The sequence below is a fragment of the Aegilops tauschii genome, chromosome 2 (assembly GCF_002575655.3).
Source record: "Aegilops tauschii subsp. strangulata cultivar AL8/78 chromosome 2, Aet v6.0, whole genome shotgun sequence".
NCBI classification, from domain to species: Eukaryota; Viridiplantae; Streptophyta; class Magnoliopsida; order Poales; family Poaceae; genus Aegilops; species Aegilops tauschii.
In genome coordinates this window covers 278116284-278404641 of record NC_053036.3, presented here as the reverse complement: position 1 = coordinate 278404641, position 288358 = coordinate 278116284, and the positions used below count along the sequence as shown (strand labels likewise).

Genomic DNA, 288358 nt, shown 5'->3' with positions numbered 1-288358 from the left:
ACCTCACCTACAACACATGAGCTAAGCTCCAAAGGTAACATAGGTGATAGTGCTTCTCTTGTCCCACTAGTGGACTATTTTCCCAATGATTGCTTGCATGATGTTGATCCACCTATTCCCATGCTTCATGCTAGTGCGACTTCTTCATGTCATGACTTACCAATTTATGATGAATATGATGATGAGCATGTTGAGTTGCCTAGTTGTGATGCTATGCTCCATAGGATATCATGTGAAAATTCTTTTGGTCACTTCATGTTTGACAATCCATTGAACTTGTCATATGCTATGAGTGAGATATCCCATATTGCTTCATTTCAATCTCAACATAGTGACTATGCATGCCCCATTAAAATACATCCCATTTGCACTTATGGCATAGATGACGAGATGATGGTCATTGGCTTTTGTTTTTCATGCGATGATATTGCTGTGCTTCCTTTACATGATTTGCGCAATTCCTCTACTATGCCATGTCATGATCACATTGTTCCAAATATGCTTTGTTTTGGATGTTGTCAATATTCTCCATGTGATGTTTCTACAAATGCTCATGAGACCCCCATAGTTTCCTCATACATATTAGGAGATCTTGATGCATTCCATACTTTGCATGATTCCCATAATTGCTTGCACCATATGCATTCCATGAATAACAATGCTCTACATATTTCTCATGATGCATTACACAATTTGAGTCTCCATTATGCTATACATAATAACAAACCTCTCATGATGGATGACATGTTTCTATATCACGCATCTCATTTATCTGAGCATTGGATATTTGGTGCTAACCGACACAAGCACGTATGCATCATGATGGATGATGTGTACATCTATCATGCACACACAATTTTCCCTTTGTCTTTGTTTTGTGTAGGTACTTATGAACACTCGTCAACCTCACAATCCCATGAGTTGACGAAACGAGCTCTTGAGAGCAAAGATGACTTGGGATCCCTTGGATTGTCCTTCCCACCATTCCCTTCGCGCAACGACTTGGCGCATTCCTTTTACTTGGCTCTCACACGGCTTTGGGCTATATATCACTTGTTACGTTATGTCCATTTTCCCGTGTTCACTTTGCATGCTATGCCTCTTTCTATGATTTTCCCATGCAATTGCGACCCTTTCTTGCATCTACCCATGATTCACCATTATGCTACTCCTATGTGTATTTGCATGTTTGGTGAAGATCCTTGTTGCTATTGCCATGTTTATCATGTGCCTCATGCTATTGTTGATTCTTGTGTTGGGAGAGTCATGATGTCCCATTGCTATTTACATATGGCCTCTCGCCAATACAATGATGATACTTTCCTCATATCTTGCTTTCATGCTTGTGATATGTCATGTGCTTTATTCATGCCCACTATTTGCACACATGACATGCTTGCCACGATTCCTTCTAGTATGTTGCATCTTCGCACTACTAGCTTGCTTGACTTGATCGCTATGATTGCTTGCTTTGACGTATCACCCATGTTCCACTCTTACTTGCTTTCTTGGGTTGATGACATATATGTTCATGCCTCTCACATGATATATCTTGATCTTTATCACTTGTCTCCATTAGTTGCACCTCTCATATGCCATTATAGTGAGTGCACCCATGCTATGCTTATTGATCGTGGAGACTTGGACATATTACTTGTGATGCATGCTTGCTTGTTTAAGCCTATTGTCTTTGGTTGTAGTTGCATCTTATGCTTTCATACCATACCACACCTTGTCCTTTCTTATGATAAGAATGATGAGAACACTTGTTGGGTATCTTACCACTCGAATGATAGGTGCTACATTTGCACTAACCTCGTTTGTTTTTCTGAGTGTTTGTCATGTTCTTTCATTTTGAGGAATTCACAAGGCGGTACCATCGCGAGACATATTGGTCATGTGAAGGCGTACATGATGTGCAACACCAACATTTTCGACATCCTCATAAAGGTGAACTCATTCCCTTTGAGCCATTCTCTAATATGCATATTGATGGGCCATACTTTCATTGTTGGTTCCTTCTTCTTGTCTACATGATACATATATTGGATGGAGGACCGACATTGGATATGGACCCTTTGGACCTTCAAGTTGAGGAGTGCCCGGACTTAGTGGATGCACCACCGAACCAACACTTCTACCACGACATCGAGCTATGGTACAACACCACCCATGAAAAATTTGCATCTTATGCATGGATTGACTCACATTATGATTGTCTTGTTGCATCTTCCATTACTATGTCATCCATGATATATGAGCTTGCGCATTTCCTTAGCAAATTTGTTGTGATCTTTCCTGATGGCATATTCATACATAATGATCACATTGCCTACCATCAATTGCATGATAACATAATCATATTGAGCATCCATTGCCATATTCATGCTATTGATAAACCGTCTCACTATGACATCATTTTGCACCGTGGTTGCATTGATCACATTCACACCACATTTATGTGCACGATGAATGCTTTTACTCCCATGAATGCTTTACATCTCATTCCATATCATCTTGCTAAGCATCATGTGCTTTGTCATGAACAATCTTGCCTCACGGACTCATTCTTACATGATGGACACCTTGTGTGCGCTTACCATTGTATTTCCGAGTGTCGCTTGTGTTTGCTCTTTTTGCATGTGTACCACTCCGGAGGCACCTTGGAGTACTTGGATTGCGCCATGTCTTCCACTTCGTCCAACTACAAGTCCGTCCACGACAACCGTTTCCATGGTGATGAGGTTTTCGATCCGAGGTCGGATCTTTCCCAAGGGAGGGGAGATGATGCGGAGCATCCGGCGATCATCCCCATGTACACTCGAGCCTACGCCATTGGACCTAAGGTGAATTCGCTCCTTTCCGAATCTTCCCTTTCCGCATGTAAGACATGGATGCTACTTCAAGCGCGGACCTTGTGCATACTCGGGTACACCCGAGGAGACCATGGAGAGCCCAAGGACCAAGGCCAAGTGTGCGCGGGAGCGAAGGAAGGAGAAGGAAGAAGAGCCAGCTGCCCCAGCAGCCGGACATCCGGACATGTCCCGGACATCCGGCCCCTGCCCCGGAAATCCGGCATCGGCTATCCAGAGAGCACCAGAATCAGCCAAGTCAGCCCGGACATTCGGCCCGTCGCGAGCCACCGGACATCCGGCCCAGCTCCCGGAAATCCGGCGCCTATCACAGAACGTCCCGAAGCTGAACCTCGTTAGCCCGGACATTCGGCCTCCCTGCCCGGACATCCGGCCCGTCGCGAAGCCCCATCCGGCCCCTCCTGCCTGCGTGCAGTGTATCCGGGCCGAAAACCCATGTACCCCTTCGCCCCTTAGACTATATATACTCCCCCTCCACCTACGTTTTAGGGTTAGCAAAGGATTAGCTCATATGTGAGATAGAGCTTTGCTCATCCATTACGGATCTACTCCACGAGAGAGACCGCGGCCCCTCTACGGAGAAGATCCCCTTGGATTCAAGACCCCCTCTTGGGCGGCCCCCTCAAGACCTCCTCACGGAGAAGAACTGATTACCCCTTGTATCGTCCTTTGTTGGATTTGGATCTTGTATCTTCCCTTTGTGTTCATCGATCTAGCGTATGTGTGATCTATTCTTGTTGGTTGAGTGATTCTCTCGTGTTTTTCCTCGTGTTTCCCCTCGTGTTCTTCGTGTTCCTCTTTGGGATCCGCTCCTTTCATGAAAGATCGGCCGTCTAGGGTTCCACCCTACATCACATGAGGTAGTAGCCATGTCTCACATGTGGAAAGTGACGGTTCGAAGAGGAGTGAGTTCACCTTGTATCCAATGGCGTATGGTCGAGGTCTCGTCATATGTCCTCTTGGGGCTTGGAGAGTAGTCGGAGTGTACATGGGGATGAACGTGGGATGCTCCGCATCATCTCCCCCCCTTGGGAAAGATCCGACCTCGGATCGTGATCCTCATCACCATGGGAATGGTTGTCGTGGACGGACTTGTAGTTGGACGAAGTTGAAGAGATTGCGCAATCCAAGTACTCCAAGGTGTCTCCGGTATGTGGTACATGCAAAATGAGCAAACACAAAGTACACTTGGAAATACAATGGTTAGCGCACACAAAGTGTCCATCAAGTAAATCTGAGTCCGTTCGGCAAGATTGTTCGTGACAAAGTGCATGGACCTTATCAAGATGATATAGGATGATATGTATCATGGGAGCAAAAGCATTCATTGTGCACACAAATGTATTGTGAAAGTGATCAATGCAACCATGGTGCAAAATGATGTCATAGTGAGACGGTTTATCAATAGCATGAATATGGCAATGGATGCTCAATATGTGTATGTAATCATGCGATTGATGGTGGGCAATATGATCATGATGTATGAATATGCCATCAAGAAAGATCACAACAAATTTGCTAAGGAAGTGTACAAGCTCATATATCATGGATGACATGGGAATATAAGATGCAACAAGGCAATCATAATGTTAGTCAATCCATGCATAGGGTGCAAACTTGTGGTGAGTATGATATGTCAATCGAGCATGACATGTGTGAGCACAATCAACAAATTTGGAGGTGTTGGTGCAATGTGTCAAAGGAGTGTTGATGTACCAATGCTCGATGTCGTGGCATGAGTGGAGTTCCGAAGGTGCATCCAATAAGTGCGAGCGCTCCTCAATGTGAAGGTCCATAGAGCCAATCTCCAATGTTGCTCCTCCATCCAATAGATGTAACATGTACACAACAAGAAGGAAATAACAATGAAAGAGTGACCCATCCAATATGCGTATTTGAGGATGGCTCAAAGAGAAGGTGATGCGTAGCATCCTATGATCATCCCCGTGGACCTACCATCATCTCATCAAGAGCCAAGAGGACCTATGACACGAGCACGAGCTAGAGCTCTCGAGAACGAGGTGACTTCCTTCCTTAGTGATATCACATATGATCCACTTGAGACATGGCTACTACCTAAGTCCGATATGCTATGCATGATTAGGTGTCAAGAGGAACCTCCTGATGAGGACATCAATACCATTATTACACCCACAACCCCTGCTACTATACATACTGGACCGATTACTAGAGCTCGCGCACGCCAATTAAATTACCAGGTACTTTCGTTTCTTGGTAATGATTCTAATGTTCATGAGAATATGATGCTGCCTAAATTGGATACATTTGTTTTGCTTACAAATGAAGGGCCTAGCTTGGAGCAGGATGAACATTGGAGCAAGAACAAGCATGGAGTTGATGGCATGCGCAAGGGAGACAAGAACATACTTTCAAGTGATGATTTCAGGACTTTGAAGCCACCATAATGAGTGCATGAAGCCTTGGAAGAAATATAAAAGATGCCACTTCATAATTTTCGTCCAGAGGCTATTCTAGGTGCTGCGTCGGCCAGGCCCATGTAATTTCGAAATACTTCAATATAGGATGTTTTTAGAGTCCGTATGTGTGGGGAAACAAGAGTTAGGGTGGGTTTCGGACCCCTCCTCCAAGGGCCACGAAATTCCCCCCTCTTCCTCCATATATACAGCCCCTAGGGCATCGTTTAGACTTTGGGTTTTGTTTAGATTAAAAGTTCGCCATAGCCGCAACTTCGCGTACTTCGTTTGTGTTCAACGACCAGACAAAGGCGTCACAGAACCCCACCTTGATCAATAAAGCTTTCCTCTTATATTCGCAATATCCAGATTGCAATCTTAGTTTCTTGCTTGTTCTTCATTTGCCTGCAGGAAACAGACCTTCGTGGTCAGGTTGATCATGCTCCGGTGTTGTCAATAACCTCTCGGAGTTGGTTTAGCGATTGCTAAGGCGCGACGTCCTCGCACGTTCGTAGTCGGATCGTCAAAGTCGACTTCCTCCAAAACGATAGCCACTATCTCATCGAAAGACGGGACACCTTTGCCTCTATCACCTCCCGAGGATGCACGTGAAGACGGACAAGCCACCAAGTTCACGGATGAAGAGAACCGCCGGAAGGAGAAGAACACAGCTCCAGGGCCCGGACATCCGGCCCCTGATAGAGGCAAAGGTGTCCCGTCTTTCGATGAGATGATGAATATCGCTTTGATGGAAGTCGACTTTGACGATCCGACTACGAACGTGCGAGGACGTCGCGCCTTAGCAATCGCTAAACCAACTCCGAGAGGTTATCGACCACGCCGGAGCACGATCAACCTGACCACGAGGGTCTGTTTCCTGCGAGCAAACGAAGAACAGGCAAGAAACTGAGATTGCAATCTGGATATTGCGAATATAAGATGAAAGCTTTATTGATCAAGGTGGGGTTCTGTGACGCCTTTGTCTGGTCGCTGAACACAAACGAAGTACGCGAAGTTGCAGCTATGGCGAACTTTTAATCTAAACAAAACCCAAAGTCTAAACGACGCCCTAAGGGCTGTATATATGGAGGAAGAGGGGGGGAATTTCGTGGCCCTTGAGGAAGGGGTCCGAAACCAACCCTATCTCTTGTTTCCCCACACATACGGACTCTAAAAACAGCCTATACTTATGTATTTCGAAATTACATGGGCCTGGCCCAATAATAAGGTGACGCAGCACCTAGAATAGCCTCTGGACGAAAGTTATGAAGTAGCATCTTGTATATTTCGTCCAAGGCTTCATGCACGCATTATGGTGGCTTCAACGTCCTGAAATCATCACTTGTAACTCCGTTCTTGTTCCCCATGCGCATGCCATCATCTCCATGCTTGTTCTTGCTCCAATGTTCATCCTTCTCAAAGCTAGGCCCTTCATTTGTAAGCAAAACAAATGTATCCAATTTAGGCAGCATCATATTCTCATGAACATTAGAATCATTAGCAAGAAACGAAAGTACCTGGTAATTTAATTGGCGTGCGCGAGCTCTAGTAATTGGTCCAGTATGTATAGCAGCAGGGACTGTGGGTGTAATAATTGTATTGATGTCCTCATCATCCTCCCCTTCTTGAAATGAAGTCGTCCTCGACGGAAGCTCATCTTCCTCACCCAAATAAGGCTTCAAATCTGCAATATTAAAAGTGGGACTAACCCCAAAATCTGCAGGCAGCTCAAGTTTATATGCATTATCATTTATTTTCTCTAACACCTTAAAAGGACCATCAGCACGTGGCATTAGCTTTGATTTGCGCAAATCAGGAAATCTATCCTTACGCAAATGTAACCAAACAAGATCTCCAGGTGCAAACACAACATGTTTTCTACCCTTATCTCCAGCAAGTTTATATTTAGCATTCATACGCTCAATGTTTTCCTTAGTTAACTCATGCATTTTTAAGATCAATTCAGCACGTTGTTTAGCATCAAAATTAACCTTCTCCGAAGATGGAAGAGGCAACAAATCAATAGGTGCACGAGGTAGGAAACCATACACAATTTCAAAAGGGCACATCTTAGTAGTAGAATGCAATGAACGATTATAAGCAAACTCAATATGAGGCAAGCAGTCTTCCCACATTTTCTTATTATTCTTCAAAACAGCCCTAAGCATAGTAGACAATGTTCTATTGACTACTTCAGTTTGTCCATCAGTTTGGGGGTGACAAGTAGTACTAAAAAGCAGTTTAGTCCCCAACTTAGCCCATAAACATCTCCAAAAGTGGCTAAGAAATTTAGTATCACGATCTGAAACAATAGTATTTGGCACACCATGCAAGCGAATAATTTCACGAAAGAACAAATCAGCAACATTAACAGCATCATCGCTTTTATGACATGGTATAAAGTGCGCCATTTTCGAGAATCTATCCACGACAACAAATATGCTATCCCTCCCCTTCTTTGTTCGAGGTAAACCTAAAACAAAGTCCATAGATATATCCTCCCAAGGAACACTAGGTACAGGCAAAGGCATATATAAACCATGAGGATTGAGTCGTGACTTAGCTTTTTGACATGTAGTGCAGCGAGCAACAAAACGCTCAACATCCCGTCTCATCTTTGGCCAAAAGAAATGTGTAGCAAGTACGTCCTCCGTCTTCTTCACGCCAAAGTGTCCCATTAATCCTCCTCCATGCGCCTCCTGCAACAACAAAAGACGAAGAGAGCTAGCTGGAATGCATAGCTTGTTAGCACGGAACACAAATCCATCATTAACGACAAACTTGTTCCAGGTTCTTCCTTCTTTACAATTCTGCAATACATCTTTAAAATCAGCATCATGCACATATTGATCTTTGATGGTCTCCAAACCAAATATTTTGAAGTCAAGTTGTGAAAGCATAGTATAGCGACGAGACAATGCATCAGCAATAACATTTTCTTTACCCTTCTTGTGTTTAATGACATAAGGGAAAGTTTCAATGAATTCAACCCATTTAGCATGTCTACGATTCAGTTTAGCTTGACTTTTAATATGTTTCAAAGATTCATGATCAGAATGTATAACAAATTCTTTGGGCCATAAATAATGTTGCCATGTTTCTAAAGTCCGAACAAGAGCATATAGTTCTTTATCATAAGTAGAATAATTCAGACTAGGCCCACTCAATTTTTCAGAAAAGTATGCAACAGGTTTGCCATCTTGTAATAACACACCTCCTAATCCAATGCCACTAGCATCACATTCAAGCTCAAAAGTCTTATTAAAATCAGGAAGTTGGAGTAAAGGAGCATGTGTCAACTTATCTTTCAATACCGTGAAGGCTTCTTCCTGTGCGGTACCCCAAACAAAAGGCACATCCTTCTTTGTAAGCTCGTTGAGAGGTGCAGCAATGGTGCTAAAATCTCTCACAAAACGCCTATAGAAACCAGCGAGTCCAAGAAAACTCCGCACTTGTGTGACCGTTTTGGGCTGCGGCCAACTCTCAATAGCTTCAATCTTGGCTTTATCAACTTCAATTCCCTGTGGAGTAACAACATAGCCAAGAAAAGATACTCGGTCGGTGCAAAAGGTGCACTTCCCAAGGTTACCAAACAAACGTGCATCACGTAGAGCAATAAAAACAGCACGTAAATGTTCCAAATGTTCTTCCAAAGATTTGCTATAAATCAGTATATCATCAAAATAGACCACCACAAATCGTCCAATGAAAGCACGTAAAACTTCGTTCATTAGTCTCATGAAAGTACTAGGTGCATTAGTTAACCCAAAAGGCATGACTAACCACTCATATAAACCAAACTTAGTTTTAAATGCAGTTTTCCATTCATCTCCCAATTTCATACGAATTTGATGGTATCCACTACGCAAATCAACTTTGGAGAATATTGTAGAGCCACTCAATTCATCAAGCATATCATCGAGCCTAGGAATAGGATGACGATAACGAATAGTAATATTATTAATGCCTCTACAATCAACACACATACGCGACGTACCATCCTTTTTAGGCACGAGTATAATAGGAACAGCACAAGGACTAAGAGATTCGCGTATATAACCTTTGTCGAGCAGCTCCTGTACTTGACGCATAATCTCCTTCGTCTCCTCTGGATTGGTACGGTATGGTGCACGGTTGGGTAGCGATGCACCGGGAATTAAGTCAATTTGATGCTCAATCCCTCGAATAGGTGGTAATCCCGGTGGCACGTCTTGTGGGAAGACGTCAGCGAACTCCTGCAAAATGTGAGTGACAGCAGGGGGCAAAGAGGAAGGCACGTCCTCGAATGAAAATAATGCCTCTTTGCACACAAAAGCATAGCAAACAGATTTGCTGAAATCTAGTTCATCAATATCAGATTTTGTGGCAAGTAAACATGCACTTTTCAATTTAATTTCAGAAACAACACTAGATGGTTTATTATTAGGTTTCATTTGTTGCTCAAATTCCTTTGCCACAATCTGATTTTCACTCTTATTTTTCTCCTGTTTTGCTTTATTAGCTCTATTAATGTCATCTTTCAAAATGGAATCAGGAGTCATAGGAAGCAAAGTAATATTTTTATCCTTATGAACAAGAGTATACTGATTGTTTCTACCATGGTGTACAGAATTTTTATCAAATTGCCATGGTCTACCTAGTAATAAGGAACATGCTTGCATGGGTACCACATCACAATCAACATAATCAGCATATGTAGAGATACTAAAATGCACACGAACAGTACGTGTTACCTTAACCTTGCCGCTGTTGTTGAACCATTGGATGTAGTAAGGATGTGGATGTGGTCTTGTGGTGAGAGATAGCTTCTCCACCATCTCCATGCTAGCCAAGTTGTTACAGCTCCCTCCATCTATGATGACGCGAACAGAACGTTCCTTCACAACTCCCTTTGTATGGAACAAATTATGCCTCTGATTTTGCTCTGCTTGTGTGACCTGCACACTCAAAACACGTTGAGCAACTAAACATTCATACCTGTCAGCGTCTTCAGGAGCCATGTATTGCGTCTCATTTTCAGAATCATCTCCACCATGTTCTTCACGTGTAATAAGAGCCAAAGTCTCCTCATCATAGTCACTAGCGGACTCATACCCACCATCCTCAGTAGCAATCATGACACGCTGAGATTTGCATTCTCTCGCAAAATGTCCTCTTCCCTTACAACGACGACAAATAATATCACTTGTGTGCCCTGTCGATGCCATGGAAGAAGAAGAGCTCTGCACAGGCCCGGCAGGTGTGCTCTTGGCAGAGAGTGGTGGTTGTGCCTGCTTTCTTGTATCACGGCTGGAGGTGGCACCTGATGGAGGTGATGGTGAAGTGGAAGTAGAAGATGCACGCGGTGTCCATGATGAAGGTCGACCTGCAGAAAAGTTAGTTCGCGCCAATGGCTGTCGATCCTGCACTTCACGTTCAGCTTTACAAGCAAGATGGAATAAACGAGTGATATTATTATAATCCTTATACTCTAGAATGGTCTGAATCTCTTTATTTAATCCACCCATAAAACGTGCAAGCATAGCTTCATTCTCCTCAACAATACCACATCTAATCATGCCAGTTTGTAATTCCTGATAATATTCTTCTACAGAATTTTTTCCTTGTCTTAAACGCTGCAATTTTTGAAGTAATTCACGTTGATAATATGGTGGAACCCAACGAGTACGCATAGCAGTTTTCAAAGCAGCCCAAGTAGCTGGAACAGGATATAATCTACAATGTTCAGACCACCAAACACATGCAAAGCTAGTGAAAGCACAAACAGCAGCAGGAACACGTCTCTCCTCAGGATATTGTAAACATGTAAATCGTTGTTCAGTTTCTAACTCCCAAGTAAGATATATATCAGGAACATATCTACCCTCAAATGGTGGAATATTCAATTTCAGTTTAGGGAGATGGTCATGATCTCGTACCTGAGGTGGTGGTGCCGGCCTACCGTTGCGAATATATACCTGAGGTCGACCTGCTGGTGGTGGTGCTGGTGGCTGCACGTAGTTCTGATTTTGATCAACCTCATCCTCATAATCGCCCGCATAATCGTCATCCTCCTCAGCCGCCGCAGGAGCAGGAGCCAAAGAAGCATCAACAGTAGGGACAGCAGCACCCGAATTTTGACCAATCTCAATTGGAACGCGCTGTGCCCGTCCCACTTGATTTGGAAGGCGGCGTTGGAGATGTGGTTGTTGTTGTTGTAGAGGTGCGACATGTGCAGCCGGTGGTGGTTGGGGAAGACGCTTTAGTAATTCAGTAAACTTGTTATCCAGCTTTGTCTCAAACGACTTCTCCACGGCATCTATCTTCTCCATAGCCTCTTCAAATCTGTTTAGCACATCACCCACCTGGCCACTCATCATTTGCTGAAATTTATCATGCAACTCCTTGTTCGTCATGTTCGCCCAATCAGTCTCATCGGCTTGTGAACCTGCCATGGTTAGCAGTAATAGAAACACAAAAGAATATGATCCTGCAGACTACTAGAAGTGGTGGGATGGTGGTGTGTCACAAAACCTTCAAGCGAATCTCAAATTCTTACCAGTTCTTACCCAGCAGCAGGTGGTGATCGGCAACCGTTGTAGTCAAAAACTCTCAAAGCTTGGATATAGCGATTACCAGGGAGAGTCAAACGCACGATGTAGACTTATGTGGAGCTGGGAAGGCTTATAATATGGTAGCAAAATGGTAAGCAATAATCAATTCAGAGATGCAAAGTTGAATAAACGCTCAACGACGGTACTGTGCTGGTCCTAGGCTAGACCGTGCTAGAGACGCGAGCCTAGAACACTAACAAAATCACGGCGCTGCACGTAAACAAGGGAAAAGCACACTCAGGGATTTTTTTTTTCGCTCTTTTTTTTTTTGCGCTCTTTTTTTTTGCGCTCCTCTTTTTTTTTTTTTTGCGAAAAAATCACTATAATGGCGAGTGTCTCAAAACTCTTCCCAGGTCAAACTGACAGGATGGGCACAAAATTTTTTGACTATTTTTTTTTTTTCGGAAATCAGGGCAGCGACGACGAAAAAGTGCGACAAAAAATCACTATGATGGCGAGTGTCTCAAAACACTACCCGGGGCCTAAAAAGAGGATAGGGAAAAAATATTTTTGGTTGCCGAAATTTTGGCCTAAAAACTGCCCGGGGGTCTCCAGACTCTTTTTTTTTTTTTTTTTTTTCCGAGACCTACTCAAGCAAGGAAACACGAAACGGAAAATATATGGATCTCTAAAACAAACCGACTATGAAAAGAACTCGGATTGGTGGTGGATATATGGCGGTAGTATATGGCAGCGGTGGTGGTATATGGATACGGATTCAAAGCGGTGGCGGATAAGCAATGGTGGTAGATGGCAAGGCGATGATGATGGTGCGGCGGCGGCGTGACAACTTATGACCAGAACTCGAAACTCTAAAAGACTAGACTCTAAGACCAACAACTTGACACGACGATGCAACCGCAAATTCAACAAAGCAAAAACCCTAAAAAGATTATGCAAAGGCTCAGATTGGTTCGGATATGATGAACTAACCCTAATTTTTTTTGTTGTGGCTTTTTCGTGGACTGTAGGTATGAAGAACAGACTCGATCTAAACTACGAAAAACTGTAAAATCTCACCGAGCAACCTGGAAATCTGATACCACTTGATAGAGGCAAAGGTGTCCCGTCTTTCGATGAGATGATGAATATCGCTTTGATGGAAGTCGACTTTGACGATCCGACTACGAACGTGCGAGGACGTCGCGCCTTAGCAATCGCTAAACCAACTCCGAGAGGTTATCGACCACGCCGGAGCACGATCAACCTGACCACGAGGGTCTGTTTCCTGCGAGCAAACGAAGAACAGGCAAGAAACTGAGATTGCAATCTGGATATTGCGAATATAAGATGAAAGCTTTATTGATCAAGGTGGGGTTCTGTGACGCCTTTGTCTGGTCGCTGAACACAAACGAAGTACGCGAAGTTGCAGCTATGGCGAACTTTTAATCTAAACAAAACCCAAAGTCTAAACGACGCCCTAAGGGCTGTATATATGGAGGAAGAGGGGGGGAATTTCGTGGCCCTTGAGGAAGGGGTCCGAAACCAACCCTATCTCTTGTTTCCCCACACATACGGACTCTAAAAACAGCCTATACTTATGTATTTCGAAATTACATGGGCCTGGCCCAATAATAAGGTGACGCAGCACCTAGAATAGCCTCTGGACGAAAGTTATGAAGTAGCATCTTGTATATTTCGTCCAAGGCTTCATGCACGCATTATGGTGGCTTCAACGTCCTGAAATCATCACTTGTAACTCCGTTCTTGTTCCCCATGCGCATGCCATCATCTCCATGCTTGTTCTTGCTCCAATGTTCATCCTTCTCAAAGCTAGGCCCTTCATTTGTAAGCAAAACAAATGTATCCAATTTAGGCAGCATCATATTCTCATGAACATTAGAATCATTAGCAAGAAACGAAAGTACCTGGTAATTTAATTGGCGTGCGCGAGCTCTAGTAATTGGTCCAGTATGTATAGCAGCAGGGACTGTGGGTGTAATAATTGTATTGATGTCCTCATCAGCCCCAGCCCCGGACATCCGGCCGCTGGAGACATCAACAACAACAGTAACCCAGCCAGCGAAGTACTACAGGGCCCGGACATCCGGCCCCATGCCCCGGACATCCGGTCCTCTGGAAGCCCCGGAAATCCGGCCTCTCGCCCGGACATCCGACCCCGCCTATCTAGAGACTACGGAAGTTTGCACCGCCAGCCCGAACATCCGGCCCCCAGCCCGGACATCCGGACATCCGGCTCCGTCTGTCTACGCACAGTAAAGGGCCGAAGCCCATGTACCTCTTCGCCCCCCTAGACTATATATACTCCATCCCCTTCCTCTTTCTAGGGTTAGCATTGGTTTAGCTCATATGTGAGATAGAGCATTGCTCATCCATACGGATCTCCTCCTCGAGAGAGACTGCGCCCCTCTTCGGGGACGATCCACGTTGGATTCAAGACCCCCTTTTGGGTGGCCCCCCTCAAGACCTCCTTTCGGAGAAGAACCGGTTACCTCTTGTATCGTCCCTTGTTGGATTTGGACCGTGTGATCTCTATGTGTTCTTGGATCTAGCGCATGTGTAATCGAATCTTGTTGGTTTGAGTGATTCTCTTGTGTTTCCCCTCGTGTTCTTCACGTTCTTAGTTGGGATCCGCTCCTTTCGTGAAAGATCGGCCATCTAGGGTTCCACCCTACATCATCTTGGTATCATGAGCCACGTTGATCACGATTTCGGAGCCCCCTCTTTTTGTTTTCTAGCTTGATTTTGTTGTTTTTCGTCCTAATCCGAAAATTGCCCCACAAAAATAGCCCCAATTTTTTTTGTGATTTGTTGGTGTGATGAAGTTTTGTTGGATTTGATCCGCGGATTTCGTGTGTTGCAGGTAGATCTAGCTTTTCCCCAATTTCCATCCACAAAATCTTCCGAATTTTGCCCGGATTTGACCTCTCCACGCGGTGTTCATCCACGGATCCCGAGCCCGGACATCCGGCCCGACCAGCCCGGACATCCGGGCCGGCCCGGACATCCGGCCTCTGACAGCATCAACTCCATCCTCCACTCCGTTTACCGCCTAACTTTCGTCCAATTTTGTTCCGGAGCCCACATACACTCCCGCATACCACCACCACTTCCGCATAGCACCACCATAGCCTTTCCCGTTACCAACTCCGACAATTTTTGACCCGTTTTGTTTTGAGAATTTGAGTTGTGGTTTCCGTCTCCTATTGTGTTTCGGCTATCTAGGTACGGTTCGGCATCAACATCACCACCGCTCATCTTCGCCAAGGACTACTACGAACGGCTACATTACTTTGGTATCACCTTCACTCATATCATCGTGGTATCGTGATATCATCATACTCTCTTGCATTTGCATTGATAACCCCATAGTCTCACTTTTGCGTAGCTTACCCATCGAGACTAGCCTTTGAGTATTGCCGGCAACGTGACTTGTGCACATTAGTGTTCATACTTTCCACATACATACCATCATTGAGTTGCATATCTTGGTATCATCTCTTGTGTCACAAAGTTGTCTTCGCATACACAATTGCTATCTTGGTTCGTGAAGCATTGCATGAGAAAAGAGCTCAAACAACAAAGAGCCAAACAAGCTTTTAAGCAAAAGGGAAAGATAAGCAAAGAGCTTATACGCAAGAACCATAGCATCATACAACATTAAGATTTTCATACTCGATCATCTTGGATCAAAGCATAGAAACATCATACATATAGCATACTTGGGATAGAAGTCGTTGCATTTTTGCTTAGTAGGTTGTGCACAAGTTCGTATCCGCCTATTGTGCAATCGTGCTAGCGTCTCTCTAGTGTTGTGCAACAAGAGCATCTTGGTGGATTCCACATTTTGGCTCACCCTTGGTTGCCCAACCCCACTTATCTATTTGCGTGTGTGTTTCCGGGTACCATATCTTGCTATTGGTCTACTTGTAGCATTTGCAAATTTGTGAATCTTTTCCAACATTATTGAGTCTCACTTACAATTGCATCAAATTTTGTGCCACCATCCTAACCAAGCTCCACCATAAGCTTTTACTTGTGTAGGTATGAGAACCGACAAGAAACGGTACCAATTGTGCTATTTCCTTGATACACATTGGAGTGATCTTTGATCCATTTTCAACATCAGACAAGGTACATTTGGTATTGGTTCTTCTCTTTCTCCCACTCACATATCTTTGTTTGAAATGATGGATAGGCCAAGTACTTCTACCAACCCACTCTTCTTGGAGCAAGACGACGACATGTCATCCTACGTCACCAAGACTCAACTATTTGGTGCACACCGAGCTTTGCATCAAGAACAACTTGCTTTGGGCGACCGCATCGACATCTCGCCACCGACCTACGACAATCCATGAGTTCCCTCAAAGAAGATATCCGAACCATGATGGCCCGCTCTTCTACCACTTTGTCCTAGTCAAGACGGAGCCACTCAAGTCGACACTCCGACGACACCCTCTCCGGTTCAAGTACACCGACATCGAACACTCTTCGTCGTGCCGCGCGTCAAGACCGTCAAGCTAACCGCAATCCTCTACACGACACCGACTCTCAAGAGCATCGACATCGTCACAACCAAGCTGCTTTCGCACAAGCACAAGAACGGCAACGCCAACGACAACAAGAACAAGAGGAGCGAGCGCGACAACATCAAGATGCACAAGACGCCGAGGCACAACGTCAAGAACAACAACTACGTGAAGCTCAAGCACTTGAGGCGCAACGTGCCCTTCAAGATTCAAGTCGTGCCGTAGCCAATCGAGGCCAACAAGTTCGACTACATCAATAAGCACTTCGCGACGAAGCTCAAGAAAGGATTTACCAAGCACGTGTGTATCGTCAAGCCCCTCGTCAAGATAGACAAGCTTCTCCTCAAGCGAGACAAGAACGTCAAGTCCATCAAGAGCAACATGAGGTCGACAACCCTTCTCGCCAAGAGCAACATGAGGAAGACAACCCTCCTCGCCAAGAGCAACATGAGATTGCCAATCCTCACCGACATGGGCGTCATCATCCCCGACCCCAACACAATGAAGAGCAACGATATGGCAACCTAAAGTTCACCATGCCCAAGTTTACCGGAAGCAATGACCCCGAAGAGCACATATCATGGGCATTGAAGGTTGACAAAATCTTCCGCTTGCACAACTACGAAGAAGAGAAGAAGATCGCAATGGCATCCCTCGAATTCCAAGACTACGTCCTCATTTGGTGGGAACAAGTCATTGAGCGCCGAGCAGCAAGAGGTGAACCACCCATCACCACTTGGGCACAAATGAAGGATGTCATGAGAGCATGATTCGTGCCAAACTACTACAACCGCGACCTCTTCAAGAAACTCCAACAACTCAAGCACGGAACCAAGAGCGTTGAAGAGTACTACAAGGAAATGGAGATTGCCATGATATGAGCCAATGTCAAAGAAGATGATGAGCAAACTATGGCGCGTTTCTTGAATGGACTCAATCACCCTATCAAGAAGATTGCCGACTTTCAACCATACTCAAACCTCATCGAGCTAGTGCATCAAGCTACCAAAGCGGAACAGCAAGTACAAGATGACTTCAAGTATGCCAAGTTCTCATCCAAGTCATATGGCCTCTCCAACAATCAAGCTTCGACGACTCCCACCACCAGCAACGGCGACAAGTCAAGTTATAGGAAAGCTTCGACAAGCTCAAGTCGTCCTCCTACTACAAGTGATGAGGACATGACTACCTTGGATACGACCAAAAATATTGCATACATGCATATTTATCAGGTGATTTCTAGTGCAAACTATTCAATAATCTATTTATATTATCCAGAACAGAAATACTTCACACACTTTTGTGTTTTGTCTAATTGCAGGTGTATGGGACATTTGTACAATCCACATATGAAGATAAAACAAAAGGAGAAGTTTAGGTTCTGTTCAAAAAGTCCTCTCACGTCACTTTTGGGCCAAGAGAAGATAGAGTCCAAGTCTCTCACGTTCTAGATTCAGATTCGGACTGCACAGACATACCTGACTCAAAACGCCAATAACTTTTTCATACGGACTCCGAATTGGGTGATTCGTTTTTTGTTGGAAAGTAGATTTCGTCCTCTTTCCAACCCAATTGGATTCACCTTTAAATTCGTCCGGAGCGTTGAGATATGGACGAAACAATCTGACGCTGCAGCAGAATCCGAGTCAAACAACAAGTCCAAAGGTGTTGCATCACCTCCACTTGGGCCCATGAGCCTTGTACGACCTAGGGTTGGTTTTAGGCTGCCTTGGGACGTCCTCCCACCTCCTGGGCCTCCACCCCTTGCTCCTATATAAGTAGATCCATCTAGTAGCTTTTTCCTTGGGATTTGTTTAGTTAAAAGTTAGCCATTGCAACTTCGTGTACTTCGTTTGTGTCCAACGACCAGACCAAGACCGCTTACGGATCCCCACCTTTATCAATACTTCATCTATATTCGCAATATTCAGATTGCATTATCATATTCTTGCTTGTTCTTCGATTGCGTGCAGAAATAGACCTTCGTGGTCAGGCTGATTGTGCTTCCAGCATCGTCAGTAACCTCGGGAGATTGGTTTAGCGATTGCTAAGGCGCAACGTCGTGCACGTTTGTAGTCGGATCGTCAAAGTCGGCTCCACCAAATCGATAGTTATCATCTTATCGAAAGATCGGGACACCTTCTCCTCTATCAAGTGGTATCAGTTTTCAGGTTGCTCGGTGAAAATTTCCAGTTTCCCCTAGATTAGATTTATTTTCTTAGCTATTGTCCAAGAAAAAGCCACAAAAAATTTAGATTTATTCAACCTTTTGTCCAAGCCAGTCTGAGCCTTTGCAATTTTCTTTTCACAGTTTGCATTATTGAATTATCGGTTGCATCGTCGTGTCGAGTTGCTGGTCTTAGGGTCTAGTTCGTTCAGAGTTTCGAGTTCTGTTCACCTTAGTCACATCGCCGCTGCATCGTTATCCCTTCCGCTGCCCACCACACCATCTATCAATTTCCACCACGTGCTACCCATAGCTCATTGTCACAATCATAGTTGAGGTCATTCACATCTTTGCTTGATCCAATCTGCATCTTATCTAGTTTGTCTTGGAAAGAGGGAGAGAAAAAAAGACAGAGAAAAAAAAGAGAGAAAAAAAGAAAAAGAAGCCAGAGAAAAAAAAGAGAGAAAGAAAAAGAAAAAAAATGTGAGGAAAAAAAGAGAGAAGAAAAAAAAACAAAATTCGGATCTATCTAGACTCAATCTCGTAGTTGAATTCGGATTGGAATCTGTTTTGTGCACTGTTCAGTAAAACATGCATAACTTCCTCATACGAAGTCCGTTTTGTCTCCGCGAGTACTCAAATGAAAGCTAGCGATGAGCCGCATCTAAATAGTTGCAGAGACTTGTTTAATACTTGACACCTCAAAATCGTCTTCTAAATAGGTCTTTTTGCCCTCCGAAGTTCGCGGACACAGCTTATTCCAGTTTTTCAAGCCAGTTTCAGAATTCTTTGACTCCTCATATCAACTCGGAATTGAGTGATTCTTTTTGCATTGGAAAGCTTGAGTTAGTAGCATTCTTTAAAAAAATATCAGAAAATTGGCTCAAACTTTTCAAGAGGAAAGTTGGAGAGAGAGTTGTTGTATATCCTGTTTGGCAGTTATTTTTCATCATTATCTTTACTGTCGTTGTGATCTTCACTTATATCTTACTGTCCAGAGCTACTTAGTATCCGTCATTGATGCTAGTTGTGCTACGCTGTGACCTCATTAGTGTTCTAGGCTCGCGTCTCTAGTCCGGTCTAGCCTAGGACCAGCAGAGTACCGTCGTTGAGCGTTTATTCAACATTGCATCTTTGAATTGATTATTGCTAATCTTTTGCTACCATATATAGCCAACCCAGCTCCACATATTTCTACACCGTGTATACGTACGTTCCCCTGGCAATCGCTTTACACAATCTTCGGAGTTATTTGACACTGCTGGTTGCCTGTCACCACCTGCCGCATGGTAAGAACTTGTAAGATATTGATATTTGCTTTACTATGAGCACTTTACAACCACATCCTAGTAGTTCATAGGAACATTATTCTCGAATTTTGTTTCTTGTTTCTACTAATCATGACAGGTTCCGGAGATAGAAGTTCTTGGACGACGGACACATCATCACCATCACGAGAGTTGCGACAACACACACAAGCACATGGTCAGGTTATCTCTTTACCGTCATTTGAGGGTAGATTTAATCCTGCTATTTATCTAGCTTGGGAGCTTAAAGTAGAACAAGTTTTTAGTCACCATGACTTTTCTGAACTTGAGCGAGTACGAGCTGCCACTAGAGCATTTACTGGTTTTGCTTCTGTTTGGTGGAGTGTGCATTGTAAGAAAAACATTGATAACCAACCCACAACTTGGAAAGATTTGAAAGATGTAATGAGACCACAATTTTCCCCTCCTTACTATCGCCGTGAATTGCTTCGCAAATTTGAACAATTTAAACAAGGCAACAACACTGTTCATGCTTACTACCAAGAGTTCAAATCTTATATGCATCATTGTGACATAGAAGAATCTGAGGATGATACAATGAATAGATTTTTTGGTGGTTTGAACCATGATATTCAGGCACGATTTCAGTATATTCCTCGTTGCATTACTGGTATGCATGTTCGTGCTTGTACCTTTGAGAGATAGTTACAGGAGGACGCATTGGGTGACTACAACAACAACTATTCCAGTTCATGCTCACCACCACCGGTTGGTTCCTCGACCGTTGCACCTACTAGAGCAGCCACACCTCAGATTGTGAGCGCGACATCATCTCAAGAGTATGGTACATTGCCATCATCCGTACATACATCAGCTACATCTTTGCGACAAGGTAACTGTAAAGGTATTGATGATATAACTTCACATGAGAATGATGCATGCCTAGTTAACTTGAATACATCATGTGTTGAGTTACCTGTTGATTTGAGCACATCACCTATTTTAGAGAATCGTGTTACTGTCATGAATGCGTCATATGATCAAACAGTTGAAGTACCAACAGTTTTGAGTGCACCCATTGAATTAACTGTTGATGCAAAAGAACCAATATTTAATCATTTGATATGACCTCTAATCTTGGTGATGATTCTGTGTCCAATGACTTATTGCATGTTTGCTTATTTAAGCATGTTGTAGCATGTAAATTTGATGCAAGTAAGGTTTATTCACCAATGTTGGGATGGTTTAATGATGAATATTGTCAATCTTTTCATGTGAATAACAGCTTCACTTATATGTGCAAACTGAGTTGCAATACTTTCATGCCTTCTACTTCTTGTGATAATATTTTGGCTTTATATTTTATTAACTATGAAAGTTACTCATGTATACATGTGTCATATGTGCAAAAATCAAGGGAAGTAAAAATGGATGAAATGTATATATACAACATGTAGACCTTATCTCTTTTATTAGCCACATTTCAGATTAAGCAACGCCGAGGACGGCTTTGTTTTCAAGAAGGGGAGGATGATGAGGACATGGCTACCTTGGATACGACCAAAAATATTGCATACATGCATATTTATCAGGTGATTTCTAGTGCAAACTATTCAATAATCTATTTATGTTATCCAGAACAAAAATACTTCACACACTTTTGTGTTTTGTCTAATTGCAGGTGTATGGGACATTTGTACAATCCACATATGAATATAGGGGAAAAGGAGAAGTTTAGGTTCTGTTCAAAAAGTCCTCTCACGTCACTTTTGGGCCAAGAGAAAATAGAGTCCAAGTCTCTCACGTTCTGGATTCAGATTCGGACTGCACAGACATACCTGACTCAAAACGCCAATAACTTTTTCATACGGACTCCGAATTGGGTGATTCTTTGATAGAGGCAAAGGTGTCCCGTCTTTCGATGAGATGATGAATATCGCTTTGATGGAAGTCGACTTTGACGATCCGACTACGAACGTGCGAGGACGTCGCGCCTTAGCAATCGCTAAACCAACTCCGAGAGGTTATCGACCACGCCGGAGCACGATCAACCTGACCACGAGGGTCTGTTTCCTGCGAGCAAACGAAGAACAGGCAAGAAACTGAGATTGCAATCTGGATATTGCGAATATAAGATGAAAGCTTTATTGATCAAGGTGGGGTTCTGTGACGCCTTTGTCTGGTCGCTGAACACAAACGAAGTACGCGAAGTTGCAGCTATGGCGAACTTTTAATCTAAACAAAACCCAAAGTCTAAACGACGCCCTAAGGGCTGTATATATGGAGGAAGAGGGGGGGGGGAATTTCGTGGCCCTTGAGGAAGGGGTCCGAAACCAACCCTATCTCTTGTTTCCCCACACATACGGACTCTAAAAACAGCCTATACTTATGTATTTCGAAATTACATGGGCCTGGCCCAATAATAAGGTGACGCAGCACCTAGAATAGCCTCTGGACGAAAGTTATGAAGTAGCATCTTGTATATTTCGTCCAAGGCTTCATGCACGCATTATGGTGGCTTCAACATCCTGAAATCATCACTTGTAACTCCGTTCTTGTTCCCCATGCGCATGCCATCATCTCCATGCTTGTTCTTGCTCCAATGTTCATCCTTCTCAAAGCTAGGCCCTTCATTTGTAAGCAAAACAAATGTATCCAATTTAGGCAGCATCATATTCTCATGAACATTAGAATCATTAGCAAGAAACGAAAGTACCTGGTAATTTAATTGGCGTGCGCGAGCTCTAGTAATTGGTCCAGTATGTATAGCAGCAGGGACTGTGGGTGTAATAATTGTATTGATGTCCTCATCATCCTCCCCTTCTTGAAATGAAGTCGTCCTCGACGGAAGCTCATCTTCCTCACCCAAATAAGGCTTCAAATCTGCAATATTAAAAGTGGGACTAACCCCAAAATCTGCAGGCAGCTCAAGTTTATATGCATTATCATTTATTTTCTCTAACACCTTAAAAGGACCATCAGCACGTGGCATTAGCTTTGATTTGCGCAAATCAGGAAATCTATCCTTACGCAAATGTAACCAAACAAGATCTCCAGGTGCAAACACAACATGTTTTCTACCCTTATCTCCAGCAAGTTTATATTTAGCATTCATACGCTCAATGTTTTCCTTAGTTAACTCATGCATATTTAAGATCAATTCAGCACGTTGTTTAGCATCAAAATTAACCTTCTCCGAAGATGGAAGAGGCAACAAATCAATAGGTGCACGAGGTAGGAAACCATACACAATTTCAAAAGGGCACATCTTAGTAGTAGAATGCAATGAACGATTATAAGCAAACTCAATATGAGGCAAGCAGTCTTCCCACATTTTCTTATTATTCTTCAAAACAGCCCTAAGCATAGTAGACAATGTTCTATTGACTACTTCAGTTTGTCCATCAGTTTGGGGGTGACAAGTAGTACTAAAAAGCAGTTTAGTCCCCAACTTAGCCCATAAACATCTCCAAAAGTGGCTAAGAAATTTAGTATCACGATCTGAAACAATAGTATTTGGCACACCATGCAAGCGAATAATTTCACGAAAGAACAAATCAGCAACATTAACAGCATCATCGCTTTTATGACATGGTATAAAGTGCGCCATTTTCGAGAATCTATCCACGACAACAAATATGCTATCCCTCCCCTTCTTTGTTCGAGGTAAACCTAAAACAAAGTCCATAGAGATATCCTCCCAAGGAACACTAGGTACAGGCAAAGGCATATATAAACCATGAGGATTGAGTCGTGACTTAGCTTTTTGACATGTAGTGCAGCGAGCAACAAAACGCTCAACATCCCGTCTCATCTTTGGCCAAAAGAAATGTGTAGCAAGTACGTCCTCCGTCTTCTTCACGCCAAAGTGTCCCATTAATCCTCCTCCATGCGCCTCCTGCAACAACAAAAGACGAAGAGAGCTAGCTGGAATGCATAGCTTGTTAGCACGGAACACAAATCCATCATTAACGACAAACTTGTTCCAGGTTCTTCCTTCTTTACAATTCTGCAATACATCTTTAAAATCAGCATCATGCACATATTGATCTTTGATGGTCTCCAAACCAAATATTTTGAAGTCAAGTTGTGAAAGCATAGTATAGCGACGAGACAATGCATCAGCAATAACATTTTCTTTACCCTTCTTGTGTTTAATGACATAAGGGAAAGTTTCAATGAATTCAACCCATTTAGCATGTCTACGATTCAGTTTAGCTTGACTTTTAATATGTTTCAAAGATTCATGATCAGAATGTATAACAAATTCTTTGGGCCATAAATAATGTTGCCATGTTTCTAAAGTCCGAACAAGAGCATATAGTTCTTTATCATAAGTAGAATAATTCAGACTAGGCCCACTCAATTTTTCAGAAAAGTATGCAACAGGTTTGCCATCTTGTAATAACACACCTCCTAATCCAATGCCACTAGCATCACATTCAAGCTCAAAAGTCTTATTAAAATCAGGAAGTTGGAGTAAAGGAGCATGTGTCAACTTATCTTTCAATACCGTGAAGGCTTCTTCCTGTGCGGTACCCCAAACAAAAGGCACATCCTTCTTTGTAAGCTCGTTGAGAGGTGCAGCAATGGTGCTAAAATCTCTCACAAAACGCCTATAGAAACCAGCGAGTCCAAGAAAACTCCGCACTTGTGTGACCGTTTTGGGCTGCGGCCAACTCTCAATAGCTTCAATCTTGGCTTTATCAACTTCAATTCCCTGTGGAGTAACAACATAGCCAAGAAAAGATACTCGGTCGGTGCAAAAGGTGCACTTCCCAAGGTTACCAAACAAACGTGCATCACGTAGAGCAATAAAAACAGCACGTAAATGTTCCAAATGTTCTTCCAAAGATTTGCTATAAATCAGTATATCATCAAAATAGACCACCACAAATCGTCCAATGAAAGCACGTAAAACTTCGTTCATTAGTCTCATGAAAGTACTAGGTGCATTAGTTAACCCAAAAGGCATGACTAACCACTCATATAAACCAAACTTAGTTTTAAATGCAGTTTTCCATTCATCTCCCAATTTCATACGAATTTGATGGTATCCACTACGCAAATCAACTTTGGAGAATATTGTAGAGCCACTCAATTCATCAAGCATATCATCGAGCCTAGGAATAGGATGACGATAACGAATAGTAATATTATTAATGCCTCTACAATCAACACACATACGCGACGTACCATCCTTTTTAGGCACGAGTATAATAGGAACAGCACAAGGACTAAGAGATTCGCGTATATAACCTTTGTCGAGCAGCTCCTGTACTTGACGCATAATCTCCTTCGTCTCCTCTGGATTGGTACGGTATGGTGCACGGTTGGGTAGCGATGCACCGGGAATTTAGTCAATTTGATGCTCAATCCCTCGAATAGGTGGTAATCCCGGTGGCACGTCTTGTGGGAAGACGTCAGCGAACTCCTGCAAAATGTGAGTGACAACAGGGGGCAAAGAGGAAGGCACGTCCTCGAATGAAAATAATGCCTCTTTGCACACAAAAGCATAGCAAACAGATTTGCTGAAATCTAGTTCATCAATATCAGATTTTGTGGCAAGTAAACATGCACTTTACAATTTAATTTCAGAAACAACACTAGATGGTTTATTATTAGGTTTCATTTGTTGCTCAAATTCCTTTGCCACAATCTGATTTTCACTCTTATTTTTCTCCTGTTTTGCTTTATTAGCTCTATTAATGTCATCTTTCAAAATGGAATCAGGAGTCATAGGAAGCAAAGTAATATTTTTATCCTTATGAACAAGAGTATACTGATTGTTTCTACCATGGTGTACAGAATTTTTATCAAATTGCCATGGTCTACCTAGTAATAAGGAACATGCTTGCATGGGTACCACATCACAATCAACATAATCAGCATATGTAGAGATACTAAAATGCACACGAACAGTACGTGTTACCTTAACCTTGCCGCTGTTGTTGAACCATTGGATGTAGTAAGGATGTGGATGTGGTCTTGTGGTGAGAGATAGCTTCTCCACCATCTCCATGCTAGCCAAGTTGTTACAGCTCCCTCCATCTATGATGACGCGAACAGAACGTTCCTTCACAACTCCCTTTGTATGGAACAAATTATGCCTCTGATTTTGCTCTGCTTGTGTGACCTGCACACTCAAAACACGTTGAGCAACTAAACATTCATACCTGTCAGCGTCTTCAGGAGCCATGTATTGCGTCTCATTTTCAGAATCATCTCCACCATGTTCTTCACGTGTAATAAGAGCCAAAGTCTCCTCATCATAGTCACTAGCGGACTCATACCCACCATCCTCAGTAGCAATCATGACACGCTGAGATTTGCATTCTCTCGCAAAATGTCCTCTTCCCTTACAACGACGACAAATAATATCACTTGTGTGCCCTGTCGATGCCATGGAAGAAGAAGAGCTCTGCACAGGCCCGGCAGGTGTGCTCTTGGCAGAGAGTGGTGGTTGTGCATGCTTTCTTGTATCACGGCTGGAGGTGGCACCTGATGGAGGTGATGGTGAAGTGGAAGTAGAAGATGCACGCGGTGTCCATGATGAAGGTCGACCTGCAGAAAAGTTAGTTCGCGCCAATGGCTGTCGATCCTGCACTTCACGTTCAGCTTTACAAGCAAGATGGAATAAACGAGTGATATTATTATAATCCTTATACTCTAGAATGGTCTGAATCTCTTTATTTAATCCACCCATAAAACGTGCAAGCATAGCTTCATTCTCCTCAACAATACCACATCTAATCATGCCAGTTTGTAATTCCTGATAATATTCTTCTACAGAATTTTTTCCTTGTCTTAAACGCTGCAATTTTTGAAGTAATTCACGTTGATAATATGGTGGAACCCAACGAGTACGCATAGCAGTTTTCAAAGCAGCCCAAGTAGCTGGAACAGGATATAATCTACAATGTTCAGACCACCAAACACATGCAAAGCTAGTGAAAGCACAAACAGCAGCAGGAACAGTCTCTCCTCAGGATATTGTAAACATGTAAATCGTTGTTCAGTTTCTAACTCCCAAGTAAGATATATATCAGGAACATATCTACCCTCAAATGGTGGAATATTCAATTTCAGTTTAGGGAGATGGTCATGATCTCGTACCTGAGGTGGTGGTGCCGGCCTACCGTTGCGAATATATACCTGAGGTCGACCTGCTGGTGGTGGTGCTGGTGGCTGCACGTAGTTCTGATTTTGATCAACCTCATCCTCATAATCGCCCGCATAATCGTCATCCTCCCCAGCCGCCGCAGGAGCAGGAGCCAAAGAAGCATCAACAGTAGGGACAGCAGCACCCGAATTTTGACCAATCTCAATTGGAACGCGCTGTGCCCGTCCCACTTGATTTGGAAGGCGGCGTTGGAGATGTGGTTGTTGTTGTTGTAGAGGTGCGACATGTGCAGCCGGTGGTGGTTGGGGAAGACGCTTTAGTAATTCAGTAAACTTGTTATCCAGCTTTGTCTCAAACGACTTCTCCACGGCATCTATCTTCTCCATAGCCTCTTCAAATCTGTTTAGCACATCTCCCACCTGGCCACTCATCATTTGCTGAAATTTATCATGCAACTCCTTGTTCGTCATGTTCGCCCAATCAGTCTCATCGGCTTGTGAACCTGCCATGGTTAGCAGCAATAGAAACACAAAAGAATATGATCCTGCAGACTACTAGAAGTGGTGGGATGGTGGTGTGTCACAAAACCTTCAAGCGAATCTCAAATTCTTACCAGTTCTTACCCAGCAGCAGGTGGTGATCGGCAACCGTTGTAGTCAAAAACTCTCAAAGCTTGGATATAGCGATTACCAGGGAGAGTCAAATGCACGATGTAGACTTATGTGGAGCTGGGAAGGCTTATAATATGGTAGCAAAATGGTAAGCAATAATCAATTCAGAGATGCAAAGTTGAATAAACGCTCAACGACGGTACTGTGCTGGTCCTAGGCTAGACCGTGCTAGAGACGCGAGCCTAGAACACTAACAAAATCACGGCGCTGCACGTAAACAAGGGAAAAGCACACTCAGGAATTTTTTTTTCGCTCTTTTTTTTTTTTTTGCATTCTTTTTTTTTTTTGCGAAAAAATCACTATAATGGCGAGTGTCTCAAAACTCTTCCCAGGTCAAACTGACAGGATGGGCACAAAATTTTTTGACTATTTTTTTTTTTCGGAAATCAGGGCAGCGACGACGAAAAAGTGCGACAAAAAATCACTATGATGGCGAGTGTCTCAAAACACTACCCGGGGCCTAAAAATAGGATAGGGAAAAAATATTTTAGGTTGCCGAAATTTTGGCCTAAAAACTGCCCGGGGGTCTCCAGACTCCTTTTTTTTCCGAGACCTACTCAGGCAAGGAAACACGAAACGGAAAATATATGGATCTCTAAAACAAACCGACTATGAAAAGAACTCGGATTGGTGGTGGATATATGGCGGTAGTATATGGCAGCGGTGGTGGTATATGGATACGGATTCAAAGCGGTGGCGGATAAGCAATGGTGGTAGATGGCAAGGCGATGATGATGGTGCGGCGGCGGCGTGACAACTTATGACCAGAACTCGAAACTCTAAAAGACTAGACTCTAATACCAGCAACTTGACACGACGATGCAACCGCAAATTCAACAAAGCAAAAACCCTAAAAAGATTATGCAAAGGCTCAGATTGGTTCGGATATGATGAACTAACCCTAATTTTTTTTTTGTGGCTTTTTCGTGGACTGTAGGTATGAAGAACAGACTCGATCTAAACTACGAAAAACTGTAAAATCTCACCGAGCAACCTGGAAATCTGATACCACTTGATAGAGGCAAAGGTGTCCCGTCTTTCGATGAGATGATGAATATCGCTTTGATGGAAGTCGACTTTGACGATCCGACTACGAACGTGCGAGGACGTCGCGCCTTAGCAATCGCTAAACCAACTCCGAGAGGTTATCGACCACGCCGGAGCACGATCAACCTGACCACGAGGGTCTGTTTCCTGCGAGCAAACGAAGAACAGGCAAGAAACTGAGATTGCAATCTGGATATTGCGAATATAAGATGAAAGCTTTATTGATCAAGGTGGGGTTCTGTGACGCCTTTGTCTGGTCGCTGAACACAAACGAAGTACGCGAAGTTGCAGCTATGGCGAACTTTTAATCTAAACAAAACCCAAAGTCTAAACGACGCCCTAAGGGCTGTATATATGGAGGAAGAGGGGGGGAATTTCGTGGCCCTTGAGGAAGGGGTCCGAAACCAACCCTATCTCTTGTTTCCCCACACATACGGACTCTAAAAACAGCCTATACTTATGTATTTCGAAATTACATGGGCCTGGCCCAATAATAAGGTGACGCAGCACCTAGAATAGCCTCTGGACGAAAGTTATGAAGTAGCATCTTGTATATTTCGTCCAAGGCTTCATGCACGCATTATGGTGGCTTCAACGTCCTGAAATCATCACTTGTAACTCCGTTCTTGTTCCCCATGCGCATGCCATCATCTCCATGCTTGTTCTTGCTCCAATGTTCATCCTTCTCAAAGCTAGGCCCTTCATTTGTAAGCAAAACAAATGTATCCAATTTAGGCAGCATCATATTCTCATGAACATTAGAATCATTAGCAAGAAACGAAAGTACCTGGTAATTTAATTGGCGTGCGCGAGCTCTAGTAATTGGTCCAGTATGTATAGCAGCAGGGACTGTGGGTGTAATAATTGTATTGATGTCCTCATCATTCTTTTTTTGTTGGAAAGTAGATTTCGTCCTCTTTCCAACCCAATTAGATTCACCTTTAAATTCGTCCAGAGCGTTGAGATATGGACGAAACAATCTGACGCTGCAGCAGAATCCGAGTCAAACAACAAGTCCAAAGGTGTTGCATCACCTCCACTTGGGCCCATGAGCCTTGTACGACCTAGGGTTAGTTTTAGGCTGCCTTGGGACGTCCTCCCACCTCCTTGGCCTCCACCCCTTGCTCCTATATAAGTAGATCAATCTAGTAGCTTTTTCCTTGGGATTTGTTTAGTTAAAAGTTAGCCATTGCAACTTCGTGTACCTCGTTTGTGTCCAATGACCAGACCAAGACCGCTTACGGATCCCCACCTTTATCAATACTTCATCTATATTCGCAATATTCAGATTGCATTATCATATTCTTGCTTGTTCTTCGATTGCGTGCAGGAATAGACCTTCGTGGTCAAGCTGATTCTGCTTCCAGCATCGTCAGTAACCTCGGGAGATTGGTTTAGCGATTGCTAAGGCGCAACGTCGTGCACGTTTGTAGTCGGATCGTCAAAGTCGGCTCCACCAAATCGATAGTTATCATCTCATCAAAAGATCAGGACACCCTCGCCTCTATCAACAAGCAACTTCAAGCCGAAAGCTTCATCATCATCTACTCCAGCCGATGAGACCATAAAGACAAGTTCCATCAAATGTTTCACATGCGGAGGCCGAGGCCACAAGTCCTTCGAGTGCACAAACAAGCGCACCCTCAACGACGACGGAACCTACGACTCCATGAGTGAAGGAGAAATGGAAGCCCTTGAGCAAGTGGCCATGCACCGACAAGTGAACAATGAAGAAGAAGATGATCACATCTTTTGTGACGAAGACTCAAGTCCCGCTCTTGTTGTCTCCAAGGTCTTGACTCTTCAACATCAACAAGACGAATATCAAAGATGCCATATCTTCCACACAAAGGCCGGCATCAATGGACGGTCCGTCAAGGTCATCATCGATGGAGGGAGTTGCCATAACTTGGCAAGTGAAGAACTATGCTCCAAACTCCAATTGGTCAAGATGAAGCACCCGCACCCCTACAAGGTTCAATGGTTAAGCGACACCGGTACCATACAAGTCGAGCATAGACTACAAGTCTCTTTCAAGATCGGCGCCTATGAAGACACTTTGGAGTGTGATGTCCTTCCGATGACCGTGTGCCACCTCCTTCTTGGACGGCCCTGGCAATTTGACCGAGGTGTCATTCACAATGGGCGTACAAATCACTATAGCTTCAAGATGAAAGGGAAAGAGTTTGTGCTACGTCCTATGTCCCTAAGCCAAGTGCTCGCCGACAAGCAAAACACCCATCGTGGAGAGAATAGTGAGAGAGCGAACCACCAAAAAGAGAGTGAGGGCCACAAGCCCAAAGTGAGTGCCTCCACGATGAGCGATAAGAAAAACTTAGTTATCTTTGCCACCAAACGTGAGATGAGAGAAGTGTGTGAGAACCCATCAAGTGTCCTACACTATGTCCTATTGTGCAAGGACGAGGCACCAAAAACTAACAACTCTCATGATCTACCTTTGGTGTTATAGTCTTTATTGCAGGAATTCCATGATGTTTTCCCCGATGAGCTACCTCCGGGTCTACCTCCACTACGAGGCATTGAGCACCGAATCGATCTCATCCCCGGAGCGCCGCTTCCAAACAAAGCGCCCTACCGCGTCAACCCCGAAGAAACCAAAGAAATTCAAAGGCAAGTAAAGCATCTCATAGACCATGGACATGTGCGTGAAAGTTTGAGTCCTTGTGCCGTACCGGTCATTCTTGTGCAAAACGAGGCGGTAGCTTTCGCATGTGTTCCGATTGTAGACCTATCAATGCTATCATCGTTCATTATAGGTACCCCATTCCACGCCTTGATGATATGCTTGATGAACTTTGCGGTGCCACTATCTTTTCCAAAATTGATCTTAAAAGTGGTTACTATCAAATCCGCATACAAGAGGGTGATGAATGGAAAACCGCTTTCAAAACAAAGTTTGGTCTATATGAGTGGTTAGTCATGCCTATGGGTTTATCGGAAGCACCCGGTACCTTCATGCGTCTTATGCATTATGTGTTTCGCCCTTACATTGGTGAATTTGTTGTTGTCCACTTTGATGATATCCTTGTGTTTAGCAAATCTCTCAAAGAGCATGTCACCCACCTTCGCACCGTGCTACAAACACTTCGAAAAGAGCAACTTTATGCTAATATGGAAAAATGCCAATTTGGTGTTGATAAGCTTGTTTTCTTGGGTTTCGTAGTATCTTCTAAGGGTGTTCATGTTGATGAATCTAAAATCAATGCTATTAAAACTTGGCCCCAATCAACCAATTTGCAACAAGTGCGTAGTTTTCTTGGTTTAGCCGGTTTCTACCGCAGATTTGTGAAGGATTTTAGCACTATTGCTTCACCTTTGCATGCTTTGAGTAAGAAAAATGCACCGTTTGTTTGGGGAACATCCCAAGATATCGCTTTCAATGAGCTCAATAATTTGCTTACTCATGCTCCCGTGCTTGCATTACCCAACTTTGACAAACCTTTCGAAATTCATTGCGATGCTAGTGGTAATGGCATAGGAGGTATGTTAACACAAGAGAAGCGCCCAATTGCTTAATTTAGTGAGAAACTCTCCGGAGCGCAACTCAATTACCCCATCTATGACAAAGAGCTATATGCTTTAGTGCGAGTTTTGCATGAATGGGAACATTACCTACGCCCTCATGAGTTCATCATCCATACCGACCATGAAACGCTTAAATACCTTAAGGGTCAAACTAAGTTGAACAAGCGTCATGCTAAATGGAGTGAGTTTATTGAGTCTTTTCCTTATGTCATTAAGTACATTAAAGGTAAGGAAAATGTTGTGGCGGATACACTTTCCCGTATATGCATGCTTGTTACTCAACTTGAGTTTAATGTCATTGGCTTTTAGCATATAAAAGACTTGTATGAGCATGATCCTACATTTGCTATTCCTTATGCAAAGTGTTTGACGCATACTTCTTGGGATCGATACTACATCAAAGATGGATATCTTATGAGAGCTAACAAACTTTGCATCCCCGAGTCCTCTTTTCGCTTGTTGCTTTTGCAGGAATCTCATGGAGGCGGACTCATGGGCCACTTTGGACGCGACAAGACATTTGCTACGCTCTCTAAGAACTACTTTTGGCCCAAGATGTTTCGCGACGTCAATCGCTTCACCAACCGATGCTCTACATGTCACAAAGCTAAGTCTAAAGCACAATCGCATGGCCTCTATATGCCACTTCCAATTCCATATCAACCATGGGAAGATATTAGCATGGACTTTGTGCTTGGTTTGCCTAGAACTAGAAATGGCAAGGATTCCGTTTTTGTTGTTGTGGACCGATTCTCCAAAATGGCTCATTTCATTCCTTGCAACAAAATAGACGATGCTTCACATGTTGCAAATTTGTTTTGTAGGGAAACCTTGCGACTTCATGGAGTGCCAAAGACGATTGTCTCGGACCGTGACGTCAAGTTCTTGAGTTACTTTTGGAAGACCTTGTGCGCCAAGCTCGGAATCAAGCTTTTGTTCTCTTCGGCATACCATCCACAAACCGACAGCCAAATGGAGGTGACGAACCACACGCTCTCCACTCTACTACGCGTGTTGATAAAGAAGAACATCAAGGAGTGGGAGGAGTGCCTACCCATCGCCGAGTACGCCTACAACCGAGCAAGACATTCGACTACCGGCAAATCCCCCTTCGAGGTCGTCTATGGCTTCAATCCATTGTCCCCATTGGACATTCTACCTCTACCACTACAAGAGCGCACAAACATGGACGCGAGTGCCCGAGTCAACTTCCTCAAGAAGATGCATGAAGATACAAGGAACACTATCGAGCGCCAAGTACAACGACTCGCGACCAAGCTCAACGTCAACAAGGAACCCATGATGTTCAATGTTGGAGATCTTGTGTGGCTACACCTTCGCAAGGATCGCTTCCCCAAGGAACGCAAGTCCAAGCTACTACCCCGAGCGGATGGACCCTTCAAGGTGCTTGCACGCTACAACACCAATGCATACAAGATCGACATCCCACGCGACAAGTACTCCGTGAGCGGCATCTTCAACATCAAAGATCTCTCCTTGTACCATGGTGATGAGGATTTCGATCCGAGGTCGGATCTTTCCCAAGGGAGGGGAGATGATGCGGAGCATCCTACGATCATCCCCATGGACCTACCATCGTCTCATCAAGAGCCAAGAGGACCTATGACACGAGGACGAGCTAGAGCTCTCGAGAACGAGGTGACTTCCTTCCTTAGTGATATCACATATGATCCACTCGAGACATGGCTACTATCTAAGTCCGATATGCTATGCATGATTAGGTGTCAAGAGGAACCTCCCGAGAATGCACGTGAAGACGGACAAGCCACCAAGTTCACGGATGAAGAGAACCGCCGGAAGGAGAAGAACACAGCTCCAGGGCCCGGACATCCGGCCCCAGCCCCGGACATCCGGCCGCTGGAGACATCAACAACAGCAGCAACCCAGCCAGCGAAGTACTACAGGGCCCGGACATCCGGCCCCATGCCCCGGACATTCGGCTCCTTCGGAAGCCCCGGAAATCCGGCCTCTCGCCCGGACATCCGACCCCGCCAATCCAGAGACTACAGAAGTTTGCACCGCCAGCCCGGACATCCGGCCCCCAGCCCGGACATCCGGCCCCTCCTGAAGCCCCGGACATCCGGCCGACGCCCGGGCATCCGGCTCTGTCTGTCTGCACACAGTAAAGGGCCGAAGCCCATGTCCCTGATGAGGACATGAATACCTTGGATACGACCAAAAATATTGCATACATGCATATTTGTCAGGTGATCTCTAGCGCAAACTATTCAATAATCTATTTATGTTATCCAGAACAAAAATACTTCACACACTTTTGTGTTTTGTCTAATTGCAGGTGTATGGGACATTTGTACAATCCACATATGAAGATAAGGCAAAAGGATAAGTTTAGGTTCTGTTCAAAAAGTCCTCTCACGTCACTTTTGGGCCAAGAGAAGATAGAGTCCAAGTCTCTCACGTTTTGGATTCAGATTCGGACTGCACAGACATACCTGACTCAAAACGCCAACAACTTTTTCATACGGACTCCGAATTGGGTGATTCTTTTTTTGTTGGAAAGTAGATTTCGTCCTCTTTCCAACCCAATTGGATTCACCTTTAAATTCGTCCGGAGCCTTGAGATATGGACGAAACAATCTGACACTGCAGCAGAATCCGAGTCAAACAACAAGTCCAAAGGTGTTGCATCACCTCAACTTGGGCCCATGAGCCTTGTACGACCTAGGGTTGGTTTTCGGCTGCCTTGGGATGTCCTCCCACCTCCTTGGCCGCCACCCCTTGCTCCTATATAAGTAGATCCATCTAGTAGCTTTTTGCTTGGGGATTTCTTTAGTTAAAAGTTAGCCATTGCAACTTCGTGTACTTCGTTTGTGCCCAACGACCAGACCAAGACCGTTTCCGGATCCCCACCTTTATCAATACTTCATCTATATTCGCAATATTCAGATTGCATTATCATATTCTTACTTGTTCTTCGATTGCGTGCAGGAATAGACCTTCGTGGTCAGGCTGATTGTGCTTCCAGCATCGTCAGTAACCTCGGGAGATTGGTTTAGCGATTGCTAAGGCGCAACGTCGTGCACGTTTGTAGTCGGATCGTCAAAGTCGACTCCACCAAATCGATAGTTATCATCTTATCGAAAGATCGGGACACCCTCGCCTCTATCAAGTGGTATCAGTTTTCAGGTTGCTCGGTGAGAATTTCCAGTTATCCCTAGATTAGATTTATTTTATTACCTATTGTCCAAGAAAGCCACAAAAAAAGTTAGATCTATTCATCCTTTATCCTAGCCAGCCTGAGCCTTTGCAATTCTCTTATCATTGTTTGCATTATTGAATTATCAGTTGCATCGCCGTGTCGAGTTGCTGGTCTTAGTGTCTAGTTCGTTTAGAGTTTCGAGTTCTGTTCACATTAGTCACGCCGCCGCTACATCAGTATCCTTCCGCTGTCCACCATCCCATTCATCAATTTCCACCACGTGCTACCCACCGTTCATTGTCTTCATCATAGTTGAGGTTGTTCACATCTTCGCTTGATCCAATCTGCATATTATATATTTTGTTTTGGAAAGAGGGAGAGAAAAAAAGAGAGAGAAAAAAGTTCTTCTACTTGGCAATTGTTTTTCATCATTATCTTTACTGCCGTTGTGATCTTCACTTATATCTTGCTGTCCAGAGCTACTGATGAGGACATCAATACCATTGTTACACCCACAGGCCCTGCTGCTATACATACTGGACCAATTACTACAGCTCGCGCACGCCAATTAAATTACCAGGTACTTTCGTTTCTTGGTAATGATTCTAATGTTCATGAGAATATGATGCTGCCTAAATTGGATACATTTGTTTTGCTTACAAATGAAGGGCCTAGCTTGGAGAAGGATGAACATTGGAGCAAGAACAAGCATGGAGATGATGGCATGCGCATGGGAAACAAGAACGGAGTTACAAGTGATGATTTCAGGACGTTGAAGCCACCATAATGCGTGCATGAAGCCTTGGACGAAATATACAAGATGCTACTTCATAACTTTCGTCCAGAGGCTATTCTAGGTGCTGCGTCACCTTATTATTGGGCCAGGCCCATGTAATTTCGAAATACATAAGTATAGGCTGTTTTTAGAGTCCGTATGTGTGGGGAAACAAGAGATAGGGTTGGTTTCGGACCCCTTCCTCAAGGGCCACGAAATTCCCCCCCCTCTTCCTCCATATATACAGCCCTTAGGGCGTCGTTTAGACTTTGGGTTTTGTTTAGATTAAAAGTTCGCCATAGCTGCAACTTCGCGTACTTCGTTTGTGTTCAGCGACCAGACAAAGGCGTCACAGAACTCCACCTTGATCAATAAAGCTTTCATCTTATATTCGCAATATCCAGATTGCAATCTCAGTTTCTTGCTTGTTCTTCGTTTGCTCGCAGGAAACAGACCCTCGTGGTCAGGTTGATCGTGCTCCGGCGTGGTCGATAACCTCTCGGAGTTGGTTTAGCGATTGCTAAGGCGCGACGTCCTCGCACGTTCGTAGTCGGATCGTCAACGTCGACTTCCATCAAAGCGATATTCATCATCTCATCGAAAGATGGGACACCTTTGCCTCTATCAAGTGGTATCAGATTTCCAGGTTGCTCGGTGAGATTTTACAGTTTTTCGTAGTTTAGATCGAGTCTGTTCTTCATACCTACAGTCCACGAAAAAGCCACACAAAAAAATTAGGGTTAGTTCATCATATCCGAACCAATCTGAGCCTTTGCATAATCTTTTTAGGGTTTTTGCTTTGTTGAATTTGCGGTTGCATCGTCGTGTCAAGTTGCTGGTCTTAGAGTCTAGTCTTTTAGAGTTTCGAGTTCTGGTCATAAGTTGTCACGCCGCCGCCGCACCATCATCATCGCCTTGCCATCTACCACCATTGCTTATCCGCCACCGCTCTGAATCCGTATCTATATACCACCACCAATCCGTATCCATATACCACTGATCCGTACCATATACCACCACCGCTGCCATATCCTACCGCCATATATCCACCACCAATCCGAGTTCTTTTCATATTCGGTTGGTTTTAGAGATCCATATATTTTCCGTTTCGTGTTTCCTTGCCTGAGTAGGTCTCGGGAAAAAAAGAGTCTGGAGACCCCCGGGCAGTTTTTAGGCCAAAATTTCGGCAACCAAAAATATGTTTTCCCTATCCTATTTTTAGGCCCCGGGTAGTGTTTTGAGACACTCGCCATCATAGTGATTTTTTGTCGCACTTTTTCGTCGTCGCTGCCCTGATTTCCGAAAAAAATAGTCAATTTTTTTTTGTGCCCATCCTGTCAGTTTGACCTGGGAAGAGTTTTGAGACACTCGCCATTATAGTGATTTTTCGCAAAAAAAAAGAGGAGCGCAAAAAAAAAAAGAGCGCAAAAAAAAAGAGCGATTTTTTTTCCAGAGTGTGCTTTTCCCTTGTTTACGTGCAGCGCCGTGATTTTGTTAGTGTTCTAGGCTCGCGTCTCTAGCACGGTCTAGCCTAGGACCAGCACAGTACCGTCGTTGAGCGTTTATTCAACTTTGCATCTCTAAATTGATTATTGCTTACCATTTTGCTACCATATTATAAGCATTCCCAGCTCCACATAAGTCTACATCGTGCGTTTGACTCTCCCTGGTAATCGCTATATCCAAGCTTTGAGAGTTTTTGACTACAACGGTTGCCGATCACCACCTGCTGCTGGGTAAGAACTGGTAAGAATTTGAGATTCGCTTGAAGGTTTTGTGACACACCACCATCACCACCACTTCTAGTAGTCTGCAGGATCATATTCTTTTGTGTTTCTATTGCTGCTAACCATGGCAGGTTCACAAGCCGATGAGACTGATTGGGAGAACATGACGAACAAGGAGTTGCATGATAAATTTCAGCAAATGATGAGTGGTCAGGTGGGAGATGTGCTAAACAGATTTGAAGAGGCTATGGAGAAGATAGATGCCGTGGAGAAGTCGTTCGAGACAAAGCTGGATAACAAGTTTACTGAATTACTCAAGCGTCTTCCCCAACCACCACCGGCTGCACATGTCGCACCTCTACAACAACAACAACCACATCTCCAACGCCGCCTTCCAAATCAAGTGGGACGGGCACAGCGCGTTCCAATTGAGACTGGTCAAAATTCGGGTGCTGCTGCACCTACTGTTGATGCTTCTTTGGCTCCTGCTCCTGCGGCGGCTGAGGAGGATGACGATTATGCGGGCGATTATGAGGATGAGGTTGATCAAAATCAGAACTACGTGCAGCCACCAGCACCACCACTAGCAGGTCGACCTCAGGTATATATTCGCAACGGTAGGCCGGCACCACCACCTCAGGTACGAGATCATGACCATCTCCCTAAACTGAAATTGAATATTCCACCATTTGAGGGTAGATATGTTCCTGATATATATCTTACTTGGGAGTTAGAAACTGAACAACGATTTACATGTTTACAATATCCTGAGGACAGACGTGTTCCTGCTGCTGTTTGTGCTTTCACTAGCTTTGCATGTGTTTGGTGGTCTGAACATTGTAGATTATATCCTGTTCCAGCTACTTGGGCTGCTTTGAAAACAGCTATGCGTACTCGTTGGGTTCCACCATATTATCAACGTGAATTACTTCAAAAATTGCAGCATTTAAGACAAGGGAAAAATTCTGTAGAAGAATATTATCAGGAATTACAAACTGGCATGATTAGATGTGGTATTGTTGAGGAGAATGAAGCTATGCTTGCACGTTTTATGGGTGGATTAAATAAAGAGATTCAGACCATTCTAGAGTATAAGGATTATAATAATATCACTCGTTTATTCCATCTTGCTTGTAAAGCTGAACGTGAAGTGCAGGATCGACAGCCATTGGCGCGAACTAACTTTTCTGCAGGTCGACCTTCATCATGGACACCGCATGCATCTTCTACTTCCACTTCACCATCACCTCCATCAGGTGCCACCTCTAGCCGTGATACAAGAAAGCAGGCACAACCACCACTCTCTGCCAAGAGCACACCTGCCGGGCCTGCGCAGAGCTCTTCTTCTTCCATGGCATCGACAGGGCACACAAGTGATATTATTTGTCGTCGTTGTAAGGGAAGAGGACATTTTGCGAGAGAATGCAAATCTCAGCGTGTAATGATTGCTACTGAGGATGGTGGGTATGAGTCCGCTAGTGACTATGATGAGGAGACTTTGGCTCTTATTACCCGTGAAGAACATGGTGGAGATGATTCTGAAAATGAGACGCAATACATGGCTCCTGAAGACGCTGACAGGTATGAATGTTTAGTTGCTCAACGTGTTTTGAGTGTGCAGGTCACACAAGCATAGCAAAATCAGAGGCATAATTTGTTCCATACAAAGGGAGTTGTGAAGGAACGTTCTGTTCGCGTCATCATAGATGGAGGGAGCTGTAACAACTTGGCTAGCATGGAGATGGTGGAGAAGCTATCTCTCACCACAAGACCACATCCACATCCTTACTACATCCAATGGTTCAACAACAGCGGCAAGGTTAAGGTAACACGTACTGTTCGTGTGCATTTTAGTATCTCTACATATGCTGATTATGTTGATTGTGATGTGGTACCCATGCAAGCATGTTCCTTATTACTAGGTAGACCATGGCAATTTGATAAAAATTCTGTACACCATGGTAGAAACAATCAGTATAATCTTGTTCATAAGGATAAAAATATTACTTTGCTTCCTATGACTCCTGATTCCATTTTGAAAGATGACATTAATAGAGCTAATAAAGCAAAACAGGAGAAAAATAAGAGTGAAAATCAGATTGTGGCAAATGAATTTGCGCAACAAATGAAACCTAATAATAAACCATCTAGTGTTGTTTCTGAAATTAAATTGAAAAGTGCATGTTTACTTGCCACAAAATCTGATATTGATGAGCTAGATTTCAGCAAATCTGTTTGCTATGCTTTTGTGTGCAAAGAGGCATTATTTTCATTCGAGGACGTGCCTTCCTCTTTGCCCCCTGCTGTCACTAACATTTTGCAGGAGTTCGCTGACGTCTTCCCACAAGACGTGCCACCGGGATTACCACCTATTCGAGGGATTGAGCATCAAATTGACTTAATTCCCGGTGCATCGCTACCCAACCGTGCACCATACCGTACCAATCCAGAGGAGACGAAGGAGATTATGCGTCAAGTACAGGAGCTGCTCGACAAAGGTTATATACGCGAATCTCTTAGTCCTTGTGCTGTTCCTATTATACTAGTGCCTAAAAAGGATGGTACGTCGCGTATGTGTGTTGATTGTAGAGGCATTAATAATATTACTATTCGTTATCGTCATCCTATTCCTAGGCTAGATGATATGCTTGATGAATTGAGTGGCTCTACAATGTTCTCCAAAGTTGATTTGCGTAGTGGATACCATCAAATTCGTATGAAATTGGGAGATGAATGGAAAACTGCATTTAAAACTAAGTTTGGTTTATATGAGTGGTTAGTCATGCCTTTTGGGTTAACTAATGCACCTAGTACTTTCATGAGACTAATGAACGAAGTTTTACGTGCTTTCATTGGACGATTTGTGGTAGTCTATTTTGATGATATACTGATTTATAGCAAATCTTTGGAAGAACATTTGGAACATTTACGTGCTGTTTTTATTGCTCTACGTGATGCACATTTGTTTGGTAACCTTGGGAAGTGCACCTTTTGCACCGACCGAGTATCTTTTCTTGGCTATGTTGTTACTCCACAGGGAATTGAAGTTGATAAAGCCAAGATTGAAGCTATTGAGAGTTGGCCGCAGCCCAAAACAGTCACACAAGTGCGGAGTTTTCTTGGACTCGCTGGTTTCTATAGGCGTTTTGTGAGAGATTTAAGCACCATTGCTGCACCTCTCAACGAGCTTACAAAGAAGGATGTGCCTTTTGTTTGGGGTACCGCACAGGAAGAAGCCTTCACGGTATTGAAAGATAAGTTGACACATGCTCCTTTACTCCAACTTCCTGATTTTAATAAGACTTTTGATCTTGAATGTGATGCTAGTGGAATTGGATTAGGAGGTGTGTTATTACAAGATGGCAAACCTGTTGCATACTTTTCTGAAAAATTGAGTGGGCCTAGTCTGAATTATTCTACTTATGATAAAGAACTATATGCTCTTGTTCGGACTTTAGAAACATGGCAACATTATTTATGGCCCAAAGAATTTGTTATACATTCTGATCATGAATCTTTGAAACATATTAAAAGTCAAGCTAAACTGAATCGTAGACATGCTAAATGGGTTGAATTCATTGAAACTTTCCCTTATGTCATTAAACACAAGAAGGGTAAAGAAAATGTTATTGCTGATGCATTGTCTCGTCGCTATACTATGCTTTCACAACTTGACTTCAAAATATTTGGTTTGGAGACCATCAAAGATCAATATGTGCATGATGCTGATTTTAAAGATGTATTGCAGAATTGTAAAGAAGGAAGAACCTGGAACAAGTTTGTCGTTAATGATGGATTTGTGTTCCGTGCTAACAAGCTATGCATTCCAGCTAGCTCTCTTCGTCTTTTGTTGTTGCAGGAGGCGCATGGAGGAGGATTAATGGGACACTTTGGCGTGAAGAAGACGGAGGACGTACTTGCTACACATTTCTTTTGGCCAAAGATGAGACGGGATGTTGAGCGTTTTGTTGCTCGCTGCACTACATGTCAAAAAGCTAAGTCACGACTCAATCCTCATGGTTTATATATGCCTTTGCCTGTACCTAGTGTTCCTTGGGAGGATATATCTATGGACTTTGTTTTAGGTTTACCTCGAACAAAGAAGGGGAGGGATAGCATATTTGTTGTCGTGGATAGATTCTTGAAAATGGCACACTTTATACCATGTCATAAAAGCGATGATGCTGTTAATGTTGCTGATTTGTTCTTTCGTGAAATTATTCGCTTGCATGGTGTGCCAAATACTATTGTTTCAGATCGTGATACTAAATTTCTTAGCCACTTTTGGAGATGTTTATGGGCTAAGTTGGGGACTAAACTGCTTTTTAGTACTACTTGTCACCCCCAAACTGATGGACAAACTGAAGTAGTCAATAGAACATTGTCTACTATGCTTAGGGCTGTTTTGAAGAATAATAAGAAAATGTGGGAAGAATGCTTGCCTCATATTGAGTTTGCTTATAATCGTTCATTGCATTCTACTACTAAGATGTGCCCTTTTGAAATTGTGTATGGTTTCCTACCTCGTGCACCTATTGATTTGTTGCCTCTTCCATCTTCGGAGAAGGTTAATTTTGATGCTAAACAACGTGCTGAATTGATCTTAAAAATGCATGAGTTAACTAAGGAAAACATTGAGCGTATGAATGCTAAATATAAACTTGCTGGAGATAAGGGTAGAAAACATGTTGTGTTTGCACCTGGAGATCTTGTTTGGTTACATTTGCGTAAGGATAGATTACCTGATTTGCGCAAATCAAAGCTAATGCCACGTGCTGATGGTCCATTTAAGGTGTTAGAGAAAATAAATGATAATGCATATAAACTTGAGCTGCCTGCAGATTTTGGGGTTAGTCCCACTTTTAACATTGCAGATTTGAAGCCTTATTTGGGTGAGGAAGATGAGCTTCCGTCGAGGACGACTTCATTTCAAGAAGGGGAGGATGATGAGGACATCAATACCATTGTTACACCCACATGCCCTGCTGCTATACATACTGGACCAATTACTAGAGCTCGCGCACGCCAATTAAATTACCAGGTACTTTTGTTTCTTGGTAATGATTCTAATGTTCATGAGAATATGATGCTGCCTAAATTGGATACATTTGTTTTGCTTACAAATGAAGGGCCTAGCTTGGAGAAGGATGAACATTGGAGCAAGAACAAGCATGGAGATGATGGCATGCGCATGGGGAACAAGAACGGAGTTACAAGTGATGATTTCAGGACGTTGAAGCCACCATAATGCGTGCATGAAGCCTTGGACGAAATATACAAGATGCTACTTCATAACTTTCGTCCAAAGGCTATTCTAGGTGCTGCGTCACCTTATTATTGGGCCAGGCCCATGTAATTTCGAAATACATAAGTATAGGCTGTTTTTAGAGTCCGTATGTGTGGGGAAACAAGAGATAGGGTTGGTTTCGGACCCCTTCCTCAAGGGCCACGAAATCCCCCCCCCCCTCTTCCTCCATATATACAGCCCTTAGGGCGTCGTTTAGACTTTGGGTTTTGTTTAGATTAAAAGTTCGCCATAGCTGCAACTTCGCGTACTTCGTTTGTGTTCAGCGACCAGACAAAGGCGTCACAGAACTCCACCTTGATCAATAAAGCTTTCATCTTATATTCGCAATATCCAGATTGCAATCTCAGTTTCTTGCTTGTTCTTCGTTTGCTCGCAGGAAACAGACCCTCGTGGTCAGGTTGATCGTGCTCCGGCGTGGTCGATAACCTCTCGGAGTTGGTTTAGCGATTGCTAAGGCGCGACGTCCTCGCACGTTCGTAGTCGGATCGTCAAAGTCGACTTCCATCAAAGCGATATTCATCATCTCATCGAAAGACGGGACACCTTTGCCTCTATCAGCTACTTAGTATCCTTAATTGATGCTAGTTGTGCTACGCCGTGACCTCATTAGTGTTCTAGGCTCGCGTCTCTAGTCCGGTCTAGCCTAGGACCAGCACAGTACCGTCGTTGAGCGTTTATTCAACATTGCATCTCTGAATCGATTATTGCTAATATTTTGCTACCATATATAGCCAACCCAGCTCCACATATTTTGCACCGTGTATACGTATGTTCCCCTGGCAATCGCTTTACACAATCTTCAGAGTTATTTGACACCGCTGGTTGCCTGTCACCACCTGATGTAGGGTGGAACCCTAGATGGCCGATCTTTCACGAAAGGAGCGGATCCCTACGAAGAACGCGATGAACACGAGGGGAAACACGAGGGAAACACGAGGGGAACACGAGAGAAATCACTCAACCAACAAGAATAGATCACACATGCGCTAGATCAATGAACACAAAGGTGAGATACAAGATCCAAAGTCAACAACGGACGATACAAACGGTAACCGGTTCTTCTCCGTGAGGAGGTCTTGATGGGGGTCTTCTCCGTGAGGAGGTCTTGAATCCAAGGTGGATCGTCTCCGTAGAGGGGCCGCGGTCTCTCTCGTGGAGTATATCCGTAATGGATGAGCAAAGCTCTATCTCTAAATGAGCTAATCCTTTGCTGACCCTAACTAGGTGATAGAGGCAAAGGTGTCCCGTCTTTCGATGAGATGATGAATATCGCTTTGATGGAAGTCGACTTTGACGATCCGACTACGAACGTGCGAGGACGTCGCGCCTTAGCAATCGCTAAACCAACTCCGAGAGGTTATCGACCACGCCGGAGCACGATCAACCTGACCACGAGGGTCTGTTTCCTGCGAGCAAACGAAGAACAGGCAAGAAACTGAGATTGCAATCTGGATATTGCGAATATAAGATGAAAGCTTTATTGATCAAGGTGGGGTTCTGTGACGCCTTTGTCTGGTCGCTGAACACAAACGAAGTACGCGAAGTTGCAGCTATGGCGAACTTTTAATCTAAACAAAACCCAAAGTCTAAACGACGCCCTAAGGGCTGTATATATGGAGGAAGAGGGGGGGAATTTCGTGGCCCTTGAGGAAAGGGTCCGAAACCAACCCTATCTCTTGTTTCCCCACACATACGGACTCTAAAAACAGCCTATACTTATGTATTTCGAAATTACATGGGCCTGGCCCAATAATAAGGTGACGCAGCACCTAGAATAGCCTCTGGACGAAAGTTATGAAGTAGCATCTTGTATATTTCGTCCAAGGCTTCATGCACGCATTATGGTGGCTTCAACGTCCTAAATCATCACTTGTAACTCCGTTCTTGTTCCCCATGCGCATGCCATCATCTCCATGCTTGTTCTTGCTCCAATGTTCATCCTTCTCAAAGCTAGGCCCTTCATTTGTAAGCAAAACAAATGTATCCAATTTAGGCAGCATCATATTCTCATGAACATTAGAATCATTAGCAAGAAACGAAAGTACCTGGTAATTTAATTGGCGTGCGCGAGCTCTAGTAATTGGTCCAGTATGTATAGCAGCAGGGACTGTGGGTGTAATAATTGTATTGATGTCCTCATCACTAGGAGGAGGGGGAGGAGTATATATAGTCTAAGCCATGAAGGGGTAAGTGAGGAGGGGATACATGGGCCTCTGGCCCGTCTCTGCACGTAGGCAGGCGCCGGATGTCCGGGCTGGGGGCCGGATGTCCGGGGCTTCGCGAGTCGCCGGATGTCCGGGCTCGGGCCGGATGTCCGGGCTGAAGTGGCCAAACTTCGGGTGCGTTCTGTCGTCGATGCCGGATTTCCGGGGGAAGCGCCGGATGTCCGGGCTTTGGCGAGGCGCCGGATGTCCGGGGCTAGCGCCGGATGTCCGGCCGCTGATGGTACTTGGCGGCTGCTGTGGGTGAGGTTCCAGGGGCCGGATGTCCGGGGTCCTGGCCGGATGTCCGGGTCCTGGGAGCTGTCTCCGTCTTCTTCTTCCATCGTCGCTTCCATGCTTCTCTCGCGGATGGTGTAGTTGTTCCTTGGCGCTTGCACTCCTCCTCGTCGTCCGTAGTGTTCCGACAATACCTATGCATGCACACGAGTGGAGTGTCAAGTAGTATACCATCGTCGAAGGTGTCAAGTGAGCACGTGTAAAGGAGATGATTCACCTTTGTGTATGTGAAGTAGATGTCGCACGTGTCACTCGCCGAATGGACTCTTGACATGGTGATGTCCATAGGATGCTCCGCATCATCTCCCCTCCCTTGGGAAAGATCCGACCTCGGATCGAAAACCAAATCACCATGGGAAAGAGATGGCTTCGCCGTGTAGAAGTGGACGTTCACCAAGTACTTGTCATCTTCAAGCTCGAAATGGGCACTCTCCAATGTCGCACCGTCTTGTGATTCCTTCAAAAGGAGTAAGGACAACAAACACTTGGAAAAACAAATGTGGTTAGCGTTAGTGCAAAACCAAGCATTCAGGAGGTGATTCACCAAACAAGTGTCGTCATCATGCAAAGCATATGGTGTGACAAAGGATTGAGACATGGCATGTAAGTATATCAATCGAGCACAAGCAAAGATATCATGGGGACAAGCATGTAAATTGGAGGTAGAGATGCAAATATGTGTGTTAAGAGAATAAGCATCTACCTCAGGTTCATAGCAAGCATGGGCAAAGCGCTCAATGAAAGGTCTATGGTAGGCATAGGAATCATTCACGACACCTAAGAAGATGAGATGTCTAAACACATGGGTTAAGTGCAAGACAATCCAAGCATAATGTGCATAGGTGTAGTGAACATAGTGTGGCACTCAACACAATAGAAATAGCAATTGTTCATCATGTGTGAGGCAATCAAGTCAATCATGTGACAAGCAATGGGACATGGCATATGTGAAGGGATGACATTGTTGCAACCAAACATATGAGAGGAGGAAGTAATCCAAGAATTGGATGCAACACACAAGGCATATATATCATGATGCATGGGACGGTGAAAATGACAAGTCGAAGCAAGATTTCTATCAAGTGTGCAATCAAGTGGTCAAGATGAACAATAAGTCTCATGATGCAAGCAACACAAGTAGTATGATCCGCAATATCCATGCTCAAGAAAGATATCACCTTGATGGTGTGTCCTTGTGCATTCTTCACAATGCCGAAGTGGTAGGAAAGGTGGCGTAGAAACGAGTCGTGGTCGAATGTATGAGGCTCGCTCTCAAGAGCTCGAATGGTCAGCTCACGTGAAGCGGAAGTCGACACAAAGTCCAAGTATCCTACACATGCACACAACAAAACAAAGAACGTATGCGCATGGTAGATAAACACATCATCCATCATGATGGTTTTCTTCTCTTGCACATAGCCATTAGAAACACAAGTGCATGAATAATATGATGCAATAATGGCTATATTCATGGCATGAGGAATATGGTGCAAAGAGGTAAGGCAAGCATGCTTCACCAGAAATATGTCAAAATCTCCAAATATATGTGAGAATGCTATGGGGGCAAACTCATTATCAAGACTAAGGGCATTGTTGCACTCAATACATGTCAAATCATCTATCATGATAGAGGCAATATATGGAGAGATATGACAAGAAGCAAAAACAATCATGTGCAAAGCATGTAGGTGGTTGTCATCAACCGAATGAAATGAGAAAGTATCAATCATTGGTGATGCAACAAGGCAAGCAATAGTAATCAAGTCGTGCAAACTAGTGGAGCGAAGATGCAACACACTAGAGGGAATCATGGCAATCATGTCATGTGAGTAAAGAATAGGCATAGGCAATGTACATGACATATCGCAAGCACGAACACAAATCAAGATCATAGTATCATCATAGGCAGCAATCATGGCAATAACAAACAATATCTCCACCACGCTTGCAAATACACATACAAGTACTAGAATCAATCATCATGTGTAATGCAAAGCATGGGTCACAAATGCATGGCAAAGGCATAGTAATGGGCATATCATGCAAAGTGAACATGGCAAGATGGGCAAAGGATATATAATGGACAACAACCCATAACCATATGAGGGCCATGTAAAAGAAATGCGCGAAGTGTTTGTGCGAAGTGAGCGGTGGGAAAGGCAATCCATGGGATCCCAAGTCATCATTGCTCTCTAGAGCTTGTTTTGTCAACTCGTGGGATTGCGAGGTTGACAAGTATTCATGGGTACCTACACAAAAGAGACACAAACCAAAGAAATTGTGCGCGTGGTAAACGTACACATCATCCATCATGATGTGTATGTGCAAGTGAGTGTTAGCACAAGATAAGCATCGCTCAAGGAAATTTGATGCATTGTATAAGAACATGTCATCCATCGTGAAAGAATAGTTGTTATGTATGACACGATGGGGATGCAAATTGAGCATACTAGTATATGGCACAACAATATCATTATGATTCATGGGGAGCATATTGTGCACATAATTATTGGGATCATGCAATGGATAGGATGGATCAAAATCTCCTAAAATGTATGAGGAAACTATGGGGGTCTCCTCATGAGCAATATTGTAAACATCATATGGAGAAAATGGACAACATCCAAAACAATGCATATCCGAAGCTAGGTGGTCATGGCATGGCATATGAGATAAATGATGCAAAGGGAGCATATCAATATCATCACAAGAGAAACAAATGCCAATAACCATGGGCTTGTCATCTATGCCATATGTGCAAATTGGGTTAATTTTAATGGCATATGCATAGTCACTACGAAGAGATTGCAAATATGACATCTGATTGATCTCATGCATAGCATATGACAAGTCAAGCGGATTGTCGAACATGATGTGACCTAAAGAATTGTCACAAGAAATCCTATGTAACATGGCATCACAACTAATAGACTCCACATGGCAATCATCATACTCATCATAAATGGGTAAATCATCCCATGGGGAAATCTCACTAGCATGAATCAAGGTAATAGGTGGATCAACATCATGCAAGCAATCAATGTCAAGAATGTCCACTAGTGGGACTAGAGCATCACTGTCACCTATGTTACCTTTGTCATTCCAATCAAGTGGTGTAGGTGAGGTGTGAAAGACCAAATGGTGGTCATCTTCATCGTGATGGAACCATGTGGGGGGTGCATCATATTCCACCATGGCCATCGTCTTGTCCAAAGGCAGGATGTAGTCGTTGCGAATCGGCGCGTCATCATATATGGGACCTAGCACCAAATGAGAAGACACAATAGAGGTAGAGGTTAAGTCGTTAGAGTTCAAAATCTCCTCACTCTCTCTATGTGGTGGTTCACTCACTCCCTCAAGGTAGGTGCACTTAATCGCACGTATTGTGGAGTCACTCATCTCACTCAGGTGGTGGGGGTTGTGGCTCTCCTCCCATGGGAATTGGGGCAACACATACGATATGGGGCTAGTGGTGAAGTCACTCTCACTCTCAATATGGTGGCACAAGTCACTCAAGTGATCATACGTCGCCGTGGTCGAAGTGAAATACTCAACCATCTCATCGCCGTCGCCGTGGATGAAGGCCGAAGATGGCACATCATCACTCTCGCCTCCTAAGATGGAAGCATCGTCCTTGCTCGTCACCATGTCGCTCGCCTCCAAAGCTTGGTCCTTGAAGGTCTCCGTAGTCGTACTCGTCGCCGCACCATCTTGAAAAAGAGTCGTGGAGGACTCGGCGTCATCAATGCCACAAAGAGGGATGGCGGTGAAGTCAAACTTGGGAGCATCGTCTTGGAGCTCGTCGGGCTTGGACATCTTGGTGGTACTAGCCTCATGCTCGTCGTCTTTGAGCTTGGTCTTCGAGAAGTGTGCTTGGGGTGGAGAAGCCTTGGCCTTCATGAGTTCTTGTTCCGCCTTGAGAGCACCAATGTAGTTGTCATCGAGGGACTTGTAGTTCTCGAGGAAGATAGTCTTGGAGATGTCATTGTTCAATCCCATCATGAAGTGGAAATTCATTGACATGGGGTCGTCCACGCCGGCTCGTCGCAAGGCATTCTTCATCTCCTTGAAGTACGCATCGATGGACTTGGATCCTTGGATGGTGTTCTCCAATTGGCGTAGAAGTTGTTCCGTGTAGGTTGGAGGCACAAACTCTCGCCGCAAAGCTCTCTTCGTCTTGGGCCAACTCATGCCGTGGCTCGCCGAAGGTGTGTGAGGCCACCATGTCGAGGCGTAGTCGTGGAAGTTTCTTGTGGCGCACTTCACTTGATCTTCGGGAGGAACTTGATGTAGCTTGAGGTAGTCGTCCATCAAACGCTCCCACTCGAGATACTCCTCGGGTTCTAGAGTCCCATAGAAAGGAATCTCATGGTCGGTGTCGAGGTCGTAGTAGCTCATGGAGGTCGCGGACTTGAGCTTGGGGAGCTTCTCTTGAGGTGCTTGTGGGCGAAGATGCCGTATGTCCAAAGGCGAAGATGCCGTATGTCCAAAGGCGGAGATGCCTTGAAGTCGCTTGGCGAAGATGCCAAGGGAGATGGTGAAGTCATTGAGCGGTTGTTGGTGTTGAGCTCTTGACCTTCACGTTCGTGGTGGTGATGGTGTCGATGCCGATGTGACCTTGCCGGAGATGGTAGCTCGGAGGCATGTGCTCTTGAGCGTCTTCTCGAAGATGAGGAAGATCGCTTGTAGGATTTGATGAGGGATTGGATCTCCTCCATTTGAGCTTGCATCTTGGCGTCGAAGTTGTTGTTCGTGGCATCGAACTTGTCGTTGTTATTGTAGACCGAAGGTGAAATACCTTGCCTATCCATCACAAGACTCGAGCAAATATTAGTGGGAGAAAGAGAAGAACGATACCAAATGTACCTTGACCGATGTTGAAGATGGATCAATGATCACTCAATGTGTAACAAGGAAATAGCACAATTGGTACCAATTCTTGTCGGTTTCTCACACCTACACAAGTAAGGCTTATAGTGGAGCTCGGTGAGGATAGTGGCACAAAAAAATTGATGCAAAATGTTAGCAAGAGTCAATAATGTTGAAAAAGATTCACAAATTCGCAAGTGAAACAAGTAGACCAATAGCAAAGAATGGCACACGGAAACACACACAGGGATAGATAAATGGGGTCGTGCAACCAAGGAATGAGCACAAAATGTGGAGTCCACGGAAAACGCTCGTGTTGCACAACTCAAGAGAGACGCTAGCACGATTGCGCAATAGGTGGATACGACACTTGTGCACAACCTATGATATACAAAATGGATAGAATTTCTATCCCAAGTATGCTATGTATGTATGGTTCCCGGTGTTTCTCTCAAGATGATCCAAGATGATCGGATATGACAATCTTATATGCAATGTGGTATGATGCTATGGCACTTGCTTACAAGCTTCTTTGCTCTTCTCTTTTGCTTAAAAGCTTTTTTTTGTATGTATGGCCACTTTGCAAAATGCACAAACCAAGATAGCAATAGTGTGTATGCGGGAACAAACTTGAGGCACACGAGATGATATGATACCAATATGATATGGTATGTATGCAATGGAAGTTGTAGACCACTAATGTGCACAAGTAACGTTGCCGGCAATACTCAAATGGCTAGTCTCGATAGGCAAGTGACGCAAAATGGGCTAGGGGTTATCAATGCAATTGCAAGGGGAATATACAATGGTGTCGTCGAGGTTACTGTCCTTGGCGATGATGAGTGGCAGTGTTCTTGATGTAGATAACAAGATGATGGAGACTCGTCCCTAAGTAGCCGAAACATCTTAGGAAACGGAAAAACCACAACTCAAAATCTCAAAGACAAAAGTCAAACGGTGGTAGTGTAAGCGATGGTGGTTTTGCGGAAGCTCAATGGGATTGCGGAGATGCAATGATGGGTTTTGAGACGCAATGCGGAAGTCGAGGGTAAGGTGGATGGACTATACACGGTGTCGGAGTTCGAAACACGGTCCCCAAGTAGCCGAAACACCTTAGGAGACACAACTCACAACACAAACAAAATTGGGTTAAGTTGGGTTGGTGGAAGTGTATGGTGGGTAAGCCTATGCGGAAGTTATGGTGGCGGTTGATGAAGAAGCAATCATCCCTCAGTAGCCGAAACACCTTAGGAGACTCAAATCACAACTCAAACAACCTCAAATGCTAAGTGGAACAAAATTGGTTAGGTTGCGGAAGTCGGTGGTGGTTATGCGGATGTTGTGGTGGAAGCCCTAGGCAAAGATGCCAAAGTTGTCAAAATTTGATGGAGTCAAATGGGGATGGGACCTATCTAGATGGATAGAGGATGTCAATAGCTATTCAACGAGCTAAAGAACACGAAAATCAGACTCCGGATGTGGAAGTTATGCACAAAACGGTGAAACGGAAAAGCTGAAATGTACAGGGGTCGAACATCCGGGGCTTTGGCCGGATTTCCGGGACCTGATGTCCAGAACCGCGCGCGAAAAAGCGCTCCAGGAGCCGGATGTCCGGGGCACGGGCCGGATGTCCGGGGGGCCAGATGTCCGGGGCTACGGGCCGGATGTCCGGGCTCCAAATCCGAGGATGAACTCGAGGAACTCGATTTTGGGGGCGGAAATTGATGATTTCGGGGGCAAAATTGGAGAGATTTCGTGGATGGAAACTGGGGAAAATTGGGGGAAAGCTAGATCCACAAGTAACAAAGCAAATCCACGGATCAAATTCAACAAAACATCATCAAACCAACAGATCACAAAAAAATTTGGGGGCTATTGTTTTGGTGGGGATTTTTGAATTTGGGATGAAATCAACAAAACTAGGCTAGAAAACATAACGGGGAGGCTCCGAAATCATGATCAACGTGGCTCATGATACTAGAATGATGTAGGGTGGAACCCTAGATGGCCGATCTTTCACGAAAGGAGCGGATCCCTACGAAGAACGCGATGAACACGAGGGGAAACACGAGGGAAACACGAGGGGAACATGAGAGAAATCACTCAACCAACAAGAATAGATCACACATGCGCTAGATCAATGAACACAAAGGTGAGATACAAGATCCAAAGTCAACAACGGACGATACAAACGGTAACCGGTTCTTCTCCGTGAGGAGGTCTTGATGGGGGTCTTCTCCGTGAGGAGGTCTTGAATCCAAGGTGGATCGTCTCCGTAGAGGGGCCGCGGTCTCTCTCGTGGAGTAGATCCGTAATGGATGAGCAAAGCTCTATCTCTAAATGAGCTAATCCTTTGCTGACCCTAACTAGGAGGAGGGGGAGGAGTATATATAGTCTAAGCCACGAAGGGGTAAGTGAGGAGGGGATACATGGGCCTCTGCCCGTCTCTGCACACAGGCAGGCGCCGGATTTCTGGGCTGGGGGCCGGATGTCCGGGGCTTCGCGAGTCGCCGGATGTCCGGGCTCGGGCCGGATGTCCGGGCTGAAGTGGCCAAACTTCGGGTGCGTTCTGTCGTCGATGCTGGATTTCCGGGGGAAGGGCCGGATGTCCGGGCTTTGGCGAGGCGTCGGATGTCTCGCCGCTGATGGTACTTGGCGGCTGGGCGGCTGCTGTGGGTGAGGTTCCAGGGGCCGGATGTCCGGGGTCCTGGCCGGATGTCCGGGTCCTAGGAGCTGCCTCCGTCTTCTTCTTCCATCGTCGCTTCCATGCTTCTCTCGGGGATGGTGTAGTTGTTCCTTGGCGCTTGCACTCCTCCTCGTCGTCCGTAGTGTTCCGACAATACCTATGCATGCACACGAGTGGAGTGTCAAGTAGTATACCATCCTCGAAGGTGTTAAGTGAGCACGTGTAAAGGAGATGATTCACCTTTGTGTATGTGAAGTAGATGTCGCACGTGTCACTCGTCAAATGGACTCTTGACATGGTGATGTCCATAGGATGCTCCGCATCACCACCTGCTGCTTGGTAAGAACTTGTAAGATATTGATATTTGCTTTACTGTGAGCGCTTTACCACCACATCCTAGTAGTTCATAGGAACATTATTCTTGAATTTTGTTTCTTGTTTCTACTAATCATGACAGGATCTAGAGTCAATTCATGAGGTTTGTCGATCGTGGGAGACGTGCCATCACCTATGCAAATACCACAACGTCACGAGAGGTGCACAAACATCCAAATGGACATGATCATGTTAATGTTTCTATACCACCATTTAATGGCCGTTTTAGACCTGCTTTATGTATTGAATGGGAGTTTGACATAAATAATATATTTGCTTCCAATAATTTTGATGTACGTAAAAAAGTTAAGGTTGCGGTTGGTTCTTTCACTGGTTATGCTGTAGTTTGGAGTGAATATTGTCGGTTGCACCCTAATGATATACCTACTACTTGGGATGATTTGAAACTTGCCATGCGACATACATTCGTTCCCGCTTATTATACTCGTGACATGATTACAAAGTTGCAACATTTAAAACAAGGTAGTGACACCGTAACGAAATATTATGATACTTTACAAACTACCTTGCTGCATTCCTCTTTAGCAGAAAGTGAAGAAGATTTTATGGATAGATTTTGGGGAGGATTAAATCATGACATTCAGGAGATACTAATTCATGAAGAGTGTTATCCTATGGACCATTTGTTTCATCTTGCTTGCAAAGCTGAACAGGAAATAAAACGACGTGTTACCCACAAGGAAAACAAGCACGAGATGCACATTCGAAGAGTTGATACGGTTGTCCCTTCCACTACTAGGCATACTATGACAACCACATCCGTTGTTGTGAGGACTACATCACCTCCACCATGTGACACATCATCACCGAGAGTGCCTACTGAAAGGATCAATATAGTTGACTAGAGGGGGGGGGTGAATAGGCAACTACAATTTTAGCTTTTCTTTACCAAATTAAACTTTTGCACCAAAATAGGTTGTCTAGATATGCAACTAAGTGAGCAACCTATATGATGCAATGACAACAAGCATGCAAGCAAATAAGAGATATAACACTAGTAAACTTGCGAAAGTAAAGGGACGAGATAACCAATAGTGGAGCCGGTGAAGACGAGGATGTGTTACCGAAGTTCCTTCCTTTTGAGGGGAAGTACGTCTCCGTTGGAGCGGTGTGGAGGCACAATGCTCCCCAAGAAGCCACTAGGGCCACCGTATTCTCCTCACGCCCTCACACAATGCGAGATGCCGTGATTCCACTATTGGTGCCCTTGAAGGCGGCGACCGGACCTTTACAAACAAGGTTGGGGCAATCTCCACAACTTAATTGGAGGCTCCCAACGACACCACAAAGCTTCACCACAATGGACTATGGCTCCGCGGTGACCTCAACCGTCTAGGGTGCTCAAACACCCAAGAGTAACAAGATCCGCTAGGGATAAGTGGGGGGAATCAAATTTCTCTTGGTGGAAGTGTAGATCGTGGCCTTCTCAACCAATCCCGAGCAAATCAACAAGTTTGATTGGCTAGGGAGAGAGATCGGGCGAAAATGGAGCTTGGAGCAACAATGGAGCTTTTGGGGGAAGAGGTGGGTCAACTTTGGGGAAGAAGACCTCCTTATATAGTGGGGGGAACAAACCAACCGTTACCCCCCACACCAGCCCCGCAGAGAGCGGTACTACCGCAAGAGGCAGCGGTACTACGAACTACTACCCGGGGCCTAAAAATAGGATAGGGAAAAAATATTTTTGGTTGCCGAAATTTTGGGCTAAAAACTGCCCGGGGGTCTCCAGACTCTTTTTTTTTTCCGAGACCTACTCAGGCAAGGAAACACGAAACGGAAAATATATGGATCTCTAAAACAAACCAACTATGAAAAGAACTCGGATTGGTGGTGGATATATGGCGGTAGTATATGGCAGCGGTGGTGGTATATGGTAGCGGTCGTGGTATATGGATACGGATTCAAAGCGGTGGCGGATAAGCAATGGTGGTAGATGGCAAGGCGATGATGATGGTGCGGCGGCGGCGTGACAACTTATGACCAGAACTCGAAACTCTAAAAGACTAGACTCTAAGACCAGCAACTTGACACGACGATGCAACCGCAAATTCAACAAAGCAAAAACCCTAAAAAGATTATGCAAAGGCTCAGATTGGTTCGGATATGATGAACTAACCCTAATTTTTTTTGTGGCTTTTTCGTGGACTGTAGGTATGAAGAACAGACTCGATCTAAACTACGAAAAACTGTAAAATCTCACCGAGCAACCTGGAAATCTGATACCACTTGATAGAGGCAAAGGTGTCCCGTCTTTCGATGAGATGATGAATATCGCTTTGATGGAAGTCGACTTTGACGATCCGACTACGAACGTGCGAGGACGTCGCGCCTTAGCAATCGCTAAACCAACTCCGAGAGGTTATCGACCACGCCGGAGCACGATCAACCTGACCACGAGGGTCTGTTTCCTGCGAGCAAACGAAGAACAGGCAAGAAACTGAGATTGCAATCTGGATATTGCGAATATAAGATGAAAGCTTTATTGATCAAGGTGGGGTTCTGTGACGCCTTTGTCTGGTCGCTGAACACAAACGAAGTACGCGAAGTTGCAGCTATGGCGAACTTTTAATCTAAACAAAACCCAAAGTCTAAACGACGCCCTAAGGGCTGTATATATGGAGGAAGAGGGGGGAATTTCGTGGCCCTTGAGGAAGGGGTCCGAAACCAACCCTATCTCTTGTTTCCCCACACATACGGACTCTAAAAACAGCCTATACTTATGTATTTCGAAATTACATGGGCCTGGCCCAATAATAAGGTGACGCAGCACCTAGAATAGCCTCTGGACGAAAGTTATGAAGTAGCATCTTGTATATTTCGTCCAAGGCTTCATGCACGCATTATGGTGGCTTCAACGTCCTGAAATCATCACTTGTAACTCCGTTCTTGTTCCCCATGCGCATGCCATCATCTCCATGCTTGTTCTTGCTCCAATGTTCATCCTTCTCAAAGCTAGGCCCTTCATTTGTAAGCAAAACAAATGTATCCAATTTAGGCAGCATCATATTCTCATGAACATTAGAATCATTAGCAAGAAACGAAAGTACCTGGTAATTTAATTGGCGTGCGCGAGCTCTAGTAATTGGTCCAGTATGTATAGCAGCAGGGCCTGTGGGTGTAATAATTGTATTGATGTCCTCATCAACAGCGGTACTACCGCTCCACCGGGCGGTACTACCGCTGAGCCCAGAGCGGTACTACCGCGGTGGTCAGGGCGGTACTACCGCATATGAGCGGTACTACGGCCCCCACTGCCGCGACTAGTTCCGTAAAACCCGACACGAAAAAAGACCCCTCGAATCGAGGTGGTACTAGCACGAGACCGCAGCGGTACTACGGCTGGGGGCTACCAGCGGTACTACGGCTCTAGAGCGGTACTACCGCTCCTAGAGCGGTACTACCGCTTGTAGCCATAAGCGATACTACCGCTCTGGCCCGCGGTACTAACGCTGGGACCAGAGAAGGCACACTCAGAAGGGGAACAAGCCCATCATAGAAGTGGAAAGGCTCGGAGGGGGGCAAAGGAAGTGTACGTGATGATTCCACCCTTGCCTTTCCAAAGCGGACCCCCTCTTGATAGTACGGTGATCCCTATGAAACTAGTCCACCAAACTAATTCGAAAGGACTACACCGTCTTCGCTTCAAGCTTCCGAGGGGAGGGAATCGTCTCGTGCCAAAAGGATGAATCTCTGAAAACACTCAATGCACACGATTAGTCCGCAAAAGTATTATCATCAATCACCAAAACATCTTAGGGACAAATATGCCCTTACAATCTCCCCCTTTTTGGTGCATTGATGACAATACGGGATTTGCATAAACGGGAAAAGACAAAGGACATAAGCAAACCCCAAATCTCTAAAATATAGACGGGCTCCCCCTAGATGTGTGCCATCAAGATAAGTGCTTTGGACTGCACAACACACATACTAGGATCAACACCCCCGTATTTTAGAGACCAACAACCTAAGCGAGATTCAAGAGAGCAGGATATATAACATAATAAGCATGCAACTCATGAGATACCAAATGACTAGAGACATAGATAAAGGCATGATAAGGATAAGGTAGCATATAAGGTAGCATATGTCTCACACCATATGACTGGAACTAAGGTCTTACTGAACACAAAAGCCAAACAAAGCACAAGGTAGCAAACACAACGAAAGCACAAAGACAAAGGCACACTCGCAACACAACGACGCAAATCCCTAAACTCTCTCCCCCTTTGGCATCGAGACACCAAAAGGGGCAAAGAGCTAACCTACGGCTCCAGGTGAGAGCATGCTGAGGATCTCGAACATCAGGACTCTGCGTGATCATCTGCACCGCCGTCCTCGGCCGGAAACTGCTCGGCATCTGAATCGGTCCACGGACAGTGCTGCTGGATCCACTCCTCCTCCTCAGTGATCTGACCCTCAGAGCCGCTGGTGACTGTCGCACCCAACTGACGCATAAGCTCCTTGTGACGCCCCCTTGCCTTCTTCTCAGCCACATGAGTCATATACTGACCGTGAGACTCCATGCAGAACAGCTTCTTCATCTTGTGTTTGAGCTTCTTTGCCCAAGAGGGCTCTGCCGCAGAAGGCTCTGTCCCAGAAGGCACATAATCCTCATCGTCATCATCGGCATCAGTCTCGCCCTCGGTGATAGAGGCAAAGGTGTCCCGTCTTTCGATGAGATGATGGATATCGCTTTGGTGGAAGTCGACTTTGACGATCCGACTACGAACGTGCGATGACGTCGCGCCTTAGCAATCGCTAAACCAACTCCGAGAGGTTATTGACCACGCCGGAGCACGATCAACCTGACCACGAGGGTCTGTTTCCTGCGAGCAAACGAAGAACAAGCAAGAAACTGAGATTGCAATCTAGATATTGCGAATATAAGATGAAAGCTTTATTGATCAAGGTGGGGTTCTGTGACGCCTTTGTCTGGTCGTTGAACACAAACAAAGTACGCGAAGTTGCAGCTATGGCGAACTTTTAATCTAAACAAAACCCAAAGTCTAAACGACGCCCTAAGGGCTGTATATATGGAGGAAGAGGGGGAATTTCGTGGCCCTTGGGGAAGGGGTCCGAAACCAACCCTATCTCTTGTTTCCCCACACATACGGACTCTAAAAATAGCCTATACTCAAGTATTTCGAAATTACATGGGCCTGGCCCAATAATAAGGTGACGCAGCACCTAGAATAGCCTCTGGACGAAAGTTATGAAGTAGCATCTTGCATATTTCGTCCAAGGCTTCATGCACGCTTAAATGTCCTGAAATCATCACTTGTAACTCCGTTCTTGTCCCCCATGCGCATGCCATCATCTCCATGCTTGTTCTTGCTCCAATGTTCATCCTTGTCAAAGCTAGGCCCTTCATTTGTAAGCAAAACAAATGTATCCAATTTAGGCAGCATCATATTCTCATGAACATTAGAATCATTACCAAGAAACGAAAGTACCTGGTAATTTAATTGGCGTGCGCGAGCTCTAGTAATTGGTCCAGTATGTATAGCAGCAAGGGCTGTGGGTGTAACAATGGTATTGATGTCCTCATCAGGATCGACTCCACCGAAGGAAATGGAGAGGAACGGTCCGGAGACGGAGGGCCGCCGGAGCCCTCCCGCGGCGAGATGACGCTGGAGAGAGAGGAAGAGGAACGAGGGGACGAAGCAAATGGGTATGGGGGAGGAAACCACCCCTGCCCACGACTTAATCCCCTGGCCCCGCCCCTCAGCGGTAGTACCGTGGTGATGGGCGGTAGTACCGTTCAGCGGTAGTACCGTGGTGATGGGCGGTAGTACCGCTCTAGCGGTAGTACCGCTCTAGCGGTAGTACCGCGCCTTTACAACGGTAGTACCGCCCAGCGCAACTCAAAACAAGACTCAACACCTATGGCACAAAAAGAAAAGAAGGGAAACGATGGCAAGAGAAGAAAACCAACACAAAGCAACAAGAGCACCAGCACGAGAACAAGACCCACTCACCTCTACACGAGAGGGCGGTGGCCGAGGCCACCTATGTTTGAGTCAATTAGTATGGCACCGCGAAGAATTATCCTTGGGCCCATGACCAAAACTCGTCTTTGAAGCACAAGTACCATCAAAAATGGCTAATGTGAAAGAGTGAGATTAGTTTATGCATTATGGGGGGAGGAAGAGTTCATTGAGAGAACAACACTCCCCCTATGTCCATGCCTACACCTAGACAAGAATGCATGATGAATGTGAGGGGTGTGCAAAGGTTCAAACCACATTGCTCGAATCAATGATATTTAGCTCATGCCTTAACTCGCGAAATCTTGCTTCATCCAATGGCTTCGTGAAAATATCTGCAAGGTTATCATGAGTGTTGACATAGTTGAGCTCGATCTCCCCTCGCCTAATATGATCCCGGATGAAGTGATACCGAATCTCAATATGCTTCGTCTTGAAGTGTTGCACCGGGTTGAGAGAAATCTTGATGGCACTTTCATTGTCACACCAAAGAGGCACTTTGTCACAAATGACACCGTAATCCTTTAAAGTTTGCCTCATCCATAAGAGTTGTGCACAACAACTCCCGGCCGCCACATACTCCGCCTCGGTGGACGAGAGAGACACACAACTTTGCTTTTTAGAAGACCAACTTACCAAAGAGCAACCAAGAAATTAGCACCCTTCGGAAGTGGACTTCCTATCCACTTTGTCTCCCGCCCAATCGGAGTCCGAATAACCTGCAAGCTTGAAGTTTGCTCCTCTTGGGTACCATAAGCCAAAGTTTGGGGTATGAGCCAAATATCGAAAGATTCGCTTGACCGCCACAAAGTGGCTTTCCTTAGGTGCGGCTTGAAACCGTGCACAAATTCCCACACTCAACATGATATCCGGTCTAGATGCACAAAGGTAAAGCAAGGATCCAATCATGGAGCGATATACCTTTTGATCCACCGCTTTACCATTGGGATCAATGTCAAGTTGGCACTTGGTGGGCATTGGAGTGGAAGCCGGCTTGACATCACTTAGCTTGAATCTCTTTAGCATGTCTTGAGTGTATTTGGCTTGGTTGATGAAGGTTCCTTCTCTTCTTTGTTTGATTTCGAATCCGAGAAAGAACTTCAACTCTCCCATCATAGACATCTTGAACTTTGAGGTCATGAGAGCGGCAAATTCTTCATTGAAGGCTTTGTTAGGGGGAACCAAAAATAATATCATCAACATATAGTTGGCACACAAACAACTCCCCTTTGACCTTCTTAGTAAAAAGAGTGGGGTCGATTTTCCCGATTTCGAATCCACGATCTTGTAACAACTCCGTAAGATGCTCATACCACGCACGTGGGGCTTGTTTAAGGCCATAGAGCGCCTTGTGGAGTTGATACACATGATCGGGGAAATAGGGATCTTCGAACCCGGGGGGTTGTTTGACATACACCAACTCATTTATGGGACCATTAAGAAAAGCACTCTTCACATCCATTTGTTGAAACGTGAAATTATGATGAGAAGCATAAGCAAGCAACAAACGAATAGATTCAAGGCGAGCGACGGGGGCAAAGGTTTCACCGTAGTCGATACCCTCGACTTGGGAGTAGCCTTGTGCCACCAAACGAGCCTTGTTGCGAAAAATGATCCCATGAGCATCTTGCTTGTTCTTGAATATCCACTTGGTTCCTATGACATTATGGTTCCCGGTTGGCCTTGGCACTAATTTCCACACTTGGTTATGTTCGAAGTTGTTGAGTTCTTCGTGCATGGCATTGAGCCAATCTGGGTCCTCGAGCGCTTCATAAACCTTTTGGGGTTCGACACAAGAAACAAATGCATGATGTTCACAATAGTTTGCTAATTGTCTACGAGTGCTTACCCCCTTTCTTAGGCTTCCAACCACATTCTCCATGAGATGACCTTTGGTGGTGAGCTTGGAAGCGATCTTAGCGGCACGACGCTCCAATTCCTCCTCGGAAGTGAAACGAGGAGGGGTTACTTAATCATCTTGAGCGGCGTCTTGAGCTTGTCCTTGATCTTGAACTTGCTCGAGGGGGAGAACTTGACCTTGGGCATCATTTGGTGGATCACCACCATCTCGAGGTTGATCTTGCCCTTGATCTTGTTCATGAGGTTGAGAGCCTTCACTTTGTTCTTCGGAAGCGTGTGGGTCTTGAGTTGGTGATGGCTCCACTTGAGTGGAGCATTGTCCTTCTCCTTCGGCCACAAGGGGTTCCTCAATGGGTAGGATATAACCAACACCCATTCTTCTTATGGCTTGGGGAGGAATTTCATCACCTACATCACAAGTACCACTTTGCTCCACTTGGGAGCCGTTATTCTCATCAAACTCCACGTTACACGTCTCCTCAATAAGTCCTGTGGACTTATTGAGAACACGGTAAGCATGGGAGTTTGTAGCATAACCAACAAATATGCCCTCATGAGCTCTAGACTCAAATTTAGACAAACGAACACCTTTCTTGAGAATGAAACACTTACACCCGAACACCCGAAAGTACTTGAGATTGGGCTTGTTACCGGTGAGTATCTCATATGGAGTCTTGTTCAAGCCTTTGCGGAGATAGAGCCGATTTGAAGCATGACACACAGTGTTGATGGCTTCGGCCCAAAAGTTGTATGGAGACTTGAACTCCACCATCATTGTCCTTGCCGCATCCATCAACGTCCAGTTCTTCCTTTCTGCAACACCATTTTGTTGAGGGGTGTACGGTGCGGAATATTGATGCTTGATCCCCTCATCACTAAGAAACTCATCCAAGGTGTAGTTTTTGAACTCGGTGCCGTTGTCACTTCTTATTGTCAAGATCTTTGCATTGTGTTGACGTTGGGCTTCATTTGCAAAGTCAATGACGGTTTGTTGGGTCTCACTCTTCCTCTTGAAGAAATACACCCAAGTGTATCTTGAATAGTCATCCACAATTACCAAGCAATACTTTCTACCCCCAAGACTATCAAAGGATGGAGGCCCAAAGAGATCCAAATGAAGGAGCTCCATAGGCCTCTTCGAGTAAATGAGAGTCGTGGGAGGGTGAGCCTTCTCATGAAGCTTTCCTTCGATACAAGCACTGCAAGCATGATCTTTAGCAAAACTAACATTCGTTAGTCCACGGACATGGTCCCCCTTGAGAAGACTTTGCAAAGATCTCATATTGACATGGGCTAAACGGCGATGCCAAAGCCATCCCACGTCAACTTTAGCCATTAGGCATGTCGCGGTCTTAGTGGGTCGCTCCGAAAAGTTAATCACATAGAGACCGTTCTCGACATGCCCAACAAAGGCTACTTTAAGAGTCTTGCTCCACAAGAGGGCCACGGTATCAATATCAAAGAAAGTGGCAAAGCCCATGGTAGCAAGTTGACGAACGGAAAGTAAATTGTATGCAAGGGACTCAACTAGCATGACCTTCTCGATCGTGAGATCATGAGAAATGACAACTTTGCCGAGTCCCAATACCTTAGAAGACGAGGCATCACCCCACTCGACATTGGTGGGCATAGATGGAATCTTGTGCACGTCCACCACCAAGTCCTTGCTTCCGGTCATATGATTTGTAGCTCCACTGTCGAGCAACCATGATCCCCCACCGGAAGCAAACACCTACAAGAGATCAATGCTTGGTTTTAGGTACCCATTTTGTAATGGGTCCTTTGATGTTAGTAACAAGGGTCTTAGGAACCCAAATGGACCACTCAATATACTCATGAGGAGAACCAACAAATTTGGCATAAACATGCCCATCACTTGCACGGCATAACACATAAGAAGGATTAAAGTCGCCGGCTTTGTTGGATGGGGTGGTATTGCCCTTCTTGACACCGTCACCCTTCGCATTGGTCTTCCTCTCCTTGGAAGCACCCTCTCCCTCCTTCACAAAAGTTTGCTTGAGAGGAGGAGGTCGTTTTGTCTTGTCATTCTTCTTCTTGTTCTTGGGCTTGGGTGCGAACCCAATCCCCTCCTTGGCCACAACTTCCTTTTGGTTTCTCAAAAGGTCGTTGAGGTTCTTCTCACCTTGTATGCATGACATAAGGCCTTTCTCAAGTTGCTCCTTCAACTTAGCATTCTCCTCAACAAGATGCACATGCTCACAACAAGGGTTAGTAGCATTTGCATTATCAATTAACACCATATGAGGAAAGGTGGCTTTCTCCTTAGTTAGCTTTACTTGGAGTTGATCATGAGACTCCTTGAGACTAGCATGAACGCCCTTTAAGACTTTGTGAGCCTTGTCGAGAATGTCAAACTCCTCTTTAAGTCTAGCAAGATCAACCCCAAGTTTTGCCTTCTCGGAGCACACGAGACACAACAAGAGCATGATCAAGATCTTTCTTTAACTTAGCATGATCATCGTTGTATGACTCCTCAAGAGCCAAACGAAGACCACGCTCTTCGTCAAGAGCATTGGAAAGATCTGAAATCTCATCGGCATAGTCACGACTATGCCCCTCCATCTTAGAGATGGTATCTTCGTGAGCCTCGATCATGTCATTGGCTTCACCAAGTTGTTCCAAGAGAGCAACGAAGTGCTTCTTGGATTTACCCTTGAGTTTACCCATAAAGATCTCAAACTCATTTTCCTCCACATTTGTCCCCTCATGTTCATCAATGCTATCCGTCGAAGAAGGATGATTAATGATGGTAGTTTTGATGTTGGAGGTTACCTTATTGGTGGCTTTCGCCATGAGGCACTTGGCGGTGATGTTCTCATTGGGTGAGTCGAAGAGAGACACTCGTGGAGTCTTCGCAATGGCAACGGAGGCCATGGCAACCGACTCACCATCTTCATCATCGTCATCATCCTCATTGTACTCTTCTTGTACCACCAACGCCTTGGGAGGAGTCTTCTTGGTGAAGTTGCTCTTGTTGGGGAACGACTTGGCCTTGTCCTTTCTAATGAGCTTGCCAGCATTGTCTTCCCTCTTCTCGTAAGGGCACTGCGCAACAAAGTGGCTCACATTACCACAATTGAAGCAAGTCCTCACTCGTTGCTTGCCCTTTGCGCCACTTGAATTGCTCTTGTTGAAGTTTGGCCTTGTGTTCTTCTTGCTCCAAAATTGCCTTGAAGCAAGAGCCATGTGTTCATGATAGGCATACTTCGTATCTTCGAGGTTGCCCTCCTCTTCTTCCTCTTCATCCTCTTCCTCCATACTAGCATTGGCCCTTAGAGCAAGGTTGGGCTTCTTTACTCTTTGAGAGCGAAGAACCGCATTGTCGGCGGTCTTGTCCAAGATGCTCATAGCAACAAACTCATCCAACACTTCACTTGATGTCAAGGTGTGGAAGTCCGGCCTTTGGCGAATTACGGAGGACATGGCTTTGTGGTAGGGCATCATTGCCTTGAGGAATTTGCGCTTGATCCAATTGTCATCCGTGTCCTTACTTCCATGATCTCGGAGAGAGACCGCGAGTTTGGTTACTCTCCGAAAAAGCTCACGAGGTTCTTCATCTTCTTTCATTGCAAACTCGTCGGCTTCATCTTGCACCACTTCATAGTTGAAGCGTTGAATGTTTGCACTTCCCCGATAGAGGGAAACAACTTGGAGCCAAGCATTTTTGGCCACGGTGTAAGGCCGGAGATGAGGAAGATCTTCGGGTGGGATTGCTTCTTGGATGATGAAGAGAGCATTCTCATTGAATTGATGATCCACAACTTCTCTAGGAGTGAAGTTACTTCGGTCATGCGGATAAAAGCCTTCTTCAATGATTCTCCAAAGGTTAGTGTTCACATGATTTAAATGACGCTTAAAACGATAGACCCAAGAATCAAAATCTACATTCTTCTCAATCTTAGGGGCCGGACCGGCATGATTCAAATGAGTGGAAGGGAGCGGTCCACCATAGACAGGTGGAGGTTCCACATGGGCAAAGCTGCCGGTCCCATTTTTACCACTAGAAGAAGGAGCTTTCTCGCTAGTAGCTTCCCCCTTGTCGGAGGTAGCATCCGTCACCTTATTAGCGGGATCACCCACTTTCAACGGTGCGGTGGAAAGTTTAAGCCCTTCTAAGAATTTATTAAACATGCTTTCGACCTTGGTCGTCATGGTGGTTTTCAATGTGTCCAACGCCACATTGAATTCCTCACGAGAGACCGCGGTTCCCCCATCTCCCGTAGACGAGACCGGATTCACACCGGAGTGCTCCTCCACACCGTCTACGACGTCAACCATACTCTTCGGATGGTAAAGTCCTTAATAAAGAGACGAGGCTCTGATACCAATTGAAAGGATCGATATAGTTGCCTAGAGGGGGGTGAATAGGCAACTAACAATTTTAGCTTTTCTTTACCAAATTAAACTTATGCACCAAAATAGGTTGTCTAGATATGCAACTAAGTGAGCAACCTATATGATGCAATGACAACAAGCATGCAAGCAAATAAGAGATATAACACTAGTAAACTTGCGAAAGTAAAGGGACGAGATAACCAATAGTGGAGCCGGTGAAGACGAGGATGTGTTACCGAAGTTCCTTCCTTTTGAGGGGAAGTACGTCTCCGTTGGAGCGGTGTGGAGGCACAATGCTCCCCAAGAAGCCACTAGGGCCACCGTATTCTCCTCACGCCCTCACACAATGCGAGATGTCGTGATTCCACTATTGGTGCCCTTGAAGGCGGCGACCGGACCTTTACAAACAAGGTTGGCGCAATCTCCACAACTTAATTGGAGGCTCCCAACGACACCACAAAGCTTCACCACAATGGACTATGGCTCCGCGGTGACCTCAACCGTCTAGGGTGTTCAAACACCCAAGAGTAACAAGATCCGCTAGGGATAAGTGGGGGAATCAAATTTCTCTTGGTGGAAGTGTAGATCGTGGCCTTCTCAACCAATCCCGAGCAAATCAACAAGTTTGATTGGCTAGGGAGAGAGATCGGGCGAAAATGGAGCTTGGAGCAACAATGGAGCTTTTGGGGGAAGAGGTGGGTCAACTTTGGGGAAGAAGACCTCCTTATATAGTGGGCGGAACAAACCAACCGTTACCCCCCACACCAGCCCCGCAGAGAGCGGTACTACCGCAGGAGGCAGCGGTACTACCGCTCCACCGGGCGGTACTACCGCTGAGCCCAGAGCGGTACTACCGCGGTGGTCAGGGCGGTACTACCGCATATGAGCGGTACTACGGCCCCCACTGCCGCGACTAGTTCCGTAAAACCCGACACAAAAAAGACCCCTCGAATCGAGGCGGTACTAGCACGAGACCGCAGCGGTACTATGGCTGGGGGCTACCAGCGGTACTACGGCTCTAGAGCGGTACTACCCCTCCGGCCCGCGGTACTACCGCTGGGACCAGAGAAGGCACACTCAGAAGGGGAACAAGCCCATCATAGAAGTGGAAAGGCTCGGAGGGGGGCAAAGGAAGTGTACGTGATGATTCCACCCTAGCCTTTCCAAAGCGGACCCCCTCTTGATAGTACGGTGATCCCTATGAAACTAGTCCACCAAACTAATTCGAAAGGACTACACCATCTTCGCTTCAAGCTTCCGAGGGGAGGGAATCGTCTCGTGCCAAAAGGATGAATCTCTGAAAACACTCAATGCACACGATTAGTCCGCAAAAGTATTGTCATCAATCACCAAAACATCTTAGGGACAAATATGCCGTTACACCTACATCATCTGAGTTGATCATAAGAGGTAATGTGATGAGGACATGACTACCTTGGATACGACCAAAAATATTGCATACATGCATATTTGTCAGGTGATTTCTAGTGCAAACTATTCAATAATCTATTTATGTTATCCAGAACAAAAATACTTCACACACTTTTGTGTTTTGTCTAATTGCAGGTGTATGGGACATTTGTACAATCCACATATGAAGATAAGGCAAAAGGAGAAGTTTAGGTTCTGTTCATAAAGTCCTCTCACGTCACTTTTGGGCCAAGAGAAGATAGAGTCCAAGTCTCTCACGTTCTGGATTCAGATTCGGACTGCACAGACATACCTGACTCAAAACGCCAACAACTTTTTCATACGAACTCCGAATTGGGTGATTTTTTTTTGTTGGAAACTAGATTTCGTGCTCTTTCTAGCCCAATTGGATTCACCTTTAAATTCGTCCGGAGCATTGAGTTATGGTCGAAACAATCTGACGTTGCACCAGAATCCGAGTCAAACTACAAGTCCAAAGGTGTTGCATCACCTCCACTTGGGCCCATGAGCCTTGTACGACCTAGGGTTGGTTTTAGGCTGCCTTGGGACGTCCTCCCACCTCCTTGGCCGCCACCCCTTGCTCCTATATAAGTAGATCCATCTAGTAGCTTTTTCCTGGGAATTTGTTTAGTTAAAAGTTAGCCATTGCAACTTCGTGTACTTCGTTTGTGTCCAACGACCAGACCAAGACCGCTTACGGATTCCCACCACTATCAATACTTCATATATATTCGCAATATTCAGATTGCATTATCATATTCTTGCTCGTTCTTCGATTGCTTGCAGGAATAGACCTTCGTGGTCAGGCTGATCGTGCTTCCGGCATCGTCAGTAACCTCAGGAGATTGGTTTAGCGATTGATAAGGCGCAACGTCGTGCACGTTTGTAGTCGGATCGTCAAAGTCGTCTCCACCAAATCGATAGTTATCATCTCATCGAAAGATCGGGACACCTTTGCCTCTATCAAGTGGTATCAGTTTTCAGGTTGCTCGGTGAGAATTTCCAGTTTCCCCTAGATTAGATTTATTTTCTTACCTATTGTCCAAGAAAAAGCCACAAAAAAGTTAGATCTATTCATCCTTTTGTCCAAGCCAGTCTGAGCCTTTGCAATTTTCTATTCATTGTTTGCATTATTGAATTATCGGTTGCATCGTCGTGTCGAGTTGCTGGTCTTAGGGTCTAGTTCGTTTAGAGTTTCGAGTTCTGTTCACATTAGTCACGTCGCCGCTGCATCGTTATCCCTTCTGCTGTCCACCACACCATCCATCAAATTTCACCACGTGCTACCCATAGTTCATTGTCACAATCATAGTTGAGGTCGTTCACATCTTCGCTTGATCCAATCTGCATCTTATCTAGTTTGTCTTGGAAAGAGGGAGAGAAAAAAAAAAGATAGAGAAAAAAAAAGAAAAAGAAGTCAGAAAAAAAGAGAAAGAAAAAAAAGTGTGAGAAAAAAAAAAGAGAAGAAAAAAAAAACAAAATTCGGATCTATCTAGACTCAATCTCGTAGTTGAATTCGGATTGGAATCTGTTTTGTGCACTGTTTAGTAAAACAGGCATACCTTCCTCATACGAAGTCCGTTTTGACTCCGCGAGTACTCAAATGAAAGCTAGCGACGAGCCGCATCTAAATAGTTGCAGAGACTAGTTCAATATTTGACACCTCAAAATCGTCTTCTAAATAGGTCTTTTTGCCCTCCGAAGTTCGCGGACACAGCTTATTCCAGTTTTTCAAGCCAGTTTCAGAATTCTTTCACTCCTCATATCAACTCGGAATTGAGTGATTCTTTTTGCATTGGAAAGCTTGAGTTAGTAGCATTCTTTGAAAAAAATTATCAGAAAATTGGCACAAACTTTTCAAGAGGAAAGTTGGAGAGAGTTGTTGTATATCCTGCTTGGCAGTTGTTTTTCATCATTATCTTTACTGCCGTTGTGATCTTCACTTATATCTTGCTGTCCAGAGCTACTTAGTATCCTTCATTGATGCTAGTTGTGCTACGCCGTGACCTCATTAGTGTTCTAGGCTCGCGTCTCTAGTCCGGTCTAGCCTAGGACCAGCACAGTACCGTCGTTGAGCGTTTATTCAACATTGCATCTCTGAATTGATTATTGCTAATATTTTGCTACCATATATAGCCAACCCAGCTCCACATATTTCTACACCGTGTATACGTACGTTCCCCTGGCAATCGCTTTACTCAATCTTTGGAGTTATTTGACACCGCTGGTTGCCTGTCACCACCTGCTGCTTGGTAAGAACTTGTAAGATATTGATATTTGCTTTACTGTGAGCGCTTTACCACCACATCCTAGTAGTTCATAGGAACATTATTCTTGAATCTTGTTTCTTGTTTCTACTAATCATGACAGGATCTAGAGTCAATTCATGGGGTTTGTCGATCGTGGGAGATGTGCCATCACCTATGCAAATACCACAACCGTCACGAGAGGTGCACAAACATCCAAATGCACATGATCAGGTTAATGTTTCTATACCACCATTTAATGGCCGTTTTAGACCTGCTTTATATATTGAATGGGAGTTTGACCTAAATAATATATTTGCTTCCAATAATTTTGATGTACGTAAAAAAAGTTAAGGTTGCGGTTGGTTCTTTCACTGGTTATGCTGTAGTTTGGTGGAGTGAATATTGTCGGTTACACCCTAATGATATACCTACTACTTGGGATGATTTGAAACTTGCCATGCGACATACATTCGTTCCCGCTTATTATACTCGTGACATGATTACAAAGTTGCAACATTTAAAACAAGGTAGTGACACCGTAACGAAATATTATGATACTTTACAAACTACCTTGCTGCATTCCTCTTTAGAAGAAAGTGAAGAAGATTTTATGGATAGATTTTGGGGAGGATTAAATCGTGACATTCAGGAGATACTAATACATGAAGAGTGTTATCCTATGGACCATTTGTTTCATCTTGCTTGCAAAGCGGAACAGGAAATAAAACGACGTGCTGCGCACAAGGAGAACAAGCGCGAGATGCACATTCCAAGAGTTGATACGGTTGTCCCTTCAACTACTAAGCATACTATGACAACCACATCCGTTGTTGTGAGGACTACATCACCTCCACCATGTGACACATCATCACCGAGAGTGCCTACCTCATCTGAGTTGATCATAAGAGGTAATGACAAAGGTACTAATCTTCCACTTCCACATGAGTATGATGAATGTCTTGTCAATTTAAGTGCACCATGCGGTGAGCTACCCACTACTTTGATCACACCAGCTACCTTAGAGGACTATGTTGATGATTTGACTTTGCCATGTGATCAAACAATTTTGAGTGAGCCCATTGAATTAACTATCGATGCAAAAGAATCAAGTGAATCAGGGAATAAATCAGATTTGGATCAAATATGTTTGAAAATAATTGTGCCAATGTTTAATCATTTTGATATGACCTCTAATCTTGGTGATGGTTCATCAATGTTGGGATGGTTTAATGATGAATATTGTCAATCTTTTCATATGAATAAGAGCTTCACTTATATGTGCAAACTGAGTTGCAATACTTTCATGCCTTCTACTTCTTGTGATAATATTTTGGCTTTATATTTTATTAACTATGAAAGTTACTCATGTATACATGTGTCATATGTGCAAAATCCACGGGAAGTAAAAATGGATGACATATACATATACAACATGTACACCTTGTCTCTTTTGTTAGCCACATTTCAGATTAAGCAACGCCGAGGACGGCATTGTTTTCAAGAAGGGGAGGATGATGAGGACATGACTACCTTGGATACGACCAAAAATATTGCATACATGCATATTTGTCAGGTGATTTCTAGTGCAAACTATTCAATAATCTATTTATGTTATCCAGAACAAAAATACTTCACACACTTTTGTGTTTTGTCTAATTGCAGGTGTATGGGACATTTGTACAATCCACATATGAAGATAAGGCAAAAGGAGAAGTTTAGGTTCTGTTCAAAAAGTCCTCTCACGTCACTTTTGGGCCAAGAGAAGATAGAGTCCAAGTCTCTCACGTTCTGGATTCAGATTCGGACTGCACAGACATACCTGACTCAAAACGCCAACAACTTTTTCATACGAACTCCGAATTGGGTGATTCTTTTTTTGTTGGAAACTAGATTTCGTGCTCTTTCCAGCCCAATTGGATTCACCTTTAAATTCGTCCGGAGCATTGAGTTATGGTCGAAACAATCTGACGTTGCACCAGAATCCGAGTCAAACTACAAGTCCAAAGGTGTTGCATCACCTCCACTTGGGCCCATGAGCCTTGTACGACCTAGGGTTGGTTTTAGGCTGCCTTGGGACGTCCTCCCACCTCCTTGGCCGCCACCCCTTGCTCCTATATAAGTAGATCCATCTAGTAGCTTTTTCCTGAGAATTTGTTTAGTTAAAAGTTAGCCATTGCAACTTCGTGTACTTCGTTTGTGTCCAACGACCAGACCAAGACCGCTTACGGATTCCCACCACTATCAATACTTCATATATATTCGCAATATTCAGATTGCATTATCATATTCTTGCTCGTTCTTCGATTGCTTGCAGGAATAGACCTTCGTGGTCAGGCTGATCGTGCTTCCGGCATCGTCAGTAACCTCAGGAGATTGGTTTAGCGATTGATAAGGCGCAACGTCGTGCACGTTTGTAGTCGGATCGTCAAAGTCGTCTCCACCAAATCGATAGTTATCATCTCATCGAAAGATCGGGACACCTTTGCCTCTATCATAATGACAAAGGTACTAATCTTCCACCTCCACATGAGTATGATGAATGTCTTGTCAATTTAAATGCACCATGCGGTGAGCTACCCACTACTTTGATCACACCAACTACTTTAGAGGACTATGTTGATGATTTGACTTTGCCATGTGATCAAACAATTTTGAGTGAACCCATTGAATTAACTATCGATGCAAAAGAATCAAGTGAATCAGGGAGTAAATCAGATTTGGATCAAATATGTTTGAAAATAATTGTGCCAATGTTTAATCATTTTGATATGACCTCTGATCTTGGTGATGGTTCATCAATGTTGGGATGGTTTAATGATAAGCATTGTCAATCTTTTGATATGAATAAGAGCTTCACTTATATGTGCAAACTGAGTTGCAATATTTTCATGCCTTTGACTTCTTGTGAAAATATATTGGCTTTACATTTCATGACTTTTGAAGGGTGCTCTTGTATAACTGTGTCACATGTGCACCAAATGAGATCGGTAAAAACGGATGACATATACATATACAACGTGTACACCTTGTCTCTTTTGTTAGCCAGATTTCAGATTAAGCAACGCCGAGGACGGCTTTGTTTTCAAGAAGGGGAGGATGATGAGGACATGACTACCTTGGATACGACAAAAAATATTGCATACATGCATATTTGTCAGGTGATCTCTAGTGCAAACTATTCAATAATCTATTTATGTTATCCAGAACAAAAATACTTCACACACTTTTGTGTTTTGTCTAATTGCAGGTGTATGGGACATTTGTACAATCCACATATGAAGATAAAACAAAAGGAGAAGTTTAGGTTCTGTTCAAAAAGTCCTCTCACGTCACTTTTGGCCAAGAGAAGATAGAGTCCAAGTCTCTCACGTTCTGGATTCAGATTCGGACTGCACAGACATACCTGACTCAAAACGCCAACAACTTTTTCATACGGACTCTGAATTGGGTGATTCTTTTTTTGTTGGAAAGTAGATTTCGTTCTTTTTCCAACCCAATTGGATTCACCTTTAAATTCGTCCGGAGCGTTGAGATATGGACGAAACAATCTGACGCTGCAGCAGAATCCGAGTCAAACAACAAGTCCAAAGGTGTTGCATCACCTCCACTTGGGCCCATGAGCCTTGTACGACCTAGGGTTGGTTTTAGGCTGCCTTGGGACGTCCTCCTACCTCCTTCGCCGCCACCCCTTGCTCCTATATAAGTAGATCCATCTAGTAGCTTTTTGCTTGGGGATTTGTTTAGTTAAAAGTTAGCCATTGCAACTTCGTGTACTTCGTTTGTGTCAAACGACCAGACCAAGACCGCTTCCGGATCCCCACCTTTATCAATACTTCATCTATATTCGCAATATTCAGATTGCATTATCATATTCTTGCTTGTTCTTCGATTGCGTGCAGGAATAGACCTTCGTGGCCAGGCTGATTGTGCTTCCAGCATCGTCAGTAACCTCGGGAGATTGGTTTAGCGATTGCTAAGGCGCAACGTCGTGCACGTTTGTAGTCGGATCGTCAAAGTCGACTCCACCAAATCGATAGTTATCATCTCATCGAAAGATCGGGACACCCTCGCCTCTATCAGTACCTCTTCGCCCCCCTAGACTATATATACTCCATCCCCTTCCTCTTTCTAGTGTTAGCATTGGTTTAGCTCATATGTGAGATAGAGCATTGCTCATCCATACGGATCTCCTCCTCGAGAGAGACTGCGGCCCCTCTTCGGAGACTATCCACGTTGGATTCAAGACCCCCTTTTGGGTGGCCCCCCTCAAGACCTCCTTTCGGAGAAGAACCGGTTACCTCTTGTATCGTCCCTTGTTGGATTTGGACCGTGTGATCTCTATGTGTTCTTGGATCTAGTGCATGTGTAATCGAATCTTGTTGGTTTGAGTGATTCTCTCGTGTTTCCCCTCGTGTTCTTCGCGTTCTTAGTTGGGATCCGCTCCTTTCGTGAAAGATCGGCCATCTAGGGTTCCACCCTACATCAGAAGGAGTTCACCTTTATAAGAATGTCGAAAATGTTGGTGTCGCACATCGTGTATGCCTTCACATAACCAATATGTCTCATGACGGTAATGCCTTGTGAAACCTTCAAAACGAAAGAACATGGCAAACACTCGGAAAAACAAATGAGGTTAGAGGAAGTGCAAAACCTATCATTCGTGTGGTAATATACCCAACAAGTGTATGCATCATGCTCATCATAAGAAGGGACAAGGGAGCATTTCATAGTATGGAGGCATACGATGCAAGAACAACCAAATCCAAGAGGCTCAAGTAAACAAGCATGCATCACAAGTAAAGTGTCAAAGTCTCCAAGATCAATAAGCATAGTATGGTTGCACCCAATATAAGTGGATATGAGAGAGGCAACTAATGGACACAAGAGACAATGATCAAGATATATCATGTGAGAGGCATGAACATATATGTCATCAACCCAAGAAAGCGAGTAATAGTGGAACATGGGTAATGCAACATAGCAAGCAATCATAGCGATCAAGTCAAGCAAGCAAGTAGTGCGAAGATGCAACATACTAGAGGGAATCATGGCAATCATGTCATGTGTGCAAATAGTGGGCATGAGTAATTCACATGACATAGCACAAACATGAAAGCAAGATATGAGGACAATAGCATGAATGTATTGGTGAGAAGCCATATATAGGTAGCAACGGGACATCATGACTCTCCCAACACAACAAGCATCAATAGCATGGGGCACAAAGAAATCATGGCAATAGCTACTAGTATCTCCACCAAGCATGCAAATACACATAGAATTATCATAATGGTGAATCATGGGTAGATGCAAGCAAGGGTCACAATTGCATGGCAAAGGCATAGGAGCAAAAATAACATGCAAAGTGAACACGGGAAAATGAGCATAAGGTGACAAGTGGTAAATAGCCCATAGCTGTGTGAGAGACAAGTAAAAGAGATGCGCGTAGTCCTTGCGCAAAAGGAATGGTAGGAATGATAGTCCACGGGATCCCAAGTCATCGTTGCTCTCAAGAGCTCGTTTCGTCAACTCTTGGGATTGAGAGGTTGACGAGTATACATGAGTACCTACACAAAACAAAGGCAAAGGAAAAATTGTGTGTGCGTGATATATGTACACATCATCCATCATGATGCATACGTGCATGAGTTGGTTAGCACAAAATAGCCAATGGTCAAATAAATGAGATGCGTGATATAGAAACATGTCATCCATCATGATAGGTGTGTTGTTATGTATAGCATAATGGAGACTCAAATTGTGTAATGCATCATGAGAAATATGTAGAGCATTGTTATTCATGGAATGCATATGGTGCACGCAATTATGGGAATCATGCAAAGTATGGAATGCTTCAAAATCTCCTAATATGTATGAGGAAACTATGGGGTCTCCTCATGAGCAGTAGTAGAAACATCACATGGAGAATATTGACAACATCCAAAACAATGCATATTTGGAACAATGTGGTCATGGCATGGCATAGTAGATGAATTGCGCAAATCATGTAAATGAAGCTTAGCAATATCATCACATGAAAAACAAAAGCCAATGACCATCATCTCGTCATCTATGCCATAAGTGCAAATGGGATTTATTTTAATGGGGCATGCATAGTTACTATGTTGAGATTGAAATGATGCAATATGGGAGATCTCACTCATAGCATATGACAAGTTTAATGGATTGTCAAACATGACGTGACCAATAGAATTTTCACATGATATCCTATGGAGGATAGCATCACAACTAGGCAACTCAACATGCTCATCATCATAGTCATCATATATTGGTAAGTCATGACATGAAGAAGTCGCACTAGCATGAAGCATGGGAATAGGTGTGTCAACATCATGCAAGCAATCATTGGTGAGATAGTCCGCTAGTGGGACAAGACAAGCACCATCACCTATGTTACCTTTGGAGCATCGCTCATGCGTTGTAGGTGAGGTTGCAACTTGATGGTACCATGTGGGGGGTGCATCTTCTTCCACCATTGATGAGGACATCAATACCATTGTTACACCCACAGCCCCTGCGGCTATACATACTGGACCAATTACTAGAGCTCGCGCACGCCAATTAAATTACCAGGTACTTTCATTTCTTGGTAATGATTCTAATGTTCATGAGAATATGATGCTGCCTAAATTGGATACATTTGTTTTGCTTACAAATGAAGGGCCTAGCTTTGAGAAGGATGAACATTGGAGCAAGAACAAGCTTGGAGATAATGGCATGCGCATGGGGAACAAGAACGGAGTTACAAGTGATGATTCCAGGAAGTTGAAGCCACTATAATGCGTGCATGAAGCCTTGGACGAAATATACAAAATGCTACTTCATAACTTTCGTCCAGAGGCTATTCTAGGTGCTGCGTCACCTTATTATTGGGCCAGGCCCATGTAATTTCGAAATACTTGAGTATAGGCTGTTTTTAGAGTCCGTATGTGTGGGGAAACAAGAGATAGGGTTGGTTTCGGACCCCTTCCCCAAGGGCCACGAAATTCCCCCCTCTTCCTCCATATATACAGCCCTTAGGGCGTCGTTTAGACTTTCGGTTTTGTTTAGATTAAAAGTTCGCCATAGCTGCAACTTCGCGTACTTCGTTTGTGTTCAACGACCAGACAAAGGCGTCACAGAACCCCACCTTGATCAATAAAGCTTTCATCTTATATTCGCAATATCCAGATTGCAATCTCAGTTTCTTGCTTGTTCTTCGTTTGCTCGCAGGAAACAGACCCTCGTGGTCAGGTTGATCGTGCTCCGGCGTGGTCAATAACCTCTCGGAGTTGGTTTAGCGATTGCTAAGGCGCGACGTCCTCGCACGTTCGTAGTCGGATCGTCAAAGTTGACTTCCATGAAAGCGATATCCATCATCTCATCGAAAGACGGGACACCTTTGCCTCTATCAACCATGGCCATCGGTTTTCCCATTGGAGGTATGGAATCGTCAAGGATAGGCATGTCATCAGGTAGGAGACCTAGCACCAAAGAAGAAAACACTCTAGGAGTAGAGGTTAAGTTGTTAGTAATCATACTGGCCTCACGTGCCGTGTCAACTACCTCACTCACTAAGTGTTGTGGCTCACTCACTCCCGATAAGATGCTCTCACTCATATGGTTGGTGGAGTCACTCAAATGGCTCTCGACCTCACATAGGATGTGTGGCATGCTCTCATGTGTGGGGCTAGTGGTGGTCACACTCATCCTCTCACAGGAAATGCTCTCAATGTCACGTATGGTGGAGTCACTCATGTCACCCATGTGGTAGTGGCTCTCCTCACATGGCACTTGGGACATCTCTTCATATGTGGGAGTCGTAGAGGTGTTGGTGCAAATGTCTCCATGCTCAACTCCTATCGCCACCTTGGTTGAAGGGATAATCCCATGCTCAACCTTCTTCTCACCGTCTTGTTGTTAGAGGCCCAATGATGTGGCACCTCGTAGCTCGTCTCCATGACCGAAGGGAATTTCCCATGCTCGGCCATCTTCCTTGAGGGGCTTCCGAAGATGGAAGTGTCGCCCTCACTTGTAGGTGGTCGCCGCGTTGTTGAAGATGTCGATTTAGGCGAACTCGTGGGAAATAGGCGAAGATGCCGTACGTCCAAAGGCGAAGATGCCTTGATAGCACTTGGCGAAGATGCCAAAGTGGTTGGTGTAGCCGTAGTTCCGTGTTGGTGGTGCTTGTCTCGCGGTCTTCTCTTATGCTCATGAAGCTTGGACTTGGCGTGAAGTAGGGCTTGTTGGGACTTATGCATTTGCGCTTGTGGAGCATCTTCATGTTGATGATGTCGTTGTCGTGCTTGAGCTCGTAGTAGATGTCGTTCGTCGTCGTTGTGCACATGATGCTTGGAGGTGTCTTGCCCTTCATGACGATGTTGCCGATGGTCGTCGTGGAGATGGGGACGTGGACGACTTGTGCTTGCATCTTGTTTGCGCTCCGAAGATGATCGACTTGCTCGCCGCCGCCTTGAGGATGATGAAGGGGAAGAAGACTTGTAGTCGGCCACCATGTCTCGTAGTTGATCCTTTAGCTCGCCCAACTTGGTGTCGATGTAGTCCCTTTTCCTTGCTTCGGAGTGGTGTATGTCGATGGCGAGGTTGTCGAGGCGCTCTCGCAAGGTAGATTGTGTGCCTTGCATTTGTCGTTGTAGATCGAAGATGGACGCTTTGGTGATGTAGTTGTTCGCGCCGTCGTTGTTGTCGAAGACCGGAGATGAAATGCCTTGCCTATCCATCACAAGACTCGAGCAAATATGAGTGGGAGAAAGAGAAGAACTTATACCAAATGTACCTTGACCGATGTTGAAAATGGATCAATGATCACTCAATGTGTAACAAGGAAATAGCACAATTGGTACCAATTCTTGTCGGTTTCTCACACCTACACAAATAAGGCTTATGGTGGAGCTTGGTGAGGATAGTGGCACAAAAAATTTGATGCAAAAATGTTAGCAAGAGTCAATAATGTTGAAAGAGATTCACAAATTCGCAAATGTAACAAGTAGACCAATAGCAATATGTGGCACACGGAAACACACACACGGATAGATAAATGGGGTCGTGCAACCAAGGAATGAGCACAAAATGTGGAGTCCACGGAAAACGCTCGTGTTGCACAACTCAAGAGAGACGCTGGCACGATTGCTCAATAGGCGGATACGACACTTGTGCACAACCTATAAGATGCAAATGGATAAACTTTCTATCCCAAGTATGCTATGTATGTACGGTTCCCGGTATTTCTCAAGATGATCCAAGATGATCGGGTATGACAATCTTATGTGCAATGTGGTATGGTGCTATGGCACTTGCTTACAAGCTTCTTTGCTCTTTCTCTTTTTGCTTAAAAGCTTATTCTTTTTTTTGATATTGCCACAATGCGAATGCACAAACCAAGATAGCAATTGTGTATATGCGGGAACAATCTTGTGACACAAGGGATGATATGATGATACCAATATGATATGGTATGTATGCAATGGAAGGGTGGATCACTAATGTGCACAAGTAACGTTGCCGGCAATACTCAAATGGCTAGTCTTGATAGGCAAGTAACGCAAAATGGGCTAGGGGTTATCAATGCCATTGCAAGGGAATATACAATGGAGGGATACCACTATAACAAGATGATATAGAGGTTACCGTCAATGGCGATGATGAGTGGCGGTGTTCTTGATGTAGATACCAAGATGATGGAGACTCATCCCTAAGTAGCCGAAACACCTTAGGAAACGGAAAAACCGTGAACTCAAAATCTCCAAAGGCAAATGTCAAATGGTGGTAGCGGAAAGCGGTGGTAGTGTGCACTTGGCAATGCGGAAGTGGAATGATGGGCTATACACGGTGTCGGAGTTGGTAGCACGGTCCCTAAGTAGCCGAAACACCTTAGGAGACACAACTCACAACACAAACAAAATTGGGTTAAGTTGGGGTTGCGGAAGTGTATGATGGGCGAGCCTATGCGGAAGTTATGGTGGTGGTTGATGAAGAAGCAACCGTCCCTATGTAGCCTAAACACCTTAGGAGACTCAAGTCACTACTCAAACAACCTCAAATGCTGTGGGGAACAAAATGGGTTAGGTTGCGGAAGGCTATGGTGGTATTGCGGATGATGTGGTGGAAGCCCTAGGCAAAGATGCCAAAGTACCAAAATTTTGATGGTGTCAAAAGGTGGTAAAACCAATGTGAGGACCTCGGGCACGATGATAGCTTCAAAACGAGCCAAAGAACACTCAAATCAGAGTTCGGAGCGAAAAGTTGTGATGAAAACGGTGAAGAAGGCTGATGCTGAAATTCTATGCAATGTTTCGGGTTAGGCCGGAAGTTCCGGGGTTAGGGCCGGAAGTTCCGAGCTCCGGAAGTTCCGGGCTCCGGAAGTTCCGAGTGGTGGCCGGAAGTTCCGGGGGTCGCGGAAAAAGTGCTGGGAGTCTCGTGATTTTTGGGGTAAACTTTCTACTTAGCCCGGAAGTTCCGGGGTAAGGACGGAAGTTCCAGGGGACGGAAGTTCCGGGGGAGTCCAGAAGTTCTGGGGTCATGGAATTTCTTCCAGGACGAACCCTAAATTCCAGATCTGAGAACAGGGGCGGAAAAACTCGATTTCCAAGGTCAAAATTGGGGAGATTTCGTGGATGGAAAGGTGGGGGGGGGAAGATGGGGGAAAGCTAGATCCACTTGAAACACAACGAATCCATGGATCAAAATCAACAAAACATCATCACACCAACAAATCACAAAAAAATTTGGGGCTATTTTTGGTGGGGATTTTCGGATTTAGGACGAAATCAACAAAATCAAGCTAGAAAACAAAGGGTAGGGGCTCCAAAAACGTGATCAACGTGTGATGTAGGGTGAAACCCTAGAGGGGATCTTTTCACACTTGGAGGGGAAAAGGGCAAAATCACTCAAGAACACAAAGAGGAAATCACTCAAACAATTCCCAATTACACATCCACTAGAATAGCAACATAAGATCCACAAGTCTCAAACACAATCAAAGGAAAGATACAATGGCAAAGTTCTTCCCACTCCTAGGAGATGAGGTCTTGAAGATAGTCTTCTCCTTGAGGAGATCTTGAAATCCACAAGGATTCTTCCCAAAGGGGTCTTGATCCACAAGTGGGAAGGTAGAAGGAGCAAAGCTCACAAATATCTCATCTAATACTTTGCTAACCCTAAACATAACCCTAGGTACGGTTTATATAGGCTTGGGTCGAAGGAGATGGAGAGGGGCTCGAACAGGAGATCTCAGCCGGCCATCCTGGGAGGCCCGTGCGCACGGGTTAAGTTGGGCCCGTGCGCACGGGGTGCCCCAGTGCCAACTCTCTGGATAGTCCGTGGGCACGGGGTCTCGGGGGCCCGTGCTCACGGGGTCGCCTGGGACTTCCAGTGTTGCTGCTTTTGCACTCTGTCTTGGTCCGCGTGGCCTTGGGGTGGTCCTTCTTCTCCTTGGGGATGCTCCTGAGCCTCTTGGTGGTGTTCCTCTTCGTACCTAATGAGACATAGCATATTTTGGTGAGGTAGCAACAATGTTCCGTCCGTATCCGAATGCAAGTCAAGCAGGAAGGAGTTCACCTCGGTTTCCAATGCACGTGCTCTAGCTCTTGTCATAGGTCCACGTGGGGCTTGATGTATCGGTGTAGAGTCCATGGGGATGATGGAAGGATGCTCCGCATCATCTCCCCCCCCCTTGGGAGAGATCCTTCCACGGATCGTGATCTTCATCACCATGGTACTTGGCCAAGTCTTTGACGTTGAATGTGTCGCTCACATTGTACTTGTCTCGTGGAATGTCGACCTTGTAGGCATTGTCGTTGTAGCGTTCGAGTACCTTGAATGGACCATCGGCTCTTGGAAGGAGCTTGGACTTGCGCTCCTTGGGGAAACGGTCCTTGCGGAGATGTACCCAAACTAGGTCACCCGGTTGGAACACCATTGGAGACTTGTGGGTGTTGAGCTTTGTCGCGAGTCGTTGTACTTGGCGCTCGATGGTGTGCCTTGTATCTTCATGCATCTTCTTGAGGTGGTTCACTCGGTCGCTCGCGTCCATGTTGATGTGCTCTTGTAGTGGTAGAGGAAGAATGTCCAATGGGGACAACGGGTTGAAACCGTAGATGACCTCGAAAGGGGACTTGCCGGTAGTCGAATGTCTTGCACGGTTGTAGGCGTACTCGGCGATTGGTAGACACTCCTCCCACTCCTTGATGTTCTTCTTGATCAAGACGCGCAGTAGACTAGAGAGTGTTCGGTTCGTCACCTCCGTTTGGCCGTCGGTTTGAGGATGGTAAGCCGTGGAGAAGAGTAGCTTGATTCCGAGCTTGGCGCATAAGGTCTTCCAAAAGTAACTCAAGAACTTGACGTCGCGGTCCGAGACAATTGTCCTTGGCATTCCATGTAGACGCAATATTTCCCTACAAAAGAGATTGGCAACATGTGAAGCATCGTCTATCTTGTTGCAAGCAATGAAATGTGCCATTTTAGAGAATCGGTCCACAACAATGAACATGGAGTCCTTGCCATTTCTAGTTCTAGGCAAACCAAGCACAAAATCCATGCTAATGTCTTCCCATGGTTGATATGGAATTGGAAGTGGCATGTAAAGGCCATGGGATTGAGCTTTAGACTTAGCTTTGCGACATGTAGAGCATTGGTTGGTGAAGCGGTTGACATCGCGAAACATCTTTGGCCAAAAAAAGTTCTTGGAGAGCGTAGCGAGTGTCTTGTCACGTCCAAAATGTCCCATTAGTCCTCCATGAGATTCCTGCAAAAGCAATAAGCGAAAAGAGGACTCGGGGATGCAAAGTTTGTTAGCTCTCATAAGATATCCATCTTTGATGTAGTAGCGTTCCCAAAATGGACGCGTCAAACACTTTGCATAAGGAATAGCAAAAGTAGGATCATGCTCATACAAGTCTTTTATGTGCTCAAAGCCAATGACATTCAATTCAAGTTGAGTAACAAGCATGCAAATACGGGAAAGCGCATCCGCCACAACATTTTCCTTACCTTTAATATACTTGATGACATAAGGAAAAGACTTAATAAACTCACTCCCCTTAGCATGACGCTTGTTCAACTTAGTTTGACCCTTAAGGTATTTAAGCGTTTCATGATCAGTGTGGATGATGAACTCATGAGGGCGGAGGTAATGTTCCCATTCACGCAAGACTCGCACTAAAGCATATAGCTCTTTGTCATAGATGGGGTAATTGAGTTGCGCTCCGGAGAGTTTCTCACTAAAGTATGCAATGGGGCGCTTCTCTTGCGTTAACACACCTCCTATGCCATTACCACTAGCATCGCAATGAATTTCAAAAGGTTTGTCAAAATTGGGTAAAGCAAGCACGGGAGCATGAGTAAGCAAATTCTTAAGCTCATTGAAAGCGATGTCTTGGGATGTTCCCCAAACAAATGGTGCATTTTTTTTACTCAAAGCATGCAAAGGTGAAGCAATGGTACTAAAATCCTTCACAAATCGACTATAGAAACCGGCTAAACCAAGAAATCTACGCACTTGTTGCAAATTGGTTGGTTGGGGCCAAGTTTTAATAGCATTGATCTTAGATTCATCAACATGAACACCCTTAGAGGATACTACGAAGCCCAAGAAAACAAGCTTATCAACACCAAAGAGGAATTTTCCCATATTTGCAAAAGTTGCTCTTTTCGAAGGGTTTGTAGCATGGTGCGAAGGTGGGTGACATGTTCCTTGAGAGATTTGCTAAACACAAGGGTATCATCAAAGTAGACAACAACAAATTCACCAATATAAGGGCGAAACACATAATGCATAAGACGCATGAAGGTACCGGGTGCTTCCGATAAACCCATAGGCATGACTAACCACTCATATAGACCAAACTTGGTTTTGAAAGCGGTTTTCCATTCATCACCCTCTTGTATGCGGATTTGATAGTAACCACTTTTAAGATCAATTTTGGAAAAGATAGTGGCACCGCTAAGTTCATCAAGCATATCATCAAGGCGTGGAATGGGGTACCTATAGCGAACGGTGATAGCATTGATAAGTCTACAATCGGAACACATGCGAAAACTACCGTCTCGTTTTGGCACAAGAATGACCGGTACGGCACAAGGACTCAAACTTTCACGCACATGTTGATAGAGGCGAGGGTGTCCCGATCTTTCGATGAGATGATAACTATCGATTTGGTGGAGTCGACTTTGACGATCCGACTACAAACGTGCACGACGTTGCGCCTTAGCAATCGCTAAACCAATCTCCTGAGGTTACTGACGATGCCGGAAGCACGATCAGCCTGACCACGAAGGTCTATTCCTGCAAGCAATCGAAGAACGAGCAAGAATATGATAAAGCAATCTGAATATTGCGAATATATATGAAGTATTGATAATGGTGGGAATCCGTAAGCGGTCTTGGTCTGGTCGTTGGACACAAACGAAGTACACGAAGTTGCAATGGCTAACTTTTAACTAAACAAATTCCAAGGAAAAAGCTACTAGATGGATCTACTTATATAGGAACAAGGGGTGGCGGCCAAGGAGGTGGGAGGACGTCCCAAGGCAGCCTAAAACCAACCCTAGGTCGTACAAGGCTCATGGGCCCAAGTGGAGGTGATGCAACACCTTTGGACTTGTTGTTTGACTCGGATTCTGGTGCAACGTCAGATTGTTTCGACCATAACTCAATGCTCCGGACGAATTTAAAGGTGAATCCAATTGGGTTGGAAAGAGCACGAAATCTAGTTTCCAACAAAAAAAGAATCACCCAATTCGGAGTCCGTATGAAAAAGTTGTTGGCGTTTTGAGTCAGGTATGTCTGTGCAGTCCGAATCTGAATCCAGAACGTGAGAGACTTGGACTCTATCTTCTCTTGGCCCAAAAGTGACGTGAGAGGACTTTTTGAACAGAACCTAAACTTCTCCTTTTGCCTTATCTTCATATGTGGATTGTACAAATGTCCCATACACCTGCAATTAGACAAAACACAAAAGTGTGTGAAGTATTTTTGTTCTGGATAACATAAATAGATTATTGAATAGTTTGCACTAGAAATCACCTGACAAATATGCATGTATGCAATATTTTTGGTCGTATCCAAGGTAGTCATGTCCTCATCATCCTCCCCTTCTTGAAAACAAAGCCGTCCTCGGCGTTGCTTAATCTGAAATGTGGCTAACAAAAGAGACAAGGTGTACATGTTGTATATGTATATGTCATCCATTTTTACTTCCCGTGGATTTTGCACATATGACACATGTATACATGAGTAACTTTCATAGTTAATAAAATATAAAGCCAAAATATTATCACAAGAAGTAGAAGGCATGAAAGTATTGCAACTCAGTTTGCACATATAAGTGAAGCTCTTATTCATATGAAAAGATGGACAATATTCATCATTAAACCATCCCAACATTGATGAACCATCACCAAGATTAGAGGTCATATCAAAATGATTAAACATTGGCACAATTATTTTCAAACATATTTGATCCAAATCTGATTTATTCCCTGATTCATTTGATTCTTTTGCATCGATAGTTAATTCAATGGGCTCACTCAAAATTGTTTGATCACATGGCAAAGTCAAATCATCAACATAGTCCTCTAAGGTAGCTGGTGTGATCAAAGTAGTGGGTAGCTCTACCACTTGATAGAGGCGAGGGTGTCCCGATCTTTCGATGAGATGATAACTATCGATTTGGTGGAGTCGACTTTGACGATCCGACTACAAACGTGCACGACGTTGCGCCTTAGCAATCGCTAAACCAATCTCCTGAGGTTACTGACGATGCCGGAAGCACGATCAGCCTGACCACGAAGGTCTATTCCTGCAAGCAATCGAAGAACGAGCAAGAATATGATAAAGCAATCTGAATATTGCGAATATATATGAAGTATTGATAATGGTGGGAATCCGTAAGCGGTCTTGGTCTGGTCGTTGGACACAAACGAAGTACACGAAGTTGCAATGGCTAACTTTTAACTAAACAAATTCCAAGGAAAAAGCTACTAGATGGATCTACTTATATAGGAACAAGGGGTGGCGGCCAAGGAGGTGGGAGGACGTCCCAAGGCAGCCTAAAACCAACCCTAGGTCGTACAAGGCTCATGGGCCCAAGTGGAGGTGATGCAACACCTTTGGACTTGTTGTTTGACTCGGATTCTGGTGCAACGTCAGATTGTTTCGACCATAACTCAATGCTCCGGACGAATTTAAAGGTGAATCCAATTGGGTTGGAAAGAGCACGAAATCTAGTTTCCAACAAAAAAAGAATCACCCAATTCGGAGTCCGTATGAAAAAGTTGTTGGCGTTTTGAGTCAGGTATGTCTGTGCAGTCCGAATCTGAATCCAGAACGTGAGAGACTTGGACTCTATCTTCTCTTGGCCCAAAAGTGACGTGAGAGGACTTTTTGAACAGAACCTAAACTTCTCCTTTTGCCTTATCTTCATATGTGGATTGTACAAATGTCCCATACACCTGCAATTAGACAAAACACAAAAGTGTGTGAAGTATTTTTGTTCTGGATAACATAAATAGATTATTGAATAGTTTGCACTAGAAATCACCTGACAAATATGCATGTATGCAATATTTTTGGTCGTATCCAAGGTAGTCATGTCCTCATCACATGTCCATGGTCTATGAGATGCTTTACTTGCCTTTGTATTTCTTTGGTTTCTTCGGGGTTGACGCGGTATGGGGCCTTGTTTGGAAGTGGTGCTCCGGGGATGTGGTCGATTCGGTGCTCAATGCCTCGTAGTGGAGGTAGACCCGGAGGTAGCTCATTGGGGAAAACATCTTTGAATTCCTGCAATAAAGAAGATAACACTAAAGGTAGATCATGAGAGGTGTTAGTTTTTGGTGCCTCGTCCTTGCACAATAGGACATAGTGTAGGACACTTGATGGGTTCTCACACACTTCTCTCATCTCACGTTTGGTGGCAAATAGGACGAAGTTCTTCTTGTCGCTCATCGTGGAGGCACTCAATTTGGGCTTGTGGCACTCACTCTCTTTTTGGTGGTTCGCTCTCTCACTATTCTCTCCATGATGGGTGTTTTGCTTATCGGCGAGCACTTGGCTTGGAGACATAGGACGTAGCACAAACTCCTTCCCTTTCATCTTGAAGCTATAGTGATTTGTACGCCCATTGTGAATGACACCTCGGTCAAATTGCCATGGCCATCCAAGAAGGAGGTGGCAAACGGTCATCAGAAGGACATCACACTCCAAAGTGTCTTCATAGGCGCCAATCTTGAAAGAGACTTGTACTCGATGCTTGACTTGTATGGTGCCGGTATCGCTTAGCCATTGAACCTTGTAGGGGTGTGGGTGCTTCATCTTGGCCAATTGGAGTTTGGAGCATAGTTCTTCACTTGCTAAGTTATGGCAACTCCCTCCATCGATGATGACCTTGACGGACCTTCCATTGATTCCGGCCTTGGTGTGGAAGATATGGCATCTTTGATCTTCGTCTTGTTGATGTTGAAGAGTCAAGACCTTGGAGACAAGGAGAGCGGGACTTGAATCTTCGTCACAAAAGACTTGATCATCCTCATCTTCATTGTTCACTTGACGGTGCATGGCCACTTGCTCAGGGGCTTCCATTTCTCCTTCACTCATTGAGTCATAGGTTCCGTCGTCGTTGAGGATCATGGTACGCTTGTTTGTGCACTCGAAGGACTTGTGGCCTCGGCCTCCGCATGTGAAGCATTTCAAGGAACTTGTCTTGACGGTCTCATCGGTTGGGAAAGATGACGAAGTTCTTGGCTTGAAGTTGCTCGTATTAGGAAGACGGCTTGAGGTTGTCGAAGCTTTCGTGTAACTTGACTTGTCACCGTTGCTTGTAGAAGGCTTGGTTGAGGTAGAAGGTGTTGCAGTCGTCGAAGCTTGATTTTTGGAGAAACCATATGACTTGGATGAGAATTTGGCATATTTGAGATCATCTTGCACTTGACGTTCCGCTTTGGTGGCTTGATGCACGAGCTCGATGAGGTTCGAGTATGGTTGGAAGTTGGCGATCTTCTTGATAGGATGATTGAGTCCATTCAAGAAACGTGCCATAGTTTGCTCATCATCTTCCGTGACATCGGCTCGTATCATGGCTATCTCCATTTCCTTGTAGTACTCTTCAACGCTCTTGGTTCCTTGCTTGAGTTGTTGTAGTTTCTTGAAGAGGTCGCGGTTGTAGTGGTTTGGCACGAAGCGTGCTCTCATGACATTCTTCATTTGCGCCCAAGTGGTGATGGGTGGTTCACCTCTTGCTTCTCGGCATTCAATGACTTGTTCCCACCAAATGAGGACGTAGTCTTGAAACTCAAGGGATGCCATTGCGATCTTCTTCTCTTCTTCGTAGTTGTGCAAGCGGAAGATTTTGTCAACCTTCAATGCCCATGAGATGTACTCTTCGGGGTCATTGCTTCCGTTGAACTTGGGCATGGTGAACTTTAGCTTGCCGTAGTGGAGTTCTTCATCAAAGTAGCGGTTTTGATGTCACTCTTGCCGTGGAGGAGGGTCTTGAAGCACTTGATTCTCTTGGTGTCATTCTTGCCGTGGAGGAGGACGAGGAATATGCTCGACGTTCCGCCTTTCTTGTTGTTCTTCGCGATGCGCGATTTCTTCTTGTACCTCGCGACGGAGAGCTTCATCTTGCTCACGTGCTTGCCGTCCGCGTTGGGCAACGGCACGAGTGGAATCTCGAAGTGCGTCTTGAGCCGCTTGAGCTTGGGCCTCGCGTCGTTGTTGTTGTTGGCGAAGTGCTTCGGCGTCTTGCTCCTCTTGGTGTTGGCGTGCTCGTTCCTCTTGTTCGTGTTGGCGCTGACGTTGCCGTTCTTGTGCTTGCTCGAATGTTTCTTGATTTTGACGGTGTCGATGTTCTTGCGCGCGAGCTTGCTCTTGAGAGTCGTTGTTGTGTAGAGGATTGCGGTTTGCTCGACGATCTTGGAGCGCGGCACGACGAAGAGTGTTCGATGTCGGTGTACTTGAACCGGAGATGGTGTCGTCCGAGTGTCGACTTGAGCGGCTCCGTCTTGAAGAGGACGAAGTTGTAGAAGAGCGGTTGACCATCATGGTCCGGATATTGTCTTTGAGGGAACTCATGGATGTGTCGAAGTAGTCTCTTGTACGTTGCTCGGATTGTCGTAGGTCGGTGGCGAGATTGTCTATGCGGTTGCCCAAAGCAAGTTGTTCTTGATGCAAAGCTCGATGTGCGCCAAATAGTTGCGTCTTGGTGACGAAATTTGTCATGTCGCCATCTTGCTCTATGAAGAGTGGATTGGTAGAAGAACTCGGCCTATCCATCATGAGAAAGTGGTGGTGAGTAGGAAAAATGAGAGAACAAAACCAAAGTTACCTTTTCCGAAGATTGTGGATGGAACAAGTATGATCTCACGTGATGCTATAATAGGGGAATTGGTACTGGGAATTGTTCCTCACACCTACAAGTAAAAGGCTTATGGAGGATCTCGGTTAGGATGGTGGCAAAAATTTCAAACAAATGTTAGTCAAGATATCGATAAGGTTGAGAAGATTCACAAAAATGCAAGTAAAGCAAATAGACAAACCCAAGGATATCACTCGGAACACACACACGGAAGATAGATGGGATCCACACAACCAAGGGGTGAGCTCAAAATGTGCAACCACGGAAAATGCTCTTGTTGTGCGAATGCTAGAGAGACGCTAGCTCGATTGCTCAAATGGGCTAGATACGCATGTGCACCAACCTATAAGCGAAACGTGCCGTCTTCAATCCAACCTATGCTACGTATGAGGTGTCGAAGATGATATGCAAAATGGCTCGATGCTATTGTTTACGAGCTCTTTGTTTCTTCTCTTGTGCTTAAAAGCTTTGCTTGTATCTTTTTTTGATGCTTGATGCTTGAGCCAAGTGTGATATGAGACAAGTATGTAAGATATGCACGGGAGAGACTTATGGCACTAAGATGGTAACAAGATCACTATGGTGCACAATAGCGTGGCCCAACAATTCTCAACTTGCTAGTCTCGATGGGTAAGCGACGCGAAATGGCTCGAGTTATCAATGCAAAAGCAAAGGTGAGAGTCGTCGAGGTTACCGTCCGATCTTACGGTAAGAATGAAGTTGTTGAAGCCGGTGTGGTGTCCGAGTTGACGATCGAGTGGCGGCGATGATGATGCCCAAATGCGCCTAAGTAGCCGAAACACCTTAGGACAAGAGAAACTGCGGTCCGAAACTCAAACAACCACGAGAAATAGTGCGGGAGAACACGAGTGTTAGTTGGGAAACAAAATGGTGCAAACAAAAGATGGCCGAAAGTCACTGGATGGTCCGTGCGCACGGAGTAAGTGAGGCCCGTGTGCGCGGGGTCCTGTGTGCACGGGGTCTCGAGGGCCCGTGTGCACGGGGTGTTCTGGGAGCGGATGAAAAGCTCCGGATCCGTGGGAATCTTCAAAGCTAAGGCCAATTTCGAGGATTTGATGGTGGGGAAGCTGGAAGATGGGTAGATCCACTTGCCAAACACCAAATTCGTGGACCAAAACAACCAAATCTCACAAGATCCAACAAATTGCAAGAAATTCTTTTTGGGGCTATTTTTGTGGGGATTTTCGAATTTGGACGAAAAAACAACAAAATCAAGCTAGCAAATGGGGGGATGGCACTCCAAGATGTGAATCAACCTTGCTCATGATACCAAGATGATGTAGGGTGAAACCCTAGAGGGGATCTTTTCACACTTGGAGGGGGAAAAGGGCAAAATCACTCAAGAACACAAAGAGGAAATCACTCAAACAATTCCCAATTACACATCCAATAGAATAGCAACATAAGATCCAGAAGTCTCAAACACAATCAAAGGAAAGATACAATGGCAAAGTTCTTCCCACTCCTAGGAGATGAGGTCTTGAAGATAGTCTTCTCCTTGAGGAGATCTTGAAATCCACAAGGATTCTTCCCAAAGGGGTCTTGATCCACAAGTGGGAAGGTAGAAGGAGCAAAGCTCACAAATATCTCATCTAATACTTTAACCCTAAACATAACCCCAGGTACGGTTTATATAGGCTTGGGGTCGAAGGAGATGGAGAAGGGCTCGAACAGGAGATCTCAGCCGGCCATCCTGGTAGGCCCGTGCGCACGGGGGTCCCGTGGGCACAGTACAGGCCCGTGCGCACGGGGTGCCCCAGCGCCAACTCTCTGGATAGTCCGTGGGCACGGGGTCTCGGGGGCCCGTGCACACGGGGTCGCCTGGGACTTCTAGTGTTGCTGCTGTTGCACTCCGTCTTGGTCCGCGTGGCCTTGGGGTGGTCCTTCTTCTCCTTGGGGATGCTCCTGAGCCTCTTGGTGGTGTTCCTCTTCGTACCTAATGAGACATAGCATATTTTGGTGAGGTAGCAACAATGTTCCGTCCGTATCCGAATGCAAGTCAAGTAGGAAGGAGTTCACCTCGGTTGCCAATGCACGTGCTCTAGCTTTTGTCATCGGTCCACATGGGGCTTGATGTATCGGTGTAGAGTCCATGGGGATGATGGAAGGATGCTCCGCATCAACGTGGCTCATGATACCAAGTTGATGTAGGGCGGAACTGATGTAGGGTGGAACCCTAGACGGCCGATCTTTCACGAAAGGAGCGGATCCCTATGAAGAATGTGATGAACACGAGGGGAAACACGAGGGGAAACACGAGGGAAACACGAGAAAAATCACTCAACCAACAAGAATAGATCACACATGCGCTAGGTCGATGAACACAAAGGTAAGATACAAGATCCAAAGTCAACAACGGACGATACAAATGGTAACCGGTTCTTCTCCGTAAGGAGGTCTTGATGGGGGCCACCCAAGAGGGGGGTCTTGAATCCAAGGTGATCTTCTCCGTAGAGGGGCCGCGGTCTCTCTCGTGGAGTAGATCTGTAATGAATGAGCAATGCTCTATCTCACATATGAGCTAAACCAATGCTAACCCTAACTAGGAGGAGGGGGAGGTCTATTTATAGTCTTAGTGCAAATGGGGGGGGCGATGTGAAGGGGTACATGGGCCTCAGCCCGCAACTGGACACAGCCAGGGTCCGGTCGTCCGTGAGATGCCGGTCGTCCGGAGGCCCGCGGGGATCCGGACGTCCGTAGATGTCCGGTCGTCGGTCGTCCGGTCTTCCTCGGATTTCCGTAGATTAGGTTCTGCCGCCAAGGCGCCGGTCGTCCGGGGCCTGGGAGGTGTCGGACGTCCGGGCTGGGCCGGTCGTCCGGAGCCTGTAGCTTCCGTGACAGCTCTTCTTCTTGTCCTTCGCACTTGGTGTCCTCGCCGTCTTGTCCATGGTCTTCCTCTTTGTTCCTGGTCATGCATAGCACATATATTTGAGGTAGTAGCCATGTCTCACATATGGAAGGTGATGGTTCGAAGAGGAGTGAGTTCACCTTGTGTCCAATGGTGTATAGTCGAGGTCTCATCTTATGTATCCGGGCCTTGGAGAGTAGTCGGAGTGTAGATGGGGATGAACGTGGGATGCTCCGCATCATCTCCTCCCCCTTGGAAAAGATCCGACCTCGGATCATGATCCTCATCACCATGGAAACTGTGGTCGTGGACGAACTTGTAGGTGGACGGAGTTGAAAACATGGCGCAATCCAAGTACTCCAAGGTGTCTCCAGTATGTGGTACATGCAAAATGAGCAAACACAAAGTACACTTGGAAATACGATTGTTAGCGCACACAAAGTGTCCATCATAGAAGAATGAGTCCGTGAGGCAAGATTGTTCATGACAAAGCGCATGAAGCTTATCAAGATGATATAGAAGGATATGCAAAGCATTCATGGGAGCAAAAGCATTCATTGGGCACACAAAGGTGTTGCGAATGTGATCAATGCAACCACGGTGCAAAATGATGTCATAGTGAGACGGTTTATCAATAGCATGAATATGGTAATGGATGCTCAATATGAATAAGTTATCATGCAATTGATGGTAGGCAATATGATCATGATGTATGAATATGCCATCGAGAAAGATCACAACAAATTTGCTAAGGAAGTGCTCAAGCTCATATATCATGGATGAAAATGAGCATAAGGTGACAAGTGGTAAATAGCCCATAGCCGTGTGAGAGACAAGTAAAAGAGATGCGCGTAGTCCTTGCGCAAAAGGAATGGTGGGAATGATAGTCCACGGGATCCCAAGTCATCGTTGCTCTCAAGAGATCGTTTCGTCAACTCTTGGGATTGCGAGGTTGACGAGTATACATGAGTACCTACACAAAACAAAGACAAAGGGAAAATTGTGTGTGCGTGGTAGATGTACACATCATCCATTATGATGCGCACGTGCTTGTGTTGGTTAGCACAAAATAGCCAATGCTCAAATAAATGAGATGCGTGATATAGAAACATGTCATCCATCATGATAAGTTTGTTGTTATGTATAGCATAATAGAGACTCAAATTGTGTAATGCATCACGAGAAATATGTAGAGCATTGTTATTCATGGCATGCATATGGTGCACGCAATTATGGGAATCATGCAAAGTATGGAATGTTTCAAAATCTCCTAATATGTATGAGGAAACTATGGGGGTCTCCTCATGAGCAGTAGTAGAAACATCACATGGAGAATATTGACAACATCCAAAACAAAGCATATTTGCTTCTATGTGGTCGTGGCATGGCATAGTAGATGAATTGCGCAAATCATGTAAAGGAAGCTTAGCAATATCATCACATGAAAAACAAAAGCCAATGACCATCATCTCGTCATCTATGCCATAAGTGCAAATGGGATTTATTTTAATGGGGCATGCATAGTTACTATGTTGAGATTGAAATGATGCAATATGGGAGATCTCACTCATAGCATATGACAAGTTCAAAGGATTGTCAAACATAATGTGACCAATAGATTTTCACAAGATATCCTATGGAGCATAGCATCACAACTAGGCAATTCAACATGCTCATCATCATATTCATCATAAATTGGTAAGTCATGACATGAAGAAGTCGCACTAGCATGACGCATGGGAATAGGTGTGTCAACATCATGCAAGCAATCATTGGTGAGATAGTCCACTAGTGGGACAAGAGTAGCACCATCACCTATGTTACCTTTGGAGCATCGCTCATGTATTGTAGGTGAGGTTGCAACTTGATGGTACCATGTGGGGGGTGCATCTTCTTCCACCATGGCCATCGGTTCTCCCATTGGAGGTATGGACTCGTCGAGGATAGGCATGTCGTCATGTAGGAGACCTAGCCCCAAAGAAGAGAACACACTAGGAGTAGAGGTTAAGTCATTAGAAATCATAGTGGCCTCACATGCCGTGTCTACTACCTCACTCACTAAGTGTTGTGGCTCACTCACTCCCTCTTGGATGCTCTCACTCATATGGTTGGTGGAGTCACTCAAATGGCTCTCAACCTCACATAGGATGTGTGGCATGCTCTCATGTGTGGGGCTAGTGGTGGTCACACTCATCCTCTCATAGGAAATGCTCTCAATGTCACGTATGGTGGAGCCACTCATATCACTCATGTGGTAGTGGCTCTCCTCACATGGCACTTGGGTCATCTCATGATATGTGGGTGTCGGAGAGATGTAGGTGCAAATGTCTCCATGCTCAATCATGTCGTAGTCGTAGCCGTGGATGAAGGCCAAAGATGGCACAACATCATTCTCCTCTAAGACCAAAGATAAGGTCTCATGTGCGCTCGCGTAGCTTGACTCGAAGTATGAATCCAATATGGGCGCCGTCTTCGTGTCGTTGAAGAGGTTCGCGCTCATCGTCGTGGTCGAAGGGGATGGCCCTTGCTCGACCTTCTTGTCACCGTCTTGTTGTTGGAGGCCCATATGATGTGGCACCTCATAGCTCGTCTCCATGACCGAAGGGAATTTCCCATGCTCGGCCATCTTCTTTGAGGGGCTTCCGAAGATGGAAGTGTCGCCCTCGCTTGTAGGTGGTCGCCTTGTTGTTGAAGATGTCGATGTAGGCGAACTCACGGGAAGTAGGCGAAGATGCCGTACGTCCAAAGGCGAAGATGCCTTGAGAACACTTGGCGAAGATGCCGAAGTGGTTGGTGTAGCCATAGCTCCGTCTTGGTGGTGCTCGTCTCGCGGTCTTCTCTTTTGCTCATGAAGCTTGTCCTTGGCGTGAAGTAGAGGTTGTTGCGACTTGTGCATTTGCGCTTGTGGAGCATCTTCATGATGATGGTGTCGTTGTCACACTTGAGCTCGTAGTAGATGTCGTTCGACGTCGTCATGCACATGATGCTTGTAGGTGACTTGCCCTTCATGACGATGTGGATCATGAACGTGATGGTGGTCGCCATGTAGATGTGGGCGTGGACGACTTGCGCTTGCATCGCTTGGGTGCTCCGAAGATGATCGACTTGCTCGCCGTCGCCTTGAGTATGATGAAGGGGAAGAAGACTTGTAGTCGGCCACCATGTCTCGTAGTTGATCCTTTAGCTCGCCCAACTTGGTGTCGATGTAGTCCCTTTTCCTTGCTTCGGAGTGGTGTATGTCGATGGCGAGGTTGTCGAGGCGCTCTCTCAAGGTAGATTGTGCACCTTGCATTTGTCGTTGTAGTCCGAAGATGGACGCTTTGGTGATGTAGTTGTTCACGCCGTCATTGTTGTCGTAGACCGGAGATGAAATGCCTTGCCTATCCATCACAAGACTCGAGCAAATATGAGTGGGAGAAAGAGAAGAACTATACCAAGTGTACCTTGACCGATGTTGAAAATGGATCAATGATCACTCAATGTGTAACAAGGAAATAGCATAATTGGTACCAATTCTTGTCGGTTTCTCACACCTACACAAGTAAGCCTTATGGTGGAGCTCGGTGAGGATAGTGGCACAAAAATTTGATGCAAAATGTTAGCAAGAGCCAATAATGTTGAAAGAGATTCACAAATTCGCAAGCAAAACAAGTAGACCAATAGCAATGAATGGCACACGGAAACACACACACGGATAGATAAAATGGGGTCGTGCAACCAAGGAATGGGCACAAAATGTGGAGTCCACGGAAAACGCTCGTGTTGCACAACTCAAGAGAGACGCTAGCACGATTGCTCAATAGGCGGATACGACTGATGAGGACATCAATACAATTATTACACCCACAGGCCCTGCTGCTATACATACTGGACCAATTACTAGAGCTCGCGCACGCCAATTAAATTACCAGGTACTTTCGTTTCTTGCTAATGATTCTAATGTTCATGAGAATATGATGCTGCCTAAATTGGATACATTTGTTTTGCTTACAAATGAAGGGCCTAGCTTTGAGAAGGATGAACATTGGAGCAAGAACAAGCATGGAGATGATGGCATGCGCATGGGGAACAAGAACGGAGTTACAAGTGATGATTTCAGGACGTTGAAGCCACCATAATGCGTGCATGAAGCCTTGGACGAAATATACAAGATGCTACTTCATAACTTTCGTCCAGAGGCTATTCTAGGTGCTGCGTCACCTTATTATTGGGCCAGGCCCATGTAATTTCGAAATACATAAGTATAGGCTGTTTTTAGAGTCCGTATGTGTGGGGAAACAAGAGATAGGGTTGGTTTCGGACCCCTTCCTCAAGGGCCACGAAATTCCCCCCCTCTTCCTCCATATATACAGCCCTTAGGGCGTCGTTTAGACTTTGGGGGTTTTGTTTAGATTAAAAGTTCGCCATAGCTGCAACTTCGCGTACTTCGTTTGTGTTCAGCGACCAGACAAAGGCGTCACAGAACCCCACCTTGATCAATAAAGCTTTCATCTTATATTCGCAATATCCAGATTGCAATCTCAGTTTCTTGCCTGTTCTTCGTTTGCTCGCAGGAAACAGACCCTCGGGGTCAGGTTGATCGTGCTCCGGCGTGGTCGATAACCTCTCGGAGTTGGTTTAGCGATTGCTAAGGCGCGACGTCCTCGCACGTTCGTAGTCGGATCGTCAAAGTCGACTTCCATCAAAGCGATATTCATCATCTCATCGAAAGACGGGACACCTTTGCCTCTATCAACGACACTTGTGCACAACCTATGATATGCAAAATGGATAAACTTTCTATCCCAAGTATGCTATGTATGTATGGTTCCCGGTGTTTGATCCAAAATGATCGGATATGAAAAATTTATATGCAATGTGGTATGATGCTATGGCACTTGCTTACAAGCTCTTTGCTCACTCTTTTTGCTTAAAAGCTTATTTTTTGTATGTGGCCACAATGCGAAATGCACAAACCAAGATAGCAGTTGTGTATATGCGGGAACAATCTTTGTGACACAAGAGATGATATGATACCAAGATGATATGGTAAGTATGCAATGGAAGGTGTATCGATGATCACTAATGTGCACAAGTAACGTTGCCGGCAATACTCAAATGGCTAGTCTCGATAGGCAAGTAACGCAAAATGGGCTAGGGGTTATCAATGCAATTGCAAGGGAATATACAATGATGTCGTCGAGGTTACCGTCCTTGGCGATGATGAGTGGCGGTGTTCTTGATGTAGATACCAAGATGATGGAGACTCGTCCCTAAGTAGCCGAAACACCTTAGGAAACGGAAAAACCGCAAACTCAAAATCTCAAGGACAAAAGTCAAATGGTGGTAGCGGAATGCGGTGGTGGTTGCGGAAGCTCAAAGGGATTGCGGAAATGCAATGGTGGTTTTGGAGTACGCAATGCGGAAATGGGGTGTAAGGTGGTTGACTATACACGGTGTCGGAGTTGGAAGCACGGTCCCTAAGTAGCCTAAACACCTTAGGAGACACAACTCACAACACAAACAAAATGGGGTTAAGTTGGTATGGCGGAAGTGTATGGTGGGCAAGTGATGCGGAGCATCCTACGATCATCCCCATGGACCTACCATCGTCTCAAGAGCCAAGAGGACACATGACACGAGCACGAGCTAGAGCTCTCGAGAACGAGGTGACTTCCTGATGAGGACATCAATACCATTGTTACACCCACAGCCCCTGCTGCTATACATACTGGACCAATTACTAGAGCTCGCGCACGCCAATTAAATTACCAGGTACTTTCGTTTCTTGGTAATGATTCTAATGTTCATGAGAATATGATGCTGCCTAAATTGGATACATTTGTTTTGCTTACAAATGAAGGGCCTAGCTTTGAGAAGGATGAACATTGGAGCAAGAACAAGCATGGAGATGACGGCATGCGCATGGGGAACAAGAACGGAGTTACAAGTGATGATTTCAGGACGTTGAAGCCACCATAATGCGTGCATGAAGCCTTGGACGAAATATACAAGATGCTACTTCATAACTTTCGTCCAGAGGCTATTCTAGGTGCTGCATCACCTTATTATTGGGCCAGGCCCATGTAATTTCGAAATACTTGAGTATAGGCTGTTTTTAGAGTCCGTATGTGTGGGGAAACAAGAGATATGGTTGGTTTCGGACCCCTTCCCCAAGGGCCACGAAATCCCCCCCTCTTCCTCCATATATACAGCCCTTAGGGCGTCGTTTAGACTTTGGGTTTTGTTTAGATTAAAAGTTCGCCATAGCTACAACTTCGCGTACTTCATTTGTGTTCAACAACCAGACAAAGGCGTCACAGAACCCCACCTTGATCAATAAAGCTTTCATCTTATATTCGCAATATCCAGATTGCAATCTCAGTTTCTTGCTTGTTCATTGTTTGCTCGCAGGAAACAGACCCTCGTGGTCAGGTTGATCGTGCTCCGGCGTGGTCAATAACCTCTCGGAGTTGGTTTAGCGATTGCTAAGGCGCGACGTCATCGCACGTTCGTAGTCGGATCGTCAAAGTCGACTTCCACCAAAGCGATATCCATCATCTCATCGAAAGACGGGACACCTTTGCCTCTATCAAGTGGTATCAGATTTCCAGGTTGCTCGGTGAGATTTTACAGTTTTTCGTAGTTTAGATCGAGTTTGTTCTTCATACCTATAGTCCACGAAAAAGCCAAAAAAAAATTAGGGTTAGTTCATCATATCCGAACCAATCTGAGCCTTTGCATAATCTTTTCTGTGTTTGCTTTGTTGAATTTGCGGTTGCATCGTCGTGTCAAGTTGCTGGTCTTAGCGTCTAGTCCTTTAGAGTTTCGAGTTCTGTTCACAGGTTGTCACGTCGCCGCTGCCATATATCACCACCGATTCATCATCATCGCTGCTGCCATATACCACCACCGCACCAACTTCATCGCCGCTGCCATATACCACCACCACATATTCACCGCCAATCCGAGTCCATATACGCCACCACATATCCGCCGCCATCACGCCAATCCGAGTACACCTGCAACATATATCCGCCACCAGTCCGAGTTCCACCAGATTCATCTCCGCCACCAGTCCGAGTTCCACCAGATTCATCTCCGCCACCAGTCCTAGTCCAAGTCCAGTATTTTGTTACTCTGTTTTGGATTTCCAGATCACGCCATACTCCGAGTCGTGACAGAGAAGGACTCCCAAACTTTTGTGTTACCCGCAGTAGAAAAATAGTTCCAGTTTCAAAAAAAAACTAAGTCTGGAATATTCTGCCTAGGCAATTTTTAGACCATTTATAGACTTTTTCAGAAAAAATTGTTGCGGAGCAAAAAAAAGAGCAAAAAAAAATTCCAGAGTGTGCTTTTCCCTTGTTTACGTGCAGCGCCGTGATTTTGTTAGTGTTCTAGGCTCGCGTCTCTAGCACGGTCTAGCCTAGGACCAGCACAGTACCGTCGTTGAGCGTTTATTCAACTTTGCATATCTGAATTGATTATTGCTGACCCTTTTTGCTAACATATTATAAGCCTTCCCAGCTCCACATACATCTACGTCGTGCGTTTGACTCTCCCTGGTAATCGCTCTATCCAAGCTTTGAGAGTTTTGACTACAACAGTTGCCGATCACCACCTGCTGCTGGGTAAGAACTGGTAAGAATTTGAGATTCGCTTGAAGGATTTGTGACACACCACCATCACCACCACTTCCTAGTAGTCTGTAGGATCATATTCTTTTGTGTTTCTATTGCTGCTAACCATGGCAGGATCACAAGCCGATGAGACTGATTGGGAGAACATGACGAACAAGGGGTTGCATGATAAATTTCAGCAAATGATGAGTGGCCAGGTGGGAGATGTGCTAAACAGATTTGAAGAGGCTATGGAGAAGATAGATGCCGTGGAGAAGTCGTTTGAGGCAAAGCTGGATAATAGGTTTAATGAATTGCTCAAGCATCTTCCCCAACCACGACCGGCTGGATATGTCGCACCTCTACAACAACAACAACCACATCTCCAACGCCGCCTTCCAAATCAAGTGGGACGAGCACAACGCGTTCCAATTGAGACTGGTCAAAATTCGGGTGCCGCTGCACCTACTGTTGATGCTTCTTTGGCTCCTGCTACTGCGGCGGCTGAGGAGGATGACGATTATGCAGGCGATTATGAGGATGAGGTTGATCAAAATCAGAACTACGTGCAGCCACCAGCACCACCTCCAGCAGGTCGACCTCAGGTATATATTCGCAACTGTAGGCCTGCACCACCACCTCAGGTACGAGATCATGACCATGTTCCTAAACTGAAATTGAATATTCCACCGTTTGAGGGTAGATACATTCCTGATGTATATCTTACTTGGGAGTTAGAAACTGAACAACGTTTTACATGTTTACAATATCCCGAGGAGAGACGGGTTGCTGCTGCTGTTTGTGCTTTCACTAGTTTTGCATGTGTATGGTGGTCTGAACATTGTAGATTATATCCTATTCCAGCTACTTGGGTTGCTTTGAAAACTGCTATGCGTACTCATTGGGTTCCACCATATTATCAACGTGAATTGCTTCAAAAACTGCAGCGTTTACCACAAGGGAAAAATTCTGTAGAAGAATATTATCAGGAATTACAAACTGGCATGATTAGATGTGGTATTGTTGAGGAGAATGAAGCTATGCTTGCACGTTTTATGGGTGGTTTAAATAGAGAGATTCAGACCATTCTAGAGTATAAGGAGTATACTAATATCACTCGTTTATTCCATCTTGCTTGTAAAGCTGAACATGAAGTGCAGGATCGACAAGCATTGGCGCGAACTAACTTTTCTGCAGGTCGACCTTCATCATGGACACCGCGTGCATCTTCTACTTCCACTGCACCAGCACCTCCATCAGGTTCCACCTCCAGCCGTGATACAAGAAAGCAGGCACAACCACCACTATCTGCCAAGAGCGCACCTGCCGGGCCTGCACAAAGCTCTTCTTCTTCCATGGCATCAACAGGGCACACAAGTGATATTATTTGTCGTCGTTGTAAGGGAAGAGGACATTATGCGCGAGAATGCAAATCTCAGCGTGTAATGATTGCTACTGAGGATGGTGGGTATGAGTCCGCTAGTGACTATGATGAGGAGACTTTGGCTCTTATTACACGTGAAGAACATGGTGGAGATGATTCTGAAAATGAGGCGCAATACATGGCTCCTGAGGACGCTGACAGGTATGATTGTTTAGTTGCTCAACGTGTTTTGAGTGTGCAGGTCACACAAGCAGAGCAAAATCAGAGGCATAATTTGTTCCATACAAAGGGAGTTGTGAAGGAACGTTCTGTTCGCGTCATCATAGATGGAGGGAGCTGTAACAACTTGGCTAGCATGGAGATGGTGGAGAAACTATCTCTCACCACAAGACCACATCCACATCCTTACTACATCCAATGGTTCAACAACAGCGGCAAGGTTAAGGTAACACGTACTGTTCGTGTGCATTTTAGTATCTCTACATATGCTGATTATGTTGATTGTGATGTGGTACCCATGCAAGCATGTTCCTTATTACTTGGTAGACCATGACAATTTGATAACAATTCTGTACACCATGGTAGAACAATCAGTATACTCTTGTTCATAAGGATAAAAATATTACTTTGCTTCCTATGACTCCTGATTCCATTTTGAAAGATGACATTAATAGAGCTAATAAAGCAAAACAGGAGAAAAATAAGAGTGAAAATCAGATTGTGGCAAAAGAATTTGAGCAACAAATGAAACCTAATAATAAACCATCTAGTGTTGTTTCTGAAATTAAATTGAAAAGTGCATGTTTACTTGCCACAAAATCTGATATTGATGAGCTAGATTTCAACAAATCTGTTTGCTATGCTTTTGTGTGCAAAGAGGCATTATTTTCATTCGAGGACGTGCCTTCCTCTTTGCCCCCTGCCGTCACTAACATTTTGCAGGAGTTCGCTGACGTCTTTCCACAAGACGTGCCACCGGGATTACCACCTATTCGAGGGATTGAGCATCAAATTGACTTAATTCCCGGTGCATCGCTACCCAACCGTGCACCATACCGTACCAATCCAGAGGAGACGAAGGAGATTATGCGTCAAGTACAGGAGCTGCTCGACAAAGGTTATATACACGAATCTCTTAGTCCTTGTGCTGTTCCTATTATACTTGTGCCTAAAAAGGATGGTACATCGCGTATGTGTGTTGATTGTAGAGGCATTAATAACATTACTATTCGTTATCGTCATCCTATTCCTAGGCTAGATGATATGCTTGATGAATTGAGTGGCTCTACAATATTTTCCAAAGTTGATTTGCGTAGTGGATACCATCAAATTCGTATGAAACTGGGAGATGAATGGAAAACAACATTTAAAATTAAGTTTGGTTTATATGAGTGGTTAGTCATGCCTTTTGGGTTAACTAATGCACCTAGTACTTTCATGAGACTAATGAACGAAGTTTTACGTGCTTTTATTGGACGATTTGTGGTAGTCTATTTTGATGATATACTGACTTATAGCAAATCTTTGGAAGAACATCTGGAACATTTACGTGCTGTTTTTATTGCTCTACGTGATGCACGTTTGTTTGGCAACCTTGGGAAGTGCACCTTTTGCACCGACCGAGTATCTTTTCTTGGCTATGTTGTTACTCCACAGGGAATTGAAGTTGATAAAGCCAAGATTGAAGCTATTGAGAGTTGGCCGCAGCCCAAAACAGTCACACAAATGAGGAGTTTCCTTGGCCTCGCTGGTTTCTATAGGCGTTTTGTGAGAGATTTCAGCACCATTGCTGCACCTCTCAACGAGCTTACAAAGAAGGATGTGCCTTTTGTTTGGGGTACCGCACAGGAAGAAGCCTTCACGGTATTGAAAGATAAGTTGACACATGCTCCTTTACTCCAACTTCCTGATTTTAATAAGACTTTTGAGCTTGAATGTGATGCTAGTGGAATTGGATTAGGAGGTGTGTTATTACAAGATGGTAAACCTGTTGCATACTTCTCTGAAAAATTGAGTGGGCCTAGTCTGAATTATTCTAGTTATGATAAAGAACTATATGCTCTTGTTCGGACTTTAGAAACATGGCAACATTATTTATGGCCCAAAGAATTTGTTATACATTCTGATCATGAATCTTCGAAACATATTAAAAGTCAAGCTAAACTGAATCGTAGACATGCTAAATGGGTTGAATTCATTGAAACTTTCCCTTATGTCATTTAACACAAGAAGGGTAAAGAATATGTTATTGCTGATGCATTGTCTCGTCGCTATACTATGCTGTCACAACTTGACTTCAAAATATTTGGTTTGGAGACCATCAAAGATCAATATGTGCATGATGCTGATTTTAATGATGTTTTGCAGAATTGTAAAGAAGGAAGAACCTGGAACAAGTTTGTCGTTAATGATGGATTTGTGTTCCGTGCTAACTAGCTATGCATTCCAGCTAGCTCTCTTCGTCTTTAGTTGTTGGAGGAGGCGCATGGAGGAGGATTAATGGGACACTTTGGCGTGAAGAAGACGGAGGACGTACTTGCTACACATTTCTTTTGGCCAAAGATGACACGGGATGTTGAGCATTTTGTTTCTCGCTGCACTACATGTCAAAAAGCTATGTCACGACTCAATCCTCATGGTTTATATATGCCTTTGCCTGTACCTAGTGTTCCTTGGGAGGATATATCTATGGACTTTGTTTTAGGTTTACCTCGAACAAAGAAGGGGAGGGATAGCATATTTGTTGTCGTGGATAGATTCTCAAAAATGGCACACTTTATACCATGTCATAAAAGCGATGATGCTGTTAATGTTGTTGATTTGTTCTTCCGTGAAATTATTCGTTTGCATGGTGTGCCAAATACTATTGTTTCAGATCGTGATACTAAATTTCTTAGCCACTTTTGGAGATGTTTATGGGCTAAGTTGGGGACTAAACTGCTTTTTAGTACTACTTGTCACCCCCAAACTGATGGACAAACTGAAGTAGTCAATAGAACATTATCTACTATGCTTAGGGCTGTTTTGAAGAATAATAAGAAAATGTGGGAAGAATGCTTGCCTCATATTGAGTTTGCTTATAATCGTTCATTGCATTCTACTACTAAGATGTGCCCTTTTGAAATTGTGTATGGTTTCCTACCTCGTGCACCTATTGATTTGTTGCCTCTTCCATCTTCGGAGAAGGTTAATTTTGATGCTAAACAACGTGCTGAATTGATTTTAAAAATGCATGAGTTAACTAAGGAAAACATTGAGCGTATGAATGCTAAATATAAACTTGCTGGAGATAAGGGTAGAAAACATGTTGTGTTTGCACTTGGAGATCTTGTTTGGTTACATTTGCGTAAGGATAGATTTCCTGATTTGTGCAAATCAAAGCTAATGCCACGTGCTGATGGTCCTTTTAAGGTGTTAGAGAAAATAAATGATAATGCATATAAACTTGAGCTGCCTCCAGATTTTGGGATTAGTCCCACTTTTAGCATTGCATATTTGAAGCCTTATCTGGGTGAGGGAGATGAGCTTCCGTCGAGGACGACTTCATTTCAAGAAGGGGAGGATGATGAGGACATCAATACCATTGTTACACCCACAGCCCCTGCTGCTATACATACTGGACCAATTACTAGAGCTCGCGCACGCCAATTAAATTACCAGGTACTTTCGTTTCTTGGTAATGATTCTAATGTTCATGAGAATATGATGCTGCCTAAATTGGATACATTTGTTTTGCTTACAAATGAAGGGCCTAGCTTTGAGAAGGATGAACATTGGAGCAAGAACAAGCATGGAGATGATGGCATGCGCATGGGGGACAAGAACGGAGTTACAAGTGATGATTTCAGGACGTTGAAGCCACCATAATGCGTGCATGAATCCTTGGACGAAATATACAATTTGCTACTTCATAACTTTCGTCCAGAGGCTATTCTAGGTGCTGCGTCACCTTATTATTGGGCCAGGCCCATGTAATTTCGAAATACTTGAGTACAAGCTGTTTTTAGAGTCCGTATGTGTGGGGAAACAAGAGATAGGGTTGGTTTCGGACCCCTTCCCCAAGGGCCACGAAATCCCCCCCCCCCTCTTCCTCCATATATACAGCCCTTAGGGCGTCGTTTATACTTTGGGTTTTGTTTAGATTAAAAGTTCGCCATAGCTGCAACTTCGCGTACTTCGTTTGTGTTCAACGACCAGACAAAGGCGTCACAGAACCCCACCTTGATCAATAAAGCTTTCATCTTATATTCGCAATATCCAGATTGCAATCTCAGTTTCTTGCTTGTTCTTCGTTTGCTCGCAGGAAACAGACCCTCGTGGTCAGGTTGATCGTGCTCCGGCGTGGTCACTAACCTCTCGGAGTTGGTTTAGCGATTGCTAAGGCGCGACGTCATCGCACGTTCGTAGTCGGATCGTCAAAGTCGACTTCCACCAAAGTGATATCCATCATCTCATCGAAAGACGGGACACCTTTGCCTCTATCACTTCCTTCCTTAGTGATATCACATATGATCCACTCGAGACATGGCTACTACCTAAGTCCGATATGCTATGCATGATCAGGTGTCAAGAGGACCTGATGAAGATGCACATGAAGACGGACAATGATAGAGGCAAAGGTGTCCCGTCTTTCGATGAGATGAAGAATATCGCTTTGATGGAAGTCGACTTTGACGATCCGACTACGAACGTGCGAGGACGTCGCGCCTTAGCAATCGCTAAACCAACTCCGAGAGGTTATCGACCACGCCGGAGCACGATCAACCTGACCACGAGGGTCTGTTTCCTGCGAGCAAACGAAGAACAAGCAAGAAACTGAGATTGCAATCTGGATATTGCGAATATAAGATGAAAGCTTTATTGATCAAGGTGGAGTTCTGTGACGCCTTTGTCTGGTCGCTGAACACAAACGAAGTACGCGAAGTTGCAGCTATGGCGAACTTTTAATCTAAACAAAACCCAAAGTCTAAATGACGCCCTAAGGGCTGTATATATGGAGGAAGAGGGGGGAATTTCGTGGCCCTTGAGGAAGGGGTCCGAAACCAACCCTATCTCTTGTTTCCCCACACATACGGACTCTAAAAACAGCCTATACTGATGTATTTCGAAATTACATGGGCCTGGCCCAATAATAAGGTGACGCAGCACCTAGAATAGCCTCTGGACGAAAGTTATGAAGTAGCATCTTGTATATTTCGTCCAAGGCTTCATGCACGCATTATGGTGGCTTCAACGTCCTGAAATCATCACTTGTAACTCCGTTCTTGTTCCCCATGCGCATGCCATCATCTCCATGCTTGTTCTTGCTCCAATGTTCATCCTTCTCCAAGCTAGGCCCTTCATTTGTAAGCAAAACAAATGTATCCAATTTAGGCAGCATCATATTCTCATGAACATTAGAATCATTACCAAGAAACGAAAGTACCTGGTAATTTAATTGGCGTGCGCGAGCTCTAGTAATTGGTCCAGTATGTATAGCAGCAGGGCCTGTGGGTGGAACAATGGTATTGATGTCCTCATCAGACAAGCCGCCAAGTCCATGGATGAAGAGAACCAACGGAAACGGGCAAGTTCACCTTCCAGGCCCCGGACATCCGGCCCCTGAAGATACCAACAACAGCAGCAGCCCAGCCGCAGAAGTGCTACAGGGCCCGGACATCCGGCCCCATGGCCCGGACATCCGGCTCCTCCCAAAATCCCGGAAATCCGGCCCCTTCGCCGGACATCCGACCCCGCCTATCCAGAGACTACAGAAGTTTTGCACCGCCAGCCCGGACATCCGGCCCCTCCTAAAGCCCCGGACATCCGGCCCGACGCCCGGACGTCCGGCTTCGCCTGTCTGCGCACAGTAAAGGGCCGAAGCCCATGTACCTCTTCGCCCCCCTAGACTATATATTCTCCATCCCCTTCCTCTTTCTAGGGTTAGCAAAGGATTAGCTCATTTAGAGATAGAGCTTTGCTCATCCATATCGGATCTACTCCACGAGAGAGACCGCGGCCCCTCTACGGAGAAGATCACCTTGGATTCAAGACCCCCTCTTGGGGATCTTGTATCGTCCTTTGTTGGATTTGGATCTTGTATCTTACCTTTGTGTTCATCGATCTAGCGCATCTGTGATCTATTCTTGTTGGTTGAGTGATTTCTCTCGTGTTCCTCTCGTGTTTCCCTCGTGTTTCCCCTCGTGTTCATCACGTTCTTCGTAGGGATCTGCTCCTTTCGTGAAATATCGGCCACCTAGGGTTCCACCCTATATCATCTTGGTATCATGAGCCACATTGATCACGATTTCGGAGCCCCCGCTCATTGTTTTCTAGCTTGATTTTGTTGTTTCTCGTCCTAATCCGAAAATTGCCCCAATTTTTTTGTGATTTGTTGGTGTGATGAAGTTTTGTTGGATTTGATCCGCGGATTTCGTGTGTTGCAGGTAGATCTAGCTTTTCCCCAAATTCCATCCACGAAATCTTCTGAATTTTGCCCCGGATTTGACCTCTCCACGCGGTGTTCTTCGAGTTTGTCCACGGATCCCGAGCCCGGACATCCGGCCCGACAGCCCGGACATCCGGCCTGCCCCGGACATCGGGCCATCACCCGGACATCCGGCCCGCCCCGAACATCCGGCCATCACCCGGACATCCGGCCCCTGACAGCAAAATTTCCATCCCCCACTCCGTTTACCGCCTAACCCTCGCCAAATTTTGTCCCGGTGCCCACATACACTTCCGCATACCACCACCACTTCCGCATAGCACCACCATAGCCTTTCCCGCTATCAACTCCGACAATTTTGACCCGTTTTGCTTTGAGAATTTGAGTTGTGGTTTCCGTGTCCTATCGTGTTTCGGCTATCTAGGTACGGTTCGGCATCAACGTCACCATCGCTCATCTTCGCCAACGACTACTACGAACGGCTACATCACTTTGGTATCACTTTCACTTACTATCATCTTGGTATCGTGATATCATCATACTCTCTTGCATTTGCATTGATAACCCCATGGCCTTACTTTTGCGTAGCTTACCCATCGAGACTAGCCTTTGAGTATTGCGGGCAACGTGACTTGTGCACATTAGTGGTCATACTTCCCATAGCTTACATACCATCATCGTGTTACATACGTTGGTATCATCTCTTGTGTCACAAAGTTGTCTTCGCATGCTATCTTGGTTCGTGAAGCATTGCATGAGAAAAGAGCTCAAATAACAAAGAGCCAAACAAGCTTTTAAGCAAAAGGGAAAGATAAGCAAAGAGCTTATAAGCAAGAACCATAGCATCATACAACATTAAGATTGTCATACTCGATCATCTTGGATCAAAAGCATAGAAACATCATACATATAGCATACTTGGGATAGAAGTCGTTGCATTTTTGCTTAGTAGGTTGTGCACAAGCTCGTATCCGCCTATTGTGCAATCGTGCTAGCGTCTCTCTAGTGTTGTGCAACAAGAGCATCTTGGTGGTTTCCACATTTTGGCTCATCCTTGGTTGCTCAACCCCACTTATCTATTTGCGTGTGTGTTTCCGTGTACCATATCTTGCTATTGGTCTACTTGTTGCATTTACAACTCGCGAATCTTTTCCAACATTATTGAGTCTCACTTACAATTACATCAAATTTTTGTGCCACCATCCTAACCAAGCTCCACCATAAGCTTTTACTTGTGTAGGTGTGAGAACCGACAAGAATTGGTACCAATTGTGCTATTTCCTTGCTACACATTGGAGTGATCTTTGATCCATTTTCAACATCGGCCAAGGTACATTTGGTATTGGTTCTTCTCTTTCTCCCACTCACATATCTTTGTTTGGAATGATGGATAGGCCAAGTACTTCTACCAACGCACTCTTCTTGGAGCAAGACGACGACATGTCATCCTACGTCACCAAGACTCAACTATTTGGTGCACATCGGGCTTTGCATCAAGAACAACTTGCTTTGGGCGACCGCATCGACAATCTCGCCACCGACCTACGACAATCCGAGCAACGTACAAGAGACTACTTCGACACATCCATGAGTTCCCTCAAAGAAGATATCCGAACCATGATGGTCCGCTCTTCTACAACTTCGTCCTCATCAAGACGGAGCCGCTCAAGTCGACACTCCGAAGACACCCTCTCCGTTTCAAGTACACAGACATCGAACACTCTTCGTCGTGCCGTGCGTCAAGACCGTCAAGCTAACCGCAATCCTCTACACGACACCGACTCTCAAGCGCATCGACATCGTCAAAACCAAGCTACTTTCGCACAAGCACAAGAACGGCAACGCCAACGATAACAAGAACAAGAGGAGCGAGCGCAACAACATCAAGATGCACAAGACGCCGAGGCGCAACGTCAAGAACAAGAACTACGTGAAGCTCAAGCACTTGAGGCGCAACGTGCCCTTAAAGATTCAAGTCGTGCCGTACCCAATCGAGGCCGACAAGCTCGACTACATCAAGAAGCACTTCGCGACGAAGCTCAAGAAAGGATTTTCCAAGCACGGGTGCATCGACAAGCTCCTCGTCAAGATCGACAAGCTCCTCATCAAGATAGACAAGCTCCTACTCAAGCGAGACAAGAACGTCAAGTCCATCGAGAGCAAGAAGACAATGGACCCCCTCCTCGCCAAGAGCAACATGAGGTCGACAACCCTCCTCGCCAAGAGCAACATGAGGAAGACAACCCTCCTCACCAAGAGCAACATGAGATTGTTAATCCTCACCGACATGGGCGTCATCATCTCCGACCCCAACACAATGACGAGCAACGATATGGCAAGCTAAAGTTCACCATGCCCAAGTTTACCGGAAGCAATGACCCCGAAGAATACATATCATGGGCATTGAAGGTTGACAAAATCTTCCGCTTGCACAACTACGAAGAAGAGAAGAAGATCGCAATGGCATCCCTCGAATTCCAAGACTACATCCTCATTTGGTGGGAACAAGTCATTGAGCGCCAAGCGGCAAGAGGTGAACCACCCATCACCACTTGGGGACAAATGAAGGATGTCATGAGAGCACGATTCGTGCCAAACTACTACAACCGCAACCTCTTCAAGAAACTCCAACAACTCAAGCAAGGAACCAAGAGCGTTGAAGAATACTACAAGGAAATGGAGATTGCCATGATACGAGCCAATGTCAAAGAAGATGATGAGCAAACTATGGCGCGTTTCTTGAATGGACTCAATCACCCTATCAAGAAGATTGCCAACTTCCAACCATACTCGAACCTCATCGAGCTAGTGCATCAAGCTACGAAAGCGGAACGGCAAGTCCAAGACGACTTCAAGTATGCCAAGTTCTCATCCAAGTCCTACGGCTTCTCCAACAATCAAGCTTCGACGACTCCCGCTACGAGCAACGGCGACAAGTCAAGTTACAAGAAAGCTTCGACAAGCTCAAGTCGTCCTCCTACTACAAGCAACTTCAAGCCGAAAGCTTCATCATCATCTATTCCAACCGATGAGACCAAAAAGACAAGTTCCATCAAATGTTTCACATGCGGAGGCCGAGGCCACAAGTCCTTCGAGTGCACAAACAAGCGCACCATGATCCTCAACGACGACGGAACCTATGACTCCATGAGTGAAGGAGAAATGTAAGCCCTTGAGCAAGTGGCCATGCACCGCCAAGTGAACAGTGAAGAAGAAGATGATCACATCTTTTGTGACGAAGACTCAAGTCCCGCTCTTGTTGTCTCCAAGGTCTTGACACTTCAACATCAACAAGACGAAGATCAAAGATGCCATATCTTCCACACAAAGGCCAGCATCAATGGACGGTCCGTCAAGGTCATCATCGATGGAGGGAGTTGCCATAACTTGGCAAGTGAAGAACTATGCTCCAAACTCCAATTGGTCAAGATGAAGCACCGCACCCCTACAATGTTCAATGGCTAAGCGACACCGGCACCATCCAAGTCGAGTATAGAGTACAAGTCTCTTTCAAGATCGGCGCCTATGAAGACACTTTGGAGTGTGATGTCCTTCCGATGACCGTGTGCCACCTCCTTCTTGGACGGCCATGGCAATTTGACCGAGGTGTCATTCACAATGGGCGTACAAATCACTATAGCTTCAAGATGAAAGGGAAAGAGTTTGTGGTACGTCCTATGTCTCCAAGCGAAGTGCTCGCCGACAAGCAAAACACCCATCGTGGAGAGAATAGTGAGAGAGCGAACCACCAAAAAGAGAGTGAGCTCCACAAGCCCAAATTGAGTGCCTCCACGATGAGCGACAAGAAAACCTTAGTTCTCTTTGCCACCAAACGTGAGACGAGAGAAGTGTGTGAGAACCCATCAAGTGTCCTACACTATGTCCTATTGTGCAAGGACGAGGAACCAACAACTAACAACTCTCACAATCTTCCTCTAGTGTTATCCTCTTTATTGCAGGAATTCCAAGATGTTTTCCCTGATGAGCTACCTCTGGGTCTACCTCCACTACGAGGCATTGAGCACCGAATCGATCTCATCCCCGGAGCACCGCTTCCAAACAAAGCTCCCTACCGCGTCAACCCCGAAGAAACCAAAGAAATACAAAGGCAAGTAATGCATCTCATAGACCATGGTCATGTGCGTGAAAGTTTGAGTCCTTGTGCCGTACCGGTCATTCTTGTGCCAAAACGAGACGGTAGCTTTCGCATGTGTTCCGATTGTAGACCTATCAATGCTATCACCGTTCGTTATAGGTACCCAATTCCACGCCTTGATGATATGCTTGATGAACTTTGCGGTGCCATTATCTTTTCCAAAATTGATCTTAAAAGTGGTTACTATCAAATCCCCATACAAGAGGGTGATGAATGGAAAACCGCTTTCAAAACAAAGTTTGGTCTATATGAGTGGTTAGTCATGCCTATGGGTTTATCGGAAGCACCCGGTACCTTCATGCGTCTTATGCATCATGTGTTTCGCCCTTACATTGGTGAATTTGTTGTTGTCTACTTTGATGACATCCTCGTTTTTAGCAAATCTCTCAAAGAGCATGTCACCCACTTTCGCACCGTGCAACAAACTCTTCAAAAAGTGCAACTTTATGCTAATATGGAAAAATGCCTATTTGGTGTCGATAAGCTTGTTTTCTTGGGTTTCATAGTATCTTCTACGGGTGTTCATAATGATTAATCTAAGATCAATGCTATTAAAACTTGGCCCCAACCAACCAATTTGCAACAAGTGCGTAGTTTTCTTGGTTTAGCCGGTTTCTACTGTAGATTTGTGAAGGATTTTAGCACCATTGCTTCACCTTTGCATGCTTTGAGTAAGAAAAATGCACCGTTTGTTTGGGGAACATCCCAAGATATTGCTTTCAATGAGCTTAAGAATTTGCTTACTCATGCCCCCGTGCTTTAGACGTAGGCCCTACAGTATGCTATGCTGTGTACCGCACATGAAGTGTGCCTTGCCATGAGTTGGTCAAGGGGTACAATAGTGATCCAGTGATGGATCACATGACAGCGGCCGAACTTATCCTTAGTATCTAGTGGACTAAGGAATTTTCTCGATTATGGAGGTGAAAAGGAGTTCGTCATAAAGGGTTACGTCGATGCGAACTTTGACACTAATCCGGATGACTCTGAGTAGTAAACCGGATTCGTATAGTAGAGCAATTATTTGAAATGGCTCCAAGTAGCGCGTGGTAGCATCCACAAGATGACATAGATATTCGTAAAGCACACACGGATCTGAAAGGTTCAGACCCGTTGACTAATAACCTCTCTCACAAGCATAACATGATCAAACCAGAACTCATTGAGTGTTAATCACATGGTGATGTAAACTAGATTGTTGACTCTAGTAAACTCTTGGGTGTTGGTCACATGGTGATGTGACCTATGAGTGTTAATCGCATGGTGATGTGGACTAGATTATTGACTCTAGTGCAAGTGGGAGACTGTTGGAAATATGCCCTAGAGGCAATAATAAATAGGTTATTATTATATTTCCTTGTTCATGATAATCGTTTATTATCCATGCTAGAATTGTATTGATAGGAAACTCAGATACATGTGTGGATACATAGACAGCACCATGTCCCTAGTAAGCCTCTAGTTGACTAGCTCGTTGATCAATAGATGGTTATGGTTTCCTGACCATGGACATTGGATGTCGTTGATAACGGGATCACATCATTAGGAGAATGATGTGATGGACAAGACCCAATCCTAAGCCTAGCACAAGATCGTGTAGTTCGTTTGCTCAGAGCTTTTTTAATGTCAAGTATCATTTCCTTAGACCATGAGATTGTGCAACTCCCGGATACCGTAGGAATGCTTTGGGTGTACCAAACGTCACAACGTAACTGGGTGGCTATAAAGGTGCACTACAGGTATCTCCGAAAGTGTCTGTTGGGTTGGCACGAATCGAGAGTGGGATTTGTCACTCCGTGTAAACGGAGAGGTATCTTTGGGCCCACTCGGTAGGACATCATCATAATGTGCACAATGTGACCAAGGAGTTGATCACGGGATGATGTGAGTTACGGAACGAGTAAAGAGACTTGCCGGTAACGAGATTGAACAAGGTATAGGGATACCGACGATCGAATCTCGGGCAAGTAACATACCGATAGACAAAGGGAATTGTATACGGGATTGACTGAATCCTCGACATCGTGGTTCATCCGATGAGATCATCGTGGAACATGTGGGAGCCAACATGGGTATCTAGATCCCGCTGTTGGTTATTGACCGGAGAACGTCTCGGTCATGTCTGCATGGTTCCCGAACCCGTAGGGTCTACACACTTAAGGTTCGATGACGCTAGGGTTATAGGGAAAGTATGTACGTGGTTACCGAATGTTGTTCGGAGTCCCGAATGAGATCCCGGACGTCACGAGGAGTTCCGGAATGGTCCGGAGGTAAAGATTTATATATGGGAAGTCCTGTTTTGGTCACCGAAAAAGTTTCGGGTGATATCGGTAATGTACCGGGACCACCGGGAGGGTCCCGGGGGTCCACGAGGTGGGGCCACCAGCCCCAGAAGGCTGCGTGGGCCAAGTGTGGGAGGGGACCAGCCCCAGGTGGGCTGGTGCGCCCCCCCCCCCCACCAAGGCCCAAGGCGCATGGGAGAGTGGGAGGGGGCAAACCCTAGGTCCAGATGGGCCTTAAGGCCCACCCTAGTGGCTCCCCCCCTCTCCTCCCCTTGGCCGCCCCCCTAGGTGGGATCTAGGGCTGGCCGCCAGCCCTTGGGGTGGAAACCCTAGAGGGGGCGCAGCCCCCTCCCCCCTATATATAGTTGAGGTTTGGGGCTGCCCGAGACATGAGAACGTCTCTCTTTCGGCGCAGCCCTACCCCTCTCCCTCATCCGCGTTCTTGCAACGCTTCCGCATCGCGATCTACAATGGTATGTAGATGCACTCCCCTTCCCCTCGTTGCTAGATTACTCCATAGATTGATCTTGGTGATGCGTAGAAAATTTTGAATTTCTGCTACGTTCCCCAACAGTGTGCGCATCTGGGCCGAGGCCCATGTACCCCTTCGTCCCCTAGACTATATATACTCCCCCACCTCCTCCTAGTTAGGGTCAGCAAAGGATTATGATGTAGGGCGGAACCCTAGATGGCCGATCTTTCACGAAAGGAGCGGATCCCTACGAGGAACGTGATGAACACGAGGGGAAACACGAGGGAAACACGAGAGAAATCACACAACCAACAAGAATAGATCACACATGCGCTAGATCGATGAACACAAAGGTAAGATACAAGATCCAAAGTCAACAATGGACGATACAAACGGTAACCGGTTCTTCTCCGTGAGGAGGTCTTGAATCCACGAGGGGATCTTCCCGTGACGGGTCTTGAATCCAAGGTGGATCTTCTCCGTAGAGGGGCCGCAGTCTCTCTCGTGGAGTAGATCCGATATGGATGAGCAAAGCTCTATCTCTAAATGAGCAAATCCTTTGCTAACCCTAACTAGGAGGAGGTGGGGGAGTATATATAGTCTAAGGGACGAAGGGGTACATGGGCCTCGGCCCAGATGCGCTGCACACAGGCAGAGGGGGCCGGATGTCCGGGCGACAGGCCGGATGTCCGGGCCTTCCCGAGACGCCGGATATCCGGGCGCTGGGGCCGGATGTCCGGGCTGGCAGGGTCCAGCTTCTGTGATGGGGCGCCAGATTTCCGGGAGCTGGGCCGGATGTCCGGCGGCTCGCGACGGGCCGGATGTCCGGGCCTGCGGGCCGGATGTATGTCTTCTGGGATGGGCGCCGGATTTCCGGGCTGGTGCCGGATGTCCGGGCTTGCGGGAGGGGCCGGATGTCCGGGTCCTGTAGCCTTTCTCCGGTTCCTCTCGTCGTGCTCCTTCATCCTTGTACTTGGGGACTTGTCCATCATTCCGAGCATCTCCGAGACGGTCTCCTTGGTACCTAGGCATGTGTAGTGTCCTTGCATTAGGTAGCAACCATGTCTCACATGAATGGAAAGGAGAAGCATTTAGGAGCGGGTTCACCTTAGGTCCAATGGCGTAGGCTCGAGTGTACATGGGGATGATCGTAGGATGCTCCGCATCATCTCCCCTCCCTTGGGAAAGATCCGACCTCGGATCGAAATCCTCATCACCATGGAAACGGTTGTCGTGGACGGACTTGTAATTGGACGGAGTGGAAGTCATGGCGCAATCCAAGTACTCCAAGGTGTCTCCGGAGTGGTATACATGCAAAGAGAGCAAACACAAGCGACACTCGGAAATACAATGGTTAGCGGACACAAGGTGTCCATCATGTAAGAATGAGTCCGCGAGGCAAGGTTGTTCATGACAAAGCACATGAAGCTTAGCAAGATGATATGGAATGAGATGTAAAGCATTCATGGGAGCAAAAGCATTCATTGTGCACACAAATGTGTTGTGAATATGATCAATGCAACCACGGTGCAAAATGATGTCATAGTGAGACGGTTGATCAATAGCATGAATATGGCAATGGATGCTCAATATGATTATGTTATCATGCAATTGATGGTAGGCAATATGATCATGATGTATGAATATGCCATCAAGAAGGATCACAACAAATTTGCCAAGAAAATGCACAAGCTCATATATCATGGATGACATGGGAATAGGTGCAACAAGACAAGCATAATGTGTGTCAATCCATGCATAAGATGCAAATTTGTCATGGGTGGTGTTGTACCATAGCTCGATGTCGTGGTAGAAGTGTTGGTCCGGTGGTGCATCCACTAAGTCCGAGCACTCCTCAACTTGAAGGTCCATAGGGTCCATCTCCAATGTCGGTCCTCCGTTCACGAGATGTATCATGTAGAAAACAAGAAGGAAACAACAATGAAAGAATGACCCATCCAACATGCGTATTTGAGAATGGCTCAAAGGGAAGGAGTTCACCTTTAGTAGTTTCTCAAGGGTGATGGAGTTGCGCATCATGTATGCCTTCTCATAACCAAAATGTTTCATGATCGTACCGCCTTGTGAATCCTTCAAAACGAAAGAACATGACAAACACTCAGAAAAACAAATGAGGTTAGCGTAAATGCAAAACCTAGCATTCGTGTGGTAAGATACCCAACAAGTGTATGCATGATGCTCAACATAAGAAAGTACAACGGTGTAGTTCATGGTATGGAGGCGTATGATGCGAGAACAACCAAATACAATAGGCTCAATGAAACAAGCATGCTGCACAGGTAACATGTCCAAGTCTCCACGATCAATAAGCATAGCAAGTTGGCACTCAATACAAGGTGATATGAGAGATGCAACTAATGGAGACAAGAGACAATGATCAAGACAAATCAAGTGAGAGGCATGAATATATATGTCATCAACCCAAGAAAGCGAGTAAGAATGGAACATGGGTGATGCAACAAAGCAAGCAATCATAGTGATCAAGTCAAGCAAGCTAGTAGTGCGAAGATGCAACGTACTAGAAGGAATCATGGAAAGCATGTCATGTGTGCAAATAGTGGTCATGAATAATGCACAAGACATATCACTAGCATGAAAGCAAGATATGAGCAATATATCATCATTGTATTGGGAAGAAGTCCTATGTAAATAGCAATGGAACATCATGACTCTCCCAACACAAGAATCATCAATAGCATGAAGCACATGATAAACATGGCAATAGCAACAAGGATCTCCACCAAACATGCAAATACACATAGGAGTATCATAATGTTGCATCATGGGTAAATGCAAGCAAGGGTCACAATTGCATGGCAAAGGCATAGAAGCAAGCATAGCATGCAAAGTGAACACGGGAAAATGAGCATAAGGCGACAAATGGTAAATAGCCCATAGCCGTGTGAGAGCCAAGTAGAAGAGATGCGTGTAGTCGTTGCGCGAAGGGAATGGTGGGAAGGACAATCCACGGGATCCCAAGTCATCTTTGCTCTCAAGAGCTCGTTTCGTCAACTCATGGGATTGTGAGGTTGACGAGTGTTCATAAGTACCTACACAAAACAAAGACAAAGGGAAAATTGTGTGTGCGTGGTAGATGTACACATCATCCATCATGATGCATACGTGCATGTGTTGGTTAGCACAAAATAGCCAATGCTCAAATAAATGAGATGCGTGATATAGAAACATGTCATCCATCATGAGAGGTTTGTTGTTATGTATGGCATAATGGAGACTCAAATTGTGTAATGCATCATGAGAAATATGTAGAGCATTGTTATTCATGGAATGCATATGGTGCAAAAAATTATGGGAATCATGCAAAGTATGGAATGCATCAAAATCTCCTAATATGTATGAGGAAACTATGGGGGTCTCCTCATGAGCATTTGTAGAAACATCACATGGAGAATATTGACAACATCCAAAACAAAGCATAGTTGGTTCTATGTAATCATGGCATGGCATAATAGATGAATTGCGCAAATCATGTAAAGGAAGCATAGCAATATCATCACATGAAAAACAAAAGCCAATTACCATCATCTCGTCATCTATGCCATAAGTGCAAATGGGATTTATTTTAATGGGGCATGCATAGTTACTATGTTGAGATTGAAATGATGCAATATGGGAGATCTCACTCATAGCATATGACAAGTTCAAAGGATTGTCAATCATGAAGTGACCAATAGAATTTTCACATGATATCCTATGGAGCATAGCATCACAACTAGGCAACTCAACATGCTCATCATCATATTCATCATAAATGGGTAAGTCATGACATGAAGAAGTCGCACTAGCATGAAGCATGGGAATAGGTGGATCAACATCATGCAAGCAATCATTGGTGAGATAGTCGACAAGTGGGACAAGAGAAGCACCATCACCTATGTTACCTTTGGAGCATCGCTCATGTGTTGTAGGTGAGGTGTCGAAGATCCACTCGTAGTCATCTTCATCTTGATGGAACCATGTGGGGGGTGCATCATCGTCCACCATGGCCATCGTCGTCTCCATTCGAGGTATGGACTCGTGGAGGATAGGCATGTCGTCATGTAGGAGACCTAGCACCAAATAAGAAAACACACTCGGAGTAGAGGTTAAGTCATTAGAAATCATAGTGGCCACACGTGCCGTGTCAACTACCTCACTCACTAAGTGTTGTGGCTCACTCACTCCCTCAAGGATGCGTTCACTCGTATGGTTGGTGGAGTCACTCAAATGGCTCTCAACCTCACATAGGATGTGTGGCATGCTCTCAAGTGTGGGGCTAGTGGTGGTCACACTCATCCTCTCATAGGAAATGCGCTCAATGTCACATATGGTGGAGTCACTCATATCACTCATGGTGGGGTGGCTCTCCTCACATGGCAATTGGGTCATCTCATGATATGTGGGTGTCGGAGAGATGTTGGTGCAAATGTCTCCATGCTCAACTCCTATCGCCGCCTTGGTTGAAGGGATAGTCCCATGCTCAACCTTCTTGTCGCCGTCTTGTTGTTGGAGGCCCATATGATGTGGCACCTCGTAGCTGGTCTCCATGACCGAAGGGAATTTCCCATGCTCAGCCATCTTCCTTGAGGGGCTTCGATGGAAGTGTCGCCCTCGCTCGTAGGTAGTCGCCTTGTTGTTGAAGATGTTGATGTAGGCGAACTCATGGGAAGTAGGCGAAGATGCCGTATGTCCGAAGGCGAAGATGCCTTCATAGCACTTGGCGAAGATGCCGAAGTGGTTGTTGTAGCTGTAGCTCTGCCTTGGTGGTGCTCGTCTCGCGGTCTTCTCTTATGCTCATGAAGCTTGGACTTGTACGTTTGCGCTTGGTGGTGCTCGTCTCGCGGTCTTCTCTTATGCTCATGTTAATGGTGTCGTTGTCGCACTTGAGCTCGTAGTAGATGTCGTTCGTCGTCGTTGTGCACATGATGCTTGGAGGTGTCTTGCCCTTCATGACGATGTGGATCACGAGCGTGATGGTGGTCGCCATGTAGATGTGGACATGGACGACTTGCACTTGCGTCGCGTGGGCGCTCCGAAGGTGATCGACTTGCTCGCCGCCGCCTTGAGGATGATGAAGGGGAAGAAGACTTGTAGTCAGCCACCATGTCGCGTAGTTGATCCTTTAGCTCGCCCAACTTGGTGTCGATGTAGTCCCTTTTCCTTGCTTCGGAGTGTCGTATGTCGATGGCGAGGTTGTCGAGGCGCTCTCGCAAGGTAGATTGTGTGCCTTGCATTTGTCGTTGTAGATCGAAGATGGACGCTTTGGTGATGTGGTTGTTCGCGCGGTCGTTGTTGTCGAAGACCGGAGATGAAATGCCTTGCCTATCCATCACAAGACTCGAGCAAATATGAGTGGGAGAAAGAGAAGAACTATACCAAATGTACCTTGACCGATGTTGAAAATGGATCAATGATCACCCAATGTGTAACAAGGAAATGGCACAATTGGTACCAATTCTTGTCGGTTTCTCACACCTACACAAGTAAGGCTTATAGTGGAGCTCGGTGAGGATCGTGGCACAAAAATTTGATGCAAAATGTTAGCAAGAGTCAATAATGTTGAAAGAGATTCACAAATTCGCAAGGGAAACAAGTAGACCAATAGCAAAGAATGGTACACGGAAACACACACACGGATAGATAAATGGGGTCGTGCAACCAAGGAATGAGCACAAAATGTGGAGTCCACGGAAAACGCTCGTGTTGCACAACTCAAGAGAGACGCTAGCACGATTGCTCTATAGGCGGATACGACACTTGTGCACAACCTATGATATGCAAAATGGATAAACTTCTATCCCAAGTATGCTATGTATGTATGGTTCCCAGTGTTTGATCCAAGATGATCAGATATGACAATCTTATGCAATGTGGGATGATGCTATGGCACTTGCTTACAATCTTCTTTGCTTACAAGTAACAAAGCAAATCCACGGATCAAATTCAACAAAACATCATCAAACCAACAAATCACAAAAAAAAAATTGGGGCTATTTTTGGTGGGGATTTTCGAAATTGGGGAAGAACACGACAAAATTAGGCTAGAAAACACAAAGGGGAGGCTCCGAAATCGTGATCAACATGGCTCATGATACCAAGATACCATGAGACAAGCTGGCTCTGATCCAAGATGATGTAGGGCGGAACCCTAGATGGCCGATCTTTCACGAAAGGAGCGGATCCCTACGAGGAACGTGATGAACACGAGGGAAACTCGAGAGGAACACGAGAGAAATCACACAACCAACAAGAATAGATCACACATGCGCTAGATTGATGAACACAAAGGTAAGATACAAGATCCAAAGTCAACAACGGACAATACAAACGGTAACCGGTTCTTCTCCGTGAGGAGGTCTTGAATCCAGGAGGGGATCTTCCCGTGAGGGGTCTTGAATCCAAGGTGGATCTTCTCCGTAGAGGGGCCGCAGTCTCTCTCGTGGAGTAGATCCGATATGGATGAGCAAAGCTCTATCTCTAAATGAGCTAATCCTTTGCTAACCCTAACTAGGAGGAGGTGGGGGAGTATATATAGTCTAAGGGACGAAGGGGTACATTGGCCTCGGCCCAGATGTGCTGCACACAGGCAGAGGGGGCCCGATGTCCGGGCGACGGGCCGGATGTCCGGGCGCTGGGGCCGGATGTCCGGGCTGGCAGGGTCCAGCTTCTGTGATGGGGCGCCGGATTTCTGGGAGCTGGGCCGGATGTCCGGGCCTGGGGGCCGGATTCCGGGCTGACTTGGTTCAGCTTCGGGTGTCTTCTGTGATGGGCGCCGGATTTCCGGGCTGGTGCCGGATGTCCGGTCTTGCGGGAGGGGCCGGATGTCCGGGCCGGGGCCGGATGTCCTGGTCCTGTAGCCTTTCTCCGGTTCCTCTCGTCGTGCTCCTTCATCCTTGTACTTGGGGACTTGTCCATCATTCCGAGCATCTCCGAGAGGTTCTCCTTGGTACCTAGGCATGTGTAGTGTCCTTGCATTAGGTAGCAACCATGTCTCACATGAATGGAAAGGAGAAGCATTTAGGAGCGGGTTCACCTTAGGTCCAATGGCGTAGGCTCGAGTGTACATGGGGATGATCGTAGGATGCTCCGCATCAGATTAGCTCATATGTGAGATGGAGCTTTGCTCATCCATTACGGATCTACTCCACGAGAGAGACCGCGGCCCCTCTATGGAGAAGATCACCTTGGATTCAAGACCCCCTCTTGGGTGGCCCCTTCAAGACCTCCTCACGGAGAAGAACCGGTTACCTTTGTATCGTCCTTTGTTGGATTTGGATCTTGTATCTTACCTTTGTGTTCATCGATCTAGCGCATGTGTGATCTATTCTTGTTGGTTGAGTGATTTTCTCATGTTTTCCCTCGTGTTTCCCCTCATGTTCTTCGAGTTCTTCTTTGGGATCCACTCCTTTCGTGAAAGATCGGCCACCTAGGCTTCCGCCCTACATCATCTTGGTATCATGAGCCACGTTGATCACGATTTCGGAGCCTCCCCGTTGTGTTTTCTAGCCTAGTTTTGTTGATTTTGTCGCAAATTCGAAAATTCCCCACAAAAATAGCCCCCATTTTTTTTGTGATTTGTTAGTTTGATGATGTTTTGTTGAATTTGATCCGTGGATTTGCTTTGTTACTAGTGGATCTAGCTTTCCCCCAATTTTCCCCACTCTCCATCCACGAAATCTCCGCAATTTTGCCCCCGAAATCATCAATTTCGGCCCCAAAATCGAGTCCCTCGAGTTCATCCTCGGATCTGGAGCCCGGACATCCGGCCCGACCCCCGGACATCCGGCCACCCCAGACATCCGGCTTTAGCCCGGACATCCGGCTCCTGGAGCACTTTTTCGCGCGCGGTTCTGGACAGACAGTCCCGGAAATCCGGGCTCTACCCCGCACATCCAGCCCCTGTACATTTCAGCTTTTCCGTTTCACAGTTTTGTGCATAACTTCCACATCCGGAGTCCGATTTTCGCGTTCTTTAGCTCGTTGAGTAGCTATTGACATCCTCTATCCCTCTAGATAGGTCCCATCACCATTTGACTCCATCAAATTTTTGGCACTTTGGCATCTTTGCCTAGGGCTTCCACCATAACTTCCGCATAACCACCACCGACTTCCGCAACCTGACCAATTTTGTTCCCCATAGCATTTGAGGTTGTTTGAGTTGTGATTTGAGTCTCCTAAGGTGTTTCGACTACTTAGGGACGGTTGCTTCTTCATCAACCACCACCACCACTACCGCATAGGCTTACCCACCATATACTTCCGACAACAACCTAACCCAATTTTGTTTGTGTTGTGAGTTGTGTCTCCTAAGGTGTTTCGGCTACTTAGGGACCGTGCTTCGAACTCCGACACCGTGTATAGTTCACCACCTTACCCTCCACTTCCGCATTGCCTACTCGCAAAAACCCCATCATTGCATTTCTGCAATCCCATTGCGCTTACGCAAAAATCACCTCCACACCCCGCTACCACCATTTGACATTTGACATTTGAGATTTTGAGTTCGCGGTTTTTCCGTTTCCTAAGGTGTTTCGGCTACTTAGGGACGAGTCTCCATCATCTTGGTATCTACATCAAGAACACCGCCACTCATCATCGCCACGGATGGTAACCTCCATATCATCTTGGTATCGTGGTATCCCTCCATTGTATATTCCCTTGCACATTGCATTGATAACCCCTAGCCCATTTTGCGTTACTTTCCTATCGAGACTAGCCATTTGAGTATTGCCGGCAACGTTACTTGTGCACATTAGTGATCTACACCATACATTGCATATATACCATATCATATTGGTATCATATCATCCCTTGTGTCACAAGATTGTTCCTGCATATACACAATTGCTATCTTGGTTTGTGCATTTTGCAAAGTGGCCATACAAAAAAGAAGAAGAATAAGCTTTTAAGCAAAAGAGAAGAGCAAAGAAGCTTGTAAGCAAGTGCCATAGCATCATACCACATTGCATATAAGATTGTCATATCCGATCATCTTGGATAATCTTGAAAGAAACACCGGGAACCATACATACATAGCATACTTGGGATAGAAAGTATATCCATTTTGCATATCATAGGTTGTGCACAAGTGTGGTATCCGCCTATTGAGCAATCGTGCTAGCGTCTCTCTTGAGTTGTGCAACACGAGCGTTTTCCGTGGACTCCACATTTTGTGCTCACTCCTTGGTTGCACGACCCCATTTATCTACCCGTGTGTGTATTTCCGTGTGCCATTCTTTGCTATTGGTCTACTTGTTTCACTTGCGAATTTGTGAATCTCTTTCAACATTATTGACTCTTGCTAACATTTTGCATCAAATTTTTGTGCCACTATCCTCACCAAGCTCCACCATAAGCCTTATTTGTGTAGGTGTGAGAAACCGACAAGAACTGGTACCAATTGTGCTATTTCCTTGTTACACATTGAGTGATCATTGATCCATTTTCAACATCGGTCAAGGTATATTTGGTATAAGTTCTTCTCTGATGTAGGGCGGAACCCTAGGTGGCCGATCTTTCACGAAAGGAGCGGATCCCTACGAAGAACGTGATGGACACGAGGGGAAAACACGAGGGAAACACGAGAGGAACACGAGAGAAATCACTCAACCAACAAGAATAGATCACACATGCGCTAGATCGATGAACACAAAGGTAAGATACAAGATCCAAATCCAACAAAGGACGATACAAGAGGTAACCGGTTCTTCTCCGTAAGGAGGTCTTGATGGGGGCCACCCAAGAGGGGGTCTTGAATCCAAGGTGATCTTCTCCGAAGAGGGGCCGCAGTGTCTCTCGAGGAGGAGATCCGTAATGGATGAGCAAAGCTCTATCTCACATATGAGCTAATCCTTTGCTAACCCTAGAAAGAGGAAGGGGATGGAGTATATATAGTCTAGGGGGGCGAAGAGGTACATGGGCTTCGGCCCTTTACTGTGCGCAGACAGACGGAGCCGGATGTCCGGGCGTCGGGCCGGATGTCCGGGGCTTCAGGAGGGGCCGGATGTTCGGGCTGGAGGTGCAAACTTCTGTAGTCTCTGGATAGGCGGGGTCGGATGTCCGGCGAAGGGGCCGGATTTCCGGGCTTTCGGGAGGAGCCGGATGTCCGGGGCATGGGGCCGGATGTCCGGGGCATGGGGCCGGATGTCCGGGCCCTGTAGCACTTCGACGGCTGGGCTGCTGCTGTTGTTGGCATGCTCAGGGGCCGGATGCCCGGGGCCTGGAAGGTGAACTTGCCCGTTTCCGTTGGTTGTCTTCATCCATGGACTTGGCGGCTTGTCCGTCTTCATGTGCATCTTCGTGAGGTCCTCTTGACACCTGATCATGCATAGCATATCGGACTTAGGTAGTAGCCATGTCTCGAGTGGATCATATGTGATATCACTAAGGAAGGAAGTTACCTCGTTCTCGAGAGCTCTAGCTCGTGCTCATGTCATGGGTCCTCTTGGCTCTTGATGAGAAGATGATAGGTCCATGGGGATGATCGTAGGATGCTCCGCATCATCTCCCCTCCCTTGGGAAAGATCCGACATCGGATCAAAATCCTCATCACCATGGTACGGGGAGAGATCTTCGATGTTGAAGATGTCGCTCACGGAGTACTTGTCGCGTGGGATGTCGATCTTGTATGCGTTGTTGTTGTAGCGTGCAAGCACCTTGAAGGGTCCATCGGCTCGGGGTAGTAGCTTGGACTTGCGTTCATTGGGGAAGCGATCCTTGCGAAGGTGTAGCCACACAAGATCTCCAACATTGAACATCATGGGATGCTTGTTGGCATTGAGCTTGGTCGCGAGTCGTTGTACTTGGCGCTCGATGGTGTTCCTTGTATCTTCATGCATCTTCTTGAGGAAGTTGACCCGGGCACTCGCGTCCATGTTTGTGCGCTCTTGTAGCGGTGGAGGTAGAATGTCCAATGGTGACAATGGGTTGAAGCCATAGACGACCTCAAAGGGGGACTTGCCGGTAGTCGAATGTCTTGCACGGTTGTAGGCGTACTCGGCGATAGGTAGGCACGCCTCCTACTCCTTGATGTTCTTCTTTATCAACACGCGTAGTAGAGTGGAGAGCGTGCGGTTCATCACCTCCGTTTGGCCGTCGGTTTGTGGATGGTATGCCGAAGAGAACAAAAGCTTGATTCCGAGCTTGGCGCACAAGGTCTTCCAAAAGTAACTCAAGAACTTGACGTCGCGGTCCGAGACAATCGTCTTTGGCACTCCATGAAGGCGCAAGATTTCCCTACAAAACAAATTTGCAACATGTGAAGCATCGTCTATCTTGTTGCAAGGAATGAAATGAGCCATTTTGGAGAATCGGTCCACAACAACAAAAACGGAATCCTTGCCATTTCTAGTTCTAGGCAAACCAAGCACAAAGTCCATGCTAATATCTTCCCATGGTTGATATGGAATTGGAAGTGGCATATAGAGGCCATGAGAGTGGGCTTTAGACTTAGCTTTGCGACATGTAGAGCATCGGTTGGTGAAGCGATTGACGTCGTGAAACATCTTGGGCCAAAAGTAGTTCTTGGAGAGCGTAGCAAATGTCTTGTCGCGTCCAAAGTGTCCCATGAGTCTGCCTCCAAGAGATTCCTGCAAAAGCAACAAGCGAAGAGAGGACTCGGGAATGCAAAGTTTGTTAGCTCTCATAAGATATCCATCTTTGATGTAGTATCGATCCCAAGAAGTATGCGTCAAACACTTGGCATAAGGAATAGCAAATGTAGGATCATGCTCATACAAGTCTTTTATATGCTCAAAGCCAATGACATTTAACTCAAGTTGAGTAACAAGCATGCATATACGGGAAAGCGCATCCGCCACAACATTTTCCTTACCTTTAATATACTTGATGACATAAGGAAAAGACTCAATAAAATCAGTCCACTTAGCATGACGCTTGTTCAACTTAGTTTGACCCTTAAGATATTTAAGCGTTTCATGGTCGGTATGGATGATGAACTCATGAGGGCGTAGGTAATGTTCCCATTCATGCAAAACTCGCACTAAAGCATATAGCTCTTTGTCATAGATGGGGTAATTGAGTTGCGCTCCGGAGAGTTTCTCACTAAAGTATGCAATGGGGCGCTTCTCTTGTGTTAACACACCTCCTATGCCATTACCACTAGCATCGCAATGAATTTCAAAAGGTTTGTCAATGTTGGGTAATGCAGGCACGGGAGCATGAGTAAGCAAATTCTTAAGCTCATTGAAAGCGATATCTTGGGATGGTCCCCAAACAAACGGTGCATTTTTCTTACTCCAAGCATGCAAAGGTGAAGCAATGGTGCTAAAATCCTTCACAAATCTACGGTAGAAACCGGCTAAACCAAGAAAACTACGCACTTGTTGCAAATTGGTTGGTTGGGGCCAAGTTTTAATAGCATTGATCTTAGATTCATCAACATGAACACCCTTAGAAGATACTACGAAACCCAAGAAAACAAGCTTATCAACACCAAAAAGGCATTTTTCCATATTGGCATAAAGTTGCTCTTTTCAAAGAGTTTGTAGCACGGTGCGAAGGTGGGTGACATGCTCTTTGAGAGATTTGCTAAAAACGAGGATGTCATCAAAGTAGACAACAACAAATTCACCAATGTAAGGGCGAAACACATAATGCATAAGACGCATGAAGCTACCGGGTGCTTCCGATAAACCCATAGGCATGACTAACCACTCATATAGACCAAACTTTGTTTTGAAAGCGGTTTTCCATTCATCACCCTCTTGTATGCGGATTTGATAGTAACCACTTTTAAGATCAATTTTGGAAAAGATAGTGGCACCGCAAAGTTCATCAAGCATATCATCAAGGCGTGGAATGGAGTACCTATAACGAACGGTGATAGCATTGATAGGTCTACAATCGGAACACATGCAAAAGCTACCGTCTCGTTTTGGCACAAGATTGACCGGTACGGCACAAGGACTCAAACTTTCACGCACATGACCATGGTCTATGAGATGCTTTACTTGCCTTTGTATTTCTTTGGTTGGGAGCTTTGTTTGGAAGCGGCGCTCCGGGGATGAGATCAATTCGGTGCTCAATGCCTCGTAGTGGAGGTAGACCCGGAGGTAGCTCATCGGGGAAAACATCTTGGAATTCCTGCAATAAAGAAGATAACACTAGAGGAAGATTGTGAGAGTTGTTAGTTTTTGGTGCCTCGTCCTTGCACAGTAGGACATAGTGTAGGACACTTGATGGGTTCTCACACACTTCTCTCATCTCACGTTTGGTGGCAAAGAGAACTAAGGTTTTCTTGTCGCTCATCGTGGAGGCACTCAATTTGGGCTTGTGGCGCTCACTCTCTTTTTGGTGGTTTGCTCTCTCACTATTCTCTCCACGATGGGTGTTTTGCTTGTCGGCGAGCACTTGGCTTGGAGACATAGGACGTAGCACAAACTCTTTCCCTTTCATCTTGAAGCTATAGTGATTTGTACGCCCATTGTGAATGACACGTCGGTCAAATTGCCATGGCCGTCCAAGAAGGAGGTGGCACACGGTCATCGGAAGGACATCACAGTCCAAAGTGTCTTCATAGGCGCCGATCTTGAAAGAGACTTGTACTCTATGCTCGACTTGGATGGTGCCGGTGTCGCTTAGCCATTGAACCTTGTAGGGGTGAGGGTGCTTCATCTTGACCAATTGAAGTTTGGAGCATAGTTCTTCATGGCAACTCCCTCCATCGATGATGACCTTGACGGACCGTCCATTGGTGCCGGCCTTTGTGTGGAAGATATGGCATCTTTGATCTTCGTTTTGTTGATGTTGAAGAGTCAAGACCTATATGGCATCTTTGATCTTAGTTTTGTTGATGTTGAAGAGTCAAGACCTTGGAGACAACAAGAGCGGGACTTGAGTCTTCGTCACAAAAGATGTGATCATCTTCTTCTTCATTGTTCACTTGTCGGTGCATGGCCACTTGCTCAAGGGCTTCCATTTCTCCTTCACTCATGGAGTCATAGGTTCCGTCGTCGTTGAGGATCATGGTGCGCTTGTTTGTGCACTCGAAGGACTTGTGGCCTCGGCCTCCGCATGTGAAACATTTGATGGAACTTGTCTTTATGGTCTCATCGGTTGGAGTAGATGATGATGAAGCTTTCGGCTTGAAGTTGCTTGTAGTAGGAGGACGACTTGAGCTTGTCGAAGCTTTCTTGCAACTTCACTTGTCGTCGTTGCTTGTAGTGGGAGTCGTCGAAACTTGATTGTTGGAGAGGCCATAAGACTTGGATGAGAACTTGGCATACTTGAAGTCGTCTTGTACTTGCCGTTCCGCTTTCGTAGCTTGATGCACTAGCTCGATGAGGTTCGAGTATGGTTGGAAGTCGGCAATCTTCTTGATAGGGTGATTGAGTCCATTCAAGAAACGCACCATAGTTTGCTCATCATCTTCTTTGACATTGGCTCGTATCATGGCAATCTCCATTTCCTTGTAGTATTCTTCAACGCTCTTGGTTCCTTGCTTGAGTGGTTGGAGTTACTTGAAGAGGTCGCGGTTGTAGTAGTTTCGCACGAATCGTGCTCTCATGACATCCTTCATTTGTGCCCAAGTGGTGATGGGTGGTTCACCTCTTGCCGCTTGGCGCTCAATGACTTGTTCCCACCAAATGAGGACGTAGTCTTGGAATTCGTGGGATGCCATTGCGATCTTCTTCTCTTCTTCGTAGTTGTGCAAGCGGAAGATTTTGTCAACCTTCAATGCCCATGATATGTACTCTTCGGGGTCATTGCTTCCGGTAAACTTGGGCATGGTGAACTTTAGCTTGCCATATCGTTGCTCTTCATTGTGTTGGGGTCGGGGATGATGACGCCCATGTCGGTGAGGATTGACAATCTCATGTTGCTCTTGGCGTGGAGGGTTGTCTTCCTCATGTTGCTCTTGGCGAGGAGGGTTGACGACCTCATGTTGCTCTTGGCGAGGAGGGGGTCCATTGTCTTCTTGCTCTCGATGGACTTGACGTTCTTGTCTCGCTTGAGTAGGAGCTTGTCTATCTTGACGAGGAGCTTGTCGATCTTGACGAGGAGCTTGTCGATGCACCCGTGCTTGGAAAATCCTTTCTTGAGCTTCGTCGCGAAGTGCTTCTTGATGTAGTCGAGCTTGTCGGCCTCGATTGGGTACGGCACGACTTGAATCTTTAAGGGCACGTTGCGCCTCAAGTGCTTGAGCTTCACGTAGTTGTTGTTCTTGACGTTGCGCCTCGGCGTCTTGTGCATCTTGATGTTGTCGCGCTCGCTCCTCTTGTTCTTGTTATCGTTGGCGTTGCCGTTCTTGTGCTTGTGCGAAAGCAGCTTGGTTTTGACGATGTCGATGCGCTTGAGAGTCGGTGTCGTGTAGAGGATTGCGGTTAGCTTGATGGTCTTGACGCGCGGCACGACGAAGAGTGTTCGATGTCTGTGTACTTGAACCGGAGAGGGTGTCTTCGGAGTGTCGACTTGAGCGGCTCCGTCTTGACGAGGACAAAGTTGTAGAAGAGCGGACCATCATGGTTCGGATATCTTCTTTGAGGGAACTCATTGATGTGTCGAAGTAGTCTCTTGTACGTTGCTCGGATTGTCGTAGGTCGGTGGCGAGATTGTCGATGCGGTCGCCCAAAGCAAGTTGTTCTTGATGCAAAGCCCGATGTGCACCAAATAGTTGAGTCTTGGTGACGTAGGATGACATGTCGTCGTCTTGCTCCAAGAAGAGTGGGTTGGTAGAAGTACTTGGCCTATCCATCATTCCAAACAAAGATATGTGAGTGGGAGAAAGAGAAGAACCAATACCAAATGTACCTTGGCCGATGTTGAAAATGGATCAAAGATCACTCCAATGTGTAGCAAGGAAATAGCACAATTGGTACCAATTCTTGTCGGTTCTCACACCTACACAAGTAAAAGCTTATGCTGGAGCTTGGTTAGGATGGTGGCACAAAAATTTGATGTAATTGTAAGTGAGACTCAATAATGTTGGAAAAGATTCGCGAGTTGTAAATGCAACAAGTAGACCAATAGCAAGATATGGTACACGGAAACACACACGCAAATAGATAAGTGGGGTTGAGCAACCAAGTGATGAGGACATCAATACCATTGTTACACCCACAGCCCCTGCTGCTATACATACTGGACCAATTACTAGAGCTCGCGCACGCCAATTAAATTACCAGGTACTTTCGTTTCTTGGTAATGATTCTAATGTTCATGAGAATATGATGCTGCCTAAATTGGATACATTTGTTTTGCTTACAAATGAAGGGCCTAGCTTTGAGAAGGATGAACATTGGAGCAAGAACAAGCATGGAGATGATGGCATGCGCATGGGGGACAAGAACGGAGTTACAAGTGATGATTTCAGGACGTTGAAGCCACCATAATGCGTGCATGAAGCCTTGGACGAAATATACAAGATGCTACTTCATAACTTTCGTCCAGAGGCTATTCTAGGTGCTGCGTCACCTTATTATTGGGCCAGGCCCATGTAATTTCGAAATACTTGAGTATAGGCTGTTTTTAGAGTCCGTATGTGTGGGGAAACAAGAGATAGGGTTGGTTTCGGACCCCTTCCCCAAGGGCCACGAAATTCCCCCCTATTCCTCCATATATACAGCCCTTAGGGCGTCGGTTAGACTTTGGGTTTTGTTTAGATTAAAAGTTCGCCATAGCTGCAACTTCGCGTACTTCGTTTGTGTTCAACGACCAGACAAAGGCGTCACAGAACCCCACCTTGATCAATAAAGCTTTCATCTTATATTCGCAATATCCAGATTTCAATCTCGGTTTCTTGCTTGTTCTTCGTTTGCTCGCAGGAAGCAGACCCTCGTGGTCAGGTTGATCGTGCTCTGGCGTGGTCAATAACCTCTCGGAGTTGGTTTAGCGATTGCTAAGGCGCGACGTCATCGCACGTTCGTAGTCGGATCGTCAAAGTCGACTTCCACCAAAGCGATATCCATCATCTCATCGAAAGACGGGACACCTTTTCCTCTATCAAGTGGTATCAGATTTCCAGGTTGCTCGGTGAGATTTTACAGTTTTCCGTAGTTTAGATCGAGTTTGTTCTTCATACCTACAGTCCACGAAAAAGCCACAAAAAAAAATTAGGGTTAGTACCATCATCATCGTGTGTCAAGTTGCATCGTCGTGTTGCTGGTCTTAGAGTCTGGTCTTAGAGTCTAGTCTTTTAGAGTTTCGAGTTCTGGTCATAAGTTGTCATGCCGCTGCCGCACCATCATCATCGCCTTGCCATCTACCACCATTGCTTATCCGCCACCGCTTTGAATCCGTATCCATATACCACCACCGATCCGTATCCATATACCACCACCGCTACCATAAACCACCACCGCTGCCATATCCTACCACCATATATCCACAACCAATCCGAGTTCTTTTCATATTCGGTTTGTTTTAGAGATCCATCTATTTTCCGTTTCGTGTTTCCTTGCCTGAGTAGGTCTCGGAAAAAAAAATTCGGCGACCCCCGGGCAGTTTTTAGGCCAAATTTCGGCGACAAAAAATATTTTTTCCCTATCCTATTTTTAGGTCCCGGGGAGTGTTTTGAGACACTCGCCATCATAGTGATTTTTTGTCGCACTTTTTCGTCGTCGCTGCCCTGATTTCCGGAAAAAATAGTCAAAATTTTTTTGTGCCTATCCTGTCAGTTTGACCTGGGAAGAGTTTTGAGACACTCGCCATTATAGTGATTTTTCGCCAAAAAAAGAGGAGCGCAAAAAAAAGAGCGCGAAAAAAAGAGCAAAAAAAAATTCCAGAGTGTGCTTTTCCCTTGTTTACGTGCAGCGCCGTGATTTTGTTAGTGTTCTAGGCTCGCGTCTCTAGCACGGTCTAGCCTAGGACCAGCACAGTACCGTCGTTGAGCGTTTATTCAACTTTGCATCTCTGAATTGATTATTGCTGACCATTTTTGCTACCATATTATAAGCCTTCCCAGCTCCACATACATCTACATCGTGCGTTTGACTCTCCCTGGTAATCGCTCTATCCAAGCTTTGAGAGTTTTGACTACAACAGTTGCCGATCACCACCTGCTGCTGGGTAAGAATTTGAGATTCGCTTGAAGGATTTGTGACACACCACCATCACCACCACTTCCTAGTAGTCTGTAGGATCATATTCTTTTGTGTTTCTATTGCTGCTAACCATGGCAGGATCACAAGCCGATGAGACTGATTGGGAGAACATGACAAACAAGGAGTTGCATGATAAATTTCAGCAAATGATGAGTGGCCAGGTGGGAGATGTGCTAAACAGATTTGAAGAGGCTATGGAGAAGATAGATGCCGTGGAGAAGTCGTTCGAGACAAAGCTGGATAACAAGTTTACTGAATTACTCAAGCGTCTTCCCCAACCACGACCGGCTGGATATGTCGCACCTCTACAACAACAACAACCACATCTCCAACGCCGCCTTCCAAATCAAGTGTGATAGAGGCAAAGGTGTCCCGTCTTTCGATGAGATGATGAATATCGCTTTGATGGAAGTCGACTTTGACGATCCGACTACGAACGTGCGAGGACGTCGCGCCTTAGCAATCGCTAAACCAACTCCGAGAGGTTATCGACCACGCCGGAGCACGATCAACCTGACCACGAGGGTCTGTTTCCTGCGAGCAAACGAAGAACAGGCAAGAAACTGAGATTGCAATCTGGATATTGCGAATATAAGATGAAAGCTTTATTGATCAAGGTGGGGTTCTGTGACGCCTTTGTCTGGTCGCTGAACACAAACGAAGTACGCGAAGTTGCAGCTATGGCGAACTTTTAATCTAAACAAAACCCAAAGTCTAAACGACGCCCTAAGGGCTGTATATATGGAGGAAGAGGGGGGGAATTTCGTGGCCCTTGAGGAAGGGGTCCGAAACCAACCCTATCTCTTGTTTCCCCACACATACGGACTCTAAAAACAGCCTATACTTATGTATTTCGAAATTACATGGGCCTGGCCCAATAATAAGGTGACGCAGCACCTAGAATAGCCTCTGGACGAAAGTTATGAAGTAGCATCTTGTATATTTCGTCCAAGGCTTCATGCACGCATTATGGTGGCTTCAACGTCCTGAAATCATCACTTGTAACTCCGTTCTTGTTCCCCATGCGCATGCCATCATCTCCATGCTTGTTCTTGCTCCAATGTTCATCCTTCTCAAAGCTAGGCCCTTCATTTGTAAGCAAAACAAATGTATCCAATTTAGGCAGCATCATATTCTCATGAACATTAGAATCATTAGCAAGAAACGAAAGTACCTGGTAATTTAATTGGCGTGCGCGAGCTCTAGTAATTGGTCCAGTATGTATAGCAGCAGGGACTGTGGGTGTAATAATTGTATTGATGTCCTCATCATCCTCCCCTTCTTGAAATGAAGTCGTCCTCGACGGAAGCTCATCTTCCTCACCCAAATAAGGCTTCAAATCTGCAATATTAAAAGTGGGACTAACCCCAAAATCTGCAGGCAGCTCAAGTTTATATGCATTATCATTTATTTTCTCTAACACCTTAAAAGGACCATCAGCACGTGGCATTAGCTTTGATTTGCGCAAATCAGGAAATCTATCCTTACGCAAATGTAACCAAACAAGATCTCCAGGTGCAAACACAACATGTTTTCTACCCTTATCTCCAGCAAGTTTATATTTAGCATTCATACGCTCAATGTTTTCCTTAGTTAACTCATGCATTTTTAAGATCAATTCAGCACGTTGTTTAGCATCAAAATTAACCTTCTCCGAAGATGGAAGAGGCAACAAATCAATAGGTGCACGAGGTAGGAAACCATACACAATTTCAAAAGGGCACATCTTAGTAGTAGAATGCAATGAACGATTATAAGCAAACTCAATATGAGGCAAGCAGTCTTCCCACATTTTCTTATTATTCTTCAAAACAGCCCTAAGCATAGTAGACAATGTTCTATTGACTACTTCAGTTTGTCCATCAGTTTGGGGGTGACAAGTAGTACTAAAAAGCAGTTTAGTCCCCAACTTAGCCCATAAACATCTCCAAAAGTGGCTAAGAAATTTAGTATCACGATCTGAAACAATAGTATTTGGCACACCATGCAAGCGAATAATTTCACGAAAGAACAAATCAGCAACATTAACAGCATCATCGCTTTTATGACATGGTATAAAGTGCGCCATTTTCGAGAATCTATCCACGACAACAAATATGCTATCCCTCCCCTTCTTTGTTCGAGGTAAACCTAAAACAAAGTCCATAGAGATATCCTCCCAAGGAACACTAGGTACAGGCAAAGGCATATATAAACCATGAGGATTGAGTCGTGACTTAGCTTTTTGACATGTAGTGCAGCGAGCAACAAAACGCTCAACATCCCGTCTCATCTTTGGCCAAAAGAAATGTGTAGCAAGTACGTCCTCCGTCTTCTTCACGCCAAAGTGTCCCATTAATCCTCCTCCATGCGCCTCCTGCAACAACAAAAGACGAAGAGAGCTAGCTGGAATGCATAGCTTGTTAGCACGGAACACAAATCCATCATTAACGACAAACTTGTTCCAGGTTCTTCCTTCTTTACAATTCTGCAATACATCTTTAAAATCAGCATCATGCACATATTGATCTTTGATGGTCTCCAAACCAAATATTTTGAAGTCAAGTTGTGAAAGCATAGTATAGCGACGAGACAATGCATCAGCAATAACATTTTCTTTACCCTTCTTGTGTTTAATGACATAAGGGAAAGTTTCAATGAATTCAACCCATTTAGCATGTCTACGATTCAGTTTAGCTTGACTTTTAATATGTTTCAAAGATTCATGATCAGAATGTATAACAAATTCTTTGGGCCATAAATAATGTTGCCATGTTTCTAAAGTCCGAACAAGAGCATATAGTTCTTTATCATAAGTAGAATAATTCAGACTAGGCCCACTCAATTTTTCAGAAAAGTATGCAACAGGTTTGCCATCTTGTAATAACACACCTCCTAATCCAATGCCACTAGCATCACATTCAAGCTCAAAAGTCTTATTAAAATCAGGAAGTTGGAGTAAAGGAGCATGTGTCAACTTATCTTTCAATACCGTGAAGGCTTCTTCCTGTGCGGTACCCCAAACAAAAGGCACATCCTTCTTTGTAAGCTCGTTGAGAGGTGCAGCAATGGTGCTAAAATCTCTCACAAAACGCCTATAGAAACCAGCGAGTCCAAGAAAACTCCGCACTTGTGTGACCGTTTTGGGCTGCGGCCAACTCTCAATAGCTTCAATCTTGGCTTTATCAACTTCAATTCCCTGTGGAGTAACAACATAGCCAAGAAAAGATACTCGGTCGGTGCAAAAGGTGCACTTCCCAAGGTTACCAAACAAACGTGCATCACGTAGAGCAATAAAAACAGCACGTAAATGTTCCAAATGTTCTTCCAAAGATTTGCTATAAATCAGTATATCATCAAAATAGACCACCACAAATCGTCCAATGAAAGCACGTAAAACTTCGTTCATTAGTCTCATGAAAGTAGTAGGTGCATTAGTTAACCCAAAAGGCATGACTAACCACTCATATAAACCAAACTTAGTTTTAAATGCAGTTTTCCATTCATCTCCCAATTTCATACGAATTTGATGGTATCCACTACGCAAATCAACTTTGGAGAATATTGTAGAACCACTCAATTCATCAAGCATATCATCGAGCCTAGGAATAGGATGACGATAACGAATAGTAATATTATTAATGCCTCTACAATCAACACACATACGCGACGTACCATCCTTTTTAGGCACGAGTATAATAGGAACAGCACAAGGACTAAGAGATTCGCGTATATAACCTTTGTCGAGCAGCTCCTGTACTTGACGCATAATCTCCTTCGTCTCCTCTGGATTGGTACGGTATGGTGCACGGTTGGGTAGCGATGCACCGGGAATTAAGTCAATTTGATGCTCAATCCCTCGAATAGGTGGTAATCCCGGTGGCACGTCTTGTGGGAAGACGTCAGCGAACTCCAGCAAAATGTGAGTGACAACAGGGGGCAAAGAGGAAGGCACGTCCTCGAATGAAAATAATGCCTCTTTGCACACAAAAGCATAGCAAACAGATTTGCTGAAATCTAGTTCATCAATATCAGATTTTGTGGCAAGTAAACATGCACTTTTCAATTTAATTTCAGAAACAACACTAGATGGTTTATTATTAGGTTTCATTTGTTGCTCAAATTCCTTTGCCACAATCTGATTTTCACTCTTATTTTTCTCCTGTTTTGCTTTATTAGCTCTATTAATGTCATCTTTCAAAATGGAATCAGGAGTCATAGGAAGCAAAGTAATATTTTTATCCTTATGAACAAGAGTATACTGATTGTTTCTACCATGGTGTACAGAATTTTTATCAAATTGCCATGGTCTACCTAGTAATAAGGAACATGCTTGCATGGGTACCACATCACAATCAACATAATCAGCATATGTAGAGATACTAAAATGCACACGAACAGTACGTGTTACCTTAACCTTGCCGCTGTTGTTGAACCATTGGATGTAGTAAGGATGTGGATGTGGTCTTGTGGTGAGAGATAGCTTCTCCACCATCTCCATGCTAGCCAAGTTGTTACAGCTCCCTCCATCTATGATGACGCGAACAGAACGTTCCTTCACAACTCCCTTTGTATGGAACAAATTATGCCTCTGATTTTGCTCTGCTTGTGTGACCTGCACACTCAAAACACGTTGAGCAACTAAACATTCATACCTGTCAGCGTCTTCAGGAGCCATGTATTGCGTCTCATTTTCAGAATCATCTCCACCATGTTCTTCACGTGTAATAAGAGCCAAAGTCTCCTCATCATAGTCACTAGCGGACTCATACCCACCATCCTCAGTAGCAATCATGACACGCTGAGATTTGCATTCTCTCGCAAAATGTCCTCTTCCCTTACAACGACGACAAATAATATCACTTGTGTGCCCTGTCGATGCCATGGAAGAAGAAGAGCTCTGCACAGGCCCGGCAGGTGTGCTCTTGGCAGAGAGTGGTGGTTGTGCCTGCTTTCTTGTATCACGGCTGGAGGTGGCACCTGATGGAGGTGATGGTGAAGTGGAAGTAGAAGATGCACGCGGTGTCCATGATGAAGGTCGACCTGCAGAAAAGTTAGTTCGCGCCAATGGCTGTCGATCCTGCACTTCACGTTCAGCTTTACAAGCAAGATGGAATAAACGAGTGATATTATTATAATCCTTATACTCTAGAATGGTCTGAATCTCTTTATTTAATCCACCCATAAAACGTGCAAGCATAGCTTCATTCTCCTCAACAATACCACATCTAATCATGCCAGTTTGTAATTCCTGATAATATTCTTCTACAGAATTTTTTCCTTGTCTTAAACGCTGCAATTTTTGAAGTAATTCACGTTGATAATATGGTGGAACCCAACGAGTACGCATAGCAGTTTTCAAAGCAGCCCAAGTAGCTGGAACAGGATATAATCTACAATGTTCAGACCACCAAACACATGCAAAGCTAGTGAAAGCACAAACAGCAGCAGGAACACGTCTCTCCTCAGGATATTGTAAACATGTAAATCGTTGTTCAGTTTCTAACTCCCAAGTAAGATATATATCAGGAACATATCTACCCTCAAATGGTGGAATATTCAATTTCAGTTTAGGGAGATGGTCATGATCTCGTACCTGAGGTGGTGGTGCCGGCCTACCGTTGCGACTATATACCTGAGGTCGACCTGCTGGTGGTGGTGCTGGTGGCTGCACGTAGTTCTGATTTTGATCAACCTCATCCTCATAATCGCCCGCATAATCGTCATCCTCCTCAGCCGCCGCAGGAGCAGGAGCCAAAGAAGCATCAACAGTAGGGACAGCAGCACCCGAATTTTGACCAATCTCAATTGGAACGCGCTGTGCCCGTCCCACTTGATTTGGAAGGCGGCGTTGGAGATGTGGTTGTTGTTGTTGTAGAGGTGCGACATGTGCAGCCGGTGGTGGTTGGGGAAGACGCTTTAGTAATTCAGTAAACTTGTTATCCAGCTTTGTCTCAAACGACTTCTCCACGGCATCTATCTTCTCCATAGCCTCTTCAAATCTGTTTAGCACATCTCCCACCTGGCCACTCATCATTTGCTGAAATTTATCATGCAACTCCTTGTTCGTCATGTTCGCCCAATCAGTCTCATCGGCTTGTGAACCTGCCATGGTTAGCAGCAATAGAAACACAAAAGAATATGATCCTGCAGACTACTAGAAGTGGTGGGATGGTGGTGTGTCACAAAACCTTCAAGCGAATCTCAAATTCTTACCAGTTCTTACCCAGCAGCAGGTGGTGATCGGCAACCGTTGTAGTCAAAAACTCTCAAAGCTTGGATATAGCGATTACCAGGGAGAGTCAAACGCACGATGTAGACTTATGTGGAGCTGGGAAGGCTTATAATATGGTAGCAAAATGGTAAGCAATAATCAATTCAGAGATGCAAAGTTGAATAAACGCTCAACGACGGTACTGTGCTGGTCCTAGGCTAGACCGTGCTAGAGACGCGAGCCTAGAACACTAACAAAATCACGGCGCTGCACGTAAACAAGGGAAAAGCACACTCAGGAAATTTTTTTTTCGCTCTTTTTTTTTTTTGCGCTCTTTTTTTTTTTTTTGCGCTCCTCCTTTTTTTTTTTTTTTGCGAAAAAATCACTATAATGGCGAGTGTCTCAAAACTCTTCCCAGGTCAAACTGACAGGATGGGCGCAAAATTTTTTGACTATTTTTTTTTTCGGAAATCAGGGCAGCGACGACGAAAAAGTGCGACAAAAAATCACTATGATGGCGAGTGTCTCAAAACACTACCCGGGGCCTAAAAATAGGATAGGGAAAAAATATTTTGGGTTGCCGAAATTTTGGCCTAAAAACTGCCCGGGGGTCTCCAGACTCTTCTCTACTCAGGCAAGGAAACACGAAACGGAAAATATATGGATCTCTAAAACAAACCGACTATGAAAAGAACTCGGATTGGTGGTGGATATATGGCGGTAGTATATGGCAGCGGTGGTGGTATATGGATACGGATTCAAAGCGGTGGCGGATAAGCAATGGTGGTAGATGGCAAGGCGATGATGATGGTGCGGCGGCGGCGTGACAACTTATGACCAGAACTCGAAACTCTAAAAGACTAGACTCTAAGACCAGCAACTTGACACGACGATGCAACCGCAAATTCAACAAAGCAAAAACCCTAAAAAGATTATGCAAAGGCTCAGATTGGTTCGGATATGATGAACTAACCCTAATTTTTTTTTGTGGCTTTTTCGTGGACTGTAGGTATGAAGAACAGACTCGATCTAAACTACGAAAAACTGTAAAATCTCACCGAGCAACCTGGAAATCTGATACCACTTGATAGAGGCAAAGGTGTCCCGTCTTTCGATGAGATGATGAATATCGCTTTGATGGAAGTCGACTTTGACGATCCGACTACGAACGTGCGAGGACGTCGCGCCTTAGCAATCGCTAAACCAACTCCGAGAGGTTATCGACCACGCCGGAGCACGATCAACCTGACCACGAGGGTCTGTTTCCTGCGAGCAAACGAAGAACAGGCAAGAAACTGAGATTGCAATCTGGATATTGCGAATATAAGATGAAAGCTTTATTGATCAAGGTGGGGTTCTGTGACGCCTTTGTCTGGTCGCTGAACACAAACGAAGTACGCGAAGTTGCAGCTATGGCGAACTTTTAATCTAAACAAAACCCAAAGTCTAAACGACGCCCTAAGGGCTGTATATATGGAGGAAGAGGGGGGGAATTTCGTGGCCCTTGAGGAAGGGGTCCGAAACCAACCCTATCTCTTGTTTCCCCACACATACGGACTCTAAAAACAGCCTATACTTATGTATTTCGAAATTACATGGGCCTGGCCCAATAATAAGGTGACGCAGCACCTAGAATAGCCTCTGGACGAAAGTTATGAAGTAGCATCTTGTATATTTCGTCCAAGGCTTCATGCACGCATTATGGTGGCTTCAACGTCCTGAAATCATCACTTGTAACTCCGTTCTTGTTCCCCATGCGCATGCCATCATCTCCATGCTTGTTCTTGCTCCAATGTTCATCCTTCTCAAAGCTAGGCCCTTCATTTGTAAGCAAAACAAATGTATCCAATTTAGGCAGCATCATATTCTCATGAACATTAGAATCATTAGCAAGAAACGAAAGTACCTGGTAATTTAATTGGCGTGCGCGAGCTCTAGTAATTGGTCCAGTATGTATAGCAGCAGGGACTGTGGGTGTAATAATTGTATTGATGTCCTCATCAAAGTGGGACGAGCACAACGCGTTCCAATTGAGATTGGTCAAAATTCGGGTGCCGCTGCACCTACTGTTGATGCTTCTTTGGCTCCTGCTACTGCGGCGGCTGAGGAGGATGACGATTATGCGGGCGATTATGAGGATGAGGTTGATCAAAATCAGAACTACGTGCAGCCACCAGCACCACCACCAGCAGGTCGACCTCAGGTATATATTCGCAACGGTAGGCCGGCACCACCACCTCAGGTACGAGATCATGACCATCTCCCTAAACTGAAATTGAATATTCCACCATTTGAGGGTAGATATGTTCCTGATATATATCTTACTTGGGAGTTAGAAACTGAACAACGATTTACATGTTTACAATATCCTGAGGAGAGACGTGTTCCTGCTGCTGTTTGTGCTTTCACTAGCTTTGCATGTGTTTGGTGGTCTGAACATTGTAGATTATATCCTGTTCCAGCTACTTGGGCTGCTTTGAAAACTGCTATGCGTACTCGTTGGGTTCCACCATATTATCAACGTGAATTACTTCAAAAATTGCAGCGCTTAAGACAAGGGAAAAATTCTGTAGAAGAATATTATCAGGAATTACAAACTGGCATGATTAGATGTGGTATTGTTGAGGAGAATGAAGCTATGCTTGCACGTTTTATGGGTGGATTAAATAAAGAGATTCAGACCATTCTAGAGTATAAGGATTATAATAATATCACTCGTTTATTCCATCTTGCTTGTAAAGCTGAAAGTGAAGTGCAGGATCGACAGGCATTGGCGCGAACTAACTTTTCTGCAGGTCGACCTTCATCATGGACACCATGTGCATCCTCTACTTCCACTTCACCATCACCTCCATCAGGTGCCACCTCCAGCCGTGATACAAGAAAGCAGGCACAACCACCACTCTCTGCCAAGAGCACACCTGCCGGGCCTGCGCAGAGCTCTTCTTCTTCCATGGCGTCAACAGGGCACACAAGTGATATTATTTGTCGTCGTTGTAAGGGAAGAGGACATTATGCGAGAGAATGCAAATCTCAGCGTGTGATGATTGCTACTGAGGATGGTGGGTATGAGTCCGCTAGTGACTATGATGAGGAGACTTTGGCTCTTATTACACGTGAAGAACATGGTGGAGATGATTCTGAAAATGAGACGCAATACATGGCTCCTGAAGACGCTGACAGGTATGAATGTTTAGTTGCTCAACGTGTTTTGAGTGTGCAGGTCACACAAGCAGAGCAAAATCAGAGGCATAATTTGTTCCATACAAAGGGAGTTGTGAAGGAACGTTTTGTTCGCGTCATCATAGATGGAGGGAGTTGTAACAACTTGGCTAGCATGGAGATGGTGGAGAAACTATCTCTCACCACAAGACCACATCCACATCCTTACTACATCCAATGGTTCAACAACAGCGGCAAGGTTAAGGTAACACGTACTGTTCGTGTGCATTTTAGTATCTCTACATATGCTGATTATGTTGATTGTGATGTGGTACCCATGCAAGCATGTTCCTTATTACTTGGTAGACCATGGCATTTTGATAAAAATTCTGTACACCATGGTAGAAACAATCAGTATACTCTTGTTCATAAGGATAAAAATATTACTTTGCTTCCTATGACTCCTGATTCCATTTTGAAAGATGACATTAATAGAGCTAATAAAGCAAAACAGGAGAAAAATAAGAGTGAAAATCAGATTGTGGCAAAAGAATTTGAGCAACAAATGAAACCTAATAATAAACCATCTAGTGTTGTTTCTGAAATTAAATTGAAAATTGCATGTTTACTTGCCACAAAATCTGATATTGATGAGCTAGATTTCAACAAATCTGTTTGCTATGCTTTTGTGTGCAAAGAGGCATTATTTTCATTCGAGGACGTGCCTTCCTCTTTGCCCCTGCTGTCACTAACATTTTGCAGGAGTTCGCTGACGTCTTCCCACAAGACGTGCCACCGGGATTAGCACCTATTCGAGGGATTGAGCATCAAATTGATTTAATTCCCGGTGCATCGCTACCCAACCGTGCACCATACCGTACCAATCCAGAGGAGACGAAGGAGATTATGCGTCAAGTACAGGAGCTGCTCGACAAAGGTTATATACGCGAATCTCTTAGTCCTTGTGTTGTTCCTATTATACTAGTGCCTAAAAAGGATGGTACGTCGCGTATGTGTGTTGATTGTAGAGGCATTAATAATATTACTATTCGTTATCGTCATCCTATTCCTAGGCTAGATGATATGCTTGATGAATTGAGTGGCTCTACAATCTTCTCCAAAGTTGATTTGCGTAGTGGATACCATCAAATTCGTATGAAATTGGGAGATGAATGGAAAACTGCATGTAAAACTAAGTTTGGTTTATATGAGTGGTTAGTCATGCCTTTTGGGTTAACTAATGCACCTAGTACTTTCATGAGACTAATGAACGAAGTTTTACGTGCTTTCATTGGACGATTTGTGGTAGTCTATTTTGATGATATACTGATTTATAGCAAATCTTTGGAAGAACATTTGGAACATTTACGTGCTGTTTCTATTGCTCTACGTGATGCACGTTTGTTTGGTAACCTTGGGAAGTGCACCTTTTGCACCGACCGAGTATCTTTTCTTGGCTATGTTGTTACTCCACAGGGAATTGAAGTTGATAAAGCCAAGATTGAAGCTATTGAGAGTTGGCCGCAGCCCAAAACGGTCACACAAGTGCGGAGTTTTCTTGGACTCGCTGGTTTCTATAGGCGTTTTGTGAGAGATTTTAGCACCATTGCTGCACCTCTCAACGAGCTTACAAAGAAGGATGTGCCTTTTGTTTGGGGTACCGCACAGGAAGAAGCCTTCACGGTATTGAAAGATAAGTTGACACATGCTCCTTTACTCCAACTTCCTGATTTTAATAAGACTTTTGAGCTTGAATGTGATGCTAGTGGAATTGGATTAGGAGGTGTGTTATTACAAGATGGTAAACCTGTTGCATACTTTTCTGAAAAATTGAGTGGGCCTAGTCTGAATTATTCTACTTATGATAAAGAACTATATGCTCTTGTTCGGACTTTAGAAACATGGCAACATTATTTATGGCCCAAAGAATTTGTTATACATTCTGATCATGAATCTTTGAAACATATTAAAAGTCAAGCTAAACTGAATCGTAGACATGCTAAATGGGTTGAATTCATTGAAACTTTCCCTTATGTCATTAAACACAAGAAGGGTAAAGAAAATGTTATTGCTGATGCATTGTCTCGTCGCTATACTATGCTTTCACAACTTGACTTCAAAATATTTGGTTTGGAGACCATCAAAGATCAATATGTGCATGATGCTGATTTTGAAGATGTTTTGCAGAATTGTAAAGAAGGAAGAACCTGGAACAAGTTTGTCGTTAATGATGGATTTGTGTTCCGTGCTAACAAGCTATGCATTCCAGCTAGCTCTCTTCGTCTTTTGTTGTTGCAGGAGGCGCATGGAGGAGGATTAATGGGACACTTTGGCGTGAAGAAGATGGAGGACGTACTTGCTACACATTTCTTTTGGCCAAAGATGAGTCGGGATGTTGAGCGTTTTGTTGCTCGCTGCACTACATGTCAAAAAGCTAAGTCACGACTCAATCCTCATGGTTTATATATGCCTTTGCCTGTACCTAGTGTTCCTTGGGAGGATATATCTATGGACTTTCTTTTAGGTTTACCTCGAACAAAGAAGGGGAGGGATAGCATATTTGTTGTCGTGGATAGATTCTCAAAAATGGCACACTTTATACCATGTCATAAAAGCGATGATGCTGTTAATGTTGCTGATTTGTTCTTTCGTGAAATTATTCGTTTGCATGGTGTGCCAAATACTATTGTTTCAGATCGTGATACTAAATTTCTTAGCCACTTTTGGAGATGTTTATGGGCTAAGTTGGGGACTAAACTGCTTTTTAGTACTACCTGTCACCCCCAAACTGATGGACAAACTGAAGTAGTCAATAGAACATTGTCTACTATGCTTAGGGCTGTTTTGAAGAATAATAAGAAAATGTGGGAAGAATGCTTGCCTCATATTGAGTTTGCTTATAATCGTTCATTGCATTCTACTACTAAGATGTGCCCTTTTGAAATTGTGTATGGTTTCCTACCTCGTGCACCTATTGATTTGTTGCCTCTTCCATCTTCGGAGAAGGTTAATTTTGATGCTAAACAACGTGCTGAATTGATCTTAAAAATGCATGAGTTAACTAAGGAAAACATTGAGCGAATGAATGCTAAATATAAACTTGCTGGAGATAAGGGTAGAAAACATGTTGTCTTTGCACCTGGAGATCTTGTTTGGTTACATTTGAGTAAGGATAGATTTCCTGATTTGCGCAAATCAAAGCTAATGCCACGTGCTGGTGGTCCTTTTAAGGTGTTAGAGAAAATAAATGATAATGCATATAAACTTGAGCTGCCTGCAGATTTTGGGGTTAGTCCCACTTTTAACATTGCAGATTTGAAGCCTTATTTGGGTGAGGGAGATGAGCTTCCGTCGAGGACGACTTCATTTCAAGAAGGGGAGGATGATGAGGACATCAATACCATTGTTACACCCACAGCCCCTGCTGCTATACATACTGGACCAATTACTAGAGCTCGCGCACGCCAATTAAATTACCAGGTACTTTCGTTTCTTGGTAATGATTCTAATGTTCATGAGAATATGATGCTGCCTAAATTGGATACATTTGTTTTGCTTACAAATGAAGGGCCTAGCTTTGAGAAGGATGAACATTGGAGCAAGAACAAGCATGGAGATGATGGCATGCGCATGGGGGACAAGAACGGAGTTACAAGTGATGATTTCAGGACGTTGAAGCCACCATAATGCGTGCATGAAGCCTTGGACGAAATATACAATTTGCTACTTCATAACTTTCGTCCAGAGGCTATTCTAGGTGCTGCGTCACCTTATTATTGGGCCAGGCCCATGTAATTTCGAAATACTTGAGTACAAGCTGTTTTTAGAGTCCGTATGTGTGGGGAAACAAGAGATAGGGTTGGTTTCGGACCCCTTCCCCAAGGGCCACGAAATCCCCCCCCTCTTCCTCCATATATACAGCCCTTAGGGCGTCGTTTATACTTTGGGTTTTGTTTAGATTAAAAGTTCGCCATAGCTGCAACTTCGCGTACTTCGTTTGTGTTCAACGACCAGACAAAGGCGTCACAGAACCCCACCTTGATCAATAAAGCTTTCATCTTATATTCGCAATATCCAGATTGCAATCTCAGCTTCTTGCTTGTTCTTCGTTTGCTCGCAGGAAACAGACCCTCGTGGTCAGGTTGATCGTGCTCCGGCGTGGTCAATAACCTCTCAGAGTTGGTTTAGCGATTGCTAAGGCGCGACGTCATCGCACGTTCGTAGTCGGATCGTCAAAGTCGACTTCCACCAAAGCGATATCCATCATCTCATCGAAAGACGGGACACCTTTGCCTCTATCACTTCCTTCCTTAGTGATATCACATATGATCCACTCGAGACATGGCTACTACCTAAGTCCGATATGCTATGCATGATCAGGTGTCAAGAGGACCTCACGAAGATGCACGAAGACGCCCGGACATGATAACTATCGATTTGGTGGAGTCGACTTTGACGATTCGACTACAAACGTGCACGACGTTGCGCCTTAGCAATCGCTAAACCAATCTCCTGAGGTTACTGACGATGCCGGAAGCACGATCAGCCTGACCACGAAGGTCTATTCCTGCAAGCAATCGAAGAACGAGCAAGAATATGATAAAGCAATCTGAATATTGCGAATATATATGAAGTATTGATAATGGTGGGGATCCGTAAGCGGTCTTGGTCTGCTTGTTGGACACAAACGAAGTACAGGAAGTTGCAATGGCTAACTTTTAACTAAACAAATCCCAAGGAAAAGCTACTAGATGGATCTACTTATATAGGAGCAAGGGGTGGCGGCCAAGGAGGTGGGAGGACGTCCCAAGGCAGCCAACAACCAACCCTAGGACGTACAAGGCTCATGGGCCCAAGTGGAGGTGATGCACCACCTTTGGACTTGTTGTTTGACTCGGATTCTGCTGCACCATCAGATTGTTTCGTCCATATCTCAACACTCCGGACGAATTTAAAGGTGAATCCAATTGGGTTGGAAAGAGGACGAAATCTACTTTCCAACAAAAAATGAATCACCCAATTCGGAGTCCGTATGAAAAAGTTGTTGCCGTTTTGATTCAAGTATGTCTGTGCAGTCCGAATCTGAATCCAGAACGTGAGAGACTTGGACTCTATCTTCTCTTGGCCCAAAAGTGACGTGAGAGGACTTTTTGAACAGAACCTAAACTTCTCCTTTTCCCCTATCTTCATATGTGGATTCTACAAATGTCCCGTACACCTGCAATTAGACAAAACACAAAAGTGTGTGAAGTAATTTTGTTCTGGATAATATAAATAGATTATTGAATAGTTTGCACTAGAAATCACCTGACAAATATGCATGTATGCAATATTTTTGGTCGTATCCAAGGTAGTCATGTCCTCATCATCCTCCCCTGCTTGAAAATAAAGCCGTCCTCGGCGTTGCTTAATCTGAAATGTGGCTAACAAAAGAGACAAGGTGTACATGTTGTATGTGTATATGTCATCCATTTTTACTTCCCGTGGATTTTGCACATATGACACATGTATACATGAGTAACTTTCATAGTTAATAAAATATAAAGCCAAAATATTATCACAAGAAGTAGAAGGCATGAAAGTATTGCAACTCAGTTTGCACATATAAGTGAAGCTCTTATTCATATGAAAAGATTGACAATATTCATCATTAAACCATCCCAACATTGGTGAATAAACCTTACTTGCATCAAATTTACATGCTACAACATGCTTAAATAAACAAACATGCAATAAGTCATTTGACACAGAATCATCACCAAGATTAGAGGTCATATCAAAATGATTAAACAATGGTTCTTTTGCATCAACAGTTAATTCATTGGGTGCACTCAAAATTATTGGTATTTCAGTTGTTTGATCACATGACGCATTCATGACATTACATGATTCTCTAAAATAGGTGATGCACTCAAATCAACAGGTAACTCAACACATGATGTATTCAAGTTAACTAGGCATGCATCATTCTCATGTGAAGTTATATCATCAATACCTTTACAGGTACCTTGTCGCAAAGATGTAGCTGATGTAGGTACGGATGATGGCAATGTACCATACTCTTGAGATGATGTCGCGCTCACAATCTGAGGTGTGGCTGCTCTAGTAGGTGCAACGGTGGAGGAACCAAGCGGTGGTGGTGAGCAAGAACTAGAATAGTTGTTGTTGTAGTCGCCCAATGCATCCTCCTGTAACTGTCTCTCAAAGGTACATGCACGAACATACATACCAGTAATGCAACGAGGAATATACTGAAATCGTGCCTGAATATCATGGTTCAAACCACCAAAAAATCTATTTATTGTATAATCCTCAGATTCTTCTATGTCACAATGATGCATATAAGATTTGAACTCTTGGTAGTAAGCATGAACAGTGTTGTTGCCTTGTTTAAATTGTTCAAATTTGCGACGCAATTCATGACGATAGTAAGGAGGGAAAAATTGTTGTCTCATTACATCTTTCAAATCTTTCCAAGTTGTGGGTTGGTTCTCAATGTTTTTCTTACAATGCACACTCCACCAAACAGAAGCAAAACCAGTAAATGTTCTAGTGGCAGCTCGTACTCGCTCAAGTTCAGAAAAGTCATGGTGACTAAAAACTTGTTCTACTTCAAGCTCCCAAGCTAGATAAATAGCAGGATTAAATCTACCCTCAAATGACGGTAAAGAGATAACCTGACCATGTGCTTGTGTGTGTTGTCCCAACTCTCGTGATGGTGAAGATGTGTCCGTCGTCCAAGAACGTCTATCTCCGGAACCTGTCATGATTAGTAGAAACAAGAAACACAATTCGAGAATAATGTTCCTATGAACTACTAGGATGTGGTTGTAAAGTGCTCACAGTAAAGCAAATATCAATATCTTACAAGTTCTTACCAAGCAGCAGGTAGTGACAGGCAACCAGCGGTGTCAAATAACTCTCAAGGTTGTGTAAAGCGATTGCCAGGGGAACGTACGTATACACGGTGCAGAAATATGTGGAGCTGGGTTGGCTATATATGGTAGCAAAATATTAGCAATAATCAATTCAGAGATGCAATGTTGAATAAACGCTCAACGACGGTACTGTTTTGGTCCTAGGCTAGACCGGACTAGAGACGCGAGCCTAGAACACTAATGAGGTCACGGCGTAGCACAACTAGCATCAATGAAGGATACTAAGTAGCTTTGGACAGCAAGATATAAGTGAAGATCACAACGGCAGTAAAGATAATGATGAAAAACAACTGCCAAGCAGGATATACAACAACTCTCTCTCCAACTTTCCTCTTGAAAAGTTTGAGCCAATTTTCTGATAAATTTTTTCAAAAGAATGCCACTAACTCAAGCTTTCCAATGCAAAAAGAATCACTCAATTCCGAGTTGATATGAGGAGTCAAAGAATTCTGAAACTGGCTTGAAAAACTGGAATAAGCTGTGTCCGCAAACTTCGGAAGGTAAAAAGACCTATTTAGAAGACGATTTTGAGGTGTCAAATATTGAACTAGTCTCTGCAACTATTTAGATGCGGCTCATCGCTAGCTTTCATTTGAGTACTCGCGGAGCCAAAACGGACTTCGTATGAGGAAGTTATGCCTGTTATACTGAACAGTGCACAAAACAGATTCCAATCCGAATTCAACTACGAGATTGAGTTTAGATAGATCCGAATTTTGTATTTTTTTCTTCTCTCTTTTTTTTTCCTCACACTTTTTTTTTCTTTTTTTTTTCTCTGACTTCTTTTTCTTTTTTTGATAGAAGCAAAGGTGTCCCGTCTTTCGATGAGATGATGGATATCGCTTTGGTGGAAGTCGACTTTGACGATCTGACTACGAACGTGCGAGGACGTCGCGCCTTAGCAATCGCTAAACCAACTCCGAGAGGTTATTGACCACACCGGAGCATGATCAACCTGACCACGAGGGTCTATTTCCTGCGAGCAAACGAAGAACAAGCAAGAAACTGAGATTGCAATCTAGATATTGCGAATATAAGATGAAAGCTTTATTGATCAAGGTGGGGTTCTGTGACGCCTTTGTCTGGTCGTTGAACTTAAACGAAGTACGCGAAGTTGCAGCTATGGCGAACTTTTAATCTAAACAAAACCCAAGGAAAAAGCTACTAGATGGATCTACTTATATAGGAGCAAGGGGTGGCGGCCAAGGAGTTGAGAGGACGTCCCAAGGCAGCCTAAAACCAACCCTAGGTCGTACAAGGCTCATGGGCCCAAGTGGAGGTGATGCAACACCTTTGGACTTGTTGTTTGACTCGGATTCTGCTGCAGCGTCAGATTGTTTCATCCATATCTCAACGCTCCGGACGAATTTAAAGGTGAATCCAATTGGGTTGGAAAGAGGACGAAATCTACTTTCCAACAGTAAAAGAATCACCCAATTCGGAGTCCGTATGAAAAAGTTGTTGGCGTGTTGAGTCAGGCATGTCTGTGCAGTCCGAATCTGAATCCAGAACATGAGAGACTTGGACTCTATCTTCTCTTGGCCCAAAAGTGACGTGAGAGGTGTTTTTGAACAGAACCTAAACTTCTCCTTTTCCCCTATCTTCATATGTGGATTGTACAAATGTCCCATACACCTGCAATTAGACAAAACACAAAAGTGTGTGAAGTATTTTTGTTCTGGATAACATATATAGATTATTGAATAGTTTGCACTAGAAATCACCTGATAAATATGCATGTATGCAATATTTTTGGTTGTATCCAAGGTAGTCATGTCCTCATCATTTTTTTTCTCCCTCTTTCCAAGACAAACTAGATAAGATGCAGATTGGTTCAAGCGAAGATGTGAACAACCTCAACTATGATTGTGACAATGAACTATGGGCAGCACGTGGTGGAACTTGATGGATGGTGTGGTGGACAGCAGAAGGGATAACGATGCAGCGGCGACGTGACTAATGTGAACAGAACTCGAAACTCTAAACGAACTAGACCCTAAGACCAGCAACTCGACACGACGATGCAACCGATAATTCAATAATGCAAACAATGAAAAGAAAATTGCAAAGGCTCAGACTGGCTAGGACAAAGGATGAATAGATCTAACTTTTTTTGTGGCTTTTTCTTAGACAATAGGTAAGAAAATAAATCTAATCTAGGGATAACTGGAAATTCTCACCGAGCAACCTGAAAACTGATACCACTTGATAGAGGCGAGGGTGTCCCGATCTTTCGATGAGATGATAACTATCGATTTGGTGGAGTCCACTTTGACGATCCGCCTACAAACGTGCACGACGTTGCGCCTTAGCAATCGCTAAACCAATCTCCTGGGGTTACTGACGATGCCGGAAGCACGATCAGCCTGACCACGAAGGTCTATTCCTGCAAGCAATCGAAGAACGAGCAAGAATATGTTAAAGCAATCTGAATATTGGGAATATATATGAAGTATTGATAATGGTGGGGATCCGTAAGCGGTCTTGGTCTGGTCGTTGGACACAAACGAAGTACACGAAGTTGCAATGGCTAACTTTTAACTAAACAAATCCCAAGGAAAAAGCTACTACATGGATCTACTTATATAGGAGCAAGGGGTGGCGGCCAAGGAGGTGGGAGGACGTACCAAAGCAGCCTAAAACCAACCATAGGTCGTACAAGGCTCATGGGGCCCAAGTGGAGGTGATGCAACACCTTTGGACTTGTTGTTTGACTCGATGCTGCTGCACCATCAGATTGTTTCATCCATATCTCAACGCTCCGGACGAATTTAAAGGTGAATCCAATTGGGTTGGAAAGAGAACAAAATCTACTTTCCAACAAAAAAAGAATCACCCAATTCGGAGTCCGTATGAAAAAGTTGTTGGCGTTTTGAGTCAGGTATGTCTGTGCAGTCCGAATCTGAATCCAGAACATGAGAGACTTGGACTCTTATCTTCTCTTGGCCCAAAAATGACGTGAGAGGACTTTTTGAACAGAACCTAAACTTCTCCTTTTCCCCTATCTTCATATGTGGATTGTACAAATGTCCCATACACCTGCAATTAGACAAAACAAAAAAGTGTGTGAAGTATTTTTGTTCTGGATAACATAAATAGATTATTGAATAGTTTGCACTAGAAATCACCTGACAAATATGCATGTATGCAATATTTTTGGTCGTATCCAAGGTCGTCATGTCCTCATCACATGACCTGGTCCCCTCGCAAGGACCCCGCCCGCCTCGCGAGGAGCGTGTCCTCAGGTATCAACGAACGCATCACAAGGCCCTCTCATGGGGCAGCTTCCCGAGGCTGCCTCCTGAGGCCCCTCGCAAAGGCGTGCAGACCAAGGATCAGATGGAGGAGTCATGCGGCCCTGCGCCTCCATGTGGGTGACGCGCGTGATGACGAGTGGAGCCAGAGAGGCGCCAGCAGGCGCGGATGAGGAGGCTTTCCTCTTTCGTGCTAAGGGAGCATGGATGGTGCATCAGTTCCCGAAGCAATCCCCAAAGGTTGCCACTTTGGTGCAAGAAGACCACGACAGCGGGCTCGCCAGGATGAAGGTCATCACCGAGCCCACCGGCGTGTCATGGCAGGAATCTTTAGCAGGCGAAGAGCACCTTTAGTCGGGATAAGTTGTACTCCTGTTGCCCTTCAAAATTGGCAGTTGTGGCAACCTTTCCCACCTAGTGTTTTCGAGGAGAGGAGGACCAAGGCCAGTATAAATATGGGCTACACACCACCGTAGGAGGGGATCCTGAATCCTCCCAATCCCTCACAGTTTCTCTTGTACACTCATACTCATCCTCCCTCACGAGGCAATCCACCCACAAGCAGGACTAGGGTCCTACACCACAAGGTGGCCCGAACCTGGGTAAATTTCCATGTTTGCCGTTCATCTTTCCTCTCGCTCGAGCACGCCGGAGCATTGCCGTGAGGTAGTGAGCATCGAGTTATGGTTTGGCGAGGTTCTGTGAGCACACCCTAGAGTTTGAACCTTTCCTGGGTCCACGGAGCCCAGATTCCTATAGTGCCACCCCTTGGGGCTCTGTGCGCCCTCAGCTCTCCTCTTGACTGTCCCACGAGTGAGGGCTATTTGATGTGGAGTGGAACTCCGTACGGCCGATCTTTCATGTTTGGAGAGGATCCCTACGAGGAACACGAAGAACGCGCGGAAGAACACGAGGGAAATCACGGGGGAAAACAAGAGAAACACTCAACCAACAAGAATAGATCACACATGCGCTAGATCGATGAACACAAAGGTGAGATACAAGATCCAAAGTCAACAAAGGACGATACAAGAGGTAATCGGGTTCTTCTCCGAGAAGGAGGTCTTGATGATGGTCTTCTCCGTAAAGGAGGTCTTGAATCCAAGGGGATCTTCTCCGTAGAGGGGCCGCGGTCTCTCTCGTGGAGTAGATCCGTAATGGATGAGCAATGCTCTATCTCAAGTATGAGCTAAACCAATGCTAACCCTAAAACGTAGGTAGGAGAAGAGTATTTATAGTCTAAGTGACGAAAGGGTACACGGGCCTCGGCCCAAGTCGCTGCGCGCAGGCAGGGCCGGAAGTTCCGGGCGCCGGATGTTCCGGGGAGGGTCCGGCCTAACTAGAGAGTTGGCGCGGGTGGAGCTGGGTTGGCGTCCGGGGGCCGGAAGGTCCGGGCTGGCCGGAGGTTCCGGGGGTCGGACGGGACGGGTTCCGGGCTGACCAGAGAGTTGGCACGCCCGGGCTGGTCGAAGACGTCGGAGGCCGGAAGCTCCGAGTCGGCCGGAGGGTCCGGGGGCCGGAAGTTCCGGGCTCTGGCCGGAAGTTCCGGGCTGTCCAGAGTGTTGACGCCTGTCTCTTCTTCTTCAGCCCTCGGCTCCGTGTCTTGAGCGTTGTACCTGATCACACATAGCATCTCGGACTTAGGCAGTAGCCATGTCTCACTTGAAGAGGAGGGAAACTCAAGTAGCAGTGATGTCACCTCAGATTGAATAGCACGAGCCCTAGCTCTTGTCATGGGTCCACTTGGAGCTTGGATAGTTGAGGTGGTGTCCATGGGGATGATCGTGGGATGCTCCGCATCATCTCCCCTCCCTTGGGAAAGATCCGACCTCGGATCGAAATCCTCATCACCATGGTATGGCGAAAGGTCCTTGCTATTAAAGATGTCGCTCACGGTGTACTTGTCGCGCGGGAGGTCGATCTTGTAAGCGTTGTTGTTGTAGCGTGCTAGCACCTTGAAGGGTCCATCGGCGCGTGGTAGGAGTTTGGACTTGCGTTCATTGGGGAATCGTTCCTTGCGAAGGTGTAGCTACACAAGATCTCCAATGTTGAATATCATGGGTTGCTTGTTGACGTTGAGCTTGGTCGCGAGTCGTTGTACTTGGTGCTCGATGGTGTGCCTTGTATCTTCATGCATCTTCTTGAGGTGGTTGACTCGGCCACTCGCGTCCATGTTGGTGCGCTCTTGAAGAGGAAGAGGAAGAATGTCCAATGGGGACAACAGGTTGAAACCGTAGACGACCTCGAAAGGGGACTTGCCGGTAGTTGAATGTCTTGCACGGTTGTAGGCGTACTCGGCGATGGGTAGGCACTCTTCCCACTCCTTGATGTTGTTCTTGATTAGCACGCGAAGAAGGGTGGAGAGCGTACGGTTTGTCACCTCCGTTTGGCCGTCGGTTTGTGGATGATATGCCGTGGAGAATAGTAGCTTGATTCCAAGCTTGGCGCATAAGGTCTTCCAAAAGTAACTCAAGAACTTGACGTCGCGGTCCGAGACAATCGTCTTGGGCACTCCATGAAGTCGCAGAATTTCCCTACAAAAGAGATTGGCAACATGTGAAGCATCGTCTATCTTGTTACAAGGAATGAAATGAGCCATTTTAGAGAATCGGTCCACAACAACAAACACGGAATCCTTTCCATTTCTAGTTCTAGGAAAACCAAGCACAAAATCCATGCTAATATCTTCCCATGGTTGATATGGAATCGGAAGTGGCATGTAAAGGCCATGAGATTGAGCTTTAGACTTAGCTTTGCGACATGTAGAGCATCGGTTGGTGTAGCGGTTGACGTCGCGAAACATCTTGGGCCAAAAGTAGTTCTTGGAGAGCGTAGCAAATGTCTTGTTGCGTCCAAAGTGACCCATGAGTCCTCCTCCATGATATTCTTGCAAAAGTAACAAATGAAGAGAAGACTCGGGGATGCAAAGTTTGTTAGCTCTCATAAGATATCCATCCTTGATGTAATAGCGTTCCCAAGATGTATGCGTCAAACATTTAGCATAAGGGATGGCAAAAGTAGGATCATGCTCATACAAGTCTTTTATGTGCTCAAAGCTAATGACATTCAATTCAAGTTGAGTAACAAACATGCATATACGGGAAAGCGCATCCACCACAACATTTTCCTTACCTTTAATATACTTGATGACATAAGGAAAAGACTCAAGAAATTCACTCCACTTAGCATGACGCTTGTTCAACTTAGTTTGACCCTTAAGATATTTGAGCGTTTCATGATCGGTATGGATGATAAATTCATGAGGGTGGAGGTAATGTTCCCATTCACGCAAAACTCGCACTAAAGCATATAGCTCTTTGTCATAGATGGGATAATTGAGTTGCGCGCTGGAGAGTTTTTCACTAAAGTATGCTATTGGACGCTTCTCTTGCGTTAACACACCTCCTATGCCATTACCACTAGCATCGCAATGAATTTCAAAAGGTTTATCAAAGTTTGGTAATGCAAGCACGGGAGCATGAGTAAGCAAATTCATAAGCTCATTGAAAGCGATGTCTTGGGATGTTCCCCAAACAAACGGTGCATTTTTCTTACTCAAAGCATTTAAAGGTGAAGCAATGGTGCTAAAATCCTTCACAAATCTACGGTAGAAACCGGCTAAACCAAGAAAACTACGCACTTGTTGCAAATTCGTTGGTTGGGGCCAAGTTTTAATAGCATTTATCTTAGATTCATCAACATGAACACCCTTAAAAGAGACTACAAAACCCAAGAAAACAAGCTTATCAACACCAAAGAGGCATTTTTCCATATTAGCATAAAGTTGCTCTTTTCGAAGAGTTTGTAGTACAGTGCGAAGGTGGGTGACATGCTCTTTGAGGGATTTGCTAAACACAAGGATATCATCAAAGTAGACAACAACAAATTCACCAATGTAAGGGCGAAACACATAATGCATGAGATGCATGAAAGTACCGGGTGCTTCCGATAACCCATAGGCATGACTAACCACTCATATAGACCAAACTTTGTTTTGAAAGCGGTCTTCCATTCATCACCCTTTTGTATGCGGATTTGATAGTAACCACTTTTATGATCAATTTTAGAGAAAATAGTGGCACCGCTAAGCTCATCTAGCATATCGTCAAGGCGTGGAATGGGGTACCTACAGCGAACGGTGATAGCATTGATGGGTCTACAATCGGAACACATGCGAATACTACCGTCTCGTTTTGGCACAAGGATGACCGGTACGGCACAAGGACTCAAACTCTCATGCACATGTCCATGGTCTACGAGATGCTTTACTTGCCTTTGTATTTCTTTGGTTTCTTCGGGGTTGACGCGGTAGGGAGCCTTGTTTGGAAGTGGCGCTCCGGGGATGAGGTCTATACGGTGCTCAATGCCTCGTAGTGGAGGTAGACCCGGAGGTAGCTCATCGGGGAAAACATCTTGGAATTCCTGCAATAGAGAAGATCACACCAAAGGTAGATTGTGAGAGGTGTTAGTTTGTGGTGCCTCGTCCTTGTACAAGAGGACATAGTGTAGGATACTCGATGGGTTCTCACACACTTCTCTCATCTCTCGTTTGGTGGCAAAAAGAACTAAGTTTTTCTTGTCGCTCATCGTGGAGGCACTCAATTTTGGCTTGTGGCGCTCACTTTCTTTTTGGTGGTTCGCTCTCTCACTATTCTCTCCACGATGGGTGGCTTGCTTGTCGGTGAGCACTTGGCTTGGAGACATAGGTCGTAGCACAAACTCTTTCCCTTTCATCTTGAAGCTATAGTGGTTTGTACTCCCGTTGTGGATGACGCCTCGGTCAAATTGCCATGGCCGTCCAAGAAGGAGGTGGCACACAGTCATCGGAAGGACATCACACTCCAAAGTGTCTTCGTAAGCTCCGATCTTGAAGGAGACTTGTACCCTATGCTCGACTTGGATGGTGCCGGTGTCGCTTAGCCATTGAACCTTGTAGGGGTGCGGGTGCTTCATCTTGACCAATTGGAGCTTGGAGCATAGTTCTTCACTTGCTAAGTTATGGCAACTCCCTCCATCGATGATGACCATGACGGACCGTCCATTGATACCGGCCTTCGTGTGGAAGATATGGCATCTTTGGTCTTCATCTTGTTGATGCTGAAGAGTCAAGACCTTGGAAACAACAAGAGCGGGACTTGAATCTTCGTCACAAAAAACTTGATCATCTTCGTCTTCGTTGTTCACTTGGCGGTGCATGGCCACTTGCTCAAGGGCTTCCATTTCTCCTTTACTCATTGAGTCATAGGTTCTGTCGTCGTTGAGGATCATGGTGCGCTTGTTGGTGCACTCGAAAGACTTGTTGATGCGGAGCATCCTACGATCATCCCCATGGACCTACCATCGTCTCATCAAGAGCCAAGAGGACCTATGACACGAGCACGAGCTAGAGCTCTTGAGAACGAGGTGACTTCCTTCCTTAGTGATATCACATATGATCCACTCGAGACATGGCTACTACCTAAGTCCGATATGCTATGCATGATTAGGTGTCAAGAGGAACCTCCCGAGGATGCACGTGAAGACGGACAAGCCACAAAGTTCACGGAAGAAGAGAACCGCCGGAAGGAGAAGAAGACAGCTCCAGGGCCCGGACATCCGGCCCCAGCCCCGGACATCCGGCCGCTGGAGACATCAACAACAGCAGCAGCCCAGCCAGCAAAGTACTATAGGGCCCGGACATCCGGCCCCATGCCCCGGACATACGGCTCCTCCGGAAGCCCCGGAAATCCGGCGTCTCGCCCGGACATCCGACCCCGCCTATCCAGAGACTACAGAAGTTTGCACCGCCAGCCCGGACATCCAACTCCCAGCCCGGACATCCGGCCCCTCCTGAAGCCCCGGACATCCGGCCCGACGCCCGGACATCCGGCTCCGTCTGTCTGCGCACAGTAAAGGGCCGAAGCCCATGTACCCCTTCACCCCCTAGACTATATATACTCCATCCCCTTCCTCTTTCTAGGGTTAGCAAAGGATTAGCTCATTTAGAGATAGAGCTTTGCTCAACCATATCGGATCTACTCCACGAGAGAGACCGCGACCCCTCTTCAGAGATGATCCTCCTTGGATTCAAGACCTCCTCGCGGAGAAGACCCCCATCAAGACCTCCTCACGGAGAAGAACTGATGTAGGGCGAAACCCTAGGTGGCCGATCTTTCACGAAAGGAGTGGATCCCAAAGAGGAACTCGAAGAACACGAGGGGAAACAAGAGGGAAAACACGAGAGAATCACTCAACCAACAAGAATAGATCACACATGCGCTAGATCGATGAACAGAAAGGTAAGATACAAGATCCAAATCCAACAAAGGATGATACAAAGGTAACCGGTTCTTCTCCGTGAGGAGGTCTTGATGGGGGCCACCCAAGAGGGGGTCTTGAATCCAAGGTGATCTTCTCCATAGAAGGGTCGCGGTCTCTCTCGTGGAGTAGATCCGTAATGGATGAGCAAAGCTCTATCTCACATATGAGCTAATCCTTTGCTGACCCTAACTAGGAGGAGGTGGGGGAGTATATATAGTCTAAGAGACGAAGGGGTACATGGGCCTCGGCCCAGATGCGCTGCATGCAGGCAGAGAGGGGGGGCGGATGTCCGGGCCTTCCCGAGACGCCGGATGTCCGGGCGCTGGGGCCGGATGTCCGGGTTGGCAGGGTCCAGCTTCTGTGATGGGGCGCCGGATTTCTGGGAGCTGGGCCGGATATCCGGCGGCTCGCGACGGGCCGGATGTCCGGGCCTGGGGGCCGGATGTCCGGGCTGACTTGGTTCAGCTTCGGGTGTCTTCTGTGATGGGCGCCGGATGTCCGGGCCTGGGGGCCGGATGTCCGGGGCCGGTAGCAGCTGTCTGTTCTTCCTTCTCCTTCCTTTGCTTCCGCGCACGCTTGGCCTTGGTCCTTGGGTTCTCCATGGTCTCCTCGGGTGTACCTGAGTATGAACAAGGTCCGCGCTTGAAGTAGCATCCATGTCTTGCATGCGGAAAGGGAAGATTCGGAAAGGAGCGAGTTCACCTTAGGTCCAATGGCGTAGGCTCGAGTGTACATGGGGATGATCGTCGGATGCTCCGCATCATCTCCCCTCCCTTGGGAAAGATCCGACCTCGGATCGAAAATGATAGAGGCAAAGGTGTCCCGTCATTCGATGAGATGATGGATATCGCTTTGGTGGAAGTCGACTTTGACGATCCGACTACGAACATGCGAGGACGTCGCGCCTTACCAATCGCTAAACCAACTCCGAGAGGTTATTGACCACGCCGGAGCACGATCAACCTGACCACGAGGGTCTGTTTCCTGCGAGCAAACGAAGAAGCAAGAAACTGAGATTGCAATCTGGATATTGCGAATATAAGATGAAAGCTTTATTGATCAAGGTGGGGTTCTGTGACGCCTTTGTCTGGTCGTTGAACACAAACGATGTATGCGAAGTTGCAGCTATGGCGAACTTTTAATCTAAACAAAACCCAAAGTCTAAACGACGCCCTAAGGGCTGTATATATGGAGGAAGAGGGGGAATTTCGTGGCCCTTGGGGAAGGGGTCCGAAACCAACCCTATCTCTTGTTTCCCCACACATACGGACTCTAAAAATAGCCTATACTCAAGTATTTCGAAATTACATGGGCCTGGCCCAATAATAAGGTGACGCAGCACCTAGAATAGCCTCTGGACAAAAGTTATGAAGTAGCATCTTGTATATTTCGTCCAAGGCTTCATGCACGCATTATGGTGGCTTCAACGTCCTGAAATCATCATTTGTAACTCCGTTCTTGTCCCCCATGCGCATGCCATCATCTCCATGCTTGTTCTTGCTCCAATGTTCATCCTTCTCAAAGCTAGGCCCTTCATTTGTAAGCAAAATAAATGTATCCAATTTAGGCAGCATCATATTCTCATGAACATTAGAATCATTACCAAGAAACGAAAGTACCTGGTAATTTAATTGGCGTGCGCGAGCTCTAGTAATTGGTCCAGTATGTATAGCAGCAGGGGCTGTGGGTGTAACAATGGTATTGATGTCCTCATCATCCTTCCCTTCTTGAAATGAAGTCGTCCTCGACGGAAGCTCATCTCCCTCACCCAAATAAGGCTTCAAATCTGCAATGTTAAAAGTGGGACTAACCCCAAAATCTGCAGGCAGATCAAGTTTATATGCATTACCATTTATTTTCTCTAACACCTTGAAAGGACCATCAGCACGTGGCATTAGCTTTGATTTGCGCAAATCAGGAAATCTATCCTTACGCAAATGTAACCAAACAAGATCTCCAGGTGCAAACACAACATGTTTTCTACCCTTATCTCCAGCAAGTTTATATTTAGCATTCATACGCTCAATGTTTTCCTTAGTTAACTCATGCATTTTTAAGATCAATTCAGCACGTTGTTTAGCATCAAAATTAACCTTCTCCGAAGATGGAAGAGGCAACAAATCAATAGGTGCACGAGGTAGGAAACCATACACAATTTCAAAAGGGCACATCTTAGTAGTAGAATGCAATGAACGATTATAAGCAAACTCAATATGAGGCAAGCATTCTTCCCACATTTTCTTATTATTCTTCAAAACAACCCTAAGCATAGTAGACAATGTTCTATTGACTACTTCAGTTTGTCCATCAGTTTGGGGGTGACAAGTAGTACTAAAAAGCAGTTTAGTCCCCAACTTAGCCCATAAACATCTCCAAAAGTGGCTAAGAAATTTAGTATCACGATCTGAAACAATAGTATTTGGCACACCATGCAAACGAATAATTTCACGGAAGAACAGCATCATCGCTTTTATGACATGGTATAAAGTGTGCCATTTTTGAGAATCTATCCACAACAACAAATATGCTATCCCTCCCCTTCTTTGTTCGAGGTAAACCTAAAACAAAGTCCATAGATATATCCTCCCAAGGAACACTAGGTACAGGCAAAGGCATATATAAACCATGAGGATTGATTCGTGACATAGCTTTTTGACATGTAGTGCAGCGAGCAACAAAACGCTCAACATCCCGTCTCATCTTTGGCCAAAAGAAATGTGTAGCAAGTACGTCCTGCGTCTTCTTCACGCCAAAGTGTCCCATTAATCCTCCTCCATGCGCCTCCTGCAACAACAAAAGACGAAGAGAGCTAGCTGGAATGCATATCTTGTTAGCACGGAACACAAATCCATCATTAACGACAAACTTGTTCCAGGTTCTTCCTTCTTTACAATTCTGCAAAACATCTTTACAATCAGCATCATGCACATATTGATCTTTGATGGTCTCCAAACCAAATATTTTGAAGTCAAGTTGTGAAAGCATAGTATAGCGACGAGACAATGTATCAGCAATAACATTTTCTTTACCCTTCTTGTGTTTAATGACATAAGGGAAAGTTTCAATGAATTCAACCCATTTAGCATGTCTACGATTTAGTTTAGCTTCACTTTTAATATGTTTCAAAGATTCATGATCAGAATGTATAACAAATTCTTTGGGCCATAAATAATGTTGCCATGTTTCTAAAGTCCGAACAAGAGCATATAGTTCTTTATCATAAGTAGAATAATTCAGACTAGGCCCACTCAATTTTTTAGAAAAGTGTGCAACAGGTTTACCATCTTGTAATAACACACCTCCTAATGCAATTCCACTAGCATCACATTCAAGCTCAAAAGTCTTATTAAAATCAGGAAGTTGGAGTAAAGGAGCATGTGTCAACTTATCTTTCAATACCGTGAAGGCTTCTTCCTGTGCGGTACCCCAAACAAAAGGCACATCCTTCTTTGTAAGCTCGTTGAGAGGTGCAGCAATGGTGCTAAAATCTCTCACAAAACGCCTATAGAAACCAGCGAGTCCAAGAAAACTCCTCACTTGTGTGACCGTTTTGGGCTGCGGCCAACTCTGAATAGCTTCAATCTTGGCTTTATCAACTTCAATTCCCTGTGGAGTAACAACATAGCCAAGAAAAGATACTCAGTCGGTGCAAAAGGTGCACTTCCCAAGGTTACCAAACAAACGTGCATCACGTAGAGCAATAAAAACAGCACGTAAATGTTCCAAATGTTCTTCCAAAGATTTGCTATAAATCAGTATATCATCAAAATAGACTACCACAAATCATCCAATGAAAGCACGTAAAACTTCGTTCATTAGTCTCATTAAAGTACTAGGTGCATTAGTTAACCCAAAAGGCATGACTAACCACTCATATAAACCAAACTTAGTTTTAAATGCAGTTTTCCATTCATCTCCCAATTTCATACGAATTTGATGGTATCCACTACGCAAATTAACTTTGGAGAATATTGTAGAGCCACTCAATTCATCAAGCATATCATCTAGCCTAGGAATAGGATGACGATAACAAATAGTAATATTATTAATGCCTCTACAATCAACACACATACGCGACGTACCATCCTTTTTAGGCACTAGTATAATAGGAACAACACAAGGACTAAGAGATTCGCGTATATAACCTTTGTCGAGCAGCTCCTGTACTTGACGCATAATCTCCTTCGTCTCCTCTGGATTGGTACGGTATGGTGCACGGTTGGGTAGCGATGCACCGGGAATTAAGTCAATTTGATGCTCAATCCCTCGAATAGGTGGTAATCCCGGTGGCACGTCTTGTGGAAAGACGTCAGCGAACTCCTACAAAATGTTAGTGACAGCAGGGGGCAAAGAGGAAGGCACGTCCTCGAATGAAAATATTGCCTCTTTGCACACAAAAGCATAGCAAACAAATTTGCTGAAATCTAGCTCATCAAAATCAGATTTTGTGGCAATTTAACATGCAATTTTCAATTTAATTTCAGAAACAACACTAGATGGTTTATTATTAGGTTTCATTTGTTGCTCAAATTCTTTTGCCACAATCTGATTTTCACTCTTATTTTTCTCCTGTTTTGCTTTATTAGCTCTATTAATGTCATCTTTCAAAATGGAATCAGGAGTCATAGGAAGCAAAGTAATATTATTATCCTTATGAACAAGAGTATACTGATTGTTTCTACCATGGTGTACAGAATTTTTATCAAATTGCCATGGTCTACCAAGTAATAAGGAACATGCTTGCATGGGTAGAACATCACAATCAACATAATCAGCATATGTAGAGATACTAAAATGCACACGAACAGTACGTGTTATTTAACCTTGCCGCTGTTGTTGAACCATTGGATGTAGTAAGGATGTGGATGTGGTCTTGTGGTGAGAGATAGCTTCTCCACCATCTCCATGCTAGCCAAGTTGTTACAGCTCCCTCCATCTATGATGACGCGAACAGAACGTTCCTTCACAACTCCCTTTGTATGGAACAAATTATGCCTCTGATTTTGCTCTGCTTGTGTGACCTGCACACTCAAAACACGTTGAGCAACTAAACATTCATACCTGTCAGCGTCTTAGGAGCCATGTATTGCATCTCATTTTCAGAATCATCTCCACCATGTTCTTCACGTGTAATAAGAGCCAAAGTCTCCTCATCATAGTCACTAGCGGACTCATACCCACCATCCTCAGTAGCAATCATTACACGCTGAGATTTGCATTCTCTCGCATAATGTCCTCTTCCCTTACAACGACGACAAATAATATCACTTGTGTGCCCTATCGATGCCATGGAAGAAGAAGAGCTCTGTGCAGGCCCGGCAGGTGCGCTCTTGGCAGATAGTGGTGGTTGTGCCTGCTTTCTTGTGTCACGGCTGGAGGTGGAACCTGATGGAGGTGCTGTTTCAGTGGAAGTAGAAGATGCACGCGGTGTCCATGATGAAGGTCGACCTGCAGAAAAGTTAGTTCGCGCCAATGGTTGTCGATCCTGCACTTCACGTTCAGCTTTACAAGCAAGATGGAATAAACGAGTGATATTATTATAATCCTTATACTCTAGAATGGTCTGAATCTCTTTATTTAATCCACCCATAAATCGTTGTTCACTTTCTAACTCCCATTTGGAAGGCGGCATCAAAGAAGCATCAATAATAGGTGCTGTGCTGCACCTACTTGGGAGTTAGAAACTGAACAACATTTTACATGTTTACAATATCCCGAGGAGAGACGGGTTGCTGCTGCTGTTTGTGCTTTCACTAGTTTTGCATGTGTATGGTGGTCTGAACATTGTAGATTATATCCTATTCCAGCTACTTGGGCTGCTATGAAAACTGCTATGCGTACTCGTTGGGTTCCACCATATTATCAACATGAATTGCTTCAAAAACTGCAGCGTTTACGACAAGGGAAAAATTCTGTAGAAGAATATTATCAGGAATTACAAACTGGCATGATTAGATGTGGTATTGTTGAGGAGAATGAAGCTATGCTTGCATGTTTTATGGGTGGTTTAAATAGAGAGATTCAGACCATTCTAGAGTATAAGGAGTATACTAATATCACTCGTTTATTCCATCTTGCTTGTAAAGCTGAACGTGAAGTGCAGGATCAAAAAGCATTAGCGCGAACTAACTTTTCTGCAGGTCGACCTTCATCATGGACACCGTGTGCATCTTCTACTTCCACTGCACCAGCACCTCCATCAGGTTCCACCTCCAGCCGTGATACAAGAAAGCAGGCACAACCACCACTATCTGCCAAGAGCGCACCTGCCGGGCCTGCACAGAGCTCTTCTTCTTCCATGGCATCAACAGGGCACACAAGTGATATTATTTGTCGTCGTTGTAAGGGAAGAGGACATTATGCGCGAGAATGCAAATCTCAGCGTGTAATGATTGCTACTAAGGATGGTGGGTATGAGTCCGCTAGTGACTATGATGAGGAGACTTTGGCTCTTATTACACGTGAAGAACATGGTGGAGATGATTCTGAAAATGAGACGCAATACATGGCTCCTGAAGACGCTGACAGGTATGAATGTTTAGTTGCTCAACGTGTTTTGAGTGTGCAGGTCACACAAGCTGAGCAAAATCAGAGGCATAATTTGTTCCATACAAAGGGAGTTGTGAAGGAACGTTCTGTTCACGTCATCATAGATGGAGGGAGCTGTAACAACTTGGCTAGCATGGAGATGGTGGAGAAACTATCTCTCACCACAAGACCACATCCACATCCTTACTACATCCAATGGTTCAACAACAACGGCAAGGTTAAGGTAACACGTATTGTTCGTGTGCATTTTAGTATCTCTACATATGCTGATTATGTTGATTGTGATGTGGTACCCATGCAAGCATGTTCCTTATTACTTGGTAGACCATGGCAATTTGATAAAAATTATGTACACCATGGTAGAAACAATCAGTATACTCTTGTTCATAAGGATAAAAATATTACTTTGCTTCCTATGACTCCTGATTCCATTTTGAAAGATGACATTAATAGAGCTAATAAAGCAAAACAGGAGAAAAATAAGAGTGAAAATCAGATTGTGGCAAAAGAATTTGAGCAACAAATGAAACCTAATAATAAACCATCTAGTGTTGTTTCTGAAATTAAATTGAAAAGTGCATGTTTACATGCCACAAAATCTGATATTGATGAGCTAGATTTCAACAAATCTGTTTGCTATGCTTTTGTGTGCAAAGAAGCATTATTTTCATTCGAGGACATGCCTTCCTCTTTGCCCCCTGCTGTCACTAACATTTTGCAGGAGTTCGCTGACGTCTTTCCACAAGACGTGCCACCGGGATTACCACCTATTCGAGGGATTGAGCATCAAATTGACTTAATTCCCGGTGCATCGCTACCCAACCGTGCACCATACCGTACCAATCCAGAGGAGACGAAGGAGATTATGCGTTATTACAAGATGGTAAACCTGTTGCATACTTTTCTGAAAAATTGAGTAGGCCTAGTCTGAATTATTCTACTTATGATAAAGAACTATATGCTCTTGTTCGGACTTTAGAAACATGGCAACATTATTTATGGCCCAAAGAATTTGTTATACATTCTGATCATGAATCTTTGAAACATATTAAAAGTCAAGCTAAACTGAATCGTAGACATGCTAAATGGGTTGAATTCATTGAAACTTTCCCTTATGTCATTAAACACAAGAAGGGTAAAGAAAATGTTATTGCTGATGCATTGTCTCGTCGCTATACTATGCTTTCACAACTTGACTTCAAAATATTTGGTTTGGAGACCATCAAAGATCAATATGTGCATGATGCTGATTTTGAAGATGTTTTGCAGAATTGTAAAGAAGGAAGAACCTGGAACAAGTTTGTCGTTAATGATGGATTTGTGTTCCGTGCTAACAAGCTATGCATTCCAGCTAGCTCTCTTCGTCTTTTGTTGTTGCAGGAGGCGCATGGAGGAGGATTAATGGGACACTTTGGCGTGAAGAAGATGGAGGACGTACTTGCTACACATTTCTTTTGGCCAAAGATGAGTCGGGATGTTGAGCGTTTTGTTGCTCGCTGCACTACATGTCAAAAAGCTAAGTCACGACTCAATCCTCATGGTTTATATATGCCTTTGCCTGTACCTAGTGTTCCTTGGGAGGATATATCTATGGACTTTCTTTTAGGTTTACCTCGAACAAAGAAGGGGAGGGATAGCATATTTGTTGTCGTGGATAGATTCTCAAAAATGGCACACTTTATACCATGTCATAAAAGCGATGATGCTGTTAATGTTGCTGATTTGTTCTTTCGTGAAATTATTCGTTTGCATGGTGTGCCAAATACTATTGTTTCAGATCGTGATACTAAATTTCTTAGCCACTTTTGGAGATGTTTATGGGCTAAGTTGGGGACTAAACTGCTTTTTAGTACTACCTGTCACCCCCAAACTGATGGACAAACTGAAGTAGTCAATAGAACATTGTCTACTATGCTTAGGGCTGTTTTGAAGAATAATAAGAAAATGTGGGAAGAATGCTTGCCTCATATTGAGTTTGCTTATAATCGTTCATTGCATTCTACTACTAAGATGTGCCCTTTTGAAATTGTGTATGGTTTCCTACCTCGTGCACCTATTGATTTGTTGCCTCTTCCATCTTCGGAGAAGGTTAATTTTGATGCTAAACAACGTGCTGAATTGATCTTAAAAATGCATGAGTTAACTAAGGAAAACATTGAGCGTATGAATGCTAAATATAAACTTGCTGGAGATAAGGGTAGAAAACATGTTGTGTTTGCACCTGGAGATCTTGTTTGGTTACATTTGCGTAAGGATAGATTTCCTGATTTGCGCAAATCAAAGCTAATGCCACGTGCTGATGGTCCTTTTAAGGTGTTAGAGAAAATAAATGATAATGCATATAAACTTGAGCTGCCTGCAGATTTTGGGGTTAGTCCCACTTTTAACATTGCAGATTTGAAGCCTTATTTGGGTGAGGGAGATGAGCTTCCGTCGAGGACGACTTCATTTCAAGAAGGGGAGGATGATGAGGACATCAATACCATTGTTACACCCACAGCCCCTGCTGCTATACATACTGTTCCAATTACTAGAGCTCGCGCACGCCAATTAAATCACCAGGTACTTTCGTTTCTTGGTAATGATTCTAATGTTCATGAGAATATGATGCTGCCTAAATTGGATACATTTGTTTTGCTTACAAATGAAGGGCCTAGCTTTGAGAAGGATGAACATTGGAGCAAGAACAAGCATGGAGATGATGGCATGCGCATGGGGGACAAGAACGGAGTTACAAGTGATGATTTCAGGACATTGAAGCCACCATAATGCATGCATGAAGCCTTGGACGAAATATACAAGATGCTACTTCATAACTTTCGTCCAGAGGCTATTCTAGGTGCTGCGTCACCTTATTATTGGGCCAGGCCCATGTAATTGCGAAATACTTGAGTATAGGCTGTTTTTAGAGTCCGTATGTGTGGGGAAACAAGAGAAAGGGTTGGTTTCGGACCCCTTCCCCAAGGGCCACGAAATTCCCACCTCTTCCTCCATATATACTGCCCTTAGGGCGTCGTTTAGACTTTGGGTTTTGTTTAGATTAAAAGTTCGCCATAGCTGCAATTTCGTGTACTTCGTTTGTGTTCAACGACCAGACAAAGGCGTCACAGAACCCCACCTTGATCAATAAAGCTTTCATCTTATATTCGCAATATCCAGAGTGCAATCTCAGTTTCTTGCTTGTTCTTCGTTTGCTCGCAGGAAACAGACCCTCGTGGTCAGGTTGATCGTGCTCCGGCGTGGTCAATAACCTCTTGGAGTTGGTTTAGCGATTGCTAAGGCGCGACGTCCTCGCACGTTCGTAGTCGGATCGTCAAAGTCGACTTCCATGTAAGCGATATCCATCATCTCATCGAAAGACGGGACACCTTTGCCTCTATCAAGTGGTATCAGATTTCCAGGTTGCTCGGTGAGATTTTACAGTTATTCGTAGTTTAGATCGAGTTTGTTCTTCATACCTACAGTCCATGAAAAAGCCACAAAAAAATTAGGGTTAGTTCAGTATATCCGAACCAATCTGAGCCTTTGCATAATCTTTTTAGGGTTTTTGCTTTGTTGAATTTGCGGTTGCATCGTCGTGTCAAGTTGCTGGTCTTAGAGTCTAGTCTTTTAGAGTTTCGAGTTCTGGTCATAAGTTGTCACGCCGCCGCCGCACCATCATCATCGCCTTGCCATCTACCACTATTGCTTATCCGCCAACGCTCTGAATCCGTATCCATATACCACCACCAATCCGTATCCATATACCACCACCGATCCGTATCCATATACCACCACCGCTACCATATACCACCACCGCTGCCATATCCTACCACCATATATCCACCACCAATCCGAGTTCTTTTCATATTCGGTTTGTTTTAGATATCCATCTATTTTCCGTTTCGTGTTTCCTTGCCTGAGTAGGTCTCGGAAAAAAAAGAGTCTGGAGACCCCCGGGCAGTTTTAGGCCAAAATTTTGGCAACCAAAAATATTTTTTTCCCTATCCTATTTTTAGGTCCCGGGGAGTGTTTTGAGACACTCGCCATCATAGTGATGTTTTGTCGCACTTTTTCGTCGTCGCTGCCCTGATTTCCGAAAAATAGTCAAAAAAATGTTGTGCCCATCCTGTCAGTTTGACCTGGGAAGAGTTTTGAGACACTCGCCATTATAGTGATTTTTCGCAAAAAAAGGAGCGCAAAAAAAAAGAGCGAAAAAAAAGAGCAAATTTTTTTTCCAGAGTGTGCTTTTGCCTTGTTTACGTGGAGCGCCGTGATTTTGTTAGTGTTCTAGGCTCGCGTCTCTAGCACGGTCTAGCCTAGGACCAGGACAATACCGTCGTTGAGCGTTTCTTCAACTTTGCATCTCTGAATTGATTATTGCAGACCATTTTTGCTACCATATTATAAGCCTTCCCAGCTCCACATACATCTACATCGTGCGTTTGACTCTCCCTGGTAATCGCTCTATCCAAGCTTTGAGAGTTTTGACTACAACGGTTGCCGATCACCACCTGCTGCTGGGTAAGAACTGGTAAGAATTTGAGATTCGCTTGAAGGTTTTGTGACACACCACCATCACCACCACTTCCTAGTAGTCTGCAGGATCATATTCTTTTGTGTTTCTATTGCTGCTAACTATGGCAGGATCACAAGCCGATGAGACTGATTGGGAGAACATGATGAACAAGGAGTTGCATGATAAATTTCAGCAAATGATGAGTGGCCAGGTGGGAGATGTGCTAAACTGATTTGAAGAGGCTATGGAGAAGATAGATGCCGTGGAGAAGTCGTTCGAGACAAAGCTGGATAACAAGTTTACTGAATTACTCAAGCGTCTTCCCCAACCACCACCGGCTGCACATGTCGCACCTCTACAACAACAACAACCACATCTCCAACGCCGCCTTCCAAATCAAGTGGGACGAGCACAGCGCGTTCCAATTGAGACTGGTCAAAATTCGGGTGCCGCTGCACCTACTGTTGATGCTTCTTTGGCTCCTGCTACTGCGGCGGCTGAGGAGGATGACGATTATGCGGGCGATTATGAGGATGAGGTTGATCAAAATCAGAACTACGTGCAGCCACCAGCACCACCACCAGCAGGTCGACCTCAGGTATATATTCGCAACGGTAGGACGGCACCACCACCTCAGGTACGGGATCATGACCATCTCCCTAAACTGAAATTGAATATTCCACCATTTGAGGGTAGATATGTTCCTGATAGAGGCAAAGGTGTCCCGTCTTTCGATGAGATGATGGATATCGCTTTGGTGGAAGTCGACTTTGACGATCCGACTACCAACATGCGATGACGTCGCGCCTTAGCAATCGCTAAACCAACTCCGAGAGGTTATTGACCACGTCGGAGCATGATCAACCTGGCCACGAGGGTCTGTTTCCTGCGAGCAAACGAAGAACAAGCAAGAAACTGAGATTGCAATCTGGATATTGCGAATATAAGATAAAAGCTTTATTGATCAAGGTGGGGTTCTGTGACGCCTTTGTCTGGTCGTTGAACACAAACGAAGTACGCGAAGTTGCAGCTATGGCGAACTTTTAATCTAAACAAAACCCAAAGTCTAAACGATGCCCTAAGGGCTGTATATATGGAGGAAGAGGGGGAATTTCGTGGCCCTTGGGGAAGGGGTCCGAAACCAACCCTATCTCTTGTTTCCCCACACATACGGACTAATAGCCTATACTCAAGTATTTCGAAATTATATGGGCCTGGCCCAATAATAAGGTGACGCAGCACCTAGAATAGCCTCTGGACGAAAGTTATGAAGTAGCATCTTGTATATTTCGTCCAAGGCTTCATGCACGCATTATGGTGGCTTCAACGTCCTGAAATCATCACTTGTAACTCCGTTCTTGTCCCCCATGCGCATGCCATCATCTCCATGCTTGTTCTTGCTCCAAGGCTTCATGCACGAATTATCGGTTGCATCATCATGTCGAGTTGCTGGTCTTAGTGTCTAGTTCGTTTAGAGTTTCGAGTTCTGTTCACATTAGTCACATCGTCGCTGCATCGTTATCCTTTCCGCTGTCCACCACCCCATCCATCAATTTCCACCACGTGCTACCCATTGTTCATTGTCACAATCATAGTTGAGGTCGTTCACATCTTCGCTTGATCTAATCTGCATCTTATCTAGTTTGTTTTGGAAAGAGGGAGAGAGAGAGAGAAAAAGACAGAGAAAAAAAGGAGAAAAAAGTAAAAAAAAAGTCAGAGAAAAAAAAGAGAAAGAAAAAGAAAAAAAAGTGTGAGGAAAAAAGAGAGAAATAAAAACAACCAAATTCGGATCTATCTAGACTCAATCTCGTAGTTGAATTCGGATTGGAATCTGTTTTGTGCACTGTTTAGTAAAACAGGCATAACTTACTCGTACGAAGTCCGTTTTGGCTCCGCGAGTACTCAGACGAAAGCTAGCGACGAGCCACATCTAAATAGTTGCAAAAGATAGTTCAATATTTGGCACCTCAAAATCGGCTTCTAAATAGGTCTTTTTGCCCTCCGGAGTTCGCGAACACAGCTTATTCCAGTTTTTCAAGCCAGTTTTAGAATTTTTTGACTCCTCATATCAACTCGGAATTGAGTGATTCTTTTTGCGTTTGAAAGCTTGAGTCAGTGCCATTTTGAGAAAAAATATTAGAAAACTAGCACAAACTTTTCCCGAGAAAAGTTGAGGAGAAAGTTGTTGATATATCCTGCTTGGCTGTGGTTTCACATCATTATCTTTACTGCTATTGTCATCTTCACTTATATCTTGCTATCCAGAGCTACTTCATATCCTTTATTGATGCTAGTTGTGCTATGCCGTGACCTTATTAGTGTTCTAGGCTCGCGTCTCTAGTTCCGATCTAGCCTAGGACCAGCACAGTACCGTCGTTGAGCATTTATTCAACATTGCATCTTTGAATTGATTATTGCTAATATTTTGCTACCATATATAGCCAACCCAGCTCCACATATTTCTACACCGTATATACGTACGTTCTCCTGGCAATCGCTTTACACAATCTTCAGAGTTATTTGACACTGCTGGTTGCCTGTCACCACCTGCCGCATGGTAAGAACTTGTAAGATATTGATATTTGCTTTACTGTGAGCACTTTACAACCACATCCTAGTAGTTCACCGAAACATTATTCTCGAATTTTGTTTCTTGTTTCTACTAATCATGACAGGTTCCGGAGATAGAAGTTCTTGGATGACAGACACATCATCACCATCACAAGAGTTGGGACGACACACACAAGCACATAGTCAGGTTATCTCTTTACCGTCATTTGAGGGTAGATTTAATCCTGCTATTTATCTAGCTTGGGAGCTTGAAGTAGAACAAGTTTTTAGTCACCATGACTTTTTTGAACTTGAGCGAGTGCGAGCTGCCACTAGAGCATTTACTGGTTTTGCTTCTGTTTGGTGGAGTGTGCATTGTAAGAAAAACATTGATAACCAACCCACAACTTGGGAAAGATTTAAAAGATGTAATGAAACAACAATTTTTCCCTCCTTACTATCGTCGTGAATTGCTTCGCAAATTTGAACAATTTAAACAAGGCAACAACACTGTTCATGCTTACTACCAAGAGTTCAAATCTTATATGCATCATTGTGACATAGAAGAATCTGAGGATGATACAATGAATAGATTTTTTGGTGGTTTGAACCATGATATTCAGGCACGATTTCAGTATATTCCTCGTTGCATTACTCATATGTATGTTCGTGCTTGTACCTTTGAGAGACAGTTACAGGAGGATGCATTGGATGACTACAACAACTACTATTCTAGTTCATGCTCACCACCACCGCTTGGTTCCTCCACCGTTGCACCTACTAGAGCAGCCACACCTCAGATTGTGAGCGCGACATCATCTCAAGAGTATGGTACATTGCCATCATCCGTACCTACATCAGCTACATCTTTGCGACAAGGTAACTGTAAAGGTATTGATGATATAACTTCACATGAGAATGATGCATGCCTAGTTAACTTGAATACATCATGTGTTGAGTTACCTATTGATTTGAGCGCATGACCTAATTTAGAGAATCATGTTACTGTCATGAATGCGTCATGTGATCAAACATCTGAAATACCAACAATTTTGAGTGGACCCAATGAATTAACTGTTGATGCAAAAGAACCAATGTTTAATCATTTTGATATGACCTCTAATCTTGGTGATGATTCTCTGTCAAATGACTTATTGCATGTTTGCTTATTTAAGCATGTTGTAGCATGTAAATTTGATGCAAGTAAGGTTTGTTCACCAATGTTGGGATGGTTTAATGATGAATATTGTCAATCTTTTCATATGAATAAGAGCTTCACTTATATGTGCAAACTGAGTTGCAATACTTTCATGCCTTCTACTTCTTGTAATAATATTTTGGATTTATATTTTATTAACTATGAAAGTTACTCATGTATACATGTGTCATATGTGCAAAATCTACGGGAAGTGAAAATGGATGACATATACATATACAACATGTACACCTTGTCTCTTTTGTTAACCACATTTCAGATTAAGCAACGCCGAGGACGGCTCTATTTTCAAGAAGGGGAGGATGATGAGGACATGACTACCTTGGATACGACCAAAAATATTGCATACATGCATATTTGTCAGGTGATTTCTAGTGCAAATTATTCAATAATCTATTTATGTTATCCAGAACAAAAATACTTCACACACTTTTGTGTTTTGTCTAATTGCAGGTGTATGGGACATGTGTACAATCCACATATGAAGATAGGGGAAAAGCAGAAGTTTAGGTCCTGTTCAAAAAGTCCTCTCACGTCACTTTTGGGCCAAGAGAAGATAGAGTCCAAGTCTCTCACATTCTGGATTCAGATTCGGACTGCACAGACATACCTGACTCAAAACGGCAACAACTTTTTCATACGGACTCCGAATTGGGTGATTCTTTTTTTTGTTGGAAAGTAGATTTCGTCCTCTTTCCAACCCAATTGGATTCACCTTTAAATTCGTCCGGAGCGTTGAGATATGGACGAAACAATCTGACGCTGCAGCAGAATCCGAGTCAAACAACAAGTCCAAAGGTGTTGGATCACCTCCACTTGGGCCCATGAGCCTTGTACGACCTAGGGTTGGTTTTAGGCTGCCTTGGGACGTCCTCCCATCTCCTTGGCCGCCACCCCTTGCTCCTATATAAATAGATCCATCTAGTAGCTTTTTCCTTGGGATTTGTTTAGTTAAAAGTTAGCCATTGCAACTTCGTGTACTTCGTTTGTGTCCAACGACCAGACCAAGACCGCTTACGGATCCCCACCATTATCAATACCTCATATATATATTCGCAATATTCAGATTGCTTTATCATATTCTCGCTTGTTCTTCGATTGCTTGCAGGAATAGACCTTCGTGGTCAGGTTGATCGTGCTCCGGTGTGGTCAATAACCTCTCGGAGTTGGTTTAGCGATTGCTAAGGCGGAACGTTGTGCACGTTTGTAGTCGGATCGTCAAAGTCGTCTCCACCAAATCGCTAGTTATCATCTCATCGAAAGATCGGGACACCCTCGCCTCTATCACAAGAAGAAGGAAACAACAATGAAGGTATGGCCCATCCAATATGCATATTTGAGAATGGCTCAAAGGGAATGAGTTCACCTTTATGAGGATGTCGAAAATGTTGGTGTTGTACATCATGTACGCCTTCACATAACCAAAATGTCTCTTATGGTACCGCCTTGTGAATCCTTCAAAATGAAAGAACATGACAAACACTCGGAAAAACAAATGAGGTTAGTGCAAATGCAAGACCTATCATTCGAGGGGCGAGATACCCAACAAGTGTTTTCATCATTCTTATCATAAGAAAGGACAAGGTGTGATATGGTATGAAAGCATATGATGCTACTACAACCGAAGACAATAGGCTTAAACAAGCAAGCATGCATCACAAGTAATATGTCCAAGTCTCCACGATCAATAAGCATAGCATGGGTGCACTCACTATAATGGCATATGAGAGGTGCAACTAATGGAGACAAGGGACAAAGATCAAGATATATCATGTGAGAGGCATGAGCATATATGTCATCAACCCAAGAAAGCGAGTAATGGAACATGGGTGATGCAACAAAGCAAGCAATCATAGAGATTAAGTCAAGCAAGCTAGTAGTGCGAAGATGCAACATACTAGAAGGAATCATGGCAAGCATGTCATGTGTGCAAATAGTGGGCATTGAATAAAGCACATCACAAGCATGAAAGCAAGATATGAGCAAAATATCATCATTGTATTGGCAAGAAGTCCTATGTAAATAGCAATGGAACATCATTACTCTCCCAACACAAGAATCAACAATAGCATGAGGCACATGATAAACATGGCAATAGCAACAAGGATCTCCACCAAACATGCAAATACACATAGGAGTAGCATAATGGTGAATCATGGGTAGATGCAAGCAAGGGTCACAATTGCATGGCAAAATCATAGAAAGAGGCATAACATGCAAAGTGAACACGGGAAAATGGACATAACGTAACAAGTGATATATAGACCAAAGCCGTGTGAGAGCCAAGTAAAAGGAATGCGCGAAGTCGTTGCGCGAAGGGAATGGTGGGAAGGACAATCAACGAGATCCCAAGTCATCTTTGCTCTCAAGAGCTCGTTTCGTCAACTCATGGGATTGTGAGGTTGACGAGTGTTCATAAGTACCTACACAAAACAAAGACAAAGGGAAAATTGTGTGTGCGTGGTAGATGTACACATCATCCATCATGATGCGCACGTGCAAGTGTTGGTTAGCACAAAATAGCCAATGCTCAAATAAATGAGATGCGTGATATAGAAACATGTCATCCATCATGATAGGTTTGTTGTTATGTATATCATAATGGAGACTCAAATTGTGTAATGCATCACTAGTGATATCTAGAGCATTGTTATTCATGGAATGCATATGGTGCAAACAATTATGGGAATCACGCAAAGTATGGAATGCATCAAGATCTCCTAATATGTATGAGGAAACTATGGGGGTCTCCTCATGAGCATTTGTAGAAACATCACATGGAGAATATTGACAACATCCAAAACAATGCATATTTGCAACAATGTGATCATGGCATGGCATAGTAGATGAATTGCGTAAATCATGTAAAGGGAGCATGGCAATATCATCACATGAAAAACAAAAGCCAATGACCATCATTTCGTCATCTATTCCATAAGTGCAAATGGGATTTATCTTAATAGGGCATTCATAGTTACTATGTTGAGATTGAAATGATGCAATATGGGAGATCTCACTCATAGCATATGACAAGTTCAAAGGATTGTCAAACATGACGTGACCAATAGAATTTTCACAAGATATCCTATGGAGCATAGCATCCCAACTAGGCAACTCAACATGCTCATCATCATATTCATCATAAATTGGTAAGTCATGACATGAAGAAGTCGCACTAGCATGAAGCATGGGAATAGGTGGATCAACATCATGCAAGCAATCATTCGTGAGATAGTCCACTAGTGGGACAAGAGAAGCACCATCACCTATGTTACCTTTGGAGCATCGCTCATGTGTTGTAGGTGAGGTGTCGAAGACCAAGTCGTGGTCATCTTCATCTTGATGGAACCATGTGGGGGGGTGCATCATCGTCCATCATGGCCATCGTCGTCGACATTGGAGGTATGGACTCGTCGAGGATAGGCATGTCGTCATGTAGGAGACCTAGCACCAAGGAAAACACACTCGGAGTAGAGGTTAAGTTGTTAGAAATCATAGTGGCCTCACATGCCGTGTCAACTACCTCACTCACTAAGTGTTGTGGCTCTCTCACTCCCGGTAAGATGCTCTCACTCATATGGTTGGTGGAGTCACTCAAATGGCTCTCAACCTCACATAGGATGTGTGGCATGCTCTCAAGTGTGGGACTAGTGGTGGTCACACTCATCCTCTCATAGGAAATGCGCTCAATGTCACATATGGTTGAGTCACCCATATCACTCATGGTGGGATGGCTCTCCTCACATGGCAATTGGGTCATCTCATGATATGTGGGTGTCGGAGAGATGTTGGTGCAAATGTCTCCATGCTCAACTCCTATCGCCGCCTTGGTTGAAGGGATAGTCCCATGCTCAACCTTCTTGTCGCCGTCTTGTTGTTGGAGGCCCATATGATGTGGCACCTCATAGCTCGTCTCCATGACCGAAGGGAATTTCCCATGCTCGGCCATCTTCCTTGAGGGGCTTCCGAAGATGGAATTGTCGCCCTCGCTCGTAGGTGGTCCCTTGTTGTTGAAGATGTTGATGTAGGCGAACTCATGGGAAGTAGGCGAAGATGCCGTACGTCCAAAGGCGAAGATGCCTTCATAGCACTTGGCGAAGATGCCGAAGTGGTTGTTGTAGCCGTAGCTCCGTCTTGCTGTTGCTCGTCTCGCGGTCTTCTCTTATGCTCATGAAGCTTGGACTTGTACGTTTGCGCTTGTGGAGCATCTTCATGTTGATGGTGTCGTTGTCGCACTTGAGCTCGTAGTAGATGTCGTTCGTCGTCGTTGTGCACATGATGCTTGGAGGTGTCTTGCCCTTCATGACGATGTTGGCGATGGTCGTCATGGAGATGTGGACGTGGACGACTTGCGCTTGCATCTTGTTTGCGCTCCGAAGATGATCGACTTGCTCGCCGCCGCCTTGAGGATGACGAAGGGGAAGAAGACTTGTAGTCGGCCACCATGTCTCGTAGTTGATCCTTTAGCTCGCCCAACTTGGTGTCGATGTAGTCCCTTTTCCTTGCTTCGGAGTGGTGTATGTCGATGGCGAGGTTGTCGAGGCGCTCTCGCAAGGTAGATTGTGTGCCTTGCCTTAATCGTTGTAGATCAAAGATGGACTCATTGGTGATGTAGTTGTTCACGGCGTCGTTGCTGTCGAAGACCGGAGATGAAATGCCTTGCCTATCCATCACAAAACTCGAGCAAATATGAGTGGGAGAAAGAGAATGATGCGGAGCATCCTACGATCATCCCCATGGACCTATCATCCTCTCATCAAGAGCAAAGAGGACCCATGACACGAGGACGAGCTAGAGCTCTCGAGAACGAGGTGACTTCCTTCCTTAGTGATATCACATATGATCCACTCGAGACATGGCTACTACCTAAGTCCGATATGCTATGCATGATCAGGTGTCAAGAGGACCCTCACAAAGATGCACGTGAAGACGGACAAGCCGCCAAGTCCATGGATGAAGAGAACCAACGGAAACGGGCAAGTTCACCTTCCAGGCCCGGACATCCGGCCAAGGCCCCGGACATCCGGTCCCTGAGGATGCCAACAGCAGCAGCAGCCCAGCCGTCGAAGTGCTACAGGGCCCGGACATCCGGCCCCATGCCCCGGACATCCGGCTCCTCCCGAAAGCCCGGAAATCCGGCCCCTTCGCCGGACATCCGACCCCGCCTATCCAGAGACTACAGAAGTTTCCACCGCCAGCCCGGACATCCGGCCCCTCCTGAAGCCCCGGACATCCGGCCCGACGGCCGGACATCCGGCTCCATTTGTCTGCGCATAGTAAAGGGCCGAAGCCCATGTACCTCTTCGCCCCCCCAGACTATATATACTCCATCCCCTTCCTCTTTCTAGGGTTAGCAAAGGATTAGCTCATATGTGAGATAGAGCTTTGCTCATCCATTACGGATCTCCTCCTCGAGAGACACTGTGGCCCCTCTTCGGAGAAGATCACCTTGGATTCAAGACCCCCTCTTGGGTGGCCCCCATCAAGACCTTCTTACGGAGAAGAACCGGTTACCTCTTGTATCGTCCTTTGTTGGATTTGGATCTTGTATCTTACCTTTGTGTTCATCGATCTAGCGCATGTGTGATCTATTCTTGTTGGTTGAGTGATTTCTCTCGTGTTCCTCTCGTGTTTCCCTCGTGTTTTCCCCTCGTGTTCATCACGTTCTTCGTAGGGATCCGCACCTTTCGTGAAAGATCGGCCACCTAGGGTTCCGCCCTACATCATCTTGGATCTGAGCCAGCTTGTCTCATGATATCTTGGTATCATGAGCCACGTTGATCACGATTTCGGAGCCCCCACTCTTTGTTTTCTAGCTTGATTTTTTTCGTCCTAATCCGAAAATTGCCCCACAAAAATAGCCCCGATTTTTTTTTGTGATTTGTTGGTGTGATGAAGTTTTGTTGGATTTGATCCACGGATTTCGTGTGTTGCAGGTAGATCTAGCTTTTCCCCATCTTTTTCCCAAATTCCATCCACAAAATCTTCCGAATTTTGCCCCGGATTTGACCTCTCCACGCGGTGTTCTTCGAGTTCGTCCACGGATCCCGAGCCCGGACATCCGGCCCGCCCCGGACATCCGGCCCCTCACAGCAAAATTTCCATCCCCCACTCTGTTTACCGCCTAACCCTCGCCAAATTTTGTCCCGATGCCCACATACACTTCCGCATACCACCACCACTTCCGCATAGCACCACCATAGCCTTTCCCGCTATCAACTCCGACAATTTTGACCCGTTTTGCTTTGAGAATTTGAGTTGTGGTTTCCAAGTCCTATTGTGTTTCGGCTATCTAGGTACGGTTCGGCATCAACATCACCACCGCTCATCTTCGCCAATGACTACAACGAACGGCTACATCACTTTGGTATCACTTTCACTTACTATCATCTTGGTATCGTGATATCATCATACTCTCTTGCATTTGCATTGATAACCCCATGGCCTTACTTTTGCGTAGCTTACCCATCGAGACTAGCCTTTGAGTATTGCCGGCAACGTGACTTGTGCACATTAGTGGTCATACTTCCCATTGCTTACATACTGATAGAGGCAAAGGTGTCCCGTCTTTTGATGAGATGATGGATATCGCTTTGGTGGAAGTCGACTTTGACGATCCGACTACGAACGTGCGATGACGTCGCGCCTTAGCAATCGCTAAACCAACTCCGAGAGGTTATTGACCACGCCGGAGCATGATCAACCTGACCACGAGGGTCTGTTTCCTGCGAGCAAACGAAGAACAAGCAAGAAACTGAGATTGAAATCTGGATATTGCGAATATAAGATGAAAGCTTTATTGATCAAGGTGGGGTTCTGTGACGCCTTTGTCTGGTCGTTGAACACAAACGAAGTACGTGAAGTTGCAGCTATGGCGAACTTTTAATCTAAACAAAACCCAAAGTCTAAACGACGCCCTAAGGGCTGTATATATGGAGGAATAGGGGGGGAATTTCGTGGCCCTTGGGGAAGGGGTCCGAAACCAACCCTATCTCTTGTTTCCCCACACATACGGACTCTAAAAATAGCCTATACTCAAGTATTTCGAAATTACATGGGCCTGGCCCAATAATAAGGTGACGTAGCACCTAGAATAGCCTCTGGACGAAAGTTATGAAGTAGCATCTTGTATATTTCGTCCAAGGCTTCATGCACGCATTATGGTGGCTTCAATGTCCTGAAATCATCACTTGTAACTCCGTTCTTGTCCCCCATGCGCATGCCATCATCTCCATGCTTGTTCTTGCTCCAATGTTCATCCTTCTCAAAGCTAGGCCCTTCATTTGTAAGCAAAACAAATGTATCCAATTTAGGCAGCATCATATTCTCATGAACATTAGAATCATTACCAAGAAACGAAAGTACCTGGTAATTTAATTGGCGTGCGCGAGCTCTAGTAATTGGTCCAGTATGTATAGCAGCAGGGGCTGTGGGTGTAACAATGGTATTGATGTCCTCATCATCCTCCCCTTCTTGAAATGAAGTCGTCCTTGACGGAAGCTCATCTCCCTCACCCAAATAAGGCTTCAAATCTGCAATGTTAAAAGTGGGACTAACCCCAAAATCTGCAGGCAGCTCAAGTTTATATGCATTATCATTTATTTTCTCTAACACCTTAAAAGGACCACCAGCACGTGGCATTAGCTTTGATTTGCGCAAATCAGGAAATCTATCCTTACTCAAATGTTACCAAACAAGATCTCCAGGTGCAAAGACAACATGTTTTCTACCCTTATCTCCAGCAAGTTTATATTTAGCATTCATTCGCTCAATGTTTTCCTTAGTTAACTCATGCATTTTTAAGATCAATTCAGCACGTTGTTTAGCATCAAAATTAACCTTCTCCGAAGATGGAAGAGGCAACAAATCAATAGGTGCACGAGGTAGGAAACCATACACAATTTCAAAAGGGCACATCTTAGTAGTAGAATGCAATGAACGATTATAAGCAAACTCAATATGAGGCAAGCATTCTTCCCACATTTTCTTATTATTCTTCAAAACAGCCCTAAGCATAGTAGACAATGTTCTATTGACTACTTCAGTTTGTCCATCAGTTTGGGGGTGACAGGTAGTACTAAAAAGCAGTTTAGTCCCCAACTTAGCCCATAAACATCTCCAAAAGTGGCTAAGAAATTTAGTATCACGATCTGAAACAATAGTATTTGGCACACCATGCAAACGAATAATTTCACGAAAGAACAAATCAGCAACATTAACAGCATCATCGCTTTTATGACATGGTATAAAGTGTGCCATTTTTGAGAATCTATCCACGACAACAAATATGCTATCCCTCCCCTTCTTTGTTCGAGGTAAACCTAAAAGAAAGTCCATAGATATATCCTCCCAAGGAACACTAGGTACAGGCAAAGGCATATATAAACCATGAGGATTGAGTCGTGACTTAGCTTTTTGACATGTAGTGCAGCGAGCAACAAAACGCTCAACATCCCGACTCATCTTTGGCCAAAAGAAATGTGTAGCAAGTACGTCCTCCATCTTCTTCACGCCAAAGTGTCCCATTAATCCTCCTCCATGTGCCTCCTGCAACAACAAAAGACGAAGAGAGCTAGCTGGAATGCATAGCTTGTTAGCACGGAACACAAATCCATCATTAACGACAAACTTGTTCCAGGTTCTTCCTTCTTTACAATTCTGCAAAACATCTTCAAAATCAGCATCATGCACATATTGATCTTTGATGGTCTCCAAACCAAATATTTTGAAGTCAAGTTGTGAAAGCATAGTATAGCGACGAGACAATGCATCAGCAATAACATTTTCTTTACCCTTCTTGTGTTTAATGACATAAGGGAAAGTTTCAATGAATTCAACCCATTTAGCATGTCTACGATTCAGTTTAGCTTGACTTTTAATATGTTTCAAAGATTCATGATCAGAATGTATAACAAATTCTTTGGGCCATAAATAATGTTGCCATGTTTCTAAAGTCCGAACAAGAGCATATAGTTCTTTATCATAAGTAGAATAATTCAGACTAGGCCCACTCAATTTTTCAGAAAAGTATGCAACAGGTTTACCATCTTGTAATAACACACCTCCTAATCCAATTCCACTAGCATCACATTCAAGCTCAAAAGTCTTATTAAAATCAGGAAGTTGGAGTAAAGGAGCATGTGTCAACTTATCTTTCAATACCGTGAAGGCTTCTTCCTGTGCGGTACCCCAAACAAAAGGCACATCCTTCTTTGTAAGCTCGTTGAGAGGTGCAGCAATGGTGCTAAAATCTCTCACAAAACGCCTATAGAAACCAGCGAGTCCAAGAAAACTCCGCACTTGTGTGACCGTTTTGGGCTGCGGCCAACTCTCAATAGCTTCAATCTTGGCTTTATCAACTTCAATTCCCTGTGGAGTAACAACATAGCCAAGAAAAGATACTCGGTCGGTGCAAAAGGTGCACTTCCCAAGGTTACCAAACAAACGTGCATCACGTAGAGCAATAGAAACAGCACGTAAATGTTCCAAATGTTCTTCCAAAGATTTGCTATAAATCAGTATATCATCAAAATAGACTACCACAAATCGTCCAATGAAAGCACGTAAAACTTCGTTCATTAGTCTCATGAAAGTACTAGGTGCATTAGTTAACCCAAAAGGCATGACTAACCACTCATATAAACCAAACTTAGTTTTACATGCAGTTTTCCATTCATCTCCCAATTTCATACGAATTTGATGGTATCCACTACGCAAATCAACTTTGGAGAAGATTGTAGAGCCACTCAATTCATCAAGCATATCATCTAGCCTAGGAATAGGATGACGATAACGAATAGTAATATTATTAATGCCTCTACAATCAACACACATACGCGACGTACCATCCTTTTTAGGCACTAGTATAATAGGAACAACACAAGGACTAAGAGATTCGCGTATATAACCTTTGTCGAGCAGCTCCTGTACTTGACGCATAATCTCCTTCGTCTCCTCTGGATTGGTACGGTATGGTGCACGGTTGGGTAGCGATGCACCGGGAATTAAATCAATTTGATGCTCAATCCCTCGAATAGGTGCTAATCCCGGTGGCACGTCTTGTGGGAAGACGTCAGCGAACTCCTGCAAAATGTTAGTGACAGCAGGGGCAAAGAGGAAGGCACGTCCTCGAATGAAAATAATGCCTCTTTGCACACAAAAGCATAGCAAACAGATTTGTTGAAATCTAGCTCATCAATATCAGATTTTGTGGCAAGTAAACATGCAATTTTCAATTTAATTTCAGAAACAACACTAGATGGTTTATTATTAGGTTTCATTTGTTGCTCAAATTCTTTTGCCACAATCTGATTTTCACTCTTATTTTTCTCCTGTTTTGCTTTATTAGCTCTATTAATGTCATCTTTCAAAATGGAATCAGGAGTCATAGGAAGCAAAGTAATATTTTTATCCTTATGAACAAGAGTATACTGATTGTTTCTACCATGGTGTACAGAATTTTTATCAAAATGCCATGGTCTACCAAGTAATAAGGAACATGCTTGCATGGGTACCACATCACAATCAACATAATCAGCATATGTAGAGATACTAAAATGCACACGAACAGTACGTGTTACCTTAACCTTGCCGCTGTTGTTGAACCATTGGATGTAGTAAGGATGTGGATGTGGTCTTGTGGTGAGAGATAGTTTCTCCACCATCTCCATGCTAGCCAAGTTGTTACAACTCCCTCCATCTATGATGACGCGAACAAAACGTTCCTTCACAACTCCCTTTGTATGGAACAAATTATGCCTCTGATTTTGCTCTGCTTGTGTGACCTGCACACTCAAAACACGTTGAGCAACTAAACATTCATACCTGTCAGCGTCTTCAGGAGCCATGTATTGCGTCTCATTTTCAGAATCATCTCCACCATGTTCTTCACGTGTAATAAGAGCCAAAGTCTCCTCATCATAGTCACTAGCGGACTCATACCCACCATCCTCAGTAGCAATCATCACACGCTGAGATTTGCATTCTCTCGCATAATGTCCTCTTCCCTTACAACGACGACAAATAATATCACTTGTGTGCCCTGTTGACGCCATGGAAGAAGAAGAGCTCTGCGCAGGCCCGGCAGGTGTGCTCTTGGCAGAGAGTGGTGGTTGTGCCTGCTTTCTTGTATCACGGCTGGAGGTGGCACCTGATGGAGGTGATGGTGAAGTGGAAGTAGAGGATGCACATGGTGTCCATGATGAAGGTCGACCTGCAGAAAAGTTAGTTCGCGCCAATGCCTGTCGATCCTGCACTTCACTTTCAGCTTTACAAGCAAGATGGAATAAACGAGTGATATTATTATAATCCTTATACTCTAGAATGGTCTGAATCTCTTTATTTAATCCACCCATAAAACGTGCAAGCATAGCTTCATTCTCCTCAACAATACCACATCTAATCATGCCAGTTTGTAATTCCTGATAATATTCTTCTACAGAATTTTTCCCTTGTCTTAAGCGCTGCAATTTTTGAAGTAATTCACGTTGATAATATGGTGGAACCCAACGAGTACGCATAGCAGTTTTCAAAGCAGCCCAAGTAGCTGGAACAGGATATAATCTACAATGTTCAGACCACCAAACACATGCAAAGCTAGTGAAAGCACAAACAGCAGCAGGAACACGTCTCTCCTCAGGATATTGTAAACATGTAAATCGTTGTTCAGTTTCTAACTCCCAAGTAAGATATATATCAGGAACATATCTACCCTCAAATGGTGGAATATTCAATTTCAGTTTAGGGAGATGGTCATGATCTCGTACCTGAGGTGGTGGTGCCGGCCTACCGTTGCGAATATATACCTGAGGTCGACCTGCTGGTGGTGGTGCTGGTGGCTGCACGTAGTTCTGATTTTGATCAACCTCATCCTCATAATCGCCCGCATAATCGTCATCCTCCTCAGCCGCCGCAGTAGCAGGAGCCAAAGAAGCATCAACAGTAGGTGCAGCGGCACCCGAATTTTGACCAATCTCAATTGGAACGCGTTGTGCTCGTCCCACTTTGATGAGGACATCAATACAATTATTACACCCACAGTCCCTGCTGCTATACATACTGGACCAATTACTAGAGCTCGCGCACGCCAATTAAATTACCAGGTACTTTCGTTTCTTGCTAATGATTCTAATGTTCATGAGAATATGATGCTGCCTAAATTGGATACATTTGTTTTGCTTACAAATGAAGGGCCTAGCTTTGAGAAGGATGAACATTGGAGCAAGAACAAGCATGGAGATGATGGCATGCGCATGGGGAACAAGAACGGAGTTACAAGTGATGATTTCAGGACGTTGAAGCCACCATAATGCGTGCATGAAGCCTTGGACGAAATATACAAGATGCTACTTCATAACTTTCGTCCAGAGGCTATTCTAGGTGCTGCGTCACCTTATTATTGGGCCAGGCCCATGTAATTTCGAAATACATAAGTATAGGCTGTTTTTAGAGTCCGTATGTGTGGGGAAACAAGAGATAGGGTTGGTTTCGGACCCCTTCCTCAAGGGCCACGAAATTCCCCCCCTCTTCCTCCATATATACAGCCCTTAGGGCGTCGTTTAGACTTTGGGTTTTGTTTAGATTAAAAGTTCGCCATAGCTGCAACTTCGCGTACTTCGTTTGTGTTCAGCGACCAGACAAAGGCGTCACAGAACCCCACCTTGATCAATAAAGCTTTCATCTTATATTCGCAATATCCAGATTGCAATCTCAGTTTCTTGCCTGTTCTTCGTTTGCTCGCAGGAAACAGACCCTCGTGGTCAGGTTGATCGTGCTCCGGCGTGGTCGATAACCTCTCGGAGTTGGTTTAGCGATTGCTAAGGCGCGACGTCCTCGCACGTTCGTAGTCGGATCGTCAAAGTCGACTTCCATCAAAGCGATATTCATCATCTCATCGAAAGACGGGACACCTTTGCCTCTATCAAGTGGTATCAGATTTCCAGGTTGCTCGGTGAGATTTTACAGTTTTTCGTAGTTTAGATCGAGTCTGTTCTTCATACCTACAGTCCACGAAAAAGCCACAAAAAAAAATTAGGGTTAGTTCATCATATCCGAACAAATCTGAGCCTTTGCATAATCTTTTTAGGGTTTTTGCTTTGTTGAATTTGCGGTTGCATCGTCGTGTCAAGTTGCTGGTCTTAGAGTCTAGTCTTTTAGAGTTTCGAGTTCTGGTCATAAGTTGTCACGCCGCCGCCGCACCATCATCATCGCCTTGCCATCTACCACCATTGCTTATCCGCCACCGCTTTGAATCCGTATCCATATACCACCACCGCTGCCATATACTACCGCCATATATCCACCACCAATCCGAGTTCTTTTCATAGTCGGTTTGTTTTAGAGATCCATATATTTTCCGTTTCGTGTTTCCTTGCCTGAGTAGAGAAGAGTCTGGAGACCCCCGGGCAGTTTTTAGGCCAAAATTTCGGCAACCCAAAATATTTTTTCCCTATCCTATTTTTAGGCCCCGGGTAGTGTTTTGAGACACTCGCCATCATAGTGATTTTTTGTCGCACTTTTTCGTCGTCGCTGCCCTGATTTCCGAAAAAAAAAATAGTCAAAAAATTTTGCGCCCATCCTGTCAGTTTGACCTGGGAAGAGTTTTGAGACACTCGCCATTATAGTGATTTTTTCGCAAAAAAAAAAAAAAGGAGGAGCGCAAAAAAAAAAGAGCGCAAAAAAAAAAAAAGAGCGAAAAAAAAATTTTCCTGAGTGTGCTTTTCCCTTGTTTACGTGCAGCGCCGTGATTTTGTTAGTGTTCTAGGCTCGCGTCTCTAGCACGGTCTAGCCTAGGACCAGCACAGTACCGTCGTTGAGCGTTTATTCAACTTTGCATCTCTGAATTGATTATTGCTTACCATTTTGCTACCATATTATAAGCCTTCCCAGCTCCACACAAGTCTACATCGTGCGTTTGACTCTCCCTGGTAATCGCTATATCCAAGCTTTGAGAGTTTTTGACTACAACGGTTGCCGATCACCACCTGCTGCTGGGTAAGAACTGGTAAGAATTTGAGATTCGCTTGAAGGTTTTGTGACACACCACCATCCCACCACTTCTAGTAGTCTGCAGGATCATATTCTTTTGTGTTTCTATTGCTGCTAACCATGGCAGGTTCACAAGCCGATGAGACTGATTGGGCGAACATGACGAACAAGGAGTTGCATGATAAATTTCAGCAAATGATGAGTGGCCAGGTGGGAGATGTGCTAAACAGATTTGAAGAGGCTATGGAGAAGATAGATGCCGTGGAGAAGTCGTTTGAGACAAAGCTGGATAACAAGTTTACTGAATTACTAAAGCGTCTTCCCCAACCACCACCGGCTGCACATGTCGCACCTCTACAACAACAACAACCACATCTCCAACGCCGCCTTCCAAATCAAGTGGGACGGGCACAGCGCGTTCCAATTGAGATTGGTCAAAATTCGGGTGCTGCTGTCCCTACTGTTGATGCTTCTTTGGCTCCTGCTCCTGCGGCGGCTGAGGAGGATGACGATTATGCGGGCGATTATGAGGATGAGGTTGATCAAAATCAGAACTACGTGCAGCCACCAGCACCACCACCAGCAGGTCGACCTCAGGTATATATTCGCAACGGTAGGCCGGCACCACCACCTCAGGTACGAGATCATGACCATCTCCCTAAACTGAAATTGAATATTCCACCATTTGAGGGTAGATATGTTCCTGATATATATCTTACTTGGGAGTTAGAAACTGAACAACGATTTACATGTTTACAATATCCTGAGGAGAGACGTGTTCCTGCTGCTGTTTGTGCTTTCACTAGCTTTGCATGTGTTTGGTGGTCTGAACATTGTAGATTATATCCTGTTCCAGCTACTTGGGCTGCTTTGAAAACTGCTATGCGTACTCGTTGGGTTCCACCATATTATCAACGTGAATTACTTCAAAAATTGCAGCGTTTAAGACAAGGAAAAAATTCTGTAGAAGAATATTATCAGGAATTACAAACTGGCATGATTAGATGTGGTATTGTTGAGGAGAATGAAGCTATGCTTGCACGTTTTATGGGTGGATTAAATAAAGAGATTCAGACCATTCTAGAGTATAAGGATTATAATAATATCACTCGTTTATTCCATCTTGCTTGTAAAGCTGAACGTGAAGTGCAGGATCGACAGCCATTGGCGCGAACTAACTTTTCTGCAGGTCGACCTTCATCATGGACACCGCGTGCATCTTCTACTTCCACTTCACCATCACCTCCATCAGGTGCCACCTCCAGCCGTGATACAAGAAAGCAGGCACAACCACCACTCTCTGCCAAGAGCACACCTGCCGGGCCTGTGCAGAGCTCTTCTTCTTCCATGGCATCGACAGGGCACACAAGTGATATTATTTGTCGTCGTTGTAAGGGAAGAGGACATTTTGCGAGAGAATGCAAATCTCAACGTGTCATGATTGCTACTGAGGATGGTGGGTATGAGTCCGCTAGTGACTATGATGAGGAGACTTTGGCTCTTATTACACGTGAAGAACATGGTGGAGATGATTCTGAAAATGAGACGCAATACATGGCTCCTGAAGACGCTGACAGGTATGAATGTTTAGTTGCTCAACGTGTTTTGAGTGTGCAGGTCACACAAGCAGAGCAAAATCAGAGGCATAATTTGTTCCATACAAAGGGAGTTGTGAAGGAACGTTCTGTTCGCGTCATCATAGATGGAGGGAGCTGTAACAACTTGGCTAGCATGGAGATGGTGGAGAAGCTATCTCTCACCACAAGACCACATCCACATCCTTACTACATCCAATGGTTCAACAACAGCGGCAAGGTTAAGGTAACACGTACTGTTCGTGTGCATTTTAGTATCTCTACATATGCTGATTATGTTGATTGTGATGTGGTACCCATGCAAGCATGTTCCTTATTACTAGGTAGACCATGGCAATTTGATAAAAATTCTGTACACCATGGTAGAAACAATCAGTATACTCTTGTTCATAAGGATAAAAATATTACTTTGCTTCCTATGACTCCTGATTCCATTTTGAAAGATGACATTAATAGAGCTAATAAAGCAAAACAGGAGAAAAATAAGAGTGAAAATCAGATTGTGGCAAAGGAATTTGAGCAACAAATGAAACCTAATAATAAACCATCTAGTGTTGTTTCTGAAATTAAATTGAAAAGTGCATGTTTACTTGCCACAAAATCTGATATTGATGAACTAGATTTCAGCAAATCTGTTTGCTATGCTTTTGTGTGCAAAGAGGCATTATTTTCATTCGAGGACGTGCCTTCCTCTTTGCCCCCTGTTGTCACTCACATTTTGCAGGAGTTCGCTGACGTCTTCCCACAAGACGTGCCACCGGGATTACCACCTATTCGAGGGATTGAGCATCAAATTGACTTAATTCCCGGTGCATCGCTACCCAACCGTGCACCATACCGTACCAATCCAGAGGAGACGAAGGAGATTATGCGTCAAGTACAGGAGCTGCTCGACAAAGGTTATATACGCGAATCTCTTAGTCCTTGTGCTGTTCCTATTATACTCGTGCCTAAAAAGGATGGTACGTCGCGTATGTGTGTTGATTGTAGAGGCATTAATAATATTACTATTCGTTATCGTCATCCTATTCCTAGGCTCGATGATATGCTTGATGAATTGAGTGGCTCTACAATATTCTCCAAAGTTGATTTGCGTAGTGGATACCATCAAATTCGTATGAAATTGGGAGATGAATGGAAAACTGCATTTAAAACTAAGTTTGGTTTATATGAGTGGTTAGTCATGCCTTTTGGGTTAACTAATGCACCTACTACTTTCATGAGACTAATGAACGAAGTTTTACGTGCTTTCATTGGACGATTTGTGGTGGTCTATTTTGATGATATACTGATTTATAGCAAATCTTTGGAAGAACATTTGGAACATTTACGTGCTGTTTTTATTGCTCTACGTGATGCACGTTTGTTTGGTAACCTTGGGAAGTGCACCTTTTGCACCGACCGAGTATCTTTTCTTGGCTATGTTGTTACTCCACAGGGAATTGAAGTTGATAAAGCCAAGATTGAAGCTATTGAGAGTTGGCCGCAGCCCAAAACGGTCACACAAGTGCGGAGTTTTCTTGGACTCGCTGGTTTCTATAGGCGTTTTGTGAGAGATTTTAGCACCATTGCTGCACCTCTCAACGAGCTTACAAAGAAGGATGTGCCTTTTGTTTGGGGTACCGCACAGGAAGAAGCCTTCACGGTATTGAAAGATAAGTTGACACATGCTCCTTTACTCCAACTTCCTGATTTTAATAAGACTTTTGAGCTTGAATGTGATGCTAGTGGCATTGGATTAGGAGGTGTGTTATTACAAGATGGCAAACCTGTTGCATACTTTTCTGAAAAATTGAGTGGGCCTAGTCTGAATTATTCTACTTATGATAAAGAACTATATGCTCTTGTTCGGACTTTAGAAACATGGCAACATTATTTATGGCCCAAAGAATTTGTTATACATTCTGATCATGAATCTTTGAAACATATTAAAAGTCAAGCTAAACTGAATCGTAGACATGCTAAATGGGTTGAATTCATTGAAACTTTCCCTTATGTCATTAAACACAAGAAGGGTAAAGAAAATGTTATTGCTGATGCATTGTCTCGTCGCTATACTATGCTTTCACAACTTGACTTCAAAATATTTGGTTTGGAGACCATCAAAGATCAATATGTGCATGATGCTGATTTTAAAGATGTATTGCAGAATTGTAAAGAAGGAAGAACCTGGAACAAGTTTGTCGTTAATGATGGATTTGTGTTCCGTGCTAACAAGCTATGCATTCCAGCTAGCTCTCTTCGTCTTTTGTTGTTGCAGGAGGCGCATGGAGGAGGATTAATGGGACACTTTGGCGTGAAGAAGACGGAGGACGTACTTGCTACACATTTCTTTTGGCCAAAGATGAGACGGGATGTTGAGCGTTTTGTTGCTCGCTGCACTACATGTCAAAAAGCTAAGTCACGACTCAATCCTCATGGTTTATATATGCCTTTGCCTGTACCTAGTGTTCCTTGGGAGGATATCTCTATGGACTTTGTTTTAGGTTTACCTCGAACAAAGAAGGGGAGGGATAGCATATTTGTTGTCGTGGATAGATTCTCGAAAATGGCGCACTTTATACCATGTCATAAAAGCGATGATGCTGTTAATGTTGCTGATTTGTTCTTTCGTGAAATTATTCGCTTGCATGGTGTGCCAAATACTATTGTTTCAGATCGTGATACTAAATTTCTTAGCCACTTTTGGAGATGTTTATGGGCTAAGTTGGGGACTAAACTGCTTTTTAGTACTACTTGTCACCCCCAAACTGATGGACAAACTGAAGTAGTCAATAGAACATTGTCTACTATGCTTAGGGCTGTTTTGAAGAATAATAAGAAAATGTGGGAAGACTGCTTGCCTCATATTGAGTTTGCTTATAATCGTTCATTGCATTCTACTACTAAGATGTGCCCTTTTGAAATTGTGTATGGTTTCCTACCTCGTGCACCTATTGATTTGTTGCCTCTTCCATCTTCGGAGAAGGTTAATTTTGATGCTAAACAACGTGCTGAATTGATCTTAAAAATGCATGAGTTAACTAAGGAAAACATTGAGCGTATGAATGCTAAATATAAACTTGCTGGAGATAAGGGTAGAAAACATGTTGTGTTTGCACCTGGAGATCTTGTTTGGTTACATTTGCGTAAGGATAGATTTCCTGATTTGCGCAAATCAAAGCTAATGCCACGTGCTGATGGTCCTTTTAAGGTGTTAGAGAAAATAAATGATAATGCATATAAACTTGAGCTGCCTGCAGATTTTGGGGTTAGTCCCACTTTTAATATTGCAGATTTGAAGCCTTATTTGGGTGAGGAAGATGAGCTTCCGTCGAGGACGACTTCATTTCAAGAAGGGGAGGATGATGAGGACATCAATACAATTATTACACCCACAGTCCCTGCTGCTATACATACTGGACCAATTACTAGAGCTCGCGCACGCCAATTAAATTACCAGGTACTTTCGTTTCTTGCTAATGATTCTAATGTTCATGAGAATATGATGCTGCCTAAATTGGATACATTTGTTTTGCTTACAAATGAAGGGCCTAGCTTTGAGAAGGATGAACATTGGAGCAAGAACAAGCATGGAGATGATGGCATGCGCATGGGGAACAAGAACGGAGTTACAAGTGATGATTTCAGGACGTTGAAGCCACCATAATGCGTGCATGAAGCCTTGGACGAAATATACAAGATGCTACTTCATAACTTTCGTCCAGAGGCTATTCTAGGTGCTGCGTCACCTTATTATTGGGCCAGGCCCATGTAATTTCGAAATACATAAGTATAGGCTGTTTTTAGAGTCCGTATGTGTGGGGAAACAAGAGATAGGGTTGGTTTCGGACCCCTTCCTCAAGGGCCACGAAATTCCCCCCCTCTTCCTCCATATATACAGCCCTTAGGGCGTCGTTTAGACTTTGGGTTTTGTTTAGATTAAAAGTTCGCCATAGCTGCAACTTCGCGTACTTCGTTTGTGTTCAGCGACCAGACAAAGGCGTCACAGAACCCCACCTTGATCAATAAAGCTTTCATCTTATATTCGCAATATCCAGATTGCAATCTCAGTTTCTTGCCTGTTCTTCGTTTGCTCGCAGGAAACAGACCCTCGTGGTCAGGTTGATCGTGCTCCGGCGTGGTCGATAACCTCTCGGAGTTGGTTTAGCGATTGCTAAGGCGCGACGTCCTCGCACGTTCGTAGTCGGATCGTCAAAGTCGACTTCCATCAAAGCGATATTCATCATCTCATCGAAAGACGGGACACCTTTGCCTCTATCACACTTGATTTGGAAGGCGGCGTTGGAGATGTGGTTGTTGTTGTTGTAGAGGTGCGACATATCCAGCCGGTCGTGGTTGGGGAAGACGCTTGAGTAATTCAGTAAACTTGTTATCCAGCTTTGTCTCGAACGACTTCTCCACGGCATCTATCTTCTCCATAGCCTCTTCAAATCTGTTTAGCACATCTCCCACCTGGCCACTCATCATTTGCTGAAATTTATCATGCAACTCCTTGTTTGTCATGTTCTCCCAATCAGTCTCATCGGCTTGTGATCCTGCCATGGTTAGCAGCAATAGAAACACAAAAGAATATGATCCTACAGACTACTAGGAAGTGGTGGTGATGGTGGTGTGTCACAAATCCTTCAAGCGAATCTCAAATTCTTACCCAGCAGCAGGTGGTGATCGGCAACTGTTGTAGTCAAAACTCTCAAAGCTTGGATAGAGCGATTACCAGGGAGAGTCAAACGCACGATGTAGATGTATGTGGAGCTGGGAAGGCTTATAATATGGTAGCAAAAATGGTCAGCAATAATCAATTCAGAGATGCAAAGTTGAATAAACGCTCAACGACGGTACTGTGCTGGTCCTAGGCTAGACCGTGCTAGAGACGCGAGCCTAGAACACTAACAAAATCACGGCGCTGCACGTAAACAAGGGAAAAGCACACTCTGGAATTTTTTTTTGCTCTTTTTTTCGCGCTCTTTTTTTTGCGCTCCTCTTTTTTTGGCGAAAAATCACTATAATGGCGAGTGTCTCAAAACTCTTCCCAGGTCAAACTGACAGGATAGGCACAAAAAAATTTTGACTATTTTTTCCGGAAATCAGGGCAGCGACGACGAAAAAGTGCGACAAAAAATCACTATGATGGCGAGTGTCTCAAAACACTCCCCGGGACCTAAAAATAGGATAGGGAAAAAATATTTTTTGTCGCCGAAATTTGGCCTAAAAACTGCCCGGGGGTCGCCGAATTTTTTTTTCCGAGACCTACTCAGGCAAGGAAACACGAAACGGAAAATAGATGGATCTCTAAAACAAACCGAATATGAAAAGAACTCGGATTGGTTGTGGATATATGGTGGTAGGATATGGCAGCGGTGGTGGTTTATGGTAGCGGTGGTGGTATATGGATACGGATCGGTGGTGGTATATGGATACGGATTCAAAGCGGTGGCGGATAAGCAATGGTGGTAGATGGCAAGGCGATGATGATGGTGCGGCAGCGGCATGACAACTTATGACCAGAACTCGAAACTCTAAAAGACTAGACTCTAAGACCAGACTCTAAGACCAGCAACACGACGATGCAACTTGACACACGATGATGATGGTACTAACCCTAATTTTTTTTTGTGGCTTTTTCGTGGACTGTAGGTATGAAGAACAAACTCGATCTAAACTACGGAAAACTGTAAAATCTCACCGAGCAACCTGGAAATCTGATACCACTTGATAGAGGAAAAGGTGTCCCGTCTTTCGATGAGATGATGGATATCGCTTTGGTGGAAGTCGACTTTGACGATCCGACTACGAACGTGCGATGACGTCGCGCCTTAGCAATCGCTAAACCAACTCCGAGAGGTTATTGACCACGCCAGAGCACGATCAACCTGACCACGAGGGTCTGCTTCCTGCGAGCAAACGAAGAACAAGCAAGAAACCGAGATTGAAATCTGGATATTGCGAATATAAGATGAAAGCTTTATTGATCAAGGTGGGGTTCTGTGACGCCTTTGTCTGGTCGTTGAACACAAACGAAGTACGCGAAGTTGCAGCTATGGCGAACTTTTAATCTAAACAAAACCCAAAGTCTAAACGACGCCCTAAGGGCTGTATATATGGAGGAATAGGGGGGAATTTCGTGGCCCTTGGGGAAGGGGTCCGAAACCAACCCTATCTCTTGTTTCCCCACACATACGGACTCTAAAAACAGCCTATACTCAAGTATTTCGAAATTACATGGGCCTGGCCCAATAATAAGGTGACGCAGCACCTAGAATAGCCTCTGGACGAAAGTTATGAAGTAGCATCTTGTATATTTCGTCCAAGGCTTCATGCACGCATTATGGTGGCTTCAACGTCCTGAAATCATCACTTGTAACTCCGTTCTTGTCCCCCATGCGCATGCCATCATCTCCATGCTTGTTCTTGCTCCAATGTTCATCCTTCTCAAAGCTAGGCCCTTCATTTGTAAGCAAAACAAATGTATCCAATTTAGGCAGCATCATATTCTCATGAACATTAGAATCATTACCAAGAAACGAAAGTACCTGGTAATTTAATTGGCGTGCGCGAGCTCTAGTAATTGGTCCAGTATGTATAGCAGCAGGGGCTGTGGGTGTAACAATGGTATTGATGTCCTCATCACTTGGTTGCTCAACCCCACTTATCTATTTGCGTGTGTGTTTCCGTGTACCATATCTTGCTATTGGTCTACTTGTTGCATTTACAACTCGCGAATCTTTTCCAACATTATTGAGTCTCACTTACAATTACATCAAATTTTTGTGCCACCATCCTAACCAAGCTCCAGCATAAGCTTTTACTTGTGTAGGTGTGAGAACCGACAAGAATTGGTACCAATTGTGCTATTTCCTTGCTACACATTGGAGTGATCTTTGATCCATTTTCAACATCGGCCAAGGTACATTTGGTATTGGTTCTTCTCTTTCTCCCACTCACATATCTTTGTTTGGAATGATGGATAGGCCAAGTACTTCTACCAACCCACTCTTCTTGGAGCAAGACGACGACATGTCATCCTACGTCACCAAGACTCAACTATTTGGTGCACATCGGGCTTTGCATCAAGAACAACTTGCTTTGGGCGACCGCATCGACAATCTCGCCACCGACCTACGACAATCCGAGCAACGTACAAGAGACTACTTCGACACATCAATGAGTTCCCTCAAAGAAGATATCCGAACCATGATGGTCCGCTCTTCTACAACTTTGTCCTCGTCAAGACGGAGCCGCTCAAGTCGACACTCCGAAGACACCCTCTCCGGTTCAAGTACACAGACATCGAACACTCTTCGTCGTGCCGCGCGTCAAGACCATCAAGCTAACCGCAATCCTCTACACGACACCGACTCTCAAGCGCATCGACATCGTCAAAACCAAGCTGCTTTCGCACAAGCACAAGAACGGCAACGCCAACGATAACAAGAACAAGAGGAGCGAGCGCGACAACATCAAGATGCACAAGACGCCGAGGCGCAACGTCAAGAACAACAACTACGTGAAGCTCAAGCACTTGAGGCGCAACGTGCCCTTAAAGATTCAAGTCGTGCCGTACCCAATCGAGGCCGACAAGCTCGACTACATCAAGAAGCACTTCGCGACGAAGCTCAAGAAAGGATTTTCCAAGCACGGGTGCATCGACAAGCTCCTCGTCAAGATCGACAAGCTCCTCGTCAAGATAGACAAGCTCCTACTCAAGCGAGACAAGAACGTCAAGTCCATCGAGAGCAAGAAGACAATGGACCCCCTCCTCGCCAAGAGCAACATGAGGTCGTCAACCCTCCTCGCCAAGAGCAACATGAGGAAGACAACCCTCCACGCCAAGAGCAACATGAGATTGTCAATCCTCACCGACATGGGCGTCATCATCCCCGACCCCAACACAATGAAGAGCAACGATATGGCAAGCTAAAGTTCACCATGCCCAAGTTTACCGGAAGCAATGACCCCGAAGAGTACATATCATGGGCATTGAAGGTTGACAAAATCTTCCGCTTGCACAACTACGAAGAAGAGAAGAAGATCGCAATGGCATCCCACGAATTCCAAGACTACGTCCTCATTTGGTGGGAACAAGTCATTGAGCGCCAAGCGGCAAGAGGTGAACCACCCATCACCACTTGGGCACAAATGAAGGATGTCATGAGAGCACGATTCGTGCGAAACTACTACAACCGCGACCTCTTCAAGTAACTCCAACCACTCAAGCAAGGAACCAAGAGCGTTGAAGAATACTACAAGGAAATGGAGATTGCCATGATACGAGCCAATGTCAAAGAAGATGATGAGCAAACTATGGTGCGTTTCTTGAATGGACTCAATCACCCTATCAAGAAGATTGCCGACTTCCAACCATACTCGAACCTCATCGAGCTAGTGCATCAAGCTACGAAAGCGGAACGGCAAGTACAAGACGACTTCAAGTATGCCAAGTTCTCATCCAAGTCTTATGGCCTCTCCAACAATCAAGTTTCGACGACTCCCACTACAAGCAACGACGACAAGTGAAGTTGCAAGAAAGCTTCGACAAGCTCAAGTCGTCCTCCTACTACAAGCAACTTCAAGCCGAAAGCTTCATCATCATCTACTCCAACCGATGAGACCATAAAGACAAGTTCCATCAAATGTTTCACATGCGGAGGCCGAGGCCACAAGTCCTTCGAGTGCACAAACAAGCGCACCATGATCCTCAACGACGACGGAACCTATGACTCCATGAGTGAAGGAGAAATGGAAGCCCTTGAGCAAGTGGCCATGCACCGACAAGTGAACAATGAAGAAGAAGATGATCACATCTTTTGTGACGAAGACTCAAGTCCCGCTCTTGTTGTCTCCAAGGTCTTGACTCTTCAACATCAACAAAACGAAGATCAAAGATGCCATATAGGTCTTGACTCTTCAACATCAACAAAACGAAGATCAAAGATGCCATATCTTCCACACAAAGGCCGGCACCAATGGACGGTCCGTCAAGGTCATCATCGATGGAGGGAGTTGCCATGAAGAACTATGCTCCAAACTTCAATTGGTCAAGATGAAGCACCCTCACCCCTACAAGGTTCAATGGCTAAGCGACACCGGCACCATCCAAGTCGAGCATAGAGTACAAGTCTCTTTCAAGATCGGCGCCTATGAAGACACTTTGGACTGTGATGTCCTTCCGATGACCGTGTGCCACCTCCTTCTTGGACGGCCATGGCAATTTGACCGACGTGTCATTCACAATGGGCGTACAAATCACTATAGCTTCAAGATGAAAGGGAAAGAGTTTGTGCTACGTCCTATGTCTCCAAGCCAAGTGCTCGCCGACAAGCAAAACACCCATCGTGGAGAGAATAGTGAGAGAGCAAACCACCAAAAAGAGAGTGAGCGCCACAAGCCCAAATTGAGTGCCTCCACGATGAGCGACAAGAAAACCTTAGTTCTCTTTGCCACCAAACGTGAGATGAGAGAAGTGTGTGAGAACCCATCAAGTGTCCTACACTATGTCCTACTGTGCAAGGACGAGGCACCAAAAACTAACAACTCTCACAATCTTCCTCTAGTGTTATCTTCTTTATTGCAGGAATTCCAAGATGTTTTCCCCGATGAGCTACCTCCGGGTCTACCTCCACTACGAGGCATTGAGCACCGAATTGATCTCATCCCCGGAGCGCCGCTTCCAAACAAAGCTCCCAACCAAAGAAATACAAAGGCAAGTAAAGCATCTCATAGACCATGGTCATGTGCGTGAAAGTTTGAGTCCTTGTGCCGTACCGGTCAATCTTGTGCCAAAACGAGACGGTAGCTTTTGCATGTGTTCCGATTGTAGACCTATCAATGCTATCACCGTTCGTTATAGGTACTCCATTCCACGCCTTGATGATATGCTTGATGAACTTTGCGGTGCCACTATCTTTTCCAAAATTGATCTTAAAAGTGGTTACTATCAAATCCGCATACAAGAGGGTGATGAATGGAAAACCGCTTTCAAAACAAAGTTTGGTCTATATGAGTGGTTAGTCATGCCTATGGGTTTATCGGAAGCACCCGGTAGCTTCATGCGTCTTATGCATTATGTGTTTCGCCCTTACATTGGTGAATTTGTTGTTGTCTACTTTGATGACATCCTCGTTTTTAGCAAATCTCTCAAAGAGCATGTCACCCACCTTCGCACCGTGCTACAAACTCTTTGAAAAGAGCAACTTTATGCCAATATGGAAAAATGCCTTTTTGGTGTTGATAAGCTTGTTTTCTTGGGTTTCGTAGTATCTTCTAAGGGTGTTCATGTTGATGAATCTAAGATCAATGCTATTAAAACTTGGCCCCAACCAACCAATTTGCAACAAGTGCGTAGTTTTCTTGGTTTAGCCGGTTTCTACCGTAGATTTGTGAAGGATTTTAGCACCATTGCTTCACCTTTGCATGCTTGGAGTAAGAAAAATGCACCGTTTGTTTGGGGACCATCCCAAGATATCGCTTTCAATGAGCTTAAGAATTTGCTTACTCATGCTCCCGTGCCTGCATTACCCAACATTGACAAACCTTTTGAAATTCATTGCGATGCTAGTGGTAATGGCATAGGAGGTGTGTTAACACAAGAGAAGCGCCCCATTGCATACTTTAGTGAGAAACTCTCCGGAGCGCAACTCAATTACCCCATCTATGACAAAGAGCTATATGCTTTAGTGCGAGTTTTGCATGAATGGGAACATTACCTACGCCCTCATGAGTTCATCATCCATACCGACCATGAAACGCTTAAATATCTTAAGGGTCAAACTAAGTTGAACAAGCGTCATGCTAAGTGGACTGATTTTATTGAGTCTTTTCCTTATGTCATCAAGTATATTAAAGGTAAGGAAAATGTTGTGGCGGATGCGCTTTCCCGTATATGCATGCTTGTTACTCAACTTGAGTTAAATGTCATTGGCTTTGAGCATATAAAAGACTTGTATGAGCATGATCCTACATTTGCTATTCCTTATGCCAAGTGTTTGACGCATACTTCTTGGGATCGATACTACATCAAAGATGGATATCTTATGAGAGCTAACAAACTTTGCATTCCCGAGTCCTCTCTTCGCTTGTTGCTTTTGCAGGAATCTCTTGGAGGCAGACTCATGGGACACTTTGGACGCGACAAGACATTTGCTACGCTCTCCAAGAACTACTTTTGGCCCAAGATGTTTCACGACGTCAATCGCTTCACCAACCGATGCTCTACATGTCGCAAAGCTAAGTCTAAAGCCCACTCTCATGGCCTCTATATGCCACTTCCAATTCCATATCAACCATGGGAAGATATTAGCATGGACTTTGTGCTTGGTTTGCCTAGAACTAGAAATGGCAAGGATTCCGTTTTTGTTGTTGTGGACCGATTCTCCAAAATGGCTCATTTCATTCCTTGCAACAAGATAGACGATGCTTCACATGTTGCAAATTTGTTTTGTAGGGAAATCTTGCGCCTTCATGGAGTGCCAAAGACGATTGTCTCGGACCGCGACGTCAAGTTCTTGAGTTACTTTTGGAAGACCTTGTGCGCCAAGCTCGGAATCAAGCTTTTGTTCTCTTCGGCATACCATCCACAAACCGACGGCCAAACGGAGGTGATGAACCGCACGCTCTCCACTCTACTACGCGTGTTGATAAAGAAGAACATCAAGGAGTAGGAGGCGTGCCTACCTATCGCCGAGTACGCCTACAACCGTGCAAGACATTCGACTACCGGCAAGTCCCCCTTTGAGGTCGTCTATGGCTTCAACCCATTGTCACCATTGGACATTCTACCTCCACCGCTACAAGAGCGCACAAACATGGACGCGAGTGCCCGGGTCAACTTCCTCAAGAAGATGCATGAAGATACAAGGAACACCATCGAGCGCCAAGTACAACGACTCGCGACCAAGCTCAATGCCAACAAGCATCCCATGATGTTCAATGTTGGAGATCTTGTGTGGCTACACCTTCGCAAGGATCGCTTCCCCAATGAACGCAAGTCCAAGCTACTACCCCGAGCCGATGGACCCTTCAAGGTGCTTGCACGCTACAACAACAACGCATACAAGATCGACATCCCACGCGACAAGTACTCCGTGAGCGACATCTTCAACATCGAAGATCTCTCCCCGTACCATGGTGATGAGGATTTTGATCCGATGTCGGATCTTTCCCAAGGGAGGGGAGATGATGCGGAGCATCCTACGATCATCCCCATGGACCTATCATCTTCTCATCAAGAGCCAAGAGGACCCATGACATGAGCACGAGCTAGAGCTCTCGAGAACGAGGTAACTTCCTTCCTTAGTGATATCACATATGATCCACTCGAGACATGGCTACTACCTAAGTCCGATATGCTATGCATGATCAGGTGTCAAGAGGACCTCACGAAGATGCACATGAAGACGGACAAGCCGCCAAGTCCATGGATGAAGACAACCAACGGAAACGGGCAAGTTCACCTTCCAGGCCCCGGGCATCCGGCCCCTGAGCATGCCAACAACAGCAGCAGCCCAGCCGTCGAAGTGCTACAGGGCCCGGACATCCGGCCCCATGCCCCGGACATCCGGCCCCATGCCCCGGACATCCGGCTCCTCCCGAAAGCCCGGAAATCCGGCCCCTTCGCCGGACATCCGACCCCGCCTATCCAGAGACTACAGAAGTTTGCACCTCCAGCCCGAACATCCGGCCCCTCCTGAAGCCCCGGACATCCGGCCCGACGCCCGGACATCCGGCTCCGTCTGTCTGCGCACAGTAAAGGGCCGAAGCCCATGTACCTCTTCGCCCCCCTAGACTATATATACTCCATCCCCTTCCTCTTTCTAGGGTTAGCAAAGGATTAGCTCATATGTGAGATAGAGCTTTGCTCATCCATTACGGATCTCCTCCTCGAGAGACACTGCGGCCCCTCTTCGGAGAAGATCACCTTGGATTCAAGACCCCCTCTTGGGTGGCCCCCATCAAGACCTCCTTACGGAGAAGAACCGGTTACCTCTTGTATCGTCCTTTGTTGGATTTGGATCTTGTATCTTACCTTTGTGTTCATCGATCTAGCGCATGTGTGATCTATTCTTGTTGGTTGAGTGATTTCTCTCGTGTTCCTCTCGTGTTTCCCTCGTGTTTTCCCCTCGTGTCCATCACGTTCTTCGTAGGGATCCGCTCCTTTCGTGAAAGATCGGCCACCTAGGGTTCCGCCCTACATCAGAGAAGAACTTATACCAAATATACCTTGACCGATGTTGAAAATGGATCAATGATCACTCAATGTGTAACAAGGAAATAGCACAATTGGTACCAGTTCTTGTCGGTTTCTCACACCTACACAAATAAGGCTTATGGTGGAGCTTGGTGAGGATAGTGGCACAAAAATTTGATGCAAAATGTTAGCAAGAGTCAATAATGTTGAAAGAGATTCACAAATTCGCAAGTGAAACAAGTAGACCAATAGCAAAGAATGGCACACGGAAATACACACACGGGTAGATAAATGGGGTCGTGCAACCAAGGAGTGAGCACAAAATGTGGAGTCCACGGAAAACGCTCGTGTTGCACAACTCAAGAGAGACGCTAGCACGATTGCTCAATAGGCGGATACCACACTTGTGCACAACCTATGATATGCAAAATGGATATACTTTCTATCCCAAGTATGCTATGTATGTATGGTTCCCGGTGTTTCTTTCAAGATTATCCAAGATGATCGGATATGACAATCTTATATGCAATGTGGTATGATGCTATGGCACTTGCTTACAAGCTTCTTTGCTCTTCTCTTTTGCTTAAAAGCTTATTCTTCTTCTTTTTTGTATGGCCACTTTGCAAAATGCACAAACCAAGATAGCAATTGTGTATATGCAGGAACAATCTTGTGACACAAGGGATGATATGATACCAATATGATATGGTATATATGCAATGTATGGTGTAGATCACTAATGTGCACAAGTAACGTTGCCGGCAATACTCAAATGGCTAGTCTCGATAGGAAAGTAACGCAAAATGGGCTAGGGGTTATCAATGCAATGTGCAAGGGAATATACAATGGAGGGATACCACGATACCAAGATGATATGGAGGTTACCATCCGTGGCGATGATGAGTGGCGGTGTTCTTGATGTAGATACCAAGATGATGGAGACTCGTCCCTAAGTAGCCGAAACACCTTAGGAAACGGAAAAACCGCGAACTCAAAATCTCAAATGTCAAATGTCAAATGGTGGTAGCGGGGTGTGGAGGTGATTTTTGCGTAAGCGCAATGGGATTGCAGAAATGCAATGATGGGGTTTTTGCGAGTAGGCAATGCGGAAGTGGAGGGTAAGGTGGTGAACTATACACGGTGTCGGAGTTCGAAGCACGGTCCCTAAGTAGCCGAAACACCTTAGGAGACACAACTCACAACACAAACAAAATTGGGTTAGGTTGTTGTCGGAAGTATATGGTGGGTAAGCCTATGCGGTAGTGGTGGTGGTGGTTGATGAAGAAGCAACCGTCCCTAAGTAGTCGAAACACCTTAGGAGACTCAAATCACAACTCAAACAACCTCAAATGCTATGGGGAACAAAATTGGTCAGGTTGCGGAAGTCGGTGGTGGTTATGCGGAAGTTATGGTGGAAGCCCTAGGCAAAGATGCCAAAGTGCCAAAAATTTGATGGAGTCAAATGGTGATGGGACCTATCTAGAGGGATAGAGGATGTCAATAGCTACTCAACGAGCTAAAGAACGCGAAAATCGGACTCCGGATGTGGAAGTTATGCACAAAACTGTGAAACGGAAAAGCTGAAATGTACAGGGGCTGGATGTGCGGGGTAGAGCCCGGATTTCCGGGACTGTCTGTCCAGAACCGCGCGCGAAAAAGTGCTCCAGGAGCCGGATGTCCGGGCTAAAGCCGGATGTCCGGGGTGGCCGGATGTCCGGGGGTCGGGCCGGATGTCCGGGCTCCAGATCCGAGGATGAACTCGAGGGACTCGATTTTGGGGCCGAAATTGATGATTTCGGGGGCAAAATTGCGGAGATTTCGTGGATGGAGAGTGGGGAAAATTGGGGGAAAGCTAGATCCACTAGTAACAAAGCAAATCCACGGATCAAATTCAACAAAACATCATCAAACTAACAAATCACAAAAAAAATGGGGGCTATTTTTGTGGGGAATTTTCGAATTTGCGACAAAATCAACAAAACTAGGCTAGAAAACACAACGGGGAGGCTCCGAAATCGTGATCAACGTGGCTCATGATACCAAGATGATGTAGGGCGGAAGCCTAGGTGGCCGATCTTTCACGAAAGGAGTGGATCCCAAAGAAGAACTCGAAGAACATGAGGGGAAACACGAGGGAAAACATGAGAAAATCACTCAACCAACAAGAATAGATCACACATGCGCTAGATCGATGAACACAAAGGTAAGATACAAGATCCAAATCCAACAAAGGACGATACAAAGGTAACCGGTTCTTCTCCGTGAGGAGGTCTTGAAGGGGCCACCCAAGAGGGGGTCTTGAATCCAAGGTGATCTTCTCCATAGAGGGGCCGCGGTCTCTCTCGTGGAGTAGATCCGTAATGGATGAGCAAAGCTCCATCTCACATATGAGCTAATCTGATGCGGAGCATCCTACGATCATCCCCATGTACACTCGAGCCTACGCCATTGGACCTAAGGTGAACCCGCTCCTAAATGCTTCTCCTTTCCATTCATGTGAGACATGGTTGCTACCTAATGCAAGGACACTACACATGCCTAGGTACCAAGGAGAACCTCTCGGAGATGCTCGGAATGATGGACAAGTCCCCAAGTACAAGGATGAAGGAGCACGACGAGAGGAACCGGAGAAAGGCTACAGGACCAGGACATCCGGCCCCGGCCCGGACATCCGGCCCCTCCCGCAAGCCCGGACATCCGGCACCAGCCCGGAAATCCGGCGCCCATCACAGAAGACACCCGAAGCTGAACCAAGTCAGCCCGGAATCCGGCCCCCAGGCCCGGACATCCGGCCCAGCTCCCAGAAATCCGGCGCCCCATCACAGAAGCTGGACCCTGCCAGCCCGGACATCCGGCCCCAGCGCCCGGACATCCGGCCCGTCGCCCGGACATCGGGCCCCCTCTGCCTGTGTGCAGCACATCTGGGCCGAGGCCAATGTACCCCTTCGTCCCTTAGACTATATATACTCCCCCACCTCCTCCTAGTTAGGGTTAGCAAAGGATTAGCTCATTTAGAGATAGAGCTTTGCTCATCCATATCGGATCTACTCCACGAGAGAGACTGCGGCCCCTCTACGGAGAAGATCCACCTTGGATTCAAGACCCCTCACGGGAAGATCCCCTCCTGGATTCAAGACCTCCTCACGGAGAAGAACCGGTTACCGTTTGTATTGTCCGTTGTTGACTTTGGATCTTGTATCTTACCTTTGTGTTCATCAATCTAGCGCATGTGTGATCTATTCTTGTTGGTTGTGTGATTTCTCTCGTGTTCCTCTCGAGTTTCCCTCGTGTTCATCACGTTCCTCGTAGGGATCCGCTCCTTTCGTGAAAGATCGGCCATCTAGGGTTCCGCCCTACATCATCTTGGATCAGAGCCAGCTTGTCTCATGGTATCTTGGTATCATGAGCCATGTTGATCACGATTTCGGAGCCTCCCCTTTGTGTTTTCTAGCCTAATTTTGTCGTGTTCTTCCCCAATTTCGAAAATCCCCACCAAAAATAGCCCCAATTTTTTTTTTGTGATTTGTTGGTTTGATGATGTTTTGTTGAATTTGATCCGTGGATTTGCTTTGTTACTTGTAAGCAAAGAAGATTGTAAGCAAGTGCCATAGCATCATCCCACATTGCATAAGATTGTCATATCTGATCATCTTGGATCAAACACTGGGAACCATACATACATAGCATACTTGGGATAGAAGTTTATCCATTTTGCATATCATAGGTTGTGCACAAGTGTCGTATCCGCCTATAGAGCAATCGTGCTAGCGTCTCTCTTGAGTTGTGCAACACGAGCGTTTTCCGTGGACTCCACATTTTGTGCTCATTCCTTGGTTGCACGACCCCATTTATCTATCCGTGTGTGTGTTTCCGTGTACCATTCTTTGCTATTGGTCTACTTGTTTCCCTTGCGAATTTGTGAATCTCTTTCAACATTATTGACTCTTGCTAACATTTTGCATCAAATTTTTGTGCCACGATCCTCACCGAGCTCCACTATAAGCCTTACTTGTGTAGGTGTGAGAAACCGACAAGAATTGGTACCAATTGTGCCATTTCCTTGTTACACATTGGGTGATCATTGATCCATTTTCAACATCGGTCAAGGTACATTTGGTATAGTTCTTCTCTTTCTCCCACTCATATTTGCTCGAGTCTTGTGATGGATAGGCAAGGCATTTCATCTCCGGTCTTCGACAACAACGACCGCGCGAACAACCACATCACCAAAGCGTCCATCTTCGATCTACAACGACAAATGCAAGGCACACAATCTACCTTGCGAGAGCGCCTCGACAACCTCGCCATCGACATACGACACTCCGAAGCAAGGAAAAGGGACTACATCGACACCAAGTTGGGCGAGCTAAAGGATCAACTACGCGACATGGTGGCTGACTACAAGTCTTCTTCCCCTTCATCATCCTCAAGGCGGCGGCGAGCAAGTCGATCACCTTCGGAGCGCCCACGCGACGCAAGTGCAAGTCGTCCATGTCCACATCTACATGGCGACCACCATCACGCTCGTGATCCACATCGTCATGAAGGGCAAGACACCTCCAAGCATCATGTGCACAACGACGACGAACGACATCTACTACGAGCTCAAGTGCGACAACGACACCATTAACATGAGCATAAGAGAAGACCGCGAGACGAGCACCACCAAGCGCAAACGTACAAGTCCAAGCTTCATGAGCATAAGAGAAGACCGCGAGACGAGCACCACCAAGGCAGAGCTACAGCTACAACAACCACTTCGGCATCTTCGCCAAGTGCTATGAAGGCATCTTCGCCTTCGGACATACGGCATCTTCGCCTACTTCCCATGAGTTCGCCTACATCAACATCTTCAACAACAAGGCGACTACCTACGAGCGAGGGCGACACTTCCATCGAAGCCCCTCAAGGAAGATGGCTGAGCATGGGAAATTCCCTTCGGTCATGGAGACCAGCTACGAGGTGCCACATCATATGGGCCTCCAACAACAAGACGGCGACAAGAAGGTTGAGCATGGGACTATCCCTTCAACCAAGGCGGCGATAGGAGTTGAGCATGGAGACATTTGCACCAACATCTCTCCGAGACCCACATATCATGAGATGACCCAATTGCCATGTGAGGAGAGCCACCCCACCATGAGTGATATGAGTGACTCCACCATATGTGACATTGAGCGCATTTCCTATGAGAGGATGAGTGTGACCACCACTAGCCCCACACTTGAGAGCATGCCACACATCCTATGTGAGGTTGAGAGCCATTTGAGTGACTCCACCAACCATACGAGTGAACGCATCCTTGAGGGAGTGAGTGAGCCACAACACTTAGTGAGTGAGGTAGTTGACACGGCACGTGTGGCCACTATGATTTCTAATGACTTAACCTCTACTCCGAGTGTGTTTTCTTATTTGGTGCTAGGTCTCCTACATGACGACATGCCTATCCTCCACGAGTCCATACCTCGAATGGAGACGACGATGGCCATGGTGGACGATGATGCACCCCCCACATGGTTCCATCAAGATGAAGATGACTACGAGTGGATCTTCGACACCTCACCTACAACACATGAGCGATGCTCCAAAGGTAACATAGGTGATGGTGCTTCTCTTGTCCCACTTGTCGACTATCTCACCAATGATTGCTTGCATGATGTTGATCCACCTATTCCCATGCTTCATGCTAGTGCGACTTCTTCATGTCATGACTTACCCATTTATGATGAATATGATGATGAGCATGTTGAGTTGCCTAGTTGTGATGCTATGCTCCATAGGATATCATGTGAAAATTCTATTGCTCACTTCATGATTGACAATCCTTTGAACTTGTCATATGCTATGAGTGAGATCTCCCATATTGCATCATTTCAATCTCAACATAGTAACTATGCATGCCCCATTAAAATAAATCCCATTTGCACTTATGGCATAGATGACGAGATGATGGTAATTGGCTTTTGTTTTTCATGTGATGATATTGCTATGCTTCCTTTACATGATTTGCGCAATTCATCTATTATGCCATGCCATGATTACATAGAACCAACTATGCTTTGTTTTGGATGTTGTCAATATTCTCCATGTGATGTTTCTACAAATGCTCATGAGGAGACCCCCATAGTTTCCTCATACATATTAGGAGATTTTGATGCATTCCATACTTTGCATGATTCCCATAATTTTTTGCACCATATGCATTCCATGAATAACAATGCTCTACATATTTCTCATGATGCATTACACAATTTGAGTCTCCATTATGCCATACATAACAACAAACCTCTCATGATGGATGACATGTTTCTATATCACGCATCTCATTTATTTGAGCATTGGCTATTTTGTGCTAACCAACACATGCACGTATGCATCATGATGGATGATGTGTACATCTACCACGCACACACAATTTTCCCTTTGTCTTTGTTTTGTGTAGGTACTTATGAACACTCGTCAACCTCACAATCCCATGAGTTGACGAAACGAGCTCTTGAGAGCAAAGATGACTTGGGATCCCGTGGATTGTCCTTCCCACCATTCCCTTCGCGCAACGACTACACGCATCTCTTCTACTTGGCTCTCACACGGCTATGGGCTATTTACCATTTGTCGCCTTATGCTCATTTTCCCGTGTTCACTTTGCATGCTATGCTTGCTTCTATGCCTTTGCCATGCAATTGTGACCCTTGCTTGCATTTACCCATGATGCAACATTATGATACTCCTATGTGTATTTGCATGTTTGGTGGAGATCCTTGTTGCTATTGCCATGTTTATCATGTGCCTCATGCTATTGATGATTCTTGTGTTGGGAGAGTCATGATGTTCCATTGCTATTTACATAGGACTTCTTCCCAATACAATGATGATATATTGCTCATATCTTGCTTTCATGCTAGTGATATGTCTTGTGCATTATTCATGACCACTATTTGCACACATGACATGCTTTCCATGATTCCTTCTAGTACGTTGCATCTTCGCACTACTAGCTTGCTTGACTTGATCACTATGATTGCTTGCTTTGTTGCATCACCCATGTTCCATTCTTACTCGCTTTCTTGGGTTGATGACATATATATTCATGCCTCTCACTTGATTTGTCTTGATCATTGTCTCTTGTCTCCATTAGTTGCATCTCTCATATCACCTTGTATTGAGTGCCAACTTGCTATGCTTATTGATCGTGGAGACTTGGACATGTTACCTGTGCAGCATGCTTGTTTCATTGAGCCTATTGTATTTGGTTGTTCTCGCATCATACGCCTCCATACCATGAACTACACCGTTGTACTTTCTTATGTTGAGCATCATGCATACACTTGTTGGGTATCTTACCACACGAATGCTAGGTTTTGCATTTACGCTAACCTCATTTGTTTTTCTGAGTGTTTGTCATGTTCTTTCGTTTTGAAGGATTCACAAGGCGGTACGATCATGAAACATTTTGGTTATGAGAAGGCATACATGATGCGCAACTCCATCACCCTTGAGAAACTACTAAAGGTGAACTCCTTCCCTTTGAGCCATTCTCAAATACGCATGTTGGATGGGTCATTCTTTCATTGTTGTTTCCTTCTTGTTTTCTACATGATACATCTCGTGAACGGAGGACCGACATTGGAGATGGACCCTATGGACCTTCAAGTTGAGGAGTGCTCGGACTTAGTGGATGCACCACCGGACCAACACTTCTACCACGACATCGAGCTATGGTACAACACCACCCATGACAAATTTGCATCTTATGCATGGATTGACACACATTATGCTTGTCTTGTTGCACCTATTCCCATGTCATCCATGATATATGAGCTTGTGCATTTTCTTGGCAAATTTGTTGTGATCCTTCTTGATGGCATATTCATACATCATGATCATATTGCCTACCATCAATTGCATGATAACATAATCATATTGAGCATCCATTGCCATATTCATGCTATTGATCAACCGTCTCACTATGACATCATTTTGCACCGTGGTTGCATTGATCATATTCACAACACATTTGTGTGCACAATGAATGCTTTTGCTCCCATGAATGCTTTACATCTCATTCCATATCATCTTGCTAAGCTTCATGTGCTTTGTCATGAACAACCTTGCCTCGCGGACTCATTCTTACATGATGGACACCTTGTGTCCGCTAACCATTGTATTTCCGAGTGTCGCTTGTGTTTGCTCTCTTTGCATGTATACCACTCCGGAGACACCTTGGAGTACTTGGATTGCGCCATGACTTCCACTCCGTCCAATTACAAGTCCGTCCACGACAACCGTTTCCATGGTGATGAGGATTTCGATCCGAGGTCGGATCTTTCCCAAGGGAGGGGAGATGATGCGGAGCATCCTACGATCATCCCCATGTACACTCGAGCCTACGCCATTGGACCTAAGGTGAACCCGCTCCTAAATGCTTCTCCTTTCCATTCATGTGAGACATGGTTGCTACCTAATGCAAGGACACTACACATGCCTAGGTACCAAGGAGACCGTCTCGGAGATGCTCGGAATGATGGACAAGTCCCCAAGTACAAGGATGAAGGAGCACGACGAGAGGAACCGGAGAAAGGCTACAGGACCCGGACATCCGGCCCCTCCCGCAAGCCCGGACATCCGGCACCAGCCCGGAAATCCGGCGCCCATCCCAGAAGACATACATCCGGCCCGCAGGCCCGGACATCCGGCCCGTCGCGAGCCGCCGGACATCCGGCCCAGCTCCCGGAAATCTGGCGCCCCATCACAGAAGCTGGACCCTGCCAGCCCGGACATCCGGCCCCAGCGCCCGGATATCCGGCGTCTCGGGAAGGCCCGGACATCCGGCCTGTCGCCCGGACATCCGGCCCCCTCTGCCTGTGTGCAGCGCATCTGGGCCGAGGCCCATGTACCCCTTCGTCCCTTAGACTATATATACTCCCCCACCTCCTCCTAGTTAGGGTTAGCAAAGGATTTGCTCATTTAGAGATAGAGCTTTGCTCATCCATATCGGATCTACTCCACGAGAGAGACTGCGGCCCCTCTACGGAGAAGATCCACCTTGGATTCAAGACCCGTCACGGGAAGATCCCCTCGTGGATTCAAGACCTCCTCACGGAGAAGAACCGGTTACCGTTTGTATCGTCCATTGTTGACTTTGGATCTTGTATCTTACCTTTGTGTTCATCGATCTAGCGCATGTGTGATCTATTCTTGTTGGTTGTGTGATTTCTCTCGTGTTTCCCTCGTGTTTCCCCTCGTGTTCATCACGTTCCTCGTAGGGATCCGCTCCTTTCGTGAAAGATCGGCCATCTAGGGTTCCGCCCTACATCATAATCCTTTGCTGACCCTAACTAGGAGGAGGTGGGGGAGTATATATAGTCTAGGGGACGAAGGGGTACATGGGCCTCGGCCCAGATGCGCACACTGTTGGGGAACGTAGCAGAAATTCAAAATTTTCTACGCATCACCAAGATCAATCTATGGAGTAATCTAGCAACGAGGGGAAGGGGAGTGCATCTACATACCATTGTAGATCGCGATGCGGAAGCGTTGCAAGAACGCGGATGAGGGAGAGGGGTAGGGCTGCGCCGAAAGAGAGACGTTCTCATGTCTCGGGCAGCCCCAAACCTCAACTATATATAGGGGGGAGGGGGCTGCGCCCCCTCTAGGGTTTCCACCCCAAGGGCTGGCGGCCAGCCCTAGATCCCACCTAGGGGGGCGGCCAAGGGGAGGAGAGGGGGGGAGCCACTAGGGTGGGCCTTAAGGCCCATCTGGACCTAGGGTTTGCCCCCTCCCACTCTCCCATGCGCCTTGGGCCTTGGTGGGGGGGGGGGGCGCACCAGCCCACCTGGGGCTGGTCCCCTCCCACACTTGGCCCACGCAGCCTTCTGGGGCTGGTGGCCCCACCTCGTGGACCCCCGGGACCCTCCCGGTGGTCCCGGTACATTACCGATATCACCCGAAACTTTTCCGGTGACCAAAACAGGACTTCCCATATATAAATCTTTACCTCCGGACCATTCCGGAACTCCTCGTGACGTCCGGGATCTCATTCGGGACTCCGAACAACATTCGGTAACCACGTACATACTTTCCCTATAACCCTAGCGTCATCGAACCTTAAGTGTGTAGACCCTACGGGTTCGGGAACCATGCAGACATGACCGAGACGTTCTCCGGTCAATAACCAACAGCGGGATCTAGATACCCATGTTGGCTCCCACATGTTCCACGATGATCTCATCGGATGAACCACGATGTCGAGGATTCAGTCAATCCCGTATACAATTCCCTTTGTCTATCGGTATGTTACTTGCCCGAGATTCGATCGTCGGTATCCCTATACCTTGTTCAATCTCGTTACCGGCAAGTCTCTTTACTCGTTCCGTAACTCACATCATCCCGTGATCAACTCCTTGGTCACATTGTGCACATTATGATGATGTCCTACCGAGTGGGCCCAAAGATACCTCTCCGTTTACACGGAGTGACAAATCCCACTCTCGATTCGTGCCAACCCAACAGACACTTTCGGAGATACCTGTAGTGCACCTTTATAGCCACCCAGTTACGTTGTGACGTTTGGTACACCCAAAGCATTCCTACGGTATCCGGGAGTTGCACAATCTCATGGTCTAAGGAAATGATACTTGACATTAAAAAAGCTCTGAGCAAACGAACTACACGATCTTGTGCTAGGCTTAGGATTGGGTCTTGTCCATCACATCATTCTCCTAATGATGTGATCCCGTTATCAACGACATCCAATGTCCATGGTCAGGAAACCATAACCATCTATTGATCAACGAGCTAGTCAACTAGAGGCTTACTAGGGACATGGTGCTGTCTATGTATCCACACATGTATCTGAGTTTCCTATCAATACAATTCTAGCATGGATAATAAACGATTATCATGAACAAGGAAATATAATAATAACCTATTTATTATTGCCTCTAGGGCATATTTCCAACAGTCTCCCACTTGCACTAGAGTCAATAATCTAGTCCACATCACCATGCGATTAACACTCATAGGTCACATCACCATGTGACCAACACCCAAGAGTTTACTAGAGTCAACAATCTAGTTTACATCACCATGTGATTAACACTCAATGAGTTCTGGTTTGATCATGTTATGCTTGTGAGAGAGGTTATTAGTCAACGGGTCTGAACCTTTCAGATCCGTGTGTGCTTTACGAATATCTATGTCATCTTGTGGATGCTACCACGCGCTACTTGGAGCCATTTCAAATAATTGCTCTACTATACGAATCCGGTTTACTACTCAGAGTCATCCGGATTAGTGTCAAAGTTCGCATCGACGTAACCCTTTATGACGAACTCCTTTTCACCTCCATAATCGAGAAAATTCCTTAGTCCACTAGATACTAAGGATAAGTTCGGCCGCTGTCATGTGATCCATCACTGGATCACTATTGTACCCCTTGACCAACTCATGGCAAGGCACACTTCATGTGCGGTACACAGCATAGCATACTGTAGGGCCTACGTCTAAAGCATAGGGGACGACCTTCGTCCTTTCTCTCTTCTGCCGTGGTCAAGCTTTGAGTCTTACTCAATTTCACACCTTATAACTCAGGTAAGAACTCCTTCTTTGACTGATCTATTTTGAACTCTTTCAAAATCATGTCAAGGTGTGTGTTCTTTGAAAGTATCATCGGGCGTCTTGATCTATCTCTATAGATCTTGATGCCCAATATGTAAGCAGCTTTTATCCAGGTCTTCCTTTGAAAAACTCCTTTCAAACAACCCTTTATGCTTTCCAGAAATTTTACATCATTTCGGATCAACAATATGTCATTCACATATACTTATCAGAAATGTTGTAGCGCTCCCACTCACTTTATTGTAAATACAAGTTTCTAACAAACTTTGTATAAACCCAAAAACTTTGATCACTCCATCAAAGTGTATATTCTGACTCCGAGATGCTTGCTCTAATCCATGGAAGGATCGCTGAAGCTAGCATACCTTTTAGCATCCTTAGGATCGACAAAATCTTTCTGATTGTATCACATACAACCTTTCCTTACGAAAACTGGTAAGGAAACTTGTTTTTGACATCCATCTGCCAGATTTCATAAATGCAGCTAATGCTAACATGATTCCGACGGACTTAAGCATCGCTACGGATGAGAAAATCTCATCGTAGTCAACTCCTTGAACTTGTGGAAATACTCTTTGCCACAAGTCGAGCTTCATAGACGGTAACATTACCGTCCACGTCCGTCTTCTTCTCAATGATCCATTTATCTCGGATTTCATGGCTTCTAACCATTTGTCGGAATATGGGCCCACCATCGCTTCTCCATAGCTCGTAGGTTCATCGTTGTCCAACAACATGACTTCCAAGACAGGATTATGCATTACTCTGAAGTAGTACGCATCCTCGTCGTCCTACGAGGTTTGGTAGTGACTTGATCCGAAGTTTCATGATCACTATCATAAGCTTCCACTTCAATTGGTGTAGGTGCCACAGGAACAACTTCCTGTGCCCTGCTACACATTAGTTGAAGTGATGGTTTAATAACCCTATCAAGTCTCCACCATCCTCCCACTCAATTCTTTCGAGAGAAACTTTTCCTCGAGAAAGGACTCGTTTCTAGAAGCAATTACTTTTGCTTCCAGATCTGAAATAGGAGGTATACCCAACTGTTTTGGGTATTCTTATGAAGATGTATTTATCCGCTTTGGGTTCGAGCTTATCAGCCTGAAACTTTTTCACATAAGCTTCGCAGCCCCAAACTTTTAAGAAACGACAACTTAGGTTTCTCTAAACGGTGTCGTCTCAACGGAATTGCGTGGTGCCCCTTTTAAAGTGAATGCGGTTATCTCTAATACCTAACCCATAAACGATAGTGGTAATTCGATAAGAGACATCATGGTATGCACCATATCCAATAGGGTGTAGTTATGATGTTCGGACACACCATCACACTATGGTGTTCCAGGCGGTATTAATTGTGAAACACTTTCCACAATGTCTTAATTGTGTGCCAAACTCGTAACTCAGATACTCATCTCTATGATCACATCACAGATATTTTATCCTCTTGTCACGACGATCTTCAACTTCACTCTGAAATTACTTGAACCTTTCAATAATTCAGACTTGTGTTTTATCAAGTAAATACACTCAGCATCTACTCAAATCATCTGTGAAGTAAGAACATAACGATATCCACTGCATGCCTCAGCACTCATTGGACTGCATACATCAAAATGTATTACTTCCAACAAGTTGCTTTCTTGTTCCATCTTACTGAAAACGAGGCCTTTCAGTCATCTTGCCCATGTGGTATGATTTGCATGTCTCAAGTGATTCAAAATCAAGCGAGTCCAAACGATCCATCTGCATGGAGTTTCTTCATGCATATATACCAATAGACATGGTTCGCATGTCTCAATCTTTTCAAAAAATGAGCGAGTCCAAAGATCCATCTCATGGAGCTTCTTCATGCGTTTTATACCAATATGACTCAAGTGGCAGTGCCACAAGTATGTGGAACTATCATTACTATTTTATATCTTTTGGCACGAACATGTGTATCACTACGATCGAGATTCATTTTAGGTGCAAGACCATTGAAGGTATTATTCAAATAAACAGAGTAGCCATTATTCTCCTTAAATGAATAACCATATTGCGATAAACATAATCCAATCATGCTCAACGCAAACACCAAATCTCGATGGTAGAGGGAGCATGCGATGCTTGATCACATCAACCTTGGAAACACTTCCAACACATATCGTCATCTCACCTTTAGCTAGTCTCTGTTTATTCTGCAGCTTTTATTTCGAGTTACTAACACTTAGCAACCGAACCGGTATCTAATACCCTAGTGCTGCTAGGAGTACTAGTAAAGTACACATTCATATAACGTATATCCAGTATACTTCTGTCAACCTTGCCCGCCTTCTCATCTACCAAGTATCTAGGGTAGTACTGCTTCAGTGACCGTTCCCCTCATTACAGAAGCACTTAGTCTCGGGTTTGGGTTCAACCTTGGGATTCTTCACTAGAGCAGCAAACGATTTGCTGTTTCATGAAGTATCCCTTTTGCCCTTGCCCTTCTAGAAACTAGTGGTTTTACTAACCATCAACAATTGATGCTCCTTCTTGATTTCTACTTTCGCGGTGTCAAACATCGCGAGTAGCTCAAGGATCATCAAAACTATCCCTGATATGTTATAGTTCATCACGAAGCTCTACTAGCTTGGTGGCAGTGACTATGGAGAACCATCACTATCTCATCTGGAAGATTAACTCCCACTCGATTCAAGCGATTGTAGTACTCAGACAATCTGAGCACATGCTCAACGATTGAGCTTTTCTCCCTTAGTTTGCAGGCTCAAGAAACTTGTCAGAGGTCTCATACCTCTTGACGTGGGCACTAGTCCGAAATCCCAGTTTCAGTCTTCGGAACATCTCATATGTTCTGCGACGTTTCAAAAAACCGTCTTTGGTGCCACAATTCTAAACCGTTAGCATTACTCACTGAACTATCACGTAGTCATCAAAACGTGTATGTCAGATGTTTCACAACATCTACAGACGACGCTGAGGTTTAGCACACCGAGCGGTGCATTAAGGACATAAGCCTTCTGTGCAGCAATGAGGACAATCCTCAGTTTACGGACCCAGTCCGCATAATTGCTACTACCAACTTTCAACTAAATTTTCTCTAGGAACATACCTTAAACAGTAGAACTAAAGCGTATGACATAATTTGCAAAAACCTTTTGACTATGTTCATGATAATGAAGTTCATCTGATTATTTAATGAACTCCCACTCAGATAGACATCCCTCTAGTCATCTAAGTGACACATGATCCGAGTCAAACTAGGCCGTGTCCGATCATCACGTGAGACGGACTAGTCATCATCGGTGAACATCTCCATGTTGATCGTATCTACTATACGACTCATGTTCGACCTTTCGGTCTCTTGTGTTCCGAGGCCATGTCTGTACATGCTAGGCTCGTCAAGTCAACCTAAGTGTTTCGCATGTGTTCCGAGGCCATGTCTGTACATGCTAGGCTCATCAACACCCGTTGTATTCGAACGTTAGAATCTATCACACCCGATCATCACGTGGTGCTTCGAAACAACGAACCTTCGCAACGGTGCACAGTTAGGGGGAGCACGTCTCTTGAAATTTTAGTGAGGGATCATCTTATTTATGCTACCGTCGTTCTAAGCAAATAAGATGCATAACATGATAAACATCACATGCAATCAAATAGTGACATGATATGGCCAATATCATTTTGCTCCTTTGATCTCCATCTTCGGGGCACCATGATCATCTTTGTCACCGGCATGACACCATGATCTCCATCATCATGATCTCCATCATTGTGTCTTCATGAAGTTGTCACGCCAACGATTACTTCTACTTCTATGGCTAACGCGCTTAGCAATAAAGTAAAGTAATTTACATGGCGTTATTCAATGACACGCAGGTCATACAATAAATAAAGACAACTCCAATGGCTCCTGCCGGTTGTCATACTCATCGACATGCAAGTCGTGATTCCTATTACAAGAATATGATCAATCTCATACATCACATATATCATTCATCACATCTTCTGGCCATATCACATCACATAGCACATGCTGCAAAAACAAGTTAGGCGTCCTCTAATTGTTGTTGCAAGTTTTTTTACGTGGCTTGTATAGGTTTCTAGCAAGAACGTTTCTTACCTACGTAAAACCACAACGTGATATGCCAATTTCTATTTACCCTTCATAAGGACCCTTTTCATCGAATCCGTTCCGACTAAAGTGGGAGAGACAGACACCCGCTAGCCACCTTATGCAACTAGTGCATGTCAGTCGGTGGAACCTGTCTCACGTAAGCGTACGTGTAAGGTCGGTCCGGGCCGCTTCATCCCACAATGCCGCCGAAACAAGATAAGACTAGTAGCGGCAAGAAGAATTGGCAACATCTACGCCCACAACTGCTTTGTGTTCTACTCGTGCATAGAAACTACGCATAAACCTGGCTCATGATGCCACTGTTGGGGAACGTAGCAGAAATTCAAAATTTTCTACGCATCACCAAGATCAATCTATGGAGTAATCTAGCAACGAGGGGAAGGGGAGTGCATCTACATACCATTGTAGATCGCGATGCGGAAGCGTTGCAAGAACGCGGATGAGGGAGAGGGGTAGGGCTGCGCCGAAAGAGAGACGTTCTCATGTCTCGAGCAGCCCCAAACCTCAACTATATATAGGGGGGAGGGGGCTGCGCCCCCTCTAGGGTTTCCACCCCAAGGGCTGGCGGCCAGCCCTAGATCCCACCTAGGGGGGCGGCCAAGGGGAGGAGAGGGGGGCGCCACTAGGGTGGGTGGGCCTTAAGGCCCATCTGGACCTAGGGTTTGCCCCCTCCCACTCTCCCATGCGCCTTGGGCCTTGGTGGGGGGGCACACCAGCCCACCTGGGGCTGGTCCCCTCCCACACTTGGCCCACGCAGCCTTCTGGGGCTGGTGGCCCCACCTGGTGGACCCCCAGGACCCTCCCGGTGGTCCCGGTACATTACCGATATCACCCGAAACTTTTCCAGTGACCAAAACAGGACTTCCCATATATAAATCTTTACCTCCGGACCATTCCGGAACTCCTCGTGACGTCCGGGATCTCATCCGGGACTCCGAACAACATTCGGTAACCACGTACATACTTTCCCTATAACCCTAGCGTCATCGAACCTTAAGTGTGTAGACCCTACGGGTTCGGGAACCATGCAGACATGACCGAGACGTTCTCCGGTCAATAACCAACAGCGGGATCTGGATACCCATGTTGGCTCCCACATGTTCCACGATGATCTCATCGGATGAACCACGATGTCGGGGATTCAAGCAATCCCGTATACAATTCCCTTTGTCTATCGGTATGTTACTTGCCCGAGATTCGATCGTCGGTATCCCTATACCTTGTTCAATCTCGTTACCGGCAAGTCTCTTTACTCGTTCCGTAACTCACATCATCCCGTGATCAACTCCTTGGTCACATTGTGCACATTATGATGATGTCCTACCGAGTGGGCCCAAAGATACCTCTCCGTTTACACGGAGTGACAAATCCCACTCTCGATTCGTGCCAACCCAACAGACACTTTCGAAGATACCTGTAGTGTACCTTTATAGCCACCCAGTTACGTTGTGACGTTTGGTACACCCAAAGCATTCCTACGGTATCCGGGAGTTGCACAATCTCATGGTCTAAGGAAATGATACTTGACATTAAAAAAGCTCTGAGCAAACGAACTACACGATCTTGTGCTAGGCTTAGGATTGGGTCTTGTCCATCACATCATTCTCCTAATGATGTGATCCCGTTATCAACGACATCCAATGTCCATGGTCAGGAAACCATAACCATCTATTGATCAACGAGCTAGTCAACTAGAGGCTTACTAGGGACATGGTGTTGTCTATGTATCCACACATGTATCTGAGTTTCCTATCGATACAATTCTAGCATGGATAATAAACGATTATCATGAACAAGGAAATATAATAATAACCTATTTATTATCGCGAATCTTTTCCAACATTATTGAGTCTCACTTACAATTGCATCAAATTTTTGTGCCACCATCCTAACCAAGCTCCACCATAAGCTTTTACTTGTGTAGGTGTGAGAACCGAGAAGAATTGGTACCAATTGTTCTATTACCTTGCTACACATTGGAGTGATCTTTGATCCATTTTCAACATCGGTCAAGGTACATTTGGTATTGGTTCTTCTCTTTATCCCACTCACATATCTTTGTTTGGAATGATGGATAGGCCAAGTACTTCTACCAACCCACTCTTCTTGGAGCAAGACGACGACATGTCATCCTACGTCACCAAGACTCAACTATTTGGTGCACATCGGGCTTTGCATCAAGAACAAATTGCTTTGGGCGACCGCATCGACAATCTCGCCACCGACCTACCACAATCCGAGCAACGTACAACACATCCATGAGTTCCCTCAAAGAAGATATCCAAACCATGATGGTCCGCTCTTCTACAACTTCGTCCTCGTCAAGACGGAGCCGCTCAAGTCGTCACTCCGAAGACACCCTCTCCAGTTCAAGTACACCGACATCGAACACTCTTTGTCGTGCCGCACGTCAAGACCGTCAAGCTAACCGCAATCCTCTACACGACACCGACTCTCGAGAGCATCGACATCGCCAAAACCAAGCTGCTTTCGCACAAGCACAAGAACGGCAACGCCAACGACAACAAGAACAAGAGGAGCGAGCGCGACAACATCAAGATGCACAAGACGCCGAGGCACAACGTCAAGAACAACAACTACGTGAATCTCAAGCACTTGAGGTGCAACATGCCCTTCAAGATTCAAGTCGTGCCGTAGCCAATCGAGGCCGACAAGATTGACTACATCAAGAAGCACTTCGCGACGAAGCTCAAGAAAGGATATACGAAGCACGTGTGCATCGACAAGCTCCTCGACAAGATCGACAACTTCCTCTTCAAGATCGACAAGCTCCTCCTTGATAGAGGCGAGGGTGTCCCGATCTTTCGATGAGATGATAACTATCGATTTGGTGGAGACGACTTTGACGATCCGACTACAAACGTGCACGACGTTGCGCCTTATCAATCGCTAAACCAATCTCCTGAGGTTACTGACGATGCCGGAAGCACGATCAGCCTGACCACGAAGGTCTATTCCTGCAAGCAATCGAAGAACGAGCAAGAATATGATAATGCAATCTGAATATTGCGAATATATATGAAGTATTGATAGTGGTGGGAATCCGTAAGCGGTCTTGGTCTGGTCGTTGGACACAAACGAAGTACACGAAGTTGCAATGGCTAACTTTTAACTAAACAAATTCCCGAAGTCTAAACGACGCCCTAAGGGCTGTATATATGGAGGAAGAGGGGGGGAATTTCGTGGCCCTTGAGGAAGGGGTCCGAAACCAACCCTATCTCTTGTTTCCCCACACATACGGACTCTAAAAACAGCCTATACTTATGTATTTCGAAATTACATGGGCCTGGCCCAATAATAAGGTGACGCAGCACCTAGAATAGCCTCTGGACGAAAGTTATGAAGTAGCATCTTGTATATTTCGTCCAAGGCTTCATGCACGCATTATGGTGGCTTCAACGTCCTGAAATCATCACTTGTAACTCCGTTCTTGTTCCCCATGCGCATGCCATCATCTCCATGCTTGTTCTTGCTCCAATGTTCATCCTTCTCAAAGCTAGGCCCTTCATTTGTAAGCAAAACAAATGTATCCAATTTAGGCAGCATCATATTCTCATGAACATTAGAATCATTAGCAAGAAACGAAAGTACCTGGTAATTTAATTGGCGTGCGCGAGCTCTAGTAATTGGTCCAGTATGTATAGCAGCAGGGACTGTGGGTGTAATAATTGTATTGATGTCCTCATCATCCTCCCCTTCTTGAAATGAAGTCGTCCTCGACGGAAGCTCATCTTCCTCACCCAAATAAGGCTTCAAATCTGCAATATTAAAAGTGGGACTAACCCCAAAATCTGCAGGCAGCTCAAGTTTATATGCATTATCATTTATTTTCTCTAACACCTTAAAAGGACCATCAGCACGTGGCATTAGCTTTGATTTGCGCAAATCAGGAAATCTATCCTTACGCAAATGTAACCAAACAAGATCTCCAGGTGCAAACACAACATGTTTTCTACCCTTATCTCCAGCAAGTTTATATTTAGCATTCATACGCTCAATGTTTTCCTTAGTTAACTCATGCATTTTTAAGATCAATTCAGCACGTTGTTTAGCATCAAAATTAACCTTCTCCGAAGATGGAAGAGGCAACAAATCAATAGGTGCACGAGGTAGGAAACCATACACAATTTCAAAAGGGCACATCTTAGTAGTAGAATGCAATGAACGATTATAAGCAAACTCAATATGAGGCAAGCAGTCTTCCCACATTTTCTTATTATTCTTCAAAACAGCCCTAAGCATAGTAGACAATGTTCTATTGACTACTTCAGTTTGTCCATCAGTTTGGGGGTGACAAGTAGTACTAAAAAGCAGTTTAGTCCCCAACTTAGCCCATAAACATCTCCAAAAGTGGCTAAGAAATTTAGTATCACGATCTGAAACAATAGTATTTGGCACACCATGCAAGCGAATAATTTCACGAAAGAACAAATCAGCAACATTAACAGCATCATCGCTTTTATGACATGGTATAAAGTGCGCCATTTTCGAGAATCTATCCACGACAACAAATATGCTATCCCTCCCCTTCTTTGTTCGAGGTAAACCTAAAACAAAGTCCATAGATATATCCTCCCAAGGAACACTAGGTACAGGCAAAGGCATATATAAACCATGAGGATTGAGTCGTGACTTAGCTTTTTGACATGTAGTGCAGCGAGCAACAAAACGCTCAACATCCCGTCTCATCTTTGGCCAAAAGAAATGTGTAGCAAGTACGTCCTCCGTCTTCTTCACGCCAAAGTGTCCCATTAATCCTCCTCCATGCGCCTCCTGCAACAACAAAAGACGAAGAGAACTAGCTGGAATGCATAGCTTGTTAGCACGGAACACAAATCCATCATTAACGACAAACTTGTTCCAGGTTCTTCCTTCTTTACAATTCTGCAATACATCTTTAAAATCAGCATCATGCACATATTGATCTTTGATGGTCTCCAAACCAAATATTTTGAAGTCAAGTTGTGAAAGCATAGTATAGCGACGAGACAATGCATCAGCAATAACATTTTCTTTACCCTTCTTGTGTTTAATGACATAAGGGAAAGTTTCAATGAATTCAACCCATTTAGCATGTCTACGATTCAGTTTAGCTTGACTTTTAATATGTTTCAAAGATTCATGATCAGAATGTATAACAAATTCTTTGGGCCATAAATAATGTTGCCATGTTTCTAAAGTCCGAACAAGAGCATATAGTTCTTTATCATAAGTAGAATAATTCAGACTAGGCCCACTCAATTTTTCAGAAAAGTATGCAACAGGTTTGCCATCTTGTAATAACACACCTCCTAATCCAATGCCACTAGCATCACATTCAAGCTCAAAAGTCTTATTAAAATCAGGAAGTTGGAGTAAAGGAGCATGTGTCAACTTATCTTTCAATACCGTGAAGGCTTCTTCCTGTGCGTTACCCCAAACAAAAGGCACATCCTTCTTTGTAAGCTCGTTGAGAGGTGCAGCAATGGTGCTAAAATCTCTCACAAAACGCCTATAGAAACCAGCGAGTCCAAGAAAACTCCGCACTTGTGTGACCGTTTTGGGCTGCGGCCAACTCTCAATAGCTTCAATCTTGGCTTTATCAACTTCAATTCCCTGTGGAGTAACAACATAGCCAAGAAAAGATACTCGGTCGGTGCAAAAGGTGCACTTCCCAAGGTTACCAAACAAACGTGCATCACGTAGAGCAATAAAAACAGCACGTAAATGTTCCAAATGTTCTTCCAAAGATTTGCTATAAATCAGTATATCATCAAAATAGACCACCACAAATCGTCCAATGAAAGCACGTAATACTTCGTTCATTAGTCTCATGAAAGTACTAGGTGCATTAGTTAACCCAAAAGGCATGACTAACCACTCATATAAACCAAACTTAGTTTTAAATGCAGTTTTCCATTCATCTCCCAATTTCATACGAATTTGATGGTATCCACTACGCAAATCAACTTTGGAGAATATTGTAGAGCCACTCAATTCATCAAGCATATCATCGAGCCTAGGAATAGGATGACGATAACGAATAGTAATATTATTAATGCCTCTACAATCAACACACATACGCGACGTACCATCCTTTTTAGGCACGAGTATAATAGGAACAGCACAAGGACTAAGAGATTCGCGTATATAACCTTTGTCGAGCAGCTCCTGTACTTGACGCATAATCTCCTTCGTCTCCTCTGGATTGGTACGGTATGGTGCACGGTTGGGTAGCGATGCACCGGGAATTAAGTCAATTTGATGCTCAATCCCTCGAATAGGTGGTAATCCCGGTGGCACGTCTTGTGGGAAGACGTCAGCGAACTCCTGCAAAATGTGAGTGACAGCAGGGGGCAAAGAGGAAGGCACGTCCTCGAATGAAAATAATGCCTCTTTGCACAAAAAAGCATAGCAAACAGATTTGCTGAAATCTAGTTCATCAATATCAGATTTTGTGGCAAGTAAACATGCACTTTTCAATTTAATTTCAGAAACAACACTAGATGGTTTATTATTAGGTTTCATTTGTTGCTCAAATTCCTTTGCCACAATCTGATTTTCACTCTTATTTTTCTCCTGTTTTGCTTTATTAGCTCTATTAATGTCATCTTTCAAAATGGAATCAGGAGTCATAGGAAGCAAAGTAATATTTTTATCCTTATGAACAAGAGTATACTGATTGTTTCTACCATGGTGTACAGAATTTTTATCAAATTGCCATGGTCTACCTAGTAATAAGGAACATGCTTGCATGGGTACCACATCACAATCAACATAATCAGCATATGTAGAGATACTAAAATGCACACGAACAGTACGTGTTACCTTAACCTTGCCGCTGTTGTTGAACCATTGGATGTAGTAAGGATGTGGATGTGGTCTTGTGGTGAGAGATAGCTTCTCCACCATCTCCATGCTAGCCAAGTTGTTACAGCTCCCTCCATCTATGATGACGCGAACAGAACGTTCCTTCACAACTCCCTTTGTATGGAACAAATTATGCCTCTGATTTTGCTCTGCTTGTGTGACCTGCACACTCAAAACACGTTGAGCAACTAAACATTCATACCTGTCAGCGTCTTCAGGAGCCATGTATTGCGTCTCATTTTCAGAATCATCTCCACCATGTTCTTCACGTGTAATAAGAGCCAAAGTCTCCTCATCATAGTCACTAGCGGACTCATACCCACCATCCTCAGTAGCAATCATGACACGCTGAGATTTGCATTCTCTCGCAAAATGTCCTCTTCCCTTACAACGACGACAAATAATATCACTTGTGTGCCCTGTCGATGCCATGGAAGAAGAAGAGCTCTGCACAGGCCCGGCAGGTGTGCTCTTGGCAGAGAGTGGTGGTTGTGCCTGCTTTCTTGTATCACGGCTGGAGGTGGCACCTGATGGAGGTGATGGTGAAGTGGAAGTAGAAGATGCACGCGGTGTCCATGATGAAGGTCGACCTGCAGAAAAGTTAGTTCGCGCCAATGGCTGTCGATCCTGCACTTCACGTTCAGCTTTACAAGCAAGATGGAATAAACGAGTGATATTATTATAATCCTTATACTCTAGAATGGTCTGAATCTCTTTATTTAATCCACCCATAAAACGTGCAAGCATAGCTTCATTCTCCTCAACAATACCACATCTAATCATGCCAGTTTGTAATTCCTGATAATATTCTTCTACAGAATTTTTTCCTTGTCTTAAACGCTGCAATTTTTGAAGTAATTCACGTTGATAATATGGTGGAACCCAACGAGTACGCATAGCAGTTTTCAAAGCAGCCCAAGTAGCTGGAACAGGATATAATCTACAATGTTCAGACCACCAAACACATGCAAAGCTAGTGAAAGCACAAACAGCAGCAGGAACACGTCTCTCCTCAGGATATTGTAAACATGTAAATCGTTGTTCAGTTTCTAACTCCCAAGTAAGATATATATCAGGAACATATCTACCCTCAAATGGTGGAATATTCAATTTCAGTTTAGGGAGATGGTCATGATCTCGTACCTGAGGTGGTGGTGCCGGCCTACCGTTGCGAATATATACCTGAGGTCGACCTGCTGGTGGTGGTGCTGGTGGCTGCACGTAGTTCTGATTTTGATCAACCTCATCCTCATAATCGCCCGCATAATCGCCATCCTCCTCAGCCGCCGCAGGAGCAGGAGCCAAAGAAGCATCAACAGTAGGGACAGCAGCACCCGAATTTTGACCAATCTCAATTGGAACGCGCTGTGCCCGTCCCACTTGATTTGGAAGGCGGCGTTGGAGATGTGGTTGTTGTTGTTGTAGAGGTGCGACATGTGCAGCCGGTGGTGGTTGGGGAAGACGCTTTAGTAATTCAGTAAACTTGTTATCCAGCTTTGTCTCAAACGACTTCTCCACGGCATCTATCTTCTCCATAGCCTCTTCAAATCTGTTTAGCACATCTCCCACCTGGCCACTCATCATTTGCTGAAATTTATCATGCAACTCCTTGTTCGTCATGTTCGCCCAATCAGTCTCATCGGCTTGTGAACCTGCCATGGTTAGCAGCAATAGAAACACAAAAGAATATGATCCTGCAGACTACTAGAAGTGGTGGGATGGTGGTGTGTCACAAAACCTTCAAGCGAATCTCAAATTCTTACCAGTTCTTACCCAGCAGCAGGTGATGATCGGCAACCGTTGTAGTCAAAAACTCTCAAAGCTTGGATATAGCGATTACCAGGGAGAGTCCAACGCACGATGTAGACTTATGTGGAGCTGGGAAGGCTTATAATATGGTAGCAAAATGGTAAGCAATAATCAATTCAGAGATGCAAAGTTGAATAAACGCTCAACGACGGTACTGTGCTGGTCCTAGGCTAGACCGTGCTAGAGACGCGAGCCTAGAACACTAACAAAATCACGGCGCTGCACGTAAACAAGGGAAAAGCACACTCAGGAATTTTTTTTTTCGCTCTTTTTTTTTACGAAAATCACGGCGCTGTACTGTTCGTGTGCATTTTAGTATCTCTACATATGCTGATTATGTTGATTGTGATGTGGTACCCATGCAAGCATGTTCCTTATTACTAGGTAGACCATGGCAATTTGATAAAAATTCTGTACACCATGGTAGAAACAATCAGTATACTCTTGTTCATAAGGATAAAAATATTACTTTGCTTCCTATGACTCCTGATTCCATTTTGAAAGATGACATTAATAGAGCTAATAAAGCAAAACAGGAGAAAAATAAGAGTGAAAATCAGATTGTGGCAAAGGAATTTGAGCAACAAATGAAACCTAATAATAAACCATCTAGTGTTGTTTCTGAAATTAAATTGAAAAGTGCATGTTTACTTGCCACAAAATCTGATATTGATGAACTAGATTTCAGCAAATCTGTTTGCTATGCTTTTTTGTGCAAAGAGGCATTATTTTCATTCGAGGACGTGCCTTCCTCTTTGCCCCCTGCTGTCACTCACATTTTGCAGGAGTTCGCTGACGTCTTCCCACAAGACGTGCCACCGGGATTACCACCTATTCGAGGGATTGAGCATCAAATTGACTTAATTCCCGGTGCATCGCTACCCAACCGTGCACCATACCGTACCAATCCAGAGGAGACGAAGGAGATTATGCGTCAAGTACAGGAGCTGCTCGACAAAGGTTATATACGCGAATCTCTTAGTCCTTGTGCTGTTCCTATTATACTCGTGCCTAAAAAGGATGGTACGTCGCGTATGTGTGTTGATTGTAGAGGCATTAATAATATTACTATTCGTTATCGTCATCCTATTCCTAGGCTCGATGATATGCTTGATGAATTGAGTGGCTCTACAATATTCTCCAAAGTTGATTTGCGTAGTGGATACCATCAAATTCGTATGAAATTGGGAGATGAATGGAAAACTGCATTTAAAACTAAGTTTGGTTTATATGAGTGGTTAGTCATGCCTTTTGGGTTAACTAATGCACCTAGTACTTTCATGAGACTAATGAACGAAGTTTTACGTGCTTTCATTGGACGATTTGTGGTGGTCTATTTTGATGATATACTGATTTATAGCAAATCTTTGGAAGAACATTTGGAACATTTACGTGCTGTTTTTATTGCTCTACGTGATGCACGTTTGTTTGGTAACCTTGGGAAGTGCACCTTTTGCACCGACCGAGTATCTTTTCTTGGCTATGTTGTTACTCCACAGGGAATTGAAGTTGATAAAGCCAAGATTGAAGCTATTGAGAGTTGGCCGCAGCCCAAAACGGTCACACAAGTGCGGAGTTTTCTTGGACTCGCTGGTTTCTATAGGCGTTTTGTGAGAGATTTTAGCACCATTGCTGCACCTCTCAACGAGCTTACAAAGAAGGATGTGCCTTTTGTTTGGGGTACCGCACAGGAAGAAGCCTTCACGGTATTGAAAGATAAGTTGACACATGCTCCTTTACTCCAACTTCCTGATTTTAATAAGACTTTTGAGCTTGAATGTGATGCTAGTGGCATTGGATTAGGAGGTGTGTTATTACAAGATGGCAAACCTGTTGCATACTTTTCTGAAAAATTGAGTGGGCCTAGTCTGAATTATTCTACTTATGATAAAGAACTATATGCTCTTGTTCGGACTTTAGAAACATGGCAACATTATTTATGGCCCAAAGAATTTGTTATACATTCTGATCATGAATCTTTGAAACATATTAAAAGTCAAGCTAAACTGAATCGTAGACATGCTAAATGGGTTGAATTCATTGAAACTTTCCCTTATGTCATTAAACACAAGAAGGGTAAAGAAAATGTTATTGCTGATGCATTGTCTCGTCGCTATACTATGCTTTCACAACTTGACTTCAAAATATTTGGTTTGGAGACCATCAAAGATCAATATGTGCATGATGCTGATTTTAAAGATGTATTGCAGAATTGTAAAGAAGGAAGAACCTGGAACAAGTTTGTCGTTAATGATGGATTTGTGTTCCGTGCTCACAAGCTATGCATTCCAGCTAGCTCTCTTCGTCTTTTGTTGTTGCAGGAGGCGCATGGAGGAGGATTAATGGGACACTTTGGCGTGAAGAAGACGGAGGACGTACTTGCTACACATTTCTTTTGGCCAAAGATGAGACGGGATGTTGAGCGTTTTGTTGCTCGCTGCACTACATGTCAAAAAGCTAAGTCACGACTCAATCCTCATGGTTTATATATGCCTTTGCCTGTACCTAGTGTTCCTTGGGAGGATATATCTATGGACTTTGTTTTAGGTTTACCTCGAACAAAGAAGGGGAGGGATAGCATATTTGTTGTCGTGGATAGATTCTCGAAAATGGCACACTTTATACCATGTCATAAAATCGATGATGCTGTTAATGTTGCTGATTTGTTCTTTCGTGAAATTATTCGCTTGCATGGTGTGCCAAATACTATTGTTTCCGATCGTGATACTAAATTTCTTAGCTACTTTTGGAGATGTTTATGGGCTAAGTTGGGGACTAAACTGCTTTTTAGTACTACTTGTCACCCCCAAACTGATGGACAAACTGAAGTAGTCAATAGAACATTGCCTACTATGCTTAGGGCTGTTTTGAAGAATAATAAGAAAATGTGGGAAGAATGCTTGCCTCATATTGAGTTTGCTTATAATCGTTCATTGCATTCTACTACTAAGATGTGCCCTTTTGAAATTGTGTATGGTTTCCTACCTCGTGCACCTATTGATTTGTTGCCTCTTCCATCTTCGGAGAAGGTTAATTTTGATGCTAAACAACGTGCTGAATTGATCTTAAAAATGCATGAGTTAACTAAGGAAAACATTGAGCGTATGAATGCTAAATATAAACTTGCTGGAGATAAGGGTAGAAAACATGTTGTGTTTGCACCTGGAGATCTTGTTTGGTTACATTTGCGTAAGGATAGATTTCCTGATTTGCGCAAATCAAAGCTAATGCCACGTGCTGATGGTCCTTTAAGGTGTTAGAGAAAATAAATGATAATGCATATAAACTTGAGCTGCCTGCAGATTTTGGGGTTAGTCCCACTTTTAACATTGCAGATTTGAAGCCTTATTTGGGTGAGGAAGATGAGCTTCCGTCGAGGACGACTTCATTTCAAGAAGGGGAGGATGATGAGGACATCAATACCATTGTTACACCCACAGTCCCTGCTGCTATACATACTGGACCAATTACTAGAGCTCGCGCACGCCAATTAAATTACCAGGTACTTTCGTTTCTTGGTAATGATTCTAATGTTCATGAGAATATGATGCTGCCTAAATTGGATACATTTGTTTTGCTTACAAATGAAGGGCCTAGCTTTGAGAAGGATGAACATTGGAGCAAGAACAAGCATGGAGATGATGGCATGCGCATGGGGAACAAGAACAGAGTTACAAGTGATGATTTCAAGACGTTGAAGCCACCATAATGCGTGCATGAAGCCTTGGACGAAATATACAAGATGCTACTTCATAACTTTCGTCCAGAGGCTATTCTAGGTGCTGCGTCACCTTATTATTGGGCCAGGCCCATGTAATTTCGAAATACATAAGTATAGGCTGTTTTTAGAGTCCGTATGTGTGGGGAAACAAGAGATAGGGTTGGTTTCGGACCCCTTCCTCAAGGGCCACGAAATTCCCCCCTCTTCCTCCATATATACAGCCCTTAGGGCGTCGTTTAGACTTTGGGTTTTGTTTAGATTAAAAGTTCGCCATAGCTGCAACTTCGCATACTTTGTTTGTGTTCAGCGACCAGACAAAGGCGTCACAGAACTCCACCTTGATCAATAAAGCTTTCATCTTATATTCGCAATATCCAGATTGCAATCTCAGTTTCTTGCTTGTTCTTCGTTTGCTCGCAGGAAACAGACCCTCGTGGTCAGGTTGATCGTGCTCCGGCGTGGTCGATAACCTCTCGGAGTTGGTTTAGCGATTGCTAAGGCGCGACGTCCTCGCACATTCGTAGTCGGATCGTCAAAGTCGACTTCCACCAAAGCGATATCCATCATCTCATCGAAAGACGGGACACCTTTGCCTCTATCAGACATGGGCGTCATCATCCCCGACCCCAACACAATGAAGAGCAACGATATGGCAAGCTAAAGTTCATCATGCCCAAGTTTACCGGAAGCAATGACCCCGAAGAGTACATATCATGGGCATTGAAGGTTGACAAAATCTTCCGCTTGCACAACTACGAAGAAGAGAAGAAGATCGCAATGGCATCCCTCGAATTCCAAGACTACGTCCTCATTTGGTGGGAACAAGTCATTGAGCGCCGAGCGGCAAGAGGTGAACCACCCATCACCAATTGGGCACAAATGATGGATGTCATGAGAGCACGATTCGTGCCAAACTACTACAACCGCGACCTCTTCAAGAAACTCCAACAACTCAAGCAAGGAACCAAGAGCGTTGAAGAGTACTACAAGGAAATGGAGATTGCCATGATACGAGCCAATGTCAAAGAAGATGATGAGCAAACTATGGCGCGTTTCTTGAATGGACTCAATCACCCTATCAAGAAGATGGCCGACTTCCAACCATACTCGAACCACATCGAGCTAGTGCATCAAGCTACCAAAGCGGAACGGCAAGTACAAGATGACTTCAAGTATGCCAAGTTCTCATCCAAGTCCTATGGCCTCTCCAACAATCAAGCTTCGACGACTCTCACTACGAGCCACGGCGACAAGTCAAGTTACAAGAAAGCTTCGACAAGTTCAAGTCGTCCTACTAATACAAGCAACTTCAAGCCGAAAGCTTCATCATCATCTACTCCAACCGATGAGACCATCAAGACAAGTTCCATCAAATTTTTCACATGTGGAGGCCGAGGCCACAAGTCCTTCGAGTGCACAAACAAGCGCACCATGATCCTCAAAGACGACAAAACCTATGACTCCATGAGTGAAGGAGAAATGTAAGCCCTTGAGCAAGTGGCCATGCACCGACAAGTGAACAATGAAGAAGAAGATGATCACATCTTTTGTGACGAAGACTCAAGTCCCGCTCTTGTTGTCTCCAAGGTCTTGACTCTTCAACATCAACAAGACGAAGATCAAAGATGCCATATCTTCCACACAAAGGCCGGCATCAATGTACGGTCCGTCAAGGTCATCATCGATGGAGGGAGTTGTCATAGCTTAGCAAGTGAAGAACTATGCTCCAAACTCCAATTGGTCAAGATGAAGCACCCGCACCCCTACAAGGTTCAATGGTTAAGCGACACCGGCACCATACAAGTCGAGCATAGAGTACAAGTCTCTTTCAAGATCGGCGCCTATGAAGACACTTTGGAGTGTGATGTCCTTCCGATGACCGTTTGCCACCTCCTTCTTGGACGGCCATGGCAATTTGACCGAGGTGTCATTCACAATGGGCGTACAAATCACTATAGCTTCAAGATGAAAGGGAAAGAGTTTGTGCTACGTCCTATGTCTCCAAGCCAAGTGCTCGCCGACAAGCAAAACACCCATCGTGGAGAGAATAGTGAGAGAGCGAACCACCTAAAAGAGAGTGAGCGCCACAAGCCAAAATTGAGTGCCTCCACGATGAGCGACAAGAAAAACTTAGTTCTCTTTGCCACCAAACATGAGATGAGAGAAGTGTGTGAGAACCCATCCAGTGTCCTACACTATGTCCTATTGTGCAAGGACGAGGCACCAAAAACTAACAACTCTCACAATCTACCTTTGGTGTTATCTTCTTTATTGCAGGAATTCCAAGATGTTTTCCCCAATGAGTTGCCTCCGGGTCTACCTCCACTACGAGGCATTGAGCACCGAATCGATCTCATCCCCGGAGCGTCGCTTCCAAACAAAGCTCCCTACCGCGTCAACCCCGAAGAAACCAAAGAAATACAAAGGCAAGTAAAGCATCTCATAGACCATGGTCATGTGCGTGAAAGTTTGAGTCCTTGTGTCGTACCGGTCATTCTTGTGCCAAAACGAGACGGTAGCTTTCGCATGTGTTCCGATTGTAGACCTATCAATGTTATCACCGTTCGTTATAGGTACCCTGATAGAGGCAAAGGTGTCCCGTCTTTCGATGAGATGATGGATATCGCTTTGGTGGAAGTCGACTTTGACGATCCGACTACGAACGTGCGATGACGTCGCGCCTTAGCAATCGCTAAACCAACTCCGAGAGGTTATTGACCACGCCGGAGCACGATCAACCTGACCACGAGGGTCTGTTTCCTGCGAGCAAACGAAGAACAAGCAAGAAACTGAGATTGCAATCTGGATATTGCGAATATAAGATGAAAGCTTTATTGATCAAGGTGGGGTTCTGTGACGCCTTTGTCTGGTCGTTGAACACAAACGAAGTACGCGAAGTTGCAGTTATGGCGAACTTTTAATCTAAACAAAACGCAAAGTCTAAACGACGCCCTAAGGGCTGTATATATGGAGGAAGAGGGGGGGGGGATTTCGTGGCCCTTGGGGAAGGGGTCCGAAACCAACCCTATCTCTTGTTTCCCCACACATACGGACTCTAAAAACAGCCTATACTCAAGTATTTCGAAATTACATGGGCCTGGCCCAATAATAAGGTGACGCAGCACCTAGAATAGCCTCTGGACGAAAGTTATGAAGTAGCATCTTGTATATTTCGTCCAAGGCTTCATGCACGCATTATGGTGGCTTCAACGTCCTGAAATCATCACTTGTAACTCCGTTCTTGTTCCCCATGCGCATGCCATTATCTCCATGCTTGTTCTTGCTAGGCCCTTTATTTGTAAGCAAAACAAATGTACCCAATTTAGGCATCATCATATTCTCATGAACATTAGAATCATTACCAAGAAACGAAAGTACCTAGTAATTTAATTGGCGTGCGCGAGCTCTAGTAATTGGTCCAGTATGTATAGCAGCAGGGGATGTGGGTGTAACAATGGTATTGATGTCCTCATCATACCCTATTCCACGCCTTGATGAAATGCTTGATGAACTTTGCAGTGCCACTATCTTTTCCAAAATTGATCTTAAAAGTGGTTACTATCAAATCCGCATACAAGAGGGTGATGAATGGAAAACCGCTTTCAAAACAAAGTTTGGTCTATATGAGTGGTTAGTCATGCCTATGGGTTTATCGGAAGCACCCGGTACCTTCATACGTCTTATGCATTACGTGTTTCGCCCTTACATTGGTGAATTTATTGTTGTCTACTTTGATGATATCCTTGTGTTTAGCAAATCTCTCAAAGAGCATGTCACCCACCTTCGCACCGTGCTACAAACTCTTCGAAAAGAGCAACTTTATGCTAATATGGAAAAAATGGCTTTTTGGTGTTGATAAGCTTGTTTTCTTGGGTTTCGTAGTATCTTCTAAGGGTGTTCATGTTGATGAATCTAAGATCAATGCTATTAAAACTTGGCCCCAACCAACCAATTTGCAACAAGTGCATAGTTTTCTTGGTTTAGCCGGTTTCTACCGTAGATTTGTGAAGGATTTTAGCACCATTGCTTCACCTTTGCATGCTTTGAGTAAGAAAAATGCACCGTTTGTTTGGGGAACATCCCAAGATATAGCTTTCAATGAGCTTAAGAATTTGCTTACTCATGCTCCCGTGCTTGCATTACCCAATTTTGACAAACCTTTTGAAATTCATTGCGATGCTAGTGGTAATGGCATAGGAGGTGTGTTAACGCAAGAGAAGCGCCCCATTGCATACTTTAGTGAGAAACTCTCCGGAGCACAACTCAACTATCCCATCTATGACAAAGAGCTATATGCTTTAGTGCGAGTTTTACATGAATGGGAGCATTACCTACGCCCTCATGAGTTCATCATCCATACCGACCATGAAACGCTTAAATACCTTAAGGGTCAAACTAAGTTGAACAAGCGTCATGCTAAATGGAGTGAGTTTATTGAGTCATTTCCTTATATCATCAAGTATATTAAAGGTAAGGAAAATGTCGTGGCGGATGCACTTTCCCGTATATGGATGCTTGTCACTCAACTTGAGTTAAGTGTCATTGGTTTTGAGCACATAAAAAAACTTGTATGAGCATGGTCCTACATTTGCTATTCCTTATGCCAAGTGTTTGACGCATACTTCTTGGGATCGATACTACATCAAAGATGGATATCTTATGAGAGCTGATAGAGGCGAGGGTGTCCCGATCTTTCGATGAGATGATAACTATCGATTTGGTGGAGCCGACTTTGATGATCCGACTACAAACGTGTACGACGTTGCGCCTTAGCAATCGCTAAACCAATCTCCCGAGGTTACTGACGATGTTGGAAGCACAATCAGCCTGACCACGAAGGTCTATTCCTGCACGCAACCGAAAAACAAGCAAGAATATGATAATGCAATCTGAATATTGGAATATAGATGAAGTATTGATAAAGGTGGGGATCCGAAAGCAGTCTTGGTCTGGTCGTTGGACACAAACGAAGTACACGAAGTTGCAATAGCTAACTTTTAACTAAACAAATCCCAAGCAAAAAGCTACTAGATGGATCTACTTATATAGGAGCAAGGGGTGGAGGCCAAGGAGGTGGGAGGACGTCCCAAGGCAGCCTAAAACCAACCCTAGGTCGTACAAGGCTCATGGGCCCAAGTGGAGGTGATGCAACACGTTTGGACTTGTTGTTTGACTCGGATTCTGCTGCAGCGTCAGATTGTTTCGTCCATATCTCAACGCTCCGGACGAATTTAAAGGTGAATCCAGTGGGGTTGGAAAGAGGACGAAATCTACTTTCCAACAAAAAACGAATCACCCAATTCGGAGTCCGTATGAAAAAGTTGTTGGCGTTTTGAATCAGGTATGTCTGTGCAGTCCGAATCTGAATCCAGAACGTGAGAGAGTTGGACTCTATCTTCTCTTGGCCCAAAAGTGATGTGAGAGGACTTTTTGAACAGAACATAAACTTTTCCTTTTCCCCTATCTTCATATGTGGATTGTACAAATGTCCCATACACCTGCAATTAGACAAAACAAAAAAGTGTGTGAAGTATTTTTGTTCTGGATAACATAAATAGATTATTGAATAGTTTGCACTAGAAATCACCTGACAAATATGCATGTATGCAATATCTTTGGTCGTATCCAAGGTAGTCATGTCCTCATCATCCTCCCCTTCTTGAAAATAAAGCCGTCCTCGGCGTTGCTTAATCTGAAATGTGGCTAACAAAAGAGACAAGGTGTATATGTTGTATATGTATATGTCATCCATTTTTACTTCCCGTGGATATGACACATGTATACACGAGTAACTTTTATAGTTAATAAAATATAAAGCCAAAATATTATCACAAGAAGTAGAAGGCATGAAAGTATTGCAACTCAGTTTGCACATATAAGTAAAGCTCTTATTGATATGAAAAGATTGACAATATTCATCATTAAACCATCCCAACATTGGTGAATAAACCTTACTTGCATCAAATTTACATGCTACAACATGCTTAAATAAGCAAACATGCAGTCATTTGACACAGAATCATCACCAAGATTAGAGGTCATATCAAAATGATTAAACATTGGTTCTTTTGCATCAACAGTTAATTCATTGGGTGCACTCAAAATTGTTGGTATTTCAGTTGTTTGATCACATGACGCATTCATGACAGTAACTTGATTCTCTAAAATAGGTGATGCGCTCAAATCAACAGGTAACTCAACACATGATGTATTCAAGTTAACTAGGCATGCATCATTCTCATGTGAAGTTATATCATCAATACCTTTACAGTTACCTTGTCGCAAAGATGTAGCTGATGTAGGTACGGATGATGGCAATGTACCATACTCTTGAGATGATGTCGCGCTCACAATATGAGGTGTGGCCGCTCTAGTAGGTGCAACGGTGGAGGAACCAAGCGGTGGTGGTGAGCATGAACTAGAATAGTAGTTGTTGTAGTCACCCAATGCATCCTCCTGTAACTGTCTCTCAAAGGTACAAGCACGAACATACATACCAGTAATGCAACGAGGAATATACTGAAATCGTGCCTGAATATCATGGTTCAAACCACCAAAAAATCTATTCATTGTATCATCCTCAGATTCTTCTATGTCACAATGATGCATATAAGATTTGAACTCTTGGTGGTAAGCATGAACAGTGTTGTTGCCTTGTTTAAATTGTTGAAATTTGCGAAGCAATTCACGCTGATAGTAAGGAGGGAAAAGTTGTGGTCTCATTACATCTTTCAAATCTTTCCAAGTTGTGGGTTGGTTACCAATGTTTTTCTTACAATGCACACTCCGCCAAACAGAAGCAAAACCAGTAAATGCTCTAGTGGCAGCTCATACTCGCTCAAGTTCAGAAAAGTCATGGTGACTAAAAACTTGTTCTACTTCAAGCTCCCAAGCTAGATAAATAGCAGGATTAAATCTACCCTCAAATGACAGTAAAGAGATAACCTGACCATGTGCTTGTGTGTGTTGTCCCAACTCTCGTGATGGTGAAGATGTGTCCGTCGTCCAAGAACGTCTATCTCTGGAACCTGTCATGATTAGTAGAAACAAGAAACAAAATTCTAGAATAATGTTCCTATGAACTACTAGGATGTGTTTGTAAAGTGCTCACAGTAAAGAAAATATCAATATCTTACAAGTTCTTACCAAGCAGCAGGTAGTGACAGGCAACCGGCGGTGTCAAATAACTCTGAAGGTTGTGTAAAGCGATTGCCAGGGGAACGTACGTATACACGGTGCAGAAATATGTGGAGCTGGGTTGGCTATATATGGTAGCAAAATATTAGCAATAATCAATTCAGAGATGCAATGTTGAATAAACGCTCAACGACGGTACTGTGCTGGTCCTAGGCTAGACCGGACTAGAGACGCGAGCCTAGAACACTAATGAGGTCACGGCGTAGCACAACTAGCATCAATGAAGGATACTAAGTAGCTCTGGACAGCGAGATATAAGTGAAGATCACAACAGCAGTAAAGATAATGATGAAAAACAACTGCCAAGCAGGATATACAACAACTCTCTCTCCATCTTTCCTCTTGAAAAGTTTGAGCCAATTTTCTGATAAATTTTTTCAAAGAATGCCACTAACTCAAGCTTTCCAATGCAAAAAGAATCACTCAATTCCGAGTTGATATGAGGAGTCAAAGAATTCTGAAACTGGCTTGAAAAACTGGAATAAGCCGTGTACGCGAACTTCGGAGGGCAAAAAGACCTATTTAGAAGACGATTTTGAGGTATAAAATATTGAACTAGTCTCTGCAACTATTCAGACGCGGCTCGTCGCTAGCTTTCATTTGAGTACTCGCGGAGTCAAAACGGACTTCGTATGAGGAAATTATGCCTGTTTTACTGAACAGTGCACAAAACAGATTCCAATCCGAATTCAACTACGAGATTGAGTCTAGATAGATCCGAATTTTGTTTTTTTTCTTCTCTCTTTTTTTTCCTGACACTTTTTCTTTTTCTTTTTCTTTCTCTCTTTTTTTCTCTGACTTCTTTTCTTTTTTCTCTCTTTTTTTTCTCTGTCTTTTTTTCTCTCCCTCTTTCCAAGACAAACTAGATAATATGCAAATTGGATCAAGCGAAGATGTGAACAACCTCAACTATGATTGTGACAATGAACTATGGGTAGCACGTGGAGGAAATTGATGGATGGTGTGGTGGACAGCGGAAGGGATAATGATGCAGCGGCGACGTGACTAATGTGAACAGAACTCGAAACTCTAAACGAACTAGACACTAAGACCAGCAACTCGACACGATGATGCAACTGATAATTCAATAATGCAAACAATGAAAATAAAATTGCAAAGGCTCAGACTGGCTTGGACAAAAGGATGAATAGATCTAACTTTTTTGTGGCTTTTTCTTGGACAATAGGTAAGAAAATAAATCTAATCTAGGGGAAACTACAAGAGCGCACAAACATGGACGCGAGTGCCCGAGTCAACTTCCTCAAGAAGATGCATGAAGATACAAGGAACACCATCGAGCGCCAAGTACAACGACTCGCGACCAAGCTCAGCGTCAACAAGCAACCCATGATGTTCAATGTTGGAGATCTTGTGTGGCTACACCTTCGCAAGGATCGCTATCCCAAGGAACGCAAGTCCAAGCTACTACACCGAGCGGATGGACCCTTCAAGGTGCTTGCACGCTACAACACCAACGCATACAAGATCGACATCCCACGTGACAAGTACTCCATGAGCGACATCTTCAACATCAAAGATCTCTCCCCGTACCATGGTGATGAGGATTTTGATCCGAGGTCGGATCTTTCCCAAGGGAGGGGAGATGATGCGGAGCATCCTACGATCATCCCCATGGACCTACCATCGTCTTATCAAGAGCCAAGAGGACCTATGACACGAGCACGAGGTGACTTCCTTCCTTAGTGATATCAAATATGATCCACTCGAGACATGGCTACTACCTAAGTCCGATATGCTATGCATGATTAGGTGTGATAGAGGCAAAGGTGTCCCGTCTTTCGATGAGATGATGGATATCGCTCTGGTGGAACTCGACTTTGACGATCCGACTACGAACGTGCGATGACGTCGCGCCTTAGCAATCGCTAAACCAACTCCGAGAGGTTATTGACCACGCCGAAGCATGATCAACCTGGCCACGAGGGTCTGTTTCCTGCGAGCAAACGAAGAACAAGCAAGAAACTGAGATTGCAATCTGGATATTGCGAATATAAGATGAAAGCTTTATTGATCAAGGTGGGGTTCTGTGACGCCTTTGTCTGGTCGTTGAACACAAACGAAGTACGCGAAGTTGCAGCTATGCCGAACTTTTAATCTCAACAAAACCCAAAGTCTAAACGACGCCCTAAGGGCTGTATATATGGAGGAAGAGGGGGGAATTTCGTGGCCCTTGGGGAAGGGGTCCGAAACCAACCCTATCTCTTGTTTCCCCACACATACGGACTCTAAAAACAGCCTATACTCAAGTATTTCGAAATTACATGGGCCTGGCCCAATAATAAGGTGACGCAGCACCTAGAATAGCCTCTGGACGAAAGTTATGAAGTAGCATCTTGTGTATTTCGTCCAAGGCTTCATGCACGCATTATGGTGGCTTCAACGTCTTGAAATCATCACTTGTAACTCCGTTCTTGTTCCCCATGCGCATGCCATCATCTCCATGCTTGTTCTTGCTCCAATGTTCATCCTCCTCAAAGCTAGGCCCTTCATTTGTAAGCAAAACAAATGTATCCAATTTGGGCAGCATCATATTCTAATGAACATTAGAATCATTACCAAGAAATGAAAGTACCTGGTAATTTAATTGGCGTGCGCGAGCTCTAGTAATTGGTCCAGTATGTATAGCAGCAGGGGCTGTGGGTGTAACAATGGTATTGATGTCCACATCATGCTTCCCTTCTTGAAATGAAGTCGTCCTCGACGGAAGCTCATCTCCCTCACCCAAATAAGGCTTCAAATCTGCAATGTTAAAAGTGGGACTAACCCCAAAATCTGCAGGCAGCTCAAGTTTATATGCATTATCATTTATTTTCTCTAACACCTTAAAAGGAGCATCAGCACGTGGCATTAGCTTTGATTTGCGCAAATCAGGAAATCTATCCTTACGCAAATGTAACCAAACAAGATCTCCAGGTGCAAACACAACATGTTTTCTACCCTTATCTCCAGCAAGTTTATATTTAACATTCATACGCTCGATGTTTTCGTTAGTTAACTCATGCATTTTTCAGATCAATTCAGCACGTTGTTTAGCATCAAAATTAACCTTCTCCGAAGATGGAAGAGGCAACAAATCAATAGGTGCACGAGGTAGGAAACCATACACAATTTCAAAAGGGCACATCTTAGTAGTAGAATGCAACGAACGATTATAAGCAAATTCAATATGAGGCAAGCATTCTTCCCACATTTTCTTATTATTCTTCAAAACAGCCCTAAGCATAGTAGACAATGTTCTATTGACTACTTCAGTTTGACCATCAATTTGGGGGTGACAAGTAGTACTAAAAAGCAGTTTAGTCCCCAACCTAGCCCATAAACATCTCCAAAAGTGGCTAAGAAATTTAGTATCACGATCTGAAACAATAGTATTTGGCAGACCATGCAAGCGAATAATTTCACGGAAGAACAAATCAGCAACATTAACAGCATCATCGCTTTTATGACATGGTATAAAGTGTGCCATTTTTTAGAATCTATCCACGACAACAAATATGCTATCTCCCTTCTTTGTTCGAGGTAAACCTAAAACAAAGTCCATAGATATATCCTCCCAAGGAACACTAGGTACAGGCAAAGGCATATATAAACCATGAGGATTGAGTCGTGACTTAGCTTTTTGACATGTAGTGCAGCGAGCAACAAAATGCTCAACATCCCGTCTCATCTTTGGCCAAAAGAAATGTGTAGCAAGTATATCCTCCGTCTTCTTCACGCCAAAGTGTCCCATTAATCCTCCGTGCGCCTCCTGCAACAACAAAAGACGAACGGAGCTAGCTGGAATGCATAGCTTGTTAGCACGAAACACAAATCCATCATTAACGACGAACTTGTTCCATGTTCTACCTTCTTTACAATTCTGCAATACATCTTTAAATTCAGCATCATGCACATATTGATCTTTCAATACCTCCTAATCCAATTCCACTAGCATCACATTCAAGCTCAAAAGTCTTATTAAAATCAGGAAGTTGGAGTAAAGGAGCATGTGTCAACTTATCTTTCAATACCGTGAAGGCTTCTTCCTGTGTGGTACCCCAAACAAAAGGCACATCCTTCTTTGTAAGCTCGTTGAGAGGTGCAGCAATGGTGCTGAAATCTCTCACAAAATGCCTATAGAAACCAGCGAGGCCAAGGAAACTCGTCACTTGTGTGACCGTTTTGGGCTGCAGCCAACCCTCAATAACTTCAATCTTGGCTTTATCAACTTCAATTCCCTGTGGAGTAACAACATAGCCAAGAAAAGATACTCAAACGGTGCAAAAGCTGCACTTCCCAAGGTTACCAAACAAACGTGCATCACGTAGAGCAATAAAAACAGCATGTAAATGTTCCAAATGTTCTTCCAAAGATTTGCTATAATCAGTATATCATCAAAATAGACTACCACAAATCGTCCAATAAAAGCACGTAAAACTTCGTTCATTAGTCTCATGAAAGTACTAGGTGCATTAGTTAACCCAAAAGGCATGACTAACCACTCATATAAACCAAAGTTAGTTTTAAATGTTGTTTTCCATTCATCTCCCAGTTTCATACGAATTTGATGGTATCCACTACGCAAATCAACTTTGGAAAATATTGTAGAGCCACTCAATTCATCAAGCATATCATCTAGCCTAGGAATAGGATGACGATAACGAATAGTAATGTTATTAATGCCTCTACAATCAACACACATACGCAATGTACCATCCTTTTTAGGAACAAGTATAATAGGAACAGCACAAGGACTAAGAGATTCGCGTATATAACCTTTGTCGAGCAGCTCCTGTACTTGACGCATAATCTCCTTCGTCTCCTCTGGATTGGTACGGTATGGTGCTCGGTTGGGTAGCGATGCACCAGGAATTAAGTCAATTTGATGCTCAATCCCTCGAATAGGTGGTAATCCCGGTGGCACGTCTTGTGGAAAGACGTCGGCGAACTCCTGCAAAATGTTAGTGACAGCAGGGGGCAAAGAGGAAGGCACGTCCTCGAATGAAAATAATGCCTCTTTGCACACAAAAGCATAGCAAACAGATTTGCTGAAATCTAGCTCATCAATATCAGATTTTGTGGCAAGTAAACATGCACTTTTCAATTTAATTTCAGAAACAACACTAGATGGTTTATTATTAGGTTTCATTTGTTGCTCAAATTCTTTTGCCACAATCTGATTTTCACTCTTATTTTTCTCCTGTTTTGCTTTATTAGCTCTATTAATGTCATCTTTCAAAATGGAATCAGGAGTCATAGGAAGCAAAGTAATATTTTTATCCTTATGAACAAGAGTATACTGATTGTTTCTACCATGGTGTACAGAATTTTTTATCAAATTGCCATGGTCTACCAAGTAATAAGGAACATGCTTGCATGGGTACCACATCACAATCAACATAATCAGCATATGTAGTGATGAGGACATCAATACAATTATTACACCCACAGTCCCTGCTGCTATACATACTGGACCAATTACTAGAGCTCGCGCACGCCAATTAAATTACCAGGTACTTTCGTTTCTTGCTAATGATTCTAATGTTCATGAGAATATGATGCTGCCTAAATTGGATACATTTGTTTTGCTTACAAATGAAGGGCCTAGCTTTGAGAAGGATGAACATTGGAGCAAGAACAAGCATGGAGATGATGGCATGCGCATGGGGAACAAGAACGGAGTTACAAGTGATGATTTCAGGACGTTGAAGCCACCATAATGCGTGCATGAAGCCTTGGACGAAATATACAAGATGCTACTTCATAACTTTCGTCCAGAGGCTATTCTAGGTGCTGCGTCACCTTATTATTGGGCCAGGCCCATGTAATTTCGAAATACATAAGTATAGGCTGTTTTTAGAGTCCGTATGTGTGGGGAAACAAGAGATAGGGTTGGTTTCGGACCCCTTCCTCAAGGGCCACGAAATTCCCCCCCTCTTCCTCCATATATACAGCCCTTAGGGCGTCGTTTAGACTTCGGGTTTTGTTTAGATTAAAAGTTCGCCATAGCTGCAACTTCGCGTACTTCGTTTGTGTTCAGCGACCAGACAAAGGCGTCACAGAACCCCACCTTGATCAATAAAGCTTTCATCTTATATTCGCAATATCCAGATTGCAATCTCAGTTTCTTGCCTGTTCTTCGTTTGCTCGCAGGAAACAGACCCTCGTGGTCAGGTTGATCGTGCTCCGGCGTGGTCGATAACCTCTCGGAGTTGGTTTAGCGATTGCTAAGGCGCGACGTCCTCGCACGTTCGTAGTCGGATCGTCAAAGTCGACTTCCATCAAAGCGATATTCATCATCTCATCGAAAGACGGGACACCTTTGCCTCTATCATGTAGAGATACTAAAATGCACACGAACAGTACGTGTTACCTTAACCTTGCCGCTGTTGTTGAACCATTGGATGTAGTAAGGATGTGGATGTGGTCTTGTTGTGAGAGATAGCTTCTCCACCATCTCCATGCTAGCCAAGTTGTTACAGCTCCCTCCATCCATGATGACGCGAACAGAACGTTCCTTCACAACTCCCTTTGTATGGAACAAATTATGCCTCTGATTTTGCTCTGCTTGTGTGACCTGCACATTCAAAACACGTTGAGCAACTAAACATTCATACCTGTCAGCGTCTTCAGGAGCCATGTATTGCGTCTCATTTTCAGAATCATCTCCACCATGTCCTTCATGTGTAATAAGAGCCAAAGTCTCCTCATCATAGTCACTAGCGGACTCATACCCACCATCCTCAGTAGCAATCATCACACGCTGAGATTTGCATTCTCGCGCATAATGTCCTCTTCCCTTACAACGATGACAAATAATATCACTTGTGTGCCCTGTTGACGCCATGGAAGAAGAAGAGCTCTGTGCAGGCCCGGCAGGTGCGCTCTTGGCAGATAGTGGTGGTTGTGCCTGCTTTCTTGTATCACGGCTGGAGGTGGAACCTGATGGAGGTGCTGGTGCAGTGGAAGTAGAAGATGCACGCGGTGTCCATGATGAAGGTCGACCTGCAAAAAAGTTAGTTCGCGCCAATGCCTGTCGATCCTGCACTTCACGTTCAGCTTTACAAGCAAGATGGAATAAATGAGTGATATTATTATAATCCTTATACTCTAGAATGGTCTGAATCTCTCTATTTAATCCACCCATAAAACGTGCAAGCATAGCTTCATTCTCCTCAACAATACCACATCTAATCAAGCCAGTTTGTAATTCCTGATAATATTCTTCTACAGAATTTTTTCCTTGTCTTAAGCGTTGCAATTTTTGAAGTAATTCACGTTGATAATATGGTGGAACCCAACGAGTACGCATAGCAGTTTTCAAAGCAGCCCAAGTAGCTGGAACAGGATATAATCTATAATGTTCAAACCACCAAACACATGCAAAGCTGGTGAAATCACAAACAACAGCAGGAACATGTCTCTCCTCAGGATATTGTAAACATGTAAATCGTTGTTCAGTTTCTAACTCCCAAATAAGATATATATCAGGAACATATCAACCCTCAAATGGTGGAATATTCAATTTCAGTTTAGGGAGATGGTCATGATCTCATACCTGAGGGGAGCCCTAACATTGCCATTATTTGCATGTGGACGACCTGGTGGTTGTGGTGCTGGTGGTTGCACGTAGTTCTGATTTTGATCAACCTCACCATCGTAATCTCCCGCATAATCATCCTCCTCCACATCAGCAACAGGAGCCACAGAAGTATCAACAGCAGCACCAGCAGTTTGGCCAGGCTGAAGAGGGACACGGCTCGCTCAGCGGAGGGCTGTTTCCCGACGTGGAGGTAGTCGTTGTTGTTGTTGTTGTTGTTGTTGTTGCAGAGGTGCAGCTGGTGGTGGAAGATGCGCAAGCAATTCATTAAATCTGTAATCAAGCTTTGTTTTGAACGTCTTCTCAAGGCCAGTGATCTTCTCCATGGCCTCTTCAAAATTGTTCAACACATTTTGCACCTGTTCAGTCATCATTTGCTAAAACTTATCATGAAGCTCCTTGTTCGTTAAGTTCTCCCAGTCAATCTCGTCGGCTTGTGATCCTGGCATGGTTAGCAGTAATAGAAACACACAAAAATATGATCCTATAGACTACTAACAAGTGGTGGTGGTGGTGGGTGTCACAAATCCGTCAAGCAAATCTCAAATTCTTACCAGTTCTTACCCAGCCGCAGGCGGTGATCGGCAACTGATGTAGTCAAAACTCTCAAAGCTTGGATAGAGCGATTACCAGGGAGAGTCAAACGCACGATGTAGATGTATGTGGAGCAGGGAAGGCTTATAATATGGTAGCAAAAAGGGTCAGCAATAATCAATTCAGAGATGCAAAGTTGAATAAACGCTCAACGACGGTACTGTGCTGGTCCTAGGCTAGACCGTCCTAGAGACGCGAGCCTAGAACACTAAAAAAATCACGGCGCTGCACGTCAACAAGGGAGGAGCACACTCTAATTTTTTTTTCTTTTTTCACTTTTTTTGCACTTTTTTTCCTATTTTTTTTGGTCCGCAACAAATTTTTTCGAAAAAGTCTACAAACGTCCTAGAAACTGCCTAGCCAGAATTTTCCTGACTCGGAGTATCGCGTGATGGCTCGGAAGTTGGGGAGTCCTATTCTGTCACGACTCGGAGTATCGCGTGATCTGGAAATCGAGAACAAAACAATAATTACTGGACTCGAACTAGGACTGGTGGCGGAGATGAATCTGGTGGAAACTCAGACTGGTGGCGGATATTTGCAGGGCGATGGAACACGGACTGGTGGCGAATCTGTGATGCAGGTGGACTCGGATTAGCATGATGGCGGAGGATATGTGGTATATGGTAGCGGCGATGACGATGGTGGTATATGGCAGCGGTGATGACGATGGTGCGGCGGCGGTGTGACAACTTGTGAACAGAACTCAAAACTCCAAAGTACAAGACGCTAGGACCAGCAACTTGACACGACGATGCAACCGCAAATTCAACAAAGCAAATACAGAAAAGATTATGCAAAGGCTCAGATTGGTTCGGATAAGATGAACTAACCCTAATATTTTTTTGGCTTTTTCGTGGACTATAGGTATGAATAACAGACTCGATCTAAACTACGAAAAACTATAAAATCTCACCGAGCAACCTGGAAATCTGATACCACTTGATAGAGGCAAAGGTGTCCCGTCTTTCGATGAGATGGTGGCTATCATTTTGGAGGAAGTCGACTTTGACGATCCGACTACGAACGTGCGAGGACGTCGCGCCTTAGCAATCGCTAAACCAACTCCGAGAGGTTATTGACCACGCCGGAGCACTATCAACCTGACCACGAAGGTCTGTTTCCTGCAGGCAAACGAAGAACAAGCAAGAAACTAAGATTGCAATCTGGATATTGCGAATATAAGAGGAAAGCTTTATTGATCAAGGTGGGGTTCTGTGACGCCTTTGTCTGGTCGTTGAACACAAACGAAGTACGCGAAGTTGCAGCTATGGCGAACTTTTAATCTAAACAAAACCCAAAGTCTAAACGGTGCCCTAAGGGTTATATATGGAGGAAGAGGGGGGGGGGGATTTCGTGGCCCTTGGGGAAGGGGTCCGAAACCAACCCTATCTCTGATTTCCCCACACATACGGACTCTAAAAACAGCCTATACTTATGTATTTCGAAATTACATGGGCCTGGCCCAATAATAAGGTGACGCAGCACCTAGAATATTCTCTGGACGAAATTTATGAAGTGGCATCTTGTATATTTCGTCCAAGGCTTCATTCACTCCTTATGGTGGCTTCAAAGTCCTGAAATCATCACTTGTAACTCCGTTCTTGTTCCCCTTGCGCATGCCATCAACTCCATGCTTGTTCTTGCTTGATGAGGACATCAATACCATTGTTACACCCACAGCCCCTGCTGCTATACATACTGGACCAATTACTAGAGCTCGCGCACGCCAATTAAATTACCAGGTACTTTTGTTTCTTGGTAATGATTCTAATGTTCATGAGAATATGATGCTGCCTAAATTGGATACATTTGTTTTGCTTACAAATGAAGGGCCTAGCTTTGAGAAGGATGAACATTGGAGCAAGAACAAGCATGGAGATGATGGCATGCGCATGGGGGACAAGAACGGAGTTACAAGTGATGATTTCAGGACGTTGAAGCCACCATAATGCGTGCATGAAGCCTTGGACGAAATATGCAAGATGCTACTTCATAACTTTCGTCCAGAGGCTATTCTAGGTGCTGCGTCACCTTATTATTGGGCCAGGCCCATGTAATTTCGAAATACTTGAGTATAGGCTATTTTTAGAGTCCGTATGTGTGGGGAAACAAGAGATAGGGTTGGTTTCGGACCCCTTCCCCAAGGGCCACGAAATTCCCCCCTCTTCCTCCATATATACAGCCCTTAGGACGTCGTTTAGACTTTGGGTTTTGTTTAGATTAAAAGTTCGCCATAGCTGCAACTTCGCGTACTTCGTTTGTGTTCAACGACCAGACAAAGGCGTCACAGAACCCCACCTTGATCAATAAAGCTTTCATCTTATATTCGCAATATCCAGATTGCAATCTCAGTTTCTTGCTTGTTCTTCGTTTGCTCGCAGGAAACAGACCCTCGTGGTCAGGTTGATCGTGCTCCGGCGTGGTCAATAACCTCTCGGAGTTGGTTTAGCGATTGCTAAGGCGCGACGTCATCGCACGTTCGTAGTCGGATCGTCAAAGTCGACTTCCACCAAAGCGATATCCATCATCTCATCGAAAGACGGGACACCTTTGCCTCTATCAAGTGGTATCAGATTTCCAGGTTGCTCGGTGAGATTTTACAGTTTTTCGTAGTTTAGATCGAGTCTGTTCTTCATACCTACAGTCCACGAAAAAGCCACACAAAAAAAATTAGGGTTAGTTCATCATATCCGAACCAATTTGAGCCTTTGCATAATCTTTTTAGGGTTTTTGCTTTGTTGAATTTGCGGTTGCATCGTCGTGTCAAGTTGCTGGTCTTAGAGTCTAGTCTTTTAGAGTTTCGAGTTCTGGTCATAAGTTGTCACGCCGCCGCCGCACCATCATCATCGCCTTGCCATCTACCACATTGCTTATCCGCCACCGCTCTGAATCCGTATCCATATACCACCACCAATCCGTATCCATATACCAACACCGATCTGTATCCATATACCACCACCGCTACCATATACCACCACCGCTGCCATATCGTATGATAGGGACGAGGGTGTCCCGATCTTTCGATGAGATGATAACTATCGATTTGGTGGAGTCGACTTTGACGATCCGACTACAAACGTGCACGACGTTGCGCCTTAGCAATCGCTAAACCAATCTCCTGAGGTTACTGACGATAGCGGAAGCACGATCAGCCTGACCACGAAGGTCTATTCCTGCAAGCAATCGAAGAACGAGCAAGAATATGATAAAGCAATCTGAATATTGCGAATATATATGAAGTATTGATAATGGTGGGGATCCGCAAGCGGTCTTGGTCTGGTCGTTGGACACAAACGAAGTACACGAAGTTGCAATGGCTAACTTTTAACTAAACAAATCCCAAGGAAAAAGCTACTAGATGGATCTACTTATATAGGAGCAAGGGGTGGCGGCCAAGGAGGTGGGAGGACGTCCCAAGGCAGCCTAAAACCAACCCTAGGTCGTACAAGGCTCATGGGCCCAAGTGGAGGTGATGCAACACCTTTGGACTTGTAGTTTGACTCGGATTCTGGTGCAACGTCAGATCGTTTCGACCATAACTCAATGCTCCGGACGAATTTAAGGGTGAATCCAATTGGGCTGGAAAGAGCACGAAATCTAGTTTCCAACAAAAAAAGAATCACCCAATTCGGAGTCCGTATGAAAAAGTTGTTGGCGTTTTGAGTCAGGTATGTTTGTGCAGTCCGAATCTGAATCCAGAACGTGAGAGACTGGGACTCTATCTTCTCTTGGCCCAAAAGTGACGTGAGAGGACTTTTTGAACAGAACCTAAACTTCTCCTTTTGCCTTATCTTCATATGTGGACTGTACAAATGTCCCATACACCTGCAATTAGACAAAACACAAAAGTGTGTGAAGTATTTTTGTTCTCGATAACATAAATAGATTATTGAATAGTTTGCACTAGAAATCACCTGACAAATATGCATGTATGCAATATTTTTGGTCGTATCCAAGGTAGTCATGTCCTCATCATCCTCCCCTTCTTGAAAACAAAGCCGTCCTCGGCGTTGCTTAATCTGAAATGTGGCTAACAAAAGAGACAAGGTGTACATGTTGTATATGTATATGTCATCCATTTTTACTTCCCGTGGATTTTGCACATATGACACATGTATACATGAGTAACTTTCATAGTTAATAAAATATAAAGCCAAAATATTATCACAAGAAGTAGAAGGCATGAAAGTATTGCAACTCAGTTTGCACATATAAGTGAAGCTCTTATTCATATGAAAAGATTGACAATATTCATCATTAAACCATCCCAACATTGATGAACCATCACCAAGATTAGAGGTCATATCAAAATGATTAAACATTGGCACAATTATTTTCAAACATATTTGATCCAAATCTGATTTATTCCCTGATTCACTTGATTCTTTTGCATCGATAGTTAATTCAATGGGCTCACTCAAAATTGTTTGATCACATGGCAAAGTCAAATCATCAACATAGTCCTCTAAGGTAGCTGGTGTGATCAAAGTAGTGGGTAGCTCACCGCATGGTGCACTTAAATTGACAAGACATTCATCATACTCATGTGGAAGTGGAAGATTAGTACCTTTGTCATTACCTCTTATGATCAACTCAGATGAGGTAGGCACTCTCGGTGATGATGTGTCACATGGTGGAGGTGATGTAGTCCTCACAACAACGGATGTGGTTGTCATAGTATGCTTAGTAGTTGAAGGGACAACCGTATCAACTCTTGGAATGTGCATCTCGCACTTGTTCTCCTTGTGCGCAACACGTCGTTTTATTTCCTGTTCAGCTTTGCAAGCAAGATGAAACAAATGGTCCATAGGATAACACTCTTCATGTATTAGTATCTCCTGAATGTCACGATTTAATCCTCCCCAAAATCTATCCATAAAATCTTCTTCACTTTCTTCTAAAGAGGAATGCAGCAAGGTAGTTTGTAAAGTATCATAATATTTCGTTACGGTGTCACTACCTTGTTTTAAATGTTGCAACTTTGTAATCATGTCACGAGTATAATAAGCGGGAACGAATGTATGTCGCATGGCAAGTTTCAAATCATCCCAAGTAGTAGGTATATCATTAGGGTGTAACCGACAATATTCACTCCACCAAACTACAGCATAACCAGTGAAAGAACCAACCGCAACCTTAACTTTTTTACGTACATCAAAATTATTGGAAGCAAATATATTATTTAGGTCAAACTCCCATTCAATATATAAAGCAGGTCTAAAACGGCCATTAAATGGTGGTATAGAAACATTAACCTGATCATGTGCATTTGGATGTTTGTGCACCTCTCGTGACGGTTGTGGTATTTGCATAGGTGATGGCACATCTCCCACGATCGACAAACCCCATGAATTGACTCTAGATCCTGTCATGATTAGTAGAAACAAGAAACAAAATTCAAGAATAATGTTCCTATGAACTACTAGGATGTGGTGGTAAAGCGCTCACAGTAAAGCAAATATCAATATCTTACAAGTTCTTACCAAGCAGCAGGTGGTGACAGGCAACCAGCGGTGTCAAATAACTCCAAAGATTGAGTAAAGCGATTGCCAGGGGAACGTACGTATACACGGTGTAGAAATATGTGGAGCTGGGTTGGCTATATATGGTAGCAAAATATTAGCAATAATCAATTCAGAGATGCAATGTTGAATAAACGCTCAACGACGGTACTGTGCTGGTCCTAGGCTAGACCGGACTAGAGACGCGAGCCTAGAACACTAATGAGGTCATGGCGTAGCACAACTAGCATCAATGAAGGATACTAAGTAGCTCTGGACAGCAAGATATAAGTGAAGATCACAACGGCAGTAAAGATAATGATGAAAAACAACTGCCAAGCAGGATATACAACAACTCTCTCAACTTTCCTCTTGAAAAGTTTGTGCCAATTTTCTGATAATTTTTTTTCAAATAATGCTACTAACTCAAGCTTTCCAATGCAAAAAGAATCACTCAATTCCGAGTTGATATGAGGAGTCAAAGAATTCTGAAACTGGCTTGAAAAACTGGAATAAGTTGTGTCCGCGAACTTCGGAGGGCAAAAAGACCTATTTAGAAGACGATTTTGAGGTGTCAAATATTGAACTAGTCTCTGCAACTATTTAGATGCGGCTCGTCGCTAGCTCTCATTTGAGTACACGCGGAGTCAAAACGGACTTCGTATGAGGAAGTTATGCCTGTTTTACTAAACAGTGCACAAAACAGATTCCAATCCGAATTCAACTACGAGATCGAGTCTAGATAGATCCGAATTTTGTTTTTTTTCTTCTCTCTTTTTTTTTCGTCACACTTTTTTTCTTTCTCTTTTTTTTTCTGACTTCTTTTTCTTTCTTTTTCTCTCTTTTTTTTTCTCTGTCTTTTTTTCTCTCCCTATTTCCAAGACAAACTAGATAAGATGCAGATTGGATCAAGCGAAGATGTGAACGACCTCAACTATGATTGTGACAATGAACTATGGGTAGCACGTGGTGGAATTTGATGGATGGTGTGGTGGACAGCAGAAGGGATAACGATGCAGCGGCGACGTGACTAATGTGAACAGAACTCAAAACTCTAAACGAACTAGACCCTAAGACCAGCAACTCGACACGACGATGCAACCGATAATTCAATAATGCAAACAATGAATAGAAAATTGCAAAGGCTCAGACTGGCTTGGACAAAAGGATGAATAGATCTAACTTTTTTGTGGCTTTTTCTTGGACAATAGGTAAGAAAAATAAATCTAATCTAGGGGAAACTGGAAATTCTCACCGAGCAACCTGAAAACTGATACCACTTGATAGGGGCGAGGGTGTCCCGATCTTTCGATGAGATGATAACTATCGATTTGGTGGAGTCGACTTTGACGATCCGACTACAAACGTGCACGACGTTGCGCCTTAGCAATCGCTAAACCAATCTCCTGAGGTTACTGACGATACCGGAAGCACGATCAGCCTGACCACGAAGGTCTATTCCTGCAAGCAATCGAAGAACGAGCAAGAATATGATAAAGCAATCTGAATATTGCGAATATATATGAAGTATTGATAATGGTGGGGATCCGCAAGCGGTCTTGGTCTGGTCGTTGGACACAAACGAAGTACACGAAGTTGCAATGGCTAACTTTTAACTAAACAAATCCCAAGGAAAAAGCTACTAGATGGATCTACTTATATAGGAGCAAGGGGTGGCGGCCAAGGAGGTGGGAGGACGTCCCAAGGCAGCCTAAAACCAACCCTAGGTCGTACAAGGCTCATGGGCCCAAGTGGAGGTGATGCAACACCTTTGGACTTGTAGTTTGACTCGGATTCTGGTGCAACGTCAGATCGTTTCGACCATAACTCAATGCTCCGGACGAATTTAAGGGTGAATCCAATTGGGCTGGAAAGAGCACGAAATCTAGTTTCCAACAAAAAAAGAATCACCCAATTCGGAGTCCGTATGAAAAAGTTGTTGGCGTTTTGAGTCAGGTATGTTTGTGCAGTCCGAATCTGAATCCAGAACGTGAGAGACTTGGACTCTATCTTCTCTTGGCCCAAAAGTGACGTGAGAGGACTTTTTGAACAGAACCTAAACTTCTCCTTTTGCCTTATCTTCATATGTGGACTGTACAAATGTCCCATACACCTGCAATTAGACAAAACACAAAAGTGTGTGAAGTATTTTTGTTCTCGATAACATAAATAGATTATTGAATAGTTTGCACTAGAAATCACCTGACAAATATGCATGTATGCAATATTTTTGGTCGTATCCAAGGTAGTCATGTCCTCATCATCGTACCACCATATATCCACCACCAATCCGAGTTCTTTTCATATTCGGTTTGTTTTAGAGATCCATCTATTTTCCGTTTCGTGTTTCCTTGCCTGAGTAGGTCTCGGGGTAAAAAAAGAGTCTGGAGACCCCCAGGCAGTTTTTAGGCCAAAATTTCGGCGACCAAAAATATTTTTCCCTATCCTATTTTTAGGTCCCGGGGAGTGTTTTGAGACACTCGCCATCATAGTGATTTTTTGTCGCACTTTTTCGTCGTCGCTGCCCTGATTTCCAAAAAAAATAGTCAAAAAAATTTTTGTGCCTATCCTGTCAGTTTGACCTGGGAAGAGTTTTGAGACACTCGCCATTATAGTGATTTTTCGCAAAAAAAAGGAGCGAAAAAAAGAGCAAAAAAAAATTCCAGAGTATGCTTTTCCCTTGTTTACGTGCAGCGCCGTGATTTTGTTAGTGTTCTAGGCTCGCGTCTCTAGCACGGTCTAGCCTAGGACCAGCACAGTACCGTCGTTGAGCGTTTATTCAACTTTGCATCTCTGAATTGATTATTGCTGACCATTTTTGCTACCATATTATAAGCCTTCCCAGCTCCACATACATCTACATCGTGCGTTGACTCTCCCTGGTAATCGCTCTATCCAAGCTTTGAGAGTTTTGACTACAACGGTTGCCGATCACCACTTGCTGCTGGGTAAGAACTGGTAAGAATTTGAGATTCGCTTGAAGGATTTGTGACACACCACCATCACCACCACTTCCTAGTAGTCTGTAGGATCATATTCTTTTGTGTTTCTATTGCTGCTAACCATGGCAGGATCACAAGCCGATGAAACTGATTGGGAGAACATGACGAACAAGGAGTTGCATGATAAATTTCAGCAAATGATGAGTGGCCAGGTGGGAGATGTGCTAAACAGATTTGAAGAGGCTATGGAGAAGATAGATGCCGTGGAGAAGTCGTTCGAGACAAAGCTGGATAACAAGTTTGCTGAATTACTCAAGCGTCTTCCCCAACCACCACCGGTTGCATATGTCGCACCTCTACAACAACAACAACCACATCTCCAACGCCGCCTTCCAAATCAAGTGGGACGAGCACAGCGCGTTCCAATTGAGACTGGTCAAAATTCGGGTGCCGCTGCACCTACTGTTGATGCTTCTTTGGCTCCTGCTACTGCGGCGGCTGAGGAGGATGACGATTATGCAGGCGATTATGAGGATGAGGTTGATCAAAATCAGAACTACGTGCAGCCACCAGCACCACCACCAGCAGGTCGACCTCAGGTATATATTCGAAGCGGTAGGCTGGCACCACCACCTCAGGTACGAGATCATGACCATCTCCCTAAACTGAAATTGAATATTCCACCATTTGAGGGTAGATATGTTCCTGATATATATCTTACTTGGGAGTTAGAAACTGAACAACGATTTACATGTTTACAATATCCTGAGGAGAGACGTGTTCCTGCTGCTGTTTGTGCTTTCACTAGCTTTGCATGTGTTTGGTAGTCTGAACATTGTAGATTATATCCTGTTCCAGCTACTTGGGCTGTTTTGAAAACTGCTATGCGTACTCGTTGGGTTCCACCATATTATCAACGTGAATTACTTCAAAAATTGCAGCGCTTAAGACAAGGGAAAAATTCTGTAGAAGAATATTATCAGGAATTACAAACTGGCATGATTAGATGTGGTATTGTTGAGGAGAATGAAGCTATGCTTGCACGTTTTATGGGTGGATTAAATAAAGAGATTCAGACCATTCTAGAGTATAAGGATTATAATAATATCACTCGTTTATTCCATCTTGCTTGTAAAGCTGAACGTGAAGTGCAGGATCGACAGGCATTGGCGCGAACTAACTTTTCTGCAGGTCGACCTTCATCATGGACACCACGTGCATCCTCTACTTCCACTTCACCATCACTTCCATCAGGTGCCACCTCCAGCCGTGATACAAGAAAGCAGGCACAACCACCACTCTCTGCCAAGAGCACACCTGCCGGGCCTGCGCAGAGCTCTTCTTCTTCCATGGCGTCAACAGGGCACACAAGTGATATTATTTGTCGTCGCTGTAAGGGAAGAGGACATTATGCGAGAGAATGCAAATCTCAGCGTGTGATGATTGCTACTGAGGATGGTGGGTATGAGTCCGCTAGTGACTATGATGAGGAGACTTTGGCTCTTATTACACGTGAAGAACATGGTGGAGATGATTCTGAAAATGAGACGCAATACATAGCTCCTGAAGACGCTGACAGGTATGAATGTTTAGTTGCTCAACGTGTTTTGAGTGTGCAGGTCACACAAGCAGAGCAAAATCAGAGGCATAATTTGTTCCATACAAAGGGAGTTGTGAAGGAACGTTCTGTTCGCGTCATCATAGATGGAGGGAGCTGTAACAACTTGGCTAGCATGGAGATGGTGGAGAAACTATCTCTCACCACAAGACCACATCCACATCCTTACTACATCCAATGGTTCAACAACAGCGGCAAGGTTAAGGTAACACGTACTGTTCGTGTGCATTTTAGTATCTCTACATATGCTGATTATGTTGATTGTGATGTGGTACCCATGCAAGCATGTTCCTTATTACTTGGTAGACCATGGCAATTTGATAAAAATTCTGTACACCATGGTAGAAACAATCAGTATACTCTTGTTCATAAGGATAAAAATATTACTTTGCTTCCTATGACTCCTGATTCCATTTTGAAAGATGACATTAATAGAGCTAATAAAGCAAAACAGGAGAAAAATAAGAGTGAAAATCAGATTGTGGCAAAAGAATTTGAGCAACAAATGAAACCTAATAATAAACCATCTAGTGTTGTTTCTGAAATTAAATTGAAAAGTACATGTTTACTTGCCACAAAATCTGATATTGATGAGCTAGATTTCAACAAATCTGTTTGCTATGCTTTTGTGTGCAAAGAGGCATTATTTTCATTCGAGGACGTGCCTTCCTCTTTGCCCCCTGCTGTCACTAACATTTTGCAGGAGTTCGCTGATGTCTTCCCACAAGACGTGCCACCGGGATTACCACCTATTCGAGGGATTGAGCATCAAATTGATTTAATTCCCGATGCATCGCTACCCAACCGTGCACCATACCGTACCAATCCAGAGGAGATGAAGGAGATTATGCGTCAAGTACAGGAGCTGCTCGACAAAGGTTATATACGCGAATCTCTTAGTCCTTGTGCTGTTCCTATTATACTAGTGCCTAAAAAGGATGGTACGTCGCGTATGTGTGTTGATTGTAGAGGCATTAATAACATTACTATTCGTTATCGTCATCCTATTCCTAGGCTAGATGATATGCTTGATGAATTGAGTGGCTCTACAATATTCTCCAAAGTTGATTTGCGTAGTGGATACCATCAAATTCGTATGAAATTGGGAGATGAATGGAAAACTGCATTTAAAACTAAGTTTGGTTTATATGAGTGGTTAGTCATGCCTTTTGGGTTAACTAATGCACCTAGTACTTTCATGAGACTAATGAACGAAGTTTTACGTGCTTTCATTGGACGATTTGTGGTGGTCTATTTTGATGATATACTGATTTATAGCAAATCTTTGGAAGAACATTTGGAACATTTACGTGCTGTTTTTATTGCTCTACGTGATGCACGTTTGTTTGGTAACCTTGGGAAGTGCACCTTTTGCACCGACCGAGTATCTTTTCTTGGCTATGTTGTTACTCCACAGGGAATTGAAGTTGATAAAGCCAAGATTGAAGCTATTGAGAGTTGGCCGCAGCCCAAAACGGTCACACAAGTGCGGAGTTTTCTTGGACTCGCTGGTTTCTATAGGCGTTTTGTGAGAGATTTTAGCACCATTGCTGCACCTCTCAACGAGCTTACAAAGAAGGATGTGCCTTTTGTTTGGGGTACCGCACAGGAAGAAGCCTTCACGGTATTGAAAGATAAGTTGACACATGCTCCTTTACTCCAACTTCCTGATTTTAATAAGACTTTTGAGCTTGAATGTGATGCTAGTTGATAGAGGCGAGGGTGTCCCGATCTTTCGATGAGATGATAACTATCGATTTGGTGGAGTCGACTTCGACGATCCGACTACAAACGTGCACGACGTTGCGCCTTAGCAATCGCTAAACCAATCTCCTGAGTTTACTGACGATGCCGGAAGCACGATCAGCCTGACCACAAAGGTCTATTCCTGCAAGCAATCAAAGAACGAGCAAGAATATGATAAAGCAATCTGAATATTGCGAATATATATGAAGTATTGATAATGGTGGGGATCCGTAAGCGGTCTTGGTCTGGTCGTTGGACACAAACGAAGTACACGAAGTTGCAATGGCTAACTTTTAACTAAACAAATCCCCAAAGTCTAAACGACGCCCTAAGGGCTGTATATATGGAGGAAGAGGGGGGAATTTCGTGGCCCTTGAGGAAGGGGTCCGAAACCAACCCTATCTCTTGTTTCCCCACACATACGGACTCTAAAAACAGCCTATACTTATGTATTTCGAAATTACATGGGCCTGGCCCAATAATAAGGTGACGCAGCACCTAGAATAGCCTCTGGACGAAAGTTATGAAGTAGCATCTTGTATATTTCGTCCAAGGCTTCATGCACGCATTATGGTGGCTTCAACGTCCTGAAATCATCACTTGTAACTCCGTTCTTGTTCCCCATGCGCATGCCATCATCTCCATGCTTGTTCTTGCTCCAATGTTCATCCTTCTCCAAGCTAGGCCCTTCATTTGTAAGCAAAACAAATGTATCCAATTTAGGCAGCATCATATTCTCATGAACATTAGAATCATTACCAAGAAACGAAAGTACCTGGTAATTTAATTGGCGTGCGCGAGCTCTAGTAATTGGTCCAGTATGTATAGCAGCAGGGCCTGTGGGTGTAACAATGGTATTGATGTCCTCATCACTAGTGGAATTGGATTAGGAGGTGTGTTATTACAAGATGGTAAACCTGTTGCATACTTTTCTGAAAAATTGAGTGGGCCTAGTCTGAATTATTCTACTTATGATAAAGAACTATATGCTCTTGTTCGGACTTTAGAAACATGGCAACATTATTTATGGCCCAAAGAATTTGTTATACATTCTGATCATGAATCTTTGAAACATATTAAAAGTCAAGCTAAACTGAATCGTAGACATGCTAAATGGGTTGAATTCATTGAAACTTTCCCTTATGTCATTAAACACAAGAAGGGTAAAGAAAATGTTATTGTTGATGCATTGTCTCGTCGTTATACTGTGCTTTCACAACTTGACTTCAAAATATTTGGTTTGGAGACCATCAAAGATCAATATGTGCATGATGCTGATTTTAAAGATGTTTTGCAGAATTGTAAAGAAGGAAGAACCTGGAACAAGTTTGTCGTTAATGATGGATTTGTGTTCCGTGCTAACAAGCTATGCATTCCAGCTAGCTCTCTTCGTCTTTTGTTGTTGTAGGAGGCGCATGGAGGAGGATTAATGGGACACTTTGGCGTGAAGAAGACGGAGGACGTACTTGCTACACATTTCTTTTGGCCAAAGATGAGACGCGATGTTGAGCGTTTTGTTGCTCGCTGCACTACATGTCAAAAAGCTAAGTCACGACTCAATCCTCATGGTTTATATATGCCTTTGCCTGTACCTAGTGTTCCTTGGGAGGATATATATATGGACTTTGTTTTAGGTTTACCTCGAACAAAGAAGGGGAGGGATAGCATATTTGTTGTCGTGGATAGATTCTCAAAAATGGCACACTTTATACCATGTCATAAAAGCGATGATGCTGTTAATGTTGCTGATTTGTTCTTCCGTGAAATTATTCGTTTGCATGGTGTGCCAAATACTATTGTTTCAGATCGTGATACTAAATTTCTTAGCCACTTTTGGAGATGTTTATGGGCTAAGTTGGGGACTAAACTGCTTTTTAGTACTACTTGTCACCCCCAAACTGATGGACAAACTGAAGTAGTCAATAGAACATTGTCTACTATGCTTAGGGCTGTTTGGAAGAATAATAAGAAAATGTGGGAAGAATGCTTGCCTCATATTGAGTTTGCTTATAATCGTTCATTGCATTCTACTACTAAGATGTGCCCTTTTGAAATTGTGTATGGTTTCCTACCTCGTGCACCTATTGATTTGTTGCCTCTTCCATCTTCGAAGAAGGTAAATTTTGATGCTAAACAACGTGCTGAATTGATCTTAAAAATGCATGAGTTAACTAAGGAAAACATTGAGCGTATGAATGCTAAATATAAACTTGCTGGAGATAAGGGTAGAAAACATGTTGTGTTTGCACCTGGAGATCTTGTTTGGTTACATTTGCGTAAGGATAGATTTCCTGATTTGCGCAAATCAAAGCTAATGCCACGTGCTGATGGTCCTTTTAAGGTGTTAGAGAAAATAAATGATAATGCATATAAACTTGAGCTGCCTGCAGATTTTGGGGTTAGTCCCACTTTTAACATTGCAGATTTGAAGCGTTATTTGGGTGAGGGAGATGAGCTTCCGTCGAGGACGACTTCATTTCAAGAAGGGGAGGATGATGAGGACATCAATACCATTGTTACACCCACAACCCCTGCTGCTATACATACTGGACCAATTACTAGAGCTCGCGCACGCCAATTAAATTACCAGGTACTTTCGTTTCTTGGTAATGATTCTAATGTTCATGAGAATATGATGCTGCCTAAATTGGATACATTTGTTTTGCTTACAAATGAAGGGCCTAGCTTTGAGAAGGATGAACATTGGAGCAAGAACAAGCATGGAGATGATGGCATGCGCATGGGGGACAAGAACGGAGTTACAAGTGATGATTTCTGGACGTTGAAGCCACCATAATGCGTGCATGAAGCCTTGGACGGAATATACAAGATGCTACTTCATAACTTTCGCCCAGAGGCTATTCTAGGTGCTGCGTCACGTTATTATTGGGCCAGGCCCATGTCATTTCGAAATACTTGAGTATAGGCTGGTTTTAGAGTCCGTATGTGTGGGGAAACAAGAGATAGGGTTGGTTTCGGACCCCTTCCCCAAGGGCCACGAAATTCCCCCCTCTTCCTCCATATATACAGCCCTTAGGGCGTCGTTTAGACTTTGGGTTTTGTTTAGATTAAAAGTTCGCCATAGCTGCAACTTCGCGTACTTCGTTTGTGTTCAACGACCAGACAAAGGCGTCACAGAACCCCACCTTGATTAATAAAGCTTTCATCTTATATTCGCAATATCCAGATTGCAATCTCAGTTTCTTGCTTGTTCTTCGTTTGCTCGCAGGAAACAGACCCTCGTGCTCAGGTTGATCGTGCTCCGGCGTGGTCAATAACCTCTCGGAGTTGGTTTAGCGATTGCTAAGGCGCGACGTCATCGCACGTTCGTAGTCGGATCGTCAAAGTCGACTCCCATCAAAGCGATATCCATCATCTCATCGAAAGACGGGACACCTTTGCCTCTATCATTTATCAATACTTCATCTATATTCGCAATATTCAGATTGCATTATCATGTTCTTGCTTGTTCTTCAATTGCGTGCAGGAATAGACCTTCGTGGTCAGGCTGATTGTGCTTCCAGCATCATCAGTAACCTCGGGAGATTGGTTTAGCGATTGCTAAGGCGCAACGTCGTGCACGTTTGTAGTCGGATCGTCAAAGTCGGCTCCACCAAATCGATAGTTATCATCTCATCGAAAGATCGGGACACCCTCACCTCTATCAAGTGGTATCAGTTTTCAGGTTGCTCGGTGAGAATTTCCAGTTTCCCCTAGATTAGATTTATTTTCTTACCTATTGTCCAAGAAAAAGCCACAAAAAAGTTAGATCTATTCATCCTTTTGTCCAAGCCAGTCTGATCCTTTGCAATTTTCTTTTCATTGTTTGCATTATTGAATTATCGGTTGCATCGTCGTGTCGAGTTGCTGGTCTTAGGGTCTAGTTCGTTTAGAGTTTCGAGTTCTGTTTACATTAGTCACGTCGCCGCTGCATCGTTATCCCTTCCGCTGTCCACCACATCATCCATCAATTTCCACCATGTGCTACACATAGTTCATTGTCACAATCATAGTTCAGGTCGTTCACATCTTCGCTTGATCCAATCTGCATCTTATCTAGTTTGTCTTGGAAAGAGGGAGAGAAAAAAAGACAGAGAAAAAAAAGAGAGAAAAAATGAAGTTAGAGAAAAAAAAGAGAAAAAAAAGAGAGAAAGAAAAAGAAAAAAGTGTGAGGAAAAAAAAGAGAGAAAAAAAACAAAATTCGAATCTATCTAGACTCAATCTCGTAGTTGAATTCGGATTGGAATCTGTTTTGTGCACTGATCAGTAAAACAGGCGTAATTTCCTCATACGAAGTCCGTTTTGGCTCCGCGAGTACTCAAATGAAAGCTAGAGACGAGCTGCATCTAAATAGTTGCAGAAGCTTGTTCAATATTTGAGACCTCAATGTCGGCTTCTAAATAGGTGTTTTTGTCCTCCGAAGTTCGCGAACACAGCTTGTTTCAGTTTTTCAAGCCAGTTTCGGAATTTTTTGACTCCTCATATCAACTCGGAATTGAGTGATTCTTTTCACTTTGGCAAGCTTGAGTTAGTAGCATTATTTGAAAAATTTTATCAAAAAATTGGCTCAAACTTTTAAAGAGGAAAGTTGGAGAGAGAGTTGTTGTATATCCTGCTTAGCAGTTGTTTTTCATCATTATCTTTACTGCCGTTGTAATCTTCACTTATATCTTGCTGTCCAGAGCTACTCAGTATCCTTAATTGATGGTAGTTGTGCTACGTCGTGACCTCATTAGTGTTCTAGGCTCGCGTCTCTAGTCCGGTCTAGCCTAGGACCAGCACAGTACCGTCGTTGAGCGTTTATTCAACATCGCATCATTGAATTGATTATTGCTAGTATTTTGCTACCATATATAGCCAACCCAGCTCCACATATTTCTACACCGTGTATATGTACATTCTCCTGGCAATCGCTTTACACAATCTTCGGAGTTATTTGACACCGCTGGTTGCCTGTCACCACCTGCCGCATGGTAAGAACTTGTAAGATATTGATATTTGCTTTACTGTGAGCACTTTACAACCACATCCTAGTAGTTCATCGGAACATTATTCTCGAATTTTGTTTCTTGTTTCTACTAATCATGGCAGGTTCCGGAGATAGAAGTTCTTTGACGACGGACACATCATCACCATCACGAGAGTTGGGACAACACACACAAGCACATGGTCAGGTTATCTCTTTACCGTCATTTGAGGGTAGATTTAATCCTGCTATTTATCTAGCTTGGGAGCTTGAAGTAGAACAAGTTTTTAGTCACCATGACTTTTTTGAACTTGAGCAAGTACGAGCTGCCACTAAAGCATTTACTGGTTTTGCTTCTGTTTGGTGGAGTGTGCATTGTAAGAAAAACATTGATAACCAACCCACAACTTGGAAAGATTTGAAAGATGTAATGAGACAACAATTTTTTCCTCCTTACTATCGTCGTGAATTGCTTCGCAAATTGGAACAATTAAAACAAGGCAGTAACACTATTCATGCTTACTACCAAGAGTTCAAATCTTATATGCATCATTGTGACATAGAAGAATCTGTGGATGATACAATGAATAGATTTTTTGGTAGTTTGAACCATGATATTCAGGCACGATTTCAGTATATTCCTCGTTGCATTACTGGTATGTATGTTCGTGCTTGTACCTTTGAGAGACAGTTACAGGAGGAAGCATTGGGTGACTACAACAACTACTATTCTAGTTCATGCTCACCCTTGGTTCCTCCACCGTTGCACCTACTAGAGCAGCCACACCTCAGATTGTGAGCGCAACATCATCTCAAGAGTATGGTACATTGCCATCATCCGTACCTAGATCAGCTACATCTTTGCGACAAGGTAACTGTAAAGGTATTGATGATATAACTTCACATGAGAATGATGCATGCCTAGTTAACTTGAATACATCATGTGTTGAGTTACCTGTTGATTTGAGCGCATCACCTATTTTAGAGAATCATGTTACTGTCATGAATGCATCATGTGATCAAACAACTGAAATACCAACAATTTTGAGTGCACCCAATGAATTAACTGTTGATGCAAAAGAACCAATGTTTAATCATTTTGATATGACCTCTAATCTTGGTGATGATTCTGTGTCAAATGACTAGCATGTTTGCTTATTTAAGCATGTTGTAGCATGTAAATTTGATGCAATTAAGGTTTATTCACCAATGTTGGGATGGTTTAATGATGAATATTGTCAATCTTTTCATATGAATAAGAGCTTCACTTATATGTGCAAACTGAATTGCAATACTTTCATGCCTTCTACTTCTTGTGATAATATTTTGGCTTTATATTTTATTAACTATGAAAGTTACTCATGTATACATGTGTCATATGTGCAAAATCCACGGGAAGTAAAAATGGATGACATATACATATACAACATGTACACCTTATCTCTTTTGTTAGCCACATTTCAGATTAAGCAATGCCGAGGACGGCTTTATTTTCAAGAAGGGGAGGATGATGAGGACATGACTACCTTGGATACGACCAAAAATATTGCATACATGCATATTTGTCAGGTGATTTCTAGTGCAAATTATTCAATAATCTATTTATGTTATCCAGAACAAAAATACTTCACACACTTTTGTGTTTTGTCTAATTGCAGGTGTATGGAACATTTGTACAATCCACATATGAAGATAGGGGAAAAGTAGAAGTTTAGGTTCTGTTCAAAAAGTCCTCTCACGTCACTTTTGGGCCAAGAGAAGATAGAGTCCAAGTCTCTCACGTTCTGGATTCAGATTCGGACTGCACAGACATACCTGACTCAAAACGCCAATAACTTTTTCATACGGACTCCGAATTGGGTGATTCTTTTTTTGTTGGAAAGTAGATTTCGTCCTCCTTCCAACCCAATTGGATTCACCTTTAAATTCGTCTGGAGCGTTGAGATATGGATGAAACAATCTGACGCTGCAGCAGAATCCGAGTCAAACAACAAGTCCAAAGGTGTTGCATCACCTCCACTTGGGCCCATGAGCCTTGTGCGACCTAGGGTTGGTTTTAGGCTGCCTTGGGACGTCCTCCCACCTCCTTGGCCGCCACCCCTTGCTCCTATATAAGTAGATCCATCTAGTAACTTTTTCTTTGGGATTTGTTTAGTTAAAAGTTAGCCATTGCAACTTCGTGTACTTCGTTTGTGTCCAACGAACAGACCAAGACCGCTTTCGGATCCCCACCTTTATCAATACTTCATCTATATTCGCAATATTCATATTGCATTATCATATTCTTGCTTGTTCTTCGATTGCGTGCAGGAATAGACCTTCGTGGTCAGGCTGATTGTGCTTCCAGCATCGTCAGTAACCTCGGGAGATTGGTTTAGCGATTGCTAAGGCGCAACGTCGTGCACGTTTGTAGTCGGATCGTCAAAGTCGGCTCCACCAAATCGATAGTTATCATCTCATCGAAAGATCGGGACACCCTCGCCTCTATCACTCGGAGGGCTTGTTGTGCTTCAAGTGCTCGAGCTTCACGTAGTTCTTGTTTGTGCCATTGTGCCTCGGCATCTTGTGCTTCTTGGTGTTGTCGCGCTTGCTCCTCTTGTTATTGTTGTCATTGCTGTTGTCGCTCTTGTGCTTGCGCGAAAGCCGCTTGGGTTTGACGTTGTCGGAGCTCTTGAGAGTCGGTGTCGTGTAGCGGATTGCGGTTGGCATGACGATCTTGATGCACGGCACGACGAAGAGTGTTCGAAGTCGGGGTACTTGAGCCGGAGATAGTGTCGTCGGAGTGTCGACTCGAGCGGCTCCTTCTTGAGTAGGACGAAGTGGTAGAAGAGCGGTTGACCAACAAGGCACGAATCTCGTCCATTCTTGCGTCATTCTCGTGCTTGTGTTCGTCGAGCTTGTTGTCGAAGTAGTCCCTTGTACGTTGCTCGGAGAGGCGCAAGTCGGTGGCGAGGTTGTCGATGCGGTCGCTCATTGCTTGTTGCTCTTGATGCAAAGCTCGTTGTGCACCGAAGAGGTGGCTCTTGGTGACATAGGATGACATGTCGTCGTCTTGTTCCAAGAAGAGTGGGTTGGTAGAAGTGGTTGGCTAAACTTGAGCTGCCTGCAGATTTTGGGGTTAGTCCCACTTTTAACATTGCAGATTTGAAGCCTTATTTGGGTGAGGGAGATGAGCTTCCGTCGAGGACGACTTCATTTCAAGAAGGGGAGGATGATGAGGACATCAATACCATTGTTACACCCACAGGCCCTGCTGCTATACATACTGGACCAATTACTAGAGCTCGCGCACGCCAATTAAATTACCAGGTACTTTCGTTTCTTGGTAATGATTCTAATGTTCATGAGAATATGATGCTGCCTAAATTGGATACATTTGTTTTTGAGAAGGATGAACATTGGAGTAAGAACAAGCATGGAGATGATGGCATGCGCATGGGGGACAAGAACAGAGTTACAAGTGATGATTTCAGGACGTTGAAGCCACCATAATGCGTGCATGAAGCCTTGGACGAAATATACAAGATGCTACTTCATAACTTTCGTCCAGAGGCTATTCTAGGTGCTGCGTCACCTTATTATTGGGCCAGGCCCATGTAATTTCGAAATACTTGAGTATAGGCTGTTTTTAGAGTCTGTATGTGTGGGGAAACAAGAGATAGGGTTGGTTTCGGACCCCTTCCCCAAGGGCCACGAAATTCCCCCCCTCTTCCTCCATATATACAGCCCTTAGGGCGTCGTTTAGACTTTGGGTTTTGTTTAGATTAAAAGTTCGCCATAGCTGCAACTTCGCGTACTTCGTTTGTGTTCAACGACCAGACAAAGGCGTCTCAGAACCCCACCTTGATCAATAAAGTTTTCATCTTATATTCGCAATATCCAGATTGCAATCTCAGTTTCTTGCTTGTTCTTCGTTTGCTCGCAGGAAACAGACCCTCGTGGTCCAGGTTGATCGTGCTCCGGCGTGGTCAATAACCTCTCAGAGTAGGTTTAGCGATTGCTAAGGCGCGACGTCATCGCACGTTCGTAGTCGGATCGTCAAAGTCGACTTCCACCAAAGCGATATCCATCATCTCATCGAAAGACGGGACACCTTTGCCGCTATCAGCTGCTGCGATTGCTGGGGTGAGCGGCTCAGTACGGCCGCCGGCTCAAGTCTTATCTGAGCTCTTGGATGCTTTGGCAACTCTGTTAGCTGTAGAGGTAACTCTGGTGAATCAAGCGCAACATAATGCAGAGGTTGCAAAGGTGCGAGACGAGGTGGCCAATGCCCAAGAGGATCTTAATGCAAAGAACGCCAGGATGGCGAAAGAGCGGGTTGTCGTGGGAAACCTCGGCCACCTATGGGGCCATGAGCCCCTGGTGATTCGACAGGGGGGATGAGCACATTACACAAAGAGCGGAGACCGTTGTGCAGCACGACAGAGATCACACGGGCAATTTTACCCAGGTTCGGGCCGCCGTGAGGCATAAAACCCTGCTCCTGCTTTGGTTGATAGAGGCAAAGGTGTCCCGTCTTTCGGTGAGATGATGAATATCGCTTTGATGGAAGTCGACTTTGACGATCCGACTACGAACGTGCGAGGACGTCGCGCCTTAGCAATCGCTAAACCAACTCCGAGAGGTTATCGACCACGCCGGAGCACGATCAACCTGACCACGAGGGTCTGTTTCCTGCGAGCAAACGAAGAACAGGCAAGAAACTGAGATTGCAATCTGGATATTGCGAATATAAGATGAAAGCTTTATTGATCAAGGTGGGGTTCTGTGACGCCTTTGTCTGGTCGCTGAACACAAACGAAGTACGCGAAGTTGCAGCTATGGCGAACTTTTAATCTAAACAAAACCCAAAGTCTAAACGACGCCCTAAGGGCTGTATATATGGAGGAAGAAGGGGGGAATTTCGTGGCCCTTGAGGAAGGGGTCCGAAACCAACCCTATCTCTTGTTTCCCCACACATACGGACTCTAAAAACAGCCTATACTTATGTATTTCGAAATTACATGGGCCTGGCCCAATAATAAGGTGACGCAGCACCTAGAATAGCCTCTGGACGAAAGTTATGAAGTAGCATCTTGTATATTTCGTCCAAGGCTTCATGCACGCATTATGGTGGCTTCAACGTCCTGAAATCATCACTTGTAACTCCGTTCTTGTTCCCCATGCGCATGCCATCATCTCCATGCTTGTTCTTGCTCCAATGTTCATCCTTCTCAAAGCTAGGCCCTTCATTTGTAAGCAAAACAAATGTATCCAATTTAGGCAGCATCATATTCTCATGAACATTAGAATCATTAGCAAGAAACGAAAGTACCTGGTAATTTAATTGGCGTGCGCGAGCTCTAGTAATTGGTCCAGTATGTATAGCAGCAGGGCCTGTGGGTGTAATAATTGTAGTGATGTCCTCATCATCCTCCCCTTCTTGAAATGAAGTCGTCCTCGACGGAAGCTCATCTTCCTCACCCAAATAAGGCTTCAAATCTGCAATATTAAAAGTGGGACTAACCCCAAAATCTGCAGGCAGCTCAAGTTTATATGCATTATCATTTATTTTCTCTAACACCTTAAAAGGACCATCAGCACGTGGCATTAGCTTTGATTTGCGCAAATTAGGAAATCTATCCTTACGCAAATGTAACCAAACAAGATCTCCAGGTGCAAACACAACATGTTTTCTACCCTTATCTCCAGCAAGTTTATATTTAGCATTCATACGCTCAATGTTTTCCTTAGTTAACTCATGCATTTTTAAGATCAATTCAGCACGTTGTTTAGCATCAAAATTAACCTTCTCCGAAGATGGAAGAGGCAACAAATCAATAGGTGCACGAGGTAGGAAACCATACACAATTTCAAAAGGGCACATCTTAGTAGTAGAATGCAATGAACGATTATAAGCAAACTCAATATGAGGCAAGCATTCTTCCCACATTTTCTTATTATTCTTCAAAACAGCCCTAAGCATAGTAGACAATGTTCTATTGACTACTTCAGTTTGTCCATCAGTTTGGGGGTGACAAGTAGTACTAAAAAGCAGTTTAGTCCCCAACTTAGCCCATAAACATCTCCAAAAGTGGCTAAGAAATTTAGTATCACGATCTGAAACAATAGTATTTGGCACACCATGCAAGCGAATAATTTCACGAAAGAACAAATCAGCAACATTAACAGCATCATCGCTTTTATGACATGGTATAAAGTGCGCCATTTTCGAGAATCTATCCACGACAACAAATATGCTATCCCTCCCCTTCTTTGTTCGAGGTAAACCTAAAACAAAGTCCATAGATATATCCTCCCAAGGAACACTAGGTACAGGCAAAGGCATATATAAACCATGAGGATTGAGTCGTGACTTAGCTTTTTGACATGTAGTGCAGCGAGCAACAAAACGCTCAACATCCCGTCTCATCTTTGGCCAAAAGAAATGTGTAGCAAGTACGTCCTCCGTCTTCTTCACGCCAAAGTGTCCCATTAATCCTCCTCCATGCGCCTCCTGCAACAACAAAAGACGAAGAGAGCTAGCTGGAATGCATAGCTTGTGAGCACGGAACACAAATCCATCATTAACGACAAACTTGTTCCAGGTTCTTCCTTCTTTACAATTCTGCAATACATCTTTAAAATCAGCATCATGCACATATTGATCTTTGATGGTCTCCAAACCAAATATTTTGAAGTCAAGTTGTGAAAGCATAGTATAGCGACGAGACAATGCATCAGCAATAACATTTTCTTTACCCTTCTTGTGTTTAATGACATAAGGGAAAGTTTCAATGAATTCAACCCATTTAGCATGTCTACGATTCAGTTTAGCTTGACTTTTAATATGTTTCAAAGATTCATGATCAGAATGTATAACAAATTCTTTGGGCCATAAATAATGTTGCCATGTTTCTAAAGTCCGAACAAGAGCATATAGTTCTTTATCATAAGTAGAATAATTCAGACTAGGCCCACTCAATTTTTCAGAAAAGTATGCAACAGGTTTGCCATCTTGTAATAACACACCTCCTAATCCAATGCCACTAGCATCACATTCAAGCTCAAAAGTCTTATTAAAATCAGGAAGTTGGAGTAAAGGAGCATGTGTCAACTTATCTTTCAATACCGTGAAGGCTTCTTCCTGTGCGGTACCCCAAACAAAAGGCACATCCTTCTTTGTAAGCTCGTTGAGAGGTGCAGCAATGGTGCTAAAATCTCTCACAAAACGCCTATAGAAACCAGCGAGTCCAAGAAAACTCCGCACTTGTGTGACCGTTTTGGGCTGCGGCCAACTCTCAATAGCTTCAATCTTGGCTTTATCAACTTCAATTCCCTGTGGAGTAACAACATAGCCAAGAAAAGATACTCGGTCGGTGCAAAAGGTGCACTTCCCAAGGTTACCAAACAAACGTGCATCACGTAGAGCAATAAAAACAGCACGTAAATGTTCCAAATGTTCTTCCAAAGATTTGCTATAAATCAGTATATCATCAAAATAGACCACCACAAATCGTCCAATGAAAGCACGTAAAACTTCGTTCATTAGTCTCATGAAAGTAGTAGGTGCATTAGTTAACCCAAAAGGCATGACTAACCACTCATATAAACCAAACTTAGTTTTAAATGCAGTTTTCCATTCATCTCCCAATTTCATACGAATTTGATGGTATCCACTACGCAAATCAACTTTGGAGAATATTGTAGAGCCACTCAATTCATCAAGCATATCATCGAGCCTAGGAATAGGATGACGATAACGAATAGTAATATTATTAATGCCTCTACAATCAACACACATACGCGACGTACCATCCTTTTTAGGCACGAGTATAATAGGAACAGCACAAGGACTAAGAGATTCGCGTATATAACCTTTGTCGAGCAGCTCCTGTACTTGACGCATAATCTCCTTCGTCTCCTCTGGATTGGTACGGTATGGTGCACGGTTGGGTAGCGATGCACCGGGAATTAAGTCAATTTGATGCTCAATCCCTCGAATAGGTGGTAATCCCGGTGGCACGTCTTGTGGGAAGACGTCAGCAAACTCCTGCAAAATGTGAGTGACAGCAGGGGGCAAAGAGGAAGGCACGTCCTCGAATGAAAATAATGCCTCTTTGCACACAAAAGCATAGCAAACAGATTTGCTGAAATCTAGTTCATCAATATCAGATTTTGTGGCAAGTAAACATGCACTTTTCAATTTAATTTCAGAAACAACACTAGATGGTTTATTATTAGGTTTCATTTGTTGCTCAAATTCCTTTGCCACAATCTGATTTTCACTCTTATTTTTCTCCTGTTTTGCTTTATTAGCTCTATTAATGTCATCTTTCAAAATGGAATCAGGAGTCATAGGAAGCAAAGTAATATTTTTATCCTTATGAACAAGAGTATACTGATTGTTTCTACCATGGTGTACAGATTTTTTATCAAATTGCCATGGTCTACCTAGTAATAAGGAACATGCTTGCATGGGTACCACATCACAATCAACATAATCAGCATATGTAGAGATACTAAAATGCACACGAACAGTACGTGTTACCTTAACCTTGCCGCTGTAGTTGAACCATTGGATGTAGTAAGGATGTGGATGTGGTCTTGTGGTGAGAGATAGCTTCTCCACCATCTCCATGCTAGCCAAGTTGTTACAGCTCCCTCCATCTATGATGACGCGAACAGAACGTTCCTTCACAACTCCCTTTGTATGGAACAAATTATGCCTCTGATTTTGCTCTGCTTGTGTGACCTGCACACTCAAAACACGTTGAGCAACTAAACATTCATACCTGTCAGCGTCTTCAGGAGCCATGTATTGCGTCTCATTTTCAGAATCATCTCCACCATGTTCTTCACGTGTAATAAGAGCCAAAGTCTCCTCATCATAGTCACTAGCGGACTCATACCCACCATCCTCAGTAGCAATCATGACACGCTGAGATTTGCATTCTCTCGCAAAATGTCCTCTTCCCTTACAACGACGACAAATAATATCACTTGTGTGCCCTGTCGATGCCATGGAAGAAGAAGAGCTCTGCACAGGCCCGGCAGGTGTGCTCTTGGCAGAGAGTGGTGGTTGTGCCTGCTTTCTTGTATCACGGCTGGAGGTGGCACCTGATGGAGGTGATGGTGAAGTGGAAGTAGAAGATGCACGCGGTGTCCATGATGAAGGTCGACCTGCAGAAAAGTTAGTTCGCGCCAATGGCTGTCGATCCTGCACTTCACGTTCAGCTTTACAAGCAAGATGGAAAAAACGAGTGATATTATTATAATCCTTATACTCTAGAATGGTCTGAATCTCTTTATTTAATCCACCCATAAAACGTGCAAGCATAGCTTCATTCTCCTCAACAATACCACATCTAATCATGCCAGTTTGTAATTCCTGATAATATTCTTCTACAGAATTTTTTCCTTGTCTTAAACGCTGCAATTTTTGAAGTAATTCACGTTGATAATATGGTGGAACCCAACGAGTACGCATAGCAGTTTTCAAAGCAGCCCAAGTAGCTGGAACAGGATATAATCTACAATGTTCAGACCACCAAACACATGCAAAGCTAGTGAAAGCACAAACAGCAGCAGGAACACGTCTCTCCTCAGGATATTGTAAACATGTAAATCGTTGTTCAGTTTCTAACTCCCAAGTAAGATATATATCAGGAACATATCTACCCTCAAATGGTGGAATATTCAATTTCAGTTTAGGGAGATGGTCATGATCTCGTACCTGAGGTGGTGGTGCCGGCCTACCGTTGCGAATATATACCTGAGGTCGACCTGCTGGTGGTGGTGCTGGTGGCTGCACGTAGTTCTGATTTTGATCAACCTCATCCTCATAATCGCCCGCATAATCGTCATCCTCCTCAGCCGCCGCAGGAGCAGGAGCCAAAGAAGCATCAACAGTAGGGACAGCAGCACCCGAATTTTGACCAATCTCAATTGGAACGCGCTGTGCCCGTCCCACTTGATTTGGAAGGCGGCATTGGAGATGTGGTTGTTGTTGTTGTAGAGGTGCGACATGTGCAGCCGGTGGTGGTTGGGGAAGACGCTTTAGTAATTCAGTAAACTTGTTATCCAGCTTTGTCTCAAACGACTTCTCCACGGCATCTATCTTCTCCATAGCCTCTTCAAATCTGTTTAGCACATCTCCCACCTGGCCACTCATCATTTGCTGAAATTTATCATGCAACTCCTTGTTCGTCATGTTCGCCCAATCAGTCTCATCGGCTTGTGAACCTGCCATGGTTAGCAGCAATAGAAACACAAAAGAATATGATCCTGCAGACTACTAGAAGTGGTGGGATGGTGGTGTGTCACAAAACCTTCAAGCGAATCTCAAATTCTTACCAGTTCTTACCCAGCAGCAGGTGGTGATCGGCAACCGTTGTAGTCAAAAACTCTCAAAGCTTGGATATAGCGATTACCAGGGAGAGTCAAACGCACGATGTAGACTTATGTGGAGCTGGGAAGGCTTATAATATGGTAGCAAAATGGTAAGCAATAATCAATTCAGAGATGCAAAGTTGAATAAACGCTCAACGACGGTACTGTGCTGGTCCTAGGCTAGACCGTGCTAGAGACGCGAGCCTAGAACACTAACAAAATCACGGCGCTGCACGTAAACAAGGGAAAAGCACACTCAGGAATTTTTTTTTCGCTCTTTTTTTTTTTTGCGCTCTTTTTTTTTTTGCGCTCCTCCTTTTTTTTTTTTTTTTTGCGAAAAAATCACTATAATGGCGAGTGTCTCAAAACTCTTCCCAGGTCAAACTGACAGGATGGGCACAAAATTTTTTGACTATTTTTTTTCGGAAATCAGGGCAGCGACGACGAAAAAGTGCGACAAAAAATCACTATGATGGCGAGTGTCTCAAAACACTACCCGGGGCCTAAAAATAGGATAGGGAAAAAATATTTTGGGTTGCCGAAATTTTGGCCTAAAAACTGCCCGGGGGTCTCCAGACTTTTTTTTTTTTTCCGAGACCTACTCAGGCAAGGAAACACGAAACGGAAAATATATGGATCTCTAAAACAAACCGACTATGAAAAGAACTCGGATTGGTGGTGGATATATGGCGGTAGTATATGGCAGCGGTGGTGGTATATGGATACGGATTCAAAGCGGTGGCGGATAAGCAATGGTGGTAGATGGCAAGGCGATGATGATGGTGCGGCGGCGGCGTGACAACTTATGACCAGAACTCGAAACTCTAAAAGACTAGACTCTAAGACCAGCAACTTGACACGACGATGCAACCGCAAATTCAACAAAGCAAAAACCCTAAAAAGATTATGCAAAGGCTCAGATTGGTTCGGATATGATGAACTATCCCTAATTTTTTGTGTGGCTTTTTCGTGGACTGTAGGTATGAAGAACAGACTCGATCTAAACTACGAAAAACTGTAAAATCTCACCGAGCAACCTGGAAATCTGATACCACTTGATAGAGGCAAAGGTGTCCCGTCTTTCGGTGAGATGATGAATATCGCTTTGATGGAAGTCGACTTTGACGATCCGACTACGAACGTGCGAGGACGTCGCGCCTTAGCAATCGCTAAACCAACTCCGAGAGGTTATCGACCACGCCGGAGCACGATCAACCTGACCACGAGGGTCTGTTTCCTGCGAGCAAACGAAGAACAGGCAAGAAACTGAGATTGCAATCTGGATATTGCGAATATAAGATGAAAGCTTTATTGATCAAGGTGGGGTTCTGTGACGCCTTTGTCTGGTCGCTGAACACAAACGAAGTACGCGAAGTTGCAGCTATGGCGAACTTTTAATCTAAACAAAACCCAAAGTCTAAACGACGCCCTAAGGGCTGTATATATGGAGGAAGAAGGGGGGGATTTCGTGGCCCTTGAGGAAGGGGTCCGAAACCAACCCTATCTCTTGTTTCCCCACACATACGGACTCTAAAAACAGCCTATACTTATGTATTTCGAAATTACATGGGCCTGGCCCAATAATAAGGTGACGCAGCACCTAGAATAGCCTCTGGACGAAAGTTATGAAGTAGCATCTTGTATATTTCGTCCAAGGCTTCATGCACGCATTATGGTGGCTTCAACGTCCTGAAATCATCACTTGTAACTCCGTTCTTGTTCCCCATGCGCATGCCATCATCTCCATGCTTGTTCTTGCTCCAATGTTCATCCTTCTCAAAGCTAGGCCCTTCATTTGTAAGCAAAACAAATGTATCCAATTTAGGCAGCATCATATTCTCATGAACATTAGAATCATTAGCAAGAAACGAAAGTACCTGGTAATTTAATTGGCGTGCGCGAGCTCTAGTAATTGGTCCAGTATGTATAGCAGCAGGGCCTGTGGGTGTAATAATTGTAGTGATGTCCTCATCATCCTCCCCTTCTTGAAATGAAGTCGTCCTCGACGGAAGCTCATCTTCCTCACCCAAATAAGGCTTCAAATCTGCAATATTAAAAGTGGGACTAACCCCAAAATCTGCAGGCAGCTCAAGTTTATATGCATTATCATTTATTTTCTCTAACACCTTAAAAGGACCATCAGCACGTGGCATTAGCTTTGATTTGCGCAAATCAGGAAATCTATCCTTACGCAAATGTAACCAAACAAGATCTCCAGGTGCAAACACAACATGTTTTCTACCCTTATCTCCAGCAAGTTTATATTTAGCATTCATACGCTCAATGTTTTCCTTAGTTAACTCATGCATTTTTAAGATCAATTCAGCACGTTGTTTAGCATCAAAATTAACCTTCTCCGAAGATGGAAGAGGCAACAAATCAATAGGTGCACGAGGTAGGAAACCATACACAATTTCAAAAGGGCACATCTTAGTAGTAGAATGCAATGAACGATTATAAGCAAACTCAATATGAGGCAAGCATTCTTCCCACATTTTCTTATTATTCTTCAAAACAGCCCTAAGCATAGTAGACAATGTTCTATTGACTACTTCAGTTTGTCCATCAGTTTGGGGGTGACAAGTAGTACTAAAAAGCAGTTTAGTCCCCAACTTAGCCCATAAACATCTCCAAAAGTGGCTAAGAAATTTAGTATCACGATCTGAAACAATAGTATTTGGCACACCATGCAAGCGAATAATTTCACGAAAGAACAAATCAGCAACATTAACAGCATCATCGCTTTTATGACATGGTATAAAGTGCGCCATTTTCGAGAATCTATCCACGACAACAAATATGCTATCCCTCCCCTTCTTTGTTCGAGGTAAACCTAAAACAAAGTCCATAGATATATCCTCCCAAGGAACACTAGGTACAGGCAAAGGCATATATAAACCATGAGGATTGAGTCGTGACTTAGCTTTTTGACATGTAGTGCAGCGAGCAACAAAACGCTCAACATCCCGTCTCATCTTTGGCCAAAAGAAATGTGTAGCAAGTACGTCCTCCGTCTTCTTCACGCCAAAGTGTCCCATTAATCCTCCTCCATGCGCCTCCTGCAACAACAAAAGACGAAGAGAGCTAGCTGGAATGCATAGCTTGTGAGCACGGAACACAAATCCATCATTAACGACAAACTTGTTCCAGGTTCTTCCTTCTTTACAATTCTGCAATACATCTTTAAAATCAGCATCATGCACATATTGATCTTTGATGGTCTCCAAACCAAATATTTTGAAGTCAAGTTGTGAAAGCATAGTATAGCGACGAGACAATGCATCAGCAATAACATTTTCCTCCGTTCTGCGGTACGCCAAGCCTCGTTTCCATCGGCTGTTCCGTCCAAGCCGGTTGGCTCCCGATATACAGCACGCGTTCCATTGCCTCCCGATGAACACAACGATGTTTCTCCATTCCGACCCAGCCGGTTCGCTGCCCAATGAACAGGGTGCCGTTGCTGCCCCCCGTTGCCTCTCCATGTACACAAGCCCTGGCCGTCCATATATATATGCGCGCGTACGCGCTCGAGACCCCGCCCGTATGTACGTACGTGGTCGTATTTTCTTTCTTGCACCCTGGCCGCTGTACATACGTGTACATGCTACGTACGCGCCTCTACTACGACATGTGCCCTTTCTTACTCGGCCACGGTTCATCGCTGCAGCCTGCAGACAGACCGATCGACCAGTATGTACGTACACGTTCGCCACCAGAATGAAAACTCTACGTACGCCTCGACCAGGTGGGTCCCGACTATCAGGCGCTTCCTTGCGTGCGAAGATGTAGCTGGTGGGTCCCAGCAGTCAGGGGGAAATGTTTTTTCACGACATACGGTGGTAGTCCGGTGGGTCCCTGCTGTCAGGTGGAGGAATCATTATTTTTCGCGTAATAAGGAGGCACTTCCTTGCTGCGGCCGTTGACCCAGCTGTCAGCCTCTCCACGTATAGTACTATTCCAATGGAAGTCGTTCCTTGACCACGTTCACCACGCCGTGGCGAGAGCACCAGGGCGGTGGACGATGGCGAGGCCTAGGAAGGGAACGGCACGGAGCCGGGGAAGACTCGGCACTAGTTGCCCACGCGGTGGGGAGTACGAGGGTTTACTAGTCTGGCTGCCGTCACCGGAAAATAACAGGAGGTGTGGGTGAGTAGAGGAATGGCCTGGCCAGGAATGGAGTAGGGTGGGGCGATGCGGCCTGTGCGGCAAGACAGCCGGCCATGGGAGGCGGCAGCAGGTAGTCCCACGGGCGCTAGTTTGGGTGGCCGGAGCAAGAAGACCAGAGGTTGAAGAAGCACTACGGCCGTTGGATGGACATCGTACGGTCTCTGCTGCTAGAATCGGTTATATTGACTAAGTTGACAAAGCCCTTGGTACGCGTCAACTTAGTAGGCCCATAGGTCAGCCTCCGAAACGGTGCGCCCCAGATGTCAGGGGGAGGAATCATTTGTTGGGCGGCTGAAGCTAGAATATCCGAGATTGAAGAAGAAGCACGACATCTGTTGGATGGACATCCAATGGCCACTGCTGTTAGAACCGTGTGTTGACTATAAGTTGACAAAGCCTTGCATACGCGTCAACTTACTTTTTTTAGGGGACACGTCAACTTAGTAGGCCCACAAGTGTGTGGCAGAGAACTTATAGCCCATTTGCGATTTGTAAGAATGTACAACCCATTTTTGAATTCTAATGGGATTTACTATAACCCATTTACAGTTTGTTAAAAGTACAACCCATTTTCTAGCTAGGACAATGATTAATAACTTCAACCAACCGTTTAATACAGAATTCAATAAAATTTCCCACATTTTGATGGGATCCGAAATATTTTTATCCCGAAATTTCTAGTCAGATTAAATACAATTTCAATATAAATTTGTATTACGTAAAAATCCAACGAAACATTGTGCGTGCAAAAATTAATGAAATTAAAATTTTCAAAATCCAAAAAATATATTTATAAACTAATTACATGTTTGGTGCATTTTTTATAGTTACTGCCCAGTTTTTATAATTACATCCCATTTATTATTTCTTAAAGCCCATTGTTAAGCCTAATGCACCCCTCCTTGGAAAGATTTGGAGCCCAGCGGGGCGGAGAATAACAAGTTGACCTTGCCTGGGTATTCCTCAAAAAAAGTATAGCTAGGCTAGCCATTTTTAGCTTGAAAAAAATTAATATCTGGGCTGGATATCTGGCCTGGGATAGACGGGCCATATCCCGCCCAGTTAATACCCTGCTTTCCTCTGAACAACAACGAAAACATCGCTCAAGAAAAACTCTGCAGTGCTCACACCTCAAAAACACAAATACTGCTCGAGCTGCTTGGTCCCAGCTGTCGGCTGGTCCTTGTGCAATTCTCTCGTTTATTGACTACATAGGTTGACAATGGTGTGGGACCGTGATGTCACGAAACCAGGAGGAAGCAAAAAATATATAGTTGTATATAATAAGGAGGCACTTGCGTACGTGCGGCTATGGCCATGGTGGGTCCCCACTATCATCCTCTCCAAGTAAAGTCATCTCCTCATTCCTCATGTCCGTTGACCATGTTGACAACGCGAGACGGCGGCGCCACGGAGAGCGCAACAACTCGAAGGATGACGGAGAGGGCCTCGCAACATACAACGCCCGCTGCTCATTCTGGAAGCCAGGATCATAGGGCCACATGTCCGCGACGGCATTGTCGTTCGCTTGTTCACCGGTGCTCGTTGAGGAGACGGAGGTTGCAGCACACGTCCTCCTGTGCTGGTAGCTCTTCCGCCATTAGGGCGTCAAAGTGCGGCCGCACCTGCTCTATGCTGAACACGGCATGAACCGGCTTGGAAACTGGCGCCGACTCCTGGTCGGAAGCAACGTCCATCGTCTGATTGTCGACGCTCAGCTCGGCGAGCTCGCTGGTGAGCCAGCATGTCCGGCTGCTGGACCGACCCTCTGCCAAGCACGAGTCTGACTGCCGTGGCCCACCCAGACCGCCTCCCTCGCCCGCGCGCGCTTTCCGCTCGAAACGGCCAGCGCCGCCCGCCCCGCTTCCCGGGGCAGTCGATTTCTCCGCCTTCAAACGACACAAGTGTCGTCCGTTCGTCCGTCTGCCGCCCACATTAATGATACACGGTTGCCGAGGCGGCTACTTCGGCGCCACACGTTCGTCCCTCAGCCGCCCAGCATTGCTATATAAACTGCTGCGCCGGCCATAGCCGCAGTCATCCGCCTTCATTCCCTTTCTCCTGTCCACACCACTACTACCCACCATGGCTTCCTCACGCTCCAGCGCTCTTTGGGACAGGCGGGCGACGGACAAGTGATAGAGGCAAAGGTGTCCCGTCTTTTGATGAGATGATTACAGGAGGATGCATTGGGTGACTACAACTACTATTCTAGTTCATGCTCACCACCACCGCTTGGTTCCTCCACCGTTGCACCTACTAGAGCAGCCACACCTCAGATTGTGAGCGCAACATCATCTCAAGAGTATGGTACATTGCCATCATCCGTACATACATCAGCTACATCTTTGCGACAAGGTAACTGTAAAGGTATTGATGATATAACTTCACATGAGAATGATGCATGCCTAGTTAACTTGAATACATCATGTGTTGAGTTACCTGTTGATCTGAGCGCATCACCTATTTTAGAGAATCATGTTACTGTCATGAATGCGTCATGTGATCAAACAACTGAAATACCAACAATTTTGAGTGCACCCAATGAATTAACTGTTGATGCAAAAGAACCAATGTTTAATCATTTTGATATGACCTCTAATCTTGGTGATGATTCTGTGTCAAATGACTTATTGCATGTTTGCTTATTTAAGCATGTTGTAGCATGTAAATTTGATGCAAGTAAGGTTTATTCACCAATGTTGGCATGGTTTAATGATGAATATTGTCAATCTGATAGAGGCAAAGGTGTCCCGTCTTTCGATGAGATGATGGATATCGCTTTGGTGGAAGTCGACTTTGACGATCCGACTACGAACGTGCGATGACGTCGCGCCTTAGCAATCGCTAGACCAACTCCGAGAGGTTATTGACCACGCCGGAGCACGATCAACCTGACCACGAGGGTCTGTTTCCTGCGAGCAAACGAAGAACAAGCAAGAAACTGAGATTGCAATCTGGATATTGCGAATATAAGATGAAAGCTTTATTGATCAAGGTGGGGTTCTGAGACGCCTTTGTCTGGTCGTTGAACACAAACGAAGTACGCGAAGTTGCAGCTATGGCGAACTTTTAATCTAAACAAAACCCAAAGTCTAAACGACGCCCTAAGGGCTGTATAAATGGAGGAAGAGGGGGGAATTTCGTGGCCCTTGGGGAAGGGGGTCCGAAACCAACCCTATCTCTTGTTTCCCCACACATACGGACTCTAAAAACAGCCTATACTCAAGTATTTTGAAATTACATGGGCCTGGCCCAATAATAAGGTGACGCAACACCTAGAATAGCCTCCGGACGAAAGTTATGAAGTAGCATCTTCTATATTTCGTCCGAGGCTTCATGCACGCATTATGGTGGCTTCAACGTCCTGAAATCATCACTTGTAACTCTGTTCTTGTTCCCCATGCGCATGCCATCATCTCCATGCTTGTTCTTGCTCCAATGTTCATCCTTCTCAAAGCTAGGCCCTTCATTTGTAAGCAAGACAAATGTATCCAATTTAGGCAGCATCATATTCTCATGAACATTAGAATCATTACCAAGAAATGAAAGTACCTGGTAATTTAATTGGCGTGCGCGAGCTATAGTAATTGGTCCAGTATGTAAAGCAGCAGGGGCTGTGGGTGTAACAATGGTATTGATGTCCTCATCATCCTCCCCTTCTTGAAATGAAGTCGTCCTCGACGGAAGCTCATCTCCCTCACCCAAATAACGCTTCAAATCTGCAATGTTAAAAGTGGGACTAACCCCAAAATCTGCAGGCAGCTCAAGTTTATATGCATTATAATTTATTTTCTCTAACACCTTAAAAGGACCATCAGCACGTGGCATTAGCTTTGATTTGCGCAAATCAGGAAATCTATCCTTACCCAAATGTAACCAAACAAGATCTCCATGATGAGGACATCAATACAATTATTACACCCACAGTCCCTGCTGCTATACATACTGGACCAATTACTAGAGCTCGCGCACGCCAATTAAATTACCAGGTACTTTCGTTTCTTGCTAATGATTCTAATGTTCATGAGAATATGATGCTGCCTAAATTGGATACATTTGTTTTGCTTACAAATGAAGGGCCTAGCTTTGAGAAGGATGAACATTGGAGCAAGAACAAGCATGGAGATGATGGCATGCGCATGGGGAACAAGAACGGAGTTACAAGTGATGATTTCAGGACGTTGAAGCCACCATAATGCGTGCATGAAGCCTTGGACGAAATATACAAGATGCTACTTCATAACTTTCGTCCAGAGGCTATTCTAGGTGCTGCGTCACCTTATTATTGGGCCAGGCCCATGTAATTTCGAAATACATAAGTATAGGCTGTTTTTAGAGTCCGTATGTGTGGGGAAACAAGAGATAGGGTTGGTTTCGGACCCCTTCCTCAAGGGCCACGAAATTCCCCCCCTCTTCCTCCATATATACAGCCCTTAGGGCGTCGTTTAGACTTTGGGTTTTGTTTAGATTAAAAGTTCGCCATAGCTGCAACTTCGCGTACTTCGTTTGTGTTCAGCGACCAGACAAAGGCGTCACAGAACCCCACCTTGATCAATAAAGCTTTCATCTTATATTCGCAATATCCAGATTGCAATCTCAGTTTCTTGCCTGTTCTTCGTTTGCTCGCAGGAAACAGACCCTCGTGGTCAGGTTGATCGTGCTCCGGCGTGGTCGATAACCTCTCGGAGTTGGTTTAGCGATTGCTAAGGCGCGACGTCCTCGCACGTTCGTAGTCGGATCGTCAAAGTCGACTTCCATCAAAGCGATATTCATCATCTCATCGAAAGACGGGACACCTTTGCCTCTATCAAGTGGTATCAGATTTCCAGGTTGCTCGGTGAGATTTTACAGTTTTTCGTAGTTTAGATCGAGTCTGTTCTTCATACCTACAGTCCACGAAAAAGCCACAAAAAAAATTAGGGTTAGTTCATCATATCCGAACCAATCTGAGCCTTTGCATAATCTTTTTAGGGTTTTTGCTTTGTTGAATTTGCGGTTGCATCGTCATGTCAAGTTGCTGGTCTTAGAGTCTAGTCTTTTAGAGTTTCGAGTTCTGGTCATAAGTTGTCACGCCGCCGCCGCACCATCATCATCGCCTTGCCATCTACCACCATTGCTTATCCGCCACCGCTTTGAATCCGTATCCATATACCACCACCGCTGCCATATACCACCGCCATATATCCACCACCAATCCGAGTTCTTTTCATAGTCGGTTTGTTTTAGAGATCCATATATTTTCCGTTTCGTGTTTCCTTGCCTGAGTAGGTCTCGGAAAAAAAAAAAAGAAAAAGAGGAGACCCCCGGGCAGTTTTTAGGCCAAAATTTCGGCAACCAAAAATATTTTTTCCCTATCCTATTTTTAGGCCCCGGGTAGTGTTTTGAGACACTCGCCATCATAGTGATTTTTTGTCGCACTTTTTCGTCGTCGCTGCCCTGATTTCCGAAAAAAAAAAATAGTCAAAAAATTTTGTGCCCATCCTGTCAGTTTGACTTGGGAAGAGTTTTGAGACACTCGCCATTATAGTGATTTTTTCGCAAAAAAAAAAAAAAAAAGGAGGAGCGCAAAAAAAAAAGAGCGCAAAAAAAAAAAAAGAGCGAAAAAAAATTCCTGAGTGTGCTTTTCCCTTGTTTACGTGCAGCGCCGTGATTTTGTAAGTGTTCTAGGCTCGCGTCTCTAGCACGGTCTAGCCTAGGACCAGCACAGTACCGTCGTTGAGCGTTTATTCAACTTTGCATCTCTGAATTGATTATTGCTTACCATTTTGCTACCATATTATAAGCCTTCCCAGCTCCACATAAGTCTACATCGTGCGTTTGACTCTCCCTGGTAATCGCTATATCCAAGCTTTGAGAGTTTTTGACTACAACGGTTGCCGATCACCACCTGCTGCTGGGTAAGAACTGGTAAGAATTTGAGATTCGCTTGAAGGTTTTGTGACACACCACCATCCCACCACTTCTAGTAGTCTGCAGGATCATATTCTTTTGTGTTTCTATTGCTGCTAACCATGGCAGGTTCACAAGCCGATGAGACTGATTGGGCGAACATGACGAACAAGGAGTTGCATGATAAATTTCAGCAAATGATGAGTGGCCAGGTGGGAGATGTGCTAAACAGATTTGAAGAGGCTATGGAGAAGATAGATGCCGTGGAGAAGTCGTTTGAGACAAAGCTGGATAACAAGTTTACTGAATTACTAAAGCGTCTTCCCCAACCACCACCGGCTGCACATGTCGCACCTCTACAACAACAACAACCACATCTCCAACGCCGCCTTCCAAATCAAGTGGGACGGGCACAGCGCGTTCCAATTGAGATTGGTCAAAATTCGGGTGCTGCTGTCCCTACTGTTGATGCTTCTTTGGCTCCTGCTCCTGCGGCGGCTGAGGAGGATGACGATTATGCGGGCGATTATGAGGATGAGGTTGATCAAAATCAGAACTACGTGCAGCCACCAGCACCACCACCAGCAGGTCGACCTCAGGTATATATTCGCAACGGTAGGCCGGCACCACCACCTCAGGTACGAGATCATGACCATCTCCCTAAACTGAAATTGAATATTCCACCATTTGAGGGTAGATATGTTCCTGATATATATCTTACTTGGGAGTTAGAAACTGAACAACGATTTACATGTTTACAATATCCTGAGGAGAGACGTGTTCCTGCTGCTGTTTGTGCTTTCACTAGCTTTGCATGTGTTTGGTGGTCTGAACATTGTAGATTATATCCTGTTCCAGCTACTTGGGCTGCTTTGAAAACTGCTATGCGTACTCGTTGGGTTCCACCATATTATCAACGTGAATTACTTCAAAAATTGCAGCGTTTAAGACAAGGAAAAAATTCTGTAGAAGAATATTATCAGGAATTACAAACTGGCATGATTAGATGTGGTATTGTTGAGGAGAATGAAGCTATGCTTGCACGTTTTATGGGTGGATTAAATAAAGAGATTCAGACCATTCTAGAGTATAAGGATTATAATAATATCACTCGTTTTTTCCATCTTGCTTGTAAAGCTGAACGTGAAGTGCAGGATCGACAGCCATTGGCGCGAACTAACTTTTCTGCAGGTCGACCTTCATCATGGACACCGCGTGCATCTTCTACTTCCACTTCACCATCACCTCCATCAGGTGCCACCTCCAGCCGTGATACAAGAAAGCAGGCACAACCACCACTCTCTGCCAAGAGCACACCTGCCGGGCCTGTGCAGAGCTCTTCTTCTTCCATGGCATCGACAGGGCACACAAGTGATATTATTTGTCGTCGTTGTAAGGGAAGAGGACATTTTGCGAGAGAATGCAAATCTCAGCGTGTCATGATTGCTACTGAGGATGGTGGGTATGAGTCCGCTAGTGACTATGATGAGGAGACTTTGGCTCTTATTACACGTGAAGAACATGGTGGAGATGATTCTGAAAATGAGACGCAATACATGGCTCCTGAAGACGCTGACAGGTATGAATGTTTAGTTGCTCAACGTGTTTTGAGTGTGCAGGTCACACAAGCAGAGCAAAATCAGAGGCATAATTTGTTCCATACAAAGGGAGTTGTGAAGGAACGTTCTGTTCGCGTCATCATAGATGGAGGGAGCTGTAACAACTTGGCTAGCATGGAGATGGTGGAGAAGCTATCTCTCACCACAAGACCACATCCACATCCTTACTACATCCAATGGTTCAACAACAGCGGCAAGGTTAAGGTAACACGTACTGTTCGTGTGCATTTTAGTATCTCTACATATGCTGATTATGTTGATTGTGATGTGGTACCCATGCAAGCATGTTCCTTATTACTAGGTAGACCATGGCAATTTGATAAAAATTCTGTACACCATGGTAGAAACAATCAGTATACTCTTGTTCATAAGGATAAAAATATTACTTTGCTTCCTATGACTCCTGATTCCATTTTGAAAGATGACATTAATAGAGCTAATAAAGCAAAACAGGAGAAAAATAAGAGTGAAAATCAGATTGTGGCAAAGGAATTTGAGCAACAAATGAAACCTAATAATAAACCATCTAGTGTTGTTTCTGAAATTAAATTGAAAAGTGCATGTTTACTTGCCACAAAATCTGATATTGATGAACTAGATTTCAGCAAATCTGTTTGCTATGCTTTTGTGTGCAAAGAGGCATTATTTTCATTCGAGGACGTGCCTTCCTCTTTGCCCCCTGCTGTCACTCACATTTTGCAGGAGTTCGCTGACGTCTTCCCACAAGACGTGCCACCGGGATTACCACCTATTCGAGGGATTGAGCATCAAATTGACTTAATTCCCGGTGCATCGCTACCCAACCGTGCACCATACCGTACCAATCCAGAGGAGACGAAGGAGATTATGCGTCAAGTACAGGAGCTGCTCGACAAAGGTTATATACGCGAATCTCTTAGTCCTTGTGCTGTTCCTATTATACTCGTGCCTAAAAAGGATGGTACGTCGCGTATGTGTGTTGATTGTAGAGGCATTAATAATATTACTATTCGTTATCGTCATCCTATTCCTAGGCTCGATGATATGCTTGATGAATTGAGTGGCTCTACAATATTCTCCAAAGTTGATTTGCGTAGTGGATACCATCAAATTCGTATGAAATTGGGAGATGAATGGAAAACTGCATTTAAAACTAAGTTTGGTTTATATGAGTGGTTAGTCATGCCTTTTGGGTTAACTAATGCACCTAGTACTTTCATGAGACTAATGAACGAAGTTTTACGTGCTTTCATTGGACGATTTGTGGTGGTCTATTTTGATGATATACTGATTTATAGCAAATCTTTGGAAGAACATTTGGAACATTTACGTGCTGTTTTTATTGCTCTACGTGATGCACGTTTGTTTGGTAACCTTGGGAAGTGCACCTTTTGCACCGACCGAGTATCTTTTCTTGGCTATGTTGTTACTCCACAGGGAATTGAAGTTGATAAAGCCAAGATTGAAGCTATTGAGAGTTGGCCGCAGCCCAAAACGGTCACACAAGTGCGGAGTTTTCTTGGACTCGCTGGTTTCTATAGGCGTTTTGTGAGAGATTTTAGCACCATTGCTGCACCTCTCAACGAGCTTACAAAGAAGGATGTGCCTTTTGTTTGGGGTACCGCACAGGAAGAAGCCTTCACGGTATTGAAAGATAAGTTGACACATGCTCCTTTACTCCAACTTCCTGATTTTAATAAGACTTTTGAGCTTGAATGTGATGCTAGTGGCATTGGATTAGGAGGTGTGTTATTACAAGATGGCAAACCTGTTGCATACTTTTCTGAAAAATTGAGTGGGCCTAGTCTGAATTATTCTACTTATGATAAAGAACTATATGCTCTTGTTCGGACTTTAGAAACATGGCAACATTATTTATGGCCCAAAGAATTTGTTATACATTCTGATCATGAATCTTTGAAACATATTAAAAGTCAAGCTAAACTGAATCGTAGACATGCTAAATGGGTTGAATTCATTGAAACTTTCCCTTATGTCATTAAACACAAGAAGGGTAAAGAAAATGTTATTGCTGATGCATTGTCTCGTCGCTATACTATGCTTTCACAACTTGACTTCAAAATATTTGGTTTGGAGACCATCAAAGATCAATATGTGCATGATGCTGATTTTAAAGATGTATTGCAGAATTGTAAAGAAGGAAGAACCTGGAACAAGTTTGTCGTTAATGATGGATTTGTGTTCCGTGCTAACAAGCTATGCATTCCAGCTAGCTCTCTTCGTCTTTTGTTGTTGCAGGAGGCGCATGGAGGAGGATTAATGGGACACTTTGGCGTGAAGAAGACGGAGGACGTACTTGCTACACATTTCTTTTGGCCAAAGATGAGACGGGATGTTGAGCGTTTTGTTGCTCGCTGCACTACATGTCAAAAAGCTAAGTCACGACTCAATCCTCATGGTTTATATATGCCTTTGCCTGTACCTAGTGTTCCTTGGGAGGATATATCTATGGACTTTGTTTTAGGTTTACCTCGAACAAAGAAGGGGAGGGATAGCATATTTGTTGTCGTGGATAGATTCTCGAAAATGGCGCACTTTATACCATGTCATAAAAGCGATGATGCTGTTAATGTTGCTGATTTGTTCTTTCGTGAAATTATTCGCTTGCATGGTGTGCCAAATACTATTGTTTCAGATCGTGATACTAAATTTCTTAGCCACTTTTGGAGATGTTTATGGGCTAAGTTGGGGACTAAACTGCTTTTTAGTACTACTTGTCACCCCCAAACTGATGGACAAACTGAAGTAGTCAATAGAACATTGTCTACTATGCTTAGGGCTGTTTTGAAGAATAATAAGAAAATGTGGGAAGACTGCTTGCCTCATATTGAGTTTGCTTATAATCGTTCATTGCATTCTACTACTAAGATGTGCCCTTTTGAAATTGTGTATGGTTTCCTACCTCGTGCACCTATTGATTTGTTGCCTCTTCCATCTTCGGAGAAGGTTAATTTTGATGCTAAACAACGTGCTGAATTGATCTTAAAAATGCATGAGTTAACTAAGGAAAACATTGAGCGTATGAATGCTAAATATAAACTTGCTGGAGATAAGGGTAGAAAACATGTTGTGTTTGCACCTGGAGATCTTGTTTGGTTACATTTGCGTAAGGATAGATTTCCTGATTTGCGCAAATCAAAGCTAATGCCACGTGCTGATGGTCCTTTTAAGGTGTTAGAGAAAATAAATGATAATGCATATAAACTTGAGCTGCCTGCAGATTTTGGGGTTAGTCCCACTTTTTATATTGCAGATTTGAAGCCTTATTTGGGTGAGGAAGATGAGCTTCCGTCGAGGACGACTTCATTTCAAGAAGGGGAGGATGATGAGGACATCAATACAATTATTACACCACAGTCCCTGCTGCTATACATACTGGACCAATTACTAGAGCTCGCGCACGCCAATTAAATTACCAGGTACTTTCGTTTCTTGCTAATGATTCTAATGTTCATGAGAATATGATGCTGCCTAAATTGGATACATTTGTTTTGCTTACAAATGAAGGGCCTAGCTTTGAGAAGGATGAACATTGGAGCAAGAACAAGCATGGAGATGATGGCATGCGCATGGGGAACAAGAACGGAGTTACAAGTGATGATTTCAGGACGTTGAAGCCACCATAATGCGTGCATGAAGCCTTGGACGAAATATACAAGATGCTACTTCATAACTTTCGTCCAGAGGCTATTCTAGGTGCTGCGTCACCTTATTATTGGGCCAGGCCCATGTAATTTCGAAATACATAAGTATAGGCTGTTTTTAGAGTCCGTATGTGTGGGGAAACAAGAGATAGGGTTGGTTTCGGACCCCTTCCTCAAGGGCCACGAAATTCCCCCCCTCTTCCTCCATATATACAGCCCTTAGGGCGTCGTTTAGACTTTGGGTTTTGTTTAGATTAAAAGTTCGCCATAGCTGCAACTTCGCGTACTTCGTTTGTGTTCAGCGACCAGACAAAGGCGTCACAGAACCCCACCTTGATCAATAAAGCTTTCATCTTATATTCGCAATATCCAGATTGCAATCTCAGTTTCTTGCCTGTTCTTCGTTTGCTCGCAGGAAACAGACCCTCGTGGTCAGGTTGATCGTGCTCCGGCGTGGTCGATAACCTCTCGGAGTTGGTTTAGCGATTGCTAAGGCGCGACGTCCTCGCACGTTCGTAGTCGGATCGTCAAAGTCGACTTCCATCAAAGCGATATTCATCATCTCATCGAAAGACGGGACACCTTTGCCTCTATCACTCCAGGTGCAAACACAACATGTTTTACCCTTATCTCCAGCAAGTTTATATTTAGCATTCATACGCTCAATGTTTTCCTTAGTTAACTCATGCTTTTTTAAGATCAATTCAGCACGATGTTTAGCATCAAAATTAACCTTCTCCGAA

At 44.4% G+C, this 288358-nt stretch overlaps 1 protein-coding gene across 1 annotated transcript; it reads right to left on the bottom strand.

The window, feature by feature from the left end:
- Nucleotides 1-87980: 87980 nt before the first annotated feature.
- LOC141040937 (uncharacterized) lies at nt 87981-264631 on the bottom strand. The gene is made up of 7 exons (XM_073507051.1): nt 264414-264631; nt 223657-223685; nt 222903-223429; nt 222384-222812; nt 222126-222149; nt 221160-221537; nt 87981-88427 (listed from the first exon to the last, which is right to left on the bottom strand). Exons 1-7 carry the CDS (start codon nt 264629-264631, stop codon nt 87981-87983), a joined length of 2052 nt encoding a protein of 683 aa, XP_073363152.1.
- Between the last annotated feature and the right edge of the window lie 23727 nt (nt 264632-288358).

What these genes read in the sequence shown, in the direction of transcription:
- LOC141040937 (XM_073507051.1), bottom strand. Translation starts at nt 264,631, where the DNA reads ATGCCAACCGCAATCCGCTACACGACACCGACTCTCAAGAGCTCCGAC. An exon ending in AGCCCAAAACGGTCACACAA is followed by an intron (nt 222,813 to 222,902) that starts GTGCGGAGTTTT and finishes GAGCTTACAAAG; the next exon opens with AAGGATGTGCCTTTTGTTTG. An exon ending in ACAAGAAGGGTAAAGAAAAT is followed by an intron (nt 222,150 to 222,383) that starts GTTATTGCTGAT and finishes TTGTTGTTGCAG; the next exon opens with GAGGCGCATGGAGGAGGATT.